Raw genomic sequence first — 288,358 nt, 5'->3', positions numbered from 1 at the left:
CGCATTGGATGCAAGTATTTGCTCTTTTGTGTGTAGGTGCTGCTAACGAGGTTTCGCGTGGTTCTCCTACTAGATTGATAACATTGGTTCTTAAATGAGGGAAATGCGTATCTCTACTGTACTGCATCATCCTATCCTCTTCGGGGAAATCCGAACGCAACTCACAAGCAGCAAAGGCCTCCTACCTCGAACCTCTAGAATACTCCTGGTAGTCAGTGTCCACGTAGTAAGCACCATCGGGGTAACACACATCAGCAGTGCTACCAGCTGTTGAAGCAACCGGGTCGAATGAAAAGAGTAGCAAAGCAACGGTGAGTACTCATCCAAAGTACTTGCAAGACTTACATCATGTCTATACTAGATATGCATCGGTATCAAAGGAATGGGGTAACTTATGTGGACTAAACTACAGAAATGCCATAATAAGGGGGAGAAGCTAATCCTATCAAAGACTACATCTTTCAGTAGTAGAAGAGAGGAGTGTATTTGGTATCAACTTGTACATACGTATAGCAATAATCCTACACAGAGATTCTCTCTGCGCCACCCTGTGAGAAAGCGGTCTTCGGGGTAATTGTCTGTTATCTAAGTGTGCTTTATAAAGAACCTAGTTTTAGTTAAGAGGTCGGGATACAACTCCAAGTCTTCATGTTACCATGGACATGACTATTCGAATAGTTTAACTTCCCTACAAGGGTGCACCACATTTCCTGATACACAATGGGATTTTTCCCGAAGAGGAAGGGTGAAGCAATATACTAGCGAATAGTATTTCACTCATTAGAGAACCAAGGTTATCAAACCAATATGAGACTCATGAAAATGCCCGTCAAGAGCACCTATACACACCAGAGCAAATACTTGCAGCCAACGCGGACAGAGATGGTTGTCAATCCCCTTGTACTCGTTAATTGCGGGGATTAAATCTAATAGTAGTAGATATATAAATTGAAAAGTAAAATAAAAATAATGAAATTTCAGCAAGGTATTTTTGGTATTTGTAATATGATTAAAGTAGACCCAGGGGCCATAGTTTTCACTGGACGCTTCTCTCTCTCATAAAAATAGCATACGATGGGTAGACAAATTACTGTTGGGCCATTGATCAAAATGCGCATAGTTATGATGATATTCATGGTATGATCATGTACATAGGCATGATAATCCACAAGTATAGGGGATCACAACAGTTTTCAAGGGTAGAGTATTCAACCCAAATTTATTGATTCGACACAAGGGGAGCCAAAGAATGTTCTCAAGTATTAGCAGCTGAGTTGTCAATTCAACCACACCTGAAAAGACTTAATATCTACAACAAAGTATTTAGTAGCAAAGTAGTGTGACGCCCCCGATTCAACTGTACACTAATCATACATGCAAATGTGTACGATCAAGATCAGGGACTCACGGGAAGATATCACAACACAACTCTAGACATAAATTAAAATAGTACAAACTTTATATTACAAGCCAGGGGCCTCGAGGGCTCGAATACATAAGCTTGAATACACAAGGGTCAGCGGAAGCAATAATATTTGAGTACATACATGAGTTAAACAAGTTGCCATAAGATGGCTAGCACAAACTAGGATACAGATCGAAAGAGGCGTAGGCCTCCTGCCTGGGATCCTCCTAAACTACTCCTGGTCATCGGTGGCCTGCACGTAGTAGTAGGCACCCTCGGTGTAGTAGGAGTCGTCGAAGGTGGCGTCTACCTCCTGGGCTCCAAAATCTGGTTGCGACATCCGAGAAGAATGGAAAGGGGAAAAGGGGGAACAAAGCAACCATGAGTACTCATCCAAAGTACTCGCAAGCAAGGATCTACACTACATATGCATCGATATTAACGAAATGGGTAGTATCTGTGGACTGAACCGCAGAATGCCAGAATAAGAGGGGGATAGCTAGTCCTATCGAAAACTACGCTTCTAGCAGCCTCCATCTTGAAGCATATAGGAGAGAGTAGATGGTAAGTTCACCAAGTAGCATCGTATAGCATAATCCTACCCGGCGATCCTCCCCTCGCCGCCCTGTGAGAGAGCGATCACCGGGTTGTATCTGGCACTTGAAAGGGTGTGTTTTATTAAGTATCCGGTTCTAGTTGTCATAAGGTCAAGGTACAACTCCGGGTCATCCTTTTACCGAGGGACACGGCTATTCGAATAGATAAACTTCCCTGCAGGGGTGCACCACATTACCCAACACGCTCAATCCCTCTGGACGGACACACTTTCCTGGGTCATGCCTGGCCTCGGAAGATCAACACATCGCAACCCCACTTAGGCCTAACAGAGAGGTCAGCACGCCGGTCTAAATCCTATGCGCGCACGGGTCTGGGCCCATCGCCAATTGCACACCTGCACGTTGCGTACGTGGCCGGTGAGCAGACGCAGCAACCTCCATTACAAAGGAAGTTACGTTACGCGGTCCAACCCGGCGCACGCCGCTCAGTCGTTGACGTCTAGGAGGCTTCGGCTGATACCACGACGCCGAGTGCCCATAAATGTTGCCGCGTAGTTGGTTAGTGCGTATAGGCCAGTGGCCAGACTCAGATCAAATACCAAGATCTCGTTAAGCGTGTTATTTTGAAGTAACCGCGGCCGCCGACTAGGGCCAGGCCCACCTTTCACCTAGGTGGTCTCAACCTGCCCCGTCGCTCTGCCACAAAGATCCACCCAAAGGGCCGTCGGGAAAAATGTCCGTTCAGCCCCCAATCTGTGAATTACTCGTGGGTACTCTACGAGCCGACCCGTCTTTAGTCACCACATGTATCATGTATAAGATATATAGTATATACCCATGATCACCTCCTAGTGATCACGGTCCAATAGTATAGCATGGCAGACGAACAGGAATGTAGGGCCACTAATGGAATGCTAGCATCCTATACTAAGCATTTAGGATTGCAGGTAAAGGTAACAACAGTAGTAGAAAAGACATGCTATGTAACAGAATAGGATTAACCGAAAGTAGTAACATGCTACACTACTCTAATGCAAGCAGTAGAGAGAAGGAATAGGCGATATCGGGTTGATCAAGGGGGGGCTTGCCTGGTTGCTCTAGCAAGGAGGGGTCATCAACAACGTATTCGATCGGGGCACCAGCAACGACGTCGATCTCGTAGCCTAATGAAGAGAAGAGGGGGAAGAAACAATGAATACAATGCAAACAGATGCATATCGATGCATGACAAGACAAGTAACAGTGCTAGGTGTGCCCTAACGCAGTAGGAGGTGATACCGGCGAAGGGGGAAACATCCGGGAAGGTATCCCCGGTGTTTCGCGTTTTCGGACAGATGAACCGGAGGGGGAAAGTTGCATGTTCACTATGCTAGGGATGTGTGGCGGACGAACGGGCTACGTATCCGGATTCGTCTCGTCGTTCTGAGCAATTTTCATGTACAAAGTTTTTCCATTCGAGCTACGATTTATTTTTTTATTAATTTAAAAAGGATTTTATCCTTTTCTAGAATTAACAGAATTAATTTAATTAGACAAGGTAATTACGACGTCAGCATGATGTTAGTATGACGTCAGCAATCAACGTTGACCGTTGACTTGGTCAACCTGACAAGTGGGTCCCACTGTCATTGACTGAGATTAACTAAACATGTTACTTAATTTAATTAAGTGATTAGGTTAATTTATCAGACTTAATTCAGTTAATTATTTATTTAGCTAATTAATTAATTAATTAACTTTTGTTTTTAATTCTTTTTTAGGCGTGGGGCCCTCTTGCCATAGGCCCAAAGGCGGAGCGAGCAACGGTGCGGGCGCGTGGGCCCTAGCCTATTAGGCCACTTGCCCAGGCTAGGGGCGGGACTGGCGGGGCGCCGGCGGCCACGAGCGGCCGCAGCCATCGGGGAAGGAAGGGGGCGGCCACGGCGCGGCCTCGGTGCGGCCAGGCGCGGCCGGCAAGCGGCGCAGGCAAGGGCGGTGGGGGTATAGGCGGCGAGCGATGGGCCGAGCGAATCCGGGGGGTAGCAGGGGAGCAGGGCGGCGATGTGCGCGGGCAGCGCCATGCGCGCGTGCACGGCAGGAGCAACAGCGAGGCGAGCCGGCATGGTGGTGGTGTGGTGGAACAAGGGAGGCGGTGGCGCGGCCAGTAGGAGGCCGCATGGCGAGGCGAGACGGCCTCAGTGGGGCGCGCGGGCGAGCAGGGAGGAGGGGCGTTGCCGGACCTCGGGCGAGTAGCTGGTTGCTGCGGCTACGGGCAGCAGCGCTTGATGACGGAAGTCGAGCAGCCGGACGAGCAGGCGTGGGCTTCGGCCACGCGAGCTAGAGGCCGCGGCCAAGGGCGCGCGGGCGTGGGCGGACAAAGGCGGCCTCGGCACGGAGAGGGTGCATGTGTGCGAGTGCAGGGGTGAGGGGTAGGGGCGCGACGAACGGTGGCGAGGGCACGAGCAGGCGGGCTCAGGTCTGCGTCATGGCAAGGCGCGACGGGAGCGGGAGTGCATGTGCGGTGTGGGGGCGGGGCGGACGCGAGTCGCGCGGGCACTGGCCATGACGGACGACGGCTACGGCTACGGGAGGGAGACGCGCCCCGACGATGGATTGAGACCGGGGCGAAAGGGAAACAGGGGATGAGCTCACATTGGTGCGGTAGTGAGGGTCGGCGGGCTCTGGGTTGCAGCGGATCCGCCGAATTGACGATGGTGGCCACCGAGATGCAGAGGCGAAGATGAGCTCGATGGCGACGCGCGAGGGCCTCCCGGCTTGGTCCGGTGGTTGAAGTCGACGAAGAAGAGGACGACGCTGCCTCTAGACATCTTGTTGTCGCTCGGGGACAACCATGGCCATGAAGGCCATGACGACACAGCGACGACTTCGCTCGGGTTCGTCCTACGAGGGAGAAGCGGCACGAGAGGAATAGGAGGAGAGCATCTAGGGTTCGTTCCGGGCTCCGGGGTGTCTTATAGGCGGTCGGGGAGGAGCCGGATGGCCTGCATGTGTCCAAGGCGACGCCATGGCGGGCGGATGGCAGCCACGCCTTCTCCCTGCCTCCTATAGCAGGAGGTAGGGAAAAGGCTGATGATGGGTTGGGCCGTGTACTATGGCCACTAGGGCCCAGTGGCCCAGTTTAGGTCCTTTTCTATTTTGCTTTTTCTGCTTTATTTATTCCCTTAGTTTTCTATTTATTTTAGGCACTAAATAATATTTAGCTCTACATGTTACTTCACATATAAATCAAATACAATATTTTGGGAGCTACACACAAAGTTTCATTTTTTTGGAAATGCTCATATGACTGTTTATTTTGAAAAGGCCGCTTTATTTGCTGTTGGATAATTTATTAATTTCCTAAGAATTTATTTGTGAGGCAAATGAAGTTGGTTTCAATATGAAAATTAGTTAGTGAATTTTTGCAACCCAGCAAACATTTTTGTTTTATAGTTTGAGGAAAAATAATAATTTGACTTGTCTTTTACATTTGAAATTTGATGTCGATTTGGAACAAAGTGACGATTAGCAAAAAATAATTATGATGACGTGGCACCATTAACATGAGTTACTGTAGCGTGACACCCGAGTGTTACAAATCTCCTCCACTACAAGAAATCTCGTCCCAAGATTTAAGAGAGGAGTAAGGGGGAAAGTTCTGGTTACGAAATTCTAGTGAGGGTTCTCGATCTTCGTTACTCTTCTCGAAGAGGTTGATCCAATACATTGATGTCTTCATTTCTCTGCTTCAGGTCATCATGATGAAGCCGGCATCCTTTCTTCAGGATCTCCATCGTACTTATGGAAAAGATAAGGGGGGAGACTCAGGAAGGACGGAGCTCAACACATGTTAGGTAACTGGGGACTATCTTAGTGAACGAGGCATAGATGCATCTCTTGAGTTGAAATTCAAGAAAGTCATCGAGAGCAAGGTAAGAAGGTGCAAAATAGAAGTTTCAAGCACATAAGCAATTGTCCGTTGCCTGAAACAAAGTGTGAAAGGGGTTCAGAGCAATGGGAATAAGTATTGCGTCTGATACCAGAATAGATCACTGGGAAGGTGGCCCATGAATTACATACAGAACCAAGCACGAGGAATATCTTTGGCTACAGGGGTGTACAGGAGAGTCAGGTTTCGATCCCGTGGAACTGTGGGTTATGGGCCCACCATGTGGTTTAAAGTAGGAAGGGCGTTGACATCTTGCACGGTCATGTCAGAGGGTAGCCCATCAGTTATGTCGGCAACAATGTCGGTACCAAGGGCGAGGGACGAAGAGAACCATTTTCCTGCTCGTTGAACGAGGCAGACCATTAGGCAAAGTTCTCATCCGTCGGTGGCTAACGAAATGTTATCAACAATAGTAACAGGGTTATACTTGGCAGGGTGGTACACCGAGGTGTTTACATAAGCAGGAGAATATTACTGCTTAGATCCTATAGACCACAAGAAAGGTTAAACAAAATAATGGAAAGGAAAATGTGTTTAAACACATATTTCAGGGTTATTTCCTTCCCAAGGACAAGCAGAGCATGATATCCACGACGGGATATAACGTAGAAAACCCGTTAGGAAAGGGGAGAGAAATTTCATGCCATTACCCATACAACGGTGTTTGGATAATTGATAAAGAAAATTTAGCATTATGCTTCAAATGTTCTTATTGAAATTCAGAGTACCACAAACATGCTTTGAGATAGCATTGGCATGGTCTTCAAGCAAAGGTCAGACTTTGGATACACAAAGGATCCATCGGGATAAACTTATTAAACAAGGCATTCAATCTCCTCATGGAAAAATGGTTAACCTTGTTAAAAAGGAAACTATAACACTAGGTCCTCCGGCCAGGTGTGATAGGCATGACATCACCTTACCGGGTCATATGAGGATCAATGTTATAACTCTTGAAAATATGTTCCAACCATCATATCTGATCGAGATTCAGATCTGATTGGTGTCAATATACCTCAGACTCGGGATGCCTAAGAAGAAAAGGTGCAATGCAAATTGACGAGATGACAATGTAAGATTCTCGGGGAAATGAACTATGGAAGCGAGTTCCGAAACAAGAGTTCATCATTAAACCAAGGAGAGGGTGAGGAGGTGGATGATGGACTCAGCGACATTCCATTGAGATTTCCAAAAAGATGGATTTCCACGATTATATGAACAAGGAGATAACCATTGTCAGATCAAATGATATAATGAAGTATGCTCGAGGAAAACATACATAATTAAACATTGGTTGAAAGCTGCACCCGAAATATGGGCTTAGGTAGCATGATCGAGGTTAGAAAGGTGTTTCAATAACCAATGGTCTAAGACTGAACTGTTGACCATTAACTTCAAAGTGATAGTGTTGCTAGAAGTTTTGAATTCGCACGTCATAGTTCAATTGTTGGTTCTCCGGTTAAAAACAACACAGAGACCAAGGAATGAACGGATATGGCAAGAAGTATCACTTGTATCAAGAATTCTTACGAGGTGATGAAATTCTCATGGCATTCTTGACATAAAAGATGGTAATACTCCAAGGTAAAGAAGAATAAATGATGGATAGCAAGGAACTCAAGGTACAACACAAAACACGAACAAGTTTGTGTTGTAAAGAAGGCAAGGAAGTAGTCGATCACAACACAAATTAACGGGGAACAAGGATGGTAATCCCCATCAGAAAATCGATTGATATCCTGGAAGAGCTCAGATTGTTGATGATGATCACGACACAATTGTCGAGAGATTTCATGAAGATGTAATCGATCGGTGATGACATCAAGTCAAAGGAATGATGAAGCGAAAGGTTTTTGGAACCAAGGGTACGACACAAACTCAAAATCAAGCTTGCTGTTCATGGCGAAATGATACGACGAGTAAGATCGACATAAGGTTAGCTCATCATCGAAAATTGTGCTCCTGGAAGAAGGACCAGGTAGCACAGTTAAAATTTAGCACAATAATGATATAGTCGATCAGGCTAGGAATGATGTGATGGAGTATTAAACTTCTCAACAACAACAAAGTACCAGGAGTACTGAATCACAGTGTTGATTCGATTCACAAATCGGTGTTCTCGGTTGACGACAACCCAGAACCTGTGGAGTTACTATGACGGGGAAAGGTACCACTTCAACAGAAATTCATAAGATGAAGTGCAATGGGTTGATATCCTTGAGATACCAGGGGGTAATACTCGAAGGTAGAACAAAATAGAGGTTGGGCAGGCATACTGATCTACAGAAGGCAAGTACTTTAACTTGTCCGAGAAATAGAATCAAAGGAGAACAATCATGGTCAAAACCACGGTTGTAGATGACCAAACATAGATACAAGATGAACTTATAACAAGGGGGTAATTATTTTTACGAGAAGATTTCATGATAAGATCCGCGTTGTGTCCATGGGCATGAACACAAAGTTCAAGGTCGACTCCCACTTCTTCAATGCATGACCATTCATTCACTTCTCTAATAAAAATGATTTCATTGTGAAAACCTTACCTGGTGAACTACCAGAGGATTATGACCCGTGAAAAACTTTCGGGTTCACATAGATTAAGGAAGGCATAGGTTCAAACCATTAGGGCGTCTTAGAAACATATACCACAAGCTTCAAGAGTAATTATCACTAGCTCGAAGGCAGAGCATGGTTGGTCAAGTCAGAGAATAGGATTTTCCAATGGCATTATGTATCAGGGAAGGAACTTCCAAAGTGATTGAATATGAAGGAAGTTGTCATATAAAATCCAACAAAGGATCCGGTGGTCCTCAAGGGATCTGATGTGAGCATCGGCACTCAACTAGAGGAAGAAAGAATGTAAGGAGATCAGATTATAGAAACAGTTGACTAATTCAAAGCTTAAATGGAAAAGAGTTATGATTTCAAAATCAAGGGATTAGAAGAAAATGCTCTGATTAAGGATGGATAAGTTGAGTAGGCTTAGGGGTACAATCGATGGGAATTTGATTAGTCGAAATCCAGCTCGTGTTTAAAATGATATTTGAGCCGGAAGGATGAATTCTAGGATTCGACTAAGGATTGCGAGCATTCACAACATATTGAATCAACAGACTCAAAATGATAATGACAAAGGATGACAATAAGATTACCACACTTATGGGATTAATCATAATGCAAGCATGCAAGAATTTCAAGAGCAATAGGTTGCCGAGGGTTTTCAGAAGATTGAAGGGTATTTTGAAGACTTGTGTGAAATACGTGAATCAACTCGGGATGAGCGGATACTTGGTAAGTGCGAGAATTATCCGTAGGGGTATTCAGGTGGCAAGGAACCGCAAGGCAGTAGGCACAAAGTATTCTCGGAACAATAGAGAGGATTTCGGGCTATCTTGTAATAACAAGATCATGGGGGTGATTGTATGAATGGCAAGTGTACGTGGTCATCCATAGGGGGGAATATCGATGGAAGGGAATTGCAAAAGCGATGGCACAAAGTCTCGAGAGATCTTCTGGTACAACAGGCGATAATCTGTATAAATGGGCTCTCCAGGACAAAGTATTATCAAGAACCTAGAGTCAGAGTTAGTAAAAATCATTTAACCCGAATAGAAGAGAGATCAGAGTCCCAGAGTATAGGTCGAGGAATAAAAGATCCTAATATCACCCAAATGGCGACATGGGCCCGTAAGGCACACAACCATGTTAGTAAGGCTCTGTTCAGTTTGTAGGCAGAAAAAACGAAGGAATAAATAACTACATATGAATAGAGTTGATTGCAAAGAGCAAACCTAGGGAGCCTTTTGGCCATTTTGGTTTGTAGGAATAGGACCTTAGAGCACAATGCAGGAATGGGCGTTGACAGTGTTGATTAGATTTCTTTATTGTCTTGAGAAGTGATGACCTCTCGTGAACCCCCATGCAGCTAGATTGTTTATTCAGCTGGACTGCCCTAAAGCCAGAGGTTAGCCTCGGGCCTCCGCGAGAACATGAGATTATGGTAGATTTTGGTTTTCCTGTGAAAAGTACATGTTGGTATGTCTTTCCGATGGAACTGGCCACCGAGATTCCTCCAAAATGAACGCACTGTTGGTAGAAATTCCTGCGGAAACCAAACCTCCAAAAGTTCCTCTGAAAATCCTGTATACCAAACGGAGCCTAAAAGTTTTTTGCAATGTCTAGACTCGACTTCAGCCAAGGAGTATGGAAAAGGGGGGGTTCCTATAGGCAGTCGGCTCTGATACTAACTTGTGACGCCCCTGATTCAACCGTACACTAATCATACACACAAATGTGTACGATCAAGATCAGGGACTCATGATAAGATATCCAAACACAACTCTAGACACAAATTAAAATAATACAAACTTTATATTACAAGACAGGGGCCTCGAGGGCTCTAATACATAAGCTCGAATATACAAGCGTCAGCGGAAGCAATAATATCTGAGTACAGACATGAGTTAAACAAGTTTCATTAAGATGGCTAGCACAAACTGGGATACAGATCGAAAGAGGCATAGGCCTCCTGCCTGGGATCCTCCTAAACTACTCCTGGTCGTCGGTGGCCTGCACGTAGTAGTAGGCACCCTCGGTGTAGTAGGAGTCGTCGAAGGTGGCGTCTGGCTCCTGGGCTCCAAAATCTAGTTGCGACATCCGAGAAGAATGGGAAGGGGGAAAAGGGGTAACAAAGAAACTGTGAGTACACATCCAAAGTACTCGCAAGCAAGGATTTACACTACAGATGCATCGATATCAACAAAATGGGTAGTATCTGTGGACTGAACCGCATAATGCCAGAATAAGAGGGGGATAGCTAGTCCTATCAAAGACTACGCTTCTAGCAGCCTCCATCTTGAAGCATATAGGAGAGAGTAGATGGTAAGTTCACCAAGTAGCATCGTATAGCTTAATCCTACCCGGCGATCCTCCCCTCGTCGCCCTGTGAGAGAGCGATCACCGAGTTGTATATGGCACTTGAAAGGGTGTGTTTTATTAAGTATCCGGTTCTAGTTGTCATAAAGTCAAGGTACAACTCCGGGTCATCCTTTTACCGAGGGACACAGCTATTCGAATAGATAAACTTCCCTGTAGGGGTGCACCACAGTACCCAACACGCTTGATCCCTCTAGCCGAACACACTTTCCTGGGTCATGCCCAGCCTCAGAAGATGAACACGTAGCAACCCCACCTAGGCCTAACAGAGAGGTCAGCACGCCGGTCTAAATCCTATGCGCGTAGGGATCTGGCCCCATCGCCCATTGCACACCTGCATGTTGCGTACGCGGTCGGTGAGCAGACCTAGCAACCTCCATTACAAAGGAAGTTGCATTACACGGTCCAACCCGGCGTGCGCCGTTCAGTCGCTGACGTCTAGGAGGCTTTGGCTGATACCACGATGTCGAGTGCCCATAGTGTTCCTGCATAGTTGGTTAGTGCGTATAGGCCAGTGGCAGGACTCAGATCAAATACCAAGATCTCGTTAAGCGTGTTATTTTGAAGTAACCACGGACGCCGACCAGGGCCAGGCCCACCTCTCACCTAGGTGGTCTCAACCTGCCCTGTCGCTCCGCCACAAAGATCCACCCAGTGGGCCGTCGGGAAAAATGTCCTTTCAGCCCCCAATCTATGAATCACTCGCGGGTACTCTACAAGCTGACCCGTCTTTGGTCACCACATGTATCATGTATAAGATATATAATATATACCGGTGATCACCTCCTAGTGATCATGGCCCGATAGTATAGCATGGCAGACGGACAAGAATGTAGGGTCACTGATGGAATACTAGCATCCTATACTAAGCATTTAGGATTGCAGGTAAAGGTAACAACAGTAGTAGCAAAGACATGCTACACAACAGAATAGGGTTAACCGAAAGCAGTAACCGAGAGAAGGAATAGGCGACATCGGGTTGATCAAGGGGGGGGGGGCTTGCTTGGTTGCTCTGGCAAGGAGGGTTCGTCAACAACGTGGTTGATCGGGGTGCTAGCAGCGACGTCATTCTCGTAGTCAACCGGAGAGAAGAGGGGGAAGAAACAATGAATACAATGCAAACAGATGCATATCGATGAATGACAAGAGAAGTAACGGTGCTAGGTGTGCCCTAACGCAGTAGGAGGTGATACCGGCGGAGGGGGGAAACATCCGGGAAAGTATCCCCAGTGTTTCGTATTTTCGGACAGATGAACCGAAGGGGGAAAGTTGCGTGTTCGCTATGCTAGGGATGTGTGGTGGACGAACGGGCTACGTATTCGGATTCGTCTCGTCGTTCTGTGCAGCTTTCATGTACACAGTTTTTCCATCCGAGCTACGGTTTATTTTATATTAATTTAAAAAGGATTTTATCCTTTTCTAGAATTAACAGAATTAATTTAATTAGAAAAGGTAATTATGACATCAGCATGATGTCAGCATGACGTCAGCAGTTGACCGTTGACTTGGTCAACCTAACAAGTGGGTCCCACTGTCATTGAGTGAGATTAACTAAACATGTTAGTTAATTTAATTAAGTGATTAGGTTAATTTATCAGACTTAATTAAGTTAATTATTTATTTAACTAATTAATTAACTATTGTTTTTTAGGCGTGGGGCCCTCTTGCCATAGGCCCAGAGGCGGAGCGGGAAGCGGTGCGGGCGCGTGGGAGCCAGCCCGTTAGCCTACTTTCCCAAGCCAAGGGCGGGACTGGCGGGGCGCCGGCGGCCACGAGCGGCCGCAGCCGCCGAGGAAGGAAGGGGGCGGCCACGACGCGGCCTCGATGTGGCCAGGCGCGGCCGACAAGCAGCGTAGGCAAGGGCGGCGGGGGTATAGGGGGCGAGCGGCGTGCCAAGCGAATGCGGGGGGAGGTGGGGGCCGCGGTAGCAGGGTGGCGACGTGCGCGGGCAGCGCCATGTGCGCGTGCACGGAGGGAGCAGCAGCGAGGTGAACCGGCGTGGTGGTGGTGTGGTGGAGCAGGGGAGGCGATGGCGCAGCCAGTAGGAGGCCGCACGGCGAGGCGAGACGGCCTCAGCGGGGCGCGCGGGCGAGCAGGGAGGAGGGGCGTTGCCGGACCTCGGGCGAGCAGCTGGTTGCTGCGGCTGCGGGCGACAGCGGTTGATGACGGAAGCGGGGTGGCCAGGCGAGCAGGCGCGGGCTTTGTCCACGCGAGCAGGAGGCCGCGGCCAAGGGCGCGCGGGCGTGGGTGGACAGAGGCGGCCTCGGCGCGGAGAGGGTGCATGTGTGCGAGTACAGGGGCGAGGGGTAGGGGCGCGACAAACAATGGCGAGGGCACGAACAGGCGGGCGCGGGTCTGCGGCATGGCAAGGCGCAACGGGAGCGGGAGTGCATGTGCGGCGTGGGGGTGGGGCGGACGCGAGTCGCGCGGGCGCTGGCCGTGACGGATGACGGCTATGGCTACGGGCGGGAGACGCGCTCCAACGATGGATCGAGACTGGGGCGAGAAGGAAACAAGGGAGGAGCTCACATTGGTGCGGCAGTGAGGGTCCGCGGGCTCGGGGTTGCAGCGGATCGACCGAATTGACGATGGCGGCCGTCGAGATGCAGAGGCGGAGATGAGCTCGATGGCGATGCATGAGGGCCTCCCTGCTTGGTCCGGTGGTTAAAGTCGACGGAGAAGAGGACGACGCTGCCTCTAGACATCTTGTTGTCGCTTGGGGACGACCATGGCCATGAAGGCCCCGACGGCACGGCGACGGCTTCGCTCGGGTTCATGTTGTGAGGGAGAAGCGACGCGAAAGGAAGAGGAGGAGAGCATCTAGGGTTCGTCCGGGGCTTCGGGGTGGCTTATAGGCGGTTGGGGAGGAGCCGGATGGCCTGCACGTGTCCAAGGCGATGCCATGGCGGGCGGATGGCAGCCACGCCTTCTCCCTGCCTCCTGTAGGAGGAGGTAGGGGAAAAAGCTGATGATGGTCTAGGCCGTGTACTATGGCCACTCGGGCCAAGTGGCCCAGTTTAGGTCCTTTTCTATTTTGCCTTTTCTGCTTTATTTATTCCCTTAGTTTTCTATTTATTTTAGGCACTAAATAATATTTAGCTCTACATGTTACTTCACATATAAATCGAATACAATATTTTGGGAGCTACACACAAAGTTTCATTTTTTTGGAAATGCTCATATGATTGTTTATTTTGAAAAAGGCCGCTTTATTTGCTGTTGGATAATTTATTAATTTCCTAAGAATTTATTTGTGAGGCAAATGAAGTTGGTTTCAATATGAAAATTAGTTAGTGAATTTTTGCAACCCAGCGAACATTTTTGTTCTATAGTTTCAGGAAAATAATAATTTGACTTGTCTTTTAAATTTGAATTTGAGGTCAGTTTGGAACAAAGTGATGATTATAAAAAATTAATTATGGTGATGTGGCGCCATTAATAGGAGTTTACTATAGCGTGACACTCGGGGTGTTACAAGTAGTATGGAAGCAACAGTAACGGTGGCAAAAGTAACAGTAGCAGTTTTGTAGCAATTGTAACAGTGGCAACGACAAAGTAATGTAGCAAAGATCAACATGTGAAAAGCTCGTAGGCAATGGATTAATGATGGATAATTATGACGGATGGCATTTGTAACACCCACGATGCGGCTATATCTCCCACGTGTCGGAGCACGACTTAGAGGCATAACCGCATTGTAGGCATGTCGCAAGAGGGGTAATCTTTACACATCCCATGTACTGAATAAGAAAGAGATAAAGAGTTGGCTTACAATCGCCACTTCACACAATACATAAATATAGCATTACAACATCCAGAATACAATCAAGGTCCGACTACGGAACCAAATAAAGACAACCCCTAATGCAATAGATCCCCGATCGCCCCAACTGGGCTCCACTACTGATCGTCTGGAAAGGAAACATATTAACGTCCTGAATCCTCGTCGAACTCCCACTTGAGTTCAGTAGCATCCCATGTCCTGGCATCATCGGCACCTGCATCTGGTTTTGAAAGTAATCTGTGAGTCACGGGGACTCAGCAATCTCACACCCTCGCGATCAAGACTATTTAAGCTTATGGGTAGGAAAAGGTAGTGAGGTGGAGCTGCAGCAAGCACTAGCATATATGGAGGCTAACTTACGCAAATGAGAGCGAGAAGAGAAGCAAGGCACGGTCGTGAAACTATAATGATCAAGAAGTGATCCTGAAACTACTTACGTTCAAGCATAACGCGAGACCGTGTTCTCTTTCCGGACTCCGCCGAAAAGAGACCATCACGGCTACACACGCGGTTGATTCATTTTAATTAAGTTAAGTGTCAGGTTTTCTACAACCGGATATTAACAAATTCCCATCTTCCCATAACCGCGGGCACGACTTTTGAAAGTTCAAATCCCTGCAGGGGTGTCCCAACTTAGCCCATCACAAGCTCTCACGGTCAGCGAAGGATATTCTTCTCCCAGGAAGATCCGATCAGGCTCGGAATCCCGGTTACAAGACATCTCGACAATGGTAAAACAAGACCAGCAAAGCCGCCTGATGTGCCGACAAATCCCGATAGGAGTCGCACGTATCTCGTTCTCAGGGTAGACCGGATAGGTCAAGCTACGAGTAAAACCAACCCTCGAGTTTCCCCGAGGTGGCCCCGTAGGCTGCCCATTTCGGACCAACACTCAGAGGAGCACTGGCCCGGGGGGGGGGGGGGTTAAAATAAAGATGACCCTCAAGTCCGCGAAACCCAAGGGAAAAAGGCTTAGGTGGCAAATGGTAAAACCAAGGTTGGGACTAGCTGGAGGAATTTTATGCAAGGCGAACTGTCAAGGGGTTCCCATTATAACCCAACCGCGTAAGGAATGCAAAATCAAGGAACATAACACCGGTATGATGGAAACTAAGGCGGCAAGAGTGGAACAAAAAACCAGGCATAAGGCCGAGCCTTCCACCCTTTACCAAGTATATAGGTGCATTAAAGTAAATAAGATATAATAATGATATCCCAACAATAAACATGTTCCAACAAGGAACAGACTCCAAACTTCACCTGCAACTAGCAACGCTATAAGAGGGGCCGAGCAAAGTGGTAACATAGCCAAACAATGGTTTGCTAGGACAAGGTGGGTTAGAGGTTTGACATGGAAATATGGGAGGAATGATATATCAAGTGGTAGGCATCGCGACATAGCAATAGAGCGAGCAACTAGCAAAGATAGAAGTGATTTCGAGGGTATGGTCATCTTGCCTGCAAAGTTCTCCAAGTTGACGTAAGCTTGATCCTCGTAAGCGTACTCAACGGGTTCCTCGATCACGTACTCGTCTCCCGGCTCTACCCAAAGCAAGAACACAAGCAAAGGAAGCAACAATCAACCACGGTGCAATGCGCAAGCAACATGATGCAAAACATGGCATGATATGCGGGATGTGATATGCAATGCATATGCGTGTTCTGGAAGGAAAATATTTATCAAGGAATCAATTTGGCAAACCAAGTTTGCCGCTGGAAAGATGAGTTGATTTCGGTCGAAATCGATATAAAGATCGCCGGAAACGGATGCATGGTTTGCAAATGGCAAGCGAAACAATAATGGCACAATTCTGCGATTAACAACACGATGCCATCTAGAATGCAACAAGAAACTAAGCTACTGCACTCTGACATATCAACAAAACACATGGAAGTGATCTACTCAAGATGCTTGACAAAAGATGAACACTGAGCTACGGCTAAATCACACCATAGCAGGTTCAAACAAGCATGGCAAAAGTGCAAAAGATATCAGCATTACAGACTTAGTGAAAATAACATGTCAGGAATTAACATCAGGAAGCAATGTTTAGAGCAAGATAACAATATGCTACAGGAACATGACGTAGCAAAACAAGGCATGTCATGAATCTACTCAAATCATATAACAAAAGTCCCTTACTGACCATAAGCCAAAAGGGCACAGAAAATATGATGGCACCCATGTAAACATAGCAAGTTTCGTTAACAGATTCAGACTTTGCAGAAAACTGGACATGGCAAAAACAGAGTTATGAAGGCATGTTTGCGAGCTCGATGCACTCACCACAAGGCATTGCATGACAAACTAAGCATACTCCCAGCAATAAGACATGATCAAGAAGCTAACCATGGCAAGAACAATCTCATAGCATGCATGGATCAACTACCACAACCTTGGCAAAATTGATTAACACGTAAACAATCTGCCAGGAACATTTTATAGCAAAAGTAGAGCAAGATTGAGTCATGCTAGGGTACTCCATAAATGCAAACAAGGACATGGATGGATAGAGCACAACCATATGCCCAAATCATCCTTACTGAACATACTCAAAAGAAGCATGGATCACTCTGTAGCAACATGAATACATGGCATAAAAATATCAGCAGGGAAATGACTTAGTGAAATTCTAAGCCCCTGAAATCAGCAACATCACGAGAGCTACTTTGCATGCTTGTGCTAGTCACCACATTGATCACAAAAATACATGGCATACACCCCTGTAAATATGGCATGGCATAGCCCAAAACACATGTGGAGCTCATGCTCATATGCAACACACAATAATCATGGCAAAAATGACAAATGCTCAAGATCTGCTAAGTAATAGGAACTAACATTATGAAGCACTCTTGCATCAACAATTTGGGCATCAAGATGGACTCAAACAAGCATGGTGCAATGGAACAAAATGAAGAGGACATAATGATGAACATTTTGATATATGGCACGCCTAAAACGGAGCTATGGATGCGGAGTTATGATACGATGAACAGTGCTAGAAAATATGAACAGGAAAATGACTTAGACAAAAAAAAACAGGGGTCAACCCTAGGGTTCTTCTCAGATCCAGATCCGGCGCGTGGTTCCCGATGTTCGCCGGCGTTGGAGGTCGCCGGAGTTGGAGGAGCCAGCCGGACAGGAGGGAACCGGCGAGGGCGGCGGCGTGCCAGCGACCGGAGGAGGCGGGGCGGGGCACGGGCGACGAGGTGCGGAGCAGCACCGACAAGGAGCAGTGCGGCGGTGCGGCGGCAGGAGCGGAGCGAGCCGGCGGCGGGAGCGGTCGGCGACGGCGGACACGGTCGGTGGGCGAGCGCCGCGAGGAGGCGGGCCGATGGGCCAGGCGGCGGCGGCGCGCGGTCTCACGCGGGCCGGATCCGGGCCCCGCGGGCCGCGTGGTGGTGGGAGGCGGCGGCGATAGGTGGCGGTGCTCGATTGGTCAGGCGGAGGCAGCGGTTTCGTCCGGCGCGGACGGACACGTCCGGCGCGGAGAGGGGAGAGGAGACTAGGGTTTCATCCGCGAAAATGGAGGAGGAGGAGTAGACGTTTTTATAGGTAGAGGGAGCTTGGAGAGTCCAAATGAGGTGCGATTTTCGGCAAGGCGATCGTGATCGAACGGCTGAGAGGATGGAGGGGGTTTGGATGGGTTTAGGGCCACTTTGGAGGGGTGTTGGGCTGCAACACACACGAGGCCTTTACGGTTCCTCGGTTAACCGTTAGAGTATCAAACGAACTCCAAATGGCACGGAACTTGACAGGCGGTCTACCGGTGGTGTACCAAGGCCGCTTGGCAAATCTCGGTCCATTCCAAGAAAGTTTAACACCCGCTCACGAAAAGAGGCAAAAGGGGGGCACTGGAGGACATAGGAGTGCCAGATCGCAAAACGGACAACGGGGAAAATGCTCGGAAGCATGAGACGAACACGTATGCAAATGCGATGCACATGATGACATGATATGAAATGCATGACATGGAAAAAATGCAAAACGAAGACAAAACCCAACCACGAGGGAATATCATAACTTAGAGCCGAAAATGGCAATAGTTGGAGTACAAATATGGTAAGTTACATCCGGGGTGTTACAGCACTCCACCACTATGAAAGGATCTCGCCCCGAGATCTAGGACTAAAAGAACTCCGAATATTCAGAACGGAGGTGGTCCTCGCGTTCCCAGGTGGCTTCTCGGTCGGAATGATGTGACCACTTCACTTTCAGGAATTTGATAGACTTGTTGTGAGTCTTGCGCTCAGTTTCTTCAAGAATAGCAACGGGATGCTCATGATAAGACAGGTCTTCTTGGAGATTAATCTCTTCGAAGTTGATGGTGCGGTCAGGAGTCTTGAAACACTTGCGAAGCTGTGACACGTGAAACACGTCGTGCACATTTGCAAAGTTGGACGGAAGCTCAAGTTGATAGGCCAGGTCGCCTCTTTTACCAATGATCTTGAAAGTACCCACGTATCTAGGGGCAAGCTTCCCTTTGATACCGAAGCGATGAGTACCTTTCATTGGAGAGACGCGGAGGTAGACATGGTCTCCTATCTCAAAAGCCAAGTCACGATGCTTGCTATCATAGTAACTCTTCTGGCGCGTTTGCGCGGCTTTGAGATTTTCATGAATGACTTTGCACATTTCTTCAGCCTCTGTGATCAAGTCATTGCCAAGAAGTTGGCGTTCACCAGTCTCTGACCAGTTAAGAGGAGTACGACACTTTCTGCCATAGAGAATCTCGAATGGGGCCTTGCCCGAACTCGCTTGGAAGTTGTTGTTGTAGGAGAACTCGGCATATGGAAGACAATCTTCCCACTTCATACCGAAGGAAATGACACAAGCCCTGAGCATATCTTCAAGAATTTGATTAACTCGCTTGACTTGGCCACTAGTTTGAGGATGGAAGGCTGTGCTGAAGCGAATGTTGGTGCCCATGGCCTTCTGGAAGGAATCCCAGAACTTATAAGTGAAGATGCTTCCACGATCTGAAGATATCAATTGTGGAATGCCGTTCAAGGAGACAATCCTAGAGGTATATAGCTCTGCCAACTGAGCTGCTGTGATAGATTCTTTGATAGGAAGAAAATGAGCCACTTTAGTAAGCTTGTCGATGACAACAAAGATAACATCATTGCCACGCTTGGACTTGGGAAATCCAGTCATGAATTCCATCTCAATATGATCAAACTTCCATTCTGGAATGGCAAGAGGTTGGAGGAGACCAGCTGGCCGTTGATGTTCTGCTTTCACTCTTCTGCAGACATCACATTCATTCATGAACTGAGCAATTTCTCGCTTCATTTGAGTCCACCAATATGACTGCTTGAGGTCATGGTACATCTTTTTACTTCCAGGATGAATAGATAGAAGGGAATTGTGAGCCTCGTTCATAATGACTTTACAAAGGTCACCTTTAGTAACAACAATTCGATCCTCGAAGATAGAGTATCTTTGTCATCAAGGCGATAGCACTTGTACTTGGGTTGGCTCTTGGCAATACCAATCTTCACCTTCTTCAGCATGGCATCAAGAAGTTGTGCCTCATGAATTTGATCTTCCAAAGTAGGAGAGACTTGGAGGTTGGCAAGAAATCCTTGAGGAACAACTTGGAGATTAAGTTTGCGGAAAGCTTCACAAAGATCCGGTTGGAAGGGCTTGAGAATCAAACTGTTGCAGTCCGCCTTCCTACTCAAAGCGTGAGCAATGACATTGGCCTTGCCTGGAGTATATTCAATACTTGGATTATACTCTTGAATCATCTCAACCCAACGAGTCTGCCTGAGGTTGAGGTTGGGCTGAGTGAAGATGTACTTGAGGCTCTTATGATCAGTGAAGATGTCCACTTTCCTTCCCAACAAGAGATGTCTCCATGTTAAAAGAGCATGGACAACTGCCGCCAACTCGAGGTCGTGAGTGAGGTAGTTCTTTTCGTTGGGCTTCAACTGGCAAGAGGTATAGGCCACAAATTTCTTCTCTTGCATTAACACAACACCGAGACCTTGAAGGGAAGCATCACAGAAAACTTCGAATGGTTTGGATTCATCAGGAGGAGTTAGAACTGGAGCTGTGACTAACTTCTCTTTGAGGGTGTTGAAAGCGATGTCACATTCAGGCATCCAGACATACTTCACATGCTTCTGGAGGAGGTTGGAAAGAGGCTTCGCGATCTTAGAGAAATTCTCAACGAATCTTCGACAATAGCTTGCAAGCCCAAGGAAACTGCGGAGCTGCTTGACATTCTGAGGCGGTTCCCAATTCACAATTGCAGACACCTTCTCATGATTAATAGCTATGCCCTTGGCTGAGATGATATGCCCAAGGTAGAGAACCTCATCGAGCCAAAACTCGCACTTTGAAAACTTCGCATAGAAATGATGTTCTTTGAGTTTGTCCAACAGCAATCTCAAGTGCTTGACATGATCCTCTTTGTTCTTGGAAAAGACCAAAATATCATCGAGATACACCAAGACGAAGTCATTTGTGTAAGGGTTGAAGATGAAGTTCATCATGCGAGAGAACGTTGGAGGAGCATTGAAAAGGCTGAAAGACATGACAGTGTATTCATAAGAACCATAGCTTGTTCTGAATGCTGTCTTGGGGATATCTTGTTCACGAATGCGAATCTGATGATAGCCCATACGGAGGTCGAGCTTGGAGAATACTTGAGCACCTTTGAGTTGTTAGAAAAGCTCATTGATGTTGGGAAGTGGGTACTTGTTCTTTATGGTCTTCTTGTTGAATGGACGGTAGTCGACGCAGAGTCGGTCCGTGCCATCTTTCTTCTTGACAAAAAGAACACCACAACCCCATGGAGAAGAACTTGGTCGGATCATACCCATACGCTCTTGTTCATCCAGTTGTTTCTTCAGCTCCTTCAACTCTTTCGGTCCAAGCTTGTAAGGACGTTTGCAAACAAGTTCCGTGCCAGGCTCAAGGTTGATGACGAATTCAACTGGCCGGTGAGGAGGCATTCCTGGATGCTCTTCTGTAAAGACATCTTGATATTCACAAACGACTGGAATCTGAGAGATGGCATTCAACTCGCCCTTCTCGTTGAGATAAAACAGTCGAATGGTATCATCACGAGCCGCATAGATGATCACATCCTCAGACGAGTGTGTCAATTGAATCTGCCTGGCAGCACAATCAAGTTGAGCCTTGTGCTTAGAAAGCCAGTCCATGCCGAGAATTAGATCAATATCCAAGTTACCAAGGACCATTGGAGAGGACAAAAATTTATAATCACCCATCTTGATAGAAACATCTGGAACCACCAAACTGGCACTCAACCGTTTACCCGGAGAAACGATATCCATGGATTTGCCCAAATGAGAAGAAGTGAATTCGTTCTTGGCAAAAAATGGTCTTGACATGAAACAATGCGATGCACTAGTATCAAAAAGAACTTTTGCAGGAATATCATTAATAGGAAGATTACCCATGATCACTTCTGAAGAGTCCTCTGCCTGAGCTGCGTTCATCATGTTGACCTTAGCATGCTTGGGATTATGCTTGACCACTGCATTGCTGGCAGATCTCACAGGTGGAGGAGGTGAAAGGCGCCTCTGGTTGAAGCATTTGTTCGCATAGTGCCCCTTCTGTTGACACTTGTTGCACGTAACATCTAAGAGAGGACGGTGATACGGAGCACTTAACCTTGTAGCATGAGGCGAAGCTTTGTTCTGATAGCCTGGGTTGGGTGGGTGGGAAGATCCATTGCCACCTTTACTCTTCTACTGATAAGGCTGACAGAACGGAGGAGGAGGAGGCAACCAGAACTTTTGCTGCTTAGCTGCCACTTGAGTTGAAGAAGGAGTTGCATCCCTGACTCTCTTCTTAGATGCATCGCACTTGAGCTGAGCGGCTTCTTGCTTTAGTGCCATGTTGTAGAACTCATCATACTTTTTCGGCTCAAAAAGCACGAGAGCTAGTTGCAGATCTTCTCTGAGGCCACCTCTGAATTGATAAATCATGCTCTTCTCGTCAGGGACGTCTTGTTTAGCGAAGCGAGCGAGCCTCTGGAACAGGATGTTGTATTGGTAAACAGACAAGCTGCCTTGCTTCAGATTGCGGAACTCCTCACGCTTACTCTCAACAACACTTTGAGGAATGTGGCGAGCTTTGAAGTCTCGGCAGAAATCATCCCAGGTAATCACACGACCTCCTCTAGAATCTTTGTAGGATACCACTCAGCAGCTTGGTCTTTGAGTTGGAACGAAGCAAACTTGACAAAGTCCTCAGGCCTGACGTTGCTACACTCAAAATGTTTGCGGATATCCACGAGCCAATCGTCAGCGTTTGTGGCCTCGACACAGTTACTGAAGGACTTCGGCTGGTTTGCGAGGAACTAGTTTAGGGTAGCAAACTGAGCTTGATTGTTGCCATGGCCTTGATTTCCTTGGTTGTGCTCTTGCAAGAGTTGCATAAGCATATGCGTGTTGGCGTTGGTGGCGGCCATGACAGCTTGCCATGCCTCCGGAGGTGGAGGTGGTGGCGGAGGTTCCGGATTCTGACGCATTGGAGGAGCCATCCTGAAGAGGTTGACATCCGTTAGCATCTTGACAGACATATATTCAAGCTGAATCAATGGATCGAAATTGCAACATATAGCCTTAACATTCGAACAAGAATGAACATATGAATTCCAAAGTAAATGATCACACTTCCATAAATTGAGAAGCCACTTAGATAGAGATAGATGAATAAAGCAACAAGGTACGAATATGAACAAATACTTGGTAAGGATTACCCAATCACAAACCAAATATCTGCGGGAAGAAATACTAGAGCTGCATGAATTCCCACCTACAAAACTCCTGAAAACTTTCTGGTTATGCAATCAGGTGTTGGGGATATAGGGGAAGCATAATATCTCACCCAAAACTAGAAAATCCTACATCCAGCTGTATCCATCCTTGAACACATAACCAAGAAACCTTCGGAAATCATTTACCTCAACCTTCGAAAGCATCCGTTATACGAGTTATGGCAATTCTCCCGAACTCCCGCCCCAGTACTGGGTGGCGTCGAGGTTATCTCACCAACAACTGCATAAAGGAGATTTTCGATGTCGGCGAAACTCAGGTATTCCAGAACTGCAACGATAAAATTGTGACAACAACACCTCGGAGCTCAACTCCCCGGGACACTGCCACAACCCCTGAATGTCGGGAGGCACCAAGAACAATGTTCTTGTAAGTGCATCTAGTGCCACCCCTAGTTGGTTTTGGAGTATTGACGACAAACCTAGTTGAGGGACTAATGTGTTTGTGAGAATTGCAGGAAAACACAGGTAGAAGTCCCTCATTGATTCGGTTTCACTACCAGAGATGACCCCTAAAAATGTATGAAGACATTGAAGACAAAGGTGGTATATGAAGATATTTACATTGAAGACTATGACAAAAGAGGACACGTTATGAAGCCTATGGAGCTCGAAGACTTAGATCTTTCGTAGTTTCTTTTATTTTGTGTTGAGTCATAGGAACCACCGTACTGTTAAGTGGGGTCCAGGAGAACCAGTCAGAATGACTGAAGTGATGCCTAAATCAAAAACCTATGTCTTCGAGTGAAGACAATGAGAGCAAATCTTGTCCAGAGCCGGACAAGTCAGCTTTGCTTGCAGCCCAAGTAAAGTTGCCATGAGAGTTCGAAATCTGACCGTTGAGACACGTGTTAGTTCCTTAGTGACCCAGGGTCATTTCGGACAAATCAGGTTGGGTTGCCAAGTGGCTATAAATAGCCCACCCCCACAACCATAAACGGTTGGCTGCTCAGATTTCAGTGCACGGCTTTTGTCGTTTGAGAGCAACCCACCTCGAAGCCTTTGAGAGAAAATTCCTAGTGAGGAGAAAAGCCCTAACCACCCAGAGCCAGAGTAAATTGGGCATCACTTAAGTCTTCTTGTCTGTGTGATCTGAAGACTTATTACACTTGAGGACTGTGAATCCTCCAGACGGTTAGGCGTCGCGTTCAGAGCATCCAAGAGACATTGTGGATTGCCAGTGAACGAAGTCTGTGAAGGTTTGGGAGTCTACCTTGAAGACTTACCAGAGTGATTGGGCGAGGACTAAGTGACCTTAGCTCAAGGAGATTACGGTGAGGACTTGGTGTCCTGAACTGTGTGTTCAGGACTGGGTGTCCGGGACTGTGTGTCCTAAGGTTTAAATACCTAGCCGCTCCAACCAGACGGACAGTTGTCACAGCAACTGGAACTGGTCCAACATATCATTGTCTTCAACGAGTCACTGGTTTCATCTTCACTTCCTTCTCTTGCTGTTACTCATTGTGAAGTCATTGCGTGCTTGCTTTATCATTTGTCTTCACAACGTGAATGCATGATCTGTTTGGCTTCATAACTTCTTCCTACTTGATCCTTATTACACTGAAGCTGTTTGTCACTGTGCTTTCACTCTATTGAATACATGACCATGGCTGGCCTAGTGTAATCTAACTTCCGCTGCATAGTAATAGGCATAATCTTCACTGTTTGTCTTCATAACTCCCAAGTTTTGAAGACTTTCATAAAAATCGCCTATTCACCCCCCTCTAGTCGATATAACGCACTTTCAATTGGTATCAGAGCAAGGTGCTCCCTTGTTCTGTGTGATTCGGTTTAACCACCTGGAGTTTTAGCTATGTCGACTGCAGGGATAATCAAAGTCTCCGCTGCTTTCCCCGTCTTCGATGGAACTGAATATCCCTACTGGAAGAATAAGATGCGCATGCATCTTGAAGCCATTGATGTCGACCTATGGTATGTCGTCAAGAACAGTGTTCCCAAGGCTGGAGAAGGTGTCACTGCTGCTGATGTCAAGAAATTCGTTCAACTGGACTCTACTGCCAAGAATATCATCTGTGGTCATCTGACCAAAGGACAGTATGGCCGTGTGAGTGCCTTGAAGACATCCAAACTGGTCTGGGACTGGCTCTCCAAAGTTATTGAAGGCATATCAACCCAGAGAGATCAAAGAATCAGTGTCCTTCGCAATCTCTTCAACCGCTTCAAGCGAAATGACAATGAGAATGTCCAGCACACATTTGACAGACTCACTGACATCACAAACGAGCTTCAAGCCCTCGGCGCCACTGAGATCACCAAACATGAAATTGTCAAGACGCTGCTGAGATCACTTGATAGTTCGTTTGACATCCTGGCCCTGATGATTCAAGAACGTCCCGATTTCAAGACACTCGATCCGTCTGACATACTTGAGAGGCTCAACACACATGAGTTTCAGCTTTCTGAGAAAAGAGATATCTACGGTCCAAACTATGGGCGAACTCGCGCCTTGAAGGCAAAAGCTGTCTCCTCATCTGAAGAAGAATCTGACTGCAGTTCTGATGATCCTGAAGACATTGGAAGAGAACTTGCAATGCTAGTGAAGAAGTTCCAAAAATTCACCAAGAAGAAAGGCTTCAAAAAATCTTCACGATCAAGCTCAAGGAATGATGAAGCTTCTGCTCATGACTACAAGAAGAAAACATGTCACAAGTGCAAGAAAACTGGACACTTCATCTCTGAGTGTCCACAGTGGGACAATGAGAACAGAAGGAAGAAGAAGAGCAAGGAATATGATTCTGACGACAAGAAGAAGAAGAAATACTCAAAGTCTTCTTCCAAGTCTTCATCAAAGTCTTCATCACACAAGAAGAGCTCATCTGGCAAGGCATGTGCGTTTGTTGGAAAGGAGATGGATTCAGAGGAGGAGTCCGCATCTGAAGAGGCAGAGGTGGAGTCTGAGGAGGAGTCTGATTCTGGCATTGCCAGTCTGGCTACAGCATACGTCGCCAAGTCCATCTTCAACACTGAAGATAATGACTGCATCACCGACACCGACGCAAATGACAAGAACGACTCCACTCCTACCTACTGCTTCATGGCACGCGGTGCCAAGGTAAACACACGCACTACTCGCTATGAAACATCTAGTGACGATGACTCTGAATGTGATTCAAAACCTAGCTACAAAACACTTGCTAAAATTGCAACTGAACAACAGAAAGCTATGGAACATATTCAAAAAATGTTAGACAAAAGCGACGATCTGTCGGGTGCTGAAATGACTCGTTCTGAATCCTTAATTGAAGACATAAAAAATCTTCACGTTAAGTATCAGGAACTTGAAGATCGTCTTGAGACTCTCTCAACTACTCATGAAAAGCTTTCCTATGATTATCTTCAAAAGAAGAAAGATCTTGAGAAGTTGAGAGCGGATCATGAAGATCTTCAAAAGGAAAATGAGTCACTTCGAGCCGAACAGATCAGTTCCGCTCAGGAAGGATTTGAACCACCATGCCTTAAATGCATTGAGCGTGATAATGCTACTTCTGTTGCTGAATGTTCCACTGCTACTGCTGGTGCAATATCTTCAACTGTTGAAATGGTAACTAACCCCTCTGCTGAGGATACCACTGCTATTGCTGATGAGAATGCTAGGTTGAAGACATTGCTTGAAACAGGGATATACAAAAGTCTGAAAGGGCATCAGACACTATGTGATGTCCTTAAGAAGCAGATTCTGAACCGAAACCCTAGGAAAGAGGGTGTTGGGTTCGTGAGGAAAATTAATGCAGATGGCTCTTACTGGAAACCTGAGCAGTATCCCAAAACCACATGGGTTGCTGCAAAGGAATCCTCAGCAGATCCATCCAATCTATCTGGCTTCACTTGTGCTAACCCCATTATCATTGATGAATCCTTTGATGCAAACTACAAATTGTTTAAGAGTCAGAATGGTGAAGTATTTGCCAGGTACATTGGTACTAACTGCAGGAATGGACCGCCTTTGAAGAAGATCTGGGTTCCGAAAACATGTCTGGAAAATCTTCCTGTGAATGTCTTCTTGACACCTCACTTGAAGAAGACAAACCTCAGACCAAAGGCTTCATATGGTCCAAAGGCTTCATACAGACAGAGGACTCACCTGAGTCGCACTAACGCAAATATTTTGCAGGGAAACTATACTCAGGCATATGAATATGAGAGCGGTTCATCGAATCGTGTTCATGTGACCAAAAATTATTCTGCTTATTCCTATGAGTATTATTGTCCACCTGCTAGACTGTTTGCTAAGGCTTCAAAGCCAAAATTCTTAGATGCTGCACTTAGACTTATTGCTTCTAAGCCACCCTTGAAGATGTGGGTGGTTAAGAAAGCTTAACTCTCTTTTGCAGGGAAATGTCTCCAGCAGAAAAACAAAATCTTCTGATGCTATTGCTGGGGACCTTAAAAATCTTGTAGGGCGCAAGATAAAATGCCCGAATGGCATCATTATGTACTTTGCTCCTGAATCGCATGCTACTCTCCCTATTAGTCCTAATCTGGATCTAAGTTTTCATAACCCACTGGTTCGTCAAATGTTTATGCTTCACAATTCTCTTCGTGAAGCCTATCCCCCTAACTGCACTGTAGGGTACGACACCAGCGACTTCAAAGTCTTCAGAATGGATTATTGACAGTGGGTGTACAAATCACATGACTGGCAGAAGAAGCCTTCTTATGGACTCAACTTTACGTCCATCCGACAAGAGCCACATCACATTTGCTGACACTGGTAAAAGTAAGGTATTGGGTCTAGGTAGAGTTGCAATCTCAAAGGATCAACACATGGATAAAGTCATGCTTGTTGAATCCCTTGGCTTCAACTTAATGTCTGTCTCAATGCTTTGCGATCTGAATATGATTGTAATGTTTGGAAAATATCGCTGCCTGGTGCTAATGGAATCTGACAAATCTCTAGTGTTTGAAGGGTATCGGAAAGGTGATTTGTACGTGGTAGATTTCTCAGCAGGACCACAACTTGCGGTATGCCTTCTTGCAAAAGCTTCAGAATGCTGGCTTTGGCATCGGAGGCTTGGGCATGCTGGCATGAGGAATCTCCACACCCTTGCGAAGAAGAAGCATGTCATAGGCATCGAGGGCGTCAAGTTCAAGAAAGATCATTTATGCGGTGCCTGTGAAGCAGGGAAGATGACAAGGGCAAAACATCCTTCGAAGACAATCATGACTACTACACAACCCTTCGAACTGCTCCACATGGATCTTTTCGGTCCCACTCACTACTCAACTTTTACCACTACTGCTTGCCTCTATGGCTTCGTCATTGTTGATGATTACTCTAGATATACTTGGGTACACATAATCCTTTACAAGACTAAAGTGCAGGATGTCTTTAGACGCTTCGCCAATCGAGCTATGAACAATTTTGGCGCCAAGATAAAGCACATTAGAAGTGACAATGGCACTGAATTCAAGAACACTGGCCTTGATACATATCTGGATACCTTGGGCATCACACATGAATTCTCAGCTCCGTACAAGCCACAGCAGAATGGCGTCGTCGAACGCAAGAACAGAACACTCATTGAGATGGCCAGAACAATGCTAGATGAATACAAGACTCCAAGAAAATTCTGGACTGAAGCCATTGACACTGCATGCCATACAATCAATCGTGTTTATCTTCACAAGCTTCTGAACAAGACATCTTATGAACTCCTAACTGGCAAGAAGCCAAATGTCAGTTACTTCAGAGTATTTGGTGCAAGATGCTGGATTAAGGACCCACACCACACCTCAAAGTTTGCACCAAAAGCACATGAGGGATTCATGCTTGGATATGGAAAGGATTCACACTCCTACAAAGTCTTCAATCTCTTCCACTACAAAGTGGTTGAAACTGTGGATGTGCGGTTCGATGAAACCAATGGATCACAAAGAGAGCAATTGCCAAATGTGCTAGATGAAGTTCCAGCTAGTGAATCAATCAAGCTTATGGGAACTGGAGAGATTGTACCTTCTGAAGCTCATCCTGAAGAAGAACTTATCATCTCAGCACCTGATCAACATGAAGACAATGCTCAGCATGAAGACATTCCTCCAAACAACAACGCAGATCAGCAAGAGCAAAGTCTTCGCCCTATACATCCTCGTGTTGCAAATGAAGTACAGATTGACAGAATACTTGACAGCATCAATGCACCTGGTCCACTCACTCGTTCAAGGGCAACTCAGCTAGCAAACTTCTGTGGGCATTTTGCATTCGTCTCAATATCAGAACCCAAGAAAGTTGAAGAAGCCTTCATGGAACATGAATGGATTCAAGCTATGCAAGAAGAGCTTCAACAGTTTGAGCTGAATAATGTATGGGAACTGGTTAAGCGTCCTGATCCACGGAAGCACAACATAATAGGCACCAAATGGATATACCGCAACAAGCAAGATGAGCATGGTCAAGTTGTCAGAAACAAAGCTCGTCTCGTTGCTCAAGGATATACTCAAGTGGAGGGCATTGACTTCGATGAAACATTTGCTCCTGTGGCTAGGCTTGAAGCCATACGCATACTGCTGGCCTATGCAAATCATCATAACATACTTCTATATCAAATGGATGTGAAAAGTGCCTTTCTCAATGGCAAGATTGAAGAAGAAGTGTATGTTGCACAACCACCTGGTTTTGAAAATCCAAAACATCCTGATATGGTATACAAGCTCAACAAGGCACTGTATGGCCTCAAACAAGCCCCTAGGGCCTGGTATGATACACTCAAGTACTTTTTGAAGAGCAAAGGCTTCATACCTGGTTCCCTGGATCCCACTCTTTTCACGAAGACATACGATGGTGAACTGTTTGTGTGCCAAATATATGTGGATGACATTATCTTCGGCTGCACCAATCAGAAGTATAGTGAAGAGTTTGGATATATGATGCAAGAGCAATATCAGATGTCCATGATGGGGGAGCTGAAGTTCTTTCTTGGTCTTCAAATCCGACAACAGCGCAATGGCATCTTCATATCTCAAGAGAAGTATCTCAAAGATTGCCTGAAGAAGTTCGGTATGCAAGACTGCAAAGGCTTCACAACACCAATGCCAGCCAAACATCATCTAGGTCCTGACGACAATGGTAAAGAGTTCGATCAAAAGGTATACCGCTCCATGATTGGGTCTTTGCTTTATTTATGTGCATCTAGGCCAGATATCATGCTTAGTGTTTGCATGTGTGCTCGATTTCAAGCGGCACCAAAGGAGTCGCATCACTTAGCTGTGAAGCGAATTCTTCGATATTTGGCTCACACCCCAACTCTAGGATTATGGTATCCAAAGGGCTCAGAGTTTGATTTGGTTGGATTTTTGGATGCTGATTATGCTGGTGACAAAGTTGATCGCAAGTCTACATCAGGCACATGTCACTTTCTGGGACGATCACTTGTATGTTGGTCTTCAAAGAAGCAGAACTGTGTATCTCTCTCCACTGCTGAATCTGAATACATTGCTGCTGGATCTTGCTGCGCTCAGCTTCTGTGGATGAAGCAAACACTCAAGGATTATGGCATTCATCTGAAGCAAGTGCCACTTTACTGCGACAACGAAAGCGCCATCAAGATTGCCAACAACCCAGTTCAGCACTCGAAGACTAAGCACATTGAAATTCGCCATCACTTTCTCAGAGATCATGTTGTGAAGGAAGACATTGATATCATACACGTCAACACTGAAGAGCAATTGGCAGATATCTTCACCAAGCCCTTGGATGAGAAGAGGTTTTGCAAGTTACGGTGTGAGCTAAATATCTTGGAATCCTCAAATGTCCTGTGATCAGGCACACATCCTAACACTTATGCATATTGATGATCTAGATGTGCAACACACGAAGTAACGTATATCTTCAATCAATGAAGACATACATTCTAAGTGCGAATACATTAATGTGGAATTTGACTTTGGAGCGCCACGATAATTGTGCGCCGTGTCTGGGTCTAATACTTCCTATACGGTGGGTAACGCCACCACCGAACGTTCTATTTTGAAGTGTTTCACTCATGGCGTCACCTCGCAATGTCTTCACATTTGGTTTGGCTTCAATCTCAATATGTCTTCATGATTATCTTCACTGCGTTGATTATATAGATATATATATATATATACTGGTGTTCTGTCCTCTACAGCATTCACTTATAGCTATGTCTTCTTGTTTGAATCTTTTGAACTAAGTGAATGTGATCGGACCCTAACCTCTCCATGCTTTCTACCTCAAACTCTATCTCTCCAAGTCGTATGCATTCTATTGAAACTGTCGAATGTCTTCTCTGCATCCTTGTCAGCAGAAGACACAGAGACAAACTTTAAAACCGTTTTCAAATGCTCATTCATCCACAAGAAATCCGGAGAAGTAGGAACGACACCCGACAATCAAGGCGTGCGTGGGATGTGGAACTGCCCCCAAAATACCGCATGATGGCCACGTGCTGTTCAGATGCGAATCGCCAGGGGCACCTGAGTAATAGCGCAGTGCCGCCTCTATCCCTATAAATACATGATTCACTGCGGTCATTATCTCTTCTTCCACCCTCGCACGAACCCTAGCGCCACCGCTAGCTCTCAACGACGCCGGCGACGAAGCGCTTCACTGCCGCAACCTCTCCGACGCCGTTTTCACGCCGACAGCGGACATCACTCTCTCCGCCGTCGCCGTAGGTGTCTTCCGTCGCCAAGTTAGGGCACGGAGGATCGAACTGCTCGGCCTCAACTCCCACTTCGTCTAGCAGTTCCAAGTGTGGTAAATAAAACCTCTTTTTACAGCCTCTCTTGATCCTATAGTTCAGTCACTTTCTGCCATAAGAAGTTTCTGCTCTCACAAGTTACATCTCTCTCAGTCTGCATCTCATAACCTGCCTAGAATATTCACTTGTGCATTACGAAGTAGTTAGATTCCTCACTTGTACTGATCTGTGGGTTCGTACAAATCTGGAACCAACTTCTTATCTATGAGTGAATGTCTTCGCACGATGAGGTCAATGTCTTCTAAACCAGTTTATCTTCAAAATCTTCTGAGAATGCATATGACCTCTTCTCCTTCCCTCGCACCTTAATGCTGTCACAGGTACATGTCTGTGGGAGAATCCTTTGGTTCTCATAGTCTGCATTCATTTGCAGAGTACTTGCAGCATCACATCAACTCTCCTGAAGCCAGCTCTTGTTGGTCAAGCAAAAGGAAGCCTTTGAAGACTTTGAACATCTTGAAGCCTTCCAAGTTAAGATTCATGGCTTCAGAAACAGCAGCAAGGAAGGGAGGCAGACAGAGACGTGGTGGAACGTCCAAAGATCTGCCTGATGAATTGGCAGAGATGTACAAAACTGATCCTGAAGAAAGCTATGGTCAGCGCAAGACACGAATCCAATGGATTTGAAGATATTGGGCAGAGCAATGGTTTCAATACCGCTTCGTCACTCAGGAGTATGCCGAAAAGTGCGCCATCAAGAGACCGTGGGGAGACGTATTATACAAAAATCTCGTACCCAGGTCCAGAGACGAAGCCATTGCTCAAGGCTTCTATCCATGCATGGTGAGAGGACCACAGCCAGCTGAAGCACATCCGTCATCACTTCTCTGGTGTCGCGATGACAATCTGTTCAAGCGCAACTTCCAATTTAGTCAGAACTCTGCAAAGCAAAACAAGAAGAAGCTGGGATTAGACTTCAACCCTGGTCCCTCTGAACCAAGGGCAGATGGCACACGCGACGCCGATCCCAATATCATCGGGCCGTATGCCAATCTTGCAGGCCTCATCACCCGCATCCTAGTCCAAGGGACTGCCGTGAATGACCCTCCAGCAGATACTGAGTCTGATGACGCCCCTGCTGCGCCGAAGCCAAAGCAGAAGAAGCCAAAAGCTTCAAAGCCAGCCGCTTCTCCCAAAATCTCAAGAGCAAAGCCATTGGCAACTGCACCTCCTGAAGCCAGTGTGCAGTCTGAAGACTTATCACGAGTCTCCAAGCCTCAAGAAGCCAAGAAGCCTCAGCCGCACACAGGCAAAGAGCTCACAGCTGCTGCCATTCTGCGCTGCGAAACCATTGATCTATTAAGCGATGAAGATCTTGGAGATGACGCTCTTGAGCAGCTCATCAAGAGCAAGGAGGAGGCTGAAATCTTCAACAATCTTCCTCTGTTTGATGTCGCCATCATCCACAACTTCATCGATGAATGGTTTGCCTCACCAGACATCAGCTTCGACGATCTGCAGCTGCCCATAGGCCTCAGCATTGCCTTTCAAGGAGCAATTGCTTCAGAACTTGCAATAGCCCAGCGCATTGTTGAACTGAAGCAGAAAATTGATTTTGAAAAGGCTCAGTTCAAGAAGCACGTGGCCAAGCTCAGCGTGCAAGAAGTGAAAAACTTCAAGATCATGATGCACGAGCTGAAAGAGAACTTTCTGAAGACGCGTGCCGAAGCTCAAGGCTCGCGAGAGCGCATGAAGAATCTGGCTGATCGCTGCGTGCAGGCCTACAATGAGGCCGAGAAGCGCAAGGCACTTGGGCGTCCCGGCATTGACCCCAGGGTGGCCACGAAGAAGAAAAAGAAGCCTGCTGTGCCTGAACCAGAGGCGCCAAGGTCAGAAACTGCTCTGATTGTCTTCCCCACTGCAATGACTGGCTCGAAGCCAAAGAATCGATCAACCGCTTCAGAGCTCAAGAAGACACGGACTGCAGAGGCTGAAGCTAGGAAGAGGAAACACTCTGAAGCCTCTCCTTCTGACCCCACCATCAAAAAGCGCAAGACCAAGAAATCTCGGGCTGCTCCCACAGAGCCCTTGATAGTTGAACCCCTCTCCGTCCGCTATCCTGACGCAGATCGTCAGTTAACAGTGCATGAGCCTGCTTTCATAGAGGCTCCGCACACTGAAGACATTCCAGCAGCCGACCCCAACGCTGCTGAAGACATTGGTCTCCAAGACAATGTCCAAGGTGATGCAGCCCTTCCTCAGCTTGAGACAAGCGAACTGATCAGCATTGGTCGTCCATTGACGCCAATCACACAAGATGCATCGTGGGCAGATCGCCCACAGGAGGAAGATAATGAGCCCCAGCCCACTGCAACTCCACCGGTGTCGCCTACATTCCGTAGGCTTCGCAAAGGGCCAAGGGCTCAGGCTGACGACATTCCGGCTGCATCAGCCGAAGAGCATGCAGAAATACCACAAGCTCCAACTCCCCCGCACCAACAAGAAGCCGTTCTCCAGGAGAACGTGCCTGAGTTCGTCCCCCCCACTACACGTGTGGAGGCTGCAAATGTTGAGGCTGCCACAAACAACGCCGAAGCAAATGTGGAGCCCTCCCCAACAACAGCTTCAGAAGACACTGAAGCTACTGCTCCTGAATCTTCTGTGCCTGAGTCTGCTGCCGGTCCCCAATTCAATTATCATGTTGCGTACAGGCCCCAGGTCCAGAAGCCGATCCCACGACTGCCAAGGTTCCCAGGTCCTGCATCAGCTCCTGGCTCCTTCAACATCAACAGCTTCAGGGCAGACAACACGTTTTTCAACAGCTCCAAGAACCCTTATTCAAGGGAACGGATTGTATCAGATAGGTTCTGGAGCTATCAACAGTGCAGCTATTATTCATGCATCCTGTACAACCAAGGCCGCATCTTTCCTCACAAGCGCCTTGAGGTTGAAGCTGTTGCTGGCCTGCCTAGCCTGGAAGACGCACTGGATTGCTTCAAGCAAGTGGGTCTGCTGCCGTTTATCACCGATGAAGAGCACTGGAATGAAGAGCTTCTGCTCCAGTTCTATGCCACCCTGCATATCAAAGGCTACAACAGAGATCCGAAGACTTGGGTCCTGGAGTGGATGACCGGCAATGTCCATCATGAAGCCAATGCTTTCGATATCATTGAGCTTACCGGCCTTCCCACTCCTGGCGAATTCTTTGAAGAAGGCTGCCAACCCCATGCTGAAGCAATTGAGAGCATATTTCAGCATCCTGAGCCAAATATGAGTCAGATGCTCTCAATGATGAAGCCATTGCCTCAGGATGCACCCTATCCAACTGAGTTCTTCGTTGAAGACTTAGAGTACCTGCCCAGAACCATATATCACATCGTCAGGCGGACTCTATGGGCCATTAAGGGGCACTCTCCATATGCCAAGGTTGAAGGTGCAATGAAGACTCTCATCTTCTGTATTCTGCATGGCAAATGCTTCAACGCACAGGATCTCTTTATACGCCAACTAGCAGCATCCGGCTCAGATCTCTTTGGTTTGAAGATATATGCTCCTTGGGTTATGAGGCTGATCAAGATTCACTCTGCAACTTCATATCAGCCCTCAGCCCGCAACCATCGGATCTTCTTGCCAGATGTGGACACCTCTGCTGAAGCAATATACCCTGGCCTGCCAAGCAACCAATAAGTCTTCAGAATGCCGAACACCAGAGCTTCACGCAGAATGTTGAAGGTGTTGAAGCCATGTCCAGGGTCTATCCGATGGCTGGCACTACACGTGCACCAGCATCAACTGAAGCCACAGATAGCACAAACGCTCCAAGACCCAAGAAGCATGCTCGAGTCCTCACTGACCGAGAGCTTCTTGTGGCCCTTCACCAAAAGCAAGATAGGCATCACGACTGGCTGAAACATCAGATGAAGAGCCTCTTGGTGGATGTCAATCGTCTTCGAAACCTGGCCACCAAGAATGCCTTCGTTACGCATGAAACTTGCCGTCGTACGTGGAAAGGGCTCTCAATGATCTGCACTGAAGCTGAACTTGAAGAGGATGGCTTCACAGAGCGCTTCAAATTTGACACCACACCTCCTAGGAGAGCTGTGATGCGCAATACACCGTCACTTGAAGACTCTGAGTATTCCTCATCTGCTGCCACCGTCACTGCGAGGATCATTGATGACGATGATGATGCTACTTCACCACCACCTACTTCAGCACCTCAAAGCTCAGCACCGCCAAACAACTCCACCGACCCTGCTGCGCCTGGGAACGCGTAGAAAACTCTATGTCTTCAAACCTTTTTGGTCATTCCTGACAAAAGGGGGAGAAGCATATGATGTTTATAGTCTTCAAGCGGGTCAATATGGGCGGGTGCCTTGTTTTGTTATACTTGCTTCGTGTTTGCAACTCTTGTTTTGCTTCATTTGGTTCTTTTGAGTTGTAAACACGAAAACTCGATGGTCGTCTGCTACTTGTTTTACCACTCCTTTTGCGAAGATAAATTCCGCACTCATCTCATCCTGCAGACGTCCATTTTCCATTATGCATGTTATTATCTTCATATACTTTCACATGCACAGTAGATTGTCATCATAAGCTGAAGCTGATCTCCACAAGTACAACCTGCCATGTGCATTTGCATTCCAAAAGCAAATTAACTTATATGCACATCTTCAGGGGGAGCACTTGCAACTTATGATGACAATTCCTTTACAGACTTCACAATTTATATTCCCCGTTGAAAACTTCAACTAGTTTGTCATCAATCACCAAAAAGGGGGAGATTGTAAGTGCATCTAGTGCCACCCCTAGTTGGTTTTGGAGTATTGACGACAAACCTAGTTGAGGGACTAATGTGTTTGTGAGAATTGCAGGAAAACACAGGTAGAAGTCCCTCATTGATTCGGTTTCACTACCAGAGATGACCCCTAAAAATGTATGAAGACATTGAAGACAAAGGTGGTATATGAAGATATTTACATTGAAGACTATGACAAAAGAGGACACGTTATGAAGCCTATGGAGCTCGAAGACTTAGATCTTTCGTAGTTTCTTTTATTTTGTGTTGAGTCATAGGAACCACCGTACTGTTAAGTGGGGTCCAGGAGAACCAGTCAGAATGACTGAAGTGATGCCTAAATCAAAAACCTATGTCTTCGAGTGAAGACAATGAGAGCAAATCTTGTCCAGAGCCGGACAAGTCAGCTTTGCTTGCAGCCCAAGTAAAGTTGCCATGAGAGTTTGAAATCTGACCGTTGAGACACGTGTTAGTTCCTTAGTGACCCAGGGTCATTTCGGACAAATCAGGTCGGGTTGCCAAGTGGCTATAAATAGCCCACCCCCACAACCATAAACGGTTGGCTGCTCAGATTTCAGTGCACGACTTTTGTCGTTTGAGAGCAACCCACCTCGAAGCCTTTGAGAGAAAATTCCTAGTGAGGAGAAAAGCCCTAACCACCCAGAGCCAGAGTAAATTGGGCATCACTTAAGTCTTCTTGTCTGTGTGATCTGAAGACTTATTACACTTGAGGACTGTGAATCCTCCAGACGGTTAGGCGTCGCGTTCAGAGCATCCAAGAGACATTGTGGATTGCCAGTGAACGAAGTCTGTGAAGGTTTGGGAGTCTACCTTGAAGACTTACCAGAGTGATTGGGCGAGGACTAAGTGACCTTAGCTCAAGGAGATTACGGTGAGGACTTGGTGTCCTGAACTGTGTGTTCAGGACTGGGTGTCCGGGACTGTGTGTCCTAAGGTTTAAATACCTAGCCGCTCCAACCAGACGTACAGTTGTCACAGCAACTGGAACTGGTCCAACATATCATTTTCTTCAACGAGTCACTGGTTTCATCTTCACTTCCTTCTCTTGCTGTTACTCATTGTGAAGTCATTGCGTGCTTGCTTTATCATTTGTCTTCACAACGTGAATGCATGATCTGTTTGGCTTCATAACTTCTTCCTACTTGATCCTTATTACACTGAAGCTGTTTGTCACTGTGCTTTCACTCTACTGAATACATGACCATGGCTGGCCTAGTGTAATCTAACTTCCGCTGCATAGTAATAGGCATAATCTTCACTGTTTGTCTTCATAACTCCCAAGTTTTGAAGACTTTCATAAAAATCGCCTATTCACCCCCCCTCTAGTCGATATAACGCACTTTCAGTTCTCGTCACAAAACCATCGGAACGATTCCAAGATACCCGCGTGATCTTTGAGAAGAGAAGAGTCAAAACTTCTACGCCAGGAAGCCTCACCAGAGCGACGAAGGGACTGAGGAGTAAAAAGCATCCTACTCTCCGATATATATAATCCTATAAGACTCAAAACATTTTTCTAGACTCAACAACGCCAGCGATTCGATCAAGCAGGGGGCTCCTAAGTCGGGGAAGGCTCTGATTACCAACTTGTAACACCCACGATGCGGCTATATCTCCCACGTGTCGGAGCACGACTTAGAGGCATAACCGCATTGTAGGCATGTCGCAAGAGGGGTAATCTTTACACATCCCATGTACTGAATAAGAAAGAGATAAAGAGTTGGCTTACAATCACCACTTCACACAATACATAAATATAGCATTACAACATCCAGAATACAATCAAGGTCCGACTACGGAACCAAATAAAGACAACCCCTAATGCAATAAATCCCCGATCGCTCCAACTGGGCTCCACTACTGATCGTCTGGAAAGGAAACATAGTAACGTCCTGAATCCTCGTCGAACTCCCACTTGAGTTCGGTAGCATCCCATGTACTGGCATCATCGGCACCTGCATCTGGTTTTGGAAGTAATCTGTGAGTCACGGGGACTCAGCAATCTCACACCCTCGCGCTCAAGACTATTTAAGCTTATGGGTAGGAAAAGGTAGTGAGGTGGAGCTGCAGCAAGAACTAGCATATATGGAGGCTAACTTAGGCAAATGAGAGCGAGAAGAGAAGCAAGGCATGGTCGTGAAACCATAATGATCAAGAAGTGATCCTGAAACTACTTACGTTCAAGCATAACACGAGACCGTGTTCTCTTCCCGGACTCCGCCGAAAAGAGACCATCATGGCTACACATGCGGTTGATTCATTTTAATTAAGTTAAGTGTCAGGTTTTCTACAACCGGATATTAACAAATTCCCATCTGCCCATAACCGCGGCATGGCTTTCGAAAGTTCAAATCCCTGCAGGGGTGTCCCAACTTAGCCCATCACAAGCTCTCATGGTCAGCAAAGGATACTCCTTCTCCCAGGAAGATCCGATCAGGCTCGGAATCCCGGTTACAAGACATCTCGACATTGGTAAAACAAGACCAGCAAAGCCGCCCGATGTGCCTACAAATCCCGATAGGAGTCGCACGTATCTCGTTCTCAGGGCACAACGGATAGGTCAAGCTACGAGTAAAACCAACCCTCGAGTTGCCCCGAGGTGGCCCCATAGCTGCCCATTTCGGACCAACACTCAGAGGAGCACTGGCCCGGGGGGGGGGGGGGTTTAAAATAAAGATGACCCTCGAGTCCGCGAAACCCAAGGGAAAAAGGCTTAGGTGGCAAATGGTAAAACCAAGGTTGGGACTAGCTGGAGCAGTTTTATGCAAGGCGAACTGTCAAGGGGTTCCCATTATAACCCAACCGCGTAAGGAACACAAAATCAAGGAACATAACACCGGTATGATGGAAACTAAGGCGGCAAGAGTGGAACAAAAAACCAGGCATAAGGCCGAGCCTTCCACCCTTTACCAAGTATATAGGTGCATTAAAGTAAATAAGATATAATAATGATATCCCAACAATAAACATGTTCCAACAAGGAACAAACTCCAAACTTCACCTGCAACTAGCAATGCTATAAGAGGGGCTGAGCAAAGCGGTAACATAGCCAAACAATGGTTTGCTAGGACAAGGTGGGTTAGAGGTTTGACATGGAAATATGGGAGGCATGATATAGCAAGTGGTAGGCATCGCGGCATAGCAATAGAGTGAGCAACTAGCAAGCAAAGATAGAAGTGATTTCGAGGGTATGGTCATCTTGCCTGCAAAGTTCTCTGAGTTGACGTAAGCTTGATCCTCGTAAGCGTACTCAACGGGTTCCTCGATCACTTACTCGTCTCCCGGCTCTACCCAAAGCAAGAACTTGGCAAACCAAGTGTACCGCTGGAAAGATGAGTTGATTTCGGTCCAAATCGATATAAAGATCGCCGGAAACTGATGCACAGTTTGCAAATGGCAAGCAAAATAATAATGGCACAATTCCGCGATTAACATCACGATGCCATATAGAATGCAACAAGAAACTAATCTACTGCACTCTAACATAGCAATAAAACACATGGCAGTGATCTACTCAAGATGCTTGACAAAAGATGAACACTGAGCTACGGCTAAATCACACCATAGCAGGTTCAAACAAGCATGGCAACAGTGCAAAAGATATCAGCATCATAGACTTGGTGAAAATAACAACATGTCAGGAATTAACATCAGGAAGCAATGTTTAGAGCAAGATAACAACATGCTACAGGAACTGGACATAACAAAACAAGGCATGGCATGAATCTACTCAAATCATATAACAAAAGTCCCTTACTGACCATAAGCCAAAAGGGCACAGAAAATATGATGGCACCCATGTAAACATAGCAAGTTTCGTTAACAGATTCAGACTTTGCAGAAAACTGGACATGGCAAAAACAGAGTTATGAAGGCATGTTTGCGAGCTCGATGCACTCACCACAAGGCATTGCATGACAAACTAATAATACTCCCAGCAATAAGACATGATCAAGAAGCTAACCATGGCAAGAACAATCTCATAGCATGCATGGATCAACTACCACAACCTTGGCAAAATTGATTAACACGTAAACAATCTGCCAAGAACATTTTATAGCAAAATTAGAGCAAGATTGAGTCATGCTAGGTTACTCCATAAATGCAAACAAGGACATGGATGGACAGAGCACAACCATATGCCCAAATCATCCTTACTGAACATACTCAAAAGAAGCATGGATCACTCTGTAGCAACATGAATACATGGCATAAAAATAACAGCAGGGAAATGACTTAGTGAAATTCTAAGCCCCTGAAATCAGCAACATCATGAGAGCTACTTTGCATGCTTGTGCTAGTCACTACATTGATCACAAAAATACATGGCATACACCCCTGTAAATATGGCATGGCATAGCCCAAAACACATGTGGAGCTCATGCTCATATGCAACACACAATTATCATGGCAAAAATGACAAATGCTCAAGATCTACTAAGTAATAGGAACTAACATTATGAAGCACTCTTGCATCAACAATTTGGGCATCAAGATGGACTCAAACAAGCATGGTGCAATGGAACAAAATGAAGAGGACATTATGATGAACATTTTGATATATGGCACGCCCAAAACGGAGCTACGGATGCGGAGTTATGATACGATGAACAGTGCTAGAAAATATGAACAGGAAAATGACTTAGACAAAAAAACAGGGGTCAACCCTAGGGTTTTTCTTAGATCCAGATCCGGCACGCAGTTCACGATGTTCGCCGGTGTTGGAGGTCGCCGGAGTTGGAGGAGCCAGCCGGAGAGGAGGGAACCGGCAAGGGCGGCGGCGTGCCGGCGACCGGAGGAGGCAGGGCGAGGCACGGGCGACGAGGCGCGCGGAGGAGCGGAGCGAGGCGGTGGCAGGCGTGGTCGGCGGGCGAGCGGCGCGAGGAGGCGGGCGGATGGGCCAGGCGGCGGCGGCATGCGGGCTCGCGCGGGACGGATCCGGGCCCCGCGGGCCGCGCGGTGGTGGGAGGCGGCGGCGACAGGTGGCGGCGCTTGATTTGTCGGGCGGCGGCGGCGGTTTCGTCCGGCGCGGAGAGGGGAGAGGAGACTAGGGTTTCATCCGCGAAAATGGAGGGGGAGGAGATGTTTTTATAGGTAGAGGGAGCTAGGAGAGTCCAAATGAGGTGCGGTTTTCGGCCACACGATCGTGATCGAATGGCCGAGAGGATGGAGGGGGTTTGGATGGGTTTAGGGCCACTTTGGAGGGGTGTTGGGCTGCAACACACACGAGGCCTTTATGGTTCCTCGGTTAACCATTGGAGTATCAAACGAACTCCAAATGGCACGCAACTTGATAGGCGGTCTCCCGGTGGTGTACCAAGGCCGCTTGGCAAATCTCGGTCCATTCCGAGAAAGTTTAACACCCGCTCACGAAAAGAGGCAAAAGGGGGGCGCCGGAGGACATAGGAGTGCCGGATCGCAAAACGGACAACGGGGAAAATGCTCGGAAGCATGAGACGAACACGTATGCAAATGCGATGCACATGATGACATGATATGAAATGCATGGCATGGACAAAATGCAAAACGAATACAAAACCCAACCACGAGGGAATAAAAAAATAACTTAGAGCCGAAAATGGCAATAGTTGGAGTACAAATATGGTAAGTTACATCCGGGGCGTTACAACTTTCATCATGCAACATTTATAACCTAGGGTGACAAAGAACTAGCTCCAATTCATCAATATAATGTAGGCATGTATTCCGAATATAATCATACGTGCTTATGGAAAAGAACTTGCATGACATCTTTTGTCCTACCCTCCTGTGGCAGCGGGTTCCTAATGGAAACTAAGGGATATTAAGGCCTCCTTTCAATAGAGAACCGGACCAAAGCATTAGCACTTAGTGAATACATGAACTCCTCAAAACTACAGTAATCACCGGAAAGAATCCCAATTATTGTCACCTTGGGGTATGCGTTTCATAACTCGTAATAGGTGTCTACAACTTGCAAGATAGTATCAAGAACACAAATATATTCATGAAAACATAATAGGTTCAGATCTGAAATCATGGAACTTGGGCCCTAGTGACAAGCATTAAGCATAGCAAAGTCATAGTAACATCAATCTCATAACATAGTGGATTCTAGGGATCAAACCCTAACAAAACTAACTCGATTACATGATAAATCTCATCCAACCCATCACCATCCAGCAAGCCTATGATGGAATTACTCAAGCACGGAGGTGAGCATCATGGAATTGGTGATGGAGGAAGGTTGGTGATGATGATGGCGATGAATCCCCCTCTCCGGAGCCTCGAACAGACTCCAGATCAGCCCTCCCAACGAAGAACGGGAGGCGGCGGTGACTCCGTATCGTAAAATGCGATGAATCCTTCTCTTTGATTTTGTTCTCCCTGAACGTGAATATATAGAGTTGGAGTTAGGGTGGGAGGATGTCCAGGGGACCCACAAGGCAGGGGGCGCGCTCTCCACCCTTGTGGACAGCTGGTGGGTCCCCTCTGGTTGATTCGTTTGCCAATATTTTTTATTAATTCCAAAAATATTCTCTGTAAATTTTTAGGTCATTTCGAGAACTTTTATTTTTGCACAAAAATAACACCAAGGCAATTCTGCTGAAAACAACGTCAGTCGGGGTTAGTTCCATTCAAATCATGCAAATTAGAGTCCAAAACAAGGGCAAAAGAGTTTGGAAAAGTAGATACGATGGAGTCATATCAACTCCCCCAAGCTTAACCCATTGCTTGTCCTCAAGCAATTCAGTTGACAAACAGAAAGTGATAAATAAAAAAATTACAAACTCTGTTTGATCTTGTTGTTGCAAATATGTATAGTCAGCATTTAGGTTTTCAGTAAAGATCATAAACTAACCATATTCGCAAGAACATTTAGGTCTCACATTTACTCATATCAATGGCATAATCAACTAGTAAGTAATAATAATAAATCTCGGATTACAACACTTTTTCAAAACAATCATGATATGATATAACAAAATGGTATCTCGCTAGCCCTTTCTGAGATCGCAAAACAAATATGCATATCACCCCAGAAGATCAAGGACCGACTAGACATTGTAATTATGGTAAAAGAGATCCTGTCACAGTCATACTCAATACAAATTAATAATAAAGCATACAAATGACATTGGTGCTCTCTAATCGGTGCTTTTTATAATAGGATGGTGAATCAACAATAAAAGTAAATAGATAGGCCCTTCACAGAGGGAAGTAGGGATTTGCAGAGGTGCCAGAGCTCGAGCTTTTTGAAACAGAGATAAATATAATTTTGAGCAGTATGCTTTCATTGTCAACATAACAACCAAGAGATCTCGGTATCTTCCATTCTAGATACATTATAGGTGGTTCCCAAACAAAATGGTAAAGTTTTTACTCCCCCTCCACCAACAAGCACACTCCACGACTGGTCCGAAACAACGGGTACAGTCCATACCAACAACAGTCCTGGGGGAGTTTTGTTTGAAGTTATATTTGGCTTTAACTTAGAGCATGGATCTGGGCATCCCAATTATTAGCCACTTTCTCGTGAATAACAAGTGAGTCAACACTCATCGTGAGAATAACCCACCTAGCATGGAAGATACCGACAACCCCCAGTCGCTACATGAGCGATTCAGGCATACAAAGCAGATTATTATTTGAAGGTTTAGAGTTTGGCACATGCAAATTTACTTGGAACGGCAGGTAAATACCGCATATAGGTAGGTACGGTGGACTCATATGGAACAACTTTGGGTTTATGGGAGTGGATGCACAAGCAGTATTTCCGCTTAGTACAAGTGAAGGCTAGCAAAAGATTGAGGAGCGACCAACTAGAGAGCGACAATAGTCATAAACACGCATTGAGATTAACCAACATTGAGTGCAAGCATGAGTAGGATATGTTGATTTTGTTTCAACTACATGCATGAACACGTGCCAAGTCAAGCTACTAGAATCATTCAAAGGAGGATACCATCCTATCATACTATATCACAAACATTTTAAAAGCACGTTGGCATGCAAGGTAAACCATTATAAACTCCTAGCTCGTTAAGCATGGCATGAGTAACTATAATCTCTAATTGTCATTGCAAACATGTTTCATTCATCATGGGCTGAATCAAGAACAATGAACTAATCATATTTACAAAAACAAAATAGGTCGAGTTCATACCAGCATTTCCTCACCTCAATCATTTCATCAAATATCGTCATTATTGCCTTTCACTTGCATGACCAAATGGTGTGGATGATAATAATAATAGTGCACGTGCATTGGACTAAGTTGGAATCTGCATACATTTATTCAAAGGAGAAGACAAGGTAATATGGGCTCTTTGTTAGATCAACAATAATGCATATGACAACCACTCAACATTTTCATCGTGGTCTTATCCTCTCGACCCAAAGAAAGGAAAAATAATTTCAAAGAAACTCACTAAAATATTTTTTTGAAGTTTTTGTTTTTCTAAAGAAAGTAAAACAAGAACGAGAAAAACTATTTACACGGGAAAGCTCCTAACAAGCAAAAGAAGAACAAGAAATCTTTTTGGGTTTTCTTTAATACTACTACTAAACAAGGATAGGAAAACTAAAAAGAAGCTAGAACAATTTTTTTGGATTTTCTCAAAGTTTTTCAAATGCACAAGAAGAAAACGGAAAAAGAAAATAAACTAGCATGGATAATACAATGAAAAAGTATGAACACTGACAACTGGAATGAGTGTGTGAACATGAATGTAATGTCGGTGAGAAATACGTAATGGCCCAAGCTTAGAATTTTGCCTAAGTTGGTCTATGCCCATGGATCAAAGTAGCCCTCTCCAGGGTACTGAGGAGGATCCTGAGGGTTCCACTAGTTAGCGAGGCTCTTGTGGCTCCCACTGATAAACAGACTCCTCATACGGATCAGGTGATGGTTCTAGCTCAGGAACTTTGGATCGCGTCCGCTCCCAGTATGCATATATGTCCTCGGCTAAAAATGAGGTACCTGCCTGAATGAATATCGAACAAAGAAGGTGCAAGCAAAGTAATAATCTGACAAGTCTTCTGGCTGAATACTAGGTTATAGATGAGTCTCTTTTCTTTATCACCACTAATAAAATCATGTGCTACCATACTGTTATAGTCTAAAAATCTAGTGGGTAGCAGCATCTCCTCTTCCTCATCGTGCCTAATAGGTATCACGAAGCGTCTAGCAAGGTGTGAGGCATAGATACCTCCAAAGATAGGACCCCTCGAATGGTTTAAACTCAACCGTCAAGCAACAATGGTGCCCAAACTAAAAGTTCTACCACGAAGTAAAGCATGGTGCAAAATAGCGAGGTCAGGGGCACTAAGGCCCCCACTCTCCCCATGACCAATTAAACATCTCCTAGCAAATAATGAATAATAGCGTAAAACAGGAAAAATGCAAACAAGCCACTCTCGCTTCCTACACTCCTCTCTCTTCCCCTACGATAACTTCATCAATAAAATCTTCCACATCTCTAGGACGTGGTTCACTGACGCTGCCCTCATAAGGTAATTTGCAAACCTCGCAAAAATCATAAAGCGTCATCTCCTTATGCTCATCATATAAATAAAACTCTACCGTGGGTGGTGATTTCCTAGCATGAAAGTGAAAATTTTGCACGAAGGTATTAGTGAGTAGGAGGTATTGATCACACTTAGCATGGAGTAAGTCGGTGATGCCTGCATTCTCTGCCAAATAATAGAAATCCTCATAACTACCAGCCGCCCTCAAGAATGCATCACTTGTCCATTCACATGGTCGAACCTCCGCGGTGTGAGGAAGGTTGTACTTGGGCTTCTTCTTCTCTTCATTTTCATTTTCATTTTCCTTTGAACCCCGACTAGAAGAGCCTCTCAACCACCTCTTAATCATTTCTTTTCTTTGAAAACTTCTGAAACTTTTAGTGATTCAAAATAAAAGTGAACCAAACTCAATAAAATTGATAGCAACTACTCTTACAAGTGTCTAGAGGCTATATCATGCATCAAAACTACTTTGGACCATATAAAATTGACATGCAAGCTCAAGAACAAGGTCACCACAGCAGCAGAAATTTGCAATACATAAAGTACTAGAACAAAACCTGATTGGACCATTGGAGGAGTCACATACCGAAGAATAATGCCCCAAAATAGTTTTGCAGATGGAGCTTTGCACAAGGAGATCGGAAATGGCAGCATGAGCAAGAACACGGGTTTGAGCAACGGGATGATTTTTTCTGGAGGAACACGAAGTGGATGGGTGCCGAAATAAGTGAGGGGGACCCACATGGGATCCATAAGGCAGGGGGCGCGCCCTCCACCCTTGTGGTCCACTAGAGCAGCCCCCTAGTGTGTTCTCAGTGTAGAAATCCTTAAATATTCTATAAAAATCATACTAAATTTTCAGGGCATTTGGAGAGCTTTTATTTTTGGAACATTTTTATTGCATGGATAATTCAGAAAACAGACGAATAATACTATTTTTGCTTTATTTAATCTAAATAACATAAAGTAAAAAGTGGGTACAGAAAGTTGTGCTTTCTAAATTCATCCATCTCATGCCCATCAAAAGGAATCTATTAACAAGGTTGATCAAGTCTTATTAACAAACTTCTTCAGAATGACATGAAACCAGAGAATTTTCGAATAACACTAGGTTACCTCAACGGGGATATGTATGTCCCCAATAATAAGAATATCATATTTCTTTTTGATAGTAGGAAGAGGGAATTCAAAACCTCCAATAGCGATAGTTGAAAATTTTCCAATAGAATTGATGCTATTCACTTGAGGTTGTCTCTCCGGAAAGTGTATCGTATGCTCATTACCATTAACAGGAAAAGTGACATTGCCCTTGTTGCAATCAATAACAGCCCCTACAGTATTCAAAAAGGGTCTACCAAGGATGATCGACATACTATCGTCCTCGGGAATATGAAGAATAACAAAGTCTATTAAGATAGTAATATTTGCAACCACAACAGGCACATCCTCACAAATACCGATGGGTAGCAGTTGTTTTATTAGCCATTTGCAAAGAGATTTCATTAGGTGTCAACTTACTCAATTCAAGTCTACGATATAAAGAGAAAGGGATAACACTAACACCGGCTCCCAAGTCACATAAAGCAGTTTTAACATAGTTTCTTTTAATGGAGCATGGTATAGTTGGTATTACTGGATCTCCAAGTTTCTTTGGTATACCACCCTTAAAAGTTTAATTAGCAAGCTTGGTGGAAATTTCAGCTTCTGATATCTTTCTTTTATTTGTAACAATATCCTTCATATACTTAGCATAAGGAGACATTTTCAGAATATCAGTCAAACGCATACGCAAAAAGACAGGTCTAAGCATTTCAACAAAGCGCTCAAAATCCTCACCATCCTTTTTCTTGGATGGTTTAGGAGGAAAGGGCATGGGTTTCTCAACCCATGGTTCTCTTTATTTACCATGATTTCGAGCAACGGAGTCTCTCTTATCATAACGTTTATTCTTAGATTGTGGGTTATCAAGATCAACAGCAGGTTCTACCTCCACATCATTATCATTACTAGGTTGAGCATCAACATGAAAATCATCATTAACATTAGCACTAGGTTCATGTTCATCACCAGATTGTGTCTCAGCATCAGAAATAGAAATATCATTTGGATTATCAGGTGTATCTATAACAGGTTCACTAGAAGCATGCAAAGTCCTATCAGTTTTCCTTTTCTTTTTATTACTAGGAGGAATAGGTGCATCAATTTTAACTCTCTGAGAATCTTGCTCAATTCTCTTAGGGTGGCCCTCAGGATACAAAGGTTTTTGGGTCATTTTACCACCTCTAGTCATAACCCTAACAACATTATCATTGTTCTTACTATTCAACTCATTGAGCAAATCATCCTGTGCCTTAAGTACTTGTTCTACTTGAGTTTTCACCATGGAAGCATGATTACTAACAATCTTAAGATCACTAACAGTTCTACTCATATAATCACACAAGTAGTCAAGCATGTAAGCATTACGTTTCAATTGTATACTAACATAAGCATTGAAGTTTTCTTATTTAACAATATAAAAATCAAACTCATCCAAGCATTTACTAGTAGACTTATTATGAGGAATATCACCTTCATCAAATCTATAGAGAGAGTTTACCTCTAATACTTGTGTCGGGTTATCAAGACCATGTATTTCTTTAATAGGCGGTAAATTATAACATCTTCAGCTTTAATACCTTTTTCTTTCATAGATTTCTTTGCCTCTTGCATATCTTCAGGACTGAGAAATAGAATACCTCTTTTCTTCGGAGTTGGCTTGGGAGGTGGTTCGGGAAGATTCCAATCATTATCATTACTCAATATATTATTCAATAGCAATCCAGCTTTCTTAACAGTTTGTTCCCTGAAAACACAACCAACACAACTATCTAGGTGGTCCCTATAAGCATCGGTTAGTCCATTATAAAAGATATCTAATATTTCATTTTTCTTGAGAGGATGATCAAGCAAAGCATTAAGTAATTGGAGAAGCCTCCCCCGATGTTGTGGGAGACTCTCTTCTTCAATTTGCACAAAGTTAAATATTTACTTTAAAGCAGCTTGTTTCTTATGAGCAGGGAAATATTTTTCAGAGAAGTAGTAAATCATATCCTGGGGACTATGCACACAACCAGGAGCGAGAGAATTAAACCATAACTTAGCATCACCCTTTAACAAGAAAGGAAACAACTTAAGAATATAGTAATAACGAATTTTTTCCTCATGAGCAAATAGGGTGGCTATATCATTCAATTTAGTAAGATGTGCCACAACAGTTTCAGATTCATAACCATGGAAAGGATCAGATTCAACCAAAGTAATTAACTCAGGATTGACAGAGAATTCATAATCCTTATTAGTAACAAAGATAGGTGGAGTAGAAAACTTAGGATCAAATTGCATTCTAGCATTCGAAGATTTTTCTTTCCACTTGCATACTAATTTCTTAAGATCATCTCTATCCTTACAAGCAATAAAGTCCCTAGCTACCTCTCCATCCATAACATAACCCTCAGGCATAACAGGAAGTTCATATCTAGGAGATCTAGTCTTATGAGGTGTTTCAAAGTTTTCAGTTTCAATAATTTCATTAGTTTTAGAAATATCATCATCTTCAGCATAATCAATAGTTCTAACTCTAGCAAGATGTTCATCAAGTAATTCACGTAGTGGCACAGTTTTATCAAGCAAAGTAGTACCATCATAGGCATCATTCATAATAGAAGTAGCATCATCAATAACATGTGACATATCGGAATCAATAGCAGGTGTAGGTGTCGTAAGCTTACTCAAAACAGAAGGTGAATCACGTGCAGAGCTAGATGGCAGTTCCTTACCTCCCCTCGTAGTAGAGGGAAAAATCTTGGTTCTAGTATCTTTCAAATTCCACATAGTGATCAACAGATATAAATCTCAAGTGACTCAAAGAATAGAGCTATGCTCCTGGCCAATGGGTCCAGAAAAAGGTCTTGATAACCCACAAGTATAGGGGATCACAACAGTATTCGAGGGTACAGTATTCAACCCAAATTTATTGATTCGATACAAGGGAAGCCAAAGAATATTCTCAAGTATTAGCAGCTGAGTTGTCAATTCAACCACACCTGAAAGACTTAATATCTGCAACAAAGTATTTAGTAGCAAAGTAGTATGGAAGCAATAGTAACGGTGGCAAAAGTAACAGTAGCAGTTTTCTAGCAATTGTAACAGTGGCAACAACAAAGTAACATAGCAAAGATCAATATGTGAAAAGCTTGTAGGCAATGGATCAATGATGGATAATTATGTCAGATGGCATCCATCATGCAACAGTTATAACCTAGGGTGACACCGAACTAGCTCCAATTCATCAATATAATGTAGGCATGTACTCCGAATATAGTCATATGTGCTTATGGAAAAGAACTTGCATGACATCTTTTGTCCTACCCTGCCATGGCAGCGGGGTCGTAATGGAAACTAAGGGATATTAAGGCCTCCTTTTAATAGAGAACCAAACCAAAGCATTAGCACTTAGTGAATACATGAACTCCTCAAACTACAGTAATCACCGGAAAGAATCCCAATTATTGTCACCTTGGGGTATGCAGATCATAACTCGTAATAGGTGTCTACAACTTGCAAGATAGGATCAAGAACACGAATATATTCATGAAAACATAATAGGTTCAGATCTGAAATCATGGCACTTGGGCCCTAGTGACAAGCATTAAGCATAGCAACATCAATCTCAGAACATAGTGGATACTAGGGATCAAACCCTAACAGACTAACTCGATTACATAATAAATCTCATCCAATCCATCACTGTCTAGCAAGCCTACGATGGAATTACTCACGCACGGTGGTGAGCATCACGAAATTGGTGATGGAGGAAGGTTGGTGATGATGATGGCGACAAATCCCCTCTCTGGAGCCTCGAACAGACTCTAGATCAGCCATCCCGATGAAGAACGGGAGGTGGCGGAAACTCCGTATCGTAAAACGTGATGAATCCTTCTCTCTGATTTTTTTCTCCCCGAACGTGAATATATAAAGTTGGAGTTAGGATCGGAGGAGGCCCAGGGGACCCAAAAGGCAGGGGGCACGCCCAAGGGGTAGGGCGCGCCCTCCACCCTTGTGGACAACTGGTGGGTCCCCTCTGGTTGATTCTTTCGCCAATATTTTTTATTAATTCCAAAAATATTCTCCGTAAATTTTCAGGTCATTCCGAGAACTTTTATTTTTGCACAAAAATAACACCAAGGCAATTCTGCTGAAAATAGCGTCAGTCCAGGTTAGTTCCATTCAAATCATGCAAATTAGAGTCCAAAACAAAGGCAAAAGAGTTTGGAAAAGTAGATACGATGGAGACATATCAAGGCACCACGTCCATGACAAGTAGACTGACTCCTACCTGCATCTACTACTATTACTCCACTTCGAGAGCGCTTCTATGCTTGCCTCTCTACATATTAAGTTCATAACAAACAGAGTAATGCATGAACTATGATGACATAATGTAGACAGAATAAAACCAAGCAATATGATTGAACCCGGTCATTTTCTCCTTAGTAGCAACAATACAAATACATGCCTCGCTATCCCTTCCTTGATGAGGTGAAGTAACCACAAGATTAAACCTACTACTATGCACCACTTCCATTGAAGATCAACGAATCAACGTGGCCAAAGAAAACCCATAGATCGGAAAACATTAGATAGCTATAACAATCATACATAATAAAGTTCAGGAAAGACCCAATTCAATGAATAGTCCAATCATAAACCCACAATTCATCGGATCCCTACAAACACACCACAAAAGAAGATTACATCAGATAAAACTTTGAGGAGAACATTGTATTGAAGATCAAAGAGAGAGAAGAAGCCATCTAACAAACCACTATGGACCGTAGGTCTATGGTAAACTACTCACACGCTACTGCAGGATGTTGCTAATGCGACACTACAATCAGAGACCCTTCGATGAAACTATGTGCGATGCATTAATCGCAAACGGTGGTGCAAGAAAACCGTCAAAAATGATACGAACTGTTTGCGATGCCGGACACATCAAACACTATTCAGATTAGAGTTGCATGTGCGATACTGTAACACCCACAATGCGGCTATATCTCCCACGTGTCGGGGCATGATGACCCACAAGTATAGGGGATCTATCATAGTCCTTTTGATAAGTAAGAGTGTTGAACCTAATGAGGATCAGAAAGAAATGATAGGCGGTTTTCAGTAAGGTATTCTTTGCAAGCACTGAAATTATAGGTAACAGATAGTTTTGTGATAGGATAATTTGTAACGAGCAACAAGTAACAAAAGTAAATAAAGTGCAGCAAGGTGCCCAATCCTTTTTGTAGCAAAGGACAAGCCTGGACAAACTCTTATATAGAGAAAAGCGCTCCCGAGGACACATGGGAATTATCATCAAGCTAGTTTTCATCACGTTCATATGATTCACGTTCGGTACTTTGATAATTTGATATGTGGGTGGACCAGTGCTTGGGTGCTGTCCTTACCTGGACAAGCATCCCACTTATGATTAACCTCTATTGCAAGCATCTGCAACTACAACAGAAGTATTAAGGTAAACCTAACCATAGTATGAAACATATGGATCCAAATCATCCCCTTACGAAGCAACACATAAACTAGGGTTTAAGCTTCTATCACTCTAGCAACCCATCATCTACTTATTACTTCCCAATGCCTTCCTCTAGGCCCAAATAATGGTGAAGTGTCATGTAGTCGAAGTTCACATAACACCACTAGAGGATAAACAACATACATCGCATCAAAATATCGAACGAATACCAAATTCACATGACTACTAATAGCAAGACTTCTCCCATGTCCTCAGGAACAGACGTAACTACTCACAAAGCATATTCATGTTCATAATCAGAGGGGTATTAATATGCATATATGATCTGAACATATGATCTTCCACCAAATAAACCAACTAGCATCAACTACAAGGAGTAATCAACACTACTAGCAACCTACAGGTACCAATCCCGGACTTGGAGACAAGAATTGGATACAAGAGATGAACTAGGGTTTGAGAGGAGATGGTGCTAGTGAAGATGTTGTTGGAGATTGCCCTCTCCCGATGATAGGAGCGTTGGTGATGACGATGGCGATGATTTCCCCCTCCCGGAGGGAAGTGTCCCCGGCAGAACAGCCTTGCCGGAGCCCTAGATTGGTTCCGCCAAGGTTCCGCCTCGTGGCGGCGGAGTCTCGTCCCGAAAGCCTGCTTATGATTTTTCTTCGGATGAAAGACTTCATATAGCAGAAGATGGCCACCGGAGGACCAACAGGGGACCCACGAGGCAGGGGGCACGCCCAGGGGGTAGGGCGCGCCCCCACCCTCGTGGACAGGTGGTGGCCCCCCTGACGTATTTCTTCCGCTCAATATTTTTTATTATTTCCAAAAATAACTTTCGTGGAGTTTCAGGACTTTTGGAGTTGTGCAGAATAGGTCTCTAATATTTGCTCCTTTTCCAGCCCAAAATTCCAGCTGCCGGCATTCTCCCTCCTTATGTAAACCTTGTAAAATAAGAGAGAATAGGCATAAGTATTGTGACATAATGTGTAATAACAACCCATAATGTGATAAATATTGATATAAAAGCATGATGCAAAATGGACGTATTAGGGCACGACTTAGAGGCATAGTCACAAGGTAGGTTTGTCGCAAGAGGGGTAATCTTCACACAATCCCATGTACTGAATAGAAAGGGATAAAGAGTTGGCTTACAATCGCCACTTCAAACAAATACAAGTTAAACATACATCATCCAGAATACAATCAAGGTCTAACTACGGAACCAAAATAAAAGGAAGACAACCCCAAATGCTAGATCCTCAATCGTCCCAACTGGGCTCCACTACTGATCAACAGGAAACGAAATAACACAACGAAAAAGATCTTCTTCGAGCTCCCACTTGAGCTCGGTTGCGTCACCTGCACTGGTATCATCGGCACCTGCAACTGTTTGGAAGTATCTGTGAGTCACGAGGACTCGGCAATCTCACACCCCGCGAGATCAAGACTATTTAAGCTTATGGGTAGGATAGGGTAATGAGGTGGAGCTGTAGCACTAAGCATATATGGTGGCTAACATACGCAAATAAGAGCAAGAAGAGAAGCAACACAATGGTTGAGAAGCTATAAGTGATCAAGAAGTGATCCTGAAGCTACTTACGTTCAAACATAACACGAGACCGTGTTCTCTTCCCGAACTCCGCCGAAAATAGACCATCACGGCTACACATGCGGTTGATTCATTTTAATTAAGTTAAGTGTCAAGTTCTCTACAACCGGACATTAACAAATTCCCATCTGCCACATAACCGCGGGCACGGCTTTCGAAAGTTCAAACCCTACAGGGGTGTCCTAACTTAGCCCATCACATGCTCTCACGGTCAATGAAGGATATTCCTTCTCCCAGGAAGACCCGATCAGACTCGGAATCTCGGTTACAAGACATTTCGGCAATGGTAAAACAAGACCAGCAAAGCCACCCGATGTGCCGACAATCCTGAAAGGAGTCGCACGTATCTCGTTCTCAGGGCAACACCGGATGAGACTAGCTACAAGTAAAACCAAACCTCAAGTTTCCCCGAGGTGGCCCCGCAAGCAGCTCGGTTCGGACCAATACTTAGACAAGCACTGGCCGGGGGGAGGGGGGTTAAAATAAAGATGACCCTCGGGAGCGCGAATCCCAAGGGAAAAGTAGGTGATGGTGAGGCAAATGGTAAAGGGGTCCCCATAACACCCAACCGTGTAAGGAACACAAAATCAAGGAACATAACACCGGTATGATGGTAACTAGGGCGGCAAGAGTGGAACGAAACACCAGACATAAGGCCGAGCCTTCCACCCTTTACCAAGTATATAGATGCATTAATTAAATAAGAGATAATAATGATATCCCAACAATATCCATGTTCCAACATGGAACAATCTTCACATGCAACTAGCAATGCTATAAGAGGGGCTGAGCAAAAGCGGTAACATACCCAAACAACGGTTTGCTAGGCAAGGTGGGTTAGAGGCTTGACATGGCAATATGGGAGGCATGATATAGCAAGTGGTAGGTAACACGGCATAGCAAAAAGAGTGAGAACTAGCAAGCAAAGATATAAGTGATTTCGAGGGTATGGTCATCTTGCCTGAGATCTCGCAAGGAAGAAGAACGAGTCCATGAAGAAGACAAATGGACGGAGTCGAACAGATCCTCACAAACGCAACGTTACCGGAACTAACACGAAGAAGCAACACCGGAAGGAGCGAACAACATAGTAAACAACCATCAGATAAACATGGCATGATGCACAACCAAGTATGATGTATGTCCGGTTTAAAGAAGCATGGCATGGCAAAGTGCAACAAACAACACTGCAAATTAAGTGGAGCTCAATATGCAACGGAGTTGCATATTGAAGAAAACACCACATGACTTATTTAGTTCTCTCTCATTTAGGTACTCAACAATATTAAATGTTGGTTAGCATGGCAAGAGGTGAAGCATATGAAAACTACCTATCTAGGCAAGTTTAAATGAGGCCAGAAATAACAAACAAAAATTCCGGAAAATCCTCATGTGCATATTTATGGATTTGGTACTGTTCTGCCCTAAACCATATTTTAGAGTTGTTAACCATGCAAACACCATGTTAAACTAGGCATTTTTCTACCCCATTTACATATAAAGTTTATTAAATTCCGAGCTACGGTTAATTAGTTATGAATTAAAGCATTTTAACAAGTTACTTAAGCAAATTTAAACAAACAACATTTTAAACATTTTAAACATAGATGAAAGTGGCATATAATGAAACTAGATGAAATTCTAAGCCTATTTCATATATAATATTTTTACATATGATGCACAGTTGTTGAGTTTTAATATGCATGGAGTTTAGGGACTTTTTTGCAAAACGATAACCTCTGGATAAATAGAAAAATTGCAGGACTGGGAAAAACATTATGCGGGCTGCAAGTGGCTATGGGCCAAAACAGTGGCAGGCGCTGGGGGGGCAGCTCACCATGGGCCATGGCCCAGGTCGGGAAAGCAGAGGCAGGCCGACAGATCTGGGCCGGCTCGCTGGAGCAGTGCAGGAGGGAACCGGTGGGCTTCCTCACCAGAGGCCCATGTGATTAAGATGTTGGCGAACGAGGCCTTGGCGAGGGGAGAGGTCAACGCGGGAGCGCGTCTCCGTCTCCTTGTTCGATGTAGGGTGAAGCAGAGGACTTGGCAAGGCTTGAGGCAGGGGGGGGGGTTTCGAAGCGAAGCAGGCTGCAGCGGAGGGACTTGACACGGAGGAACGAGGTCCACGGGAGCGCACACGAACGTGAGGGAGGCGGGGCAACCGGCGGGAGGGCTTGATCCATAGCAGATCTAGTCGGAGACGTCGGGTTCGAGGCAGAGGTCGCCGGAGTCTGGCAGGAGGATGGCGGGGATGATGCAGGGCGGCAGCGGACCCAGCTGAGATGGAAAAGGGGCGGCTGGTGCAGGGCGACAACGTGGGGGCTCCGGGTCAACGCAACCGCGGGCTTGGAGATCCATGGTGGGGCTCGACAGCTTGTGCGAGCTCAGGGCGACGAGGATCCATTCCAGGACGAAGCGGCGTCGGGCATCCATGGCGACAGAGTACCTGGGAGGGAGAGGGATTAGAGAGAGGGAAAAACGAAGAAGAGGACGGGAGGAGGAGGCAGGAGGGGCAAGCCGCGGAGGCCTCAGGAAGCTGCAAAGGCTCGGGCTCCTCGATCCAGATCGAGGCAGGGAGGAGCTATGCTCTGGATTGGCTGGGCACGAAAGCCGAGTGAAGTTTGGTGGGGTTGCGGCGCTGCGATGGGATGGATGCATCGGGAGTGGAGAGGTGATCCCGAGGGGGATCTCGGTGGAGTGGCGGCGCGGAATAGGAAGGATGGGACATCTCCCTAGGATTTAGGGTTAGAGTAGACTGATTATATAGTGAGTGGGTAAGGTTAGGGGCTACCTCGTCCCTCCAATCGCAATCGGACGGTCGAGAAATAAATAGTTAGGAAGTCCAAATAGGAAAAAGGAGATGTTTTATAGATGTTTAGGGATGATTCGGACCCATCAGTGATGACTGCTCGGGTCGGGTCCGGGACAGCTTTCAGACACGCACGCGACGAGGGCCGCGGGCTGATGAGATAGGTTAGATTGGGCCTCATGGTAAGTAGTGGATTGTGTAGACGGTCTAGGGAGGAAAGAGAGGGAAAGCCCGGCAACAGTTTTCGGAGACCGAAAACGTCCGACGATTTGACCGACTATATTGTCGCTATAGTTATCCGCTGGGGCGTCAAACGGACTCCGAATGCGATGAAACTTGGCAGGCGACCTACTAACAACATAACAACACCGCACACCAACTTTCATCCCATTCCGAGAACATTTTCTGGCCACTTATAAAATAATATTTCGGACATGCCGCGAGCGCGTGCGAGTGTGGTTGGGCTCAAAACGGACAACGGAAGGAATGGGGGAACCCGGACAGATGCAAGTTTTGAAAACATGATGATGCAATGCACATGATGACATGGCAAGATGCAACACGCAAGCATAATGACAAGGAAACAACAGCGAATAACTGAAAGACACCTGGCACAACGGTCTCGGGGTGTTACAACACTCCACCACTACAAGAGGATCTCGTCCCGAGATCTAGAATGGCACCGGAGGGAAAACGGAAGAGGACGAGAAGAGGTAAAACTAAGTTGCTTCTTTGACAAACGAGTGAAACCACGAACCTTGAGAGGTTGAAAAAATTGAAAGAAAGAATACAACGAAGATGAAGAAAGTTGAAAACACTCCGTTAGAAAAGAGGAACAAGGAACATTACGAGAACCTTGTAGGTTGAAAGACATAAGAAAAAAGATTGCAACGGACAAAAAGTACATGCAAGCACTCCGATTGAAATGAGATGTACAAGGAACGATAAGGATCAAATATGACCACACTTCGGTTGGAAATGGAAGGCAATGATATGGACTTGGCAAAATAAAAGCACTTGGATGAGACTCCGGTTAGAAGAGGAATGATGGCCACAACACTCCGGTTAAAACAAGATAGAGAAGGAATAAGAATGATATAATTTGGGTAGCACTCCGACTGTAAATGGAAGGAATTGAACATAAACTTTACCAGATGAGAGGATACTTGATGAAATCAACAACACACTGCCTCCGGAACTACTGAAAGAATGGCACAAGGGGTAAGAAAGATTTCAGACAGCACTCCGGTTGAGAAGGGAGGCAAAACTTGATAAGATGAGAGAACTTGAATGAAGGAAATGACACTCCGGTTGAAAATGGATAAGAACACGGTCCTCACAACCTGAGATGATGAGTGAAGATAGCAACATCACAATGCCTCGAAACAAAAGAATAGAAACTAGATCGTAGTAATAAAAGAATGGAGTTGAAAATGCCAACTTCTGCCACAAATGAGCTTGGAAGGCACCCTTACAAGAAGGTTACAACGGAGTTGTTGGAAAACCAACAACGAAAAGAGTAAGCCTGTTGTGGGATTATGGAAAACATCTCGAAATGTTGAGGTGAAATTCTACCACTAACGAAAAACAATAGATTGGATTGATATGAACAAGGAGACGAGAAACTTATTTCACCAGAAGAATAAATGAAGAACTTGGGTCATTTATGAGCACCATAAATAGCAAAAATCCTTAGGGAAAGCTTTAGGTGAAATATAACCCAAGATAACTCCAATGAAACGATTGATGGGTTGCACAGGATCTCATGAACGAATTGAAAATGATGGGTTTAAAATATGTCATTCCGGACAACTAGTGAATCATGGAACACGAAGGGAAATTATCAACAATGACATAACACCACCTCAAAAGATGAGATATGAAATAATTTCACTTCGAAATGCAAGATGAAGAATACTTGAAGTATAGCTTGGCGGATCATAGCTTCGTGAGAAATCTTGACGAATAATTGAAGAATGAAAGGAATCCTTGATGAACCACCATGTAAGCCTCCATGAAGAACTCCAGTAACAAAATGATGATAAAAAGAAAGGAAAGTTGAAAGCACAAGGTGAAGCCTTGTAATGATTTAGATGAAGCTTCACGAAAAGATAATGCGGAAAAAACTTGGAACTTCGGAAAAGAAAGATGAACAAATGAAATCAAGAATTTTGATGAACCTCCGGAATAAGGAATTGAATTTACTCGATGAAACAAGAATAAGAATTACATTATGCTCGTCCTTCACCAATTAAAATGATGACAAACAATGGATTTGGCATACAACTTATTCTCTTAGAAAGGATTAAGATAGATATGGCACAAACTTGAGAAGGTCTTCGATGAACCATCGTTAGGATTTGGAAAGAACGTATGAATTGATATGATAACGAAGGAAGATAAATCTTGAACGAACCACCGTAAGAATTTAAAACGAATGAAGAAAATATAGCGAAACGCCAGGAAGAATTAGGAAATGAACGAAGATACAAGAGAGAATTTTATACAAGAGAACGAATAGATCACGAGCTGATTAGAGAATATTTGAATGATGCACCGGTAAGATTTGGAGAACGAGAGCTGAAAGATGAGAATGAATAAATCTTCTGAAATGATGGCCTTTGGATGATCAAGAAAAACGAAAAAAACTCCTGAAATGCTCCGGATGGGTGAAAAGAATTCTCACAATCGAAAACAATCATGAGAGGATGGCAACAAGCTAGAATCACGAATCTTTGAGAGAACGGATAAGATTTGGAGTAAAACTCTTCTTCGGTCTTCAAATCTGAGAATGATGACGAGAAACACCACTATGCATTTGTTGAGACACTTCGGAATGAAAATTAGAAAGGTTGAACCAACGATGAAAAGAATTTGAAGATCTTGGAGAAAGACATTTGACTGATGATAACTCATTCTTACGTCAAACTTGGAAAAGAATTTGAGAGTAACTCCGGGAAAATTAGAAGAGTCAGGTAAGATCCTGGGAAAAGACCTGTGGGTTAGGGCCCACTCAAAAGATACACCGTTGAATGATTGTTTGAAAAGAGATATTGCACCGGTTGAATTAAATGGCTTGAACAAGATATCCACCTCGAAATAACTTGAACGGATTGAGAATGGAAAACGCGATTCTTTTGAGAGATCTTCAGCACTCCGGAACAATTGAATAGCGAGAAGTGGATGATTATGAGGTGCACCGGCATGGGAAAAGCATTTGAAATGAGGAAAAGGATGTGATCAACAAAGCTTGAATTGAAACCACCGGAGAAGAAAGAGAACGAAGAATGATGAACTTGTAGAGCATCTTCATGAGAACCGCCGAGTAAAACATTGAAAGACAAGAATGAAGAGTCTTCACATCCATAAGATGGATACTTGATTCAGGAATCCGAGTCCTTGAAGAAAAAGGGTTGGGAGGGCGGGAACAATAAAAGAAACTTGGGACGGATGAAACAAATAACGTTGAGAAGACTTTGAGTTGAACCTGCGGATGTTGAAATGATCGGATCCACTTGAAGAGAAACACGCCGGTTGAAAAGAATTGACATGACAACCTCGATGATCAAGAAGGATTAGTATTCACATAGAAATGTGAGAACACCGCTTAGGGAAGGTATGGAATCAATATTTGACTTCGAAGCAACTCGAATACCACAACTGAAAAACAAAAAAAAGGATTGGCTTGCAAAATAAGCTGGAAACAAACATAAGATAGACCCCATGTCGTATCATGTTTCTGTTGGAAGGATATCCTACGATATACTTGAATTCCCACTTATAAACTCCCGAAACTTTCTGGTTATACAATCAGGTGTTGGGGATACAGGGGAAGCATGATATCTCACCCAAAACTAACAAATCCTACATCCAGCTGTATACATCCTTCAACACATAACCAAGAAACCTTCAGAAATCATTTACCTCAACCTTCGAAAAGCATCAGTTATACGAGTTATGGCAATACTCCTGAACTCCCGCCCCAGTACTGGGTGGCGTCGAGGTTATGTCACCAACAACTACATAAAAGAGATTTTCGATGTCGGTGAACTCAGGTATTCCAGAACTGCAACGATAAAATTGTGACGACAACACCTCAGAGCTCAACTCCCCGGGACACTGCCACAACCCCTAAATGTCGAGAGGCACCAAGAACAATGTTCTCGTCACAAAACCATCGGAACGATTCCAAGATACCCGCGTGATCCTAATTTTTTTGTGAAATTTGAGGAGAGAAGAGTCAAAACTCTATGTCAGGAGGTCTCACCAGAGCGACGAAGGGACTGAGGAGTAAAAAGAATCCTACTCTCCGATATATATAATCCTAAGACTCAAAACATTTTGTTCTAGACTCAACAACGTCAGCGATTTGATCAAGCAGGGGATCTCCTAAGTCGGGGATGGCTCTGATACCAACTTGTAACGCCCCGGACACACCCGCCAGGAGTAACGACCACCGGCGGGTGTGTCCGGGGCGTTACAGATACGTGGCATAATTGATCCATACCAACTGTTTGCGATGAGCATAACAACAGAGACAGTCTGGCAGATGAAGGTGTGTGCGATATATGGCATATAGTTCACTCGGATGAACTGTTTGTGATTAGGCAACACAACAGAAATGGTCAGCCAGATCAGTGTGTGTGTGCGATATACGACATACATTTCACTTGGATGAACTATTTGCGATGGGTCAAGACAACAAAAATAGTTCGACTTAACAACATGTGTGTGATACACGGCAAACAGGTCCATAATAAAAAATGTGTGCGAAGACCAATATTAACACATACGGTTGCTGCTAATAAGTCGTGTGTGTTGTGGGCAAATGCTTGCTCATATACAATTGTCAGCGGTTGATTAAATCATCACCGACGGGTTCCCTAGTTTACTCCATGTGCGATTTGATTTTCTTTGTCTATAGAGTAACAACATATATAACAAAAATAAACATCCAATTACATAAGTGACTATACCAAACATTCGCAGACACCTCAATAAATAATTACATGCATTCTAAACTAGGGGAAACGATCATCTAATCATCTACTTCTTTAGACACTGCCGCCACTGCTCTATGGCTTGATCCCTTGTCTGGGGCAGGATGAAGGCACTTCCTCATGCTAACGATCCGCCTGTATATCTCGTCGCTTGTGTACGCGTCCTTCGTCGTGCACTTGACGTGTTCTTCATCCAGTCTCTGCTCCCAGGCACTGTGCCAGGTGATCTTGTCCTGCTTGCTCTCATCCTTCATCTTCATGTAGTAGGGGTTGATGATGGCCGATGCGAGGTTAACCAGGGAGTCTTGATTGTTCTTTGTGCTTCCCCAGACCATGTAGTGGTCACGAGTGTCGACAAGATTCCGGCAGGCCAAGCCCGAAATCTTGAGTGCTTTTAGATCGTTATCGGTATCCACTGTAGCGAAACTATAGTCAAGGCTATTGATAAACTTGATGAAACGCTCACAAGGCCTTGCGTCCAGGTGGTAGTGGTAGGCGAGGACGTCATGGAGCATGCACAACTGGGCGACGGTAATTTTCTAATCATACCCGACACAGCCGATGATGAACTCGAGGTCGAAGCCAACCACTTGGTACTTGTCCTCAGCAAGCAACTGCTCCATAGTGTGGATGGAGCCCTCCACTAAGACCGGGTCATTCGTGTACACCACCGGGAGGTCCTTCTCCCTCATGTGGGTGTCCACTACGTGAGGCATGGTAAACTACCTCCCGTTATCGTCATTAGCTGCTGGGAGCGCCATTGGAGCCACGGGGAGCGCCATTGGAGCCGCTAGATATCCTCTCTGTATGTGTCGTCGTGAGTGTGCTTATTGTGTCATGGGGCGTGGGAGATTAAGGTAAATGGCTGCGGGAATAAATGGTGGCCGTGCGTCCTGGATTGTCGGCACGTCCGCATGGCAGTTTCTGCAGCGGGTAACTACATCGTGGCACCGCGCCCGGTGCAACTGCATGCATAATGGCAGCACAAACATACGCGATCGTGCATCGGTCCCAAACGCTAGCATCACGCATGGAGGGATGCAAGCAGAGCGCGCGGAGGGACGGAAGCAGAGCACGGCGCAGCCACCTGAACCGTGAGCAACCACACGCATAGAGCAATTGAATACGCAGGGAATGGTCGTCTACAAGCCGGCCGGCAGTTGCGAGCCGGTGGCATGATGTGAAACTACGTCACATTCCACATCACACGGTGGTTGAACAATCGTTCGCGACGTTGCGTAGAGAGCGGGCGTGTGCTAGCTAATTAAATCATAAAGTTTTTTATTAACTATATGTGTACGTGTTATTTCGTCCTCCTCTCGCACGTCTTGTCACCCCGCTGCCACAGAAGGCATCGAGCACAAGCTTGAGCACCGCACATGCGTTATTTTGGCCAAACTGTGGCTCGAAGAGGCGCCAATGAATCATCGGTGAGCCTGTTCCCGCGCAATCGCGCAGGTTCTCGTGCACAGCCACGCAAGCTTCCCGCCGGACTCGGCGAAATCCCCCAAAAACCCAATGCTTACTAGCCTGCTATATAAACCCTCATGGCTGGCGAGTCCTGCGTCGCATTTCCCCCTTCCCCATAGCTTATCTCGTCTGCTTCTCCCACGATCGCCAATGGCACCTGTCTATCGTTGTCGCTCACCCACTCCGCCGTCATCAAAGGACAGCTCCAGCTGGGAGGCTACACAACGGCGGCAGTGTAGTCCCCAGTGTCGCGTGCTTCGCGTGGCGTCCCTTGTTAGGTGTATGCATGATGTCTTCTACGCACACTACAAAAAAAAACACATCCGTGACATTTTGGGCCGAACAATTTTTTTTTCTGTCATACATATGACACTTCTATGAAGATAATTGTGACAAAACCCGGTATCATCATAGATGTGGTGGGCTCCTACTTCTATGACAAAAAATCATGCTAGAAAATGGGCTTTTCGTCTTGGGCAGGCCGGAGACGCAGCTGCATGACATTCTTTGGGCCGTCCATGACGGAAAAAACCGTGGTAGAAGCGAGGGGGAGGAAAATTTCGGGGAGTTCCCGGTTATGGTGGGAGGTCGGGGGCCGAGCGATGCGCATTTCTCTCGTACACGTACGCGCGTGTGTGCGAGGCGTTGGCTCTAACTGAACCTGAGCGAGGCGTTGGGCTCTAACTGAACCCGAGGGATTGCACTGCAGGCTACGTGTTACTGAACCTGAGCGATCGATCGATGGCTGTTAACTGAACCCGATCGAGCGATTCCTTCGCTACTGCTGCTAACTGAAGCCGATCGATGGGATGAACAGTGAGTGTTGCGGGGGGGGGGGGGGGGTTTGGATGAACAGTGAGCGGTGGCGTTGCCTCTGGATGAACAGGACCCCGTGGTGTGGTGGAGGGCTGGATGAACAGTAGACGGTGGAGGGGTGCCCGTGGAGGGGTGGATGAACAGGACCCAGTGGTGTGGAGGGCTGGATGAACAGTAGACGGTGGAGGGGTGGTTTAACAGGACCCCGTGGTGTGGAGGGCTGGATGAACAGTAGACGGTGGAGGGGTGCCCGTGGAGGGGTGGTTGAACAGGACCCCGTGGTGTGGAGGGCTAGATGAACAGTAGACGGTGAAGGGGTGGTTGAACAGTAGCCGGTGGAGTAGCGCGCGGTGGAGGCTGGATGAACAGGAGCCTGTGGAGGCTGGAGGAGGTCGACAGTGGAGATGAACAATATCCCGTGGAGTCCCGTTTTGTGGTACGCCACACCCCTCCCGATTAACAGGACCCCCGCTTTGAGCGTAGTGCTCCAACACAAGTCCGTTTCCTCCGTTTTGCGGTACGCCACACCCCTCCCGATCAACAGGACCCCCGTTTCGACCGTAGGAGGTCCATTTCCTCTGTTTTGCGGTACGCCACACCCCTCCCGATGAACATGATCCTGTTTCGAACGTGGCCGGTCGAACACAAGGCCGTTTCCTCCGTTCTGTGGTACGCCAGGCCTCGTTTCCATCGCCTGTTCCGTCCAAGCCCTCCCGATGAACACGACACATTCTGTTGCCTCCCATGAACACGGCGCATTCCATTGCCTCCCCATGAACATGACGTATTCCGTTGCCTCCCCATGAACACGACGATGACGCTGTTTCTCCGTTCCGACCCAGCCATGTACAGGAGCCCTGGTCGTACGTATGCGCGGGTAGGTGTTCTAGACCCCGCTCGTATGTACACATACATGGCCGTATTTTCTTTCTTGCACCCTGGCCGCTGTACGTACGTGTAAATGCTACGTGCGTGCCTCTACTACGACACGTGCGCGCCTCTATTGCGACACGTGTGCGCCTCTACATCGACCAATATGTATGTACACGTTCGTGACCAGAATGACAACGCTACGTACGCTTCGACCAGGTGGGTCCCGACTGTCAGGCACTTCCTTGACTACGAAGATGTAGCTGGTCGGTCCCAGCAGTCAGGGGGCGAATCATCTTTTTGCCCGGACGCACTTCCTTGCGTGCGAAGATGTAGCTGGTGGGTCCCAGCAGTCAGGGGAAACGTTTTTTTTCGCGAAATACAGTGGCCTGTCCGGTGGGTCCCAATTGTCAGGTGGAGGAATCATTATTTTCCGTGTAATAAGGAGGCACTTCCTTGCTGCGGCCGTGGACCCAGCTGTCCTCCTCTCCATGTACAGTCCACGTCCGATGTAAGTCGTTCATTGACCATGTTGACCACGCCGCGCCGAGAGCACCAGGGCGGTGGACGACGGCGAGGCCTAGGAAGGGGACGACACAGAGGCAGGGAAGACTCGGCAGTTGTTTCCCACGCGGAGGGGAGTACGACTGTACGAGGGTTTACTGGTTCGTCTGCCGTCGCCGGAGAATAACAGTAGGTGTGGGTGAGTAGTGGGATGGCTAGGCTAGCGTTGGGAGTACGGTCGGGCGGTGAGGCCTGCGCGACAGCACAGCCGGCCGTGAGGAGGAGGGAGCAGGTAGTCCCGCCGACGCTTGTTTGAGCGACTGGAGCAGGAAGAGCGGAGATTGAAGAAGCACGACGACCGTTGGAAGGACATCCAACAATCAGTGCTTGTGCGTCAACCTCTTTTTAGGAAAGCCTCAAATCTGTGGAAAACAGCATACATCCCATCTGCCATTATTTCTAATAATTTACAGCCCATTTGCTAATACTTAAGGTTTTTTTGGAGCCCATATTCTTTTTGTTAGCATTACAGCCCATATTGTGGCAACAGATAAAAAATTATATGAAATTTTGCATATTTTGGTGCGGTCCGAACTGTTCTTAATCCCAAAATTTCGAATCACATTCAAACCGATTTTAAAAATAAATGTATATCAATATAAAATCTAACAAATTCTCCACGCATAAAAATTAATGTAATTTAAAATCTTGAAATGAAAAAAAGATATTTGAAACTAATTGCCAGTTTGATGTGTTTTAAAAATGTACAACCCATTTCTCATTACTGATGGGCCATTTTCTCGGCCAGCCGAATGAAAGCTCTCCTCGTCTTGAAAGATTTGCAGCCCAACAGGCCTGACAAAGCGACTTACTTGGCAAATCACAAAAACACTGGGCTGTGGCCGTGGACCCAGCTGTCAGCCTCTCCACGTACAGTACTCTTCCGATGGAAGTCGTTCCTTGACCATGTTGACCATGCCGTGCCGAGAGCACCAGGGCGGTGGACGACGGCGAGGCCTAGGAAGGGGACGACGTGGCAGTGGAAGCCCGCGTGGAGAGGACTATGAGGGTTCACTGGTTCGGCTGCGGGGTGAGGCTGCCGTCACCGCAGGTCCTGGCCAGCGGTGGGAATAGTAGGGGGCGGTGAGGCCTCTGCGGCAGCATAGCCGGCCACGGGAGGCAGGAGCATGCGGCACGACCGGCGCTGCTTTGGGCGGCTGGAGCAAGAAGACCAGAGGTTGAAGAAGCACTACGGCCGTTGGATGGACATCGTATAGTCACTGGAGCTAGAATCATTCATATTGACTAAGTTGACAAAGCCCTTCATCCCCGTCAACTTAGTAGGCCCACAAGTTAGCCTCCCGGCAAGGTGGGTCCCAGCTAGCCGGGGGAGTATTCATTTTTTTGTGCGTAATAAGGAGGCACTTCCGGTGGGTCTGAGCTGACAGCGGGGGGAACGTTTTTTTCACAAAATACGGTGGCCCGTACGGTGGGTCCCAGCAGTCAGGGGGAAACAATTTTTTTCGCAAAATACTGGTGGCCCGTCCGGTGGGTCCCCGCTGTCAGGTGGAGGAATAATTATTTTCCGCGTAATGAGGAGGCACTTCCTTGCGGCTGCCGTGGACCCAGCTATCAGCCTCTGCACATATAGTACTCTTCTGATGGAAGTCGGTCGTTGATCACGTTGACCACGCCGCGCCGAGAGCACCAGGGCGGTGGACGACGGCGAGGACTAGGAAGGGGACGACTCGGAGCCGGGGAAGACGCAACAGTGGATGCCCACGTGAAGAGGAGTACGAGGGTTCACTGGTTTGGCTGCGGTGTGAGGCTGTTGTTGCTGCAGAATAACAGGGGGTCTGGGTGAGTAGAGGGATGGCCTGGCCAGCGGTGGGAGTAGTAGGGGGCGGTGAGGCCTCTGCGGCATCACAGCCGGCCACGGGAGGCAGGAGCCCGCGGCACGACCGACGTTGGTTTGGGCGGCTGGAGCAAGAAGACCAGAGGTTGAAGAAGCACTACGGCCGTTGGATGAACATCATACGGTAACAGGAGCTAGAATCATTCATATTGACTAAGTTGACAAAGTCCTCCGTCCCCGTCAACTTGGTAGGCCCACAAGTCAGTCTCCCACTATGCTGGGTTCCAGTTGGCATGGGGAATATTCATTTTTTTGTGCGTAATAAGGAGGCACTTCCTTGTGTGCGAAGATAGCTGGTGGGTCCGACATTTCAGCGGGGGGCACTTTATTTCGCGAAATATAGAGGCCCTTCCAGTGAGTCCCAGATGTCAGGTGGAGGAATCATTATTTTGCGCGTAATAAGGAGGTATTTCCTTGTGTGCGGCCGTGGACCCAGCTGTCAGCCTCTCCACGCACAGTCTACTTCCGATGGTGTCGTTCATTGACCATGTTGACCATGCCGCGCCGAGCGCATCCAAGGTGGTGGACGACGGCGAGGCCCCGGACAGCAATGAGCTGGAGATGGGAAGACGCGGGAGTAGAGTCGTAGACAGAGAGGTGTACGAGGGTTAACTGGTTCTAGTGCGGTGTGGTTCGGCAGTCGGTGGAGAAGAACAGGAGGTGTGGAGGGGTGGAGGGATGGCCTGGCCAACGGTGGAGTAGCGCTTCATAGCGAAGCGTGCTAAGCAGAGCTGCTAGAAGCAGGAGGCGGGAGGTGGTCCCGGCGGCGCTGGAGGAAGAAGACGAGAGATTGAAGATGGATGCCACATCCAGCGGCTAACATGTGAGAATCATTTGTTGACTAAATTGACAACGACTTGCATTGGCTTCGACCTATTGGTCCACATTTCAGCCTCCAAAAATGTGGCACACATTCAACCCATTTTTTTCAGAATTTACAGTCTTTTTTTTGTGCGGTAGAATTTACAGTCAATTTGATCTTTTTTTTTGAATTACAGCCATTAGCTGGGCTTGGTGAACAAATAATGTAGCGTCCATGCGGCCCGTTTATTTTATTTCCTAAAAAATTACAGCCCATTTGCACTTTCTCGAAATACACGATTTTACTGGGCTGATTCTAATTATAATGTTGGGTTGGGCCAGCAATGTTATCAAAAAATAAAAAGGGGCTGAGCATTTTGTTATAAATATATTTAAATAATAAGTGATATTATTACATTCGTCCTTAAATCTTACCAAGCTTTTGTACACAATCACTAGGATTTTCATGCCAAAACAATCCAGGATTTTATTTGTTAAGAAATTATTTTTATAAGTTAATAAGATGTGGGATATTGTTTTCCTACATATGTAAGTATCTGTTAAATATATGATGACAATAAAAATAATATATAATAACATATAATTTTTTTTTAGAAAAACAGGGAGCATCTCCCCGGTTCCATTGCTGAGAACGAAACCACAACATATTCTGATACAGCAGCTCAAAGAGCAGTTCGAAAGCAAAGGTAGAAAAGCTACAAACTAGGGGGGTGGATGAACAAGTTCTCTGAATAACACAAATCACCCGAGCGGTGCCAAAGGCAGAGCGGATAGAGCACTCAAATGACACAAGGAGGGTCCAGCGAAGCCTTCATGGTCTTCAGCCGAGGGGCCGTGTCAGCCTGCGACGACCAGTAAGCAAGCGGAGTGTAACGCCCCAAGACCGGAGCTTCAGATGCCTTCCAGGGTTTCCGGGTTTCGTCGTGTGATTTGTTTGGCCCATTGCATTTCATCTTTGCATCATGTGCATTGCATCATGTCATCATGCCATCATGTCATTTCTTTTCCTAACTCAACTAAATAAATGGCATGGATCTTTGATCCATTTAAACTGAGGGAACTCACGTGGTGATTTCTCTTTATAACATATCCTCCCAATATTAGGGGGCTATAATAAATATTCCATCCCTTGGAAATTACCGCACCACACTTGCAAAATATTCCATGCTTTTCTTACTATATTCCTCGTCTCCAAACTTTGCCCTATATTCTTTCTTCACTTTCCAGAGTTCCACCAAAAACCTCAACATTTTTGGATACTTCTATAACCAAGCCCTAGTTCAAACCCATTTGAATTAAATTCAAATGAGTTTGAATGACATCTTCCAATCTTGCCTCTCCTATTTTTCGTGGACCATGCACACTTTTACGAGTCCGTGAAAATAATCCCTCTTCTTCTTTTTCTTCTCTCTATTTTTTTTCTTTCTTTCTTGTCTCCCTCTTTCTTCTAAGGAGTGTAGGTGAGAGAGAGAGAGCACCAGGCCCAGCCGGGGTCGGCAGCCCAGCCAGGTCGACCGGCCTCCCAGGCCCATATGCCTCTCCTAAGCCCACTCCCTCCTGAACCCTAGGCCTCGATCCCATCTCCCTCGTCTCCCCTCGCGCCGCCAGGACCATTCGCTCGATCCCCTCGCGCTCCTCCCTCCTCTCGATCCCCATCTCCTTCCCTCCAGCACCTGACCCCCTATGCCCTCTTCCTCTCACTCCTTCCTCCTAGCGCCACCGCAAGAGAGGAGCAGCGCCCCAAGCGCCTCCCCCATCTCCATCGAGCCCCACTCCTCTTTTCCTCCACCTCACGCCCCGGAGGAACCCCTCTGCCTCGCCCTTGCTCCTCCACGCCCCGACGAGCAGTGACCAGACGAACAGGACCACGTCGCGGTCAGGGAGGATTCCAGCACCGGTGCTGCCCAGCTGCTTCGTCCCCGCACCACCAGCCCCCCCCCCCCCGCCGGTGACCTCGACCTTCTCCCTTGCCCTTGGCTCGCCCCACTGCCAGGAGCGCCGCCGCCTCTCTTCGTAGCCAGCCTTCAGGAGCTCCCTGCCGCGTCCTTGATCCGGCGAGCTCCGCTGCCGGATTGCACTGCCGCCCGCGTTCGCCACCGCCTCCTCTGCTTTGACCGTCCCCTACTCCGCCTCCATCGCTGGCGACCATGACCAGCCGCCGCCTGCCGTTGTTCCCAGTGCCTCCAGCCGCGCGCCCCTACCTTGTTGTCGTTGACCCGAGCTCCGCTGTGACCTCAAGGCCAGGGGCGCCCTGCCTCCTTGTCCACAGTGTGCTCCGTCGCCCACGGCCGAGCACCTCAAGGCCAAGCCCATTTTTTGTCGTTGATGCGAACAGATATATGAACATGACCCAGATTCGAAATGTAAGACGATGCCTCCGCTGCACCCATGCCGAGCAGGAGTATTTTGGATTCGTCAAGTACGACTACATATCCGGGATGCGTCAAGTACCCCACCGTCAAGACCGAGACCGCCCGGAGACCACGAATCCGTGAGGTTCCACTACCGTCGCCGTGGATCCGACAAGTTCACGAGTACCACTACCTCCCACGACGACCTTGTACAACAACCGTTGCAAGAACCGAGCCCGGCAAGTCCGAAGACCCAAGTACCATGACGCCAAGTACCCCTTCGGATCACCAAGGTGGATCGCGAACTTTGACGAGGTTCCGATAAGACCGTCGGCGTGTACGACCTAATCCGTGAATGTGTACCACTACCGCCGCTCGAACGTTTGCAGTATATGTATCGTCGACCCTCGAAGACCCATGGACGGCAAGTTCCTTGTTGACCCCGAACACCTACGGAGTGTGAACATGTACGAAGCGAGAACGACTACTTCCACTACCGCCGTCGCGAGAACGCCTACTTCCCTCTACGAACGAGAACCATCCCCTTTGCACGCTCCGAAGGTATAACCCCGAGACGACGTCCGTGAACGAATGCTTGCGACGTTTGAGATGCTCGTGTTTGCACCGTGTCCAATTTGTCACTTGTTTCCTTGTCGCCAACTCATGGGACACCCGATATCCGGGAGCGCCCCACCATCTTCTGCACGCAACCGCACACTTCTCCTTTGCATCGGTATCTCAATCGAGTTACCGGAACCAGAATGTTGCCGTGGCACCATTGCTGTTGTCGTTGCTGTGGCACCCCTTTCGTTCCGCCATGGTGACCAAATGCTTCATAATGCTCTTATCAACTTCTAATAAAAGTTGCATAAACTTGCACATGTCATCCACATCATGTTAATAACATCAAGAATGTTTAATTTGTTGTTTGCATTAATTTGCTAAATGCATATGGGGAGTTACCGGATTTGTTGTTTGTTATATCCGGCCCCATTTAAATTGTTTAGATAGTATAGTTTTGTCATGCTTCACCTCTTGCCATGTTTAAACAACATTTAATCTTGTTGGTTACCTAAACTAGAGAGAACTAAATAAGTCATGTGGTGTTTTCTTCAATATGCAACTCCGTTGTATATTGTGCTCCACTTAATTTGTAGGATTGTTTGTGCACTTTGCCATGCCATGCTTCTTTAAACCGGTCATGCATCATACTTGGTTGTGCATCATGCCATGATTTTGTGGTGGTTGTTTACTATGTTGTGTGCTTCTTTCCGGTGTTGCTTCTTCGGGTTGGTTCCGGTAATGTCGCGTTTGTGAGGACCCGTTCGTCTACATCCGTTTGTCTTCTTCATGGACTCGTTCTTCTTCCTTGCGGGATTTCAGGCAAGATGATCATACCCTCGAAATCACTACTATCTTTGCTATGCTATATTTGCTCGCTCTTTTGCTATGCCAATGCTACGATGCCTACCACTTGCTTTCAAGCCTCCAAATTGCCATGTCAAGCCTCTAACCCACCTTGTCCTAGCAAAACGTTGATTGGCTATGTTACCGCTTTGCTCAGCCCCTCTTATAGCATTGTTAGTTGCAGGTGAAGATTGAAGTTTTGTTCCTTGTTGGAACATGGAGATGTTGTTCCTGGTTGGAACATGTTTACTTGTTGGGATATCACAATATATCTTATTTAATTAATGCATCTATATACTTGGTAAAGGGTGGAAGGCTCGGCCTTATGCCTGGTGTTTTGTTCCACTCTTGCCGCCCTAGTTTCCGTCATATCGGTGTTATGTTCCCGGATTTTGCGTCCCTTATGCGGTTGGGCTATAATGGGAACCCCTTGATAGTTCGCCTTGAGTAAAACTCTTCCAGCAATGCCCAACATTGGTTTTACCATTCGCCACCCAGCCTTTTTCTTTTCCCTTGGGGGTCGCGCGCCCAAGGGTCATCATTATTTTACCCCCCGGGCCAGTGCTCCTCTGAGTGTTGGTCCAACTTGTCAGCCGCCGGTGGTCACCAGGGGAAACTCTGGGCTGGCCTACCGGAAGTTTGGACGATCCGGTGTGCCCTGAGAAAGAGATATGTGCAGCTCCTATCGGGATTTGTCGGCACATTCGGGCGGTGTTGCTGGTTTAGTTTTACCCTGTCGAAATGTCTTGTTGTACCGGGATACCGAGTCTGATCGGAATGTCTCGGGAGGAGGTCTATTCCTTCGTTGACCGTGAGAGCTTGTGATGGGCTAAGTTGGGACACCCCTGCAGGGATTTGAACTTTCGAAAGCCGTGCCCGCGGTTATGGGCAGATGGGAATTTGTTAATGTCCGGTTGTAGAAAACCTGAAGTTGACCTTAATTAAAATGAATCAACCGCGTGTGTTATCGTGATGGTCTCTTTCCGGCGGAGTCCGGGAAGTGAACACGGTGTTGGAGTTATGCTTGACGTAGGTTGTTTTAGGATCACTTCTTGATCATACTTGTATCGACCGTGCTTTGCCTTCTCTTCTCGCTCTGCGTATGTTAGCCACCATATATGCTAGTCGCTTGCTGCAGCTCCACCTCATACCTTTTACCTTACCCATAAGCTTAAATGGTCTTGATCGTGAGGGTGCGAGATTGCTGAGTCCCCGTGGCTCACAGATACTTCCAAAAACCAGCTTGCAGGTGCCGATGAGACCGTGCAGTTGACGCAACCAAGCTCAGGAGGAGCTCGATGAAGATCTTGTCCTTTGTGGTGTTTCGTTCTAGTTGATCAGTAGTGGAGCCCAGTTGGGGTCGATCGGGGACCTTGTCGCATTTGGGGTTCTCCTTTTATTTTGGTTCCGTAGTCGGACCTTGATTGTATTTGGATGATGTAATGCTTTATTCATGTAATTGTGTGAAGTGGCGATTGTAAGCCAACTATGTAACTTCTTCCCCTATTTTATTACATGGGTTGTGTGAAGATTACCTCACTTGCGACATTGCTTTCAATGCGGTTATGCCTCTAAGTCGTGCTTCGACACGTGGGAGACATAGCCGCATCGGGGGCGTTATAAGTTGGTAATCAGAGCCTTCCCCGACCTTAGGAGCCCCATTGCTTGATCGTTTTTAGCGGCCGAGTTGTGTCTAGAAAAATGTTTTGAGTCATTTAGGAATTATATATCGGAGAGTTTAGGAATTCTTTTTACTTCCCAGTCTCCTCATCGCTCTGGTAAGGCATCCTAACGTAGAGTTTTGACTCTTCTCTTCTCAAATTTCACTAATTTTTTTGAGGATCACGCGGGTATCTTGGAATCGTTTCGATGGTTTTATGATGAGAATATTGTCTTGGTGCCTCCTGTCAGGGGTTTTGTGGAAGTTTCCCGGGGAGTTGAGCTCTGAGGTGTTGTCGTCATAATTTTATTGTTGCAGTTCTGGAATACCTGAGTTTAGTACGCCGACATCGAAAATCTCTTTTATGCAGTTTGTTGGTGAGATAACCTCGACGCCACCCAGTACTGGGGCGGGAGTTCGGGAGTATCGCCATAACTTGTATAACGGATGCTTTTCGAAGGTTGAGGTAGATGATTTCCAAAGGTTTCTTGGTTATGTGTTGAAGGATGGATACAGCTGGATGTAGGATTTGTTAGTTTGGGTGAGATATTATGCTTCCCCTGTATCCCCAACACCTGATTGCATAACCGGAAAGGTTCGGGAGTTTCATAGGTGGGAATTCAAGTAGTTCTTAGGATATCTTTCCGACAGATGTATGATATGAAATTGGGGTTCGACGTCTAGTGGTCCGCCTATTCACGGTCGGTTTTACAGTGGTCTCGTTGTGTCTTAAAGAGTCCTTGGCTATGCCGACTCGGGGACGCTTCGTATGTCATGTGCACTGCCTTGTATATGATGGTGCTGTACGATCGAGCCCGTGTAGGCCCCACCACGAAAACTTCGGACGAATTCTCTATCATATGTTTGTTCTGGCTTATTCTGCAAGCCAATCCTTGTTTTGTTTTGAGTTGTGGTATTCGAGTTGCTTCGAAGTCAAATGTTGATTCCATACCTTTTCCTAAATGTTGTTCTCATATTTCTATGTGAATACCAATCCTTCTTGATCATCAAGATTGTTTTTGTCAATCCTTTTAACCGGTGTGCTTCTCTTCAAGTGGATCCGATCACTTCAATCATTCGCAAGATCAACTCAAGTCTTCTCAACGGTGTCGTTTTCTTCCATCCCAAGTTGCCTTTGTTTTTCCCACCCTCCCTCCCTTGTTTCTTCGAGGACTCAGATGTTTTAATCAAGTATCCATTTTATTATGGAAGTCTCTCCATTCTTCTCCCTTCATGTTCTTATCCGGTGATTCTCATGAAGATTCTAACGGAGCTTCAAGTTCGTCACTTTTCACTCGTTTTCTTCTCCGGTGGATTCTATTCAAGCTCTCAGTGTTTGATCATATTCTTTTCCTTTTTTCAAATGTCTTCTCTTGCCGGTGCACCTCTCAATCATTAACTTTTCGTTATTCATTTGTTCCGCAGTGCTAAAGATATCTCGAAGATTCGTGTTTTCCACTCTACATTCGTTCAAGATCTTTCCAGGTTGTTATCTCATTTAAGTCATTTAATTCAACCGGTGCAACCTCTCTTTTAAATCGTTCAACGGTGTTTCTTTTGAGTGGGCCCTAACCCACAGGTCTATTCCTAGGATCTTACCTGACTCTTCTTATTTCCCGGAGATATCCTAAATTCCTTTTAAAGTTTGACGCAAGAATGGATTATCATCAATCAAATGTCTTTTTCCAAGATCTTTCAAATTCTTTTCATCGTTGGATCAACCTTTCTATTCGTCATCCCGGAGTTTTTCAACGATTTTGGTGGTGTTGTTCTCGTCATTCTCGGATTTGAAGACCAAAGAGGAGTTCCTCTTAAATCCTTACCCGTTCTTCCAAAGACCCATGGTTCTAATTTGTTGCCATCCTCTCATAATTGTTTTCGATTGTGAGAATTGTTTTCACCTATCCGGTGTAATTCAAGAGTCTTCTCAGTTTGCTATCCGGAGTCCATCAATTCAGGTTTATTCATTCTCAGCTGTCAGTTATCATTCTACAATCTTGCCGGCGCATCAATCAAATATCCTCTAATCAGTTCTTGATCTCTTCGTTCTAATGTATCTAAATCCCCTCAAGCTTCTTCGTTCATTTGCTAATTCTTTCCGGTGTTTCTTCATATTTTAGTCGTTCCTTTTCAATTCTTACGGTGGTTCATTCAAGATCTCTCTTCCTTGGTTAGCATATCAATCCATTCATGTTTTCAATCCTACCGATGGCTTGTTGAAGACCGTCTCAAGTTTGCGCTATATCTCGCTTAATCCTTTCTACGGGAATAAGTAGTGTGATAAATCCGTTGATTGTCATCAATTTAATTGGTGAAGGATAAGCATAATGTAATTCTTATTCTTGTTTCATCCTAATGATTAATTCTTATTCCGGAGGCCCTTCAAACTCTCGGTTTCATTTGTTTCATCTTCTCTTTTTCCCGGAGTGCCAACCTCTTTCAATTATATTGTCACGGAGATCTCTATCTAAATCATTGCGAGGCTTAAATCTTATTTTTTTCATCATTCAATTATTTTGGATCATCCTTTTGTTATCGGAGTTTTTTTTCATGGAGGCTATACATGATGGTTCATCAAAGAAATAATTCCTTCTCCAAGTGTTCATTGAGATTCTTTTCAAAGGAGCTCAAGCTTTCTTCTTCTTGCTATCCGGAGTGCATTCTTTCTATCATATTATTGGAGGTGGTATTATGCCATTCTTGATAATTTGAGTTCATGTTCCATGATACACATGTTGTTAAGAATGAGATAATTTTTAAATCCATCAATCTCGTCATTGGAGTCATCTGGGGTTATATTTCACCTAAAGCTTTCCCTAAGGATTGTTGCTATTAATGGTGATAATATATGATCCTAGTGCTTCATCTATCCTCCCGGTGAAATAACTTTCTCGTCTCCTTGTCCATATCAATTCAATTCTTCTTCCCGTGAGTGGCAGGTTGTCACCTCATAATCTGAGATGTATTCCATAAGATCATATCAAGATTATTCTTTTCGTTGTTGGTTTCCAACAACTCCGTTCTAGCATTTGTTGTAAGCGTGCTTCCTCAAGATCTTGTTTCTCGTCGTTCATTCCATTCCATTCTTACTTTTGTTCTGGAGGCAGTGTGTTGTTGATTTCACCAAGTATCTTATCATATTATCAAGTTCTTATTCAATTCCTTTTCTTTTCAGTCAGAGTGCTGTCCAAATTATATCATTCTTAATCCTTTTCTATCTTGTTTTAACCGGAGTGGTTTCAATATTTATCTTGCCCTTCAACCTCAAGGTTTTTCGCAATGTTCTTTGTTGATCTTTTCTAAAGGAGTGTTTTCGACCTTGTTCACCTTCGTTGTTTTTTGTCTCGAATTTGTTCAACCTCGCAAGGTTCTTTGGTTTCACTCATTCATCAAAGAAGCAACTTAGTTTTACCTCTTCTCTTTCTCTTCCGTTTTTTCCCTCTGGTGCCATTCTAGATCGCGGGACGAGATCCTCTCGTAGTGGTGGAGTGTTGTAACGCCCCAAGACCGGAGCTTCAGATGCCTTCCAGGGTTTCCGGGTTTCGTCGTGTGATTTGTTTGGCCCGTTGCATTTCATCTTTGCATCATGTCATCATACCATCATGTCATTTCTTTTCTTAACTCAATTAAATAAATGGCATGGATCTTTGATCCATTTAAACCGAGGAAATTCACGTGGTGATTTCTCTTTATAACATATCCTCCCAATATTAGGGGGCTATAATAAATATTCCATCCCTTGGAAATTACCGCAACACACTTGCAAAATATTCCATGCTTTTCTTACTATATTCCTCGTCTCCAAACTTTGCCCTAAATTCTCTCTTCACTTTCCGGAGTTCCACCAAAAACCTCAACATTTTTGGATACTTCTATAACCAAGCCCTAGTTCAAACCCATTTGAATTAAATTCAAATGAGTTTGAATGACATCTTCCAATCTTGCCTCTCCTATTTTTCGTGGACCATGCACACTTTTACGAGTCCGTGAAAATAATCCCTCTTCTTCTTTTTCTTCTCTCTATTTTTTTTCTTTCTTTCTTGTCTCCCTCTTTCTTCTAAAGAGTGTAGGTGAGAGAGAGAGAGAGCACCAGGCCCAGCCGGGGTCGGCAGCCCAGCCAGGTCGACCGGCCTCCCAGGCCCATATGCCTCTCCTAAGCCCACTCCCTCCTGAACCCTAGGCCTCGATCCCATCTCCCTCGTCTCCCCTCGCGCCGCCAGGACCATTCGCTCGATCCCCTCGCGCTCCTCCCTCCTCTCGATCCCCATCTCCTTCCCTCCAGCACCTGACCCCCTATGCCCTCTTCCTCTCACTCCTTCCTCCTAGCGCCACCGCAAGAGAGGAGCAGCGCCCCAAGCGCCTCCCCCATCTCCATCGAGCCCCACTCCTCTTTTCCTCCACCTCACGCCCCGAAGGAACCCCTCTGCCTCGCCCTTGCTCCTCCACGCCCCGACGAGCAGCGACCAGACGAACAGGACCACGTCGCGGTCAGGGAGGATTCCAGCACCGGTGCTGCCCAGCTGCTTCGTCCCCGCACCACCAGCCCCCCCCCCCCCCCCCCCCCGCCGGCGACCTCGACCTTCTCCCTTGCCCTTGGCTCGCCTCACTGCCAGGAGCGCCGCCGCCTCTCTTCGTTGCCAGCCTTCAGGAGCTCCCTGCCACGTCCTTGATCCGGCGAGCTCCGCTGCCGGATTGCACTGCCGCCCGCGTTCGCCACCGCCTCCTCTGCTTTGACCGTCCCCTGCTCCGCCTCCATCGCCGGCGACCATGACCAGCTGCCGCCTGCCGTTGTTCCCAGTGCCTCCAGCCGCGCGCCCCTACCTTGTTGTCGTTGACCCGAGCTCCGCTGTGACCTCAAGGCCAGGGGCGCCCTGCCTCCTTGTCCACAGTGTGCTCCGTTGCCCACGGCCGAGCACCTCAAGGCCAAGCCCTTTTTTTGTCATTGATGCGAACAGATATATGAACATGACCCAGATTCGAAGCATGAGACGATGCCTCCGCTGCACCCATGCCGAGCAGGAGTATTTTGGATTCGTCAAGTACGACTACATATCCGGGATGCGTCAAGTACCCCACCGTCAAGACCGAGACCGCCCGAAGACCACGAAATCCGTGAGGTTCCACTACCGTCGCCGTGGATCCGACAAGTTCGCGAGTACCACTACCTCCCACGACGACCTTGTACAACTACCATTGCAAGAACCGAGCCCGGCAAGTCCGAAGACCAAAGTACCATGACGCCAAGTACCCCTTCGGATCACCAAGGTGGATCGCGAACTTTGACGAGGTTCCGATAAGACCGTCGACGTGTACGACCTACTCCTTGAATGTGTACCACTACCGCTGCTCGAACGTTTGCAGTACATGTATCGTCGACCCTCGAAGACCCATGGACGGCAAGTTCCTTGTTGACCCCGAACACCTACGGAGTGTGAACATGTACGAAGCGAGAACGACTACTTCCACTACCGCCGTCGCGAGAACGCCTACTTCCCTCTACGAACGAGAACCATCCCCTTTGCACGCTCCGAAGGTATAACCCCGAGACGACGTCCGTGAACGAATGCTTGCGACGTTTGAGATGCTCGTGTTTGCACCGTGTCCAATTTGTCACTTGTTTCCTTGTCGCCAACTCATGGGACACCCGGTATCCGGGAGCGCCCCACCATCTTCTGCACGCAACCGCACACTTCTCCTTTGCATCGGTATCTCAATCGAGTTACCGGAACCAGAATGTTGCCGTGGCACCATTGCCGTTGTCGTTGCTGTGGCACCCCTTTCATTCCGCCATGGTGACCAAATGCTTCATAATGCTCTTATCAACTTTTAATAAAATTTGCATAAACTTGCACATGTCATCCACATCATGTTAACAACATCAAGAATGTTTAATTTGTTGTTTGCATTAATTTTCTAAATGCATATGGGGAGTTACCGGATTTGTTGTTTGTTATATCCGGCCCTATTTAAATTGTTTAGATAGTATAGTTTTGTTATGCTTCACCTCTTGCCATGTTTAAACAACATTTAATCTTGTTGGTTACCTAAACGAGAGAGAACTAAATAAGCCATGTGGTGTTTTCTTCAATATGCAACTCCGTTGCATATTGTGCTCCACTTAATTTGTAGGATTGTTTGTGCACTTTGCCATGCCATGCTTCTTTAAACCGGTCATGCATCATACTTGGTTGTGCATCATGCCATGATTTTGTGGTGGTTGTTTACTATGTTGTGTGCTTCTTTTCGGTGTTGCTTATTCGGGTTGGTTCCGGTAACGTCGCGTTTGTGAGGACCCATTCGTCTACATCCGTTTGTCTTCTTCATGGACTCGTTCTTCTTCCTTGCGGGATTTCAGGCAAGATGATCATACCCTCAAAATCACTACTATCTTTGCTATGCTAGATTTTCTCGCTCTTTTGCTATGCCAATGCGACGATGCCTACCACTTGCTTTCAAGCCTCCCAAATTGCCATGTCAAGCCTCTAACCCACCTTGTCCTAGCAAACCGTTGATTGGCTATGTTACCGCTTTGCTCAGCCCCTCTTATAGCATTGTTAGTTGCAGGTGAAGATTGAAGTTTTGTTCCTTGTTGGAACATGGAGATGTTGTTCCTGGTTGGAACATGTTTACTTGTTGGGATATCACAATATATCTTATTTAATTAATGCATCTATATACTTGGTAAAGGGTGGAAGGCTCGGCCTTATGCCTGGTGTTTTGTTCCACTCTTGCCGCCCTATTTTCCGTCATATCGGTGTTATGTTCCCGAATTTTGCGTCCCTTACGCGGTTGGGCTATAATGGGAACCCCTTGACAGTTCGCCTTGAGTAAAACTCTTCCAGCAATGCCCAACATTGGTTTTACCATTCGCCACCCAGCCTTTTTCTTTTCCCTTGGGGGTCGTGCGCCCAAGGGTCATCATTATTTTACCCCTCGGGCCAGTGCTCCTCTGAGTGTTGGTCCTACTTGTCAGCCGCCGGTGGCCACCAAGGGCAACTCTGGGCTGGCCTACCAGAAGTTTGGACGATCCGATGTGCCCTGAGAAAGAGATATGTGCAGCTCCTATCAGGATTTGTCGGCACATTTGGGCGGTGTTGCTGGTTTAGTTTTACCCTGTCGAAATGTCTTGTTGTACCGGGATACCGAGTCTGATCGGAATGTCTCGGGAGGAGGTCTATTCCTTCGTTGACCGTGAGAGCTTGTGATGGGCTAAGTTGGGACACCCCTGCAGGGATTTGAACTTTCGAAAGCCATGCCTGCGGTTATGGGCAGATGGGAATTTGTTAATGTCCGGTTGTAGAAAACCTGAAGTTGACCTTAAATAAATGAATCAACCGCGTGTGTTACCGTGATGGTCTCTTTCCGGCGGAGTCCGGGAAGTGAACACAGTGTTGGACTTATGCTTGACGTAGGTTGTTTTAGGATCACTTCTTGATCATACTTGTATCGACCGTGCTTTGCCTTCTCTTCTCGCTCTCATTTGCGTATGTTAGCCACCATATATGCTAGTTGGTTGCTGCAGCTCCACCTCATACCTTTTACCTTACCCATAAGCTTAAATAGTCTTGATCGCGAGGGTGCGAGATTGCTGAGTCCCCGTGGCTCACAGATACTTCCAAAAACCAGCTTGCAGGTGCCGATGAGACCGTGCAGTTGACGCAACCAAGCTCAGGAGGAGCTCGATGAAGATCTTGTCCTTTGTGGTGTTTCATTCTAGTTGATTAGTAGTGGAGCCCAGTTGGGGTCGATCGGGGACCTTGTCGCATTTGGGGTTCTTCTTTTATTTTGGTTCCGTAGTCGGACCTTGATTGTATTTGGATGATGTAATGCTTTATTCATGTAATTGTGTGAAGTGGCGATTGTAAGCCAACTATGTAACTTCTTCCCCTATTTTATTACATGGGTTGTGTGAAGATTACCTCACTTGCGACATTGCTTTCAATGCGGTTATGCCTCTAAGTCGTGCTTCGACACGTGGGAGATATAGCCGCATCGGGGGCGTTACACGGAGACACCGGGCTACAAGGCGTAGCATGGTGGATGTCCCTCTTTTTCGGCGCCAGGTGCCCATCATCTTCATTAGAGATCTTGAGACGAGTCCACGGGTCCAGCCCTAGAGCAGGTCGAGCCTTGTTCAGCCACAAGTGATCGCCAACGGTTTCTGGAGGGATCTTGTTAGGGTTTCCATGAAGCTCATCAACTTGTCCTTGTCCGATCCGGAGGAGAGAATCGCTCAGTTCCTCACCATGTTCCTGATCAACCTCAAGACCCACGGAATGGAAATCCAGGAGGTGTTACTGAAAATCATAGCATTTCTATATTTCCAGAGGCACCAAAGGACAGCTGAGCTAACAGTGTTTAAAACTGAGCACTTTTTGGTAGCAATCCAGAATCTGGCGACAGATTCGAAGGATGAGCCAATCTGACTAGAGAAATATTCCTCAATGTGGGCCCAGAGATGTTTAGCAACTATACATTCAAAAAATAGGTGAGAACAAGACTCTTGTTCCAAGCAGTAAACACAATCAAGGGGTTTGATGATGTGTCTCTTCCTAAGGTTATCCCTAGTCATCAATTTGTTTTTGGAGAGAAGCCAGAGAAATACATGAATTTTAGGGGGAACTCTCAATTTCCAGACAGCAGGGATAAACACGGGTTGAACCCCTCTAAAGTTGATAACATGATAGAGGGAGCTGGAGGAATACTTCCCCTTATTGTCTAGCTGCCAAATCAGGGCATCCGGCTCAGCAGTAAAGGTAATGCTTTTGGCAATTTCCTCCAACTGGAACCATTGTTCCATGAGACTATCACTAAAGTTCCTTCTAAAAGAGAGTTTTAGACATTGACCGTCCCAAACTTCATTGACACTTTTGTTAAGCTCATTGCGGACAGAGTAAATAGGCCAAAATTGGACTGCTAGGGGGGATGTGCCAAACCAAGTATCTTCCCAGAACTTGGTTCTACTCCCATCCCCTACGTTCCATCTGTAGCCAAATTTCACAGCATGCATAATAGATTTTAATCCTTTCCAGAATTTAGAGGTCTTAGGGTTGGAGGAAGGGACAAAAATATTAGGTTTATTTCCTAGGTATTTATGGGCAATAAGAAGCTTCCAGGGTTTCAGGTCTTCCTCATAGAATCTTTTAATCCAAGACCCTAGAAGACAGATGTTAATTTCTTGGAGGTTAGGTATGCCTAGGCCTCCAAAATATTTTTTCATAGAGACTAGGGCCCAATTAGAAAGGAGTGGCTTCCTATTTCCCTCAAAATCATTCCACAAGCAATGAGACATCTGAGAATTAATGAGCTTCACTGCCCATTTAGGGAACTTGAAGAAGGAGAGGAGATACACTGGAATGCTAGCCAAACAAGCTTGTATGAAGATCAATCTACCTCTGTAGGAGAGAAGTTTGCCCCTCCACCCAACAATCCTTTTAATGATTTTATCCAGAAGGGGTTGGATATCCTCCCTCCTCAGTTTATCATAGTGGAGAGGGATACCTAGGTACTTAATGGGGAAGTTACCTTTATTACAGACTAGAATAGAGAGGAACTCAACTAACTCCTGATCATGCATGTTGATAGGGATGAGTTCACTTTTAGAGTAGTTGATTTTCATGCCTGAGACTTGTTCAAACCAGGTTAGAACAGTTTTCAGATTGCTAGCATGTGCGGAGTCATTGTCTAAGAAAAGGATGATATCATCTGCATATTGAAGGCAGATGATGCCACCAGGGCAGACATCAGGACAGAGCCCTGCAATCAGACTATGATCAGCAGCTTTGCTCAGCATTTTAGTAAGAACATCCACTACTAAATTAAACAAAAGCGGGGAGATGGGGTCACCTTGCCTAAGGCCTTTACCAGCAAGGAAAATATCACTTTCGCAGTTATTTAACTTGACCCCAACAGACCCCCCATGAGTAAGTTGCTGGATCCAACTCTCCTCTATGAAAGGCTTGGAAAAGATCTAAGAGATCATTTTTCACCAAGTCCCAAAAATGCTGGTAAAACAAGAAGGGAATCCCATCAGGACCAGGAGCCCCATCAGGATAAGAGCTAAAAATGGCTTCCTTCACCTCTGTCTCTGAAAAAGGGGCTTCTAGCAGCTCATTTTCAGCAGGAGAGACTTTTTCAGAAGCAGAGAAAAAATTGTTTTGTAGAGAGAACCCAGAAGGGTTTTCTTTCTTAAACAGGTCTTTGTAGAAGTCACTAGCCACTTTCAACATCTCATCTACCTCAGTAACAGGGTCATTAGGGCCATCAAGGGAGTGAATGAGGGTTTTCCTCCACCTCTGGTTAGCTACTGCATGGAAGTAAGCAGTATTTCTATCACCCTCCTTAATGTTCCTATCTCTAGACCTTTGTTTGGCTTTGATTTTTTCTTGAAGCCAAATTTTCTTGAGCTCTCCATGGGCAAAGTTTAATCTATTAGTCTCAGCCTCAGAGAGGTCAGTGGTTTCTGCCTTAATATCTAGAGAATCAAACTCAAGGAGGAGAAGTCTTTTGTATCTTCTAAGATTAGCTTCCTCATTGAAGTTCCACCCTTTGGTAGTTCTTCTAAATCTCCTGATTTTGATCTGCCAATTTTCTAGGGGGCAGCTGCTCCCAGTAGGCTCATTGCAGATTTTCCTGACTAGCTCAGTAAAATCTTCTCTAAGCAACCACCACTTTTCAAATTTAAAACTATTGCTCTTTGGAGTTTGGTTAAGACCAGAGTCCCAGAGCAAAGGAGTGTGGTCACTACCATATCTGGGCAGAGCTCTACAACTAGAAAGGGGAAATAAACTATCTACTTTTGTGTCACAGAAAAATCTGTCAATGGTGGACATAATCCTGGAGCAGCACTTCCAACATATCTAGCAGGACTATGGGTTTTCCTTCTGACAGGGCAATTCTCAACTTTATGGGTAACCATTTTGCAGATAAAACAACTCTTGGGCTTGACACATTTATCCAAATGATGCCCTGGTTCCCCACAGTTGTAGCAGATCACCTCAGAGTATGCCATAAGGCCCGAAGCAGGGGCAGGAGCAGTTTTCTGGATGTCCTATCTCTTCTTTTGCTAATTCTTGCCTTGAGATTTCCCACTGATCTGAGAGTCAGAACCACCAGCAGATTGATCTTGGGCAATTACAGGAGCATGCCCAGATTGTGCCCCCATTTGGGGCGGAGGTGGGCCGTACCATTGCCCAACCGATGCTCCCCCCATTGTGATAGGGGAAATTCATTGGAGTTCCTGGTTCCTTCTCATCCTCCAGCCAGATGTTGTCTCTCAGGAAGCAGAAATAACCACCAGATAGCTCAATTGAAGCAGATTGCAAGCCTAGTTTCAATCTTCTGCAGGTTTGGGGGGAGAGGTAAGGTAGGGGATCCACCTGCTCCGGCTCCAGTGGCGTGCTGGTGGGCAGGAGTCCAGTCAAGCATTCCCATCTCGCAGCACGGCGTGGATCTCCTGAATTCACTTCTCCTTTCGCCCATAGAACGAACGCAATCGGCGGCTCACTGGGGTGGGGCATCATGTGCTTCTCCGAGAAATATCCTTCGAAGTAGATCCGTAGGGCTAGATTCGACAACTCCCAATCCACATGATCCTTGCACATCTGAGCATACCTGTGCGAGTGAGAGAACAGATTCGGTCCCTCCTCGGCTTCCTCCCTCGCAGCTTCCTCCTCTGCTTCCCTCCATTCGCGCGTGCACTGGGTCCAGGAGAGAGCGTCGTTGTGGATCCGCATCGCCTGCTCCCTCCATCTCCTCCCTCGAGTGTCCTGCAGCACCGCTGGCGTGACGGAGTCGAGCGGCTGGAGCATCCACGGGAAGGCTTTGTAGACATGTGGGAGATGCATCTTGTACATCTGCCTGTCTTCCAGCCATTCCCCCGTGGATATGGCCGACGACTCCATGGGGCGCGCGAGTGGAATTGCTGAGGGGGGTAGGCGCGCTCGGAGTCAGGAGGCAGGGGGTGGCGGCGAGATCTATGGCGGCAGCGAGGGTGGAGGTTGTGGCGGGGGCGGCGGTGAGGGTGGAGGTGGTGGCGGGGGCGAAGGGGATCGCGAGAGCGGTCATCTATTTGCCAATTATGTGAACTAAACAGACAACATATAAAATAATTTAAATATATATAATATAGTTAGAAGGGAAACATAAGTTGGACCTAGCGTTCCTATTCTTATATAGAAAAATAGAACAGACCTCTGCGTTTTCTTCAAAAAAATACATAAATTGGGCTGCCAAAAATAAAATCTCGGATGGGAGGTCCATAGGCCAGTCGATACATGACGGCCCTAAGAAAATACAAACAGGCCTATGGACCTCCCATCCGAGGACGTGGGCTGCGCATGTTAAAAATGAAAGCCTAGACGGAGCAGCCCAAAACCACGTCCAACACTTGCCAAAACTCCGTCCCTCGTTTTCTCTGTGTTTCGCACACTCGAATTCTGTGGGCATTTTGACTGTGCATCATATGAAGATGTGCTATGCATGAATGTTGATCAGCATGAGGTTAACTGGCTGGTAGTTCCATTTTCGACCATGAATAAAACTTCCAACATGATGTTAACCCTGTTTGAAAAGGCCGTGTTAATATAAATGCTCTTCCTCTCAAAGTTGCAGTTTCTTATCTGAAGCTGAACTTGCAGTTTCTTATCTGAAACTGAAACTTACAGTTTCTTCTCTGAGAATCACATTGTCTGCACTTTTGTACTCCTATGAAACTACATTTTTAAGTGCAAAAAATAGATATCTAGAATTCATAAAATACTTCATATGCTCAATACTGCAAATCTGAAATTCAAAAGACATTCATATCTGAAAGTACTCTCAAAATACAAAACACAATTCACAGCCTGCAAATACCAACAACCCTAAGCTCCTCGTGACAATTCACAACCTGCCCGACTATTAGGCTGGGGGGGGGGGCAGCCCCCTCCTATTCCTCGGCGGCAGACAGCCACCCCGTGAGACGATGTGAACGGCGAGGGAGACGATGGCGGGGAAGCATTGTCGGCCAACTGCTTTTCTCCTGTTGCAGTTGGGTTCGGTCGACGAAGACTCCATCGACTCACTCTGGCAGGACACCCTCACAAACGGCACCCTGTAGATGCTCGATCCTTCAATCTCTGGTGGATGCTCCATCTGGGATCGATACTCCCACCATCGCTCCTTCACGATTGGATTCGGTGAATCTGTTTGCTCCATGGCCCAGAGGAGAAGCTCTATGTACGCCGTCGTGACTCCCTCTGGGAGTATCACCGCCTTTTAGCTCTGTTGCAGATATTTGGCCATGGATGTCGTCGTCGCCGCTAGTTGGTCCTTATTGTCAAACCAAGACTGTATCTCCAACATCCTAGCTAGCTTCACAGGGTCGCCATCTGTGATCCTCACGTATCGGTTGTACTCCTCCATCGATCTACTTCTCCACAGCACCTTCACTCGCCGGCGGTGGTTTTTGAATGGAAGAGGAGAGGAGCAGCGCTGGTTTTGGATTAGAACAGGAGAGGAGCGACGCTGGTTTTGGACTGGAACAGGAGAGGAGGGGCGGTGGTTTTGAAATGGAAGAGGAGAGGAGCGGCGCTGCATTTAGATTGGAACAGGAGAGGAGCGGCGATGGTTTAAGAGGAGAAGAGCGGAAGAGCGGCGCTAGTCTTGGAAGTTTTTTTTTGTTGTTTCGCGTATTTTGGGTCAAAGTTTGACCACGTACTGTATTTGACAAGCAAAATGTGGATGCATGTCACCAAAAATTGTATCGTTTGGTTCGTATATGAATGTACTTTCAAATTATACTCCCTCCATTTTTGTATACAAGGCCACAAACTCATATTACAGGTACCAAGGTAAAAATCAATGCTATGTTTAAGTCAATGTTGCAAGCTAGCTTGTCACCTTGATTGTCGTGTTAATTAATGTGGTTTTTCTCTCCCAAGCACAACAAGCCAACTCTCTTACTCCTCATTGGTTCATTGATGTTGGGAATGCAAGCTAACCTTCTCACTCCCGCATGCACACAAGGGATATTAATGTCCTCGGGTGCTAGTACGAGGCAAACGCCATCAATTTTGCCTCGATTAATGTTAGTGGCCTTGTATAGTTGCAAATTGTAATTTTGATAGTGGCCTTGTATACGACGTATAACATATATTTTATGTGCGAAAATCATGGTCAATTATGATCCAGAATAAAAGGGAGACTAGTTAATGTGGGGTCGCTTTCTTAATTGAAGGGTAAATTGATTTTGATTTTGATCCAGTCAGAGCGTGTCGGCCCTCTCATCCAATCCTAAATCGCTGCCGCACGCTCCTCTCCCTCTTCTCCATTGCAAAACCACCTCCTCTCCTCTCCATCATCTCCATTCCAAAACCACCGTCTCGCCTCTCCCTCTTCTCTATTGCAAGACCACCGTCTCTCCTCCGTTTTCTAGACGCTTTGCTCCATGGCACGGGCGCAATCCATGGATACAAAATTAGTATACTGTATACTATTTAAAAGTCGAGGGCGGGGCTTTTCCTGCGCGGTAGGCGGCGGGGCAGTTCCGCCTAGTCGGTTCGACAGAGACGCGAGAAGACGAGGGAGTAGGCTGCTGCAAACGTAGGGCTGTGTGATTTGACAGCGAGTTACTGCTGGACATGTGGGGCCCCGTGATTTGACTTCCCATTATCATTTTAACTACGATGCTACGACCGGCGTGAGTCTCCCAGATTCCTGACCACCTCCATACAGGTGCCTCTCCCAATGCTCCACCATGTACTAGAGGCTGGCTCTTGCATAAGAGCCCACTTCTCCACTTTTTCCTCGCCTCTCTTTCCTCGACATATGCAAAAATGCCATGTAAAGCGCACTATTGTACTTACTTTTACTTGCTCCTACAGGTGCTTAAGCTTGCCACATAAGCATAAAGTCTGATGTGGCAAGTTAATCAAGAAGAGAGAGACTAGTTTGGTGACCCAAGGAAGAAACGGTGCTAAGCGCGTGTACCTAGGTGAAAAGACAATTTTGAGTCTATAGCTAATTAAATGAAGCAAACTTAGCAACACCATTTCATTGGAAGAGGTCACTCCTTGGCAAATGCAATAAATACACGCGCTTAGCACCGTTTCTTCCTTGAGTACGAAGAAAGAGATAGAGAGGAGTAAAAAAACACTTATAGCCAACCTTGTTGTAGTATGAGTGACTAAGTGATGACTATGTATGACATGCCAACATCAGATAGCCTAACACACCGTGTTAAATCTCCAAGGGCGCGACCGCGCGAGCGACGCGACAGTCGTGGTAGGCGCGACCATGATACGGGCTGCTGGCAGCCCTTGGATCTGAGATCAAATGGTCGCATGCTAAGTTGCTGAAAATTTGCAGAATAACCCTCCAGGATAGGATATTCACCCATAGGTCTAGAATCACGCCATGCAACCATTCGATCTCAGATCCAAGGGCTCTCGGAAGCCCATATCATGGGAGAATGGAAAGCCACTACCCTGCCGTTCGCACGCTAGCAGTTCGCTCCTACTCGTCCCCGCACGTCCTTCAATACTACGGCGGTTCGCTCCTAGTCGTCCTGTCCATTCACATTATGGTAGTTCCACTAATCCTAACCCTCCCAAATCCATGGCGTCCCAAATCTCCACGATCGGCGGTGAGTACAAGGTTAGAACCATCACCGGCGATGAGTTCGACGTCATCTACACCCGTTCCTCCGCGACGGTGAAAGGATGCCTTTCTCTCTTAAGACGCATGTTCGAAGACTCAGATGATGAGTGGGTCGTTGGGCTAGATGTTGAGTACACCACAGTCCTAGGACGAGAGAAGGATCTAAAGGACGAAGAGAGGAAGCAGCCCGCTGTGATCCAGGTTTGCGTGCATGACTTATGCTTGGTCTACCACATATGCCATGTCGACGTTGAGTGCTAGGATTTTAAGGACTTCCTCGAGAGAAACCTAGTCAAATTCGTTACTGTAGACTTTGGTAACGACAAAGAAGTCCTGCATCGGATAGGCCTCGTTGTAGGCAACACCTTCGACCTCCAGAAGAATCGGCTGGTGTCCTCTCGTCAGCCTTCAATGCTGACCCTGGTAGGAGCCATGGTTCATCCTTCGTACGGTAAACTGGAGAAACCTCATTACACGTTTCATCGTCATGCATGGCAGCGGAATTTACTAGATATAGACCACATCCACTACGCTGCAATGGATGGCTACCTTTGCTTCAATATCTACAAGGGTTGGATGAAGAGCAATAGCCAAGTGTGCGGTTCAAGCAAAGAAGTATTGGCCAAGAGGAAGAGGGACAAGGACGAAGTCGAGGACGTGGACGAGGACTCCGAGTAAGGTGGCAGTGTCGTTGCTCATGGTGGTTCTAATGCAGTGTCTACCAGAATAGTTGCAAAGTTTAATTTCAGGTGTGCTTAATTTAATTTGAGGGGTGTGTTGTGCTGAGCCCCTAGCAGAACTATGCTATGTTTCTTCTTGTTACTTTAACTCTTCAGTACGTACATACTAGTATTTCTTACATTTCATCTTTTAGTTGGTATATTACTACCACTCGTTTCTTCACATTATATACGTACAATATATATGGCCAACATCATATAGCCAGCAGTTTAGTTGTCAAAGAATTTCAGGGTGCTTAGTTTTGTCAAAGAATTCCAGGATGCTTAGAGGGTGCTTGGATCCAAGGGACTTATTTTAGTCTGACTAAAAATAGTCTCTTTAAGGGGCTAAAGTTCCAAGCACCCCTGACTAAAGAGGGGCTAAAACTAGTCTTGAGACTAATTTTTTTTAGTCAGGGGTACCCCTACTAAAATGTGGATTAGTCCTCTCTCTACTCATTTAACTCCTCTCCTTTAACATAGACGATTTCTGGATTGGAGGTTTTGGAGGATAATAAATGCTCATTAACTTGATTTTAGCCTTTTTAGTATTTGGATCCAAGCATGGGTGAGGCTAGCATGTTTTAGTCCCACTACTTTTAGTCATGGGACTAAAACGTATCCAAGCACCCTCTTAGTTTTATTTGAGGAGTGGGTTGTGCTGGACACCATTATTGTGACTAGCCTTTTTAATAGTACTATATGCATAATTTGGCGACGAGCGCTCTCTATATGTACCACCTTTTTTTTAATTTCAAGTTTTGCTCCATGGCGCAATCCATCGATACTACTACTGCTGTACAAAAGTATACATTTTTTAAAAGGCTAGAGGGCGGGGCAGTCTAGCTTGGTCGGTTTCACGAGAGGCGAGGGCCTTTGTGATTTGACGGCTCATTACTGCTGGAAGGCGGGGCCTTGTGATTTGACTGCTCGTATAAATGCGCTGACGACTTGATCGAGGAGGAGCAAATAACTATGTGGTATACTCAAGTTTTCCACTGGAGTAGTACTGCGACGGAGGAGCACGAAACACGGCAGCCCAGTGCCATATGGCGATAAAAAATGATCTAATTTGCTAGTCATCTCATTGTTAGCATTGTTCTATTCATTCCCTAAAAAACATTGTTCTATTCATGCCTCGCAGAGAACGTGACACGTGCGGCGAAACATCCGAAGCAAAAGATGAAACACAAGAGCAAAAGAAGAAGGAAGATTATCACCCCAAATGATATAATTCGCCGTGGAGTCGTAACTGCTTCTTCATCGCCTCCACGACCTCCATCTCCTTGCGTGTATCCTCCGCCATCTTCATCATTGTGTCCATGATGCGGCATTTCTCGATGCGAGCCTTCATCATCTGTTCCACGGCCATATTACATACCTTGACAGCAGCTGGGTTCTCGATGCGGAGCTTCGCCAACTCTTCCTTCTGTTCCATGGTGAGGGCATGCAGCATCTTCATCGAGTAACTACTATTATCATGCAGCTTCTTCCAGCCGGTGTTCTTCTCCTTCAATAGGTCAATCTCGTGGCAGAGCTTCGCATTGTCCTCCCGAAGTCGCAGGATTTCGCCGGTCGCCTTCTTCTCCGAGGCAATGCTCTTCTTCAGCAGCATCACCAAGCCAGCGGTCAACTCCCCCTGCTGATTGACCTCAGCGGGCATGTCGTCGAGGCTCTCCTTCAGCAACTCCATCAACCTTGGATGAACTCCTTCTGCTTATTGAGCTGATCGGGCATGCCGTCGAGGGATAACGACTCCAGCTCCGCCGACTCGGCATGTTCGCCTCCGCGGCTAGGGCGCTCCTGGGAGCCATCGCCTGCCCGTGAGAGATCTTTCGAGGTCTCTGCGTGGCGGCGAGCCCTCTTTTTTTGTCCGCAGCCTTGGTTGTCGCTCCCTTGTTACGAGTAGTTCTCGACCTAGAGCTCTGCTCACCGGCCATGGCAACGACGGACGAAGAAGAAGCACTTATGAGGAGGAAAGGTAGAGTGATTTTCGGTTAGGTAGTTCCCCTTTTTATAACCTAAGTACTAGCACTAGTACTAATACCTGCATAGTGGGAACACGTTCAGGTTTGGTACGTACTACTAGTAGGTGTGAGCAGGCTTTCGAATGTGATGGGAACAAGGTAAAGATTAATTGATGGTTTTGGTTTCGAGGCCCGAAACGGCCCCCGATGAGTTTAGCAGAACATAAATTTCAAGTACTACACTACTCAAATGCGTAAATATTATGTTACTGTCAAAAATTGGCACAAAATACAAAGGAGACCAATGGAAGTACTACTAGCAACCCACGATTTAACTACTCGCATGCGCGTAGTGGAGTAATAATGTCTTTCTTCCGCCCTCATGTCTACTCAATTTGCATGCGCTGTATTAATTGACCATCAATGAAGTGAACGACTTTACACGCGTTAAATTATCACATGGGGTGGATCTTGGTACAAAATTGCGTCCTCCCGTGTACCCGCATGTGCGTGCAAGGAATGAGTGCATGCATGGCGTGCATGCACATTTTCGCTTCGTGCATGTACGGCCAGTATGGCTCAGGGAGGACGCGTACATTCTTTTGGAACCAGCAGCACGTCACTGTGATCAATCCACGCAAGGAGGTCGCGACAACGCCTACACATGTGCCATGTGGCTTCATGAACTGTAAGAGAGACACTGTGTAGCGTGCCATTGGTATTCTAATTTACGTGTTTTGCACATACTCGAAGTACTAGTAAGGTACACGTGCATTGCACGCATCAGATTTTGCAACCAAATTATGAATAAATACCACACTATAGCATGTAAGCTCTGATTCATATATGCCTGATTTAGCCCTTCGTTTAATTCTTATAGTTCATTTCATTCAAAATCAATTAGTTTTTATAAAAAAGCTAAGAACGCGGGAATAGGAAAAACATGGGATTATAGTGGAATGTCGTCTTGAATCCTACAGGATTGTACGAGTGTTTGATTGTGCATAGAAAAAACGCAGAATTCTTTCAAATAGGTTTGAGTGGACGGGATGTTTCCTATGAAATCTAGTGCAAATGAATCATATGGAAAAATTCCTATGGTTTACAATCCTACGAATCAAACAACCAAGATAGGAAAAATTCCTAATGATTAGAATCCTCCGAAATTCCTTTGAGAATCCTTTGAATCAAAGAAGCCCTTAATCTATTTTATGATTCATGGAATTGTGCGTTGTAAAGCATAAAGTAAAAACAAATAATGGCAATTCAACTAGAAAAAAGTTTGGACAGTTATGATACGGAAGATTCTAGAACAAAAGAGAACCACTGTTGTTTTGAGGTTTGTGCATTATGCTTAAGTTCAACCATGGAGTCTGCTAGTACATGTGGCAAAATCCGGTGGGGGGCTAGAAGATGGTGCGAGGGGCCGAGTGGAGGGAGACTATGAAGGAATGCACAAGTGCGAGATCGATATTTAGAGAGAGGGGGCGAACACGTGCGCTGATGCGCGCAGTGGCGGAGCCATGAAAAATAAATGAGCTAGGGGGCCAAGCATTGCTAATCCTTTATGAGGAGGGTCAATTCATGAACTTAAACCATTTTTAGCAGCAATTGTCTAATGATCACATTCATATTAGCCTTCATATATAGTGATGTTAGGGGGGGAGGGGGCAGGGCCCTTACTGCCCTTGTCTTCACCATTGTGCACGCGTTTGAGAGATGAAGCAGAAGGCATGGATGATGAAAGGGGGACGTTGGATACATAATTAATGTGGGTGTATTAGCTATATATGTTAATCCTATATAGAGAGGTATAGATTGATCGATGTGGACGTGGGAAAGAGGGTGAGACATCACTGGGTATATCGATTGATCGGTTTGTGTGGAAAACTATGAAATACCTAGATATATACACACATACATAGAGGAACATCAATCGTTGCGCATGCACGCGTGAGAGATAAAGAATGCCCGATATGATGGAGAGGGGGATGTGTGTTGGTGTGTGCCTTCATGGGAGACCGACCTGAAGAAAAAGATTGCATGCGTGCGATGGATAATACCGACTGGTAGTGTGTGTGCATGCATGCATGAGAGAAAGTTAGTGGTACAATTATAAAGCGAAGACTACTGTGTGGGTGTAAAAGAATAGCTGAATAGGTGAGGTCACAATCAATGTAAAGTTGAATTCAAATATTTGAATAAGAGATCCTGATGTTTGAATCCCATGCATGCATGAATATAACGGAGATCTGCGCGGTGTGGTTTGGAAACGAGCATGTTGTAATGTATACACATTGAACAAGGTCAGACTAATTTGAATTTGAGATACCGATGGCAGACATCATTTGACCACGTCGCATCCGTGCATGGACACACTATTCTAATTGGAGATGATGGGCGGCTTTTGCATCACATATCTATATCTATACCCCTATATATATTATATTTTATATTTTTTATTGTGTGCGGGTAACTTTAACTTTGAAAGATGGTCGTTGTATGAGGCGAATCCGATGGTCCAAAGATGGCAAATTTGAGCACTACTGGCAGTTGGATATCATCTTGATTCCACCAGATTTCGCCACATGTATAATCTAGAAGACTCCATGGTTGAACTTAAGCATAATGCACAAACATCAAAACACAAGCACTTCTTATTTGTTCTAGAATCTTCTGTATCAAAATTGCCCAAATGTTTTTCTACATGATTTGCCATTATTTGTTTTTACTTTATGTCTTACGACGCACAATTCCATGAATCTTAAAATAGATTAGCTTTCTTATAAAAACTAGATGATTTTGAATGAAATGAACTATAAGAATTAAACGAACATCTACATCATGCATATATGACTCAAAGCTTGCATGCTATAATGTGGTATTTATTCATAATTTGGTTGCCAAATCTCATGCGTGCAATGCACGTGTACCTTACTCTAGTCTAAATGGTGTTTGTGTGTGTGTGTGTGTTGTGCGTGTTGAGGTGCAAATTGTCTTTTTTGGGTACACGTTAAGCTTGTTCTTTCGAAATTTCAAGCCGCGCCTTGTTATGCCGAAAATTCAAGCTAGTGTCTCTGTCTATCGTGCTGCGAAACTCCTGCCTCTTCAACCCGCGACTTGTTAGCCCGAAATATTTAAGATATATCTTTGTCTCGTTGTGCTCCGACAACTCCCTCCATCTCAACCCGCGCCTTGCTATTCCGAAATTACAACACGCGCCAAAACTCCCACCTCCTGTGAAATCCCGACACGCGAAATGCCCGTGGTACCCCTGAACCGAAAGAACCGCCTCAAATCGGTGGGGGTACTTTCGTAACTTACCCCACATTTTGGACAAGCGCGTCTCTAAGCCATGGTTCCCCACTGCCATCCCATCTGCCCACCCATTCATACACCGAGGCCGCGAAAACCCGTGACGAAACCCCACGCCCTGCTCCGTCCGCCACCCAGTCAGAGCCTCTTCCCCGACGACGTCGTCCATAGCAACACCTCGACGTCCCTCATCCACCGTACCGGATGAGGATCCGTCGTCGATCTCATCGCCCCGCCGGTTCAGCCACCCCGTCCTCCACCTCCAAGGAGCTGCCCTGATGTTCCCCTCGTCTTTCGTGCCACCTCCATTCCCACACCGCTGTCTTCACCTGCACCACCGGAAGAGCATCATCATCACCGTTTCCTCGGATGAAGCTATGGCCTAATCGGCGCCACCAAAGAGGTTGTACACTAATCGCTGCATTTTCTTCTTGATTCGATCTCACGGTGATGCCGGCGCTCGGTCCCGAGCCGACACGACGCGGCTCCATCCACGGCGGCGTCGCCGACCACTTCCTCCACTACGTCGCTCCCTCGGCGGTGACGTCCACATCAGTAGGACTTGCTGCTGCTTTAGCTCTCGCTCGCGCTGCTGCTTTGCTCTTGCTCTTGGTCCCCTGCCTGGTCTGCTCTTGCTATTGCTCTTGCTCACGTTGCTACTCTCGCTCTTGCTTGCGATGCTGCTCCGATTTAGCTACACTTCACTCCGATGCCGCCGGGGTGAAGGAAGAACCAGCCGCAGCGGGGAGGGGGGCTCGCTGGAGAGGTACCCCACTATCTATCTTAGGGTTCAGGATGGGGGCGGTGGTCGCCGGCGGTGGCGGGGCATTGGCGGGGCGGTGGCGTGGGGATCGCCAGAGAAAAAGCTCGGCATGGGAGGGGGGGGGCTAGAGGGATGGCCTAGGCGGCGGCGGACCGGCGATGGGGAGTGTTTTCGGGGCGGGCGGGGCGGCGCACCGCCGGCCGCGGGCGGCGGGGGGCTGCTGTTTGGCCGGCTCAGGGGGGTGGAGGTTGAAGATGAACCGCAGGCCCTTGATTTCGTATCCAACGGCTGCAAAATTGACTGACCAGAGATGAAAAAGTCAGTCGACCGACATGTAGCCTCACCTTGCTAGTGCGTTTAGTTTCGACAGTTAAGTTCAGTTTCGACAGTTAAATTCAGTTTCGACAGTTAAGTTCAGAGCTGAGCGGCTGATGTATTTTACATCTAGCACTTTGTGGTTATGTATTTTACGTCATGTATTGTAGATGCTATTAGAATTCCACTCAGGTAACGTTGTTCGTTGTCTCTCTTGTCCTGCTTCAGCCTCGGCATCGTATAACCCACCAGAGCTGCTCCAACGACGAAACCCTCCATCACATTGGAGCAGTACCTCGGGCTCCATCTCCAGACGCCTAAGATCTTCTTCCCCTCCTCCGACAGCTAAGTCAGCCGGAGCATCCTCACCGGCCAACCCAATCACGCTGAGATCGACATGGCTTCGCCAAAGAGGTTGTACACTTGTTGCATCTCTTTTTTACTCTACATGTTATATATATTGTCCACTGAGCACTCGTAGTAACGGGAAATACGATTATTTTATCCTACTATATGACAAGTAGTGAGGTACCAGGCAACTTAGCTATCCGTGATGGACTCTCTTGAACGCCATCACTATTTATCTCTGCGCATTTGAGCTGTGCATTTGTCGATGGGCCTGGGAGTTGAGCTAGTATGGCAGTGGCCTGTGTCCAAAGTAATAGAAGTAGCACAAAAACATTTTTTAGTGTAGGATTTTCCTTGCTCAAGCCTGCCTACTAGAATCGCCAGTGCTTGAAAGGAAAAGTGAATGAAAAACATCGGAATTGGAAAGTTTCCTATGGTACTACTTTTCATGAATTTGGTGCAAAGGAATGGAGCAAAGGAAAACGGTAGGATTTGTTCCTTTAGTGTCTCCTTGAAAGAAAAACCGTAGGAATTCTAATTTCCACTTCTCCTCCTTTTCATATTCCTATTCATCAAGCACAAGACTAAGAGATAGTAGCATAATAGCATTATAACCGTACATTTTCTTGTGGTTTGACTTAATCTCACCATGCTTTTTTTTCATCCTGTGATCTTCCAATTGTTGTGAATCAAACACCCAGATTGGCAGAAGTCCTGTGTTTTTAAATTCTCTATTTTGCACGTGCATTCCTATCCTATTCCTGTCTATGTCCTATCCCTGCATTGTTAGAATCCTCAAATTCAAACAAACCCTTACTCAATTACTTCTGTTACAGATATGTGTCAAAGAAAACCTTGTGTGGTTTGAACTGCTCCTGTGGCACTATGTTCCACCCCAGCACAGCTGCTCCAACGACGGAAGGGTTCACCACAGCAGGGATCCGCTCTCTAGACTGTCTTTCGCCGCCTCAGATCTTCTTCCCCGCCGCCGGCAGCCACGACAACTGCATTACCATCATCAACTGAGCAGATGACCTTGAGGACTACACGGGTCCGCAAGAGAGGTCGCACTCTTCCATGTCTGCTTACGTTATGTGTCGCTTAATATGATGACATGCTACATTATCATCGTGTTCACCTATTAGACTCTGAGTCAGGTCCAAACTAATGCTGAAACTTGAGTTTTTAAATGGTTGTGGGGTACATATTGGGGCAGCAATCAGTACTATCTGTCTACTATCTGGTTAATCTCCGGTGTCTACTATGAGTTTCATGTTGGGTGCAAACAGACATTAAAGGAGCCATTATCTGTATTTTTTAACTAAAGCTATTACCTGCCTGCTATTATTGGTTATGGGTCTATCCATAGTTTGCTACCGTCACTCTGGATTTGTGCATGCACTCCTTACATAATCTCACTATGTTTTATTCCTATGCATGCTAGTTATTGTACACAATGGAACTGATCATGTAGAGCAAAAGAGACGAGCCTTGCGTGGCAATAAAATTTCATGCAGACGGCGTTCCATGGTGGGCGCAAAGGCAGCCCCCCTCCACCCATTTCAGATCATAATCAAGAGGAATATAACTATTATGAGGGGGATTCAGAAGGAGAAGACCACTCCTATTTACCCCATGAGGTCTTCGCTCTAGCTTGGCATGCTGATGTTGGTAATATCATGCATATGGTGCCTTGCGTTGCTTACTGTATACATTAAAGATGTCATCTGCTTAGTTTAGACATGCTTTGTGTCAATGCCATCTGTTTAGTTTCTTTATCGTATATGTGAATCATGCAATGCCATCTTGTCTAGCCAGGCATCATATATGTGAATTTTGCAATGCCACCCTGGTTAGCCACTCATCTTATATGTGAATTATATCATGCCATCATTTTTTATTACGTGTTAAATTTGTCAACAATTTTAGTACATTCAATTACTCTTCCTGTGCATCAGCCATTTGGCACGGTCATGGAAAAATCTGGAGTGGAAACAAGGTCTTTAGAGTAGACAATGCTATCTGACGAAGCACATGTCTTGCTGGTTACTGATAGCTCCTCAGAGGAGGATTCAGAGACAGATGACCAGTCATATTTCCCCCCTGAGGTGCATGCCCTAACTTGGCAGGGTTATGTTGCTCATATCATGCGTATGGTATCTTGCATTGCTATGTCATTTGCTTAGTTTAGACATGCTTTGTGTGAATGCCACCTGTTTAGTGTCTAATTACCATATATGTGAATTATGCAATGTCATCTTGTTGCAAGACATTATATATGTGAATTATGCAATGTCATCTTGTTGCAAGACATTATATATGTGAATTATGCAATGTTATCTTGTTGCAAGGCATTATGTATGTGAATTATGCAATGCCATGCTGTTTAGGCAAGCGTCATATATGTGAATTATATCATGTCGTCCTTTTTTTGTATTTCTCATTGCTTTTGTCGACAATGTTTGTATATTCAACTGCTCTTCCTGTGCATCAGCCATTTGAATTCGTGATGGAGAAATCTGGAGTGAAAACAAGGTCTTCAGAGCAGACAATGCTACCTACTGAAGCAGATATCTTGCTGGTTACAGATAGCTCTTCAGAGGAGGATTCAGAGGCAGACGACCAGTCCTATTATCCCCCCGAGGTGTATGCTCAAACTTGGCAGGGTTATATTACTCATATAATGCATATGTTGTATTGCAATGCTTAGTTTTTACATCATATACACAATATTGAATGCCATCTCCTTAGTTGACACATCATATATGCGATTGCCCTCTGCTCACTTCCTTAGTATATAAATCATATATTTGAATTATTTCATGCCATGATGTTTACATAGACAGCATGTATCTGAATTATGGCATGCCAACCCATTTTCTAAAGACATAATATAGTTATATCATCTCATCCTGTTTACATAGTCATCATATTTAAATTATGTCATTCTATCCGTGAATTATATCATGCCATCATGTTTCCATCGACGGCATGTTTGTGATTTATGGCATGCCAACCACTTTAATAGACACATCGTATAGTTATATCATGTCATCTTGTTTACATAGTCATCATATTTTGAAGTATGTCATTCTATCATGTTTAGTTAGCCATCATACATGTGAAATTGGGTCATGCTATCCTGTTTAATTAGCCATCATATATGTGAAATTATGTCCTGCTATTCTGTTCGCTTAGACAACATAAATGTGAATTATTTCATGCCCTGTTTTTTTCCCTACTATCCATTGCACCTGTCTATCTTACACTGTCTGTACATTCAATTACTTTTCTTATTTATCAGCCATTTCAATTGGAGGGAGTGATGGCAGTATCTGTGGGAGTAAAAACACGGTCTTCAGAAAAGATCGTGCTACCTGTCGATGCAGATAGAACCACGGTTGTACTTGCCCAAGAACCAGCCCCACCACACATAACCCACACTCATGCAGATTGTACCCCTACCCAGTTGGACAGAGAACCAACTACACCCCTTCTAACCCCAACCCCAGCGGATAGACACCTAGTTCCCGTTGACACAGCACCGTCTCCACCACAGAGCACCCAAACACGAGCAGTTAGTAAGGCAACTGCAGTGCCCAAATCACGAGAACCACCACTCCGAACTCGAAGTCAACGCTTAAAGCAGAAGAAGAATTGTTCTCAGGTCAGGTTCCGTAGCTATGGTTCATACTACTTTGCTCTTGCATCACTGTATTTACTGATACCAACTAATTTCAAATTTGAAGGATGCAACTGAAACTCCAATGGCGCAACATGTATGTTTTAAACCTGTTTCTTCAACGTGTTTGGCTGTTTGCTGTTGTAACTTGCACTATGTTGATTTCAGTTTCAATTGAATAAACAGTTATGTTCTCATGCCATGCACATTACAAGTGTTGTTATTGCTGTGTAGTTTCCCACACTTATATTCTGTCTATGCTGCTTTGTCTTAAATAGATATGATTCGAACCGTATCTATCTTGATTTGGCAACATAAACTAGAATGATATAGACCATACAGTGACCATACTACATAGATATATGTTTGTTTCATGCTGTTATCCTGTCCACCTTACTACTGAACTGGTTTACCAAAATGAGTTTCATATACTACATTGTAAACCTGAGATGTGTTTGTTTTTTTCTCTTTTACAATGCGGATAAAATATTGGAGAAGAGTACCCTGTTATGCAATGGTAAAGGAAGTAATGCAGATAAGATTCAAGATAGTGAGACATCCCTGTTGGTCTCCAAGAAAGCTTATAAAAACTATATTGAAGACACCGAGACAACCCCAAAGTCCTGTCTTGATGTAGTGTTCGAGTTACTGGCTACCACTGCTGGCACTAGCTCTTCGAACTCATTGCCTGAATCAGTTCGGCTTCTTGAGTCTCAACTTCAAGTTGAAAGACATCGATCAGATGTTATGCGACAGGAAGCCGAAGGACTGAGGAAGTCCCTGCAGAATTCAGATGCATACTTTCTGGTGCAACAGCAAGCGCTGGAGGACTTAAGCGCCAAACAAGAGAAACTTAATAAGCTTGCTAAGCATCTTGCCAGCATTATGGGTACCCAGGATATTGTTGCTTGAGCTCTTCTGAAGTGGTTTCAGTTCTGGACTTGTTTTGCTGTGGCGTTTATATGCTGCTATGTTCCCTATATTTGCACTGGTGGCGAACTTTGATGCCCAGTGGATGTAATCTATACTCCTATATAGTGTATCAGTTTTGAATTGAACACATAGCATTGATCTTGACCGTTGGTTTCCTAAATCTAGCGGCTGAGAAGAGCAGGATTCGCAAAGAACAGTGGCATCAACTGCCTCCACGGTATTCTAGAACCATCCCATTCTCCTTCCGTCAAAAAAGGGCTGCATGCCTTGTGCGCATGCGCTCGTTTTTTATTTTTGAGACGAGCCTGGTGCGCTTGTGACCTTGTAGGTAGGTACGAGCCTCTCGACATGGCCTGCCAAGGAAGCAGGGAGACAGGACAGTTATTATTTAAAAACAAAATGGGTGCGGGGTACATGGATACATTTTTCTTTATATATTTTTAATTCCGTCCTTTGTCACCAATTAATAAGGATTGTTTTTTAAACCAACTCAGTTCTATTATCATAAAGGTCCACCCCAAAATCAAAGCAACGCAAACATAAACAGATTACAACGAGGTCTTTGAACCACCGAATGACCATTATCATTGTCAAAACGGAGGCGACTTGTCACGATTTTCATACCGGATGCGACTTGACTTTGTCAATGACAATTAAAAAGTCTTCGTGTACATGCCTCCAAAGATCAACATCTCATAGCCGTGTTGGTCGCCATTGAACCCTTGAATTGATCGAAATAAGTAGACACCAAATCTCATAGCCGTGTACACATGGTGAGAAACCTAACCTCACCACCTGAGAGCTGATAAAAATATACGCCGGAGCTCCATCTAATCAGTCCCAACAGACTAACTTGAGAAGGATCAAAGCCTGAAAGGTCCACTCGAAGATGAAGCACCGCCCTTGCAATGATTAAAACTCTAATCTATCTACTCACCAAAGTTGAGGCACAAGAGTTTCCCTCCCCTCCATTGGTCACCGGAACGGGATGCATATAAAAGGCCCAATCAACAAGGATTGTTCTTATACTAATGATTCTGACTACACACAAAACGTTCATTTGCATTGACTCATTCTTGTTCCTCATGGCATTCCCTTTGAGCCAAAATCATTCACCAATTTTAAGACGTGCAATGCACGTGTATGCATACTAGTCTGTGTAATAGCCGTGATAGCCTAGTGTAAGTTGCTTGCTTATTTATTTCCTTGTTGTCTTCTTTATTTGTTTGCTTGTAGTCAGTGCAGTTCTTTTTCTGCAGTTTGCTAGTGGCTGCAATAACCTATTTTTTAAAACTAGGCCACAATAACCATGGGCTAATATTTACTGTAGTGACACTGGGCCTCCTACGGGCCGTAGAAACAGTGGACCTTCTACGGGCCGTATAAATAGTGGGCCTTCCACGGGCCGTAGAAACAGTGGGCCTTCTACGGGCCGTAGAAACAATGGGACTTCTACGGGCCATATCATCAATGGTCCTTCTACGGGCCACATCATCAATGGGCCTTATATGGGCCGTATGATCGATTGGCCAAACATGGGCCAAACAGACCGCATTCTGGCCGTAAACGGGCTAGAGTTGGAATCGTCCGTTCATGGGCCGACCATAACGGGCCATCATTAATAGGCCGTATTTGATGACGCTATGAAAACGGCCCAATGTATTAACGGACCACAAATGGGCTGATTGTAACCACAGGCTGAATTTGGCCCACAGGCAGAAAATGACAGTAACGGGCCGTAAGTAAACGAATGTTGGAAATGAGCCCAAGAATAAATGGGCTCTGAGAAGGCCGAAAGATAACATGGGCTGGAGACGGCCCAACGGAATAACGGGCCGTTAATGGGTATAAAGTGATACACTGTTCATTACGGGCCAGTTTCACCAGGGGCCGTTAATGGGTGTAAAGTGATACACTATTCATTACGGGCCAGTTTCACCACGGGCCATTAATAGGCCAAGAGTTACATAGGGCCTCATATGGGCCGAAAGACGTCATGGGCCATACATGGGCCAGAAGTGAAAACGGGCTGGAATCATATTGGATGGCCCAGATGACGCTACTGGGCCTAATTCGGATAGGGCGTAACGGGCCTTGGGTTAGCGGGCTGTAAATGGGCTATATGCAAACAGGCCGTTAACAAGCTTTCCATGGGCCGGCCCACCACCTTTTGACCAAGTCAAACGGGCTGGCCTTTTCACAGGAATGGGCCTCTGTTGGACCGTGCCACGTGTCAACGTATCATAGGCGCCTTCGGTCCAATGAGTGGATGATATCTGTCCCGACGATGAGCCGACACGTGTTTCCTCCAGCCAATGATGATTTTACACGTGGAAAATCCCCATTGGTCGGGGCTGTTAACGGGTTATCGGATCCAAAACCTTACCTGATATCTTAACGACGTTCCGTTACGATGGATGCCACGTGTTGGTCACCCTTGACGAAAGCACTTCTGTGACATGCGATTTATCGTCATGGAAGTGGACACTTCCGTGATGATAATTTTGGTAATGTCATGGAACACTTCTACGACATCACAGGTATGACTATCTTGACTCTATCATAAATTTGTCATGGATGTACATGCATGACAAAAAAACGCGACCTACTGTGACAAACACATATCATCACGGAAGTGTATTTTTTTGTAGTGGCAACTTTATCCTAGTAGACGTTGTTGGGCCTCCAAGTGCAGAATATTGTAGGACAGTTGCAAATTTCCCTCAAGTGGATGACCTAAGGTTTATCAATCCATGGGAGGCGTAGGATGAAGATGGTCTCTCTCAAAAAACCCTGCAACCAAATAACAAGGAGTCTCTTGTGTCCCCAACACACCCAATACAACGGTAAATTGTATAGGTGCACTAGTTTGGCGAAGAGATGGTGATACAAGTGCAATATGGATATTAGATATAGGTTTTTGTAATCTGAAAATATAAAAACATCAGGGTAGCAAGTAACAAAAGTGAGCGAAAACGGTATTGCAATGCTTGGAAACAAGACCTAGGGTTCATACTTTCACTAGTGCAAGTTCTCTCAACAATGATAACATCATTGGATCATATAAAAATCCCTTAATGTGCAACAAAGAGTCACTCCAAAGTCACTATTAGCGGAGAACAAACGAAGAGATTATTGTAGGGTGTGAAACTACCTCGAAGTTATTCTTTCTGATCGATCTATTGGGCTATTCCTATAAGTGTCACAAACAACCCTAGAGTTCATAGTAAATAACACCTTAAGACACACATCAACCAAAACCCTAATGTCACCTAGATATTCCAATGTCACCACAAGTATCCGCGGGTTTGATTATACGATATGCATCACACAATCTCAGATTCATCTATTCAAACCAACACAAAGAACTTCAAAGAGTGCCTCAAAGTTTCTACTAGAGAGTCAAGACGAAAACGTGTGCCAACCCCTATGCATAAGTTCACAAGGTCACAAAACCCGCAAGTTGATCACCAAAGCATACATCAAGTAGATCATGTGAATATCCCATTGTCACCACAGATAAGCACATGCAAGACATACATCAAGTGTTCTCAAATCCTTAAAGAATCAATCCGATAAGATAACTTCAAAGGGAAAACTCAATCCATTACAAGAAGGTAGAGGGGGAGAAACACCATATGATTCAACTATAGTAGCAAAGCTCGCGTTACATCAAGATCGTGCCATATCAAGAACATGAGAGAGAGAGAGAGAGATCAAACACATAGCTACTGGTACACCCTCAGCCCCGAGGGTGAACTACTCCCTCCTCGTCATGGAGACCGCCGAGATGATGAAGATGGCCACTGATGATGGTTTCCCCCTCCGGCAGGGTGCCAGAACAGGCTCCCAATTGGTTTTTCGTGGCTATAGAGGCTTGCGGCGGCGGAACTCCCGATCTAGGTTTTGTTCTGGAGGTTTTGGGATTTATAGTAAGTGTTGGCGCTGGGGACACGTCAAGGGGGGCCACGAGGTGACGACAAGGACAGGGGGCGCGCCCTAGGGGGCGCCCTCCACCCTTGTGGTGGCCTCGGGACTCTTCTCCGATATCTTTTCGTTCCAGTATTTTTTATATTTTCCAAAAATATTCTCCGTAAATTTTCAGGTCAATTGGACTCCATTTGATATTCCTTTTTTTGCAAAACTGTAAAACAAGGAAAAAAGCAGAAAGTGGCACTGGGCTCTAGGTTAATAGGTTAGTCCCAAAAATCATATAAAATAGCATACAAATGCATATAAAACATCCAAGATGGATAATATAATAGCATGGAACAATAAAAAATTATAGATACGTTGGAGACGTATCAAGCATCCCCAAGCTCAATTCATGCTCGTCCCCGAGTAGGTAAATGATAAAAAACAGAATTTTTGATGTGGAATGCTAGCAAGTTCACAAGTTTGATCAATGATAATTTCAATAACTTTTTATAGCATCATTATATATCATAATAGTAGCTCATATCACAAAGCTTCTCATGATCAAGTAACAAGCTATTCACATGTTAAAGCATAGACCATAAACTTTCTTGAAAACTAACAATCTATGTTCTCAGTCATCAAACAATTGCAATTCATCTTATTTTCAGGAAGGGTCTATGTAAGAGCTTTGATTCAGCAAATCCCACATACTCAACTATCATATAGTCTTCCATGATTGCTACCTCTCAAAGCATATTTTTAGAACAAATAGCATCCATTGAACACAGAGAAAGATAGGGGCGTAATGTTTTGCCTCCCAACTTATTTATCATATAGATAATTTTCAACAATAATAATTCGTGATCAAATATATTTGAATGGCCATATATGCTTAGATATTTCCCCATCACATGATGCTTGCCAACTAAAGAATAGGTTGGAATGAGAAGGAATACTACTGACTCTTGCATAAAAGTAAAATATAGGCCCTTCACAGAGGGAAGCAGGGATTTGCAGAGGTGCCAGAGCTCGATGCTTTTAAAGTAGAGATGAAAATAATTTTGAGAGGTATGCTTTCATTGTCAACATAACAACCAAGAGTTCTCACTATCTTCCATGCAAGACACATTATAGGCGGTTCCCAAACAGAATGGTAAAATTTTTACTCCCCCACCACCAACAAGCACATTCCACGGCTGGTCCGAAACAACGGGTACCGTCCAACTATCAACAATCCTGGGGGAGTTTCGTTTGCAATTATATTTTGATTTGATTTGAGCATGGAATTGGGCATCCCGGTTACCAGCCATTTTCTCATGAATGATGTCCACTCGTCGTGAGAATAACCCACCTAGCATGGAAGATACTGACAACCCCTAGTCGCTACATGAGTGATCCGGGCATACAAAACAGATTATTATTTGAAGGTTTAGAGTTTGGCACATGCAAATTTACTTGGAACGGCAGGTAAATACCGCATATAGGTAGATATAGTGGACACTCATGGAAGAAACTTGGTTCAAGGGATTTGGAAGCATAAGCAATATCCCGTTTAGTACCGAAATTTAGGCTAGCAGAAGATTCTAAATAGCAAGCACCACATGTTGGAGGATCCATAACAATATAACTTCTATACAAATATACCCAAGCATAACTCATTATGTTGTCTTCCTTGTCCAACTTCAACTAATTTGCTCAAGTTTGAAAATAATTAATGGGGCTCACAATCATAGAATATGTCCAAGATAGTATATTTATATGTGAAATCTCTCTTCCTTCGATATTCTTTCATGAATTGTTCAAGTGACCAATACCATCTTTGCTAACTTTCAATAAATTTACCACCTCTACTTCTTATATGTAAAGTCATTACTCCCCATGGGATAAGCATATGAATCATATATAATTTCAGATTTATGATATTCAATTCATTCAACCATTTACTCATAGGATACAAGTGAAGCATGTGAGTAAATGACAAACTACTCCAAAAGATATAAGTGAAGATCAATGAGTAGTCAAATAATTATTTAGCTATGTGAGGACTCTCTCTCATTTAAGTATTTTAGATCTTAATATTTTATTCAAACAACAAGCAAATCCTAATAAAATAAAATGACGCTCCAAGCAAAACACATATCATGTGCTGAATAAAAATATAGCCTCAAGTAAAGTTACCGATGGACGAAGACGAAAGAGAGGATGCCATCCGGGCATCCCCAAGCTTAGATGCTTGGTTGTCCTTGAATATTACCTTGGGCTTCCTTGTGCATCCACAAGCTTAGGCTCTTGCCACTCCTTATTCCGTAGTCCATCAAAACTTTACCCAAAACTTGAAAACTCCACACCACAAAACTCAACAGAAAACTCATAAGCTCCGTTAGTATAAGAAAATAAATCACCACTTTTGGTACTGTTGTGAACTCATTCTAAATTTATATTGGTGTTATATATACTATATTACAACTTCTCCATGGTTCATACCCTCTGATATTAATCATAGATTCATCAAAATAAGCAAACAACACATAGAAAATAGAATCTATTGAAAACAGAACAGTCTGTAATAATCTGTAACTCTTGAATACTTCTGTAAGTCCAAAAATTGTGGAAAATTAGGATAACCTGAGAAATTTGTTTATTAATCTTCTTCAAAATGAATCAGTATTTTATCACGCTTCTGTTCACAATGAGAATTGTATTCCTAAGCGCAAAAGTTTCTGTTTTTCAGCAAGATCAAATCAACTATCACCGTAAGTCATCCCAAAGGTCTTACTTGGCACTTTACTGAAACAAAAGCTATAAAACATGAATACTACAGTAGCATAATCATGTGAACACACATAAGTAAATATTGGGTTGTCTCCCAACAAGCGCTTTTATTTAATGCCTTTCTAGCTAGGCATGATGATTTCAATGATGCTCACATAAAAGATAAGAATTGAAAGATAATGGGAGCATCATGAAGAATATGACTACAACATTTAATTCTAACCCACTTCCTATGCATATGGATTTTGTGAGCAAAAAACTTATGGGAGCAAGAATCAACTAGCATAGGAAGGTAAAACAAGCATAACTTCAAAACTTTCAACACATAGAAAGGAAACCTGATATTATTGAGATATGTAAAAGCATATGTTCCTCTCTCATAATAATTTTCAGTGGCATATGAATGAATTCAACAATATAACCATCACATAAAGCATTAATTTCATGATCCATAAGCATAGGAATTTTACTACTTTCCATATAAGCAAATTTCTTCTCATTCGGAATAGTGGGAGTATCATATGAAACTTGAATACTATAAATTGCTTCAACATTGAAAGAATAATGTTCAGAAAAAGGGTAATCATAATTATGACCAACTTTATAAATATAATCATCACTACTTTTTATAACATAAGTGTCATCACAATAATCATCATAAGTAGCAACTATGTTCTCATCATAATCAATTGAAACCTCTTCCAAGATAGTGGAATCATTACTAAATAAAGTCATGACCTCTCCAAATCCACTTTTATCATTATAATAAGATTCAACACCCTCCAAAATAGTGGGATAATTATTATCTAAAGTTGACACTCTTCCAAACCCACTTTCATAAATATTGCAATAATCATAAGTACGAGGCATGCTATCATCATAATAAATTTGCGCATGAAAACTTGGGGGACTAAAAATATCATCTTCATTGAACATAGCATCCCCAAGCTTGGGGAAAACATTAATTGCAGCAAATAAATTCTCAAACATGTCATTCTCATCAAACATAGCATCCCTAAGCTTGGGCCCTTGCATATCATAAGCATAGTCACTCTCATCATTAGTAATATGAATAGCATCAATAGTATAGCAATTATTATCATCACAACTTTCTAAGTTGGTGCCAAAAAGATTCTCAAGATTATAACAAGTATCATTACTTTCCCAACCATAATCATCACAATGAGTAATAGGCAGAACAATAATAGGAGCAACACCATTTGGGAGTGATACCTTTTTACCTTTGATTCTCCATCTTTTTTTATTCTTCACATCCTGTGTGGGTTTTATCACCCTTTTGGAGCTCCTTATTGATGAGGTTGGTTGAATAAAAAGCTCCTCCTCGTTACCCGATTCATCATAAGAGAAAATAGGAGGATACTGGGAAACCTCATCCCCTTCATTAGCATTCTCTTCATCTTCTATTTTTTTCTTGTGTTTAAGTAATTGGCAATATAAGGATTCTCAATGCAATTTACCGCACAATACATATAAATTTACTCTAGATCAAAAATCAAGAAATCTCTTAAGATTATATTCTAGAATACCCTTAGTTATACGTTTCATTTCTTCATATCTCAAAAGCAAACTAAGTTCATTATGACGCGCAAGGGAAATCAAGACATCACAATTTTTGGACACGGCGCGATCATGAAACAATTTGCATTGGAGATTTAAATGACCACGTTCATTGCAAAGTTCACAAGGATGGTGGAAAAAATTAAACTTTTCAGCGCAAACATCTAGCCTCTATTGCAACCATTTAGTTTCTAAATCCTTATGCCTCTTGCAAAATATATCTTCCCTATTTGGTATGTAACAACAAACTCTATGCACTCCACAAAAATTGACATGCTTATAAGAAACATTTTTATCATGACTAGTGCAATCATCATTAGTACTATGGATACTCAAAGAATTCATACTAACACCATTGCAATCATGCTCATCATTCAAAGATTGTATGTCAAACATTTTATTGCATTCTCCCTCCAGCAATTGAGCACAATTATCGGAATCCTTATTTTCACGAAAGACATTAAAAAGATGAAGCATATGAGGCAACTTAAATTCCATTTTTTGTAGTTTTCTTTTATAGACTAAGCTAGTGATAAAGCAAGAAACTAAAAGATTTGATTGCAAGATCTAAAGATATACCTTCAAGCACTAACCTCCCCGGCAACTGTGCCACAAAAGAGCTTAGTTGACGGGGTGTGAGTGCCGCTTACCTAGCCTCCCCGGCAATGGCGCCAGAAAAGAGCTTGATGTCTACTACACAACTTTATCCTGGTAGACGTTGTTGGGCCTCCAAGTGCAAAGTTTTGTAGGATAGTAGCAAATTTCCCTCAAGTGGATGACCTAAGGTTTATCAATCCGTGGGAGGCATAGGATGAAGATGGTCTCTCTCAAACAACCCTGCAACCAAATAACAACTAGTCTCTTGTGTCCCCAACACACCCAATACAACGGTAAATTGTATAGGTGCACTAGTTTGGAGAAGAGATGGTGATACAAGTGCAATATGGATATTAGATATAGTTTTTTGTAATCTGGAAATATAAAAACATCAAGGTAGCAAGTAACAAAAGTGAGCGAAAATGGTATTGCAATGCTTGGAAACAAGGCCTAGGGATCATACTTTCAATAGTGCAAGTTCTCTCAACAATGATAACATAATTAGATCATATAACAATCCCTCAATGTGCAACAAAGAGTCACTCCAAAGTCACTAATAGCAGAGAACAAACGAAGAGATTATTGTAGGGTACGAAACCACCTCAAAGTTATTCTTTCTGATCAATCTATTGGGCTATTCCTATAAGTGTCACAAACATCCCTAGAGTTCATACTAAAATAACACCTTAAGACACACATCAACCAAAACCCTGATGTCACCTAGATACTCCAATGTCACTACAAGTACCCACGGGTTTTATTATACAATATGCATCACACAATCTCAGATTCATCTATTCAAACCAACACAAAGAACTTCAAAGAGTGTCCCAAAGTTTCTACGAGAGAGTCAAGACGAAAACGTGTGCCAACCCCTATGCATAAGTTCACAAGGTCACCAAACCCACAAGTTGATCACCAAGGCATACATCAAGTATATCACATGAATATCCAATTGTCACCACAGATAAGCACATGCAAGACATACATCAAGTGTTCTAAAATCCTTAAAGACTAAATCTGTTAAGATAACTTCAAAGGGAAAACTCAATCCATTATAAGAAGGTAGAGGGGGAGAAACACCATATGATTCAACTATAGTAGCAAAGCTCGCGTTACATCAAGATCGTTCCATATCAAGAACATGAGAGAGAGAGGGATCAAACACATAGCTACTAGTACATACCCTCATCCCCGAGGGTGAACTACTCCCTCCTCGTCATGGAGACCGCAGGGATGATGAAGATGGCCACCGGTGATGGTTTCCCCCTCCGCCAGGGTGCTGGAACGGGCTCCCGATAGGTTTTTCGTGGCTACAGAGGCTTGCAGCAGCAGAACTCCCAATCTAGGTTCTGTTTTGGAGGTTTTGGGATTTATAGGAAGTGTTGGCGTTAGGGACAAGTCAAGGGGCCCACGAGGCGCCGACAAGGACGGGGGGTGTGCCCTAGGGGGCGCCCTCCACCCTTGTGGTGGCCTCGGGACTTTTCTCCGATATCTTTTTGTTCTAGTATTTTTTATATTTTCCAAGGAAAAAAGCAGAAACTGGCACTGGGCTCTAGGTTAATAGGTTAGTCCCAAAAATCATATAAAATAGCATATAAATGCATATAAAACATCCAAGACGGATATTATAATAGCATGGAACAATAAAAAATTATAGATACGTTGGAGACATATCAGTGAACAACACCCACCACATGCTCCGCTGTCGCTGCCCGTCGGCAGCTGTTGCTGCCACCCCACCGTCTGCCGCCATGGCCGCCACACCACCGTCAAAAGCCAGGGCCATCGCTCGCTCCGCCACTGCAGCCTGAAGGCGGGAGGTGGCCGTCGTGGCCGCCACCCCACTGTTGGCCTCTGTGACCATCACCCGCTCCGCTACCACGGCCCAAAGGCGGGAGGTGGCTGTCGTGCCCACCACCCCACTGTCGCTTGCCGTGGCCGCCACCACACCATCGATCGCCAGGGTCATCACCCGCTCCGCCACGACCACCCAAAGGCGGGACGTGTAGGTGGAGCCCCGCATGTGTGTCAATGACCTTGCGCGCTGCATCGAGTTCCTGTGGGAGGAGGAGGAGCACTTGGTCGAGCATGCAAAGAGTCTTACCACCGTCCTGGCCGCAACACATGATGCCACAGAGGCGTGGAATGCGGAGATCTACGAGGAGTCCCTCACTTCGAGAGGGGTCGTCTGGAGTGGTAGGGGGTGTTTGAGGTGGGCGTCACTAAAGGTGCAGCAGTGGCAGGCACCGGATTCCAGTTCTTTAGCTCGTCGGTAGCTCATCCTCCTCTACGTGTTAATGAGCGCGCTCGGGAGAGGAGAAGCTGTTGGAAGTTGTACAAAGCCCCTCCGCAGTAGTAGTATTTAGGGGCTATTTTGTTCTGTTCATCTGACTATAGATATGGTTGAACTATACTAAGTACTTAAAATTAGCTAGGATATATAGTTGAAGTAGCTATTTCAGTACGTGGTTGGCAACAGTTGGGGAAAAGTTTGCTCGGTTCACCTATCGAGTTGAATTGTTTGTATAAAGAATATATGCTTAATCTATGCTTATTGAATTTCATTTGCAAAATTAGACAGTGCTAGTAATTTTAGCTACAATTTTTGACAAATGGCAGTGTTACAAGTAGGGACAAATGGCAATGTTACTAGATCAACAAATGCCATAGTTTCCAGTTTGACAAATGGCAATATACCCAATATGGCAGATGCAAATCTTACCAAATTGTTTGTACGTGGATGCACACAAGTCATCATAAAAAATCGTTTATGATGAAGAGATGTACAAATCCCGCGCGCCAGATTTTCTCTTGGATTAGTGGCGAAGGAACCATAGCTCTCGCTTTGTACACGGTGTTCAGTATGAACTATTTGCGATGAAGAGATGGACAAACCCCGCGCCGCAAAATTTCCCTTGGCTTACTGGGAAGGAACCATAGCTCTCGCTTTGCATACAGGTGTTCTATCTAAAATGTTTGTGATGAGTGTTTTATTTAGAGAAAACATTGATGTTTTCTTAAAAAATTCCTTTGATAAGTCTGTGCATTTAGAAGAAGAACGCAAGTTTGTTCAAACCATAGGTTCTATTCAGTCACACTCACTACAAAAAAAGACACTTCCATGATGATACGTGTTTGTCAGAGTAGGTCACGTTTTCTGTCATGCATGTACATCCATGACAATTTTATGACAGAATCAAGATAGTCATACCTGTGCTGTCGTAGAAGTGTTCCATGACGTTACCAATATTATCATCACGGAAGTGTCCACTTCCACGACAATAAATCACACGTCATGGAAGTGCTTTCTTCAAGGGTGACCGACACGTGGCATCCACCGTACTCGGTCGCCATTAAGCTATCGGGTCCGGTTTTGGTTCCGATAACGCGCTAACAGCCCAGACCAATGAGGATTTCCATGTGTAAAATTCTCATTGGCCGGAGGAAACACGTGTTGGCTCACCGTTGGGATAGATGTCATCCATTAATTGGACAGGAGGCGCCTATGATACGTCGACACGTGGCACGGCACAACAGAGGCCCATTCCGATGAAAAGGCCAACCCGTTTGACTTGGTCAAAAGGTAACGGGCCGGCCCACGGAAAGCCTGTTAACGACCTATTAGTATATAGCCCATTTACGGCCCGCTAACTCACGGCCCGTTACAGCCTATCGGAATTAAGCCCAGTAGCTTCATCCAGGCCGTCCAATATGATTCCAGCCCGTTGTAACTTCCGGCCCATGTATGGCCCATGATGTCTTTCGGCCCATACGAGGCCATTTGTAACTCTTGGCCCATTAACGGCCCTTGGTGAATCTGGCCCGCAATGAACAGTGTACCATTTTATACCCATCAACGGCCCATTATTCCATTGAGCCGTTTCCAACCCGTGTTATCTTTCAGCCTTCTCAGGGCCCATTTATTCTTGGGCTCATTTCCAGCATTCGGTTACTTACGGCCCGTTACTGGGATTTTCCGCTTGTGGGCCAAATTCAGCCCGTGGTTACAATCGGCCCATTTGCGACCCGTTAATCCGTTGGGCCGTTTTCATAGCGTCATCAAAAACGGCCGATTAACGACGACCTGTTATTGTCGGCCCATGAACGGACGATTCCAAATCTAGCCCGTATACGGCCCATAATGTGGTCTATTATCGGCCCATGTTTGGCCTATCGATCATAGACCCGTAGAAGGCCCATTGATGCTACGACCCGTGAGGGCCCATTGTTTCTACGACCCTTAGAATGCCCATTGTTTCTACGGCCCGTAGGAGGCCCATGGTAACTACAGTAAATATGTAGCCCATGGTTATTGTGGCCTAGTTTTTAAAAAATAGGTTATTGCGGCCAGTAGCAAACCGCGGAAAAAGAACTACACTGACTACAAGCAAAAAAATAACAAGACAACAAGGAAATAAATAAGCAAGCAACTTACGCTAGGCTATCACGGCTATTACACATATTACATCCACTGGGCATCAAAGTTCGCCACCAGTGAAAATATAGGGAACAAAGCAGCATATCATATACACTGGTTGTCAAAGTTGGCGACCAGTGCAAATAAACGCCGTAGCAAAACAAGTCCAGAACTGAAACCACTTTAGAAGAGCTCAAGAAACAATATCTTGGGTACCCATAATGCTGGCAAGATGCTTAGCAAGCTTATTAACTTTCTCTTATTTGGCGCTTAAATTCTCTAGTGCTTGCTGTTGCACCAGAAAGTATGCATCTGAATTCTGCAGGGAGTTCCTCAGTCCTTTAGCTTCCTGTCACAACACATCTGATCGATGTGTTTCAACTTGAAGTTGAGACTCAAGAAGACGAACTAATTCAGGCAGCGAGTTCAAAGAGCTTGTGCCAGTAGTAGTGGCCAGTAACTCGAACACTACATCAAGACATGACTTTTGGGTTCTCTCACTGTCGTCAAGATAGTTTCTATCAGCTTTCTTAGAGATCGACAGGGATGTCTCATTATCTTGAACCTTATCTGCATTACTTCCTTTACCATTGCATAACGGGGTATTGTTCTCCAATATTTTGGCTGCATTCTAAAAGAGAAGCAAGTAGACACATCACAGGTTTACCATGTTGCATATGAAACTCATTTTGGTAAATTAGTTCAGTAGTAAAGTGGACAGGATAACATCATGAAACACACATATATCTATGTACCATGGTAACTTTATGGTCTATATCATTCTAGTTTTTGTTGCCAAATCAAGATAGAGACACAATTCAAATAATATTTGTTCAAGACAAAGCAGAATAGACATAATATAAGTGTGGGAAACTATAGAGCAATAACAACACTTGTAATGTGCAAGGGATGAGAACATAATTGTTTATTCAATTGAAACTGAAATCAACATAGAGCAAGTTACAAAAGCAAAATAGTTAAAGAAACATGTTTAAAACATACCTCTTGCGCCATTGGTGTTTCAATTCCTTCCTTCAAATTCGAAAAGTTGGTATGAGTAAATACAGTGATGCAAGAGCAAAGGAGTATGAACCATAGCTACAGAACCTGACCTGAGAACAATTCCACTTCTCCTTTAAGCGTTGAGTTGGGATTCAGAGTGGTGGTCATCGTGCTTTGGGCACTGTAGTTCCCTTACTAACTGCTCGTGTTTGGGTGCTCTGTGGTGGAGATGGTGCTGTGTCAACGACAACTGGGTTACTATCTGCTGGGGTTGGGGTTAGAAGGGGTGTAGCTGGTTCTCTGTCCAACTGGGTAGGGGTACAATCTGCGAGAGTCTGGGTTATGTGTGGTGGGGTTGGTTCTTGGGAAAGTACAATCGTGGTTCTATCTGCATCAACTGGTAGCACTATCTTTTCTGAAGACCGTGTTGTTACTCCATTAGATACTGCGATCACGCTCTCCAATTCAAATGGCTGATAAAAAAGAAAAGTAATTGAATGTACAGACATTGTATGATAGACATGTGCAATGGATAGTGGGGAATAAAAGAGGGCATGCAATAATTCACATTTATGTTGTCTAACCAAACAGGATAGAATGGCACGATTTCACATATATGATGGCTAACTAAACAGGATAGCATGACACAATTTCACATTATGATGGCTAACTAAAAAAGATGGAAAGACATAGTTCATAATATGATGACTATGTAAACAGGATGACATGATATAACTATATAATGTGTTTATTAAATAAGTTGGCATGCCATAATTCACATACATGCTGCCTATGGAAACATGATAGCATGATATAATTCATGGATAGAATGACATAATTCAAAATATGATGTCTGTAAACACTAAATAGGATGAGATGATATAACTATATGATGTCTTTATTAAATGGGTTGCCATGCCATAATGCAGATAGATGTTGTGTATGTAAACATGATGGCATGATATAATTAAAATATATGATTTATATAGTAATGAAGTAAGCAGATGGCAATCTATATATGATGTAAAAACTAAGCAATGCAAGACAACATGCATGACATGGGTAATATAACCCTGCCAAGTTTGACCATAGACCTTAGGGGAAAAATAGGACTGGTCATCAGTCTCTGAATCCTCCTCCGAGGAGCTCTCTGTAACCAGCAAGATGTCTGCTTCAGCAGGTAGCATTGTCTGCTATGAATACCTTGTTTTCACTCCAGATACTTCCATCACCGCTTCAAATGGCTGATGCACAGGAATAGTAGTTGAATATACAAACATTGTCAACAAATGGAACACGTAATACAAAAAATGATAGCATGATATAATTCACATACATGATGATTGGCTAAACAGCATGGCATTGGATAATTCACATATATAATGCTTTTGCAACAAGATATCATTGCATAATTCTCATATATAATGTCTTGCAACAAGATGGCAATGCATAATTCACATATATGGTAATTAGACACTAAACAGGTGGCATTCACACAAAGCATGTCTAAACTAATCAAATGACATAACAATGCAAGACACCATATGCATGATATGAGCAACATTACCTTGCCAAGTTAGAGCATACACCTGGGGGGGGGGGATAGGAATGGTCATCTGTCTCTGAATCCTCCTCCGAGGAGCTATCCGTAACCAGCGAGATATGTGCTTCATCAGATAGCATAGTCTGCTCTGAAGACCTTGTTTTCACTCCAGAATTTTCCATCACCGTGTCAAATGGTTGATGCACATGAAGAGTAGTTGAATGTACTAACATTGTTGACAAATGTAATACGTAACAAAAAAAGGATGGCCTGATATAATTCACATATAAGATGACTGGCTAAGCAGGATGGCATTGCAAAATTCACATATATGATGCCTGGCTAAACAAGATGGCATTGCATAATTCACATAAACGATGAATAAACTAAACAAATGGCATTCACACAAAGCATGTCTAAACTAAGCAGATGACATATTTGATGTATAAAGTAAGCAATGCAAGGCACCATATGCATGATATAACCAACATCAGCATGCCAAGTTAGAGTGAAGACCTCAGGGGGTAAATAGGAGTGGTCTTCTCCTTCTGAATCCCCCTCAGAACAAATATCTTCCTCTCGATTACAATCCGAAATGGGTGGAGGGGGGCTGCCTTTGTGCCTACCATGGAGCAACGTCTGCATGAAATTTTATTGCCACGCAAGGCTCATCTCTTTTGCTCTACATGTTCTGTTCCATTGTGTACAATAACTGACCTGCATAGGAATCAAACATAGTGAGATTATGTAAGGAGTGCATGCAGAAATCCAGAGTGATGGTAGCAACCTGTGGATAGACCCAAAACCAATGATAGCAGGCAGATAATGTCTTCATTTAAAAATTACAGATAATGGCTTCTTTATTGTTTGTTTCCCACCCAACATGAAACTCATAGTAGACACCTGAGATTAACCAGATAGTAGATAGATACTATTGATTGCGGCCCTGATATGTACCCCACAACCATTTAAAAACTCAAGTTTGACCATTAGTTTGGAGTTGACTCAGAGTCTAATCGGTGAACATGATGATAAAGTAGCATGTAATATTAAGCGATGCATAACGTAAGCAAACACGAAAGAGTGCGACCTCTCTTGCGGACCAGTTTAGTCCTTGAGGTCATCTGCTCGGTTGATGATGGTAATGCAGTTGTCATGGCTGCCCGCAGCGGGGAAGAAGATCTGAGGTGGCGAAAGACAGTCTGGAGGCTGGATCCCTGCTGTGCTGGACCCTTCTATAGTTGGAGCAGCTGAGCTGGGGTGGACGACGACGTAGCAGGAGCGGGACAAACCACACAAGGTTTTCTTTGACAACTATCTGTAAGAGAAGTAATTCTATATGGGCTCGTTTGAATTGGAGGATTCTACCTACGCAGGGATAGGAAATACACAGTAATAGGATAGGAATGCATGTGCAAAACAGAGAATTTAAAAACACAGGATTTTTGCCAATCTGGGTGTTTGGTTCACAAGAATTGGAAGATCACAGGATGCAAAGAAGCATGGTGAGATTAAGTCAAACCACAAGAAAATCTACAGTTATAATGCTATTATGCTACTATCTCTTAGTCTTGTGCTTCATGAATAGGAATTTGAAAAGGAGGACAACTGGACATTAAAATTCCTACGGTTTTTCTTTCAAAGAGACACTAAAGGAACAAATCCTACAGTTTTCCTTTGCTCCACTCCTTTGAACCAAATGCATGAATGTAGTACCATATGAAACTTTCCAATTTCTATGTTTTCCTTCACTTTTCCTTTCAAGCACTGGCGATTCTAGTAGGCAGGCTTGAGCAAGGTAAAGCATACACTCAAAAGATGTTTTTGTGCTACTTCTACTACTTTGGACCCATGCCACTGCCCTACTAGCTCAACTCCGAGGCCCATCGACAAATGCACAACTCAAATGCGCAGAGATAAATAATGATGGTGTTCAAGAGAGTCCATGACGGATAGCTAAATTGACTGGTACCTCACTGCTTGTCATATAGTAGGAGAAAATAATGGTATTTCACGTTACTACGTGTGCTCAGTGGACAATATATATAACATGTAGAGTAAAAAGGAGATGCAACAAGTGTACAACCTCTTTGGCGAAGCCATGTCGATCTCAGCGTGATTGGGTTGGTCAGTGAGGATGCTCCGGCTGACTTGGCTGTTGGAGGAGGGGAAGAAGATCTTAGGCGTCTAGAGATGGAGCCCGGGGTACTGCTCCGCTGTGATTGAGGGTTTTGTCGTTGGAGCAGCTTTGGTGAGTTGTACGACGCCGAGGCTGAAGCGGGACAAGAGAGACAACGTTGACCTGAGTGGAATTCTAATAGCATCTCAAATAGATGACGTAAAATACATAACCACAAAGTGCTAGATGTAAAATACATCAGCCGCTCATCTCTGAACTTAATTGTTGAAACTGAATTTAACTGTTGAAACTGAACTTAACTTTCAAAACTGAATTTTACTGTCGAAACTGAACGCACTAGTAGTAGAAAAGCAGTAGCAGCAGTGCGTGCGAGAGCCGGGGCACCTGGTCATGTAGCAGCATCAGTCGACTGACACCACCGGCCAAACCGTCGCCCCCCGCCCTCGTCCGGCGGTGCGCCGCCCCGGAATCACTCCCCACCGCCGGTCCGCCGCCGCCCCGACCATCCCTCTAGGCCCCTCCTGTGCCGAGTTTTTTCTCCAGTAATCCCCACGCCACCGCCCCACCACCACCGGCGACCACCGCCGCCACCCTGAACCCTAAGATAGCTAGTGGGGTACCTCTCCGGCGAGCCCCCCTCCCCACTGCAGCTAGTTCTTCCTTAACTCCGGCGAACCCCCCACCCCCTGAAAATCGACTGACCCAAAAGTCGATTTAGTCGACTGAAGTGTAGCCAAATCGGAGCAGCATCGCAAGCAAGAGCAAGAGCAAGAGCAGCAACGTGAGCAAGAGCAATAGCAAGAGCAGACCAGGCAGGGGACTGAGAGCAAGAGCAGAGCAGCAGAGCGAGCGAGAGCTAAAGCAGCAGCAGCTCCTACTGATGTGGACGTCGCCGCCGAGGGAGCGGCGCCATTGAGGAAGTGGCCGGCGATGCCACCGTGGATGGAGCCGCGCCATGTCGGTTCGGGACCGAGCGCCGACAGCACTGTGAGATCGAATCAAGAAGAAAATGCGGCGATTAGTGTACAACCTCTTTGTTGGCGCCGATTAGGCCTCAGCTTCATCCAAGGAGACGGTGATGATGCTACTCTTCCGGTGGTGCAGGTGAAGACGGTGGTGTCAGAATGGAGGTGGCGCGAAAGACGAGGGGAACGTCGGGGCAGCTCCTTGGAGGTGGAGGATGGGGTGGCTGAACCGGCGGGATGACGAGATCGACGACGGATCCTCATCCGGTATGGTGGATGAGGGACGTTGAGGTGTTGCTGTGGACGACGTCGTCGGGGAAGAGGCTCCGGCTGAGTGGCAGACGGAGGAGGGTGTGGGGCTTCGCGGGTTTTTTCGGCCTCAGTGTACGAATGGGTGGGCTGATGGGATGGGAGTGGGGAACCATGGCTTAGGGACCCGCTTGTCCGAAATGTGGGGTAAGTTACGGAAGTACCCCCATCGATTTGTGCTAAGCGGTTCTTTCGGTTTAGGGGTATCACAGGCATTTCGCGTGTCAGAATTTCGCTGGAGGTGGGAGTTTTCGCGCGTGTTGTAATTTTGGGATAGCAAGGCACGGGTTGAGATGGGGGAGTTTTTGGAGCACAACAAGACAAAGAAGTATCTTAAATATTTCGGGGTAACAAGGCGCGGGTTGAAATTTCCGGACAAGCCTAACATGTACTGTACCAAATCAATTCGCACTTCCATCGATGAAAAAACAAAAACAAATCAATTCGCACCACACAAGAGAGTCTAGTCCCGTGTACTGTACCAAATCAATTCGCACTACAAATGCCATTCAAAACTTTGAATCATGTTATATTCAATTAAAATATTTTGCTACGTGTATAATGCATGCAACCTGCTACTCAAATGAACGTTTTAGTGCATTCCAAACGTATACACTACCGCTTCAATATGAACTAAATTGGAATTCATTTCTCTATTTGAATAAGATCTGCAATAATGATTGTTGTGAAGTCAAACCATTTGAATTCGTTTCTCTATTTTAATAAGATTTACAATCATCATTATTGTCAAGTTAAACCATCGTTTGTGTATTATCTTCACATCACACCACATGATTACTGTCGAGTTAGGTATGAACTATGTGTACTATATGAACTCGAACTCGATTTTTTGAATCCACTTTATGTTGATTTCAAATCACACTACATTTCATGCTCTAGATAGATCTTCATAATCTAAACCAGGTCTCATATGTATAATGTGTTTATCACATAATGTATGGTGCCCCGCCCCCTACTCCTACAAGTATTTAGATGTGAGTTGCAAACGCCACACATTACCACAAATTCAAATAAAATGTGAGATTGTTCGATATATAGTATTGTTTAGATTGTTCGATATTTAGTTGTAAGCTGCAAACACCACACACACTACTGTAGGGATGCTGCTAACGCGACACTACGATCAGAGACCCTTTGAGAAATTGTGTGTGATGCCATAATCGCAAACGGTGATGTATGAAAACCGTCAAAAATGTGTAAAACGTTTGCGATGACGGATGCATCAAACACGGTTCAGGTTTTAGTTGCGTGTGCGATTAAGGGCATACGGTTCAGTTCAATGAACTGTTTGCGACGAGGAGGAACAAAAGAAACGGGCAGCCAGATGGAGGCGTGTGCGATACACAACATACAGTTCACTCGGATGAACTGTTTGTGATTAGGCAACACAAAAGAAACGGTCAGCCAGATCAAAGGTGTGTGCCATATACGGCATGTGGTTCACTTGGATGAACTGTTTGCGTTGAGACATGAGAACAGAAACGGTTCAACTTAACAAGATGTGTGTGATACGCGGCAAACAAGTCTGTAATCAGAAATGTATCTGAAGACCGATAGGAACACAGACGGTTGCTGCTAATAAGACGTGTGTGTTGTGTGATGGGATTGCATACAGAACAACAACATACACACACACACACACACTTATAAGGACATGCTTGCATAACCAAATTAAACATCCACTTACATAGGTGGCTACTACAACCATGTCATTTGCACACACCAAACTAAACTGTTACATGCATAATTACATAGGTGGCTACTACACACATGACATTTCCACACACACCAATAAAGTAAACTATATATTACATGCATGATTAACTAGCATAAACGATCATCTGATCATCATCTACTTCTTGTGACACTTGCTCTTCTTGTGGCTCGATCCGGGCTCGTCGATTTGGGTAATGAGGCACTTCCTCATGTCAATGATCCGCCTATGCATCTCATAGCATGCGTACACGCTCTTGGCCGTGAACCTGAGGTGAGGTTCATCCAGTTGCCGCATCCAGGCCTTGTGCCAGGATACGGGACAAGTTCTCTGGGCATCCTGCTTCATCTTTTCATAGTAGGGGTCGATGATGGCCGAGGCGAGTTCGACCAGGGAGTCCTACTTCATGCAGCCCTAGACCCTGTAGTAGTCACAGATTTCGACAAGGTTCTTGCAGGCCAAGCACGTAACACTGAGCGCTTTTACATCATCTTTGGTATCCACCGTGGCGAACTTGTAGTCGGTGCTGTTGACAAAACTATTGAAACGGTCGCAAGGCTCTGTGGCCTTGTAGTAGTGGTAGATGAGGACATGATGGTGCACGCACAACTAGGCGACGACAACCTTCTAATCTATGCCGGGACGACCGGCGGTGTACTGGAGGTCGATGCCGACCACCTTGTACTTGTCTCCAGCAAGCAACTGCTCAACGCTGTTGATGTAGTCGTCCACCACGGCCGGGTTGATGGTGTACACCACCGAGAGACCCGTCTCCCTCGCGTGGATCTCCACTCTATGCTCGCCGGACTCCATTGGAGCACCACCTGACAGCCCCTCTCTATGTGTCGTCGTGGGTGTGCTTGTTGTGTTGTGGGGCGCGATCGAAAGGTTGAAGAGACTAAGGTTATAATGGCCGCAGGAATTAAAGGGGAAGTCGGACGGCCAGGAATATCGGCAGGCCCTGATGGCAGTTCTAATTTTCAGCGCGTAACTCCATCGTGCCACACATAACTGCATCGCGTGGCAACGCGCGCGGCGCAACCGCATGCATATGGGGCCCCCGACGTGATTGTGTGCACGCGCAACCGCTGATAGAGCGCGCGTGGAGGGATGCGAGCAGAGCGCTCCGTGGTCGCCTCAAGGAAAAGCTGTCCATAAGCTGAGCCCGCTGACGGACGCGAGCAGAGCGCCCCAACTGACGCGACCGAGCGCACCGCGGTGCCTAACGGCGAGCATAGCACGCTGCGGTGCCTAATGGCGAGTAGAGCCTGCTCAGGGACGCGAGCAGAGGACGACACAGTGATATGTGGCAAATAAGACGAACTATGCGAGCGATGTTGGAGACGTCAAGCACGAATTAGATTAGAGTTGAGTGTGCGATACGTGGCACACAGTTGATCCATCAGATCTGTTTGTGATGGAATAAGCCGTATGTGTTGCGGGCAAACGCTTGCTGGTGTATAACCTTAAATTTAACCAAAAAAGTGTTAATGCATGTTACAAAAATTGTATAGCTGGAAACTATGTTCAAATACGACTCCAACGATATAATCTATGACGACATGCATTCGTATTTTATTAGTTAATAAATCCTACTTATAAACCAGGATGGGGGCATAGTAGGTAATTAAATTGCAAACATTTTTTTATTAACTATATGTGTACGTGTCCTCTCGTCCTCCTCACAAACATCTTGTCACCCCGCTGCAGACGGCTTACAACGCAAGTTTGTGCAGCGCGCGGGGGCGTTCTTCTGGCCAAACGGTGGCGCCAATGAATCGTCGATGAGCCCGTTCCCACGCAACCTCGCAGGTTCCCGCGCAAACTTCCTGCCCGACTCGGTGAAACTCCCCAAAATCCCAATGCTTACCGGCCTGCTATAAAAACCCTCACGGCCGGCGAGTCCTGTGTCACATTTTCCCCTCCCTCTCTGTAGCTTATCTCGTCTGCTTCTTCCACAATCGGAAATGGAACCGGTCTGTCATCGTCGCTCAGCCACTCCACCGTCATCAGAGGACAGCGGCGGCGGCGATGCAGTACCCGGTGTAGTGTAGTGCGCCGGGTTCGTCGTCGCCGTCGCCGCGGTGTATCCTCCAATAACCAAGAGAGACGACCCGGTGATTTGAATCGGAGACGTCGGGTTCGAGGCAGAGGTCGCCGGAGTCTGGCGGGAGGATGGCGGGGATGATGCAGGGCGGCAGCGGACCCAGCTGAGATGGAAAAGGGGCGGCTGGTGCAGGGCGACGACGTGGGGGCTCCGGGTCAACGCAACCGCGGGCTTGGAGATCCATGGTGGGGCTCGACAGCTTGCACGAGCTCAGGGCGACGAGGATCCATTCCAGGACGAAGCGGCGTCGGGCATCCATGGCGACAGAGTACCTGGGAGGGAGAGGGATTAGAGAGAGGGAAAAACGAAGAAGAGGACGGAAGTAGGAGGCAGGAGGGGCAAGCCGCGGAGGCCTCAGGAAGCTGCAGAGGCTCGGGCTCCTCGATCCAGATCGAGGCAGGGAGGAGCTATGCTCTGGATTGGCTGGGCACGAAAGCCGAGTGAAGTTTGGTGGGGTTGCGGCACTGCGATGGGATGGATGCATCGGGAGTGGAGAGGTGATCCCAAGGGGGATCTCGGTGGAGTGGCGGCGCGGAATAGGAAGGATGGGACATCTCCCTAGGATTTAGGGTTAGAGTAGACTGATTATATAGTGAGTGGGTAAGGTTAGGGGCTACCTCGTCCCTCCAATCGCAATCGGACGGTCGAGAAATAAATAGTTAGGAAGTCCAAATAGGAAAAAGGAGATGTTTTATAGATGTTTAGGGATGATTCGGACCCATCGGTGATGACTGCTCGGGTCGGGTCCGGGACAGCTTTTAGACACGCACGTGACGAGGGCCGCGGGCTGATGAGAGAGGTTAGATTGGGCCTCATGGTAAGTAGTGGATTGTGTAGACGGTCTAGGGAGGAAAGAGAGGGAAAGCCCGGCAACAGTTTTCGGTGACCGAAAACGTCCGACGATTTGACCGACTATATTGTCGCTATAGTTATCCGCTGGGGCGTCAAACGGACTCCGAATGCGATGAAACTTGGCAGGCGACCTACTAACAACATAACAACATCGCACACCAACTTTCATCCCATTCCGAGAACATTTTCTGGCCACTTATAGAATAATATTTCGGACATGCCGCGAGCGCGTGCGAGTGTGGTTGGGCTCAAAACGGACAACGGAAGGAATGGGGGAACCCGGACAGATGCAAGTTTTGAAAACATGATGATGCAATGCACATGATGACATGGCAAGATGCAACACGCAAGCATAATGACAAGGCAACAACAGCGAATAACTGAAAGACACCTGGCACAACGGTCTCGGGGTGTTACAACACTCCACCACTACAAGAGGATCTCGTCCCGAGATCTAGAATGGCACCGGAGGGAAAACAGAAGAGGACGAGAAGAGGTAAAACTAAGTTGCTTCTTTGACAAACGAGTGAAACCACGAACCTTGAGAGGTTGAAAAAATTGAAAGAAAGAATACAACGAAGATGAAGAAAGTTGAAAACACTCCGTTAGAAAAGAGGAACAAGGAACATTACGAGAACCTTGTAGGTTGAAAGACATAAGAAAAAAGATTGCAACGGACAAAAGGTGCATGCAAGCACTCCGATTGAAATGAGATGTACAAGGAACGATAAGGATCAAATATGACAACACTTCGGTTGGAAATGGAAGGCAATGATATGGACTTGGCAAAATGAAAGCACTTGGATGAGACTCCGGTTAGAAGAGGAATGATGGCCACAACACTCCGGTTAAAACAAGATAGAGAAGGAATAAGAATGATATAATTTGGGTAGCACTCCGACTGTAAATGGAAGGAATTGAACATAAACTTTACCAGATGAGAGGATACTTGATGAAATCAACAACACACTGCCTCCAGAACTACTGAAAGAATGGCACAAGGGGTAAGAAAGATTTCAGACAGCACTCCAGTTGAGAAGGGAGGCAAAACTTGATAAGATGAGAGAACTTGAATGAAGGAAATGACACTCCGGTTGAAAATGGATAAGAACACGGTCCTCACAACCTGAGATGATGAGTGAAGATAGCAACATATCAATGCCTCCGAAACAAAAGAATAGAAACTAGATCGTAGTAATAAAAGAATGGAGTTGAAAATGCCAACTTCTGCCACAAATGAGCTTGGAAGGCACCCTTACAAGAAGGTTACAACGGAGTTGTTGGAAAACCAACAACGAAAAGAGTAAGCTTGTTGTGGGATTATGGAAAACATCTCGAAATGTTGAGGTGAAATTCTACCACTAACGAAAAACAATAGATTGGATTGATATGAACAAGGAGACGAGAAACTTATTTCACCAGAAGAATAAATGAAGAACTTGGGTCATTTATGAGCACCATAAATAGCAACAATCCTTAGGGAAAGCTTTAGGTGAAATATAACCCAAGATAACTCCAATGAAACGATTGATGGGTTGCACAAGATCTCATGAACGAATTGAAAATGATGGGTTTAAAATATGTCATTCCGGACAACTTGTGAATCATGGAACACGAAGGGAAATTATCAACAATGAAATAAAACCACCTCAAAAGATGAGATATGAAATAATTTCACTTTGAAATGCAAGATGAAGAATACTTGAAGTATAGCTTGGCGGATCATAGCTTCGAGAGAAATCTTGACGAATAATTGAAGAATGAAAGGAATCCTTGATGAACCACCATGTAAGCCTCCATGAAGAACTCCAGTAACAAAATGATGATAAAAAGAAAGGAAAGTTGAAAGCACAAGGTGAAGCCTTGTAATGATTTAGATGAAGCTTCACGACAAGATAATGCGGAAAAAACTTGGAACTTCGGAAAAGAAAGATGAACAAATGAAATAAAGAATTTTGATGAACCTCCGGAATAAGGAATTGAATTTACTCGATGAAACAAGAATAAGAATTACATTATGCTCGTCCTTCACCAATTAAAATGATGACAAACAATGGATTTGGCATACTACTTATTCTCTTAGAAAGGATTAAGATAGATATGGCACAAACTTGAGAAGGTCTTCGACGAACCATCGTTAAGATATGGAAAGAACGTATGAATTGATATGATAACGAAGGAAGATAAATCTTGAACGAACCACCGTAAGAATTTAAAACGAATGAAGAAAATATAGCGAAACGCCAAGAAGAATTAGGAAATGAACGAAGATACAAGAGAGAATTTTATACAAGAGAACGAATAGATCACGAGCTGATTAGAGAATATTTGAATGATGCACCGGTAAGATTTGGAGAACGAGAGCTGAAAGATGAGAATGAATAAATCTTCTGAAATGATGGCCTTTGGATGATCAAGAAAAACGAAAACAACTCCTGAAATGCTCCGGATGGGTGAAAAGAATTCTCACAATCGAAAACAATCATGAGAGGATGGCAACAAGCTAGAATCACGAATCTTTGAGAGAACGGATAAGATTTGGAGTAAAACTCTTCTTCGGTCTTCAAATCTGAGAATGATGACGAGAAACACCACTATGCATTTGTTGAGACACTCCGGAATGAAAATTAGAAAGGTTGAACCAACGATGAAAAGAATTTGAAGATCTTGGAGAAAGACATTTGACTGATGATAACTCATTCTTACGTCAAACTTGGAAAAGAATTTGAGAGTAACTCTGGGAAAATTAGAAGAGTCAGGTAAGATCCTGGGAAAAGACCTGTGGGTTAGGGCCCACTCAAAAGATACATCGTTGAATGATTGCTCGAAAAGAGAGATTGCACCGGTTGAATTAAATGGCTTGAACAAGATATCCACCTCGAAATAACTTGAACGGATTGAGAATGGAAAACACGATTCTTTTGAGAGATCTTCAGCACTCCGGAACAATTGAATAGTGAGAAGTGGATGATTATGAGGTGCACCGGCATGGGAAAAGCATTTGAAATGATGAAAAGGATGTGATCAACAAAGCTTGAATTGAAACCACCGGAGAAGAAAGAGAACGAAGAATGATGAACTTGTAGAGCATCTTCATGAGAACCGCCGAGTAAAACATTGAAAGACAAGAATGAAGAGTCTTCACATCCATAAGATGGATACTTGATTCAGGAATCCGAGTCCTTGAAGAAAAAGGGTTGGGAGGGTGGGAACAATAAAAGCAACTTGGGACGGATGAAACAAATAACGTTGAGAAGACTTTGAGTTGATCTTGCGGATGTTGAAATGATCGGATCCACTTGAAGAGAAACACGCCGGTTGAAAAGAATTGACATGACAACCTCGATGATCAAGAAGGATTAGTATTCACATAGAAATGTGAGAACACCGCTTAGGAAAGGTATGGAATCAATATTTGACTTCGAAGCAACTCGAATACCACAACTGAAAAACAAAAAAAGGATTGGCTTCCAAAATAAGCTGGAAACAAACATAAGATAGACCCCATGTCGTATCATGTTTCTGTTGGAAGGATATCCTACGATATACTTGAATTCCCACTTATAAACTCCCGAAACTTTCTAGTTATAAAATCAGGTGTTGGGGATACAGGGGAAGCATGATATCTCACCCAAAACTAACAAATCCTACATCTAGCTGTATCCATCCTTCAACACATAACCAAGAAACCTTCAGAAATCATTTACCTCAACCTTCGAAAAGCATCAGTTATACGAGTTATGGCAATACTCCCGAACTCCCGCCCCAGTACTGGGTGGCGTCGAGGTTATGTCACCAACAACTACATAAAAGATATTTTCGATGTCGGCGAACTCAGGTATTCCAGAACTGCAACGATAAAATTGTGACGACAGCACCTCGGAGCTCAACTCCCCGGGACACTGCCACAACCCCTAAATGTCGAGAGGCACCAAGAACAATGTTCTCGTCACAAAACCATCGGAACGATTCCAAGATACCCGCGTGATCCTAATTTTTTTGTGAAATTTGAGGAGAGAAGAGTCAAAACTCTATGTCAGGAGGTCTCACCAGAGCGACGAAGGGACTGAGGAGTAAAAAGAATCCTACTCTCCGATATATATAATCCTAAGACTCAAAACATTTTGTTCTAGACTCAACAACGTCAGCGATTTGATCAAGCAGGGGGATTCCTAAGTCAGGGATGGCTCTGATACCAACTTGTAATGCCCCGGACACACCCGCCAGGAGTAACGACCACCGGCGGGTGTGTCCGGGGCGTTATAGATACGTGGCATAATTGATCCATACCAACTGTTTGCGATGAGCATAACAACAGAGACAGTCTGGCAGATGAAGGTGTGTGCGATTTATGGCATATAGTTCACTCAGATGAACTATTTGTGATTAGGCAACACAACAGAAATGGTCAGCCAGATTAGTGTGTGTGTGCGATATACGACATACATTTCACTTGGATGAACTATTTGCGATGAGTCAAGACAACAACAATAGTTCGACTTAACAACATGTGTGTGATACACGGCAAACAGGTCCATAATAAAAAATGTGTGCGAAGACCAATATTAACACATACGGTTGCTGCTAATAAGTCGTGTGTGTTGTGGGCAAATGCTTGCTCATATACAATTGTCAGCGGTTGATTAAATCATCACCGACGGGTTCCCTAGTTTACTCCATGTGCGATTTGATTTTCTTTGTCTATAGAGTAACAACATATATAACAAAAATAATCATCCAATTACATAAGTGACTATACCAAACATTCGCACACACCTCAATAAACAATTACATGCATTCTAAACTAGGGGAAATGATCATCTAATCATCTACTTCTTTAGACACTGCCGCCACTGCTCTATGGCTTGATCCCTTGTCTGGGGCAGGATGAAGGCACTTCCTCATGCTAACGATCCGCCTGTATATCTCGTCGCTTGTGTACGCGTCCTTCGTCGTGCACTTGACGTGTTCTTCATCCAGTCTCTGCTCCCAGGCACTGTGCCAGGCGATCTTGTCCTGCTTGCTCTCATCCTTCATCTTCATGTAGTAGGGGTTGATGATGGCCGAGGCGAGGTTAACCAGGGAGTCTTGATTGTTCTTTGTGCTTCCCCAGACCATGTAGTGGTCACGGGTGTCGACAAGATTCCGGCAGGCCAAGCCCGAAATCTTGAGTGCTTTTAGATCGTTATCGGTATCCACCGTAGCGAAACTGTAGTCAAGGCTATTGATAAACTTGACGAAACGCTCGCAAGGCCTTGCGTCCAGGTGGTAGTGGTAGGCGAGGACGTCATGGAGCATGCACAACTGGGCGACGGTAATTTTCTAATCATACCCGACACAGCCGATGATGAACTCGAGGTCGAAGCCAACCACTTGGTACTTGTCCTCAGCAAGCAACTGCTCCATAGTGTGGATGGAGCTCTCCACTGAGACCGGGTCATTCGTGTACACCACCAGGAGGTCCTTCTCCCTCATGTGGGTGTCCACTATGTGAGGCATGGTAAACTACCGCCCGTTATCGTCATTAGCTGCTGGGAGCGCCATTGGAGCCACGGGGAGCGCCATTGGAGCTGCTAGATATCCTCTCTGTATGTGTCGTCGTGAGTGTGCTTATTGTGTCATGGGGCGTGGGATATTAAGGTAAATGGCTGCGGGAATAAATGGTGGCCGTGCGTCCTGGACTGTCGGCACGTCCGCATGGCAGTTTCTGCAGCGGGTAACTACATCGTGGCACCGCGCCCGATGCAACCGCGTGCATAATGGCAGCACAAACGTACGCGATCGTGCATCGGTCCCAAACGCTAGCATCACGCATGGAGGGACGCAAGCAGAGCGCGCGGAGGGACGGGAGCAGAGCACGGCGCAGCCACCTGAACCGCGAGCAACCACACGCATAGAGCAATTGAATACGCAGGGAATGTTCGTCTACAAGCCGGCCGGCAGTTGCGAGCCGGTGGCATGATGTGAAACTACGTCACATTCCACATCACACGGTGGTTGAACAATCGTTCGCGACGTTGCGTAGAGAGCGGGCGTGTGCTAGCTAATTAAATCGTAAATTTTTTTATTAACTATATGTGTACGTGTTATTTCCTCCTCCTCTTGCACGTCTTGTCACCCCGCTGCCACAGAAGGCATCGAGCACAAGCTTGAGCACCGCACATGCGTTCTTTTGGCCAAACTATGGCTCGAAGAGGCGCCAATGAATCATCGATGAGCCTGTTCCCGCGCAATCGCGCAGGTTCTCGTGCACAGCCACGCAAGCTTCCCGCCGGACTCGGCGAAATCCCCCAAAAACGCAATGCTTACTAGCCTGCTATATAAACCCTCATGGCTGGCGAGTCCTGCGTCGCATTTCCCCCTTCCCCATAGCTTATCTCGTCTGCTTCTCCCACGATCGCCAATGGCACCTGTCTATCGTTGTCGCTCACATACTCCGCCATCATCAAAGGACAGCTCCAGCTGGGAGGCTGCACAATGACGGCAGTGTAGTCCCCAGTGTCGCGTGCTTCGCGTGGCATCCCTTGTTAGGTGTATGCATGATGTCTTCTATGCACACTACAAAAAAAAACACATCCGTGACATTTTGGGCCGAACGAATTTTTTTCTGTCATACATATGACACTTCTATGACGATAATTGTGACAAAACCCGGTATCATCATAGATGTGGTGGGCTCCTACTTCTATGACAAAAAATCATGCCAGAAAATGGGCTTTTCATCTTGGGCAGGCCGGAGACGCAGCTGCATGACATTCTTTGGGCCGTCCATGACGGAAAAAACCGTGGTAGAAGCGAGGGGGAGGAAAATTTCGGGGAGTTCCCGGTTATGGTGGGAGGTCGGGGGCCGAGCGATGCGCGTTTCTCTCGTACACGTATGCGCGTGTGTGCGAGGCGTTGGCTCTAACTGAACCTGAGCAAGGCGTTGGGCTCTAACTGAACCCGAGGGATTGCACTGCAGGCTACGTGTTACTGAACCCGAGCGATCGATCGATGGATGTTAACTGAACCCGATCGAGCGATTCCTTCACTACTGCTGCTAACTGAAGCCGATCGATGGGATGAACAGTGAGTGTTGCGGGGGGGGGGGGGTTTGGATGAACAGTGAGCGGTGGCGTTGCCTCTGGATGAACAGGACCCCGTGGTGTGGTGGAGGGCTGGATGAACAGTAGACGGTGGAGGGGTGCCCGTGGAGGGGTGGATGAACAGGACCCCGTGGTGTGGAGGGCTGGATGAACAGTAGACGGTGGAGGGGTGGTTTAACAGGACCCCGTGGTGTGGAGGGCTGGATGAACAGTAGACGGTGGAGGGGTGCCCGTGGAGGGGTGGTTGAACAGGACCCCGTGGTGTGGAGGGCTAGATGAACAGTAGATGGTGAAGGGGTGGTTGAACAGTAGCCGGTGGAGTAGCGCGCGGTGGAGGCTGGATGAACAAGAGCCTGTGGAGGCTGGAGGAGGTCGACAGTGGAGATGAACAATATCCCGTGGAGTCCCGTTTTGCAGTACGCCACACCCCTCCCGATTAACAGGACCCCCGCTTCGAGCGTAGCGCTCCAACACAAGTCCGTTTCCTCAGTTTTGTGGTACGCCACACCCCTCCCGATCAACAGGACCCCCGTTTCGACCGTAGGAGGTCCGTTTCCTCTGTTTTGCGGTACGCCACACCCCTCCCGATGAACATGATCCTGTTTCGAACGTGGCCGGTCGAACACAAGGCCGTTTCCTCCGTTCTGTGGTACACCATGCCTCGTTTCCATCGCCTGTTCCGTCCAAGCCCTCCCGATGAACACGACACATTCTGTTGCCTCCCCATGAACACGGCGCATTCCGTTGCCTCCCCATGAACATGACGTATTCCGTTGCCTCCCCATGAACACGACGACGACGTTGTTTCTCCGTTCCGACCCAGCCATGTACAGGAGCCCTGGTCGTACGTATGCGCGGGTAGGCGTTCTAGACCCCGCCCGTATGTACACATACATGGCCGTATTTTCTTTCTTGCACCCTGGCCGCTGTACGTACGTGTAAATGCTACGTGCGTGCCTCTACTACGACACGTGCGCGCCTCTACTACGACACGTGTGCGCCTCTACATCGACCAATATGTACGTACACGTTCGTGACCAGAATGACAACGCTACGTACGCTTCGACCAGGTGGGTCCCGACTGTCAGGCACTTCCTTGACTGCGAAGATGTAGCTGGTCGGTCCCAGCAGTCAGGGGGCGAATCATCTTTTTGCCCGGACGCACTTCCTTGCGTGCGAAGATGTAGCTGGTGGGTCCCAGCAGTCAGGGGAAACGTTTTTTTTCGCGAAATACAGTGGCCTGTCCGGTGGGTCCCAACTATCAGGTGGAGGAATCATTATTTTCCGCGTAATAAGGAGGCACTTCCTTGCTGCGGCCATGGACCCAGCTGTCCTCCTCTCCATGTACAGTCCACGTCCTATGTAAGTCGTTCATTGACCATGTTGACCATGCCGCGCCGAGAGCACCAGGGCGGTGGACGACGGCGAGGCCTAGGAAGGGGACGACACAGAGGCAGGGAAGACTCGGCAGTTGTTTCCCACGCGGAGGGGAGTACGACTGTACGAGGGTTTACTGGTTCGTCTGCCATCGCCGGAGAATAACAGTAGGTGTGGGTGAGTAGTGGGATGGCTAGGCTAGCGATGGGAGTACGGTCGGGCGGTGAGGCCTGCGTGATAGCACAGCCGGCCGTGAGGAGGAGGGAGCAGGCAGTCCCGCCGGCGCTTGTTTGAGCGACTGGAGCAGGAAGAGCGGAGATTGAAGAAGCACGACGACCGTTGGATGGACATCCAACAATCAGTGCTTGTGCGTCAACCTTTTTTTAGGAAAGCCTCAAATCTGTGGAAAACAGCATACATCCCATTTGCCATTATTTCTAATAATTTACAGCCCATTTGCTAATACTTAAGGTTTTTTTGGAGCCCATATTCTTTTTGTTAGCATTACAACCCATATTGTGGCAACAGATAAAAAAATATACGAAATTTTGCATATTTTGGTGCGGTCCGAACTGTTCTTAATCCCAAAATTTTGACTCACATTCAAACTGATTTTAAAAATAAATGTATATCAATATAAAATCTAACAAATTCTCCACGCATAAAAATTAATGTAATTTAAAATCTTGAAATGAAAAAAAGATATTTGAAACTAATTGCCAGTTTGATGTGTTTTAAAAATGTACAACCCATTTCTCATTACTGATGGGCCATTTTCTCGGCCAGCCGAATGAAAGCTCTCCTCGTCTTGAAAGATTTGCAGCCCAACAGGCCTGACAAAGCGACTTACTTGGCAAATCACAAAAACACTGGGCTGTGGCCGTGGACCCAGCTGTCAGCCTCTCCACGTACAGTACTCTTCCGATGGAAGTCATTCCTTGACCATGTTGACCATGCCGCGCCGAGAGCACCAGGGCGGTGGACGACGGCGAGGCCTAGGAAGGGGACGACGTGGCAGTGGAAGCCCGTGTGGAGAGGACTATGAGGGTTCACTGGTTCGGCTACGGGGTGAGGCTGCCATCGCCGCAGGTCCTGGCCAGCGGTGGGAATAATAGGGGGCGGTGAGGCCTCTGCGGCAGCATAGCCGGCCACGGGAGGCAGGAGCATGCGGCACGACCGGCGCTGCTTTGGGCGGCTGGAGCAAGAAGACCAGAGGTTGAAGAAGCACTACGGCCGTTGGATGGACATCGTACGGTCACTGGAGCTAGAATCGTTCATATTGACTAAGTTGACAAAGCCCTTCGTCCCCGTCAACTTAGTAGGCCCACAAGTTAGCCTCCCGGCAAGGTGGGTCCCAGCTAGCTGGGGCAGTATTCATTTTTTTGTGCGTAATAAGGAGGCACTTCCGGTGGGTCTGAGCTGACAGCGGGGGGAACGTTTTTTTCACAAAATACGGTGGCCCGTATGGTGGGTCCCAGCAGTCAGGGGGAAACGATTTTTTTCGCAAAATACTGGTGGCCCGTCCGGTGGGTCCCTGCTGTCAGGTGGAGGAATAATTATTTTCCGCGTAATGAGGAGGCACTTCCTTGCGGCTGCCGTGGACCCAGCTATCAGCCTCTCCACATACAGTACTCTTCCGATGGAAGTTGGTCGTTGATCACGTTGACCACACCGCGCCGAGAGCACCAGGGCGGTGGACGACGGCGAGGACTAGGAAGGGGGCGACTCGGAGCCGGGGAAGACGCAGCAGTGGATGCCCACGTGAAGAGTACAAGGGTTCACTGGTTCGGCTGCAGTGTGAGGCTGTTGTTGCCGCAGAATAACAGGGGGTGTGGGTGAGTAGAGGGATGGCCTGGCCAGCGTTCGGAGTAGTAGGGGGCGGTGAGGCCTCTGCGGCATCACAGCCGGCCACGGGAGGCAGGAGCACGCGGCACGACCGATGTTGGTTTGGGCGGCTGGAGCAAGAAGACCAGAGGTTGAAGAAGCACTACGGCCATTGGATGAACATCATACGGTAACAGGAGCTAGAATCGTTCATATTGACTAAGTTGACAAAGCCCTTCGTCCCCGTCAACTTGGTAGGCCCACAAGTCAGTCTCCCACTATGCTGGGTTCCAGTTGGCATGGGGAATATTCATTTTTTGTGCGTAATAAGGAGGCACTTCCTTGCGTGCGAAGATAGCTGGTGGGTCCGACATTTCAGCGGGAGGCACTTTATTTCGCGAAATATAGAGGCACTTCCGGTGAGTCCCAGATGTCAGGTGGAGGAATCATTATTTTGCGCGTAATAAGGAGGTATTTCCTTGTGTGCGGCCGTGGACCCAGCTGTCAGCCTCTCCACGCACAGTCTACTTCCGATGGTGTCATTCATTGACCATGTTAACCATGCCGCGCCGAGCGCATCCAAGGTGGTGGACGACGGCGAGGCCCCGGACAGCAATGAGCTGGAGATGGGAAGACACGGGAGTAGAGTCGTAGACAGAGAGGTGTACGAGGGTTAACTGGTTCTAGTGCGGTGTGGTTCGGCAGTCGGTGGAGAAGAACAGGAGGTGTGGAGGGGTGGAGGGATGGCCTGGCCAACGGTGGAGTAGCGCTTCATAGCGAAGCGTGCTAAGCAGAGCTGCTAGCAGCAGGAGGCGGGAGGTGGTCCCGACGGCACTGGAGGAAGAAGACGAGAGATTGAAGATGGATGCCACATCCAACGGCTAACATGTGAGAATCATTTGTTGACTAAATTGACAACGACTTGCATTGGCTTCGACCTATTGGCCCACATTTCAGCCTCCAAAAATGTGGCACACATTCAACCCATTTTTTCAGAATTTACAGTCTTTTTTTTGCGCGGTAGAATTTACAGTCAATTTGATCTTTTTTTGAATTACAGCCATTAGCTGGGCTGGGTGAACAAATAATGTAGCGTCCATGCGGCCCGTTTATTTTATTTCCTAAAAAATTACAACCCATTTGCACTTTCTCGAAATACACGATTTTATTGGGCAGATTCTAATTATAATGTTGGGTTGGGCCAGCAATGTTATCAAAAAATAAAAAGGGGCTGAGCATTTTGTTATAAATATATTTAAATAATAAGTGATATTATTACATTCGTCCTTAAATTTTACCAAGCTTTTGTACACAATCACTAGGATTTTCATGCCAAAACAATCCAGGATTTTATTTGTTAAGAAATTATTTTTATAAGTTAATAAGATGTGGGATATTGTTTTCTTACATATGTAAGTATCTGTTAAATATATGATGACAATAAAAATAATATATAATAACATATAAAATATATTTTTTAGAAAAACAGGGAGCATCTCCCCGGTTCCATTGCTGAGAACGAAACCACAACATATTCTGATACAGCAGCTCAAAGAGCAGTTCGAAAGCAAAGGTAGAAAAGCTACAAACTAGGGGGGTGGATGAACAAGTTCTCTGAATAACACAAATCACCCGAGCGGTGCCAAAGGCAGAGCGGATAGAGCACTCAAATGACACAAGGAGGGTCCAGCGAAGCCTTCATGGTCTTCAGCCGAGGGGCCGTGTCAGCCTGCGGCGACCTGTAAGCAAGCGGAGTGTAACACCCCAAGACCGGAGCTTCAGATGCCTTCCAGGGTTTCCGGGTTTCGTCGTGTGATTTGTTTGGCCCATTGCATTTCATCTTTGCATCATGTGCATTGCATCATGTCATCATGCCATTATGTCATTTCTTTTCTTAACTCAACTAAATAAATGGCATGGATCTTTGATCCATTTAAACCGAGGGAATTCACGTGGTGATTTCTCTTTATAACATATCCTCCCAATATTAGGGGGCTATAATAAATATTCCATCCCTTGGAAATTACCGCAACACACTTGCAAAATATTCCATGATTTTCTTACTATATTCCTCGCCTCCAAACTTTGCCCTAAATTCTTTCTTCACTTTCCGGAGTTCCACCAAAAACCTCAACATTTTTGGACACTTCTATAACCAAGCCCTAGTTCAAACCCATTTGAATTAAATTCAAATGAGTTTGAATGACATCTTCCAATCTTGCCTCTCCTATTTTTCGTGGACCATGCACACTTTTACGAGTCCGTGAAAATAATACCTCTTCTTATTTTTCTTCTCTCTATTTTTTTTCTTTCTTTCTTGTCTCCCTCTTTCTTCTAAGGAGTGTAGGTGAGAGAGAGAGAGCACCAGGCCCAGCCGGGGTTGGCAGCACAGCCAGGTCGACCGGCCTCCCAGGCCCATATGCCTCTCCTAAGCCCACTCCCTCCTGAACCCTAGGCCTCGATCCCATCTCCCTCGTCTCCCCTCGCGCCGCCAGGACCATTCACTCGATTCCCTCGCGCTCCTCCCTCCTCTCGATCCCCATCTCCTTCCCTCCAGTGCCCGACCCCCTATGCCCTCTTCCTCTCACTCCTTCCTCCTAGCGCCACCGCAAGAGAGGACCAGCTCTCCACGCGCCTCCCCCATCTCCATCGAGCCCCACTCCTCTTTTCCTCCACCTCACGCCCCGGAGGAACCCCTCTGCCTCGCCCTTGCTCCTCCACGCCCCGACGAGCAGCGACCAGACGAACAGGACCATGTCACGGTCAGGGAGGATTCCAGCACCGGTGCTGCCTTGCTGCTTCGTCCCTGCACCACCAGCCCCCCCCCCCCCCCCCCCCGCCGGCGACCTCGACCTTCTCCCTCTCCCTTGGCTCGCCCCACTGCCAGGAGCGCCGCCGCCTCTCTTCGTTGCCAGCCTTCAGGAGCTCCCTGCCGCGTACTTGATCCGGCGAGCTCCGCTGCCGGATTTCACTACCGCCCGCGTTTGCCACCGCCTCCTCTGCTTTGACCGTCCCCTGCTCCGCCTCCATCGCCGGCGACCATGACCAGCCGCCTCCTGCCGTTGTTCCCAGTGCCTCCAGCCGCGCGCCCCTACCTTGTTGTCGTTGACCCGAGCTCCGCTGTGACCTCAAGGCCAGGGGCGCCCTGCCTCCTTGTCCACAGTGTGCTCCGTCGCCCATGGTCGAGCACCTCAAGGCCAAGCCCTTTTTTTGTCGTTGATGCGAACAGATATATGAACATGACCCAGATTCGAAACGTAAGATGATGCCTCCGCTGCACCCATGCCGAGCAGGAGTATTTTGTATTCGTCAAGTACGACTACATATCCGGGATGCGTCAAGTACCCCACCGTCAAGACCGAGACCGCCCGAAGACCACGAATCCGTGAGGTTCCACTACCATCGCCGTGGATCCGACAAGTTCACGAGTACCACTACCTCCCACGACGAGCTTGTACAACTACCGTTGCAAGAACCGAGCCCGGCAAGTCCGAAGACCCAAGTACCATGACGCCAAGTACCCCTTCGGATCACCAAGGTGGATCGCGAACTTTGACGAGGTTCCGATAAGACCGTCGACATGTACGACCTACTCCGTGAATGTGTACCACTACCGCCGCTCGAACGTTTGCAGTACATGTATCGTCGACCCTCGAAGACCCGTGGACGGCAAGTTCCTTGTTGACCCCGAACACCTACGGAGTGTGAACATGTACGAAGCGAGAACGACTACTTCCACTACCGCCGTTGCGAGAACTCCTACTTCCCTCTACGAACGAGAACCATCCCCTTTGCACGCTCCGAAGGTATAACCCCGAGACGACGTCCGTGAACGAATGCTTGCGATGTTTGAGATGCTCGTGTTTGCACCGTGTCCAATTTGTCACTTGTTTCCTTGTCGCCAACTCATGGGACACCCGGTATCCGGGAGCGCCCCACCATCTTCTGCACGCAACCGCACACTTCTCCTTTGCATCGGTATCTCAATCGAGTTACCGGAACCAGAATGTTGCCGTGGCACCATTGCTGTTGTCGTTGCTGTGGCACCCCTTTCGTTCCGCCATGGTGACCAAATGCTTCATAATGCTCTTATCAACTTCTAATAAAATTTGCATAAACTTGCACATGTCATCCACATCATGTTAATAACATCAAGAATGTTTAATTTGTTGTTTGTATTAATTTGCTAAATGCATATGGGGAGTTACCGGATTTGTTGTTTGTTATATCCGGCCCCATTTAAATTGTTTAGATAGTATAGTTTTGTCATGCTTCACCTCTTGCCATGTTTAAACAACATTTAATCTTGTTGGTTACCTAAACGAGAGAGAACTAAATAGGTCATGTGGTGTTTTCTTCAGTATGCAACTCCGTTGCATATTGTGCTCCACTTAATTTGTAGGATTGTTTGTGCACTTTGCCATGCCATGCTTCTTTAAACCGGTCATGCATCATACTTGGTTGTGCATCATGCCATGATTTTGTGGTGGTTGTTTACTATGTTGTGTGCTTCTTTCCGGTGTTGCTTCTTCGGGTTGGTTCCGGTAATGTCGCGTTTGTGAGGACCCGTTCGTCTACATCCGTTTGTCTTCTTCATGGACTCGTTCTTCTTCCTTGCGGGATTTGAGGCAAGATGATCATACCCTCGAAATCACTACTATCTTTGCTATGCTAGATTTGCTCGCTCTTTTGCTATGGCAATGCTACGATGCCTACCACTTGCTTTCAAGCCTCCCAAATTGCCATGTCAAGCCTCTAACCCACCTTGTCCTAGCAAACCATTGATTGGCTATGTTACCGCTTTGCTCAGCCCCTCTTATAGCATTGTTAGTTGCAGGTGAAGATTGAAGTTTTGTTCCTTGTTGGAACATGGAGATGTTGTTCCTGGTTGGAACATGTTTACTTGTTGGGATATCACAATATATCTTATTTAATTAATGCATCTATATACTTGGTAAAGGGTGGAAGGCTCGGCCTTATGCCTGGTGTTTTGTTCCACTCTTGCCGCCCTAGTTTCCGTCATATCGGTGTTATGTTCCCGGATTTTGCGTCCCTTACGCGGTTGGGCTATAATGGGAACCCCTTGACAGTTCGCCTTGAGTAAAACTCTTCCAGCAATGCCCAACATTGGTTTTACCATTCGCCACCCAGCCTTTTTCTTTTCCCTTGGGGGTCGCGCGCCCAAGGGTCATCATTATTTTACCCCCCGGGCCAGTGCTCCTCTGAGTGTTGGTCCAACTTGTCAGCCGCCGGTGGTCACCAGGGGAAACTCTGGGCTGGCCTACCGGAAGTTTGGACGATCCGGTGTGCCCTGAGAAAGAGATATGTGCAGCTCCTATCGGGATTTGTCGGCACATTCGGGCGGTGTTGCTGGTTTAGTTTTACCCTGTCGAAATGTCTTGTTGTACCGGGATACCGAGTCTGATCGGAATGTCTCGGGAGGAGGTCTATTCCTTCGTTGACCGTGAGAGCTTGTGATGGGCTAAGTTGGGACACCCCTGCAGGGATTTGAACTTTCGAAAGCCGTGCCCACGGTTATGGGCAGATGGGAATTTGTTAATGTCCGGTTGTAGAAAACCTGAAGTTGACCTTAATTAAAATGAATCAACCGCGTGTGTTACCGTGATGGTCTCTTTCCGGCGGAGTCCGGGAAGTGAACACGGTGTTGGAGTTATGCTTGACGTAGGTTGTTTTAGGATCACTTCTTGATCATACTTGTATCGACCGTGCTTTGCCTTCTCTTCTCGCTCTCATTTGCGTATGTTAGCCACCATATATGCTAGTCGCTTGCTGCAGCTCCACCTCATACCTTTTACCTTACCCATAAGCTTAAATAGTCTTGATCGCGAGGGTGCGAGATTGCTGATTCCCCGTGGCTCACAGATACTTCCAAAAACCAGCTTGCAGGTGCCGATGAGACCGTGCAGTTGATGCAACCAAGCTCAGGAGGAGCTCGATGAAGATCTTGTCCTTTGTGGTGTTTCGTTCTAGTTGATCAGTAGTGGAGCCCAGTTGGGGTCGATCGGGGACCTTGTCACATTTGGGGTTCTCCTTTTATTTTGGTTCCGTAGTCGGACCTTGATTGTATTTGGATGATGTAATGCTTTATTCATGTAATTGTGTGAAGTGGCGATTGTAAGCCAACTATGTAACTTCTTCCCCTATTTTATTACATGGGTTGTGTGAAGATTACCTCACTTGCGACATTGCTTTCAATGCGGTTATGCCTCTAAGTCATGCTTCGACACGTGGGAGACATAGCCGCATCGGGGGCGTTATAAGTTGGTAATCAGAGCCTTCCCCGACCTTAGGAGCCCCATTGCTTGATCGTTTTTAGCGGCCGAGTTGTGTCTAGAAAAATGTTTTGAGTCATTTAGGAATTATATATCGGAGAGTTTAGGAATTCTTTTTACTTCCCAGTCTCCTCATCGCTCTGGTAAGGCATCCTGATGTAGAGTTTTGACTCTTCTCTTCTCAAATTTCACTAATTTTTTGAGGATCACGCGGGTATCTTGGAATCGTTCCGATGGTTTTATGATGAGAACATTGTCTTGGTGCCTCCTGTCAGGAGTTTTGTGGAAGTTTCCCGGGGAGTTGAGCTCTGAGGTGTTGTCGTCATAATTTTATCGTTGCAGTTCTGGAATACCTGAGTTTAGTACGCCGACATCGAAAATCTCTTTTATGCAGTTCGTTGGTGAGATAACCTCGACGCCACCCAGTACTGGGGCGGGAGTTCGGGAGTATCGCCGTAACTTGTATAACGGATGCTTTTTGAAGGTTGAGGTAGATGATTTCCGAAGGTTTATGTGTTGAAGGATGGATACAGCTGGATGTAGGATTTGTTAGTTTGGGTGAGATATTACGCTTCCCCTGTATCCCCAACACCTGATTGCATAACCGGAAAGGTTCAGGAGTTTCATAGGTGGGAATTCAAGTAGTTCTTAGGTTATCTTTCCGACAAATGTATGATATGAAATTGGGGTTCGACGTCTAGTGGTCCGCCTATTCACAGTCGGTTTTACAGTGGTCTCGTTGTGTCTTAAAGAGTCCTTGGCTATGCCGACTCGGGGACGCTTCGTATGTCATGTGCACTGCCTTGTATATGATGGTGCTGTATGATCGAGCCCGTGTAGGCCCCACCACGAAAAATTCGGACGAATTCTCTATCATATGTTTGTTCTGGCTTATTCTGCAAGCCAATCCTTGTTTTGTTTTGAGTTGTGGTATTCGAGTTGCTTCGAAGTCAAATGTTGATTCCATACCTTTTCCTAAATGTTGTTCTCATATTTATATGTGAATACCAATCCTTCTTGATCATCAAGATTGTTTTTGTCAATCCTTTTAACCGGTGTGCTTCTCTTCAAGTGGATCCGATCACTTCAATCATTCGCAAGATCAACTCAAGTCTTCTCAACGGTGTCGTTTTCTTCCATCCCAAGCTGCCTTTGTTTTTCCCACCCTCCCTCCCTTGTTTCTTCGAGGACTCAGATGTTTTAATAAAGTATCCATTTTATTATGGAAGTCTCTCCATTCTTCTCCCTTCATGTTCTTATCCGGTGATTCTCATGAAGATTCTAACGGAGCTTCAAGTTCGTCACTTTTCACTCGTTTTCTTCTCCGGTGGATTCTATTCAAGCTCTCAGTGTTTGATCATATTCTTTTCCTTTTTTCAAATGTCTTCTCTTGCCGGTGCACCTCTCAATCATTAACTTTTCGTTATTCATTTGTTCCGCAGTGCTAAAGATATCTCGAAGATTCGTGTTTTCCACTCTACATTCGTTCAAGATCTTTCCAGGTTGTTATCTCATTCAAGTCATTTAATTCAACCGGTGCAACCTCTCTTTTAAATCGTTCAACGGTGTTTCTTTTGAGTGGGCCCTAACCCACAGGTCTATTCCCAGGATCTTACCTGACTCTTCTTATTTCCCGGAGATATCCTAAATTCCTTTTAAAGTTTGACGCAAGAATGGATTATCATCAATCAAATGTCTTTTTCCAAGATCTTTCAGATTCTTTTCATCGTTGGATCAACCTTTCTATTCGTCATCCCGGAGTTTTTCAACAATTTTGGTGGTGTTGTTCTCGTCATTCTCGGATTTGAAGACCAAAGAGGAGTTCCTCTTAAATCCTTACCCGTTGTTCCAAAGACCCATGGTTCTAATTTGTTGCCATCCTCTCATAATTGTTTTCGATTGTGAGAATTCTTTTCACCTATCCGGAGTAATTCAAGAGTCTTCTCAGTTTGCTATCCAGAGTCCATCAATTCAGGTTTATTCATTCTCAGCTGTCAGTTATCATTCTACAATCTTGCCGGCGCATCAATCAAATATCCTCTAATCAGTTCTTGATCTCTTCGTTCTGATGTATCTAAATCCCCTCAAGCTTCTTCGTTCATTTGCTAATTCTTTCTGGTGTTTCTTCATATTTTAGTCGTTCTTTTTCAATTCTTACGGTGGTTCATTCAAGATCTCTCTTCCTTGGTTAGCATATCAATCCATTCATGTTTTCAATCCTACCGATGGCTTGTTGAAGATCGTCTCAAGTTTGCGCTATATCTCGCTTAATCCTTTCTACGGGAATAAGTAGTGTGATAAATCCGTTGATTGTCATCAATTTAATTGGTGAAGGATAAGCATAATGTAATTCTTATTCTTGTTTCATCCTAATGATTAATTCTTATTCCGGAGGCCCTTCAAACTCTCGGTTTCATTTGTTTCATCTTCTCTTTTTCCCAGAGTGCCAACCTCTTTCAATTATATTGTCACGGAGATCTCTATCTAAATCGTTGCGAGGCTTAAATCTTATTTTTTTCATCATTCAATTATTTTGGATCATCCTTTTGTTACCGGAGTTTTTTTTCATGGAGGCTATACATGATGGTTCATCAAAGAAATAATTCCTTCTCCAAGTGTTCATTGAGATTCTTTTCAAAGGAGCTCAAGCTTTCTTCTTCTTGCTATCCGGAGTGCATTCTTTCTATCATATTATTGGAGGTGGTATTATGCCATTCTTGATAATTTGAGTTCATGTTCCATGATACACATGTTGTTAAGAATGAGATAATTTTTAAATCCATCAATCTCGTCATTGGAGTCATCTGGGGTTATATTTCACCTAAAGCTTTCCCTAAGGATTGTTGCTATTAATGGTGATAATATATGATCCCAGTGCTTCATCTATCCTCCCGGTGAAATAACTTTCTCGTCTCCTTTTCCATATCAATTCAATTCTTCTTCCCGTGAGTGGCAGGTTGTCACCTCATAATCTGAGATGTATTCCATAAGATCATATCAAGATTATTCTTTTCATTGTTGGTTTCCAACAACTCCGTTCTAGCATTTGTTGTAAGCGTGCATCCTCAAGATCTTGTTTCTCGTCGTTCATTCCATTCCATTCTTACTTTTGTTCCGGAGGCAGTGTGTTGTTGATTTCACCAAGTATCTTCTCATCTTATCAAGTTCTTATTCAATTCCTTTTCTTTTCAGTCAGAGTGCTGTCCAAATTATATCATTCTTAATCCTTTCCTATCTTGTTTTAACCGGAGTGGTTTCAATATTTATCTTGCCCTTCAACCTGAAGGTTTTTCGCAATGTTCTTTGTTGATCTTTTCTAAAGGAGTGTTTTCGACCTTGTTCACCTTCGTTGTTTTTTGTCTCGAATTTGTTCAACCTCGCAAGGTTCTTTGGTTTCACTCATTCATCAAAGAAGCAACTTAGTTTTACCTCTTCTCTTTCTCTTCCGTTTTTTCCCTTTGGTGCCATTCTAGATCTCGGGACGAGATCCTCTCGTAGTGGTGGAGTGTTGTAACGCCCCAAGACCGGAGCTTCAGATGCCTTCCAGGGTTTCCGGGTTTCGTCGTGTGATTTGTTTGGCCCGTTGCATTTCATCTTTGCATCATGTCATCATGCCATCATGTCATTTCTTTTCTTAACTCAATTAAATAAATGGCATGGATCTTTGATCCATTTAAACCGAGGGAATTCACGTGGTGATTTCTCTTTATAACATATCCTCCCAATATTAGGGGGCTATAATAAATATTCCAACCCTTGGAAATTACCGCAACACACTTGCAAAATATTCCATGCTTTTCTTACTATATTCCTCGTCTCCAAACTTTGCCCTAAATTCTCTCTTCACTTTCCGGAGTTCCACCAAAAACCTCAACATTTTTGGATACTTCTATAACCAAGCCCTAGTTCAAACCCATTTGAATTAAATTCAAATGAGTTTGAATGACATCTTCCAATCTTGCCTCTCCTATTTTTCGTGGACCGTGCACACTTTTACGAGTCCGTGAAAATAATCCCTCTTCTTCTTTTTCTTCTCTCTATTTTTTTTCTTTCTTTCTTGTCTCCCTCTTTCTTCTAAGGAGTGTAGGTGAGAGAGAGAGAGAGCACCAGGCCCAGCCGGGGTCGGCAGCCCAGCCAGGTCGACCGGCCTCCCAGGCCCATATGCCTCTCCTAAGCCCACTCCCTCCTGAACCCTAGGCCTCGATCCCATCTCCCTCGTCTCCCCTCGCGCCGCCAGGACCATTCGCTCGATCCCCTCGCGCTCCTCCCTCCTCTCGATCCCCATCTCCTTCCCTCCAGCACCTGACCCCCTATGCCCTCTTCCTCTCACTCCTTCCTCCTAGCGCCACCGCAAGAGAGGAGCAGCGCCCCAAGCACCTCCCCCATCTCCATCGAGCCCCACTCCTCTTTTCCTCCACCTCACGCCCCGGAGGAACCCCTCTGCCTCGCCCTTGCTCCTCCACGCCCCGATGAGCAGCGACCAGACGAACAGGACCACGTCGCGGTCAGGGAGGATTCCAGCACCGGTGCTGCCCAGCTGCTTCATCCCTGCACCACCAGCCCCCCCCCCCCCCCCGCCGGCGACCTCGACCTTCTCCCTCGCCCTTGGCTCGCCCCACTGCCAGGAGCGCCGCCGCCTCTCTTCGTTGCCAGCCTTCAGGAGCTCCCTGCCGCGTCCTTGATCCGGCGAGCTCCGCTGCCGGATTGCACTGCCGCCCGCGTTCGCCACCGCCTCCTCTGCTTTGACCGTCCCCTACTCCGCCTCCATCGCCGGCGACCATGACCAGCCGCCGCCTGCCGTTGTTCCCAGTGCCTCCAGCCGCGCGCCCCTACCTTGTTGTCGTTGACCCGAGCTCCGTTGTGACCTCAAGGCCAGGGGCGCCCTGCCTCCTTGTCCACAGTGTGCTCCGTCGCCCACGGCCGAGCACCTCAAGGCCAAGCCTTTTTTTGTCATTGATGCGAACAGATATATGAACATGACCCAGATTCGAAATGTAAGACGATGCCTCCGGTGCACCCATGCCGAGCAGGAGTATTTTGGATTCGTCAAGTACGACTACATATCCGGGATGTGTCAAGTACCCCACCGTCAAGACCGAGACCGCCCGGAGACCACGAATCCGTGAGGTTCCACTACCGTCGCCGTGGATCCGACAAGTTCGCGAGTACCACTACCTCCCACGACAACCTTGTACAACTACCGTTGCAAGAACCGAGCCCGGCAAGTCCGAAGACCCAAGTACCATGACGCCAAGTACCCCTTCGGATCACCAAGGTGGATCGCGAACTTTGACGAGGTTCCGATAAGACCGTCGACGTGTACGACCTACTCCGTGAATGTGTACCACTACCGCTGCTCGAACGTTTGCAGTACATGTATCGTCGACCCTCGAAGACCCGTGGACGGCAAGTTCCTTGTTGACCCCGAACACCTACGGAGTGTGAACATGTACGAAGCGAGAACGACTACTTCCACTACCGCCGTCGCGAGAACGCCTACTTCCCTCTACGAAGGAGAACCATCCCCTTTGCACGCTCCGAAGGTATAACCCCGAGACGACGTCCGTGAACGAATGCTTGCGATGTTTGAGATGCTCGTGTTTGCACCATGTCCAATTTGTCACTTGTTTCCTTGTCACCAACTCATGGGACACCCGGTATCCGGGAGCGCCCCACCATCTTCTGCACGCAACCGCACACTTCTCCTTTGCATCGGTATCTCAATCGAGTTACCGGAACCAGAATGTTGCCGTGGCACCATTGCCGTTGTCGTTGCTGTGGCACCCCTTTCGTTCCGCCATGGTGACCAAATGCTTCATAATGCTCTTATCAATTTTTAATAAAATTTGCATAAACTTGCACATGTCATCCACATCATGTTAACAACATCAAGAATGTTTAATTTGTTGTTTGCATTAATTTGCTAAATGCATATGGGGAGTTACCGGATTTGTTGTTTGTTATATCCGGCCCCATTTAAATTGTTTAGATAGTATAGTTTTGTTATGCTTCACCTCTTGCCATGTTTAAACAACATTTAATCTTGTTGGTTACCTAAACGAGAGAGAACTAAATAATCCATGTGGTGTTTTCTTCAATACGCAACTCTGTTGCATATTGTGCTCCACTTAATTTGTAGGATTGTTTGTGCACTTTGCCATGCCATGCTTCTCTAAACCGGTCATGCATCATACTTGGTTGTGCATCATGCCATGATTTTGTGGTGGTTGTTTACTATGTTGTGTGCTTCTTTCCGGTGTTGCTTCTTCGGGTTGGTTCCGGTAACGTCGCGTTTGTGAGGACCCGTTCGTCTACATCCGTTTGTCTTCTTCATGGACTCGTTCTTCTTCCTTGCGGGATTTGAGGCAAGATGATCATACCCTCGAAATCACTACTATCTTTGCTATGCTAGATTTGCTCGCTCTTTTGCTATGGCAATGCTACGATGCCTACCACTTGCTTTCAAGCCTCCCAAATTGCCATGTCAAGCCTCTAACCCACCTTGTCCTAGCAAACCGTTGATTGGCTATGTTACCGCTTTGCTCAGCCCTCTTATAGCGTTGTTAGTTGCAGGTGAAGATTGAAGTTTTGTTCCTTGTTGGAACATGGAGATGTTGTTCCTGGTTGGAACATGTTTACTTGTTGGGATATCACAATATATCTTATTTAATTAATGCATCTATATACTTGGTAAAGGGTGGAAGGCTCGGCCTTATGCCTGGTGTTTTGTTCCACTCTTGCCGCCCTATTTTCCGTCATATCGGTGTTATGTTCCCGAATTTTGCGTCCCTTACGCGGTTGGGCTATAATGGGAACCCCTTGACAGTTCTCCTTGAGTAAAACTCTTCCAGCAATGCCCAACATTGGTTTTGCCATTCGCCACCCAGCCTTTTTCTTTTCCCTTGGGGGTCGCGCGCCCAAGGGTCATCATTATTTTACCCCCCGGGCCAGTGCTCCTCTGAGTGTTGGTCCAACTTGTCAGCCGCCGGTGGCCACCAGGGGAAACTCTGGGCTGGCCTACCGGAAGTTTGGACGATCCGGTGTGCCCTGAGAAAGAGATATGTGCAGCTCCTATCAGGATTTGTCGGCACATTTGGGCGGTGTTGCTGGTTTAGTTTTACCCTGTCGAAATGTCTTGTTGTACCGGGATACCGAGTCTGATCGGAATGTCTCGGGAGGAGGTCTATTCCTTCGTTGACCGTGAGAGCTTGTGGTGGGCTAAGTTGGGACACCCCTGCAGGGATTTGAACTTTCGAAAGCCGTGCCCGCGGTTATGGGCAGATGGGAATTTGTTAATGTCCGGTTGTAGAAAACCTGAAGTTGACCTTAAATAAATGAATCAACCGCGTGTGTTACCGTGATAGTCTCTTTCCGGCGGAGTCCGGGAAGTGAACACGGTGTTGGACTTATGCTTGACGTAGGTTGTTTTAGGATCACTTCTTGATCATACTTGTATCGACCGTGCTTTGCCTTCTCTTCTCGCTCTCATTTGCGTATGTTAGCCACCATATATGCTAGTAGCTTGCTGCAGCTCCACCTCATACCTTTTACCTTACCCATAAGCTTAAATAGTCTTGATCGCGAGGGTGTAAGATTGCTGAGTCCCCGTGGCTCACAGATACTTCCAAAAACCAGCTTGCAGGTGCCGATGAGACCGTGCAGTTGACGCAACCAAGCTCAGGAGGAGCTCGATGAAGATCTTGTCCTTTGTGGTGTTTCGTTCTAGTTGATCAGTAGTGGAGCCCAGTTGGGGTCGATCGGGGACCGTGTCACATTTGGGGTTCTTCTTTTATTTTGGTTCCGTAGTCGGACCTTGATTGTATTTGGATGATGTAATGCTTTATTCATGTAATTGTGTGAAGTGGCGATTGTAAGCCAACTATGTAACTTCTTCCCCTATTTTATTACATGGGTTGTGGGAATATTACCTCACTTGCGACATTGCTTTCAATGCGGTTATGCCTCTAAGTCGTGCTTCGACACGTGGGAGATATAGCCGCATCGGGGGCGTTACACGGAGACACCGGGCTACAAGGCGTAGCATGGTGGATGTCCCTCTTTTTCGGCGCCAGGTGCCCATCATCTTCATCAGAGATCTTGAGACGAGTCCACGGGTCCAGCCCTAGAGCAAGTCGAGCCTTGTTCAGCCACAAGTGATCGCCAACGGTTTCTGGAGGGATCTTGTTAGGGTTTCCACGAAGCTCATCAACTTGTCCTTGTGCGATCCGGAGAAGAGAATCGCTCAGTTCCTCACCATGTTCCTGATCAACCTCAAGACCCGCGGAATGGAAATCCAGGAGGTGTTACTGAAATCATAGCATTTCTATATTTCCAGAGGCACCAAAGGACAGCTGAGCTAACAGTGTTTAAAACTGAGCACTTTTTGGTAGCAATCCAGAATCTAGCGACAGATTCGAAGGATGAGCCAATCTGACTAGAGAAATATTCCTCAATGTGGGCCCAGAGATGTTTAGCAACTATACATTCAAAAAATAGGTGAGAACAAGACTCTTGTTCCAAGCAGTAAACACAATTAAGGGGTTTGATGATGTGTCTCTTCCTAAGGTTATCCCTAGTCATCAATTTGTTTTTGGAGAGAAGCCAGAGAAATACATGAATTTTAGGGGGAACTCTCAATTTCTAGACAGCAGGGATAAACACGGGTTGAACCCCTCTAAAGTTGATAACATGATAGAGGGAGCTGGAGGAATACTTCCCCTTATTGTCTAGCTGCCAAATCAGGGCATCCGGCTCAGCAGTAAAGGTAATGCTTTTGGCAATTTCCTCCAACTGGAACCATTGTTCCATGACACTATCACTAAAGTTCCTTCTAAAAGAGAGTTTTAGACATTGACCGTCCCAAACTTCATTGACACTTTTGTTAAGCTCATTGCGGACAGAGTAAATAGGCCAAAATTGGACTGCTAGGGGGGATGTGCCAAACCAAGTATCTTCCCAGAACTTGGTTCTACTCCCATCCCCTACGTTCCATCTGTAGCCAAATTTCACAGCATGCATAATAGATTTTAATCCTTTCCAGAATCTAGAGGTCTTAGGGTTGGAGGAAGGGACAAAAATATTAGGTTTATTTCCTAGGTATTTATGGGCAATAAGAAGCTTCCAGGGTTTCAGGTCTTCCTCATAGAATCTTTTAATCCAAGACCCTAGAAGACAGATGTTAATTTCTTGGAGGTTAGGTATGCCTACGCCTCTAAAATATTTTTTCATAGAGACTAGGGCCCAATTAGAAAGGAGTAGCTTCCTATTTCCCTCAAAATCATTCCACAAGCAATGAGACATCTGAGAATTGATGAGCTTCACTTCCCATTTAGGGAACTTGAAGAAGGAGAGGAGATACACTGGAATGCTAGCCAAACAAGCTTGTATGAAGATCAATCTACCTCTGTAGGAGAGAAGTTTGCCCCTCCACCCAACAATCCTTTTAATGATTTTATCCGGAAGGGGTTGGATATCGCCCCTCCTCAGTTTATCATAGTGGAGAGGGATACCTAGGTACTTAATGGGGAAGTTACCTTTATTACAGACTAGAATAGAGAGGAACTCAACTAACTCCTGATCATCCATGTTGATAGGGATGAGTTCACTTTTAGAGTAGTTGATTCTCATGCCTGAGACTTGTTCAAACCAGGTTAGAACAGTTTTCAGATTGCTAGCATGTGTGGAGTCATTGTCTAAGAAAAGGATGATATCATCTGCATATTGAAGGCAGATGATGCCACCAGGGCAGACATCAGGACAGAGCCCTGCAATCAGACTATGATCAGCAGCTTTGCTCAGCATTTTAGTAAGAACTTCCACTACTAAATTAAACAAAAGCGGGGGAGATGGGGTCACCTTGCCTAAGGCCTTTACCAGCAAGGAAAATATCACTTTCACAGTTATTTAACTTGACCCCAACAGACCCCCCATGAGTAAGTTGCTGGATCCAACTCTCCTCTATGAAAGGCTTGGAAAAGATCTAAGAGATCATTTTTCACCAAGTCCCAAAAATGCTGGTAAAACAAGAAGGGAATCCCATCAGGACCAGGAGCCCCATCAGGATAAGAGCTAAAAATGGCTTCCTTCACCTCTGTCTCTGAAAAAGGGGCTTCTAGCAGCTCATTTTCAGCAGGAGAGACTTTTTCAGAAGCAGAGAAAAAATTGTTTTGTAGAGAGAACCCAGAAGGGTTTTCTTTCTTAAACATGTCTTTGTAGAAGTCACTAGCCACTTTCAACATCTCATCTACCTCAGTAACAGGGTCATTAGGGCCATGAAGGGAGTGAATGAGGGTTTTCCTCCACCTCTGGTTAGCTACTACATGGAAGTAAGCAGTATTTCTATCACCCTCCTTAATGTTCCTATCTCTAGACCTTTGTTTGGCTTTGATTTCTTCTTGAAGCCAAATTTTCTTGAGCTCTCCACGGGCAAAGTTTAATCTATTAGTCTCAGCCTCAGAGAGGTCAGTGGTTTCTTCCTTAATATCTAGAGAATCAAACTCAAGGAGGAGAAGTCTTTTGTATCTTCTAAGATTAGCTTCCTCATTGAAGTTCCACCCTTTGGTAGTTCTTCTAAATCTCCTGATTTTGAACTGCCAATTTTCTAGGGGGCAGCTGCTCCTAGTAGGCTCATTGCAGATTTTCCTGACTAGCTCAGTAAAATCTTCTCTAAGAAACCACCACTTTTCAAATTTAAAACTATTGCTCTTTGGAGTTTGGTTAAGACCAGAGTCCCAGAGCAAAGGAGTGTGGTCACTACCATATCTGGGCAGAGCTCTACAACTAGAAAGGGGAAATAAACTATCTACTTCTGTGTCACAGAAAAATCTGTCAATGGTGGACATAATCCTGGAGCAGCACTTCCAACATATCTAGCAGAACTATGGGTTTTCCTTCTGACAGGGCAATTCTCAACTTTATGGGTAACCATTTTGCAGATAAAACAACTCTTGGGCTTGACACATTTATCCAAATGATGCCCTGGTTCCCCACAGTTGTAGCAGATCACCTTAGAGTATGCAATAAGGCCCGAAGCAGGGGCAGGAGCAGTTTTCTGGATGTCCTATCTCTTCTTTTGCTAATTCTTGCCTTGAGATTTCCCACTGATCTGAGAGTCAGAACCACCAGCAGATTGATCTTGGGCAATTACAGGAGTCTGCCCAGATTGTGCCCCCATTTGGGGCGGAGGTGGGCCGTACCATTGCCCAACCGGTGCTCCCCCCCATTGTGATAGGGAAATTCATTGGAGTTCCTGGTTCCTTCTCATCCTCCAGCCAGATGTTGTCTCTCAGGAAGCAGAAATAACCACCAGATAGCTCAATTGAAGCAGATTGCAAGCCTAGTTTCAATCTTCTGCAAGTTTGGGGGGAGAGGTAAGGTAGGGGATCCACCTGCTCCGGCTCCAGTGGCGTGCTGGTGGGTAGGAGTCCAGTCAAGCATTCCCATCTCGCAGCACGGCGTGGATCTCCTGAATTCACTTCTCCTTTCGCCCATCGAACGAACGCAATCGGCGGCTCACTGGGGTGGGGCATCATGTGCTTCTCTGAGAAATCTCCTTCGAAGTAGATCCGTAGGGCTAGATTCGACAACTCCCAATCCACATGATCCTTGCACATCTGAGCATACCTGTGCGAGTGAGAGAACAGATTCGGTCCCTCCTCGGCTTCCTCCCTCGCAGCTTCCTCCTCTGCTTCCCTCCATTCGCGCGTGCACTGGGTCCAGGAGAGAGCGTCGTTGTGGATCCGCATCGCCTGCTCCCTCCATCTCCTCCCTCGAGTGTCCTGCAGCACCGCTGGCGTGACGGAGTCGAGCGGCTGGAGCATCCACGGGAAGGCTTTGTAGACATGTGGGAGATGCATCTTGTACATCTGCCTGTCTTCCAGCCATTCCCCCGTGGATATGGCCGACGACTCCATGGGGCGCGCGAGTGGAATTGCTGAGGGGGGTAGGCGCGCTCGGAGTCAGGAGGCAGGGGGTGGCGGCGAGATCTATGGCGGCAGCGAGGGTGGAGGTTGTGGCGGGGGCGGCGGTGAGGGTGGAGGTGGTGGCGGGGGCGAAGGGGATCGCGAGAGCGGTCATCTATTTGCCAATTATGTGAACTAAACAGACAACATATAAAATAATTTAAATATATGTAATATAGTTAGAAGGGAAACATAAGTTGGACCTAGCGTTCTTATTCTTATATAGAAAAATAGAACAGACCTCTGCGTTTTCTTCAAAAAAAATACATAAATTGGGCTGCCAAAAATAAAATCTCGGATGGGAGGTCCATAGGCCGGTCGATACATGATGGCCCTAAGAAAATACAAACAGGCCTATGGACCTCCCATCCGAGGACGTGGGCTGCGCATGTTAAAAATGAAAGCCTAGACGGAGCAGCCCAAAACCACGTCCAACACTTGCCAAAACTTCGTCCCTCGTTTTCTCTGTGTTTCGCACACTCGAATTGTGTGGGCATTTTGACTGTGCATCATATGAAGATGTTCTATGCATGAATGTTGATCAGCATGATGTTAACTGGCTGGTAGTTCCATTTTCGTCCATGAATAAAACTTCCAACATGATGTTAACCCTGTTTGAAAAGGCCGTGTTGATATAAATGCTCTTCCTCTCAAAGTTGCAGTTTCTTATCTGAAACTGAACTTGCAGTTTCTTATCTGAAACTGAAACTTGTAGTTTCTTCTCTGAGAATCACATTGTCTGCACTTTTGTACTCCTATGAAACTACATTTTTAAGTGCTGAAAATAGATATCTAGAATTCATAAAATACTTCATATGCTCAATACTGCAAATCTGAAATTCAAAAGACATTCATATCTGAAAGTACTCTCAAAATACAAAACACAATTCACAGCCTGCAAATACCAACAACCCTAAGCTCCTCCCGACAATTCACAACCTGCTCGACTATTGGGCTGGGGGGGGGCAGCCCCCTCCTATTCCTCGGCGGCAGACAGCCGCCCCGTGAGACGATGTGAACGGCGAGGGAGACGATGGCGGGGAAGCATTGTCGGCCAACTGCTTTTCTCCTGTTGCAGTTGGGTTCGGTCGATGAAGACTCCACCGACTCACTCTGGCAGGACACCCTCACAAACGGCACCCTGTAGATGCTCGATCCTTCAATCTCTGGTGGATGCTCCATCTGGGATCGATACTCCCACCATCGCTCCTTCACGATTGGATTCGGTGAATCTGTTTGCTCCATGGCCCAGAGGAGAAGCTCTATGTACTCCGTCGTGACTCCCTCTGGGAGTATCGCCGCCTTTTCGCTCTGTTGCAGATATTTGGCCATGGATGTCGTCGTCGCTGCTAGTTGGTCCTTGTTGTCAAACCAAGACTGTATCTCCAACATCCTAGCTAGCTTCACAGGGTCGCCATCTGTGATCCTCACGTATCGGTTGTACTCCTCCATCGATCTACTTCTCCACAGCACCTTCACTCGCCGGTGGTGGTTTTTGAATGGAAGAGGAGAGGAGCAGCGCTGGTTTTGGATTAGAATGGGAGAGGAGCGACGCTGGTTTTGGACTGGAACAGGAGAGGAGGGGCGGTGGTTTTGAAATGGAAGAGGAGAGGAGCGGCGCTGCATTTAGATTGGAACAGGAGAGGAGCGGCGGTGGTTTAAGAGGAGAAGAGCGGAAGAGCGGCGCTAGTCTTGGAAGTATTTTTTTGTTGTTTCGCGTATTTTGGGTCAAAGTTTGACCACGTACTGTATTTGACAAGCAAAATGTGAATGCATGTCACCAAAAAATGTATCATTTGGTTCTTATATGAATGTACTTTCAAATTATACTCCCTCCATTTTTGTATACAAGGCCACAAACTCATATTACAGGTACCAAGGTAAAAATCAATGCTATGTTTAAGTCAATGTTGCAAGCTAGCTTGTCACCTTGATTGTCGTGTTAATTAATGTGGTTTTTCTCTCCCAAGCACAACAAGCCAACCCTCTTACTCCTCATTGGTTCATTAATGTTGGGAATGCAAGCTAACCTTCTCACTCCCGCATGCACACAAGGGATATTAATGTCCTCGGGTGCTAGTACGAGGCAAACGCCATCAATTTTTCCTCGATTAATGTTAGTGGCCTTGTATAGCTGCAAATTGTAATTTTGATAGTGGCCTTGTATACGACGTATAACATATATTTTATGTGCGAAAATCATGGTCAATTATGACCCAGAATAAAAGGGAGACTAGTTAATGTGGGGTCGCTTTCTTAATTGAAGGGTAAATTGATTTTGATTTTGATCCAGTCAGAGCGTGTTGGCCCTCTCGTCCAATCCTAAATCGCTGCCGCATGCTCCTCTCCCTCTTCTCCATTGCAAAACCACCTCCTCTCCTCTCCATCATCTCCATTCCAAAACCACCGTCTCGCCTCTCCCTCTTCTCTATTGCAAGACCACCGTCTCTCCTCCATTTTCTAGACGCTTTGCTCCATGGCACGGGCGCAATCCATGGATACAGAATTAGTATACTGTATACTATTTAAAAGTCGAGGGCGGGGCTTTTCCTGCACGGTAGGCGGCGGGGCAGTTCCGCCTAGTCGGTTCGACAGAGACGCGAGAAGACGAGGGAGTAGGCTGCTGCAAACGTAGGGCTGTGTGATTTGACAGCGAGTTACTGCTGGACATGTGGGGCCCCGTGATTTGACTTCCCATTATCATTTTAACTGCGATGCTACGACCGGCGTGAGTCTCCCAGATTCCTGACCACCTCCATACAGGTGCCTCTCCCAATGCTCCACCATGTACTAGAGGCTGGCTCTTGCATAAGAGCCCACTTCTCCACTTTTTCCTTGCCTCTCTTTCCTTGACATATGCAAAAATGCCATGTAAAGCGCACTATTGTACTTACTTTTACTTGCTCCTACAGGTGCTTAAGCTTGCCACATAAGCATAAAGTCTGATGTGGCAAGTTAATCAAGAAGAGGGAGACTAGTTTGGTGACCCAAGGAAGAAACGGTGCTAAGCGCGTGTACCTAGGTGAAAAGACAATTTTGAGTCCATAGCTAATTAAATGAAGCAAACTTAGCAACACCATTTCATTGGAAGAGGTCACTCCTTGGCAAATGCAATAAATACACGCGCTTAGCACCGTTTCTTCCTTGAGTACGAAGAAAGAGATAGAGAGGAGTAAAAAAACACTTATAGCCAACCTTGTTGTAGTATGAGTGACTAAGTGATGACTATGTATGACATGCCAACATCAGATAGCCTAACGCACCGTGTTAAATCTCCAAGGGCGTGACCGCGCGAGCGACGTGACAGTCGTGGTAGGTGCGACCATGATACGGGCTGCTGGCAGCCCTTGGATCTGAGATCAAACGGTCGCATGCTAAGTTGCTGAAAATTTACAGAATAACCCTCCAGGATAGGATATTCACCCATAGGTCTAGAATCACGCCATGCAACCATTCGATCTCAGATCCAAGGGCTCACGGAAGCCCATATCATGGGAGAATGGAAAGCCACTACCCTGCCGTTCGCACGCTAGCAGTTCGCTCCTACTCATCCCCGCACGTCCTTCAATACTACGGTGGTTCGCTCCTAGTCGTCCCGTCCATTCACATTATGGCAGTTCCACTAATCCTAACCCTCCTCCCAAATCCATGGCGTCCCAAATCTCCACGATCGGCGGTGAGTACAAGGTTAGAACCATCACCGGCGATGAGTTCGACGTCATCTACACCCGTTCCTCCGCGACGGTGAAAGGATGCCTTTCTCTCTTCAGACGCATGTTCGAAGACTCAGATGATGAGTGGGTCGTTGGGCTAGATGTTGAGTACACCACAGTCCTAGGACGAGAGAAGGATCTAAAGGACGAAGAGAGGAAGCAGCCCGCGGTGATCCAGGTTTGCGTGCATGACTTATGCTTGGTCTACCACATATGCCATGTCGACGTTGAGTGCCAGGATTTTAAGGACTTCCTCGAGAGCAACCTAGTCAAATTCGTTACTGTAGACTTTGGTAACGACAAAGAAGTCCTGCATCGGATAGGCCTCATTGTAGGCAACACCTTCGACCTCCAGAAGAATCGGCTGGTGTCCTCTCGTCAGCCTTCAATGCTGACCCTGGTAGGAGCCATGGTTCATCCTTCTTACGGTAAACTGGAGAAACCTCATTACACGTTTCATCGTCATGCATGGCAGCGGAATTTACTAGATATAGACCACATCCACTACGCTGCAATGGATGGCTACCTTTGCTTCAATATCTACAAGGGTTGGATGAAGAGCAACAGCCAAGTGTGCGGTTCAAGCAAAGAAGTATCGGCCAAGAGGAAGAGGGACAAGGACGAAGTCGAGGACGTGGACGAGGACTCCGAGTAAGGTGGCAGTGTCGTTGCTCATGGTGGTTCTAATGCAGTGTCTACCAGAATAGTTGCAAAGTTTAATTTCAGGTGTGCTTAATTTAATTTGAGGGGTGTGTTGTGCTGAGCCCCTAGCAGAACTATGCTATGTTTCTTCTTGTTACTTTAACTCTTCAGTACGTACATACTAGTATTTCTTACATTTCATCTTTTAGTTGGTATAGTACTACCACTCGTTTCTTCACATTATATACGTACAATATATATGGCCAACATCATATAGCCAGCAGTTTAGTTGTCAAAGAATTTCAGGGTGCTTAGTTTTGTCAAAGAATTCCAGGATGCTTAGAGGGTGCTTGGATCCAAGGGACTTATTTTAGTCTGACTAAAAATAGTCTCTTTAAGGGGCTAAAGTTCCAAGCACCCCTGACTAAAGAGGGGCTAAAACTAGTCTTGAGACTAAGTTTTTTTAGTCAGGGGTACCCCTACTAAAATGTGGATTAGTCCTCTCTCTACTCATTTAACTCCTCTCCTTTAACACAGGCGAGTTGTGGATTGGAGGGTTTGGAGGATAATAAATTCTCATTAACTTGATTTTAGCCTTTTTAGTATTTGGATCCAAGCATGGGTGAGGCTAGCATGTTTTAGTCCCACTACTTTTAGTCATGGGACTAAAACGTATCCAAGCACCCTCTTAGTTTTATTTGAGGAGTGGGTTGTGCTGGACACCATTATTGTGACTAGCCTTTTTAATAGTACTATATGCATAATTTGGCGACGAGCGCTCTCTATATGTACCACCTTTTTTTAATTTCAAGTTTTTCTCCTTGGCGCAATCCATCGATACTACTACTGCTGTACAAAAGTATACAATTTTTAAAAGGCTAGAGGGCGGGGTAGTCTAGCTTGGTCGGTTTCACGAGAGGTGAGGGCCTTTGTGATTTGATGGCTCATTACTGCTGGAAGGCGGGGCCTTGTGATTTGACTGCTCGTATAAATGCGCCGACGACCTGATCGAGGAGGAGCAAATAACTATGCGGTATACTCAAGTTTTCCACTGGAGTAGTACTGCGACGGAGGAGCACGAAACACGGCAGCCCAGTGCCATATGGCGATAAAAAATGATCTAATTTGCTAGTCATCTCATTGTTAGCATTGTTCTATTCATTCCCTAAAAAACATTGTTCTATTCATGCCTCGCAGAGAACGTGACACATGCGACCAAACACCCAAAGAAAAAGATGAAACACAGGAGCAAAAGAAGAAGGAAGATTATCACCCCAAATGATATAATTCGCCGCGGAGTCGTAACTGCTTCTTCATCGCCTCCACGACCTCCATCTCCTTGCGTGTATCCTCCGCCATCTTCATCATTGTGTCCATGATGCGGCATTTCTCGATGCGAGCCTTCATCATCTGTTCCACGGCCATATTACATACCTTGACAGCAGCCGGGTTCTCGATGCGGAGCTTCGCCAACTCTTCCTTCTGTTCCATGGCGAGGGCATGCAGCATCTTCATCGAGGAACTACTATTATCATGCAGCTTCTTCCAGCCGATGTTCTTCTCCTTCAACAGGTCGATCTCGTGGCAGAGCTTCGCATTGTCCTCCCGAAGTCGCAGGATTTCGCCGGTCGCCTTCTTCTCCGAGGCAATGCTCTTCTTCAGCAGCATCACCAAGCCGGCGGTCAACTCCCCCTGCTGATTGACCTCAGCGGGCATGTCGTCAAGGCTCTCCTTCAGCAACTCCATCAACCTTGGATGAACTCCTTCTGCTTATTGAGCTGATCGGGCATGCCGTCGAGGGATAACGACTCCAGCTCCGCCGACTCGGCATGTTCGCCTCCGCGGCTAGGGCGCTCCTGGGAGCCATCGCCTGCCCGTGAGAGATCTTTTGAGGTCTCTGCGTGGCGGCGAGCCCTCTTTTTTTGTCCGCAGCCTTGGTTGTCGCTCCCTTGTTACGAGTAGTTCTCGACCTAGAGCTCTGCTCACCGGCCATGGCAACAACGGACGAAGAAGAAGCACTTATGAGGAGGAAAGGTAGAGTGATTTTCGGTTAGGTAGTTCCCCTTTTTATAACCTAAGTACTAGCACTAGTACTAATACCTGCATAGTGGGAACACGTTCAGGTTTGGTACGTACTACTAGTAGGTGTGAGCAGGCTTTCGAATGTGATGGGAACAAGGTAAAGATTAATTGATGGTTTTGGTTTCGAGGCCCGAAACAGCCCCCGATGAGTTTAGCAGAACATAAATTTCAAGTACTACACTACTCAAATGCGTAAATATTATGTTACTATCAAAAATTGGCACAAATTACAAAGGAGACCAATGGAAGTACTACTAGCAACCCACGATTTAACTACTCGCATGCGCGCAGTGGAGTAATAATGTCTTTCTTCCGCCCTCACGTCTACTCAATTTGCATGCGCTGTATTAATTGACCATCAATGAAGTGAACGACTTTACACGCGTTAAATTATCACATGGGGTGGATCTTGGTAAAAAATTGCGTCCTCCCGTGTACCCGTGTGTGCGTGCAAGGAATGAGTGCGTGCATGGCGTGCATGCACATTTTCGCTTCATGCATGTACCGCCAGTATGGCTCAGGGAGGACGCGTACATTCTTTTGGAACCAGCAGCACGTCACTGTGATCAATCCACGCAAGGAGGTCGCGACAACGCCTACACATGTGCCATGTGGCTTCATGAACTATAAGAGAGACACTGTGTAGCGTGCCATTGGTATTCTAATTTATGTGTTTTGCACATACTCGAAGTACTAGTAAGGTACACGTGCATTGCACGCATCAGATTTTGCAACCAAATTATGAATAAATACCACACTATAGCATGTAAGCTCTGAGTCATATATGCCTAATTTAGCCCTTCGTTTAATTCTTATAGTTCATTTCATTCAAAATCAATTAGTTTTTATAAAAAAGCTAAGAACGCGGGAATAGGAAAAACATGGGATTATAGTGGAATGTCGTCTTGAATCCTACAGGATTGTACGAGTGTTTGATTGTGCATAGAAAAAACGCAGAATTCTTTCAAATAGGTTTGAGTGGACGGGATGTTTCCTATGAAATCTAGTGCAAATGAATCATATGGAAAAATTCCTATGGTTTACAATCCTACGAATCAAACAACCAAGATAGGAAAAATTCCTAATGATTAGAATCCTCCAAAATTCCTTTGAGAATCCTTTGAATCAAAGAAGCCCTTAATCTATTTTATGATTCATGGAATTGTGCGTTGTAAAGCATAAAGTAAAAACAAATAATGGCAATTCAACTAGAAAAAAGTTTGGACAGTTATGATACGGAAGATTCTAGAACAAAAGAGAACCACTGTTGTTTTGAGGTTTGTGCATTATGCTTAAGTTCAACCATGGAGTCTGCTAGATTGTACATGTGGCAAAATCCGGCGGGGGGATAGAAGATGGTGCGAGGGGCTGAGTGGAGGGAGACTATGAAGGAATGCACAAGTGCGAGATCGATATTTAGAGAGAGGGGGCGAACACGTGCGCTGATGCGCGCAGTGGTGGAGCCATGAAAAATAAATGAGCTAGGGGGCCAAGCATTGCTAATCCTTTACGAGGAGGGTCAATTCATGAACTTAAACCATTTTTAGCAGCAATTGTCTAATGATCACATTCATATTAGCCTTGATATATAGTGATGTTAGGGGGAGGGGGCAGGGCCCTTACTGCCCTTGTCTTCACCATTGTGCACGCGTCTGAGAGATGAAGCGGAAGGCATGGATGATGAAAGGGGGACGTTGGATACATAATTAATGTGGGTGTATTAGCTATATATGTTAATCCTATATAGAGAGGTATAGATTGATCGATGTGGACGTGGGAAAGAGGGTGAGACATCACTGGGTATATCGATTGATCGGTTTGTGTGGAAAACTATGAAAGACCTAGATATATACACACATACATAGAGGAACATCAATCGTTGCGCATGCACGCGTGAGAGATAAAGAATGCCCGATATGATGGAGAGGGGAATGTGTGTTGGTGTGTGCCTTCATGGGAGACCGACCTGAAGAAAAAGATTGCATGCGTGCGATGGATAATACCGACTGGTAGTGTGTGTGCATGCATGCACGAGAGAAAGTTAGTGGTACAATTATAAAGCAAAGACTACTGTGTGGGTGTAAAAGAATAGCTGAATAGGTGAGGTCACAATCAATGTAAAGTTGAATTCAAATATTTGAATAAGAGATCCTGATGTTTGAATCCCATGCATGCATGAATATAACGGAGATCTGCGCGGTGTGGTTTGGAAACGAGCATGTTGTAATGTATACACATTGAACAAGGTCAGACTAATTTGAATTTGAGATACCGATGGCAGACATCATTTGGCCACGTCGCATCCGTGCATGGACACACTATTCTAATTGGAGATGATGGGCGGATTTTGCATCACATATCTATATCTATACCCCTATATATATATATATATTATATTTTATATTTTTTTATTGTGTGCGGGTAACTTTAACTTTGAAAGATGGTCGTTGGATGAGGCGAATTCGATGGTCCAAAGATGGAAAATTTGAGCACTACTGGCCGTTGTATATCATCTAGATTCCACCAGATTTCGCCACATGTATAATCCAGAAGACTCCATGGTTGAACTTAAGCATAATGCACAAACATCAAAACACAAGCACTTCTTATTTGTTCTAGAATCTTCTATGTCAGAATTGCCCAAATGTTTTTCTACATGATTTGCCATTATTTGTTTTTACTTTATGTCTTACGACGCACAATTCCATGAATCTTAAAATAGATTAGATTTCTTATAAAAACCAGATGATTTTGAATGAAATGAACTATAAGAATTAAACGAACATCTACATCATGCATATATGACTCAAAGCTTGCATGCTATAATGTGGTATTTATTCATAATTTGGTTTCCAAATCTCATGCGTGCAATGCACGTGTACCTTACTCTAGTCTAAATGGTGTTTGTGTGTGTGTGTGTTGTGCGTGTTGAGGTGCAAATTGTCTTTTTTTGGTACACGTTAAGCTTGTTCTTTCGAAATTTCAAGCCGCGCCTTGTTATGCCGAAAATTCAAGCTAGCGTCTCTGTCTATCGTGCTGCGAAACTCCCGCCTCTTCAACCCGTGACTTGTTAGCCCGAAATATTTAAGATATATCTTTGTCTCGTTGTGCTCTGACAACTCCCTCCATCTCAACCCGCGCCTTGCTATTCCGAAATTACAGCACGCGCGAAAACTCCCACCTCCTGTGAAATCCCGACACACGAAATGCCCGTGGTACCCCTGAACCAAAAGAACTGCCTCAAATCGGTGGGGGTACTTTCGTAACTTACCCCACATTTTGGACAAGCGCGTCTCTAAGCCATGGTTCCCCACTGCCATCCCATCTGCCCACCCATTCATACACCGAGGCCGCGAAAACCCACGACGAAACCCCACACCCTGCTCCGTCCGCCACCCAGTCGGAGCCTCTTCCCCGACGATGTCGTCCATAGCAACACCTCAACATCCCTCATCCACCGTACCGGATGAGGATCTGTCGTCGATCTCATCGTCCCGCCGGTTCAGCCACCCCGTCCTCCACCTCCAAGGAGCTGCCCCGATGTTCCCCTCGTCTTTCGCGCCACCTCCATTCCCACACCGCTGTCTTCACCTGCACCACCGGAAGAGCATCATCATCACCATTTCCTCGGATGAAGCTGCGGCCTAATCGGCGCCACCAAAGAGGTTGTACACTAATCGCTGCATTTTCTTCTTGATTCGATCTCACGGTGCTGCCGGCGCTCGGTCCCGAGCCGACACGGCGCGGCTCCATCCACGGCGGCGTCGCCGACCACTTCCTCCACTACATCGCTCCCTCGGCGGTGACATCCACATCAGTAGGACCTGCTGCTGCTTTAGCTCTCGCTCGCGCTGCTGCTTTGCTCTTGCTCTCGGTCCCCTGCCTGGTCTGCTCTTGCTATTGCTCTTGCTCATGTTGCTTCTCTCGCTCTTGCTTGCGATGCTGCTCCGATTTAGCTACACTTCACTCCGATGCCGCCGGGGTGAAGGAAGAACCAGCCGCAGCAGGGAGGGGGGCTCGCCGGAGAGGTACCCCACTATCTATCTTAGGGTTCAGGATGGGGGCGGTGATCGCCGGCGGTGGCGGGGCATTGGCGGGGCGGTGGCGTGGGGATTGCCAGAGAAAAAGCTCGGCACGGGGGGGGGGGGCTAGAGGGATGGCCTAGGCGGCGGCGGACCGGCGATGGGGAGTGTTTTCGGGGTGGGCAGGGCGGCGCACCGTCGGCCACGGGCGGCGGGGGGCTGCTGTTTGGCCGGCTCAGGGGGGTGGAGGTTGAAGATGAACCGCAGGCCCTTGATTTCGTATCCAACGGCTGCAAAATCGACTGACCAGAGATGAAAAAGTCAGTCGACCGATGTGCAGCCTCACCTTGCTAGTGTGTTTAGTTTTGACAGTTAAGTTCAGTTTCGACAGTTAAATTCAGTTTCGACAGTTAAGTTTAGAGATGAGCGGCTGATGTATTTTACATCTAGCACTTTGTGGTTATGTATTTTACGTCATGTATTGTAGATGCTATTAGAATTCCACTCAGGTAACGTTGTTCGTTGTCTCTCTTGTCCTGCTTCAGCCTCGGCATCGTATAACCCACCAGAGCTGCTCCAACGGCGAAACCCTCCATCACATCGGAGCAGTACCTCGGGCTCCATCTCCAGACGCCTAAGATCTTCTTCCCCTCCTCCGACAGCTAAGTCAGCCGGAGCATCCTCACCGGCCAACCCAATCACGCTGAGATCGACATGGCTTCGCCACTGAGCACTCGTAGTAACGGGAAATACGATTATTTTATCCTACTATATGACAAGCAGTGAGGTACCAGGCAACTTAGCTATCCGTGATGGACTCTCTTGAACGCCATCACTATTTATCTCTGCGCATTTGAGCTGTGCATTTGTCGATGGGCCTGGGAGTTGAGCTAGTATGGCAGTGGCTTGTGTCCAAAGTAATAGAAGTAGCACAAAAACATTTTTTAGTGTAGGATTTTCCTTGCTCAAGCCCGCCTACTAGAATCGCCAGTGCTTGAAAGGAAAAGTGAATGAAAAACATCGGAATTGGAAAGTTTCCTATGGTACTACTTTTCATGAATTTGGTGCAAAGGAATGGAGCAAAGGAAAACTGTAGGATTTGTTCCTTTAGTGTCTCCTTGAAATAAAAACCGTAGGAATTCTAATTTCCACTTCTCCTCCTTTTTATATTCCTATTCATCAAGCACAAGACTAAGAGATAGTAGCATAATAGCATTATAACCGTACATTTTCTTGTGGTTTGACTTAATCTCACCATGCTTTTTTGCATCCTGTGATCTTCCAATTGTTGTGAATCAAACACCCAGATTGGCAGAAATCCTGTGTTTTTAAATTCTCTGTTTTGCACGTGCATTCCTATCCTATTCCTGTCTATTTCCTATCCCTGCATTGTTAGAATCCTCAAATTCAAACAAACCCTTACTCAATTACTTCTGTTACAGATATGTGTCAAAGAAAACCTTGTGTGGTTTGAACTACTCCTGCGGCACTGTGTTCCACCCCAGGACAGCTGCTCCAACGACGGAAGGGTTCACCACAGCAGGGATCCGCTCTCTAGACTGTCTTTCGCCGCCTCAGATCTTCTTCCCCGCCGCCGGCAGCCACGGCAACTGCATTACCATTATCAACTGAGCAGATGACCTTGAGGACTACACGGGTCCGCAAGAGAGGTCGCACTCTTCCATGTCTGCTTACGTTATGTGTCGCTTAATATGATGACATGCTACATTATCATCGTGTTCACCTATTAGACTCCGAGTCAGGTCCAAACTAATGCTGAAACTTGAGTTTTTAAATGGTTGTGGGGTACATATTGGGGCAGCAATCAGTACTATCTGTCTACTATCTGGTTAATCTCCGGTGTCTACTATGAGTTTCATGTTGGGTGCAAACAAACATTAAAGGAGCCATTATCTGTATTTTTTAACTAAAGCTATCACCTGCCTGCTATTATTGGTTATGGGTCTATCCATAGTTTGCTACCGTCACTCTGGATTTGTGCATGCACTCCTTACATAATCTCACTATGTTTTATTCCTATGCATGCTAGTTATTGTACACAATGGAACTGATCATGTAGAGCAAAAGAGACGAGCCTTGCGTGGCAATAAAATTTCATGCAGACGGTGTTCCATGGTGGGCGCAAAGGCAGCCCCCCTCCACCCATTTCAGATCATAATCAAGAGGAATATAACTATTATGAGGGGGATTCAGAAGGAGAAGACCACTCCTATTTACCCCATGAGGTCTTCGCTCTAACTTGGCATGCTGATGTTGGTAATATCATGCATATGGTGCCTTGCGTTGCTTACTGTATACATTAAAGATGTCATCTGCTTAGTTTAGACATGCTTTGTGTCAATGCCATCTGTTTAGTTTCTTTATCGTATATGTGAATCATGCAATGCCATCTTGTCTAGCCAGGCATCATATATGTGAATTTTGCAATGCCACCCTGGTTAGCCACTCATCTTATATGTGAATTATATCATGCCATCATTTTTTATTACGTGTTAAATTTGTCAACAATTTTAGTACATTCAATTACTCTTCCTGTGCATCAGCCATTTGGCACGGTCATGGAAAAATCTGGAGTGGAAACACGGTCTTTAGAGTAGACAATGCTATCTGACGAAGCACATGTCTTGCTGGTTACCGATAGCTCCTCAGAGGAGGATTCAGAGACAGATGACCAGTCATATTTCCCCCTGAGGTGCATGCCCTAACATGGAAGGGTTATGTTGCTCATATCATGCGTATGGTATCTTGCATTGCTATGTCATTTTCTTAGTTTAGACATGCTTTGTGTGAATGCCACCTGTTTAGTGTCTAATTACCATATATGTGAATTATGCAATGTCATCTTGTTGCAAGACATTATATATGTGAATTATGCAATGTTATCTTGTTGCAAGGCATTATGTATGTGAATTATGCAATGCCATGCTGTTTAGGCAAGCGTCATATATGTGAATTATATCATGCCGTCCTTTTTTTGTATTTCTCATTGCTTTTGTCGACAATGTTTGTATATTCAATTTCTCTTCCTGTGCATCAGCCATTTGAATTCGTGATGGAGAAATCTGGAGTGAAAACAAGGTCTTCAGAGCAGACAATGCTACCTGCTGAAGCAGATATCTTCTCACTTCCTTAGTATATAAATCATATATTTGAATTATGTCATGCCATGATGTTTACATAGACAGCATGTATCTGAATTATGGCATGCCAACCCATTTTCTAAAGACATAATATAGTTATATCATCTCATCCTGTTTACATAGTCATCATATTTAAATTATGTCATTCTATCCGTGAATTATATCATGCCATCATGTTTCCATCGACGGCATGTTTGTGATTTATGGCATGCCAACCACTTTAATAGACACATCGTATAGTTATATCATGTCATCTTGTTTACATAGTCATCATATTTTGAAGTATGTCATTCTATCATGTTTAGTTAGCCATCATACATGTGAAATTGGGTCATGCTATCCTGTTTAATTAGCCATCATATATGTGAAATTATGTCCTGCTATTCTGTTCGCTTAGACAACATAAATGTGAATTATTTCATGCCCTGTTTTCTTCCCTACTATCCATTGCACCTGTCTATCTTACAATGTCTGTACATTCAATTACTTTTCTTATTTATCAGCCATTTCAATTGGAGGGAGTGATGGCAGTATCTGTGGGAGTAAAAACACGGTCTTTAGAAAAGATCGTGCTACCTGTCGATGCAGATAGAACCACGTTTGTACTTGCCCAAGAACCAGCCCCACCACACATAACCCACACTCATGCAGATTGTACCCCTACCCAGTTGGACAGAGAACCAACTAAACCCCTTCTAACCCCAACCCCAGCGGATAGACACCTAGTTCCCGTTGACACAGCATCGTCTCCACCACAGAGCACCCAAACACGAGAAGTTAGTAAGGCAACTGCAGTGCCCAAATCACGAGAACCACCACTCCGAACCCGAAGTCAACGCTTAAAGCAGAAGAAGAATTGTTCTCAGGTCAGGTTCCGTAGCTATGGTTCATACTACTTTGCTCTTGCATCACTGTATTTACTGATACCAATTAATTTCAAATTTGAAGGATGCAATTGAAACTCCAATGGCGCAACATGTATGTTTTAAACCTGTTTCTTCAACGTGTTTGGCTGTTTGCTGTTGTAACTTGCACTATGTCGATTTCAGTTTCAATTGAATAAATAGTTATGTTCTCATGTCATGCACATTACAAGTGTTGTTATTGCTGTGTAGTTTCCCACACTTATATTCTGTCTATGCTGCTTTGTCTTAAATAGATATGATTCGAACCGTATCTATCTTGATTTTTGGCAACATAAACTAGAATGATATAGACCATACAGTGACCATACTACATAGATATATGTTTGTTTCATGCTGTTATCCTGTCCACCTTACTACTGAACTGGTTTACCAAAATGAGTTTCATATACTACATTGTAAACCTGAGATGTGTTTGTTTTTTTCTCTTTTAGAATGCGGATAAAATATTGGAGAAGAGTACCCTGTTATGCAATGGTAAAGGAAGTAATGCAGATAAGATTCAAGATAGTGAGACATCCCTGTTGGTCTCCAAGAAAGCTTATAAAAACTATATTGAAGACACCGAGACAACCCCAAAGTCCTGTCTTGATGTAGTGTTCGAGTTACTGGCTACCACTGCTGGCACCAGCTCTTCGAACTCATTGCCTGAATCAGTTCGGCTTCTTGAGTCTCAACTTCAAGTTGAAAGACATCGATCAGATGTTATGCGACAGGAAGCCGAAGGACTGAGGAAGTCCCTGCAGAATTCAGATGGATACTTTCTGGTGCAACAGCAAGAGTTGGAGGACTTAAGTGCCAAACAAGAGAAACTTAATAAGCTTGCTAAGCATCTTGCCAGCATTATGGGTACCCAGGATATTGTTGCTTGAGCTCTTCTGAAGTGGTTTCAGTTCTGGACTTGTTTTGCTGTGGCATTTATATGCTGCTGTGTTCCCTATATTTGCACTGGTGGCGAACTTTGATGCCCAGTGGATGTAATCTATACTCCTATATAGTGTATCAGTTTTGAATTGAACTCATAGCATTGATCTTGACCGTTGGTTTCCTAAATCTAGCGGCTGAGAAGAGCAGGATTCGCAAAGAACAGTGGCATCAACTGCCTCCACGGTACTCTAGAACCATCCCATTCTCCTTCCGTCAAAAAAGGGCCGCATGCCTTGTGCGCATGCGCTCGTTTTTTATTTTTGAGACGAGCCTGGTGCGCTTGTGACCTTGTAGGTAGGTACGAGCCTCTTGACATGGCCTGCCAAGGAAGCAGGGAGACAGGAGAGTTATTATTTAAAAACAAAATGGGTGCGGGGTACATGGATACATTTTTCTTTATATATTTTTAATTCCGTCCTTTGTCACCAATTAATAAGGATTGTTTTTTAAACCAACTCAGTTCTATTATCATAAAGGTCCACCCCAAATACAAAGCAACGCAAACATAAACAGATTACAACAAGGTCTTTGAACCACCGAATGACCATTATCATTGTCAGAACGGAGGCGACTTGTCACGATTTTCATACCGGATGCGACTTGACTTTGTCAATGACAATTAAAAAGTCTTCGTGTACGTGCCTCCAAAGATCAACATCTCATAGCCGTGTTGGTCGCCATTGAACCCTTGAATTGATCGAAATAAGTAGACACCAAATCTCATAGCCGTGTACGCATGGTGAGAAACCTAACCTCACCACCTGAGAGCCGATAAAAATATACGCCGGAGCTCCATCTAATTAGTCCCAACAGACTAACTTGAGAAGGATCAAAGCCTGAAAGGTCCACTCGAAGATGAAGCACCGCCCTTGCAATGATTAAAACTCTAATCTATCTACTCACCAAAGTTGAGGCACCAGAGTTTCCCTCCCCTCCATTGGTCACCGGAACGGGATGCATATAAAAGGCCCAATCAACATGGATTGTTCTTATACTAATGATTCTGACTACACACAAAACGTTCATTTGCATTGACTCATTCTTGTTCCTCATGGCATTCCCTTTGAGCCAAAATCATTCACCAATTTTAAGACGTGCAATGCACGTGTATGCATACTAGTCTGTGTAATAGCCGTGATAGCCTAGTGTAAGTTGCTTGCTTATTTATTTCCTTGTTGTCTTCTTTATTTGTTTCCTTGTAGTCAGTGCAGTTCTTTTTCTACATTTTGCTAGTGGCTGCAATAACCTATTTTTTAAAACTAGGCCACAATAACCATGGGCTAATATTTACTAGAGTGACACTGGGCCTCCTACGGGCCGTAGAAACAGTGGGCCTTCTACGGGCCGTATAAATAGTGGGCCTTCCTTGGGCCGTAGAAACAGTGGGCCTTCTATGGGCCGTGGAAACAATGGGACTTCTACGGGCCGTATCATCAATGGGCCTTCTACGGGCCATATCATCAATGGGCCTTATACGGGCCGTATGATCGATTGGCCAAATATGTGGCCAAACAGACCGCATTCTGGCCGTAAACGGGCTAGAGTTGGAATCGTCCGTTCATGGGCCGACCATAACGGGCCATCATTAATAGGCCGTATTTGATGACGCTATGAAAACGGCCCAACGTATTAACGGACCACAAACGGGCTGATTGTAACCACAGGCTGAATTTGGCCCACAAGCAGAAAATGACAGTAACGGGCCGTAAGTAAACGAATGCTGGAAATGAGCCCAAGAATAAATGGGCTCTGAGAAGGCCGAAAGATAACATGGGCTGGAGACGGCCCAACGGAATAACGGGCCGTTAATGGGTATAAAGTGATACACTGTTCATTACGGGCCAGTTTCACCACGGGCCGTTAATGGGTGTAAAGTGATACACTATTCATTACGGGCCAGTTTCACCACGGGCCATTAATAGGCCAAGAGTTACATAGGGCCTCATATGGGCCGAAAGACGTCATGGGCCATACATGGGCCAGAAGTGAAAACGGGCTGGAATCATATTGGATGGCCCAGATGATGCTACTGGGCATAATTCGGATAGGGCGTAACGGGCCTTGGGTTAGCTGGCTGTAAATGGGCTATATGCGAACAGGCCGTTAACAAGCTTTCCATGGGCCGGCCCACCACCTTTTGACCAAGTCAAACGGGCCGGCCTTTTCACAGGAATGGGCCTCTGTTGGACCGTGCCACGTGTCAACGTATCATAGGCGCCTTCGGTCCAATGAGTGGATGATATCTGTCCCGACGATGAGCCGACACATGTTTCCTCCAGCCAATGATGATTTTACACGTGGAAAATCCCCATTGGTCGGGGCTGTTAACGGGTTATCGGATCCAAAACCTGACCCGATATCTTAACGACGTTCCGTTACGATGGATGCCACGTGTTGGTCACCCTTGACGAAAGCACTTCTGTGACGCGCGATTTATCGTCATGGAAGTGGACACTTCCGTGGTGATAATTTTGGTAATGTCATGGAACACTTCTACGACATCACAGGTATGACTATCTTGATTCTGTCATAAATTTGTCATGGATGTACATGCATGACAAAAAAACGCGACCTACTGTGACAAACACATATCATCACGGAAGTGTATTTTTTTGTAGTGGCAACTTTATCCTAGTAGACGTTGTTGGGCCTCCAAGTGCAGAATATTGTAGGACAGTTGCAAATTTCCCTCAAGTGGATGACCTAAGGTTTATCAATCCATGGGAGGCGTAGGATGAAGATGGTCTCTCTCAAAAAACCCTGCAACCAAATAACAAGGAGTCTCTTGTGTCCCCAACACACCCAATACAACGGTAAATTGTATAGGTGCACTAGTTTGGCGAAGAGATGGTGATACAAGTGCAATATGGATATTAGATATAGGTTTTTGTAATCTGAAAATATAAAAATATCAAGGTAGCAAGTAACAAAAGTGAGCGAAAACGGTATTGCAATGCTTGGAAACAAGACCTAGGGTTCATACTTTCACTAGTGCAAGTTCTCTCAATAATGATAACATCATTGGATCATATAACAATCCCTTAATGTGCAACAAAGAGTCACTCCAAAGTCACTATTAGCGGAGAACAAACGAAGAGATTATTGTAGGGTGTGAAACTACCTCGAAGTTATTCTTTCTGATCGATCTATTGGGCTATTCCTATAAGTGTCACAAACAACCCTAGAGTTCGTAGTAAATAACACCTTAAGACACACATCAACCAAAACCCTAATGTCACCTAGATATTCCAATGTCACCACAAGTATCCGCGGGTTTGATTATACGATATGCATCACACAATCTCAGATTCATCTATTCAAACCAACACAAAGAACTTCAAAGAGTGCCTCAAAGTTTCTACTAGAGAGTCAAGACGAAAACGTGTGCCAACCCCTATGCATAAGTTCACAAGGTCACAAAACCCGCAAGTTGATCACCAAAGCATACATCAAGTAGATCATGTGAATATCCCATTGTCACCACAGATAAGCACATGCAAGACATACATCAAGTGTTCTCAAATCCTTGAAGAATCAATCCGATAAGATAACTTCAAAGGGAAAACTCAATCCATTACAAGAAGGTAGAGGGGGAGAAACACCATATGATTCAACTATAGTAGCAAAGCTCGCGTTACATCAAGATCGTGCCATATCAAGAACATGAGAGAGAGAGAGATCAAACACATAGCTACTGGTACACCCTCAGCCCCGAGGGTGAACTACTCCCTCCTCGTCATGGAGACCGCCGAGATGATGAAGATGGCCACTGATGATGGTTTCCCCCTCTGGCAGGGTGCCAGAACAGGCTCCCAATTGGTTTTTCGTGGCTATAGAGGCTTGCGGCGGCGGAACTCCCGATCTAGGTTTTGTTCTGGAGGTTTTGGGATTTATAGTAAGTGTTGGCGCTGGGGACACGTCAAGGGGGGCCACGAGGTGACGACAAGGACAGGGGGCGCGCCCTAGGGGGCGCCCTCCACCCTTGTGGTGGCCTCGGGACTCTTCTCCGATATCTTTTCGTTCCAGTATTTTTTATATTTTCCAAAAATATTCTCCGTAAATTTTCAGGTCAATTGGACTCCATTTGATATTCCTTTTTTTGCAAAACTGTAAAACAAGGAAAAAAGCAGAAAGTGGCACTGGGCTCTAGGTTAATAGGTTAGTCCAAAAAATCATATAAAATAGCATACAAATGCATATAAAACATCCAAGATGGATAATATAATAGCATGGAACAATAAAAAATTATAGATACGTTGGAGACGTATCAAGAATCCCCAAGCTCAATTCATGCTCGTCCCCGAGTAGGTAAATGATAAAAAACAGAATTTTTGATGTGGAATGCTAGCAAGTTCACAAGTTTGATCAATGATAATTTCAATAACTTTTTATAGCATCATTATATATCATAATAGTAGCTCATATCACAAAGCTTCTCATGATCAAGTAACAAGCTATTCACATGTTAAAGCATAGACCATAAACTTTCTTGAAAACTAACAATCTATGTTCTCAGTCATCAAACAATTGCAATTCATCTTATTTTCAGGAAGGGTCTATGTAAGAGCTTTGATTCAGCAAATCCCACATACTCAACTATCATATAGTCTTCCATGATTGCTACCTCTCAAAGCATATTTTTAGAACAAATAGCATCCATTGAACACAGAGAAAGATAGGGGCGTAATGTTTTGCCTCCCAACTTATTTATCATATAGATAATTTTCAACAATAATAATTCGTGATCAAATATATTTGAATGGCCATATATGCTTAGATATTTCCCCATCACATGATGCTTGCCAACTAAAGAGTAGGTTGGAATGAGAAGGAATACTACTGACTCTTGCATAAAAGTAAAATATAGGCCCTTCACAGAGGGAAGCAGGGATTTGCAGAGGTGCCAGAGCTCGATGCTTTTAAAGTAGAGATGAAAATAATTTTGAGAGGTATGCTTTCATTGTCAACATAACAACCAAGAGTTCTCACTATCTTCCATGCAAGACACATTATAGGCGGTTCCCAAACAGAATGGTAAAATTTTTACTCCCCCACCACCAACAAGCACATTCCACGGCTGGTCCGAAACAACGGGTACCGTCCAACTATCAACAATCTTGGGGGAGTTTCGTTTGCAATTATATTTTGATTTGATTTGAGCATGGAATTGGGCATCCCGGTTACCAGCCATTTTCTCATGAATGATGTCCACTCGTCGTGAGAATAACCCACCTAGCATGGAAGATACTGACAACCCCTAGTCGCTACATGAGTGATCCGGGCATACAAAACAGATTATTATTTGAAGGTTTAGAGTTTGGCACATGCAAATTTACTTGGAACGGCAGGTAAATACCGCATATAGGTAGATATAGTGGACACTCATGGAAGAAACTTGGTTCAAGGGATTTGGAAGCATAAGCAGTATCCCGTTTAGTACCGAAATTTAGGCTAGCAGAAGATTCTAAATAGCAAGCACCACATGTTGGAGGATCCATAACAATATAACTTCTATACAAATATACCCAAGCATAACTCATTATGTTGTCTTCCTTGTCCAACTTCAACTAATTTGCTCAAGTTTGAAAATAATTAATGGGGCTCACAATCATAGAATATGTCCAAGATAGTATATTTATATGTGAAATCTCTCTTCCTTCGATATTCTTTCATGAATTGTTCAAGTGACCAATACCATCTTTGCTAACTTTCAATAAATTTACCACCTCTACTTCTTATATGTAAAGTCATTACTCCCCATGGGATAAGCATATGAATCATATATAATTTCAGATTTATGATATTCAATTCATTCAACCATTTACTCATAGGATATAAGTGAAGCATGTGAGTAAATGACAAACTACTCCAAAAGATATAAGTGAAGATCAACGAGTAGTCAAATAATTATTTAGCTATGTGAGGACTCTCTCTCATTTAAGTATTTTAGATCTTAATATTTTATTCAAACAACAAGCAAATCCTAATAAAATAAAATGACGCTCCAAGCAAAACACATATCATGTGCTGAATAAAAATATAGCCTCAAGTAAAGTTACCGATGGACGAAGACGAAAGAGGGGATGCCATCCGGGCATCCCCAAGCTTAGATGCTTGGTTGTCCTTGAATATTACCTTGGGATTCCTTGTGCATCCACAAGCTTAGGCTCTTGCCATTGCTTATTCCGTAGTCCATCAAAACTTTACCCAAAACTTGAAAACTCCACACCACAAAACTCAACAGAAAACTCATAAGCTCCATTAGTATAAGAAAATAAATCACCACTTTTGGTACTGTTGCGAACTCGTTCTAAATTTATATTGGTGTTATATATACTATATTACAACTTCTCCATGGTTCATACCCTCTGATATTAATCATAGATTCATCAAAATAAGCAAACAACACATAGAAAATAGAATCTATTGAAAACAGAACAGTCTGTAATAATCTGTAACTCTTGAATACTTATGTAAGTCCAAAAATTGTGGAAAATTAGGATAACCTGAGAAATTTGTTTATTAATCTTCTTAAAAATGAATCAGTATTTTATCACGCTTCTGTTCAAAATGAGAATTGTTTTCCTAAGCGCAAAAGTTTCTGTTTTTCAGCAAGATCAAATCAACTATCACCGTAAGCCATCCCAAAGGTCTTACTTGGCACTTTATTGAAACAAAAGCTATAAAACATGAATACTACAGTAGCATAATCATGTGAACACACATAAGTAAATATTGGGTTGTCTCCCAACAAGCGCTTTTATTTAATGCCTTTCTAGCTAGGCATGATGATTTCAATGATGCTCACATAAAAGATAAGAATTGAAAGATAATGGGAGCATCATGAAGAATATGACTACAACATTTAATTCTAACCCACTTCCTATGCATAGGGATTTTGTGAGCAAAAAACTTATGGGAGCAAGAATCAACTAGCATAGGAAGGTAAAACAAGCATAACTTCAAAACTTTCCATAGAAAGGAAACTTGATATTATTGAGATATGTAAAAGCATATGTTCCTCTCTCATAATAATTTTCAGTGGCATATGAATGAATTCAACAATATAACCATCACATAAAGCATTAATTTCATGATCCATAAGCATAGGAATTTTACTACTTTCCATATAAGCAAATTTCTTCTCATTCGGAATAGTGGGAGTATCATATGAAACTTGAATACTATAAATTGCTTCAACATTGAAAGAATAATGTTCAGAAAAAGGGTAATCATAATTATGACCAACTTTATAAATATAATCATCACTACTTTTTATAACATAAGTGTCATCACAATAATCATCATAAGTAGCAACTATGTTCTCATCATAATCAATTGAAACCTCTTCCAAGATAGTGGAATCATTACTAAATAAAGTCATGACCTCTCCAAATCCACTTTTATCATTATAATAAGATTCAACACCCTCCAAAATAGTGGGATAATTATTATCTAAAGTTGACACTCTTCCAAACCCACTTTCATAAATATTGCAATCATCATAAGTACGAGGCATGCTATCATCATAATAAATTTGCGCATGAAAACTTGGGGGACTAAAAATATCATCTTCATTGAACATAGCATCCCCAAGCTTGGGGAAAACATTAATTGCAGCAAATTAATTCTCAAACATGTCATTCTCATCAAACATAGCATCCCTAAGCTTGGGCCCTTGCATATCATAAGCATAGTCACTCTCATCATTAATAATATGAATAGCATCAATAGTATAGCAATTATTATCATCACAACTTTCTAAGTTGGTGCCAAAAAGATTCTCAAGATTATAACAAGTATCATTACTTTCCCAACCATAATCATCACAATGAGTAATAGGCATAACAATAATAGGAGCAACACCATTTGGGAGTGATACCTTTTTACCTTTGATTCTCCATCTTTTTTTATTCTTCACATCATGTGTGGGTTTTATCACCCTTTTGGAGCTCCTTATTGATGAGGTTGGTTGAATAAAAAGCTCCTCCTCGTTACCCGATTCATCATAAGAGAAAATAGGAGGATATTGGGAAACCTCATCCCCTTCATTAATATTCTCTTCATCTTCTATTTTTTTCTTGTGTTTAAGTAATTGGCAATATAAGGATTCTCAATGCAATTTACCGCACAATACATATAAATTTCCTCTAGATCAAAAATCAAGAAATCTCTTAAGATTATATTCTAGAATACCCTTAGTTATACGTTTCATTTCTTCATATCTCAAAAGCAAACCAAGTTCATTATGACGCGCAAGGGAAATCAAGACATCACAATTTTTGGAGACGGCGCGATCATGAAACAATTTGCATTGGAGATTTAAATGACCACGTTCATTGCAAAGTTCACAAGGATGGTGGAAAAAATTAAACTTTTCAGCGCAAACATCTAGCATCTATTGCAACCATTTAGTTTCTAAATCCTTATGCCTCTTGCAAAATATATCTTCCCTATTTGGTATGTAACAACAAACTCTATGCACTCCACAAAAATTGACATGCTTATAAGAAACATTTTTATCATGAGTAGTGCAATCATCATTAGTACTATGGATACTCAAAGAATTCATACTAACACCATTGCAATCATGCTCATCATTCAAAGATTGTATGTCAAACATTTTATTGCATTCTCCCTCCAGCAATTGAGCACAATTACCGGAATCCTTATTTTCACGAAAGACATTAAAAAGATGAAGCATATGAGGCAACTTCAATTCCATTTTTTGTAGTTTTCTTTTATAGACTAAGCTAGTGATAAAGCAAGAAACTAAAAGATTTCATTGCAAGATCTAAAGATATACCTTCAAGCACTAACCTCCCCGGCAACTGTGCCACAAAATAGCTTAGTTGACGGGGTGTGAGTGCCGCTTACCTAGCCTCCCCGGCAATGGCGCCAAAAAAGAGCTTGATGTCTACTACACAACTTTATCCTGGTAGATGTTGTTGGGCCTCCAAGTGCAAAGTTTTGTAGGATAGTAGCAAATTTCCCTCAAGTGGATGACCTAAGGTTTATCAATCCGTGGGAGGCATAGGATGAAGATGGTCTCTCTCAAACAACCCTGCAACCAAATAACAACTAGTGTCTTGTGTCCCCAACACACCCAATACAACGGTAAATTGTATAGGTGCACTAGTTTGGAGAAGAGATGGTGATACAAGTGCAATATGGATATTAGATATAGTTTTTTGTAATCTTAAAATATAAAAACATCAAGGTAGCAAGTAACAAAAGTGAGCGAAAATGGTATTGCAATGCTTGGAAACAAGGCCTAGGGATCATACTTTCACTAGTGCAAGTTCTCTCAACAATGATAACATAATTAGATCATATAACAATCCCTCAATGTGCAACAAAGAGTCACTCCAAAGTCACTAATAGCAGAGAACAAACGAAGAGATTATTGTAGGGTACGAAACCACCTCAAAGTTATTCTTTCTGATCGATCTATTGGGCTATTCCTATAAGTGTCACAAACAGCCCTAGAGTTCATACTAAAATAACACCTTAAGACACACATCAACCAAAACCCTGATGTCACCTAGATACTCCAATGTCACTACAAGTACCCATGGGTTTTATTATACGATATGCATCACACAATCTCAGATTCATCTATTCAAACCAACACAAAGAACTTCAAAGAGTGTCCCAAAGTTTCTATGAGAGAGTCAAGACGAAAACGTGTGCCAACCCCTATGCATAAGTTCACAAGGTCACCAAACCCACAAGTTGATCACCAAGGCATACATCAAATATATCACATGAATATCCAATTGTCACCACAGATAAGCACATGCAAGACATACATCAAGTGTTCTAAAATCCTTAAAGACTCAATCCGATAAGATAACTTCAAAGGGAAAACTCAATCCATTATAAGATGGTAGAGGGGGAGAAACACCATATGATTCAACTATAGTAGCAAAGCTCGCGTTACATCAAGATCGTTCCATATCAAGAACATGAGATAGAGAGAGGGATCAAACACATAGCTACTAGTACATACCCTCATCCCCGAGGGTGAACTGCTCCCTCCTCGTCATGGAGACCGCAGGGATTATGAAGATGGCCACCGGTGATGGTTTCCCCCTCCGCCAGGGTGCTGGAACGGGCTCCCGATAGGTTTTTCGTGGCTATAGAGGCTTGCGGCAGCAGAACTCCCAATCTAGGTTCTGTTCTGGAGGTTTTGGGATTTATAGGAAGTGTTGGCGTTAGGGACAAGTCAAGGGGGCCCACGAGGCGCCGACAAGGACGGGGGGTGTGCCCTAGGGGGCGCCCTCCACCCTTGTGGTGGCCTCGGGACTTCTCTCCGATATCTTTTTGTTCTAGTATTTTTTATATTTTCCAAGGAAAAAAGTAGAAACTGGCACTGGGCTCTAGGTTAATAAGTTAGTCCCAAAAATCATATAAAATAGCATATAAATGCATATAAAACATCCAAGATGGATATTATAATAGCATGGAACAATAAAAAATTATAGATACGTTGGAGACATATCAGTGAACAACACCCACCACATGCTCCGCCGTCGCTGCCCGTCGGCAGCTGTTGCTGCCACCCCACCGTCTGCCGCCATGGCCGCCACACCACCGTCAAAAGCCAGGGCCATCGCTCGCTCCGCCACTGCAGCCTGAAGGCGGGAGGTGGCCGTCGTGGCCGCTACCCCACTGTTGGCCTCTGTGACCATCACCCGCTCCGCTACCACGGCCCAAAGGCGGGAGGTGGCTGTCGTGCCCACCACCCCACTGTCGCTTGCCGTGGCCGCCACCACACCATCGATCGCCAGGGTCATCACCCGCTCCGCCATGACCACCCAAAGGCGGGACGTGTAGGTGGAGCCCCGCATGTGCGTCAATGACCTTGCGCGCTGCATCGAGTTCCTGTGGGAGGAGGAGGAGCATTTGGTCGAGCATGCAAAGAGTCTTACCACCGTCCTGGCCGCAACACATGCTGCCACAGAGGCGTGGAATGCGGAGACCTACGAGGAGTCCCTCACTTCGAGAGGGGTCGTCTGGAGTGGTAGAGGGTGTTTGAGGTGGGCGTCACTAAAGGTGCAGCAGTGGCAGGCACCGGATTCCAGTTCTTTAGCTCGTCGGTAGCTCATCCTCCTCTACGTGTTACTGAGCGCGCTCGGGAGAGGAGAAGCTGTTGGAAGTTGTACAAAGCCCCTCCGCAGTAGTAGTATTTAGGGGCTATTTTGTTCTGTTCATCTGACTATAGATATGGTTGAACTATACTAAGTACTTAAAATTAGCTAGGATATATAGTTGAAGTAGCTATTTCAGTACGTGGTTAGCAACAGTTGGTGAAAAGTTTGCTCGGTTCACCTATCGAGTTGAATTGTTTGTATAAAGAACATATGCTTAATCTATGCTTACTGAATTTCATTTGCAAAATTAGACAGTGCTAGTAATTTTAGCTACAATTTTTGACAAATGGCAATGTTACAAGTAGGGACAAATGGCAATGTTAGTAGATCGACAAATGCCATTGTTTCCAGTTTGACAAATGGCAATATACCCAATATGGCAGATGCAAATCTTACTAAATTGTTTGTACGTGGATGCACACAAGTCATCATAAAAAATCGTTTATGATGAAGAGATGTACAAATCCCGCGCGCCAGATTTTCTCTTGGATTAGTGGTGAAGGAACCATAGCTCTCGCTTTGTACACGGTGTTCAATATGAACTATTTGCGATGAAGAGATGGACAAACCCCGCGCCGCAAAATTTCCCTTGGCTTACTGGGAAGGAACCATAGCTCTCGCTTTGCATACAGGTGTTCTATCTAAAATGTTTGTGATGAGTGTTTTATTTAGAGAAAACATTGATGTTTTCTTAAAAAATTCCTTTGATAAGTCTGTGCATTTAGAAGAAGAACGCAAGTTTGTTCAAACCATAGGTTCTATTCAGTCACACTCACTACAAAAAAAGACACTTCCATGATGATACGTGTTGGTCAGAGTAGGTCACGTTTTCTGTCATGCATGTACATCCATGACAATTTTATGACAGAATCAAGATAGTCATACCTATGCTGTCGTAGAAGTGTTCCATGACGTTACCAATATTATCATCACGGAAGTGTCCACTTCCACGACAATAAATCACACGTCATGGAAGTGCTTTCTTCAAGGGTGACCGACACGTGGCATCCATCGTAATCGGTCGCCGTTAAGCTATCGGGTCCGGTTTTGGATCCGATAACCCGCTAACAGCCCAGACCAATGAGGATTTTCCATGTGTAAAATTCTCATTGGCCGGAGGAAACACGTGTTGGCTCACCGTTGGGATAGATGTCATCCATTAATTGGACAGGAGGCGCCTATGATACGTCGACACGTGGCACGGCCCAACAGAGGCCCATTCCGATGAAAAGGCCAACCCGTTTGACTTGGTCAAAAGGTAACGGGCCGGCCCACGGAAAGCCTGTTAACGACCTATTAGTATATAGCCCATTCACGGCCCGCTAACTCACGGCCCGTTACGGCCTATCGGAATTAAGCCCAGTAGCTTCATCTAGGCCATCCAATATGATTCCAGCCCGTTGTAACTTCCGGCCCATGTATGGCCCATGATGTCTTTCGGCCCATATGAGGCCATTTGTAACTCTTGGCCCATTAACGGCTCTGGTGAATCTGGCCTGCAATGAACAGTGTACCGTTTTATACCCATCAACGGCCCATTATTCCATTGAGCCGTTTCCAACCCGTGTTATCTTTCAGCCTTCTCAGGGCCCATTTATTCTTGGGCTCATTTCTAGCATTCGGTTACTTACGGCCCTTTACTGGCATTTTCCGCTTGTGGGCCAAATTCAGCCCGTGGTTACAATCGGCCCATTTGCAGCCCGTTAATCCGTTGGGCCGTTTTCATAGCGTCATCAAAAACGGCCGATTAACGACGACCCGTTATTGTCAGCCCATGAACGGACGATTCCAAATCTAGCCCGTATACGGCCCATAATGTGGTCTATTATCGGCCCATGTTTGGCCTATCGATCATAGACCCGTAGAAGGCCCATTGATGCTACGACCCGTGAGAGCCCATTGTTTCTACGACCCTTAGAATGCCCATTGTTTCTACGGCCCGTAGGAGGCCCATGGTAACTACAGTAAATATGTAGCCCATGGTTATTGTGGCCTAGTTTTTAAAAAATAGGTTATTGCGGCCAGTAGCAAACCGCGGAAAAAGAACTGCACTGACTACAAGCAAAAAAATAACAAGACAACAAGGAAATAAATAAGCAAGCAACTTACGCTAGGCTATCACGGCTATTACACATATTACATCCACTGGGCATCAAAGTTCGCCACCAGTGCAAATATAGGGAACAAAGCAGCATATCATATACACTGGTTGTCAAAGTTGGCGACCAGTGCAAATAAACGCCGTAGCAAAACAAGTCCAGAACTGAAACCACTTTAGAAGAGCTCAAGAAACAATATCCTGGGTACCCATAATGCTGGCAAGATGCTTAGAAAGCTTATTAACTTTCTCTTATTTGGCGCTTAAATTCTCTAGCGCTTGCTGTTGCACCAGAAAGTATGCATCTGAATTCTGCAGGGAGTTCCTCAGTCCTTTAGCTTCCTGTCACAACACATCTGATCGATGTGTTTCAACTTGAAGTTGAGACTCAAGAAGACGAACTAATTCAGGCAGCGAGTTCGAAGAGCTTGTGCCAGTAGTAGTGGCCAGTAACTCGAACACTACATCAAGACAGGACTTTTGGGTTCTCTCACTGTCGTCAAGATAGTTTTTATCAGCTTTCTTAGAGACCGACAGGGATGTCTCATTATCTTGAACCTTATCTGCATTACTTCCTTTACCATTGCATAACGGGGTATTGTTCTCCAATATTTTGGCTGCATTCTAAAAGAGAAGCAAGTAGACACATCATAGGTTTACCATGTTGTATATGAAACTCATTTTGGTAAATTAGTTCAGTAGTAAAGTGGACAGGATAACAGCATGAAACACACATATATCTATGTACCATGGTAACTTTATGGTCTATATCATTCTAGTTTTTGTTGCCAAATCAAGATAGAGACACAATTCAAATAATATTTGTTCAAGACAAAGCAGAATAGACATAATATAAGTTTGGGAAACTATAGAGCAATAACAACACTTGTAATGTGCATGGGATGAGAACATAATTGTTTATTCAATTGAAACTGAAATCAACATAGAGGAAGTTACAAAAGCAAAATAGTTAAAGAAACATGTTTAAAACATACCTCTTGCGCCATTGGAGTTTCAATTCCTTCCTTCAAATTCGAAAAGTTGGTATGAGTAAATACAGTGATGCAAGAGCAAAGGAGTATGAACCATAGCTACAGAACCTGACCTGAGAACAATTCCTCTTCTCCTTTAAGCGTTGAGTTGGGATTCAGAGTGGTGGTCCTCGTGCTTTGGGCACTGTAGTTCCCTTACTAACTGCTCGTGTTTGGGTGCTCTGTGGTGGAGATGGTGCTGTGTCAACGACAACTGGGTTACTATCTGCTGGGGTTGGGGTTAGAAGGGGTGTAGCTGGTTCTCTGTCCAACTGGGTAGGGGTACAATCTGCGAGAGTCTGGGTTATGTGTGGTGGGGTTGGTTCTTGCGAAAGTACAATCGTGGTTCTATCTGCATCAACTGGTAGCACTATCTTTTCTGAAGACCATGTTGTTACTCCATTAGATACTGCCATCAGGCTCTCCAATTCAAATGGCTGATAAAAAAGAAAAGTAATTGAATGTACAGACATTGTATGATAGACATGTGCAATGGATAGTGGGGAATAAAAGAGGGCATGCAATAATTCACATTTATGTTGTCTAACCAAACAGGATAGCACGACACGATTTCACATATATGATGGCTAACTAAACAGGATAGCATGACACAATTTCACATTATGATGGCTAACTAAAAAAGATGGAAAGACATAGTTCATAATATGATGACTATGTAAACAGGATGACATGATATAACTATATAATGTGTTTATTAAATAAGTTGGCATGCCATAATTCACATACATGCTGCCTATGGAAACATGATAGCATGATATAATTCATGGATAGAATGACATGATTCAAAATATGATGTCTGTAAACACTAAATAGGATGAGATGATATAACTATATGATGTCTTTATTAAATGGGTTGCCATGCCATAATGCAGATAGATGTTGTGTATGTAAACATGATGGCATGATATAATTCAAATATATGATTTATATAGTAATGAAGTAAGCAGATGGCAATCCATATATGATGTAAAAACTAAGCAATGCAAGACAACATGCATGACATGGGTAATATAACCCTGCCAAGTTTGACCATAGACCTTAGGGGGAAAATAGGACTGGTCATCAGTCTCTGAATCCTCCTCCGAGGAGCTCTCTGTAACCAGCAAGATGTCTGCTTCAGCAGGTAGCATTGTCTGCTATGAATACCTTGTTTTCACTCCAGATACTTCCATCACCGCTTCAAATGGCTGATGCACAGGAATAGTAGTTGAATATACAAACATTATCGACAAATGGAACACGTAATACAAAAAATGATAGCATGATATAATTCACATACATGATGATTGGCTAAACAGCATGGCATTGGATAATTCACATATATAATGCCTTTGCAACAAGATATCATTGCATAATTCACATATATAATGTCTTGCAACAAGATGGCAATGCATAATTCACATATATGGTAATTAGACACTAAACAGGTGGCATTCACACAAAGCATGTCTAAACTAATCAAATGACATAGCAATGCAAGACACCATATGCATGATATGAGCAACATAACCCTGCCAAGTTAGAGCATACACCTCGGGGGGGATAGGAATGGTCATCTGTCTCTGAATCCTCCTCCGAGGAGCTATCCGTAACCAGCGAGATATGTGCTTCATCAGATAGCATAGTCTGCTCTGAAGACCTTGTTTTCACTCCAGAATTTTCCATCACCGTGTCAAATGGTTGATGCACATGAAGAGTAGTTGAATGTACTAACATTGTTGACAAATGTAATACGTAACAAAAAAAGGATGGCCTGATATAATTCACATATAAGATGACTGGCTAAGCAGGATGGCATTGCAAAATTCACATATATGATGCCTGGTTAAACAAGATGGCATTGCATAATTCACATAAACGATGAATAAACTAAACAGATGGCATTCACACAAAGCATGTCTAAACTAAGCAGATGACATATTTGATGTATAAAGTAAGCAATGCAAGGCACCATATGCATGATATAACCAACATCAGCATGCCAAGTTAGAGCGAAGACCTCAGGGGGTAAATAGGAGTGGTCTTCTCCTTCTGAATCCCCCTCAGAACAAATATCTTCCTCTCGATTACAATCCGAAATGGGTGGAGGGGGGCTGCCTTTGTGCCTACCATGGAGCAACGTCTGCATGAAATTTTATTGCCACGCAAGGCTCATCTCTTTTGCTCTACATGTTCTGTTCCATTGTGTACAATAACTGACCTGCATAGGAATCAAACATAGTGAGATTATGTAAGGAGTGCATGCAGAAATCCAGAGTGATGGTAGCAACCCGTGGATAGACCCAAAACCAATGATAGCAGGCAGATAATGTCTTCAGTTAAAAATTACAGATAATGGCTTCTTTATTGTTTGTTTCCCACCCAACATGAAACTCATAGTAGACACCTAAGATTAACCAGATAGTAGATAGATACTATTGATTGCGGCCCTGATATGTACCCCACAACCATTTAAAAACTCAAGTTTGACCATTAGTTTGGAGTTGACTCAGAGTCTAATTGGTGAACATGACGATAAAGTAGCATGTAATATTAAGCGATGCATAACATAAGCAAACACGAAAGAGTGCGACCTCTCTTGCGGACCAGTTTAGTCCTTGAGGTCATCTGCTCGGTTGATGATGGTAATGCAGTTGTCATGGCTGCCCGCAGCGGGGAAGAAGATCTGAGGTGGCAAAAGACAGTCTGGAGGCTGGATCCCTGCTGTGCTGGACCCTTCTATAGTTGGAGCAGCTGAGCTGGGGTGGACGACGACGTAGCAGGAGCGGGACAAACCACACAAGGTTTTCTTTGACAACTATCTGTAAGAGAAGTAATTCTATATGGGCTCGTTTGAATTGGAGGATTCTACCTACGCAGGGATAGGAAATACACAGTAATAGGATAGGAATGCATGTGCAAAACAGAGAATTTAAAAACACAGGATTTTTGCCAATCTGGGTGTTTGGTTCACAAGAATTGGAAGATCACAGGATGCAAAGAAGCATGGTGAGATTAAGTCGAACCACAAGAAAATGTACAGTTATAATGCTATTATGCTACTATCTCTTAGTCTTGTGCTTCATGAATAGGAATTTGAAAAGGAGGACAACTGGACATTAAAATTCCTACGGTTTTTCTTTCAAAGAGACACTAAAGGAACAAATCCTACAGTTTTCCTTTGCTCCACTCCTTTGAACCAAATGCATGAATGTAGTACCATATGAAACTTTCCAATTTCTATGTTTTCCTTCACTTTTCCTTTCAAGCACTGGCGGTTCTAGTAGGCAGGCTTGAGCAAGGTAAAGCATACACTCAAAAGATGTTTTTGTGCTACTTCTACTACTTTGGACCCATGCCACTGCCCTACTAGCTCAACTCCGAGGCCCATCGACAAATGCACAGCTCAAATGCGCAGAGATAAATAATGACGGTGTTCAAGAGAGTCCATGACGGATAGCTAAGTTGACTGGTACCTCACTGCTTGTCATATAGTAGGAGAAAATAATCATATTTCACGTTACTACGTGTGCTCAGTGGACAATATATATAACATGTAGAGTAAAAAGGAGATGCAACAAGTGTACAGCCTCTTTGGCGAAGCCATGTCGATCTCAGCGTGATTGGGTTGGTCAGTGAGGATGCTCCGGCTGACTTGGCTGTTGGAGGAGGGGAAGAAGATCTTAGGCGTCTAGAGATGGAGCCCGGGGTACTGCTCCGCTGTGATTGAGGGTTTTGTCGTTGGAGCAGCTTTGGTGAGTTGTACGACGCCGAGGCTGAAGCGGGACAAGAGAGACAACGTTAACCTGAGTGGAATTCTAATAGCATCTCAAATAGATGACGTAAAATACATAACCACAAAGTGCTAGATGTAAAATACATCAGTCGCTCATCTCTGAACTTAATTGTTGAAACTGAATTTAACTGTTGAAACTGAACTTAACTTTCAAAACTGAATTTTACTGTCGAAACTGAACGCACTAGTAGTAGAAAAGCAGTAGCAGCAGTGCGTGCGAGAGCCGAGGCAGCTGGTCATGTAGCAGCATCAGTCGACTGACACCACCGGCCAAACCGCCGCCCCCCCGCCCGCGTCCGGCGGTGCGACGCCCCGGAATCACTCCCCACCGCTGGTCCGCCGCCGCCCCGACCATCCCTCTAGGCCCCTCCTGTGCCAAGTTTTTTCTCTAGTAATCCCCACGCCACCGCCCCACCACCGCCGGCGACCACCGCCGCCACCCTGAACCCTAAGATAGCTAGTGGGGTACCTCTCCGGCGAGCCCCCCTCCCCACTGCACCTAGTTCTTCCTTAACTCCGGCGAACCCCCCCACCCCCTGAAAATCGACTGACCCAAAAGTCGATTCAGTCGACTGAAGTGTAGCCAAATCAGAGCAGCATCGCAAGCAAGAGCAAGAGCAAGAGCAGCAACGCGAGCAAGAGCAATAGCAAGAGCAGACCAGGCAGGGGACTGAGAGCAAGAGCAGAGCAGCAGAGCGAGCGAGAGCTAAAGCAGCAGCAGCTCCTACTGATGTGGACGTCGCCGCCGAGGGAGCGATGCCGTTGAGGAAGTGGCCGGCGATGCCACCGTGGATGGAGCCGCGCCATGTCGGTTCGGGACCGAGCGTCGGCAGCACTGTGAGATCGAATCAAGAAGAAAATGCGGCGATTAGTGTACAACCTCTTTGTTGGCGCCGATTAGGCCTCAGCTTCATCCGAGGAGACGGTGATGATGCTACTCTTCCGGTGGTGCAGGTGAAGACGGTGGTGTCAGAATGGAGGTGGCGCAAAAGACGAGGGGAACGTCGGGGCAGCTCCTTGGAGGTGGAGGATGGGGTGGCTGAACCGGCGGGATGACGAGATCGACGACGGATCCTCATCCGGTATGGTGGATGAGGGACGTTGAGGTGTTGCTGTGGACGACGTCGTCGGGGAAGAGGCTCCGGCTGAGTGGCAGACGGAGGAGGGTGTGGGGCTTCGCGGGTTTTTTCGGCCTCGGTGTACGAATGGGTGGGCTGATGGGATGGGAGTGGGGAACCATGGCTTAGGGACCCGCTTGTCCGAAATGTGGGGTAAGTTACGGAAGTACCCCCACCGATTAGTGCTAGGCGGTTCTTTCGGTTTAGGGGTATCACAGGCATTTCGCGTGTCAGAATTTCGCTGGAGGTGGGATTTTTCGCACGCTTTTTAATTTTGGGATAGCAAGGCACGGGTTGAGATGGGGGAGTTTTTGGAGCACAACAAGACAAAGAAGTATCTTAAATATTTCGGGGTAACAAGGCGCGGGTTGAAATTTCCGGACAAGCCTAACATGTACTGTACCAAATCAATTCGCACTTCCATCGATGAAAAAACAAAAACAAATCAATTCGCACCACACAAGAGAGTCTAGTCCCGTGTACTGTACCAAATCAATTCGCACTACAAATGCCATTCAAAACTTTGAATCATGTTATATTCAATTAAAATATTTTGCTACGTGTATAATGCATGCAACCTGCTACTCAAATGAACGTTTTAGTGCATTCCAAACGTATACACTACCGCTTCAATATGAACTAAATTGGAATTCATTTCTCTATTTGAATAAGATCTGCAATAATGATTGTTGTGAAGTCAAACCATTTGAATTTGTTTCTCTATTTTAATAAGATTTACAATCATCATTATTGTCAAGTTAAACCATCGTTTGTGTATTATCTTCACATCACACCACATGATTACTGTCGAGTTAGATATGAACTATGTGTACTATATGAACTCGAACTCGATTTTTTGAATCCACTTTATGTTGATTTCAAATCACACTACATTTCATGCTCTAGATAGATCTTCATAATCTAAACCAGGTCTCATATGTATAATGTGTTTATCACATAATGTATGGTGCCCCGCCCCCTACTCCTACAAGTATTTAGATGTGAGTTGTAAACGCCACACATTACCACAAATTCAAATAAAATGTGAGATTGTTCGATATATAGTATTGTTTAGATTGTTCGATATTTAGTTGTAAGCTGCAAGCACCACACACACTACTGCAGGGATGCTGCTAACGCGACACTACAATCAGAGACCCTTTGAGAAATTGTGTGTGATGCCATAATCGCAAACGGTGATGTATGAAAACCGTCAAAAATGTGTAAAACGTTTGCGATGACGGATGCATCAAACACGGTTTAGGTTTTAGTTGCGTGTGCGATTAAGGGCATACGGTTCAGTTCAATGAACTGTTTGCGACGAGGAGGAACAAAAGAAACGGGCAGCCAGATGGAGGCGTGTGCGATACACAACATACAGTTCACTCGGATGAACTGTTTGTGATTAGGCAACACAAAAGAAACGGTCAGCCAGATCAAAGGTGTGTGCCATATATGGCATGCGGTTCACTTGGATGAACTGTTTGCATTGAGACATGAGAACAGAAACGGTTCAACTTAACAAGATGTGTGTGATACGCGGCAAACAAGTCTGTAACCAGAAATGTATCTGAAGACCGATAGGAACACAGACGGTTGCTGCTAATAAGACGTGTGTGTTGTGTGATGGGATTGCATACAGAACAACAACATACACACACACACACACACTTATAAGGACATGCTTGCATAACCAAATTAAACATCCACTTACATAGGTGGCTACTACAACCATGTCATTTGCACACACCAAACTAAACTGTTACATGCATAATTACATAGGTGGCTACTACACACATGACATTTCCACACACACCAATAAAGTAAACTATATATTACATGCATGATTAACTAGCATAAACGATCATCTGATCATCATCTACTTCTTGTGACGCTTGCTCTTCTTGTGGCTCGATCCGGGCTCGTTGATTTGGGTAACAAGGCACTTCCTCATGTCAATGATCTGCCTATGCATCTCATAGCATGTGTACACGCTCTTGGCCACGAACCTGAGGTGAGGTTCATCCAGTTGCCGCATCCAGGCCTTGTGCCAGGATACGGGACTTGTTCTCTGGGCATCCTGCTTCATCTTTTCGTAGTAGGGGTCGATGATGGCCGAGGCGAGTTCGACCAGGGAGTCCTACTTCGTGCAGCCCTAGACCCTGTAGTAGTCACAGATTTCGACAAGGTTCTTGCAGGCCAAGCAGTAACACTGAGCGCTTTTACATCATCTTTGGTATCCACCGTGGCGAACTTGTAGTCGGTGCTGTTGACAAAACTATTGAAACGGTCGCAAGGCTCTGTGGCCTTGTAGTAGTGGTAGATGAGGACATGATGGTGCATGCACAACTAGGCGACGACAACCTTCTGATCTATGCCGGGACGACCGGCGGTGTACTGGAGGTCGATGCCGACCATCTTGTACTTGTCTCCAGCAAGCAACTGCTCAACGCTGTTGATGTAGTCGTCCACCACGGCCGGGTTGATGGTGTACACCACCGAGAGACCCGTCTCCCTCGCGTGGATCTCCACTCTATGCTCGCCGGACTCCATTGGAGCACCACCTGACAGCCCCTCTCTATGTGTCGTCGTGGGTGTGCTTGTTGTGTTGTGGGGCGCGATCGAAAGGTTGAAGAGACTAAGGTTATAATGGCCACAGGAATTAAAGGGGAAGTCGGACGGCCAGGAATATCGGCAGGCCCTGATGGCAGTTCTAATTTGCAGCGCGTAACTCCATCGTGCCACACATAACTGCATCGCGTGGCAACGTGCGCGGCGCAACCGCATGCATATGGGGCCCCCGACGTGATTGTGTGCACGCGCAACCGCTGACAGAGTGCGCGTGGAGGGATGCGAGCAGAGCGCTCCGTGGTCGCCTCAAGGAAAAGTTGTCCATAAGCTGAGCCCGCTGACGGACACGAGCAGAGCGCCCCAACTGACGCGACCGAGCGCACCGTGGTGCCTAACGGCGAGCATAGCACGCTGCGGTGCCTAACGGCGAGTAGTGCCTGCTCAGGGACGCGAGCAGAGGACGGCACAGTGATATGTGGCAAATAAGACGAACTATGCGAGCGATGTTGGAGACGTCAAGCACGAATTAGATTAGAGTTGAGTGTGCGATACGTGGCACACAGTTGATCCATCAGATCTGTTTGTGATGGAATAAGCCATATGTGTTGCGGGCAAACGCTTGCTGGTGTATAACCTTAAATTTAACCAAAAAAGTGTTAATGCATGTTACAAAAATTGTATAGCTGGAAACTATGTTCAAATACGACTCCAACGATATAATCTATGGCGACATGCATTCGTATTTTATTAGTTAATAAATCCTACTTATAAACCAGGATGGGGGCATAGTAGGTAATTAAATCGCAAACCTTTTTTTATTAACTATATGTGTACGTGTCCTCTCATCCTCCTCACAAACATCTTGTCACCCCGCTGCCGCAGACGGCTTACAACGCAAGTTTGCGCAGCGCGCGGGGGCGTTCTTCTGGCCAAACGGTGGAGCCAATGAATCGTTGATGAGCCCGTTCCCACGCAACCTCGCAGGTTCCCGCGCAAACTTCCTGCCCGACTCGGTGAAACTCCCCAAAATCCCAATGCTTACCGGCCTGCTATAAAAACCCTCACGGCCGGCGAGTCCTGCGTCACATTTTCCCCTCACTCTCTGTAGCTTATCTCGTCTGCTTCTTCCACAATCGGCAATGGAACCGGTCTGTCATCGTCGCTCAGCCACCCCACCGTCATCAGAGGACAGCTCCAGCTTGGAGGATACACCGCGGCGGCGGTGATGCAGTACCCGGTGTAGTGTAGTGCGCGTGGCGTCTCTATTCGGTGTGCGCAGAACACCCACCACATGGTCCACCACCGCTGCCCGTCGGCAACTGTTGCTGGCCGCCATTGCTGCCACACCACCGTCGAAAGCCAGTGCCATCTCCCGCTTTGCTGCCATAGCCCGAAGGCGGGAGGTGGCCGTCATGGCCGCCACCCCATTGCCGGGCACCATGGTGATCACCCGCTCCGCCACCGCGGCCCGAAGGCGGGAGGTGGTGGTGGCCGCCACCCCATCGTCGGCTGCCGTGACTGCCAGCCCATGGTCGACCGCCGGATCATCACCCGCTCCGCCACTACCACCCGAAGGGGGGGGCAGAGGTGGAGGCCCGCACATGCGTCAGCGACCTTGCACGCTACATCGAGTTCCTGCGGGAAGAGGAGGAGTGCCTCGTCGAGCACGCAAAGAGCCTTACCGCAGCCGTGGCCGCAGCACACACCAACGCATAGGCTAGGAATTAGGAGATCTACGAGCAGCCCGTCTGCTTCGAGAGGGATCGTTTGGAGCGGCAGTGGGCGTTCGAGCTGGCGAGCGTCGCTGAACGTGTAGCAGCGGCAGGCACCGTATTGTATTTGTCCAGCTCGTCGGTAGGCTCCTCCTCCTCCTCTGCCTCTTACTGAGCGTGCTCGGTAGAGGAGAGGCTGCCGGAAGTAGCACAAAGCCCCTCCGTGGTAGTAGTATTTAGGGGCTATTTTGTTCAGTTCATCTGACTATAGATGTGTGGTCGAACTGTACAACGTACTTAAAATTAGCTAGTATATATAGTTGAACTAGTTATTTCAGTACGTGGTTGGCAACAATTGGGGAGAAGTCTGGTCGGTTCAGCTGTCGAGTTGAACTGTTTGTATAAATTAAGAATGACTGCTTAATGTATGAATGAAATCTATGCTTAATTACTGAATTTTAGTTGCAAAAATTACATAGTGCTAATGATTTCTAGCTGCATATTTTGACAAATCGCAGTGTTACAAGGATTGACAAATGGCAACGTTACTAGATCAACAAATGTAAATCTTTCCAGTTTGACAAATGGCAACATACCCAATATGATAGATGCAAATCTTACCAAACTGTTTGTGCGTGGTTGCACACAGGTCATCCAGAACAACCATTTGCGTTAAAGGGATGCACAAATCCTGCACTGCTCTCACTTTGCATATGGGTGTTCTATCTAAATCATTTGCAATCAAGAGCTGCAGAAATCCTGCTCGGCACATTTTCTCTTGGCTTCCTGGGGAAGCTGTCGGTTTGCATACGGGTGTTCTAACTAAAGCATTTCCAATGAGTGTTTTATATTTAAAAAGAAAATTACACTGCGTCTTGGGCGCCATTAATGGAGAGGACACGAGCAAGGCAGGCGGCCATGGAAATCAAAGGGCTCGCTTCCAAGTGAGCCTGCGCAGTGTACAGCTCGCACGCTTCCTGGTGAGCCTGCACACTTGAGGATAGCTTGCACGTCTCTTGGTCAGCCTGCGCACCGGACGACGCTCGCACGCCTCCCATTCAGTCAAGGTTAAGAAGCTGTCTGCACGGCACCTCCTACAGCCATTAAAACCAAGACACGTGGCATCACATGAATGGTTAACATAATTTTGAATTTACTAGAATTTAAAAACCTAGGCATCTCAATGTTTTGCCGGAAATCAACGGTGCCCTGATGTTTGAAATTCATGCCCATTTCTTGCATGGGACCTAAGCATGCACCCAAGGACACATATTTGATTTTTCAACCAATTTATATGGACTGGAGCATGTGCACGTAGTTCAAATTTGAATTATGCACATAAAATGCATTAAAAACTCAGTTAATGCATAAAAATGTCCAAACAAACCCCTAAAAGTCACCAGAATTGACACAACACTCCTGTTGTTCTATGTTGACATGATAAAAAAATTTGAAAGCAATAAGAGGCAATGGATATCGTTTTGTCCCCAAAGGTGGGACGTTCCATCATCCTGGTTGTCAGAAGCTCTAGTTTGTGAGAAGCATATACCCAAACCTGCCGCAAATGGGACAAAATTTGTTCCACAGCATGTTGATGCCGCTCCATGATAGCATGCCAAGTTTCATGAATTTTAGATGAGTTTTGGATTTACTAGAATTTAAAAACCAGGCATCTCAATGTTTTACCGACAATCAACGGTGCCTCGGTGTTTGAAATTCATTCCCATTTCGTGAATGGGACCTAATCATGCACCCAAGGACACAGATTTGATTTTCAACCAATTTATATGCACTTGAGCATGTGCATGCAGTTCAAATTTGAATTATGCACATAAAATGCACTGAAAATTTAGTTAATGCATAAAATGTCCAAACGAACCCCGAAAAGTCACAAAAATTCGCACAACACTCCTGTTGTTCTATGTTGACACGAGAAAAAAAATTGAAAGCAATAAGAGGCAATGGATATCGTTTCGTCCCCAAAGGTGGGACGTTCCCTACTGAAAACCATCATGCTTGTTGTCAGAAGCTCCAGTTTGTGAGAAGCATATACCCAAACCTGCCCCAAATGGGACAAAATTTGTACCACGACATGTTGATGCCACTCCATGATAGCCTTCCAAGTTTCATGAATTTCAGACGAGTTTTGGATTTACTAGAATTTAAAAACCAGACATCTCAATGTTTTGCCGGCAATCAACGATGCCCCGGTGTTTGAAATTCATTCCCATTTCTTGCATGGGACCTAAGCATGCACCCAAGGACACAGATTTGATTTTTGAACCAATTTATATGCACTGGAGCATGTGCATGCAGATCAAATTTTGAATTATGCACATAAAATGCATTGAAAACTTAGTTAATGCATAAAAATGTCCAAATGAACCCCGAAAAATCACAAAAATTCACACAACACTCCTGTCGTTCTATGTTGACACGAGAAATTTTTTGAAAGCAATAAGAGGCAATGGATATCGTTTCATCCCAAAGGTGGGATGTTCCCTACCTAAAACCATCATGCTTGTTGTGAGAAGTTCCGGTTTGTGAGAAGCATATACCCAAACCTGCCCCGAATGGGACAAAATTTGTACCACGGCATGTTGATGCCACTACATGATAGCATGCCAAGTTTCATGAATTTCCGATGAGTTTTGCATTTACTAGAATTTAAAAACTAATCTTAATGTTTTACCGGCAATCAACGGTGCCCTGGTGTTTCAAATTCATTCCCATTTCTTGCATGGGACCTAAGCATGCACACAAGGACACATATTTGGTTTTTCAACCAGTTTATATGCACTAGAGCATGTGCATGTAGTTCAAATTTGAATTATGCACATAAATGCATTGAATACTCAGTTAATGCATAAAAATGTCCAAACGAACCCCGAAAAATGACAAAAAATCGCACAACACTCCTGTTGTTCTATGTTGACACTTGAATTTTTTTGAAAGCAATAAGAGGCAACGAATATCGTTCCGTCCCCAAAGGTGGCACGTTCCCTACCGAAACCATCATGCTTGATGTGAGAAGCTCTGGTTTGTGATAATCTTATACCCTAACCTGCCCCAAATGGGAAAAAATTTGTACCACGTCATGTTGATGCCGCTACGGGATAACATGCCAAGTTTATGAATTTCAGATGAGTTTTGGATTTACTAGAATTTAAAAACCAGGCATGTCAATGTTTGCGGCCGAGTGACGGTGGCAGGGTGTTTGAAATTCATTCCCATTTCTTGCATGGGACCTAAGCATGCAACCAAGGACATATATTTGATTTTTCAATAAGTTTATATGCACTGGAGCATGTGCATGTAGTTCAAATTTGAATTATGCACATAAAATGCCTGGAGAACCCAGTTAATGTATAAAAATGTACAAACGCACCCTGAATCATTCCAATTTTTTTGACGACACACCTATAGTTGCATGTTCTAACTATTCAAACACCATCCTTTGTAGTTGTGACCCCATTACGTAATTCAAATGATCAAGACGATAAATCAAGTAGATCACACACAGTTTATTATCATCAACCGTGTGAGATGCAGCACAAAATATCTTGGAGCACCGTCGGTGTATAGTACGCCCATGGCTTATGAGAGAAGGTGCGTCGGCTATAGTCCACAACACGCCAGTTCTGAATAAGGGACCATGTCCGATGACACTTTGCGCGCCAGTTTTTTGGCTGAAGCATTTCCACATTTTCGGCTTTCGCAGAAATATCTACCTCCCACCCTCTCCCCCTTACCAAAAGCCACATTTCCCCTCTTTCCGTCTTCCTTTCCAACTTGAAACCTTCACCCCTTGCTTGCAGCGCCGCCGCCTCCTCGCCGGCGACCCTCCTTCACGCTCCTCGGCCTCGCCTATCCAAGCAAGTAATCCACACCCGACCCCCATCCTCCTCCTCCTTCCACATCCCACATGCCCCTATCGCCGGCGCGAGCGCGACACCTTCCACCCAAATCACCGACCCCTCCACCAAATAAGCACCGGCCTAAGCCATGGTGCACACAGTATAGCCAGGACCTCAAGGAGCATTTGGCAGCGGAGAAGCAAATCGCGGCCGCACGTGCGGATGAGGTCACGATGGCTGCCATTCGTGCCGACCCCCAGATCTTGAAGGAGCACCTTGCCATTTGCTAGTTACGTCGGTTATGCATGCTCGGTTTACCCGTTGCGTGTGTTGCTCCTACCTTTCCTTCACAAATTCTAGTGAATTGTGCTATCTAATTTTACCATGCAATCTATTCCTCTAGTGTACATGTTCTATATGTCGTGCAGTGTGGTGCTCACTTATTAACTATTTTGTTAATTAGTTGTCGTCTTCAGTTAACTATTTGGTTCAATTCTGCAATTGTGATGTTCAATTCTTCAGGCTGTAATTTTGTATTGTCTTCCATGTGAGAAATAAATCAAATTTATCTTTACAAAATTGTGGGTGCATTCTGTTATTGTATACCATGTGAGGAATAAATTGAATTTGTCTGTAGTAAATACATGAGAAACAAATACAATTGCTACAATTGGCTGTAGTTAACTGTTTGGTTAACTATCTGATCTTCTATTAGGAGTATGTTATATTGTGCAATGTGGTGCTCAGTTAATGTTCGGTTCATTTGTTGTGGTGTTTAGTTAACTGCTTGGTTCAATGCTATATTGTGCAATGTGGTGCTCAGTTAATGTTTGGTTCATTTGTTGTGGTGTTTAGTTAACTGCTTGGTTCAATTCTGCAATGCGATGTCCAATTGTCGTGGGTAGAATTTTGTATTGTTGTGCATGTGAGGAATAAATCGAATTTGGCTGCACTTAATACATGAGAAACATATACAAGTGCTATATTTCCTAGTTCTTAATCATGCTTGGTTTGGATAAATGGGTTTTCCCTGTGGCTTGAATTAATCTGATGAATTTGCAATGTGATTATTTTTCATCAACATATTTTACTGATAGCATGCGACCCTTACTTAACCTGATGACTAACTACCTTATATGTGTTGCAGGGAAACAATGAGAAGCACCGAGGTTTACAATCGAGGTTAGCACGTGCATGGTATGTTGTCCAATAGCACATTATTGTGCAATTGCAGGAACCATTCTAATATTTAGGTTTTTAACAATTTGGTCTTGCACATGTAGGTCCTGCTGTCAGAGGTTTTGACCCACTGTTCGACCATTTTTGCATATGGGGAAATGAGTTGTCCACGAATATCAGTCAAGTCAAGAAACTCAGAAATATTGTTAGGATAAAGAAATTGGCGACAAAAAACAACAAGATCTTTGTCTGCACAATGAAGAAGACATCAGTTCACTACAGGATGGTACTAACTATTATACCTTGCCTTTTTTATTCCTTTGCCCCATTTCCAATATAGAGAAAATATTTATGCACATCCTTGTTTTCAGGCATTTCCAAAGCAGTTCACTCATGATTACCTCTCAAACCACCTATATGGTCAGGAGGCGAGGAAGGTATTCATACAGCACCCACAATTCAGTATTGAAGTGTCCCTGAAGAGGACGAATGATGGACGGTCAATCATCCACATGCACTGGCCTAAAGTTACAAAGACCTTCAACATCAATGAAGGATCAATATTCTCCTTCTGCTTCATCAGTTTTCCAGATGAGATACATCTGTCTATGTACTTCGAAAGGTTATAGATGTTGCATGTGAAACTCGGTCCTGGTGTAGTTGTGTAATGGGGTAGCCGAGTTCTGAAGCTATATGATGTTGTACTTTGATGTATTTCAATTATGAAAATGAAATATATTGTGAGCTTAATATGAACTATCAATTAGATTAATAAATGGATTATGAATAATCGGATAATTAGCCTGCTAATTGGGTTTTGCTATTGCAAACGGTTGTTAAAAAAATACCGTGGGCGATGACCTTAGGCAACGCACACATTTTCTAGGAATAAACCGTGTTGGATCAATGAACAATCACACACGACTTTCTCTTGAAAACTGTTTGTGTTAGGCCACCTTGCGCAAACATTTACCACATGAAAACTGTGTGTGATGGATAGTCTTTGCCATACAGTTTCTTCCATGGACCGTGTGTGATATATTTAATAATGCAAGTGATTTAATGGGAAAAATTGTGTGTGATGTACCTGGGAACGAGTTTCCTTCGAGCGACTATGTGGTATGTACATACGAATGGAAACGTTTAGCGGGGATTGTCTGTGTGTGATGTACATGCGTCCGGAAACAATTTCGCCATATAATTGTATTTTTAGCTCTACTATACGTATTTCCGTATTTGAGCGCTCATCGGTCGCACACGACCTCATTTTGCCAAATGTGTGTGCCAGGAGGGCATATCCCTGACGGTTTCTGGGTCATGTGGGAAGGACCCCCCTATCGCCCACACTCACTTGGCGACGGTTCCAGATGCCGTCGCGGAAAGGGGTTTTAAACCGTTTGTTTAGGAGATCGCTGTACTAGTGACATTATCACAAATTCAAATAAAATGTGAGATTGTTCGATGTATAGTATGGTTTAGATTGTTCGACATTTAGCTATGAGTTGCAAATGCCATGCATTATCACGTTATGGTATAACATGTGCAAAACCACAACACGCGTATCACCACTATATTCATGCATGCATATGTTTATAACACTATGATCTCCTATTCAAATATATGAATCCACTTTCATGTCAAATTATCATCTTTGTTAGTCTCTCACACCCACACAATCCTCTAACCTTTGTAGCTAACACTAACTTTCACTCGTGCATGCACACACCCTCCTCGCCCTCCCCCTCCCTCAGCATTCTATCCATCGCGCACATTCTTTTTTTAGGTCGTTCTCCCATAGTCTCCACAACTCCTTTCCGACACACACCGATCGATAAACCTCTCTAGCGATGTATGCCTACAACATACACACGCACCTTCCATCACCTCCTTTCTGTGTCCATGCCTCGTGTCTCTTATATGGTCCCACACACGTGTAAACTCTCGCCCCTCTTTTCATCGATCTCACAATCGCACACTCCTCCCCCTATCTAGCTTGTAGCTCGGCATCTCGCACCACCTCCTAGCTCCATTCTCTCTGTCTATTCGTCTCACTGGGCCTTATTTGCCTCTAACAAATGGATGTACACCGACCGATCTCCTGCTATACATATAGCTAGCTAGGTCCTTATAACTCGTTTTCCCCACGCGTCGATCGATCTACCTCATTAGTTATGTCTGTCCCTTCCTCCGACAAACAACAATGATTTACCTATCTAGTTTGGTTTGCTTACCAAACACATGGTTCTCGTTCATCATCCATGCATGCGTCCTGACACATCTATCACACACATGCACACACAGAAACACATCCCCACACTTATTGATAATATTGCAGTTCTACCCTCAGTTTGTCTAGTAGGCCTCTCCCACCATCTTCGAGAAGCATCTCCATCACCCATCCAACACTCTACCCTTCTCCCCGCTCTCTCTCCTCTCTCTCTCTCTCTGTCCAACCTATTTCCCGTCCTTCAGTTATGTATGGATGTCGACCGATCTCCCTCAAGACATAGCTGGGTCTCTCCTTCTCAACACATACACGAGTCATTCTACCTCTCTAGTTTAGGCCTCTGCCTCCCCCCTCCTCCCCCACACACCGATATGTCGAGCGCTCTAGTAATGTCTCCCTGCCACACACAAACTTGTCATGTGCCCTCCGATGTTCCGGTAGGTTAGTCGCCCTATATCTTTGACTTGCACACGCACAATTTCAATGGCTCTCTTCATCGATCTCGCACCCACCCACTTGATCCTCTCTTTGACTCTATCAATATCTATGACCCCTCCCTCTCTTCTCGTGGATCACCGCATCTATGTATGATATCGGTAGGCCTCTATTTCACACACATTGCATGTGTCAAATTTTTGTTTGAGATGTCATGGACACATATTCCCACAAATACATTCACGAAATCACCCCCAAACAAAAAACACTCATGAACGCACACGCCATCTATCTAGGTTTGCATCTCTCTCACACACACCCACGTAGGTGGGTGAGGTGCACGAAGAGAAGAGGTGCGCGCATGGCGCACGTACTCCCTTCTCTTTCCCAACCACACCCGCGCGGGTACACGGTGGAGCTCATTTCTGTACAAAAAGGCAGCCCACGTGGTAATTTGACACGTGTACTGGTTGTCCACTTGATGGAGGATCATCTACCACGGGTGAACAAACAAATTGCAACTTGACGTGTTATTTTAAAAGAGAGGCAAACCATGAGGGGCCTACCTTAGAGGCAATGCTCTATACACTCGGGATGCTCTATGTGTATTACTTTGGATGTGTCCCATCAACTCGCAAAACAAGGAGAAGCTTGCTTAGTACGCCGTCTCCCGCGCCCACGGGCACGGTGGCTCGTAGGACGAGGTGAAGCTTGCTTACTACGCCTTACGCCCGCTCCCTTGCCCACGCACGCGGTGGCTCGTAGTACGAGGAGAAAATTTTACTACTCCCTCCGTTTACTCCTCGTCCCTATCTTGGTTAGAGAGATTATCATATTGTTTGGAATATATGTACTTTAGTAGATTTCAATATGAACTACTAGTACATACTCCAAACACTGATGTATATAGACGTATTTTAGAGTGTAGATTCACTCATTTTGCTCCGTATGTAGTCAATATTGAAACAGACGTAATAGTACACTCTCTCCCTCGCCCACGTGGTGGATGTGCAGCAATTCATTCGGTCTCATATAGCCAAAACGATATATACTGCAGTACCATTATTGCTCGACTTCCCAAAGAGGCGAAGAGCCAATTGCAAGGTTAATATTTTGGAGACGCCAAGTGCAAGGTTTATAGGAGAACGAGTAGTAGTACTAGTAGTACGTACCAATGGTACATACTGTACGAGGAAGAAGGCAACAAGATGTATGTTTTGCATGGCAGTCTCTTCTTACATGACGTGCTAGACCTAGTGGACATCATTGTTGCAATGGGACTACTCCCTATCATAGATGGCACGATTCAGAGTGGTGGGCAGCGGGCATAATTCAGAGCTGCTTAGGCTAGTCATAGTGGGAGTAACTTATGTAGTAACATGACACATCCCGAGACAAATTTGCTTATGTGGCATGGAGTGAATGAGGGAAGAGATGCTTGTGGTAACATAATATGTTACTGTAACATAACACACCCCGAGGTAAAATGAGTCTATGTCTCAATTAATGAAGGTTTGTATGTTACCATCTATATGTTACTACCCATTATGAAGGTAGTAACATGGACTAGTAACAAAAGCATGTTACTAGTCAAATTACTCCCCACTATGACCAGCCTTAGTCTTAAACCCCATGAAGAAGTCCCATCGAAAGGAATAGCCATCCTCTACACGTGCTCCTATGTAGAATGAGTAAATGAGACAAAAAGAGAAAGAGACAAAGTAATAAAAATCACCAGCCTTAGATCCATCCCTATCGTATTAGTGAATGATATTTCTATGTCGTGATTGACATGGCTATATTATTAACCATGATACGGAGGTAGAAGCGGATTTTTATTTATTCGCGGAGGTAGCAGCAGATGGATATTCAATGAGGAGTGAGATGATGGCTGCTTCCTCGGTCAAACATAGAGAAAGGTGGAAGCTGGAAGCTTCATAGCATTGTACAAATTTATCTCGCTGATAAATTACAATACGTACTATACTAGTACTCCCTCAGTTCCCAAATATAAGTCTTTCTAGAGATTCCACCAAGTGACTACATACAGAGTAAAATGAGTGAATCTACACTCTAAAATATGTCTACATACATCCATATGTTGTATTCCATTTGAAATGTCTAAAAAGACTTATAGTATTTAGGAACGGAGGGAGTAATATGTAAAGAGTTAGGTGTCGCACAGTGTCCAGAAAATATGGTGATAATGTGAGGTGGGCCATGTAATCACTGAGCCTGCATGTTTTCACTGCTCTCTCACTCCTCCATTGTAAGAATGGAGAAAATTTTAATCTAGTAGTACCTCCTTTTGCCGAAAGCGTGGGACATCCAACACTCCTACCACCTCAGTAATAATGACCAATGGGCCGTCAAATCACATAGACCCAACAGTAAGTTGGACGGATGAAGCAACCATCACTCTTGAATCCGCTTCTCTCTTCAAGGCACGCGCCAGTGAGAGGTCGCGTCCGCTCTGCCCGGGCATGAATGCGGCACCGATTCTTTGGAGCGGTGCTGACCGTTTTGGACGGGAAGCGCGCGGGCGATGGAGGGGCTTTGGGTGAGCTGGGCTAGTCAGGAGCGGGTGTGGCAGCGGTCCGCCTGTCCTGACCGGACGCCCGGAAACGAGAGGATGCACCGACTCTCGCAACTAAATCATACACTACACACCATCTCTCTATAGGAGTAGGTCGATGTGTCGCTCTCTCTAACACACACATGCTGTTAAACACACTCACACACGCACGCACGCACATGTTCATAGAATAGGAATATCGTGCGAGTTACTTAGGGAGCGTTTGGATCCTTAGCAAGAATAGTTTATAGCCTAGCCGGGCAAGCTTAGGCGTTTGTAACTGTTAAAATATGTTAGGTTTTGTGGGCCAGCTAGTTTGGGTGGGCTAGAAAAACCTTGCTAGCTCAGGAGAGCCAGATCGGCTCGCTTCCAACGGCAAACTTCTCGTACTACCTCCGTCCTGGTTTATTGGTCTTCATTGTATTTTGTGTCAAATTTTGACCATAGATTGAACTAACAAAATGTTCATGCATGTCACAAAAAATTATATTAATTTGTATTTCGCGTACTAACATTTTTCTTATTAATTAGTTTGTTTCACCCTCTGACTGGTGGGAACCAACATACTATGTGGAGAGAGGTAAGGTGACTAAGGCTGCATTATTTATGTCAATGTTGGGGATATCGCTTATCGGTCGACCCATGATAAGGGGTAAATCGGCAAGTTTATCGGCATATTGGCCGATTTATCGCCATATCAGCTGATCTATCGGCCAGACAACGATAAGTGATAAATCGGTCGATTTATCAGAATATCGGAAGATATCTTGAATAGTGATTTCTGTACTACCAACACTGCTTTAAATCCCAAAAGACCTTACCGCCAAAGCCACATGACACAGTTATGATTTAAATCCCAATGACTCCCACGCAAAAAAACACGGCATGCTTGTCACACGAATGCAGGAATGTATAAAAGGTTACTTTCCTCTCGTTAAACATAACGTGAGGGTGGTGTATTTGGCTAGCCTATTCGCTCATCAAACTAGAGGTCTCGGGTTCGATAACCACTCTTGAGCATAATTTTGTTTTTGTTTGACTTCTTTCTTGTTTTCTAGGGTTTGCACTCTTCACACTCTCTCTCCACTATATATATACACGCTGGAGCCTCGTCGCTTGTAGTTGCTCTCTTCACACTCTCTCACCCTCTCCAGATCTAAACAAGACTTTGTTGGCCTCTCTGTCTCTCTCCCCTCACTATTGGTCAAAGAGCCGGCAGGATCCGTCTGCCGGGAAGGGAAGGAGGCTTAACGCTGTCGCCGTCGGCAAGGGAGGGAATCCACTACTAGCGCAGCTGTTCTCTTTCACCCAACGGCGGTGCGGGAGGGCCTCAGACCCCTTGTTCCTCGCCGCCGTACATAGTGTGGGAAGAACGGCCTTCAATCACCCATCAAACCACACCCCAAGAACCTTAAGGTATAATTTACTTAATTCCACATGCATTGCTCTAGATGCATGTGGGCTTTTTCCGCTTCTGCACTCGAATCTTGGTGTTGGATTAAATAGGAAAGTAGTGGGGAAAGTTGTATAGCATGAATCTAGGACGTGGTTCAAAGAGGAAAGGAATGGGGGGGGGGAAGTTGTATCACATGAATCTAGGACGTGGTTCAAAAAGGAAAGGAAGGGGGGAAAGTAGTGGGGAAAGTTGTATTGCATGAATCTAGGACGTGGTTCAAAGAGGAAAGGAAAGGGGGAAAGTAGTGGGGAAAGTTGTATAGCATGAATCTAGGAGGTGGTTCAAAGAGGAAAGGAAGGGGGGAAAGTACTAGTACAGACTGGCTATCCAGCACCTACGTTGGTCGAAAAGGCGTACGCACATCTGTAATGATCTAATCTTTTTGTTTTGGGGGACAAGGCTATAGAGTTTTAGCGGGACTAGATTTGCCGCCTCACATAGGGAAAGGTGTCTAAAGATAACAAAACTGGGACCAAAACAAATATGCTCCTTGGTTGTTTGTTCTTTCTTGCAACAGGCTGTGCATCACCCCTTCATACATCAGTAGATGCACATGGTGATGGTGAGTCCATTGTCCCGTGCAACTCTTTAGCTGTTGTTAATCTAAGGCCCTGTTTGGCTAAAAAGTCCTAGTACTTTTTTAGTCCCAACTAAAAAGTCCCTAGTCCCTACCTGCTTGGTTCCAAGGACTATACATGGACTATAGGTTATTAAATTACATGCTAAAAGACCATGTTACCCTAAGTAATGAACTAACAGAGATAAGGTGCGATGCGGGGCAGGGGCAACTGTTGGAAAAAAGTCCCAAAAAGACTCTCCCTCGGGGTCTTCTTTCTTTCGTCCCGAATTCCCACTTTTAGTCCCTAAAAGTCCCTCCTGTTTGGTTTAGATGGGACTAAAACGGACTTTTTTAGTCCCTACACCAAAAAGTCCTTGTAAGCAAACACCCTCCAATAATGCCGCTAGAAAATTGATGCAATGCCACAGTTAAAAGCAAATTACATGTTTAACAAATTTTATTGTTACTAGCACATATGCCCGTGCGTTGCAACGGGAGAGATATTTCTTTGCCGGAAGCAATGGGAGAGATAATTGATGTGTCCACCAAAAAGATCACCATAACATGTCAAAGAAAAATGATCAGCATAGCGATGTGATAGAGAGAGGTGTTGTGGACTTCTCGCGGGTCATGTTTGTCCTATGAGATCTTGATAGTGGTGGGATTAGTCGGTGTGCCGACAACCATCTAACTTGTGCCTTTTTTTCTCCGGGTCCGCCTCTGTGTCGGGGTTGTGTCTACCTCCTCATTTGGTAGCTACGTGGCGACCTTCGGGGCACGGTAGTTTCGACCATTCTCTCTTATGATTGCGTAACAGGATGAATTACTAATTGTAGCGCATAAATCATGTTTCATTAGCATATTTAGCACATCACCAGACACCAATGTCCCTTCTATGTGAAATCATGAACCTTTTAAAATAACTTGAAAACTTTTTGAATTTGTGATTGGTTTTTAAAAAGGAAACACATTTTGAACATTCAGATTTTTTTAAATGTGTTTCTTTAAACTCGGTCATTATTCTGAATTTGCGAACATTGCACCAAAACAAGAATATTTTTCATATTTCAAACATTATTAAAATGATTTTTTTTGGAAAATCTCAAATAGATTTGGAAAACACAAGAAAAAATGGAACGTGTATAAAAATATATACCAATTTTGGAATGAGAACATTTTTTGTATTTCAAACATTTTTCAAAACATAATATATTTTCAAATTTTTGACATTTTTAAAAAAATTCCAATTTTCCTAATAATCTGAACTTTTTTGAAATTTTTGAATTTATGAGAAAAGGAGAAAGAAAAATAAATTTGAAAGGAAAAAGACAAAAGAAACGGGAAAAAAAAGAAAAATACAAACCTAACACAGAACAAAAGGAAGAAAACGGTTCACGCAAGCTTGGGCGCCCTATGCAGATTTGTCACTATTTTAGAATGAGAGCAAAGATTTAATGTTCCGAATTTTTTTCAAAAAGAAATATATTTCAGAATTTTCAAATCGGAATATATTTCAAAATTCGAATTTTTCTGGTATTATGAACTTTTTTGAAAATTTTAAATTTACAAAAAAGGGAGAAAGAAAAATAAGCTTGAAAGAAAGAAAGAGAAAAGAAACAGGAAAGAAAAAGATATAGAAACGGGAAAAAGTTTTTAAATATATACAACAAAATTTGAATCATTCGAAATTCACAATTTAATTTAAAAACACGAACCTTTTAAAATAACAAGAACATTTTTCGAATTTGTGATTGCTTTTGGAAAAGGAAAAACATTTTGAACACTCAGAACAATTTTTTAAAATGTTTTTCTTTAACCTCGGACATTATTCTGAATTTGCGAATATTTCACCAAAAAGAGAATATTGTTCATATTTGGAACATTTTTTAAATGCTTTTTTTGGAAAACCCGAAAAACTTTGGAAAGACAAAGAAAAATGGAACATTTAAAAAACATCTGTACCAATTTTGGAATGAGAACAAAATTTTAATATTCTGAACGTTTTTCAAAAAAAACTATTTTAAAACTTTGGATCTTTTTAAAAAATCGAGTTTTTCTAATAATATGAACTGTTCTGAATTTTTTAGAATTTATGAAAAAGGGAGAAAGAAAAATAAACTTGAAAGGAAATAAGACAAAAGAAACGGGAAAGAAAGAAAGAAAGAAATGGAAAAAGAAAAATAGAAACATAACACGGAACCAGAAAAAATAGTTCAGCCCAGCTAGGGGGCCCTGCGCGAATTTGTAAATATTTGACGCTCAGTGCGATTAATAGGAGTTTTCCAGTTGAATGGGCACAAAATTAATAGAGTTTGCTGCTATTTGATGCTCACTGCAATATAACAAAGAAAAAGAAAACGGGTCAGCCCAGCTTGGTGGCCATGTGCGAATTTGCTGCTATTTGACGCTCACTACAATAAATAGAGTTTTGCTACTTACGTGGGCACGAAAATAAACAGGCTGGCTTTGCTGGGCCACACTATTGGCGGCCCATGTATGAAATTCGGGTGTTTTTCCTTTTCTAATAGAGAACGAACAAAAAATTAGTACCACCTCGAATAGAAAAAACTTCTCGATGGTGAACAGATGAAAAAATTGGAGAAACGCACCTTGCTTTATTAGTAGGTATAGAATATAATCTCTTTGTTAATATGAATCAATGCCACCGTTTGAGAAATGCTACTGTCTTGCTTTCTTTCCCAATTAGATAAGTTAGATGCTTCTTTTTGTTGGATTCTGTGTCATCCACCATTATTGACCACTTGTTGTTTCCATTGCACCTCTGTGTAAACAGGGTTATCTACTTCACCTCATTGCTATTGTGACCTTTTGTTGCACTGTTGTAACATCCCAAATTTTTGATTTGGAATGTTATACATAGGTCATCATATGCATCTCACAATTTTATTTGCATTTCGTTTGCGATCCTAGAAATTCTAAGCAACTCAAGGACCCACGGAGAGAGTTGGCGATTTCATCTATTTTCATATTTGAATTTTCTCAAATATAGAAAAGAGGATCATTTTGGTTTTAGTTATTTTTTCTCTCCGAAAATATTTCCAATATTAAAAATAAGAGAGAGGAGATGATATGACTTCTCCAAAATGAAAGAAATACTAGAGAAAAAAATGTTAAAATCAAATAAATTATTTTATTTGGATTTTATTGCTATTTTATATGAATTAGAAAAATATGCATTTTTCAAAATTGCATTTTTAGGCCAAGAAAGTGTTCACTATGTTGTGAATATTTTATTTAGACGGTGAAAATTGATTTTGGCATTTTTAGAATTTTTTATACTTCTTTAGGATTTTTCTTTCGGTGGAATAGTTAAAAAAAACTTTCTGGACCAAACTGGGCCAGCGGCCAAGCCGACCCAGCCGCATCACCCCCGACCCCGAGCGGGAGTCCCGCTCCAGCACGCGCCGCCGCCATCACCGTTGTGGCCGAGTCGGCCTCCCCGCCGCCCGGCCCCTCCCCCAAGCCGCCCAGCCCCTCCCCCCTTAAATAGCCGCCACCCCCGCCCCACTTCGCCACCCCGCCGCAGCCGCATCAGCAACAAGCAGCAGCCGCAGCTCCGCCGCGCCGCCGACCGTCGGGCCGCCGCCGCGCCGCGCGGCCCGCGCCGCACTCTGCCGCCTGCGTCGTGCCTCGCCTCGCCGTCCCGCGCAGCCCCGCCGCCCGTCCTCGCCGGAATCCCGCCTCCGCCGGTTTTTTTGGTTTTAGGTAAAAACCGCCGGCTTTCTTAAAAACCCTAGTTCGGTTTTATTTATTTATTTTAGATTGGTTCGGTTTTTCTTTGCTTTACTTATTTAGCGTTCATTCGTCCGTTCGTTCGTTTTAGCGAACGAATTCGCCCGTTTGTCTCTGTTAGCGGACGTTTGTCCGATAGATTTTTCTTTTTCCATTTATTTTCAGCCAGGGACCTATCCGTGATTATTTTTATCGTAGATTAGCCCCTGATCTTCAAACCCTCGCAACTTTTCATCCGTTCGTCCAAATCTAGTGAAACCAATGCCAAAGTCTTCGTCTTGAGCCCCTCTTTCTGTTTAATCAACTTGAACATGATTTTGACAATTTAAAATTTTGGTTTCAAGCAGATTTGAATTCGAAGCTATTTTGACCGTAGTTTCAGTTCCATAGCTCCGATTTGGCCGTTTCTTTTTGCAAATCGACCTCTTCAGTTGAAATTTCAGATTTGGATCTTCTTATTGGAGTTTTACCCTTGCATCTATGCTTGAGTGCTTATGTATGCCATTGTTTGTTTGCGATAGAATACCTGGAGTGCGCAGCGTGCTACTACGAGTCTCTAGGGTTTGCGGATCATCAGCAAGGCAAGTAACACATTGATCATACCCCTTTGTTACCCAGTTTTTATGCATTAGTTACAATCCTCAAACATTAGCATGAGTAGGATCTATTAACATGTGGGTTTGGGAAGTAGATGATGAGGTAGAACCTATTGCCCTTTTATTATCAAACACTTGGGAGTTACTTCTACACTATGCTTATAGTGCTATACTATGCTCGTAGACGTGGATTGGGTTTGAGTGTATCCATGACAGATGTGAGATGTTAATTAATGGTTAACTTAAGGTGGCTCTTAAATACACATCTGGGTGGATTGGTTGCGGGCACCTGGAGAATCCAGTGTTGTCCTAGGACATCCCGGAGTACTGATATGTCTCCGTCGTATCTAATTTTCCAAACACTTTTGCCCTTGTTTTGGACACTAACTTGTATGATTTGAATGGAACTAACCCGGACTGACACTGTTTTTAACAGAATTACCATGGTGTTGTTTTATGTGCAGAAAACAAATATTCTCAGAATGACCTGAAACTCCACGGAACATCTTAGAAAAAACAATAAAAAATCCTCGCCAAAGATGAAGACCAGGGGCCCCACACCCTTCTCAAGAGGGTGGGGGGCACGCCCCCCCTAGGGTGCGCCCCCTACCTTGTGGGCCCCCTGTTGCATCTCCGACTCCAACTCCACCTCCATATATTGAGTTTTGATGAGAAAAAAATCAGAGAGAAGAAATCAGTGCGTTTTACGATACGGAGCCGCCGCCAAGCCCTAAAACCTCTTGGGAGGGCTGATTTGGAGTCCGTTCTGGGCTCCGGAGAGGGGGATTCATCGCCGTCGTCATCATCAACCATCCTCCATCACCAATTTCATGATACTCACCGCCGTGCGTGAGTAATTCCATCGTAGGCTTGCTGGACAGTGATGGGTTGGATGAGATTTATCATGTAATCGAGTTAGTTTTGTTAGGGTTTGATCCCTAGTATCCATTATGTTCTGTGATTGATGTTGCTATGACTTTGCTATGCTTAATGCTTGTCACTAGGGCCCGCGTGCCATGATTTCAGATCTGAACCTATTATGTTTTCATGAATATATGTGAGTTCTTGATCCTATCTTGCAAGTCTATAGTCACCAACTATGTGTTATGATCCGGCAACCCCGAAGTGACAATAATCGGGACCACTCCCAGTGATGACCATAGTTTGAGGAGTTCATGTATTCACTATGTGCTAATTCTTTGTTCCGGTTCTCTATTAAAAGGAGGCCTTAATATCTCTTAGTTTCCAATAGGACCCCGCTGCCACGGGAGGGTAGGACAAAAGATGTCATGCAAGTTCTTTTCCATAAGCACGTATGACTATATACGGAATACATGCCTACATTACATTGATGAATTGGAGCTAGTTCTGTGTCACCCTATGTTATGACTGTTACATGATGAACCACATCTGGCATAATTATCCATCACTGATCTGGTGCCTACGAGTTTTCCATATACTAGTTCTCGCTTATTTACTTCCCGCTGCTACTGTTATAGTCACTACAAAATACCAAAAACATTACTTTTGCTGTCTTTACTTTTGTTGCAGCTACGACCACTATCATATTACTTTGCTACTAAAGACTTTGTTGCAGATACTAAGTTTCCAGATGTGGTTGAATTGACAACTCAGCTGCTAATACTTGAGAATATTCTTTGGCTCCCCTTGTGTCGAATCAATAAATTTGGGTTGAATACTCTACCCTCGAAAGATGTTGCAATCCCCTATACTTCTGGGTTATCAAGACTAATTTCTGGCGCCGTTGCCGGGGAGCATAGCTCTATTCTTTGAGTCACTTGGGATTTATATCTGCTGGACACTATGAAGAACTTGAGAGATCCAAAATCCAAGATCTATCCCTCAACTACGAGGGGTGGTAAGGAACTGCCATCTAGCTCTGCACTTGATTCACCTTCTATTATGAGTAAGCTAGCGACACCTACACCTGCTTCTGCTATTCGTTCTGATATGTCGCATGTTATTGATGATGCCACTTCTGCTATGCATGATACTTATGATGAAACTGCTTCTATGCCTGATACTACTGTGCCCCTTAGTGAATTTCTTGATGAACAAATTGCTAGGGCTAGAGAAAAATAAATTATTGAATCTGAATACGATGATGATAGTGATGATGAAAATATGCCTGTTATTCCTGAGGGTTATCTTTTTGATATGGAATCTTCTGCCGCTATTTTAGCTTGCAAAGATAGATATGAGCTTAAGAGGTTATTAATTAAATGGAACAAAGAATCACTTAGAGATAAAATGAGACCTGACCCCGCTTTTGCTACTTCACCTATTTGTGTTCCTGATAAGGATTATGAATTCTCTGTTGATCCTGATATAATTACTTTGGTTGAATCTGATCCGTTTATGGCTATGAATCTGAAACTGTTGTGGCACATCTTACTAAGTTAAATGATATAGCTTCCCTGTTCACTAATGATGAGGGATCGCATTACTTTTATATACTCAAAATATTTCTGTTCTCATTAAAGGGTGATGCTAAGATATGGTTTAATTCTCTTGATCCTGGTTGTGTGCGTAGTCCCCAAGATATGATTTATTACTTCTATGCTAAATATTTCCCTGCTCATAAGAAACAAGCTGCTTTGAGGGAAATATACAACTTCGTGCAAATTAAAGAAGAGAGTCTCCCACAAGCTGAGGGGAGGCTTCTCAAGTTATTTAATGCTTTGCCTGATCATCCTCTTAAGAAACCTGAAATACTTAATATCTTTTATAATGGACTAACCGATGCTTCCAGAGATTACCTGGATAGTTGTGATGGTTCTCTTTTCAGGGAAAGAACACTGGATGAAGCTGAAATTCTATTGAATAATATGTTGACAAATGAAAATAATTGGGCACCTCCTGAGCCAACTCCTGAGCCAACTCCTGAGCCAGCTCTTGCTCCAATTACTGAGCCTATTCTTAAACCAACTCCGAAGAAGAGAGGTGTTTTATTCCTCAGTCCTGAAGATATGTAAGAGGCAAAGAAATCTACGAAAGAAAAAGGTATTAAAGCTGAAGATGTTAAGAATTTACCACCTATTGAAGAAATACATGGTCTTAATTCACTGCCTGTTGAAGAAACATATGATCTTAATTATTTATTTACTGAAGAACCTCCTGATCCCGATATCCCGACACAGGTAGTAAAGGTAAATTCTCTCTATAGATTTGATGAAGGTGATATCCCTCACTATAAGCCTGCTAGGAAATGCTTTGATGAGTTTGATTATTTTATGGCAAACAAGAAAATTTCAATGCTTATTTTGGTAGACAATTGAAATATGATTCCGATATGCTTAAATACTTGGGTGATTATATGGCTAACATTAAAGGTGAACTTAAACTTGTTAGCAAACATGCTTCTATAGTTACCACTCAAGTGGAACAAGTACTTAAGGCTCAAAAAGAAGTGCTTGATGAAATGAATAGTAAGAAAAATGATTATGCTGTTAGAGTGGCTACTAGAACTGGTAGAATGACTCAAGAACCTTTGTATCCTGAAGGCCACCCTAAGAGAATCGAGCAATATTCTCAAAGAAATAATATTGATATTCCTAGTTCTTCTAAAAAGAAGAAGAAAAATGATAGAACTGTGCAAACTTCTAGTGAACCTATTGCTGAACCACCTGATAATCCAAATGATATTTCTATGTCTGATACTGAAACACAATCTAGTAATGAACATGAACCTAGTAAAAATATTAATGATGATGTTCATGATGATGCTCAACCTAGTAATGATAATGATGTAGAAATTGAACCTGCTGTTGATCTTGATAACCCACAATCAAAGAATCAATGTTATGATAAAAGAGACTTTGTTGCTACGAAACATGGTAAAGAAAGGGAACCTTGGGCTCAGAAACCTATGCCTTTTCCTCCGAAACCATCCAAGAAAAAGGATGATGAGGATTTTGAGCGCTTTGCTGAAATGATTAGGCCTATCTTTTTGCGTATGAGATTAACTGATGTGCTTAAAACAAATCCTTATGCTAAATATATGAAGGATATCATTACTAATAAAAGAAAGATACCGGAAGCTAAAATTTCCACCATGCTTGCTAATTATACTTTTAAGGGTGGAATACCAAAGAAACTTGGAGACCCCGGAGTACCTACTATACCTTGCTCCATTAAAACAAATTATATCAAAACTGCTTTATGTGATCTTGGAGCCGGTGTTAGTGTTATGCCTCTCTCTTTATATCGTAGACTTGACTTGAATAAGCTGACACCTACTGAAATATCTTTGCAAATGGCCGATAAATCAACTGCTATACCTGTCGGTATCTGTGAGGATGTGCCTGTTGTGGTTGCAAACGTTACTATTTTAACGGACTTTGTTATTCTTGATATTCCCGAGGATGATAGTATGTCTATTATTCTTGGAAGACCTTTTCTTAATACTGCAGGGCTGTTATTGATTGCAACAAAGGCAATGTCACTTTTCATGTTAATGGTAATGAGCATACGGTACACTTTCCGAGGAAACAATCTCAAGTTCATAGTATCAACTCTATTGGAAAAATTTCATCGATTATATTCGGAGATTTTGAATTTCCTCTTCCTACTGTCAAGAAGAAATATGATATTCTTATTATAGGGGATGTGCATATCCCCGTTGAGGTAACTTAGTGTTATTCGAAATTTCTCCGGTTTCATGATTATCGGAATGAGTTTGTTAACAAGACTTGATCAACCTTGTTAGTGGATTCTTTTTGATGAGCATGAGATGGATGAAACTAGAAGCACAACCATCTGTACTCCACTTTTACTTTCTAATATTTATATTAAATAAAGTAAAAATAGTATTTTCTGTCTGTTTCCTGACTTATCCGTGCAATATAAAAATATCCCAAAAATAAAAGTCCTCAGAATGACTTGCCAATTTAATATGATTTTTTCGGGAATATTGGAGGATTTACCGTGCAAAAATTACCGCGGGAGGAGCTGCCACCTGGCCACGAGGGTGGTGGGCGCCCCCCCCTATAGGGCGCGCCCCCCTGCCTCGTGGGCCCACGGTGGCCCTCCTCCACTTATCCCAGCACCCATCTTCTTCCTCTATCTCACACAAACCCGAAAAACCAACTCAAGCACGAGTTCCGGCCACTTTTGCTGTGATTTTCGATCTCCTTGCTCAAAGCAGCTCTCGCAAAACTGCTTGGGGAGATTGTTCCTTGGTATGTGACTCCTCCATTGGTCCAATTAGTTTTTATTCTAGTGCTTTATTCTTTGCAAATTTTTGCTGCATAGGTGACCATGTTCTTGAGCTTGCATGTCAAATTTATATGGTTCCAAGTAGTTGTAATGCTTGATATAGGCTCTAGGCACTTGTAGGAGTAGTTGCTATCAGTTTTATTGAAGTTGGTTTACTTTTATTTTGAAGTTACTAAAAAATTCAGAATTTTTCAGAGAAAAACAATATGTTTAGGAAGATGTTCCAAGGTGGTTCCTCTAAGAATCAAGGACCCAGGATTGCTATGTGCGATGTTGATGAGGATCCACCAAGAGACGCTCCAGTACGGCCTTGCGAATGGCCGTCGGAAAATTTTATGGACCGTGCGGGAATTAGAGAAGAATTCAAAGCATATTTGCGCAATGCCGGTCTTGAAGATTTTGAGGCTAACAAATGCCCCCAGTATCATGATCTCACAAGTTCATTTGTGAGGAGGTTTGAGTATTCATCTTCGCGTAATTCTCCATCAGTCATGTTTGATCTTTATGACAAATCTTATACCATGGACCTAGAGGATTTCACTTCTACTTGCGAACTTCCATCATGGGGTAGTGTTAGGGATCCCCCTAAATCTGAATTTAGAAACTTTCTTGCTAGTATAACTGTGGGGGAATCTAGAGATATAACGCAGGGTACCATAGGGAGCATTCACTTTCCTGCTATACATTATTTTGCTCTCTTCATCGGTAGATGCATAAATGCTAAGGATGAAGCATGTCACATGTGCGTCCCTGATCTTAGCATTCTTAGGAGTGCTGTGTTAGGAGACCAATCTTATCATATGGGAGCCATTGTAGCTCGTAGGTTGCATCATAATAGACATAATGGAGATTTCTTTGGAGGAATTTATGCAACCCGCTTAGCTCGTTTTCTTGAGAAAGACATTCGTGAGGGTGTTATGGAGTTGCCTCCTGCATATTTAGATTATGACTCTATGGCTTCGCACCAGTTTGTCGAGAGGCCTGAATCACCTCTCTTATATCGTTTAAGTTTTGATAAACGGCGTGTTTTCCGTATTACTCTCCCTGCTCCTGCCTTGTTTGATTCAAAGACAAAAGGAAGATATCTTATTACCAGAGAGGAGGCAGAAGAGTACGAGAGGAGAGCGGAGGCAGCTCGACTCCATGCTGTAGCTCAGCAGGCGATAACCGCTGCACATCAGTATGATCCCAACTATTCTTCCTCATCACAGTACGGCCCCAACAACTATCATTATGGATATCCGCTAGGCCAGCCGTGGCCATAGACCAACTTAGGCCAAAAGCCTAAGCTTGGGGGAGTACGTGTTTGTCACCGACATTACATTTATGCTCACACACACTCATTGCTAAATGTTGGTGCTCATACTTTTTCACTGTAATATCCATGCTAGTTTATTTTCTTTTTCCTGCTTTCTTCTTGTGTGTTTAATAAACCTTAAGAAAAACAAAAGAAAATTAGTAGTAGTTTATTTTTCTGCTGTAGTAGTAATAATTAAAAAGAAAACCCAAAAATATTTCCCGTTCTTCTTTTGCTTGTTGGGAGCTTTCCCGTGTAAATAGTTTTATTTCTTTTCTTTGGGGGTCAGTAGGAGAAGACCATAATTAAATTGTTGAAGTGGCTCTTATATGCATTATTGTTGATTTAACCCAGAGCCCATATTGCCTTGTCTTCTCATGTTTATTGAATGCTCGCAGATTCCAGCTTAGTCCAATGCGCGTACACTCTTATTATTATTCACACCGTTCGCGCATGCAAGTGAAAGGCAATTATGATGATATATGATGGGCTGACTGAGATGAGAAAAGCTGGTATGAACTCGACCTCTTTTGTTTTTGTAAATATGATGAGCCCCTCGTTCTTGATTCATCTTATTATGAATAAACATGTTTGCAATGACAATTAGAGATCATAGTTGCTTGTGCCATGCTTGATTAGCTATGAGTTATAATGATTTACCTTGTGTGCCAACATGCTATTGAGATGATTATGATGTGGTATGATGGGGTGGTATCCTCCTTTGAATGATTTAAGTGACTTGACTTGGCACATGTTCACGCATGTAGTTGAAACAAAATCAACATAGCCTTCACGATATTTATGTTCATGGTGGATTATATCCTACTCATGCTTGCATACAATGTTTATTAATTTTAATGCATGTACATGGCTGTTGTCGCTCTCTAGTTGGTCGCTTCCCAGTCTTTTGCTAGCCTTCACTTGTACTAAGCGGGAATACAACTTGTGCATCCAATCCCTTAAACCCCAAAGTTATTCCAGATGAGTCCACCATACCTTCCTATATGCGGTATCTACCTGCCGTTCCAAGTAAATTTGTATGTGCCAAACTCTAAACCTTCAAATAATCATTCTGTTTTGTATGCTCGAATAGTTCATGTATCAACAAAGGTTGTCCTTATCTTCCGCGTTAGGTGGGTTATTCTCAAGAGGTGTGGACTCCGCTCCTCACTCGCGAGAAAATGGCTGGTCACCGGGATGCCCAGTCCCATGCTAACTAAATCAAAATTAATTGCAAACAAAACTCCCCCTGGGACCTTATGTATGTTGGAGGCACTCGTTGTTTCGAGCAAGCCATGGATTGATGCCTGTTGGTGGAGGGGGAGTATAAACTTTACCATTCCGTTTGGGAACCGCCTATAATGTGTTTAGCATGGAAGATATCGCCATCTCTTAGTTGTTACGTTGACAATGAAACTATATCGCTTAAAATACAATTTATCTCTATTTCAAAACCGAGCTCTGCCACCTCTACAAATCCCTGCTTCCCTCTGCAAAGGGCCTATCCATTTACTTTTATGTTGAGTCATCACCCTCTTATTAAAAAGCACTAGCTGGAGAGCACATCTGTCATTTGCATTCATTACTATTAATTTATATTGGGTATGACTATGATTGGATCTCTTTTACCATGAATTACAATGTCTAGTCAGTCCTTGATCTTTAAAGGTGCTCTGCATTTATGTTTTGCGGTCTTAGAAAGGGCTAGCGAGATACCATCTTGTTATATCATATTATGATTGTTTTGAGAAAGTGTTGTCATCCGAGATTTATTATTATGACTTGCTAGTTGATTATGCTATTGATATGAGTAATTGTGAGACCTGAGAATTATTGCAAATGTGGTTAGTTATGATCTATGCTGAAAACTTGAATGATGGCTTGACATAGTTACAACAACAAGAGCAAATAGAGTTTGTAAAAGTTTTTCTTTCTTTCTTTCAGTTTGTCAACTGAATTGCTTGAGGACAAGCAAGGGTTTAAGCTTGGGGGAGTTGATACGTCTCCGTCGCATATACTTTTCCAAACACTTTTGCCCTTGTTTTGGACTCTAACTTGTATGATTTGAATGGAACTAACCCGGACTGACGTTGTTTTCAGCAGAATTACCATGGTGTTGTTTTATGTGCAGAAAACAAATATTCTCGGAATGACCTGAAACTCCCCGGAACATCTTAGAAAAAACAATAAAAAATCCTCGCCAAAGATGAAGACCAGGGGGCCCACACCCTGATCACGAGGGTGGGAGGCACCCCCCCAGGGTGCGCCCCCCTACCTCGTGGGCCCCCTGTTGCATCTCCGACTCGAACTCCACCTCCATATATTGAGTTTCGATGAGAAAAAAATCAGAGAGAAGAAATCATCGCGTTTTATGATACGGAGCCGCCGCCAAGCCCTAAAACCTCTCGGGAGGGCTGATTTGGAGTCCGTTCGGGGCTCCGGAGAGGGGGATTCATCGCCGTCGTCATCATCAACCATCCTCCATCACCAATTTCATGATGCTCACCGTCGTATGTGAGTAATTCCATTGTAGGCTTGCTGGACGGTGATGGGTTGGATGAGATTTATCATATAATCGAGTTAGTTTTGTTAGGGTTTGATCCCTAGTATCCATTATGTTCTGAGATTGATGTTGCTATGACTTTGCTATGCTTAATGCTTGTCACTAGGGCCCGAGTGCCATGATTTCAGATCTGAACCTATTATGTTTTCATGAATATATGTGAGTTCTTGATCCTATCTTGCAAGTCTATAGTCACCTACTATGTGTTATGATCCGGCAACCCCGAAGTGACAATAACCGGGACCACTCCCGGTGATGACCATATTTTGAGGAGTTCATGTATTCACTGTGTGCTAATGCTTTGTTCCGGTTCTCTATTAAAAGGAGGCCTTAATATCCCTTAGTTTCCAATAGGACCCCGCTGCCATGGGAGGGTAGGACAAAAGATGTCATGCAAGTTCTTTTCCATAAGCACGTATGACTATATACGGAATACATGCCTACATTACATTGATGAATTGGAGCTAGTTCTGTGTCACCCTATGTTATGTCTGTTACATGATGAACCGCATCCGGCATAATTATCCATCACTGATCTGGTGCCTATGAGTTTTCCATATACTGGTTCTCGCTTATTTACTTTCCCGCTGCTACTGTTATAGTCACTACAAAATACCAAAAACATTACTTTGCTGTCTTTACTTTTGTTGCCGCTACCACCACTATCATATTACTTTGCTACTAAACACTTTGTTGCAGATACTAAGTTTCCAGGTGTGGTTGAATTGACAACTCAACTGCTAATACTTGAGAATATTCTTTGGCTCCCCTTGTGTCGAATCAATAAATTTGGGTTGAATACTCTACCCTCGAAAGCTGTTGCGATCCCCTATACTTGTGGGTTATCAAGTACCCATGTGATCATCCTATGGTTCACCACCCAGGCTCAAAGGGATCATAAGATTATTCATGCTAGAAACTTCCATGTGTAGCCACAAACTATTATGGGCTCTAGCATAGTTGAGTATGTTGCATGACCTCTTTCAGTGGTAGACTAGCAGATGTAGGGGATGTAGGTTTGTACTGTCTACCGAGAGTAAAGAGTTAATGTTTATGAAAGACTGTGTCTCAGTCATCCATTTCTCAAACACCATGTAGTGCGAGAAATCCAACGGAGGAGATCGAGTCTTGTGGAGAAAAGTGCGCAAACCTCTGCAGAGTGTATAAACTAATCATGGTTAGCCGTGTCCCCGGTTATGGACATCTTGAGTATCTGGTACTTGAATTATCATGTTGATCTCATCACTCTAAATTAATTGGTTGGGTTATTAATACTGTTTAATTGGGATTGAGTTGGAGGAACCTTCTCAATGTTTAACAACTACCATGATAGTTAAATAAAATATATTCCTTTGTTGTAGGGAAAATTGGCTTTTCGCAAAACATTATAACCATAGAGCCTCCATCAGCCATATATGCATGTAGTGATAGATTTTATTCTGTTCATTGCTCTACTGTGTTACATTGCCAGCATATTCCATGTGCTGACCCGTTTTTGGGCTGCAATGTATCATGTTGCAGACTTTTCAGACGAAGAGTAAGGTGCGCTAGGTCGTTGTCGTGCACTTAGCTATGCCGTTGGAGTTGATGGACTCACTTTATCTTCCAAGCCTTCCACTGTTATCATATTTTAGATGGCCTTAAGCCATATTTATTGTAATAAGTTCTCTTTTGAGACATTCAATGTAATAAGTGTGTGATTGAACTCTGTTATAAATCCTTCAAGTACTGTGTGTGTCAGCATTACCGATCCAGGGATGACACTTATACACAGAGATTTGACCGCCTTAGGTCAGATCGCTACAACTACACAAAACACTTTTGTTTTATGAGTGTTTTATGCAGTTCAACCAAAATGTCACACAGACATCGTTGCTTGATTGGCTGACCTTAGTGGAACTGCACAAGAGGAGATCTTACTTCCTATCCGTGTTGGCAAATTTGGTTCAGATCTTCTTCTTATGAGTTGTTTGAATTCCGCGTCATGAGATGCCAATACTAGCCTTCTTTCACATGATTGTGCAGTGTGCTTTCATATGTTGTGCTACTTGTACGGTAATGTTGCTTGATTTTAGTGAACTGCACAAATGGAGACAATACTTCCAATCTGTATGTGCACTGTAATATCCCATTGAGGTAAGATAAGGATATTGCACAACTTTTGGCCTGTATTTCGCCACTTTCATCAGAAAATTAATGTCGTTATTTAGTGCTATACTTGTGCTCCATAATTGACATGCCAAATCTTACATTGAAGGCGAAGCTTGTCTGTTATTGAACCAAGTGATGAAGGGGAAGAACAAGCGGAAGAAAAACAAAAATCAACTCCTGGTGCTGTAATGAAGCACTGGAACTGTGATGACACAAGTAATGATATAGTTTTGCATCTTAATTTATTGCTATGGATGGAACGAGCAATTGTTTTGCCACTGATTTGATGCCACTCTTAATGTAATATGTAGTTATCTCTACTTGTGCAGACAGGGATCTTCTTTGAAGATACCATATATTTTAGTGGAACTGCACAAGAAGATGTTGGAAACATTAAACTAATCGAGGAGTATATAGTAAGCATGCCAACCACAATAGATAACAACAGATGGTTCCGGAGAAGTGCTTGATCTGTATGCTCTACACAATAAGCCTCCTGACAAAGGTTGTTACTCCCCATGGATTTCATCCATATGATTGAGCTTTGTCATCTCTATTGGTGTTGTGCTACTGTTTAGATACTGTCATGAGAAAGCGGTATTGTCCTTGAGAAGTGCTTCATCTGTGTCGTTTTAAATATTTCCTTTCCTTTTTTTCGAGCAAACAGGGATGCTAGCATTTAGTTGTCCTCTTGTCTTTGCACAATAGGATCATCCTCCTCTGTAGAAGAATATGAAGTACGTGAAGTGACTAGTTCTGATTATGCCAGGATGAAGAATCATGTCTATCTTCTCATCAGAAGGAGCAGTTGAAGGATGGTTACATTACTCCCCACAAGACCAAACTAACTTCAGCTCAGAAGGACTGACAGATCTTCATCTTTTTTGCTATGATGCACAAGTACAATGTTGTTCTAGGATTCTTTCTCGCGAGTTCCTTTTTTAAAAGTGTGCTCTACATGGACCATGTTGGTACATGTTTAAACTGTCAATTCATAGTACAATTTGCTTTATACTAATCAGTTATTTTGTATTTGTGCAAATAGAGGTGCTCAGCTTGATTTCAATGGGAACTACACAAAATGTTCATGAATACATCAAATCATTCATTTCCACCACAAGAAAGGACGTGCCGATATGTTCAAGGCATTTCAATATATAAAGGTGAAATCATACAAGCTATGCACGAATTTGGTTGATTTTGGTGGAAGTGCACAAAAAACAGCTGGTTTATTTAGCACGAGGTGCCATGTCAATGTCTGAACTGATGGCAAACCCTGCCCATTCCACAATCGTAGGCATTTGATATTTTGGAATGGGAAAACCTTGTCAAAGTTTCCTCACTGATGTGCGCAAAACAACAAACATTTGACATTCTGGAATGGGACAACCATGTTAAATTTTTCTCATTGATGTTAGCAAGAAGACATGTGTTTGATATTTTCGAATGGGATACCCTTTCCTGTCAGCAGCATCGATCGATTTTTCTTTATTGTTTAGTTGTGAAGGAAATATTGGCTCTGACATGTGAATCGCTGAGATGCATAATCATCGATTGTTTTGAATGTTCTCTATGAATTGACAGGCCTGTGTGTTTGATTGCAATGTACACGGATGCTAAAAAGCAGCTCAAACTCTTTGTACTCCCTCTATTCCTTTTTACTTCGCATATTAGATTTCGTGCAAGTCAGTTGATTTACATTGTGAATGTTCATACTTTTTTCTAAAAGAGTGGTCAAAGTAGAGATACTTTGACTGCAGAAAAAACTTGTATACAAACTAAAAAGAACCGGATGGAGTACATGTGAAACTGCTGCAAACGAGATGATCACCCTGGGAATAATCCTAATACGTATTGTTTTGCATGTTCATCCAATACCAGTGATACAAGAATTCGAACTAATCGAACTAAGTTCATTCATACACGGTCGAATTTCATATAAACATGCCAGATTTCATTACATTTCATACATTCTTCAACTAAAAAGGGATGCGTTGGAGGTATGATTAATTAACCGAATCTACCCACCTGCGTCCGGTTGAGCCGAACAGAAGCTTATTCTCCAGTGGACTGAGCTTCAGTGAATTAACTGCAGGTGCAGTTGCGTAACTGACATGTGGCCCAGATGGCTGTTGGGCCCATGTGCCAGTGACCCACTGCACCAGCAGTTAAGTAGCTGATGCAGCATCCTTCTGCAACATAGCTCTCCGACTCCACGTCACCGCCAAGAAGCTAATCGGCCGTCAATGGTCAACCCGCTTAGCTTGGCTTCAACCGGAGGGTAGCAGCGGCTGCCTTACTTGGACCCGAGCGGCGGCGACCTATTGTGTTCTACTCATCGTCGTAATTTGTGTGGCATGAACTCATTGGCAGCAGGGCAGAGCCTCGACGGAGCCGGCGCTGTCCTCTGTCTCGTTGCCGGCGGGGCGACGCCTCGGCAGAGCGGGGGAAATCCTCCCCCGTTGTCAGCAGGGTGGGGCCTCGGCTGAGCCGGCAGTGTCTCGTGCCTCGTTGTCGGCGGGGCGGGGCCTCGATGGAGTAGGGCCTCGCCGAAGCCGGTGAGGTCCTCCACATCGATGCTGATGGGGTGGGGCCTTGGCGGAGCCTGTGGTGTGCTCTGCCTCGTTGTTGGTTCCATGGGGCCTCGGTAGAGCAGGGCCTCGTCGACACCAGCGGAGCGGGGACTCGTCGGAGCCGGCATTGTCCTCTACCTCGTCCTCGGTCTCGCCAAACAGCGCCTCGCCTGCTTTATCACCGTCTTTGTAGGCGGCCGTAGCCTCCGCCACCCGCATGCGGTACCGCCAGTTCTCGAGGCGGCCCTCGCGGGCGGAGCGGTACGAGTCGGGCAGCGCCTCCTGCTCTGCCAGCTCCGCGGTGATCTGCTCCTCCGCCTGTAGGTGCTCCTGGAGGAGATGGTGGTTGTAGGCGGCATCGGCCTGCACCTCCCGGAACTGCTCCTCACTCTTCTGCCTTACCGTGTCAATGTATTGGGCACGGGCCTCGCCGATGGTCATGGTGCAATGCACCGGCGAGGATGGCACGGAGGAGGGGGTTGGCGCCGGATCGTCGACTACCGTGTTATCCATTAGGACGTCGTCGTCCTCTGCTGCCGGCCAGCCAGTCGGCAGCAATGGCTACCATCTCCTTGTGGTCTGTTGTCCGCCTATCCCGAAGAGCGCTGGAGCGCGAGGAGGCCATGGTGGGCAGTAGTGGTGTGGACTAGAGAAAGGGAATGGAGGTGGATGACTGCGGCTATGGCCAGTGCAGCAGTTTATATAGCAATGGTGGGTGGCGGAGGGACAGATGTGTGGCGCCAGAGTAGCCGCCTCGGCAACTGCGTATCATTAATGTGGGCGGCAGACAGACGGACAGACGGCACTTGTGTTGTTTGAAGGCGGAGCAATCGCTTGTACCGGGAAGTGGGGCGGGCGGTGCTGACCGTTTCAGGCGGAAAGCGCGCGCGGGCGAGTGAGGCGGTCTGGGTGGGCCACGATAGTCAGACTCGTCCTTGGCAGCACATCGGTCCAGCAGCCGGACATGCTGGCTCGCCAGCGAGCTCACCGAGCTAAGCGTCGACAATCAGACGATGGACGTAGCTTCCGACCAGGAGCTGGCGCCACTGTCCAAGTCGGTTCATGCCGTGTTCACCATAGAGCAGGTGTGGCCGCACTTCGATGCCCTATTGGTGGAAGAGCAACCAGCGTAGGAGGACCCGTGCTGCAACCTCCGTCTCCTCAATGAGCACCGGTGAATAAGCGAACGACAGTGCCATTGCGTACATGTGGCCCTATGATCCTGGCTTCCCGAATGAGCAGCGGGCGCTGTATTAGACCATCCGTAGGGCCCGCGAGGCCCTCTCCGTTGTCCTTTGAGTTGTTGCGCTCGCCGTGGCGCCGCCATCTCGCGTTGTCAACATGGTCAATGGACATGAGGAATGAGGAGATGACTTTACTTGGAGAGGATGATAGTGGGGACCCACCAGGGCCATAGCCGCACGTACGCAAGTGCCTCCACATTATATACAACTATAATGTTTTTTGCTTCCTCCTGGTTTCCTGACATTATGGTCCCACACCATTGTCAACCTATGTAGTCAATAAATGAGATAATTGCACAAGGAGCGGCCGACAGCTGGGACCTAGTAGCTCGAGTAGTATTTGTGTTTTTGAGGTATGAGCACTGCAGAGTTTTTCTTGAGCGATGTTTTCGTTGTTGTTCACAGGAGAGCAGGGTATTAACTCGGCGGGCTATGGCCCGTCTAGCCCAGGCCAGATATCCAGCCCAGATATTAATTTTTTTCAAGCTGAAAATGGCTAGCCCAGCTATACTTTTCTTGAGGAATACCCAAGCAAGGTCAACTTGTTATTCTCCGCCCCGCTGGGCTGCAAATCTTTCCAAGGAGGGATTTATTAGGCTTAACAAGGAAATGTGCTTTAAGAAATAATAAATGGGATGTCATTATAAAAACTGGAAGTAATTATAAAAAATGCACCAAACACATAATTAGTTTATAATTTTTTTTGGATTTTGAAAATTTTAATTTCATTAATTGTTGCACCCGCAATGTTTCGTTGGAATTTTTACGTAATACAAATTTATATTGGAATTATATTTAATCTGATTAGAAATTTTGGGATAAAAATATTTCGGATCCCATCAAAATGTGGGAAATTTTATTGAATTCTGTTTTGAACGGTTGGTTGAAATTATTAATCGTTGTCCTAGCTAGAAAATGCGCTGTACTTTTAACAAACTATAAATGGGCTGTAGTAAATTCCATTAGAATTCAAAAATGGGTTGTACATTCTTGCAAATCACAAATGGGCTATAAGTTCTCTGCCACACACTTGTGGGCCTACTAAGTTGACCGTCCCCTAAAAAAGTAAGTTGACGCATATGCAAGGCTTTGTAAACTTATAGTCAACACACGGTTCTAGCAGCAGTGGCCGTTCGATGTCCATCCAATGGATGTCGTGCTTTTTCTTCAATCTCGAATATTCTTGCTTCAGCCGCCCAAAAAATGATTCCTCCCAGTGACATCTGCAGAGCACCGTTTCGGAGGCTGACCTGTGGGCCTACTAAGTTTACGCGTACCAAGCACTTTGTCAACTTAGTCAATATAAACGATTCTAGCTACAAAGACCGTAAGATGTCCATCAAATGGCCGTAGTGCTTCTTCAACCTCTGGTCTTCTTGCTCCAGCCGCCCAAACCAGCGTTAGTGGGACTGCCTGCTCCCGCTTCCCATGGCCGGCTGTGCTGCCGCACAGGCCGCACCGCCCCACCCTACTCCATTGCTGGCCAGGCCATTCCTCTACTCACGCACACCTCCTGTTATTTTACAGCGATGGCAGCCGGACCAGTAAACCCTCATACTCCCCATCGAGTGGGCAACTGATACGTCTCCAACGTATCTATAATTTTTCATTGTTCCATGCTATTATATTATCAACCTTGGATGTTTTATATGCATTCATATGCTATTTTATAAGATTTCTGGGACTAACCTATTAACCTAGAGTCGAGTGTCAGTTTCTGTTTTTTCCTTGTTTTTGAGTATCGCAGAAAAGGAATACCAAACGGAGTCCAATTGACGTGCCAATTTTTGATGGACCAAAAGAAGCCCTCGGAGTAAAAGAGTTGGGCCAGAAGAGTCCCGGGCTGTCGACGAGGGTGGGGGGCGCGCCCTACCGCCTGGGCGTGGGCCCCTATCTCGTGGACGATCCGGAGACCCCCTGACGTGATACCTACGCCAAAAATTCCTATAAATACGGAAACCTCCAGAATATAACCTGGACCGGGAGTTCCGCCGCAGTAAACCTCTGTAGCCACCGAAAACCAATCTAGACCCGTTCCGGCACCCCGCTGGAGGGGGAATCCCTCTCTGGTGTCCATCTTCATCATCCCGGCGCTCTCCATGACGAGGAGGGAGTAGTTCACCCTCAGGGCTGACGGTATGTACCAGTAGCTATGTGTTTGATCTCTCTCTATCTATCTATCTATCTATCTATCTATCTATCTATCTCTCTCTCATGTTCTTGATTCGGCACGATCTTGATCTGTCGCGAGCTTTTCTATTATAGTTGGATCTTATGATGTTTCTCCCCCCTCTACTCTCTTGTAATGGATTGAGTTTTCCCTTTGAAGTTATCTTATCGGATTGAGTCTTTAAGGATTTGAGAACACTTGATGTATGTCTTGCATTTGCTTATCTTTGGTGACAATGGGATATCACGTGATCCACTTGATGTATGTTTTGGTGATCAACTTGCGAGTTTCGTGACCTCGTGAACTTATGCATAGGGGTTGGCACACGTTTTCGTCTTGACTCTCCGGTAGAAACTTTGGGGCACTCTTTGAAGTTCTTTGTGTTGGTTGAAGAGATGAATCTGAGATTGTGTGATGCATATCGTATAATCATACCCACGGATACTTGAGGTGACATTTGAGTATCTAGGTGACATTAGGGTATTTGTTGATTTGTGTCTTAAGGTGTTATTCTAGTACGAACTCTAGGATAGATTGAACGGAAAGAATAGCTTCATGTTATTTTACTACGGACTTTTGAATAGATCGATCAGAAAGGATAACTTTGAGGTGTTTTCGTACCCTACAATAATCTCTTTGTTTGTTCTCCGCTATTAGTGACTTTGGAGTGACTCTTTGTTGCATGTTGAGGGATAGTTATATGATCCAATTATGTTATTATTTTTGAGAGAACTTCCACTAGTGAAAGTATGAACCCTAGGCCTTGTTTCAATGCATTGCAATACCATTTGTGCTCACTTTTATCATTAGTTACCTTGCTGTTTTTATTTTTCCAGATTACAAAAGCCTTTCTCTACCATACATATTGCACTTGTATCACCATCTCTTCGCCGAACTAGTGCACCTATACAATTTACCATTGTATTGGGTGTGTTGGGGACACAAGAGACTCTTTGTTATTTGGTTGCAGGGTTGTTTGAGAGAGACCATCTTCATCCTACGCCTCCCATGGATTGATAAACCTTAGGTGATCCACTTGAGGGCAATTTGTTGTTGTCCTACAAACCTCTGCACTTGGACGCCCAACAACGTCTACAAGAAGAAGGTTTTGTAGTAGACATCAAGCTCTTTTCTAGCGCCGTTGGCAGCGAGGTTAGCGCTTGAAGGTATATATTTAGATCTTGCAATCAAATCTGTTAGTTTCTTGTTTTACCACTAGTTTATTCTATAAAAGAAAACTACAAAAAATGGAATTAAGGTTGCCTCATATGCTTCATCTTTTAAATGTCTTTCGTGAAAATAAGGATTCCAATAATTGTGCCAAAGTGTTAGAAGAAGAATGTATTAAAATGTTTGGCACTAAATCTTTGGATGATGAGCATGATTGCAATGTTGTTAGTATGAATTCTTTGAATATCCATGATGCTAATGATATGCAAAGCCACAAGCTTGGGGATGCTATCTTTGATGAAGATGATATTTTCTCTCCCTCAAGTTTTGATGTGCAAATTTATTATGATGAAAGCATGCCTCCTATATATGATTATTGAGATGACATGTATGCTTTAAAGAATAATGATAACAATGAAACTTGTTATCTTGATTTCAATTTTCAATCCCATGATATTTATTTTGTTGAGTTTGCTCCCACAACTATCCATGAGAAGAAATTTGCTTATGTGGAGAGTAATAAAAATTCTATGCTTATGCATCATGAAAAGAGTGCTTTATGTGATGATTATATTGTTGAATTCATCCATGATGCTACTGAAAATGATTATGAGGGGGGAATATATGCTTGTAGGGGTTGCAACAATATCAAGTTTCCTCTCTATGTATTGAAAATCTTGAAGCTATGCTTGTTTTACCTTCCTATGCAAGTTGATTCTTGTTCCCATAAGTTGTTTTCTCACAAAATCCCTATGCATAGGAAGTGGGTTAGAATTAAATGTGCTAGTCATATTCTTCATGATGCTCCCATTATGTTTCAATTCCTATCTTTTATATGAGCATCATTAAAATCGTCATGCCTAGCTAGGAACATTAAACGATAGCGCTTGTTGGGAGGCAACCCAACTTCATTTTTGTTCTTTGATTTTTGTTCCTGTTTAGTAATAAATAATTCATCTAGCCTCTGTTTAGATGTGGTTTTATGTTTTAGTTAGTGTTTGTGCCAAGTAGAACCTTTGGGAAGACTTGGGTGAAGTCTTTGCGATCTTGCTGTAAAAAACAGAAACTTTTACGCTCACGATATTAGCTGCCATTTTTTTACTGGAGAGTGAGTTTAGGTTGATTCTTTTTTTAGATGATTAATAGACAAATTCCTTAGGTCCACCTATTTATTCAGAATTTTTGGAGTGACATAAGTATTCCAAACCTACAGATTACTACAGACTGTTCTGTTTTTGACAGATTCTGTTTTCTATGTGTTGTTTTCTTAGTTTGATGAATCTATGAGTAGTATCGGAGGGTATGAACCATAGAGAAGTTGGAATACAGTAGATATTACACCAATATGAATTTAGAATGAGTTCACAACAGTACAAAAAGTGGTGATTTATTTTCTTATACTAACAGAGCTTACGAGTTTTCTGTTGAGTTTTGTGTTGTGAAGTTTTCTTGTTTTGGGTAGGTATTCGATGCACTATGGAACAAGGAGTGGCAAGAGCCTAAGATTGGGGATGCCCAAGGCACCGCAAGGTAATATTCAAGGAAAACTAAGAGTCTAAGCTTGGGGATGCCCTGGATGGCATCCCCTCTTTTGTCTTCGTTCATTGGTAACTTTACTTGGAGCTATATTTTTATTCACCACATGATATGTGTATTGCTTGGAGCGTCATTTTTTCTTATTTTTTTGCTTGCTGCTTGAATAATATACCAAGATCTTAAATTCTTAAATGTTAGAGAGTCTTCACATAGTTGCATAATTATTCGACTACTCATTGATCTTCACTTATATCTTTTGGAGTAGTTTGTCATTTGCTCTAGTGCTTCACTTATATCTTTTTAGAGCATGGCGGTGGTTTTATTTTGAAGAAATAGATGAACTGTAACGCCCTCGATGCAGCTATATCTCCCACATGTCGAAGCACGACTTAGAGGCATAACCGCATTCAAAGCAATGTCGCAAGTGAGGTAATCTTCACACAACCCATGTAATACATAAGGGAAAGAGATACATAGTTGGCTTACACTCGCCACTTCACACAATACATGAATATAACATTACATCATCCAGATACAATCAAGGTCCGACTATGGAACCAAAATAAAAGAAGAATACTCCAAATGCTACACAGACCCCCGATCGTCCCAACTGGGCTCCACTACCGATCAACTGGAAACGGAACAACACAACGAACACGATCTTCATCGAGCTCCTCCTTGAGCTCGGTTGCGTCACCTGTACGGTTTCATCGGCACCTGCAAACTGGTTTTTGAAGTATCTGTGAGTCACGGGGACTCAGCAATCTCACACCCTCGCGATCAAGAATATTTAAGCTTATAGGTAGGGAAAAGGTATGAGGTGGAGTTGCAGCAAGTGACTAGCATATTTGGTGGCTAACATACGCAAAAGAGAGCGAGAAGAGAAGGCAAACGCAGGGTCGAACAACTATGATCAAGAAATGATTCTAGAACAACCTACGTCAAGCATTACTCCAACACCGTGTTCACTTCCCGGACTCCGCCGAGAAGAGACCATCACGGCCACACAAGCGGTTGATGTATTTTAATGAAGATCAACTTCAGGTTTTCTACAACCGGACATTAATAATTCCCATATCCCCATAACCGCGGGAACGGCTTTTGAAAGATCAAAACCCTGCAGGGGTGTCCCAACTTAGCCCATCACAAGCTCTCACGGTCAAACAAAGGATATTCCTTCTCCCAAGACAACCCGATCAGACTCGGAATCCCGGTTACAAGACATTTCGACAATGGGAAAACAAGACAGCAAAGCCACCCGAATGTGCTGACAAATCCCAATAGGAGCTCGCATATCTCGTTCTCAGGGCACACCGGATTGTCCAAACTTCCGGTAGGCCAGCCCAGAGTTGCCCCTGGTGGCCACCGGCGGCTGACAAGTTGGACCAACACTCAGAGGAGCACTGGCCCGGGGTTTTAAATAAAGATGACCCTTGGGCAGGCCTACCCAAGGGAAAGAAAAGGCTAGGTGGCAAATGGTAAAACCAATGTTGGGCCTTGCTGGAGGAGTTTTATTCAAGGCGAACTGTCAAGGGGTTCCCATTATAACCTAACCGTGTAAGGAACGCAAAATCCGGGAACATAACACCGATATGACGGAAACTAGGGCGGCAAGAGTGGAACAAAACACCAGGCATAAGGCCGAGCCTTCCACCCTTTACCAAGTATATAGATGCATTAATTAAATAAGAGATATTGTGATATCCCAACAAAATATCCATGTTCCAAACATGGAACAAGCTCCAATCTTCACCTGCAACTAAGAACGCTATAAGAGGGGCTAAGCAAAGCGGTAACATAGCCAAACAATGGTTTGCTAGGACAAGGTGGGTTAGAGGCTTGGCTTAGTAACATGGGAGGCATGATATAGCAAGTGGTAGGTATCGTAGTATAGGCATAGCAATAGAGCGAGCAACTAGCAAGCAAAGATAGAAGTGATTTCGAGGGTATGGTCATCTTGCCTGAAATCCCGCAAGGAAGAAGAACGAGTCCATGAAGAAGACAAACGGACGTAGTAGAACGGATCCTCACAACTCTGGAACGAAACGGAAGCTAACGCGAGAAGCAACCCGGAAAGAAGCAAACAACATAGTAAACAAACATCACATAAGCATGGCATGATGCGCAAACAGGTATGATGCATGTCCGGTTTAATGAGGCATGGCATGGCAAAGTGCACAAACAACCCTACAAATTAAGTGGAGCTCAATATACAACGAGTTGCATATTGACGGAACACCACGTGACTTATTTAGTTCACTCTCGTTTATGTACCCAACAAGATTAAATGTTGTTAGCATGGCAAGAGGTGAAGCATAATGAAACTATCTATGTAGGCAAGTTTAAATGAGGCCGGAAGCAACGAACAACAATTCCGGTAAATCCCCATATGCAAATATTAGGTTTGGTACTGTTCTGCCCTTGACACAATTTTAGGGTTGTTAAACATGCAAAGTGATGCCACCATGTTAAACTAGACATTTTTCCACCCCATTTATATATAAAGTTTGTTAAATTTGGAGCTACGGTTATTTAGTTATGAATTAAATCATTTTAACATGGCAAGAGGCAAATTATAGGCAAACATCATTTTAAACATTTTGAACATAGATGAAAGTTTCAAATTATTAAACTAGATGAAATTCTAGTCAAGTTACATATATGACATGTTTTAAATGGATGCATGGTTCAAAAGTTATTAGCAGTTTAAAATAGGGGCAGTTCTGTAAATTTGCAAAGCCCTGAGAAATTAACTAATTCGCTGACAACAGAAAAAAAACGAACAGGCCGAAACTGGCCAGCCCAACCAGCGGGGAAAGGAAAAAACAACAAGAGGTGCTGGGGCTTCTCACCCATGGGCTGAGGCCCAGGTTGGAGGGGAAGCAGGCCGATTGGAGCTCTGGGCCAGAACGCTGGTTGGATCGAACGAGAAAGGGGGCGCGGTCAACGCAAGCGATACAAGGCGGTTTGGGGCGCTCGTCCTCCTCTGCATCTGCTTCGATGCAGAGGACGCTGGCGATGCAGGAGGCCACAGCAGCGGGTCTGGCGGCGGCTTGAGGGACTCCGGTGAGGAGGGCGGCGACCTGGAGGCGCGTTCAACGCGAGGCGAGGCGCTCGACCTGGAGATCAACGAAGACTCGGCGCGTCCTGGAGAAGAAGCACGGGCGGCACAGGAGGAGTTCGGGCGCGACGCGAAGGACCAAGGAGCGGCCATGGCGGTGGAGCCTGGGCGCGGCGGCGCTGCTGGTCTGGCGGTGCTCTGACAAAGATGGAGGCGACGGGGTCACAGACTTGACGAAGGGCGGCGGATTCGAGTGATGGCGCGGCGGAGCCCAGGCCCTGGGATGCTGGCGAGGTGGCCGTCCGAGCGGGAAGACGAGCGTGGGGTCGAGCACTGTAGCGGGGCGCTTATCTACTGTGCGGCTCGGGCGTGAGGGGGGATCAAGCAATCGAGGACGCAGGGGCCCGACCGGGTGGCCTGAAGGTCGAGGTCGCCGTCTCGGGCGTCCATGGCAGTTTCCTTTTATAGAGAGAAACAAGAGGGAGTTGAGCAGGGACGCGGAGAAGAAAAGAAGGAGATTAAGGGCAGCTCGCGAGGGACTGGCCTGGGGGTTTCCGGCTACGGCGTTGGTTGTCGGACGATGAGACGAGGAGGGGCCAGGGACGAGGCATGTCTCGGGTAGGAGAAGGAGGGGCACTGCGGGATTTGAGCGGCTGTGGTGTGGTGGTTGGCTCGCTGGGGAAAACAAGGGGGAGTGGATGGATCTGGATCCCGAGGAAGATGCGGTAGGTGGCGGCGGCTCGACGGGACAAAGTCCCTAGATTTTAAGGTTTGACCAAAATGACTAAGGGTGGACTATATATACCTCATAGATTAGGTTAGGTGCTACCTCGGTCCCTCTGATAAAAAACGGACGGTCGCGAATAAATAGCTAGGGAGTCCAGTTAACAAAACAGACATATTTTGTAGATGTTTGGGGATGATCCGGACACAAAGGTGGCGACAGTCTGGGTCGGGTTCGGGACAACTTTCGGACGCGCGCGCGAGGAGGGCCGCGGGCTGACGAGAGAGGTTAGGTTGGATCTGGCGGATTGTGAAGAGCAGGTTGGTCTGAGAGAAGAGGGGAGAGATGCAGCCCGGCACGGTTTCTGGAGACCGAAAACATCCGACGAAAAGACTGGCTATACTGCCGCTATAGTTATCCGTTGGGGCATCAAACGCACTCCAAATGCGATGAAACTTGACAGGCGGTCTATCTACACTATAATAAGACCACACGCCAACTTTCATCCCATTCCGAGAACATTTCCCGGCCACTTATAAAATAATATTTCGGATGTGCCGCGGGCGCGTGCAAGTGTGTCTGGGCTCAGAACGGACAACAGACGGAACTGGGGGAACCCGGACGGATGCAAGTTTTGAAAACATGCAGATGCAATGCGGATGATGACATGGCAAGATGCAACACACAAGCGAAAGGCAAGGCAACAACAGCGAATAACCGGAAGACACCTGGCGCAACGGTCTCGGGGCGTCACAACACTCCACCACTACGAGAGGATCTCGAACCGAGATCTTAGGGATGGCACCGGAGGGGAAAGGAAGAGGAAGAGGTGAGGTGAAACTATGTTGCTTCTTTGACAAACGAGTGAAACCAAAGAACCTTGCGAGGTTGAACAAATTCAAGAAAAGAGTACAACGAAGGCGAATACAGTCGAAAACACTCTGTTAGAAAAGAGGGACAAAGAACATTGCAAAAAACCTTGAGGTTGAAGGGCAAGATATATATTGAAACCACTTCGGTTTAAACAAGATAGAGAAGTATTAAGAATGATATAATTTGGACAACACTCCGGTTGAGAAGGGATGAAAAACTTGATAAGATGAGAGAACTGGAATGAAAACATGACACTCCGGTTGAATGGATAAGCAAAGGAAAGAGCATGATCTTCACAATACGAGATGATGAGTGAAGAGAGCATCATCACAATGCCTCCGGAAGAAATGAAAGAATGCAATGAAAAGAACGGAGAAGAAAACAACATGTTCTACCTCAAATGAATTTGAGAGAACATCCTTAAAAGAAGGATTTAACGGAGATGTTGGGGAATCAACAACGAAAAGAACAGGCTTGTTGAGGGCTTATGGAAAACATCTCAAGAACTTGAGGTGAAAACCTGCCACAAACGAAAACAATTGCTTGCTTGAGATCAACGAAGAGATGAAAAACTTGTTCCACCAAGAGGATAAAGAGCAAGCTTGGGTCATTGAGAAGCACCACAATAGCAACATTCCTTATGGAAGGATTTAGGTGAAAAATAACTCAACATAAATCCAATGACGCGATTGATGCATTTAAGATATCTCATTCTTGACAACATGCGAATCGTGAAACATGAATTCAAATTGTCACGAATGACATAACACCACCTCAAAAGATAAGATAGAAGGAATTGCACATCGGAATGCAAGATGAAGAATACTTGAACTCCTCTGAAAAGAATGTTGATGAACACTTCGAGAAGGAAATAAATCCTTTATGATCCAACATGTAGAGTCTCCACGAAGAACTCCGGTACTGAAGGAATGATCAAACAAAAAGAAAGAGAAGTTGAAAGCGCAAGGTGAATCCTTGTGATTTAGATGGATCTTCGTGATGATATAATTGAGAGAGCTTGGAATTGCGGTTAGAAAAGATGAAACAATTGAAACCGAGAATTTTGATGAGGCTCCGGAATAAGGAATTGAATGTAGTCGATGAAACAAGAATAAGAATTACATTATGCTTATCCTTCACCAATTTAAATTGATGACAAGCAATGGATTTGGCATACTACTTATTCTCGTAGAAAGGATTAAGATAGATATAGCGTAAACTTGAGAAAATCTTCAACGAACCACCGGTAGAATTTGGGAACAACGAATGAATTGATATGATAACCAGGAAGAGATCTTGAACGAACCACCGTAAGAATTGAAAACGAACGAAGTAAAGGGGATGAATCACCGGTAAGAATTGACAATTGAATGAAGAAAAGATAAGGAAATGGCGGAAAGAATTAGAGAACGAATGAAGATACTTGTTGGAATTTAGATACAAGGGAACAAAGATACCATGAACTGATTAAAGAACACTTGAACAATGCACCGGTAAGATTTGGAGAATGATAGCTGAAAGCTGAGAATGAATAAATCTTCTGAAATGAAGGGCTCCGGGAAATCAAACTGAAAAGACTCCTGAATTGCTCCGGATAGGTGGAAAGAATTCTCACAATTGAAAACAATTATGAGAGAATGGCAATAAGCTAGAACCATGAATCTTGAAGAGAATGGAACAAGATTGAGAGAAAAATCTTCTTCGGTCTTCAAATGCAGAGAATGACGATGAGAAACACCACCATGAATTGTTGAGATTCTCCGGAATGACAAATTTAAAGGTTGAGCCAACGATGAAAAGAATTTAACCGATCTTGGAGAAAGGCATTTGACTGATGATGAATCATTCTTACGTCAAATTTCAAAAAGAAGTTTGACGATAGCTCCGGGAAGATTAGAAGAGTCGGGTAAGATACTGGGAAAAGACCTGTGGGTTAGAGCCCACTCAAAAGAAAACACCGTTGAACGATTTAAAAGAGAGAATGCACCGGTTGAATTAAATGGATTGAATGAGATAACATCCTCGAAAGAGCTTGAACGAAAGCAGAGTGGAAACATGAATCTTCGAGATATCTTCAGCACTCTGGAATAATTGAATAGCGAGGAGTGGATGATTAAGAGGTGCACCGGCATGAAAAAGCATTGAAACGAGGAAACGAATATGATCAACACCGAAAGCTTGAATTGAATCCACCGAAGAAGAAAAAGAATGAAGAATGATGAACTAGTAGAGCATCTTCAAGAGAACCACCGGGTAAGAACATTGATTGAAAAGAACGAAGAGACTTCACATGAATAAAATGTATATTTGATTAAGAAAATCTTAGTCCTCGAAGAAAAAGGCTGGGTGGGCGAGAAAAAACAAAGGCAACTTGGAGACAGATGAAACAAACACCGTTTAGAAGAAACTGATACTTGATCTTGCGGATGTTGAAATGATTGGATCCACTTGAAGAGAAGCACACCGGTGAAAAGGATTGATATGACAATCTCGATTATCGAGAAGGATTAGTATTCACATCGGAGTATGAGAACACCATTTGGGGAAGGTATGGAATCAACATTTGACTTCGAAGCAACTCGAATACCACAACTCAAAACAAAACAAGGATTGGCTTGCAGAATAAGCCGGAACAAACATATGATAGAGATTTCGTCCGAAGTTTTCGTGGTGGGGCCTACACGGGCTCGATCGTACAACACCATCATGTACAAGGCAGTGCACATGACATACGAAGCGTCCCCGAGTCGGCATAGCCAAGGACTCTTTAAGACACAACGAGACCACTGTAAAACCAACCGTGGATAGGCGGACCACTAGACGTCGAACCCCAATTTCATATCATACCTCTGTCGGAAAGATATCCTAAGAGCTACTTAAATTCCCACTTATAAATTCCCGAAACTTACTGGTTATGCAATCAGGTGTTGGGGATACAGGGGAAGCATAATATCTCACCCAAAACTAGCAAATCCTACATCCAGCTGTATCCATCCTTCAACACATAACCAAGAAACCTTCGGAAATCGTTTACCTCAACCTTCGAAAAGCATCCGTTATACGAGTTATGGCAATACTCGCGAACTCCCGCCCCAGTACTGGGTGGCGTCGAGGTTATCTCACCAACAACTGCATAAAAGAGATTTTCGATGTCGGCGAACTCAGGTATTCCAGAACTGTAACGATAAAATTGTGACGACAACACCTCGGAGTTCAACTCCCCGGGACACTGCCACAACCCCTAAATGTCAGGAGGCACCAAGAACAATGTTCTCGTCACAAAACCATCGGACTGATTCCAAGATACCCGCGTGATCCTAAATTTTTTTTAGTGAAATTTGAGAAGAGAAGAGTCAAAAACTCTATGTCAGGATGCCTCACCAGAGCGACGAAGGGACTGAGGAGTAAAAAGAATTCCTAACTCTACGATATATATAATTCCTAAATGACTCAAAACATTTTCTAGACTCGACAACGCCAGTGATTCGATCAAGCAGGGGGCTCCTAAAGTCGGGGAAGGCTCTGATTACCAACTTGTAACGCCCTCGATGCGGCTATATCTCCCACGTGTCGAAGCACGACTTAGAGGCATAACCGCATTGAAAGCAATGTCGCAAGTGAGGTAATCTTCACACAACCCATGTAATACATAAGGGAAAGAGATACATAGTTGGCTTACACTCGCCACTTCACACACTACAAGAATATAACATTACATCATCCAGATACAATCAAGGTCCGACTACGGAACCAAAATAAAAGAAGACTACCCCAAATGCTACACAGACCCCCGATCGTCCCAACTGGGCTCCACTACCGATCAACTGGAAATGGAACAACACAACGAACATGATCTTCATTGAGCTCCTCCTTGAGCTCGGTTGCATCACCTGTACGGTTTCATCGGCACCTGCAAACTGGTTTTTGAAGTATCTGTGAGTCACGGGGACTCAGCAATCTCACACCCTCGCGATCCAGAATATTTAAGCTTATAGGTAGGGAAAAGGTATGAGGTGGAGTTGTGGCAAGTGACTAGCATATTTGGTGGCTAACATACCCAAAAGAGAGCGAGAAGAGAAGGCAAACGCAGGGTCGAACAACTATGATCAAGAAACGATTCTAGAACAACCTACGTCAAGCATTACTCCAACACCGTGTTCACTTCCTGGACTCCGCCGAGAAGAGACCATCACGGCCACACACGCGGTTGATGTATTTTAATTAAGATCAACTTCAGGTTTTCTACAACCGGACATTAATAATTCCCATATCCCCATAACTGCGGGAACGGATTTCGAAAGATCAAACCCTGCAGGGGTGTCCCAACTTAGCCCATCACAAGCTCTCACGGTCAAACAAAGGATATTCCTTCTCCCAAGACAACCCAATCAGACTCGGAATCTCGGTTACAAGACATTTCGACAATGGTAAAACAAGACCAGCAAAGCCACCCGAATGTGTCGACAAATCCCAATAGGAGCTACACATATCTCATTCTCAGGGCACACCGGATTGTCCAAACTTCCGGTAGGCCAGCCCAGAGTTGCCCCTGGTGGCCACCGGCGGCTGACAAGTTGGACCAACACTCAGAGGAGCACTGGCCCGGGGGTTTAAATAAAGATGACCCTTGGGCAGGCCTACCCAAGGGAAAGAAAAGGCTAGGTGGCAAATGGTAAAACCAATGTTGGGCCTTGCTGGAGGAGTTTTATTCAAGGCGAACTGTCAAGGGGTTCCCATTATAACCCAACCGTGTAAGGAACGCAAAATCCGGGAACATAACACCGATATGACGGAAACTAGGGCGGCAAGAGTGGAACAAAACACCAGGCATAAGGCCGAGCCTTCCACCCTTTACCAAGTATATAGATGCATTAATTAAATAAGAGATATTGTGATATCCCAACAAAATATCCATGTTCCAAACATGGAACAAGCTCCAATCTTCACCTGCAACTAAGAACGCTATAAGAGGGGCTGAGCAAAGCGGTAACATAGCCAAACAATGGTTTGCTAGGACAAGGTGGGTTAGAGGCTTGGCTTAGTAACATGGGAGGCATGATATAGCAAGTGGTAGGTATCATAGTATAGGCATAGCAATAGAGCGAGCAACTAGCAAGCAAAGATAGAAGTGATTTCGAGGGTATGGTCATCTTGCCTGAAATCCCGCAAGGAAGAAGAACGAGTCCATGAAGAAGACAAACGGACGTAGTAGAACGGATCCTCACAACTCTGGAACGAAACCGAAGCTAACGCGAGAAGCAACCCGGAAAGAAGCAAACAACATAGTAAACAAACATCACATAAGCATGGCACGATGCGCAAACAAGTATGATGCATGTCCGGTTTAATGAGGCATCGCATGGCAAAGTGCACAAACAACCCTACAAATTAAGTGGAGCTCAATATGCAACGAGTTGCATATTGACGGAACACCACGTGACTTATTTAGTTCACTCTCGTTTATGTACCCAACAAGATTAAATGTTGTTAGCATGGCAAGAGGTGAAGCATAATGAAACTATCTATCTAGGCAAGTTTAAATGAGGCCGGAAGCAACGAACAACAATTCCGGTAAATCCCCATATGCAAATATTAGGTTTGGTACTGTTCTGCCCTAGACACAATTTTAGGGTTGTTAAACATGCAAAGTGATGCCACCATGTTAAACTAGACATTTTTCCACACCATTTATATATAAAGTTTGTTAAATTTGGAGCTACGGTTATTTAGTTATGAATTAAATCATTTTAACATGGCAAGAGGCAAATTATAGGCAAACATCATTTTAAACATTTGTTCGGGCTTCTCACCCATGGGCTGAGGCCGGCCCAACCAGCGGGGAAAAGGAAAAAAAACAACAAGAGGTGCTCGGGCTTCTCACCCATGGGCTGAGGCCCAGGTTGGAGGGGAAGCAGGCCGACTGGAGCTCTGGGCCAGAACGCTGGTTGGATCGAACGAGAGAGGGGGCGCGGTCAACGCAAGCGATACAAGGCGGTTCGGGGCGCTTGTCCTCCTCAGCATTTGCTTTGATGCAAAGGACGCCGGCGATGCAGGAGGCCGCAGCAGCGGGTCTGGCGGCGGCTTGAGGGACTCCGGTGAGGAGGGCGGCGACCTGGAGGCGCGTTCAACGCGAGGCAAGACGCTCGAACTGGAGATCAACGAAGACCCGGCGCGTCATGGAGAAGAAGCACGGGCGACACAGGAGGAGTTCGGGCGCGACGCGAAGGACCAAGGGGCGGCCATGGCAGTGGAGCCTGGGCGCGGCGGCGCTGCTGGTCTGGCAGTGCTCTTACGAAGATGGAGGCGATGGCGTCGCGGACTTGACGAAGGGCGGCGGATTCGAGCGATGGTGCGGCGGAGATCGGGCCCTGGGATGCTGGCGAGGCGGCCGTCCGAGCAGGAAGACGAGCGCGGGGTCAAGCGCTGCAGCGGGGCGCTTGTCTACTGCACGGCTCGGGCGTGAGGGAGGATCAGGCGATCGAGGATGCAGGGGCCCGACCGGGTGGCCTGAAGGTCGAGGTCACCGTCTCGGGCGTCCATGGTGGTTTCCTTTTATGGAGAGAAACAAGAGGGAGTTGAGCAGGGACGCGGAGAAGAAAAGAAGGAGATTAAGGGCAGCTCACGAGGGACTGGCCTGGGGGTTTCCGGCTGCGGCGTTGGTCGTCGGACGACGAGACGAGGAGGGGCCAGGGACGAGGCATGTCTCAGGTAGGAGAAGGAGGGGCGCTGCGGGATTTGAGCGGCTGTGGTGTGGTGGTTGGCTCGTGGGGAAAACAAGGGGGAGTGGATGGATCTGGATCCTGAGGAAGATACGGTAGGTGGCTGCGGCTCGACGGGACAAAATCCCTAGATTTTAGGGTTTGACCAAAATGACTAAGGGTGGACTATATATACCTCACAGATTAGGTTAGGGGCTACCTCGGTCCCTCTGACCGGAAACGGACGGTCATGAATAAATAGCTAGGGAGTCCAATTAACAAAACGGAGATATTTTGTAGATGTTTGGGGATGATCCGGACACAAAGGTGGCGACAGTCCGAGTCGGGTTTGGGACAACTTTCGGACGCGCGCGCGAGGAGAGCCGCGGGCTGACGAGAGAGGTTAGGTTGGATTTGGCGGATTGTGAAGAGAGGGTTGGTCTGAGAGAAGAGGGGAGAGATGCAGCCCGGCATGGTTTTCGGAGACCGAAAACGTCCGACGAAAAGACCGGCTATACTGCCGCTATAGTTATCCGTTGGGGCGTCAAATGGACTCCAAATGCGATGAAACTTGACAGGCGGTCTATCTACACTATAATAAGACTACATGCCAACTGTCATCCCATTCCGAGAACATTTCCTAGCCACTTATAAAATAATATTTCGGACGTGCCGCGGGCGCGTGCAAGTGTGTCTGGGCTCAGAACGGACAACAGATGGTACTGGGGGAACCCGGACAGATGCAAGTTTTGAAAACATGCAGATGCAATGCAGATGATGACATGGCAAGATGCAACACACAAATGAAAGGCAAGGCAACAACAGCGAATAACCGGAAGACACCTGGCGCAACGGTCTCGGGGCGTCACATGAACTCTCATGCTTCACTTATATTATTTTGAGAGTCTTTAGAATAGCATGGTAATTTGCATGGGTTATAAAATTAGTCCTACTATGATGGGCATTCAAGATGGGTATAATAAAAACTTTCATATAGAGTGCATTAAATACTATGAGAAGTTTGATACTTGATGATTGTTTTGAGATATGAACATGGTGATATTAGAGTCATGCTAGTTGAGTAGTTGTGAATTTGAGAGATACTTGTGTTAAAGTTTGTGATTCCCGTAGCATGCACGTATGGTGAACCGTTATGTGATGAAGTTGGAGCTTGATTTATTTATTGATTGTCTTCATTCAGAGTGGCGGTCGGGGACAAACGATGGTCTTTTCCTACCAATCTATCACCCTAGGAGCATGCGCGTAGTACTTCGTTTCGACAACTAATAGATTTTTGCAATAAGTATGTGAGTTCTTTATGACTAATGTTGAGTCCATGGATTATATGCACTCTCACCCTTCCACCATTGCTAGCCTCTCTAATACCGTGCACCTTTTGCTAGTATCATACACCGACCATATACCTTCCTCAAAACAGCCACCATACCTACCTATTATGGCATTTCCATAGCCATTCTGAGATATATTGCCATGCAACTTTCCACTGTTCCATTTATTATGGCACGCTTCATCATTGTCCTATTGCTTTGCATGATCATGTAGTTGACATCATATTTGTGGCAAAAGCCACCGTTCATATTTCTTTCATACATGTCACTCATGTGTCATTGCACATCCCGGTACACCGTCGGAGGCATTCATATAGAGCCATATTTTGTTCTAAGTATCGAGTTGTAATTCTTGAGTTGTAAGTAAATAAAAGTGTGATGGTCATCATTATTAGAGCATTGTCCCATGTGAGGAAAGGATGATGGTGACTGTGATTCCCCCACAAGTCAGGATGAGACTCTGGACGAAAATAAAAAAAAGAGAAAAAAGAGGCCATAAAAAAAGAGAAGGCCCAAGAAAACACAAAAGAAAACAAAAAAATGAGAGAAAAGGAGAGAAAGGGCAATGCTACTATCCTTTTACCACACCTGTGCTTCAAAGTAGCACCATGAACTTCATGATAGAGAGTCTCCTATGTTGTCGCTTTCATATACTAGTGGGACTCTTTCATTATAGAACTTGGCTTGTATATTCCAATGATGGGCTTCCTCAAAATGCCCTAGGTCTTCATGAGCAAGCGAGTTGGATGCACACCCACTTAGTTTCTTTTTGAGCTTTCATACACTTATAGCTCTAGCGCATCCGTTGCATGGCAATTCCTACTCACTCACATTGATATCTATTGGTGGGCATCTCCATAGCCAGTTGATACGCCTAGTTGATGTGAGACTATCTTCTCCTTTTTGTCTTCTCCACAACCACAATTTTATTCCACCTATAGTGCTATGTCCATGGCTCACGCTCATGTATTGCATGAAGATTGAAAAAGTTTGAGAACATCAAAAGTATGAAACAATTTCTTGGCTTGTCATCGGGGTTGTGCATGATTTAAATATTTTGTGTGATGAAGATAGAGCATAGCCAGACTATATGATTTTGTAGGGATAGCTTTCTTTGGCCATGTTATTTTGAGAAGACATGATTACTTTGTTAGTATGCTTGAAGTATTATTATTTTTATGTCAATATTAAACTTTTGTCTTGAATCTTTTGGATCTGAATATTCTTTCCACAATAAAGAGAATTACATGGATAAATATGTTAGGTAGAATTCCACATCAAAAAGTCTGTTTTTATCATTTACCTACTCGAGGACAATCAGGAATTAAGCTTGGGGATGCTTGATACGTCTCCAACGTATCTATAATTTTTTATTGTTCCATGCTATTATATTATCAACCTTGGATGTTTTATATGCATTTATATGCTATTTTATATGATTTTTGGGACTGACCTATTAACCTAGAGCCTAGTGCCAGTTTCTGTTTTTTCCTTCTTTTTGAGTATCGCATAAAAGGAATACCAAACGGAGTCCAATTGATGTGCCAATTTTTGATGATTTTTTATGGACCAACAGAAGCCCCCGGAGTAAAAGAGTTGGGCCAGAAGAGTCCCGGGCTGTCTACGAGGGTGGTGGGCGCGCCCTACCCACCTGGGCGTGGGCCCCTATCCCGTGGACGATCCAGAGAGCCCACTGACGTGAGACCTATGCCAAAAATTCCTATAAATACAGAAACCTCCAAAAAATAACCTAGATCAGGAGTTCCGCCGCCTCAAGCCTCTGTAGCAAACGAAAACCAATCTAGACCTGTTCCGGCACCCTGCCTGAGGGGGGAGTCCCTCTCCAGTGGCCATCTTCATCATCCCGACACTCTCCATGACGAGGAGGGAGTAGTTCACCCTCGGGGCTAAGGGTATGTACCAGTAGCTAGTTGTTTGATCTCTCTCTCTCTCTCTCTCTCTCGTGTTCTTGATTCGACACGATCTTGATGTATCGCGAGCTTTGCTATTATAGTTGGATCTTATGATGTTTCTCCCCCCTCTACTCTCTTGTAATGGATTGAGTTTTCCCTTTGAAGTTATCTTATCAGATTGAGTCTTTAAGGATTTGAAAACACTTGATGTATGTCTTGCATGCACTTATCTGTGGTGACAATGGGGTATCACGTGATCCACTTGATGTATGTTTTGGTGATCAACTTGCGAGTTTCCTGACCTCATGAACTTATGCATAGGGGTTGGCACACGTTTTCGTCTTGACTCTCCGGTAGAAACTTTGGGGCACTCTTTGAAGTTCTTTGTGTTGGTTGAATAGATGAATCTGAGATTGTGTGATGCATATCGTATAATCATACCCACGGATACTTGAGGTGACATTGGAGTATCTAGGTGACATTAGGGTTTTGTTTGATTTGTGTCTTAAGGTGTTATTCTAGTACGAACTCTAGGATAGATTGAACAGAAAAATAGCTTCATGTTATTTTACTACGGACTCTTGAATAGATCGATCAGAAAGGATAACTTTGAGGTGGTTTCGTACCCTACAATAATCTCTTCATTTGTTCTCCGCTATTAGTGACTTTGGAGTGACTCTTATTTTCATGTTGAGGGATAGTTATATGATCCAATTATGTTATTATTGTTGAGAGAACTTGCACTAGTGAAAGCATGAATACTAGGCCTTGTTTCAACGCATTGCAATACCGTTTGTGCTCACTTTTATCATTAGTTACCTTGCTGTTTTTATATTTTCAGATTACAAAAACCTTTATCTACCATCCATATTGCACTTGTATCACCATCTCTTCGCTGAACTAGTGCACCTATACAATTTACCATTATATTGGGTGTGTTGGGGACACAAGAGACTCTTTGTTATTTGGTTGCAGGGTTGTTTGAGAGAGACCATCTTCATCCTATGCCTCCCACAGATTGATAAACCTTAGGTCATCCACTTGAGGGAAATTTGCTACTGTCCTACAAACATCTGCACTTGGAGGCCCAACAACGTCTACAAGAAGAAGGTTGTGTAGTAGACATTAGCAACCACTGCCGAGTCTTCCCCAGCTCCGTGTCGTTCCCTTCCTGGTGCTCTCGGCACGCCATGGTCAACATGGTCATCGAACGACATCCATTGGACGTGGACTGTACGTCGAGAGGCTGACAGCTGGGTCCACGGCGGCACACAAGGAAATGGCTCCTTATTACGCGCAAAATAATGATTCCTCCACTTGACAGAGGGACCCACCGGACGGGCCACCGTATTTCGTGAAGAAATGTTTCCTCCCTGACTGCTGGCACCCACCAGCTACATCTTCGTATGCAAGGAAGTGTGTCCATATGACGGGCAAAAAATAATGATTCGCCCCCTGACAGCTGGGACCCACCAGCTACATCTTCGCACGCAAGGAAGTGCCTGACAGTCGGGACCCACCTGGTTGATGTGTACGTAGCGTTGTCATTCTGGTCGCGAACGTGTACGTACATAATGGTCGATGTAGAGGCGCGCACGTGTCGTAGTAGAGGCGTGAACATAGCATGTACACATACATACAACAGCCAGGGTGCAAGAAAGAAAATACGGCCACGTACGTACATACAGGCGGGGTCTTGAACACCTACTCGTGCATACGTATGGCCAGGGCTCGTGTACATGGCTGGGTCGGAACGGGGAAGCTGCGCCGTCGTCGTGTTCAGGGGGAGGCAACGGAATGCGTTGTGTTCATCGGGAGGCAACGAAACTCGTGCTGTTCACCGGGAGCCAACCGGCTTGGACGGAACAACCGATGGAAACGAGGCCCGGCGTACCACAGAACGGAGGAAACGGCCTTGTGTTCGACCGACCATGATAGAAACGGGATCTTGTTCATCGGGAGGGGTCTAACCTACCGTAAAACGAAGGAAACGGACCTCCTACGGTGGAAACGGGGTCCTGTTGATCGGGAGGGGTTGGCATACCTCAAAACAGAGGAAACGGACTTGTGTTGGAGCGCTACGGTCGAAACGGGGGTCCTGTTCATCAGGAGGGGTGTGGCGTACCGCAAAACGGGACTCCATGGGCTATTGTTCATCTCCACTGTCGACAGCCTCCACGGGCTACTGTTCATCCACCGTCGACCTCCTCCAGCCTCCACCTGCGACTGTTCATCCATGGGCTCGTGTTCATCCAGCCTCCACCGCACGCTCCTCCACCGGCTACTGTTCAACCAGCCCTCTCCACGGGGTCCTGTTCAACCACCCCTCCACGGGCTACTGTTCCACCAGCCCTCCACCGGCTACTGTTCGACCAGCCCTCCACCGTCTACTGTTCAACCAGCCCTCCACGGGTCCTGTTCATCCAGCCCTCCATGGGGTCCTGTTCATCCACCGGCTCGATCGATCGGGGTCCTGTTCATCCAGCGGCAGCGACCTCTACTACCATGGGGTCATGTTCGTCCAACCCCCACTGGGAACTGTTCATCCACCCCCCCAACAACACTCACTGTTCATCAACGGAAGGAAGCAGCAGTGTTCGATCGGCTTCAGTTAGCAGCAGTAGCGAAGGAATCACTCGGCTTCAGTTAACAGCAAGGGATCGACCGATCGCTCGGGTTTAGTGACGCGTAGCCTGCAACGCAATTGCTTGGGTTCAGTTAGAGCCCAACGCCTCGCACCCATGCGCATACGTGTACGAGAGACTTGAGTTGTAGAGTTTTGTTGTGATGCCATGTTGTATTTGCACATATCGAGCATATTGTGTGTATGATTGAAATGCTTGGTATGTGTGGGATCCGACAATCTAGTTGTTTATCCTTGGCAGCCTCTCTTATGGGGAAATGTAGTCTAGTGCTCCTCGAGCCATAGTAGTCCGCTACAGCCCGGTTCACCGGAGTCCTGCTAGCCCAGCACTACTGCTCAGGACACTTGACTGGCCGGCATGTGTTTCACTTTGTTCCTATGTCTGTCCCTTCGGGGAAATGTCACGCGGTGACATCCGGAGTCCTGCCTAGCCTGCTACAGCCCGGGTTACCCGGAGTCCTGTTAGCCCAGTGCTACAGCTCGGATTCACACGCCGTTGACCGACATGCTCGATATGATTCATGTATGCCTGTCTCCATAGGTCTGTGCCGCTTTGGGTTCACGACTAGCCATGTCAGCCCGGGTTCTCTGTCATATGGATGCTAGCGACACTATCATATATGTGAGCCAAAAGGCGCAAACGGTCCTGGGCCATGGTAAGGCGACACCCGTGGGGATACTGTGCCTGAGGCCACAATGTGATATGAGGTGTTACCGGCTAGATCGATGTGACTTGGAATCGGGGTCCTGACAGCGTTGGCATCAGAGCCAGACTGCCTGTAGGTTCGTTGAGCGAAACTGGTCGATGTCGAGTCTAGAAATGCTTTAGTTATATGTAGGGGAATTGATTGTGGGAGGGAATGTAAGGATCTTTTACTCCTTTACCTTATGCCCTCTGATCTGAGTCATTCTCTTATCATTATACGTGGGTTAAGAACTAGGCTCTCTTCTTTCTATCAGGTTCACGTGTTACTAATCCGTAGTAGCTTATAGGATTGTTGTTACAAGCCTCAGTACAGTTTCTACTACTTTTAGTATGTTGTCAGTTGAACCAGAACCTTGATATGATGTTGTTGAGTGGTATTGCAAGCTGTTGTGTATGTCTCAAATCTTTTCTGAGCATTTACAGCCGTTATGCTGTCCGATTTCCCCTAGAAAATTCTAATGCCTTCGCATTATTCTGTGCTTTCAGATGGCCACCCGTTCCCAGAACCAAGTGGTTCGTCTGACCCGGTGCCTCGATGTGCCTGGCCACATGGCCATGTTGGTTCGAGTGATGGTCGAGTCAGGCTATCGGTGGTATCCGGAATATACCGTCGAGGAGCAGTTCAGAGACTTCAACCAGAGCCAGTACCTTTGTACCGTCAGGATATATCCCTCTTATCTTGGAGCCACTGAGCCCCTTCACTGTTCCTATGGACTTGGGGTCACTATTGAGATGTCTGTGCAGGATGCAACTTACTCAATGATGACTATCATTCGAGCCAGGACTGCCTTGCTTCAGAACACCGATTTCCATTACATACTAGCCTCACTTCCTGGAGCACAGGGGTACTATCAGGCTTTGTACTATGACTCTACACATGAGGAGTCACTACTCCGCACCACTGCTAAGATGCTCGAGGATAAGGACCGTGAAAATCAGGCCTTGCGTATGGAGCTTTTCCACACTCGTTTTGATCATTGGGCCACTTTGACTCAGTTTGCACCTGCGGTGCAGGCAGGATACATGGACATGAGGGACTTGTACCCTGTACGGTCTGGATTGCCAGATTGTATGGAGTGGCGCGATGTAGGAGGCATCACCCCTCCTCGTGGTCCCCTTCTGCCACCGCCTGTGGGACCAAGGCCACATCCGAGTCCCTATGGTCCGCAGGCTCCGCAGGACCGTTTGTTCCCAGATGATCATGTTCCACTTCCAGGCTTTGGGGGTGACTTTTATGAGGATTTCTACAGAGTCGTCTGAGCTAGTAGTAGTTTCACTAGTACTGTAATAGTTGTAATCTCCACAGTCCTGCATGACCGTGGGATATGACTTGGTGTGTATCACGCTCCAGAGGTGTAGAAAAATAATGTATAGGAGTTTGGAATGCCTCCGATGATATGTAATGTCTTCCACCGTAGTTGTACTCTAGCATGGGCTTGTACTAAACTATGTATGGTGTGTATGACCAATGGTATATATATGGCAGTTTCTATATTACCATGTCGTGCAATGAACATCTTAGCATTCCATGTTATCCATTACATTCTGCACTTCCTTGCCAAGTTTGAGACATCCTTATCTAAACCGTTGTCTTGTTTTTTTCCTAGGATGGTCAACACCCGCAGCAACCCTGCTGCCCCGGAGCAGGGAGAAGCCAGTGCAGCTAGGGGTGAAAATATGCCTCACCCGCCTTCTCTGGCCGAAGTTATGCTGGAGGCGGAAATAAACAATCACGAGACTAACCGCTTGCTGGAGCGGATTGAGCAGAACACTGCACGCCATCAGCGAAACGACTTCGTGTCAATCAATGACTTCATCAAGTTGTACCCACCAAAGTTTAATCATTCCGTCGAGCCCCTCGACGCGGATGACTGGCTCCGCAGCATCACACACAAGCTACGTTCTGCCAATGTAGCCGAAGCGGATAAGGTTACCTATGCTGCCTATCACCTCGAAGGCCCTGCTAGCCTTTGGTGGGAAAACTTTGAGGCTCTGCGCCCGGTCGGCCAAATCACTACTTGGGCTGAATTCGGTGAGGCTTTCCATGAGCATCACATCCCGGAAGGTCTCATAGATCGCAAGAGGGAAGAGTTCTGCAATTTCACCCAAGGAAGACTGACTGTGGATGCATATAGTCGTGAATTTGGGAATCTGGCAGGATATGCTCCTGAAGAGGTATCCATCGACGCTAAGAAGCAGGCAAGGTTCCGCAAGGGACTTAGCCCTGAGCTTCGTCGTGATCTTCGTCTGCACGAGTGCACCTCCTTTCAGAAGTTGGTCAATAAAGCCATCAGTGCTGAGACAGGCCAGTCTGACTATGACACTTCACGCAAGCACTCTCGTGATTTTGGTTCTTCATCCGGCTCTGGATCTCAGAAGCGCCGGGTGTGGATTCCATGCACGACACTGCCACCCAGGTTCATTCTAAGGCCATCCTTTGAGGCGCCTCGCCCCAACCAGCCATTTGCACCGTCTAAGCCCTATGGTGTCCCCGCTGCTAATGCTGCTCCACGCCCCAATGTTGTGACATGTTTCAAGTGTGGGGAGCCGGGTCACTACAGTCGAGAGTGTCCCCAGAACAACAACCCCAATCAGTCTGGAAAGTCCGTTGGCCATGGTAAGCCAGTGGGAAAGACATTCTACGCCAAGCCAGCCACCACTGCACGTGGCCATGTCAACTATGTCTCAGCTGAGGAGGCTCATGATGATCCTAACATCGTCCTTGGTACGCTCCTTGTTAATTGCCATCCGACATCTGTTCTTTTCGATACTGGAGCATCTCATTCATTCATATCTGAGAACTATGCTCGATTGCATAACACGACATTCTGTGACATGCCCACTTCCATGGTAATTCAAACTCCGGGTTCCAAATGGAAAACTTCTAGATTAAGCCATGGGAATGAAATTCTTGTCGATAGACTTGTCTTCCTTGCATCCTTAATAGCTCTCAAGTCCTTAGACATAAACATCATCTTGGGTATGGACTGGATGTCAGGTCATTATGCTAAGATTGATTGTGCCACTAGAACCATTCAACTTACTCACCCATCGGGCAAGACAGTCAATGTCTTAACTCGAGTGGCCAAGCGCCAGCTTTACTTCCTAAATGCCAACCCCATTCCAGACCTCGAAGATATTCTAGTAGTCCTAGACTTCCCGGGTGTCTTTCCAGAGGAACTGCCAGGTGTTCCACCTGACAGGGATGTCGAGTTTGTGATAGACCTTGTTCCAGGAACCGTTCCAATTTCTACAAGACCCTATAAGATGGCACCCTTAGAACTAGCCGAGCTTAAGAACCAACTCGATGAGTCCTTGAAAAAGGGTTTCATCCATCCTAGTTCCTCTCCTTGGGCTTGCCCCGTCCTCTTCGTCAAGAAGAAGGATGGAACGGATCGGATGGTTGTAGATTACTGACCTGTCAACTTGGTCACTATCAAGAACAAGTATCCACTCCCCAGGATCAACGATCTATATGATCAGCTCGCTGGATCCTCAGTCTTTTCCAAGATGGATTTGAGGTTGGGCTACCATCAAATCAAAATCAGAAACGGGGACATTCCCAAAATGGCCTTTGTTACCCGCTATGGCCAATATGAGTACACCGTCATGTCCTTCGGTTTAACCAATGCCCTAGCCACTTTCTCTCGGTTTATGAACTCAGTCTTCATGGAGTATTTGGATAAATTTGTTGTGGTATACCTCGATGATATACTCATCTACTCCAAGAGTGAGGAGGAACATGCCGAACATCTAAGGCTGGTATTGACGAAACTTCGAGAGCATCGTCTTTATGCCAAATTCTCCAAGTGTGAATTTTGGTTGCTAGAAGTGACCTATCTAGGCCATGTAATCTCTAGTAAGGGTATTGCTGTCAATCCCGAGCGAGTTCAAGCCGTCCTTGATTGGACTCCACCTGAAACGGTCAAGCAAGTTCGGAGCTTCCTTGGCTTAGCGAGCTATTGCCGCCGCTTCATCGAGAATTTCTCCAAGGTTGCTAAACCCCTAACTGAACTCCTCAAGAAAGATAAAAAGTTCGAGTGGACCCCATAGTGCGAGTTCAGCTTTCAGGAACTGAAAAGGCGCCTCACATCTGCTCCCGTACTGGTACCACCAGATTTCTCCAAGGACTTTATTATCTATTGCGACGCCTCGCGACAAGGACTAGGTTGCATACTCATGCAAGATCGTCAGGTAATTGCCTATGCTTCACGACAATTACACCCCCATGAGGAAAACTATCCCACACATGATCTAGATCTTGTAGCTGTAGTCCATGCACTGAAAACATGGCGACATTACCTTCTCGGTAATCGTTGCGAGATCTTCACCGATCACCAAAGTTTGAAATATATCTTCACCCAACCGGATTTGAATCTCAGGCAAAGACGTTGGGTCGAGTTGATCTTGGATTACGACTTAGGAATAACTTACACCCTGGGCAAAGCCAATGTCATGGCCGATGCGCTAAGTCATAAATCTTATTGTAACAACCTAATGTTACAACAAAGTCAACCACTTCTCCACGAGGAATTTCATAAGCTTAACCTTCACATTGTTCCTCAAGGATTCCTATCCACCCTGGTGGCGAAACCTACCCTTACAGATCAGATCATCAAGGCACAGAAGGTAGATCCAGGAATCTCCCATATTAAGAGAAACATTAAGAAAGGAGTCGCGAATTGTTTCTCCGTTGATGATCAAGGTGTCGTATACTTTGGAAACCGCTTAGTGGTTCCCAAAGCATGAAACCTGAGGCGGCTGATTCTTAAGGAAGCCCATGAATCCCCTCTCACCATTCATCCGGGTAGTACTAAAATGTATCAAGACCTACGCCAAAGGTTTTGGTGGACTAGGATGAAGAGAGAAATTGCTCAATACATTGCTAGTTGCGACGTCTGTCGTCATGTTAAAGCAGAGCATCAACGGCCTGCTGGCATCCTTCAACCTTTGGCTATTCCTGAGTGGAAATGGGATAAAATCAGTATGGATTTCATTACTGGGTTTCCCAGGACCAAGAGAGGGAACAATGCTATCTTCGTCGTGATCGATCGTCTTCCCAAAGTAGCCCATTTCCTACCTGTTCGTGAGAGTATCACCGCTAGCCAGCTAGCTGATTTATACATCTCCCGAATAGTGTCTCTTCATGGTGTCCCATTGGAAATTAACTCAGACCGTGGGAGTCTCTTCACCTCTCGATTTTGGGAAAGTTTCCAAAATGCTATGGGAACTCGTCTCCCTTTTAGCACCGCCTTCCACCCCCAATCAAGTGGTCAAGTAGAGCGAGTCAATCAAATTCTGGAGGATATGCTTCGTGCTTCTATCATCTCATTCGGAATGGATTGGGAGAAATGCCTTCCATTCGCGGAGTTTGCTTACAACAATAGTTATCAAGCTAGCTTGGGCAAAGCTCCTTTCGAAGTTCTCTACGGACGAAAATGTCGAACGCCTCTTAACTGGTCAGAAACCGGGGAAAGACAACTCTTTGGCCCGGATATGATTCAGGAAGCAGAAGAGCAGGTTCGCGTTATTCGTGAGAAATTGAAAACAGCCCAATCTCGTCAAAAGAGCCAATATGATCATAAACATAAGCTCATGACTTATGAAGTCGGCGAGAAGGCTTACCTTCGGGTTACTTTGTTAAAAGGAACCCATCGTTTCGGTATCAAAGGAAAATTGGCTCCTCGTTACATTGGACCCTTTCGCATTCTTGCCAAATGAGGAGAAGTTGCCTACCAATTGGAACTACCTCCGCATCTTTCCAGAGTTCACGATGTCTTCCACGTTTCTCAACTCAGGCGTTGCTTCGCGGATCCTATCCGTGGAGTGGACCATGAAACGCTTGATCTACAAGATAATCTCTCATATCAGGAATATCCCGTTCGTATCCTTGATCAAGCCTAGCGTACCACTCGACGCCATAACATCAAGTTTCTCAAGGTTCAATGGTCACACCATTCCGAAAAGGAAGCCACTTGGGAAAGGGAGGATCGTCTTCGACTCGAGTACCCCACCTTCTTCCCAACAGATCCTAAATCTCGGGACGAGATTCTTTTGAGTGGGGGTGAGTTGTCACACCCTAGCTAGTTCATGCATTAGAGTGATTGCATCATGTTTAATTTCCTAGAAAGATGAAATGGGGATGATAGAACCCCCAGCCCCCCTGGAACAACTAGGGTTTACTAAAAACTTTTTCAGTGAACCTGAAATGCCTTCTAAAAAGTCCACCCTTTTTGTTTTGGGTTAAAACCTTTGACAAAAATGGTGAACATTTTTCTAGGACATCTTAAGGTCATTGGATTAATTCATATAGTATTTGCATTTGGGCATTTAAATGCTATAAAATATTTTAAATGCTCAAATAATCATAAACTAAAATGTTTACTGTTGGATATATTCTAAGCAGTAGCCATGATTAATTTTATGATTTTTGGAAATGCCCTGGCATTTTTAATAAAGCCCTAAAGTTACAGAAATAATAGAAAGTAAATAAGAACAAAAAAACAAAGAGAGAGAGAAACCCACCTGGGCCTTCTTACCTGGCGCGCCTGTAGCCCAAGTGGTCGGCCCAGCACAGCCCAGTCCATCTGGCCGTGCCAGCCGTCCCCTTCCTTGGGACAGAAGGACGACGGGCGTGTGCCCGACGCGCGCGCACCGCCGTGCGCCACCTCCTGCTTGCCGCTTCGTTGTTGGGCGGGCGGTACGACCTCCACGTCGCGCCCCCGACCCCCTGGACACCTCACACTTCCCCCCTGCTCTCTCCCTCGCTCCCCCGACGCCATAGCCGACGCAGCCGCCGCCGTCTCACCACCGTAGCCGTAGCCACCGTCGTCTCTGCGTCGCCCTACCGTGTCCACGAGCTCCGCCACCCTCCTCTCCGTCGAGCAGGTCAAGCCCCGAGCGCTCACGTGCCCCGTAGCCACCACATCGACCTCGCCCGACTCCGCCACCGCCGGAGACCCCCTTCGCCATCACCGTCGCAGAAGGCTGTCCCCGACCTTGTCGTCAGCTCCGTCGCAACCGCCGTGAGCCTAGCTACCTCCCCACCCTCTCCGTTGCCTCTCTCGAGCCCCGTAGCAACTGCACGTAGCTCACCCGCACGCGCCGCTGCGGAGCTCGTCGCCGACGAGGCTCCGACCACCCAACGACTGTGCCACATTCTCCACTAGCCCTACCGCACCCCTAGGAGCTCAACGCACTAACCCACGTGCCTCTCCGTGCCCCCTAGCGACGTGTCCAAGCTCAGCCGAGCTCCGGCCGCCGCCAAACTCATCGCCGGCGTCTTTTCCGACCACCCTGAGCCCAAACACCACCGCCACTAGACGCAGACGAGTCTCCTCGTCACGTAGAGCCTCTCCGCCATGCAAATGGTCGCCTGTGGACGTTTTCCGAAGCCCTCCGCCACGTCTATCGTCACCGGTGTCAAACCGCCGGCGAGTTGACCTCGTTTGACCTAGGGTTTAACTCCCCTGGGTCAATGACAGGTGGGCCCAGAGCCCTGCTAATTTTAGCTTAGCACTAATCAACTTTTAGTTAACCCAATAGGTCACTGACATGCGGGCCCAGGCCCCACTAACAGTTTAGTTAGTATTAACTTAACCCTGTTAATTAGTTGTTTCACTGACGTGTGGGTCCCAGCCGTCAGGTTTGACCTGGGCTGGCGCCTTTGACCTGATGATGTCACAGTGACGCAGTGCTGACGCAGTTATTTATTTTCTGGATTTATTCTTATATAGGAAATTCCAGAAAATAGCCAAAACTTCTAAAAATCATAGAAAATCAACCATAGCTCCAAATCAAGCAAGTTATATATGAAAAATGATCAGAAAAATTCAATCTTTCCATCTGTAATGGTTTCATGCATGACAAAACACTCTAACCTTGATGTTTAGGTGAAACAAGCTAATACACTTATAATGCATAAGAACTTAAGCTTCCATTTGAATCTTTGATTCAAATGGACCCATTTCAACTTGTTTCACATTGCATTAGGCAGGACACCTCATTTTGCCATGTCATAGCATGCATCATATTGTTGCATATTGCCATGTGTTGATTATATTCTGTGGTGTCTTTTGTGGTAGGTTCTGCCTCCGAGGATATCTCCGAGTATCCAACTGAAGGGCAGTACCCTACTACTACTCCATCAGGCAAGCAGCCCCATTGATTATATCGATACAATCCCATGTTATCGCTTCTGCTCTCACTTACTGCATTAAGACAACAACGTTTCAAACTGCTGTGTGCTGCGGTAGTTGAACCCTTATCCTCTGCATGACCTATCATTGCCACAGTAACTAGATGAAACCCACTAGCATGTGTAGGAGTTGATTGAGCCATGTATGTGTTTCCTACCTTGCTATGCCTACTATGCTTAGAGTTGTGCTAGGTCTGGTTCATCTGGGTGATGGCTAGAGTGAAATGATTATGTCGGTAATGTGAGGGATGTGTTGAACATGATTTGGTAAAGGTATCGATGAGATGCCATGTAGGAGTACATGGTGGGTTGTTTCATTGAGGTCGTCCCTAAGAACTGAGATCTGTATGTGTGATTTAAGATTCAGTTACTACCATACATTGGGACCGAAACCAATGGACCCTCTCGGCTTCTTAATCACCCTAGTACTCTATCCAGGAGTTGCAACTAGTTTCTGGTGTTTGTAGGTTATGTGTTGGCGGCCGTGCGTAGTGCTGACCCTAGGGGTGGGCTATGATGCGGTAGATACACCGTGGCACGGTGTACTGGGTCACCCATTTGGTGTCTCGGGAACCCTGTTCACATCGTTCGGGGCTGTATGTGGAAACCTCGGCCGGACTCCCTGCGGATGGAACCGGGATAGGCGATAAACCCGGACTAGAGACTTGAGTGTTTAGGTAGGCCGTGGCCGACACCCTCATTGGGCTTCCGCTTGAAGGTTGCGGAGTACATGTCGTGTAAACGACGGTAAGTGGTGAGAGCGTGTATGAAGAAGTACACCCCTGCAGGGTTAACATCATCTATTCAGATAGCCGCGTCCGTGGTAAAGGACTACTTGGTTGCCTATACAGTTCATAGATAAGTTAATGGTTACTACTAAAAGACTCAAGATAAGTGTGAGTACCGAGGATGGCTCTCTCGTAGGATGACGAGGGAGGATCCCCGGTGGAGTATTACGTTGGTGATTAGTGGACTCGTGTGCGAAAACTATTTTACTAGTGGTGTCTCGTAGGATAGCTTAGCCAAGAGTCAAAGTTGGCTTGCTGCAATAACTCCACCACCTTCTTGAGAATGAGCATGTATAGTAGGTTCTGTTGTAAGACTTGCTGAGTACCTTTGTACTCATGTTGCTTTAATTACTGTTTTCAGACGACAACACCGCCCCCTCTGATGGGTTTTACGTAGACCTCGACGTCGATGAGTAACTTGCCACCTAGGTGGTGATTCTGGCCATGGAGGGCCTTATGTAGATAGACAGGCTTCGACAAGCCTTCTTTCTTTCTAGTGTATGTACTCAGACTATTTGCTTCCGCATGTGCTTGTATGCTTGTATGACTTGAGTGTCGGGTCATGTGACCCCTACCTGTATGAACATGTTATGTATGGCTCTCTGGAGCCTTTAAATAAAGTACTTGAGTTGTAGAGTTTTGTTGTGATGCCATGTTGTATTTGCACATATCGAGCATATTGTGTGTATGATTGAAATGCTTGGTATGTGTGGGATCCGACAATCTAGTTGTTTATCCTTAGCAGCCTCTCTTATGGGGAAATGTAGTCTAGTGCTCCTCTAGCCATAGTAGTCCGCTACAGCCCGGTTCACCGGAGTCCTACTAGCCCAGCACTACTGCTCAGGACACTTGACTGGCCGGCATGTGTTTCACTTCGTTCCTATGTCTGTCCCTTCGGGGAAATGTCACGCGGTGACATCCGAGTCCTGCCTAGCCTGCTATAGCCCGGGTTACCCGGAGTCCTATTAGCCCATTGCTACATCCCGGATTCACACGCTGTTGACCGACATGCTCGATATGATTCATGTATGCCTGTCTCCATAGGTCTGTGCCACTTTGGGTTCACGACTAGCCATGTCGGCCCGGGTTCTTTGTCATATGGATGCTAGCGACACTATCATATATGTGAGCCAAAAGGAGCAAACGGTCCCGGGACATGGTAAGGCGACACCCGTGGGGATACCATGCGTGAGGCCGCAATGTGATATGAGGTGTTATCAGCTAGATCGATGTGACTTGGAATCGGGGTCCTGACACAATGAATGTTTGGGCAACCAGACCACACCATCCAACACCAAATTAACACAATATGGCACAACTTTCATCAGCCAGGTAAGGTAATATGAAAGTAACATCGACACAATGAATGAATGGGCAACCAGAGCAGCACTACAATTCAATAATGTGCATGATATGAGATAGTACACTCATGTAGCTCAGTATGCAAAACTACCAGGCAGTTTTCTTTACAAAAATCAACATTGTCACCTTTAATTATACATTTTGCTACAACTAAATTTAGATCAGATAAAGGTTGGATTCACGCCGATTAACAAGATACATACTGATGCAAAAATATAGTGATATACAACAGGTACTTACATCAACATTATAGCACAAAGAATTCCCGCAAGATACTTTCCTCGAATATGATCCCAGTGCACAAAGTCTTCTACCCTTTAAGCTTATTTTCTAAAAGAGAGATGGGTAAGAAACATGTAGAAAATATGATCAGAATGCTATAAAATTTCATGATGTGAAGATACGCACACGCTTCTTAGAATGGAGTTGACATATTTTTGCTGGACTAGAGCGGACTAGTTCTCTGGCCCTTGGAATCTGCTTATTATCAGTAGGAGTTCTCTGTGTTGGATCAGTATCTATGAAAACTGGAGCTGGTTTACTATCTCCTGGCGTTTGGATCTTTTGCAAAGAACTTGTTTGTAACCCTTCAGATTCTAACATAGTCGTCTTCCCCTTGTATGCATTATATAGAAGAATGGTGCTTCAATTATAAAACATGCTACAACAGAGAGATGGAATAGGTACTGAAGAATAGAAAGGCATGACATATTGACATGTATTCCCTCCATCCGTAAATAAATGGATGGGTCTAGGCGTATTTCAGTTCTAGATACATCCATTTTTATCCATTTCTGCGACATGTAATCCGGACGAAGGGAGTATGATGTAAGAGCTAGGGATACGACAGGACAACAAAGTAAAAAACACTAGTTGATTTTAAAATTGTATGCTAGCGGAATACATATAGAAAAATAATAAGGCAACATATGCGTGTACGATTGGGAAACTAAGATGGCATTGCAAAAGACCACTAGAACATCACTTCAATGTAAAAAAAACATGGTATGGTAGACAGATGAAGTACATACTGATGAATAACAATGCATAAGATATTCAGAAGCATGATGTCCAAACTAAGCAAATGGCATTGCGATAGAGTAGAATGACAGTACTTGCATTTGAAAACATGTTATGATGAATGGAATAGGTACTGAAAAACAGGAAGGCATGACATATTTACATGCATGATCAGCAGGCTAAGCACATGGCATCGCAACAGAGTAGATGAACTCCAGGACATTATATGCATGTTGTACCCATATCATAGGCCAAGTTAGAGCAAGGACCTTGCAGGGGTGAATAGGATTCATCATCTTTCTGCAAGTCTTCTGAAGAACTCCCTTTACATGTTCCATCATATTGGGTATCATTGACGTCAAGTTTGTTGGCTGTTACATTGCTCCATGAGGTTCTTGTGGATATATCAATGTGTGAAATTATATCTGATATGCATGGAAGACAACTAGTAGTTAGATTTATGTAATGAGTGCCTGTAGGAGACGACATAAATAGTAGGACTGGGTTTAACTAGCAGCAACATGTCTCAAAAACTAAAGGGGGAACACAGATGAAAGCTACAGAATATGTATCGTTTGTACTCGAGATTAACTAGATGGCACACAAAAGTATCAAAGAACAACATAGGTAATGCTAGAAGTGGTATAATACTATAATCACCAGCCTGTGGGATAGCATTGGCTGATGGATGATAACTATGGAACAACGTTACCTAAAGAACAAGTCTCTTAGCTGAACTATGGAACAACATTAACTCCTGAACAAGACCTGTACGAGATTAGCATGAATATACAGTGAAATGTGATCATCTATTTTCCATGCTTAGATGAATAACAAAGCCATAAATGTTGCACACAAGTAAGATGAGGGTACAACCTATCTAGCCGCCATCCATAGGAGAGAGCATCATGTGCTGACTTGTCGATGGCCCTACAGTTGTTGTGGTTGTCCATGTCGAGCACGCGCATTCAATGCAGGGAACTGTTGGGTGGGGACTATAGCTCCCATCTGGTGTATGCTTCCCTTGTTGGAGCAGCTGCGGTGAGAAGGAAGACAGTGTGGCCGAAGATGCAGAAAACACATAATGTTAAGAACGACACATATCTCTTATCTGAAGAAATACCCTAAGAGATCAACAGTAAGGTACGAGAGTGGCCACACGTCTGTTGACTGAAGACTCAATTGGGGTCACATGATTTTATTTTAGTTTGGTACTGTCCGATCTATGCCGGATGGCTTGATGGCCGTCTTGTGCCTCCCGACTGACATTGTTCAGAATGTTCCCCGAAGAGCCAGTGATCACCGGCAGAGCAGCCTGCCTCTGCCGCCCGCGGCCACGAGAGCTCCGACCAAAACCCCGCTCCCCGCCCCACCACACTGCCGTGGTTACGCCGCCCCCGGCCAATCCATGAAGACTCGCCGTCATCCAGATCCGGCTACGGCAGTACCTTGAAGCCACGCAACTCTAAGATAGCCATCTAAGCGCTGCTTCCGCGGCGAACTTGCGCCCCCGCACCCTTATGTTAGACACTAGCCAACCGACAGCCTAGGAGACCCGCTGCCTCGACGGGTGCTACTTCCCATTGGGAATCGATTGGCCCAGAATAAAAACTCAGACAACTGACGCCTAAATAAAGTGATTTGAGATGAGTGTACAACCTATCTTGCAGCCCGGTGAAGTAGGGAGCTCCAGCTGCCGAGTCGGTGAGGCCAGCGCGGTTGCGGTGGCTACCGGCGGCAGGAAAGCGGAGAGATCGCGATGGTCGATGGATATAAGGAAGCAGCGTCAGGGCCCTAGACACATCCGAAGTTGGAGCCGCTTCGACGACGTGCACAATGGCGGGAGTGAATCGGCTCCATTATGGTCCACGCGACCGTCGTCGATGCAACTTTGACAGCACAAAGTAAGAGGCACACGGCCCAGTGCACGACGACAAACGGACAGCGTCTCCGGCATGGGGGAGGAGGGCGGCGGTGAATTTGGTGCGGTGGGGGCGCCATGGAGGAGGGGCTGAGATTTCGCAGCTGGGGAGAAGGGAGCTTCTGGGGAGAAGGTGATTTGGCACCCATGAGGTATGAATGGGGAATTGGGAGGGGAACCATGTCTTACAGATGCACTTGTCTGAAATGTGGGTGGAGTTACAGTTCTGCCCCTGCCTTTAGGCTTCTGAGCTTGGGTCTGTGTACTGAGGGTCAGGATAGTAGAGTAACTTTGCTTCTCCCAAATAGTGGGCGCGAGTGATTTCGGGAGAGGAGGGCATGTTTTGAAATAGTGGGCGCGAGCGATTTCGGGTGAGGAGGGCGTGTTTTGAAATAGTGGGTGCGAGCGATTTCGGGCGAGGAGGGTGTGTGTTGAAATAGTCGGCGCGAGCGGTTTCGGGCGAGGAGAGGGTGTTTTGCTACCCATGGTTTATGAATTATTCGGCACATGTCATTTTGGCTGAGGAGAAGGCGCGCTTGGATGAAGTTACAAACCTACCCTCGATGTACAATGGGCCAATTGATGTGTGTCCCACATAGGCTGGTAATTTCGTGTCTCCCATTTATTTGCTCGGGCGAATTACACCGAGCAGAGGGTGTTTAGCGGTTCATTCAAATTTTTGGAGAATGAGCATCCACACCTACCTTACCAAGTCGATTCGAATTTTTTTTTGAAATATTAGCTTGCCACTTATTTTTTAGATGGAGAGATGATGCTCGGGACTAATGTGTTTTACATGCTCGTTGCTAACGATTTACTATATGACAAATAGTTGGCCCACTAAAAAATAGGAATCAAACCCAAAATGAAATATCTCGATTCAATGAAATAGCTCGCTCACCAGGTCAAAATAGTGAACTAAATCCAAAATTGAACACCTCAATCGAGTAGCATGTTGTACAGTATTATAATACTCCATGAACATGTTGAAAATCAAATTAATGAACTTGTTTGATACGCATATCTCCATTCATTTGTGGATTGTAGACAACATGTTCTCCAATTTCAATATTTGAATGCAAGTTTATATCAAAACGTGGTTTATATCAGTGTTTGAGGCATAAAAGGCGACCTCCCCCTCTCCCGAACTCCTGCTCTCTCTATCGCCGACAATCTTCAATTCTATCGCACACTATTTATGATTCTCTAGTCCAAGCTAAATATCTTGGGTGCACTCATCGTACGCACACAAATTCCCTAGCTTGTTGCCCGTAACTCTCTCATGCACCACTCTGCCATCTCAGAGCTCTTCCCTCTCTCTCTCTCAAACTCTCCATCTCCCTGGGTCACACATACACATGCATATCTCACTAGCACTCGGTCGACCCATCTAAAACTCTCTCTCCCTCGTTCTCTCTCCATCTCACACGCACACACACACATACACAATCTCACGCTAGCCAAGTATGATGGTCTCTCACTCAATTGTAGGCACACGCAGTCCCCCCTATATGTATATGACTAGCTAATTCTTAGTGTCCATCACAAACATGTGCATGGTCTATCTCGATTTCTCTCGGGGCATCTTTCTATCGCACATGCACGTCATCCCTCGATCTCCCACCCATATAGTCCCCTCACGATCTCGAGGGGATCTCTCTATCACAAACACACCCTCTCTCCCTCCCCATGTGTCCATCTTCTCCGTGTGTCCCTCTAGACCTTTGTCCCTTGTTGGCCAGACCTCTGCCGGACATGTGCAATAGGGGTGTCTCTCTCTGCTGCAACTTGCAAACAATCACACACTAGCTATCTTTGTGTATCTTATCACCTCGCTTTTATATCTTGGAGATGCATGCGTGATATGTTTGCATAAGAAACAAACACACACACTCCCCCTTTAATTTATCGTTTGTTGTCCCTTTCTCTTTCACACACACACACTCTTTTTGCACACTCACTCATTCTCCTTCATATGCACTTGATCTCTCTCGACTTAGGAACTCTCTTCGGTCCATAGCATATAGATTTATTGAGAAGTCAAACATCACAAAGTTTGACCATGTACATGGAGAAAAACATTTACATCTAGAACAGCAAACATATATCATTAGATTCATCATGAGATGTAGTTTCGTATGATGTATCTTTGGTATTGTAGATATAATTAATATTTGTGTAAACCTGGTCAAAGTTTCCAAAGTTGGACTTCTAAAAAATTTGTATGCACTGCATTATCAAGCGGATGGAATATCTCTTCCCCCTCTCAACTATCTGATGCACCACTCAGCCGTATCGGGGCTCCTCTATCTCTCTCAAACTTATATCTCCCTGGTTCACACATACACATATATCGCTCGTGCTACATAGACGCATCTAACAACCTCCACCCTTGTTCTCTATCTATGTGACACACACCTCCCTTAAGTACCATAATCCCTCACTCCATCATAGGCGCACGCACTCCCCGCTAAGTATGACTATCTCCCACTAGCCATCAGGAACACACGTATTGTCTCCTTCCATCCATACGTCTATCTCGATATCTCTCGGGGTATCTACTATCGCGCACACACCTTGTCACTCGGTCTCCCACCCATGTAGTCCCATCATGATCTCCAGGGGATCTCTCTGTCACAAACACACACTCTCTCCTCCCCATGTCTGCATTTTATCCATACGTCTCTCTCGACCTCTCTACCTTGTTTGTCAGACCTCTCTTGGCCATGTGCTAGGGGTCTTTCTCTCTCGGTTGCAAACAACCACACACTATCTCCTCACCTCGCTTCCGCTGTCAAAGATGCATGTGAGATATGTTTGCATAAGACACACACGCTTTTTCTCTACTTTATGGTGTGTTGTCCATGTCTCTTTCACACATGCACACACACTTTTTTCAGTCACTCTTTCTATTTCACACACTCTCTCTCTCTCTCTCTCTCTCTCTCTCTAGTTAGGTACCCTCTCATGTCCATAAGCATATGGATGTTTTGAAAAGTCAAACCTCAGAAAAGTTTGACCAGGTATATGTGGAGAAAAATAGTTACATCTGGAACAACCATTAGATTCATCACAACATGTACTTACTTCATACTATCATTTATCTTTGGTATTGTAGATATAAGTAATTTCTTTCTAAACTTGGTCAAAGTTTCAAAAGTTTGACTTAAAAAATATAGGCATTGCATTACCGAACGGACGGAGTAGCTCTTTATCTCTCTCTCTCTACTATCTCTCACGGGCCTCCCCTCTCACTCGACCTCTCTATACCGAGGGATTATACGGTCATTGTGTCAGCGTATAGCTCCGTATATTGTTTAGTTGACCGGTCAACCATTCCACATGCTGCCTTGTCAGCTCGTCTTCTCAATCTTCATGTGCTGGCCCATGTGGCAGTGGGTGAAAATAAGTAAACTAGAGGCCCATCTGACACACGGTGAAGTAAACAAAGTTGAAACCACTCGGGGTAGCACCCCGCACACTAGTAAATTGAGGGCACACTTCTTCCGCGTGAAGGACGCACTCGCACACACTTCTCCACTGCATGTCGACATGCATAGAAGGACGCACTCTCGCACACCCAACACATAATACACACCAGCCCACGTGTACACCGACGTCGGCGCCGACTGAGATGGACAGTGAGGCAGCCAACAAGCAGAGGCGGCTCGACCAAAACCGCATTCGGCGAGCTTGGACTTCATCAGCAGCCTCCCCGACGACATGCTACTCGTCATCATCGGCCTCCTCCCCACCAAATCTGCCGTGTGGACCACCCTGCTCTCCCGACGGTGGCCCCCCTGATACGTCTGCAACGTATCTATAATTTTTGATTGTTCCATGCTATATTATATTCTGTTTTGGACATTATTGGGCTTTATTATACACTTCTATATTATTTTTGGGACTAACCTATTAACCAGAGGCCCAGCCCAGTATTGCTGTTTTTTTGCCTATTTTAGGGTTCCGCAGAAAAAGAATATCAAACGGAGTCCAAACGGAACGAAACCTTCGGGAACGTGATTTTCGGAACGAACATGATCTAGAGGACTTGGACCCTACATCAAGAATTCAACGAGGAGGGCATGAGGTAGGGGGCGCGCCTACCCCCCCCCTCCCAGGCGTGCCCTCCACCCTCGTGGCCCACCTGTTGCTCCACCGACATACAACTTCCTCCTATATATACCTACGTACCCCCAAACTACCAGATACGGAGCCAAAACCCTAATTCCACCGCCGTAACTTTCTGTATCCACGAGATCCCATCTTGAGGCCTCTTCCGGAGCTCCGCCGGAGGGGGCATCGATCACGGAGGGCTTCTACATCAACACCATAGCCTCTCCAATAAAGTGTGAGTAGTTTACTTCAGACCTACGGGTCCATAGTAATTAGCTAGATGGCTTCTTCTCTCTTTTTGGATCTCAATACAAAGTTCTCCCCCTCTCTTGTGGAGATCTATTCGATGTAATCTTCTTTTTGCGGTGTGTTTGTTGAGACCGATGAATTGTGGGTTTATGATCAAGTTTATCTATGAACAATATTTGAATCTTCTCTGAATTCTTTTATGTATGATTGGTTATCTTTGCAAGTCTCTTCGAATTACCAGTTTTGTTTGGCCTACTAGATTGATCTTTCTTGCAATGGGAGAACTGCTTAGCTTTGGGTTCAATCTTGCGGTGTCCTTTCCCAGTGACAGTAGGGGCAGCAAGGCACGTATTGTATTGTTGCCATCGAGGATAACAAGATGGGGTTTATTTCATATTGCATGAGTTTATCCCTCTACATCATGTCATCTTGCTTAAAGCGTTACTCTGTTCTCTTGAACTTAATACTCTAGATGCATGTTGGATAGCGGTCGATGTGTGGAGTAATAGTAGTAGATGCAGGCAGGAGTCGGTCTACTTGTCTCGGACGTGATGCCTATGTACATGATCATACCTAGATATTCTCATAACTATGCTCAATTCTGTCAATTGCTCGACAGTAATTTGTTCACCCACCGTGAATACTTATGCTCTTGAGAGAAGCCACTAGTGAAACCTATGGCCCCCGGGTCTATTTTCCATCATATTAATCTTCCAATACTTAGTTATTTTTATTGCCTTTTATTTTACTTTGCATCTTTATAATAAAAATAGCGAAAATATTATCTTATCATATCTATCAGATCTCACTCTCGTAAGTGGCCGTGTAGGGATTGACAACCCCTTATCGTGTTGGTTCCAAGGATTTATTTGTTTGTGTAGGTGCGAGAGACTCGTGCGTGGCCTCCTACTGGATTGATACCTTGGTTCTCAAAAACTGAGGGAGATACTTATGCTACTTTGCTGCATCACCCTTTCCTCTTCAAGGGAAAACCAATGCAAGTGCTCAAGAGGTAGCAAGAAGGATTTCTGGCGTCGTTGCTGGGGAGGTCTATGCAAAAGTCAAGTCACCAAGTACCCATCACAAACCCTTATCTCCCGCATTACATTATATGGCATTTGCCTCTCATTTTCCTCTCCCCCACTTCACCCTTGCCGTTTGATTCGCCCTCTCTCTCCATCCTCCCTCTCTTTCTCCGTTTGCCTCTTTTTGCCCGTCTCTTGTTTGCTCATGTGTTGGATTGCTTGCTAGTCACGATGGCTCAAGATAATACTAATTTGTGTGACTTCACCAATACCAACAATAATGATTTCCTTAGCACTCCGATTGCTCCTCTTATCGATACTGAATCTTGTGCAATCAATGCTTCTTTGTTGAATCTTGTCATGAAAGATCAATTCGCCGGCCTTCCTAGTGAAGATGCCGCTACCCATCTAAATAGCTTCGTTGACTTGTGTGATATGCAAAAGAAGAAAGATGTGGATAATAATATTGTTAAATTGAAGCTATTTCCTTTTTCACTTAGAGATCGTGCTAAAGCTTGGTTTTCGTCTTTGCCTAAAAATAGTATTGATTCTTGGAATAAGTGCAAAGATGCTTTTACCTCTAGGTATTTTCCTCCCGCTAAGATCATCTCTCTTAGAAACGATATTATGAATTTTAAGAAACTTGATGATGAACATGTTGCACAATCTTGGGAGAGGATGAAATTAATGATACGTAATTGCCCTACTCATGGTTTGAATTTGTGGATGATTATACAAATTTTTATGCCGGATTGAATTTTGCTTCTAGAAATCTTTTAGATTCAGCCATGAGAGGCACTTTTATGGAAATCACTTTAGGAGAAGCTACTAAACTCCTAGATAATATTATGGTTAATTATTCTCAATGGCACACTAAAAGATCTATTAATAAAAAAGTGCATGCGATAGAAGAAATTAATGTTTTGAGTGGAAAGATGGATGAACTTATGAAATTATTTGCTAATAAAAGTGTTTCTTCTGACCCTAATGATATGCCTTTGTATAGTTTGATTGAGAATAATAATGAATCTATGGATGTGAATTTTGTTGGTAGGAATAATTTTGGTAACAATGTGTATAGAGGAAACTTTAATCCTAGGCCGTATCCTAGTAATTCCTCTAATAATTATGGTAATTCCTACAACAATTCTTATGGAAATTATAATAAGATGCCCTCTGATTTTGAATCTAATATTAACGAATTTATTACTTCGCAAAAGAATTTCAATGCTTTGATTGAAGAAAAATTGATTAAGATTGATGAGTTGGCTAGGAATGTTGATAGAATTTCTCTTGATGTTGATTCTTTGAAACTTAGATCTATACCTCCTAAGCATTATATAAATGAGTATCTCAAATCCATGAGAATTTCCATTGATGAGTGCAAAGAAAGAACCGCTAGGATGCGTGCTAAGAAAGATTGCTTTATAAAAGCGTGTTCTTCTAGTTTCCATGATAATAAAGATGAAGATCTAAAAGTTATTGATGTGTCCCCTATTAAATCTTTGTTTTGCAATATGAATCTTGATAATGATGGGACTGAATATGATCCACCTTTACCTAGACAGCGTTCCAAGAATTTGGATTCTTTAGATCTTGATGCTAAAATTGTTAAAAGTGGGATTGAAGAAGTCAAAACTTTAAATATTAATGAACCCACTATTTTTGATTTCAAGTAATTTAATTATGATAATTGCTCTTTGATAGAATGTATTTCCTTCTTGCAATCCATGCTAAATTCTGCTCATGCTTATAGTCAAAATAAAGCTTTTACTAAACATATCGTTGATGCTTTGATGCAATCTTATGAAGAAAAACTTGAGATGGAAGTTTCTATCCTTAGAAAACTTTATGATTAGTGGGAACCTACTATTAAATTTAAAATTAAAGATGATGAATGCTATGCTTTGTGTGATTTGGGTGCTAGTGTTTCCACGATTCCAAAGACTTTGTGTGATTTGCTAGGTTTCCGTGATTTTGATGATTGCTCTTTAAACTTGCACCTTGTGGATTCCACCATTAAGAAACCTATGGGAAGAATTAATGATGTTATTATTGTTGCAAATAGGAACTATGTTCCCGTAGATTTTATTGTTCTTGACATAGATTGCAATCCTTCATGTCCTATTATTCTTGGTAGACCTTTCCTTAGAACGATTGGTGCAATTATTGATATGAAGGAAGGAAATATTAGATTCCAATTTCCGTTAAGAAAGGCATGGAACACTTCCCTAGAAATAAAATTAAATTAGCTTATGAATCTATTATGAGAGCCACTTATGGATTGCCTTCCAAAGATGGCAATACCTAGATCTATCCTTGCTTTTATGCCTAGCTAGGGGGTTAAACGATAGCGCTTGTTGGGAGGCAACCCAATTTTATTTTTATTCCTTGCTTTTTTATCCTGTTTAGTAATAAATAATTTATCTAGCCTATTTTTTGGTTGTGTTTTTTGTGTTTAGTTAGTGTTTGTGCCAAGTAGAACCGTTGGGAAGACTTCGGGAAAGTCTTTTTAATGTTGCTGTAAAAAACAGAAACTTTAGCGCTCACGAGAAGTGCTGCCATTTTTATTTTGAAACTGATATTTAGTTAATTATTTTTGCATATTATTAATAGATAGATTCCTAACGTCCAGCAATTTATTTTATAATTTTTGGGGTTTCAGATCTTGCGTTAGCTACAGATTACTACAGACTGTTCTGTTTTTGACAGATTCTGTTTTTTGTGTGTTGTTTGCTTATTTTGATGAATCTATGGCTAGTAAAATAGTTTATAAACCATAGATAAGTTGGAATACAGTAGGTTTAACACAAATATAAATAAAGAATGAGTTCATTACATTACCTTGATGTGGTGTTTTGTTTTCTTTCGCTAACGGAGCTCACGAGATTTTCTACTTTAAGTTTTGTGTTGTGAAGTTTTCACGTTTTGGGTAAAGATTTGATGGATTATGGAACAAGGAGTGGCAAGAGACTAAGCTTGGGGATGCCCATGATACCCCCAAGATAATCTAAGGACACCTAAAAGCCATAGCTTGGGGATGCCCCGGAAGGCATCCCCTCTTTTTTCTACTTCCATTGGTACCTTTACTTGGAGCTACATTTTTATTCACAACATGATATGTGTTTTGCTTGGAGCGTCTTGTATGATTTGAGTCTTTATTTGTTAGTTTTCCACAATCATCCTTTCTGTACACACCTTTTCAGAGAGACACACATGACTCGGAAATTGTTAGAATACTCTATGTGCTTCACTTATATCTTTTGAGTTATATAGTTTTTGCTCTAGTGCTTCACTTATATCTTTTAGAGCACTTCGGTGGATTTGTTTTATAGAAACTATTGTTCTCTCATGCTTCACTTATATTATTTTGAGAGTCCTACAAAACAGCATGCTAATTTTCTTCAATTATGTTAGGCATTCAAGATTAATAAATTTTTTCTTATGAGTGTGTTGAATACTATGAGAAGTTTGATACTTGATAATTGTTTTGAGATATGGAGATGGTAATATTAGAGTCATGCTAGTCGAGTAGTTGTGAATTTGAGAAATACTTGTGTTAAAGTTTGTGATTCCCGTAGCATGCACGTATGGTGAACCGTTATGTGATGAAGTCAGAGCATGATTTATTTATTGAATGTCTTCCTTATGAGTGGCGGCCGGGGACGAACGATGGTCTTTTCCTACCAATCTATCCCCCTAGGAGCATATGCGTAATACTTTTCCTTGATAACTTCCAGGTTTTTGCAATAAGTATATGAGTTCTTTATGACTAAGGTTGAGTCCATGGATCATACGCACTTTTCTTCCTTCCACCATTGCTAGCCTCTCTAATACCGCGCACCTTTCGCCGGTATCATACACCCACGATATACCTTCCTCAAAATAGCCACCATATCTACCTATCATGGCATTTCCATAGCCATTCCGAGATATATTGCCATGCAACTTTCCACCGATCCATTTACTATGACACGCTCCATCATTGTCATATTGCTTTACATGATCATGTAGTTGACATTGTATTTGTGGCAAAGCCACTGTTCATAATTCTTTCATACATGTCACTCTTGATTCATTGCATATCCCGGTACACCACCGGAGGCATTTACATAGAGTCATATTTTGTTCTACGTATTGAGTTGTAATTGTCGAGTTGTAAGTGAATAAAAGCGTGATGATCATAATTTTTAGAGCATTGTCCCAAGTGAGGAAAGGATGATGGAGACTATGATTACCCCACAAGTCGGGATGAGACTCCGGACGAAAAAAAAGAGGCCAAAGAAGCCCGAATAAAAAAAGAGGCCATAAAAAGGGGAAAAGGCCCAAATAAAAAAATATGAGAGAAAAAGAGAGAAGGGACAATGATACTATCCTTTTACCACACTTGTGCTTCAAAGTAGCACCATGATCTTCATGATAGAGAGTCTCCGATGTTATCACTTTCATATACTAGTGGGAATTTTTCATTATAGAACTTAGCTTGTATATTCCAATGATGGGCTTCCTCAAAATGCCCTAGGTCTTCTTGAGCAAGCGAGTTGGATGCACACCCACTTAGTTCTTTTTGTTGGGCTTTCATATACTTATAGCTCTAGTGCATCCGTTGCATGGCAATCCATACTCACTCACATTGATATCTATTGATGGGCATCTCCATAGCCCGTTGATACGCCTAGTTGATGTGAGACTATCTTCCCCCTTTTTGTCTCCTCCACAACAACCATTCTATTCCACCAAAGGTGCTATGTCCATGGTTCATGCTCATGTATTGCATGGAGATTGAAAAAGTTTGAGAACACCAAAAGTATGAAACAATTTCTTGGCTTGTCATTGGGGTTGTGCATGATTTAAATACTTTGTGTGGTGAAGATAGAGCATAGCCAGACTATATGATTTTGTAGGGGTAACTTTCTTTGGCCATGTTATTTTGAAGAGACATAATTGCTTAGTTAGTTATTTTGTAGGGGTAACTTTCTTTGGCCATGTCAATATTGAACTTTTATCTTGAATCTTTCGGATCTGAATATTCATACCACAATTAAGAAGAATTACATTGAAATTATGCCAAGTAGCATTCCACATCAAAAATTCTGTTTTTATCATTTACCTACTCGAGGACGAGCAGGAATTAAGCTTGGGGATGCTTGATACGTCTGCAATGTATCTATAATTTTTTATTGTTCCATGCTATATTATATTCTGTTTTGGACATTATTGGGCTTTATTATACACTTTTATATTATTTTTGGGACGAACCTATTAACCAGAGGCCCAGCCTAGAATTGCTGTTTTTTTTCCTATTTTAGGGTTCCGCAGAAAAAGAATATCAAACGGAGTCCAAACGGAATGAAACCTTCGGGAACGTGATTTTCGGAATGAACATGATCTAGAGGACTTGGACCCTACGTCAAGAATTCAACGAGGAGGGCACGAGGTAGGGGGCGCGCCTACCCCCCCCTCCCAGGCGCGCCCTCCACCCTCGTGGCCCACCTGTTGCTCCACCGATGTAAACCTTCCTCCTATATATACCTACGTACCCCCAAACTACCAGATAGGGAGCCAAAACCCTAATTCCACCGCCGTAACTTTCTGTATCCACGAGATCCCATCTTGAGGCCTCTTCCGGAGCTCCGCCGGAGGGGGCATCGATCACGGAGGGCTTCTACATCAACACCATAGCCTCTCCAATGAAGTGTGTGTAGTTTACTTCAGACCTACGGGTCCATAGTTATTAGCTAGATGGCTTCTTCTCTCTTTTTGGATCTCAATACAAAGTTCTCCCCCTCTCTTGTGGAGATCTATTCGATGTAATCTTCTTTTTGCGGTGTGTTTGTTGAGAACGATGAATTGTGGGTTTATGATCAAGTTTATCTATGAACAATATTTGAATCTTCTCTGAATTCTTTTATGTATGATTGGTTATCTTTGCAAGTCTCTTCGAATTACCAGTTTTGTTTGGCCTACTAGATTGATCTTTCTTGCAATGGGAGAACTGCTTAGCTTTGGGTTCAATCTTGCGGTGTCCTTTCCCAGTGACAGTAGGGGCAGCAAGGCACGTATTGTATTGTTGCCATCGAGGATAACAAGATGGGGTTTATTTCATATTGCATGAGTTTATCCCTCTACATCATGTCATCTTGCTTAAAGCGTTACTCTGTTCTCTTGAACTTAATACTCTAGATGCATGTTGGATAGCGGTCGATGTGTGGAGTAATAGTAGTAGATGCAGGCAGGAGTCAGTCTACTTGTCTCGGACGTGATGCCTATATACATGATCATACCTAGATATTCTCATAACTATGCTCAATTCTGTCAATTTCTCAACAGTAATTTGTTCACCCACCGTGAATACTTATGCTCTTGAGAGAAGCCACTAGTGAAACCTATGGCCCCCGGGTCTATTTTCCATCATATTAATCTTCAAATACTTGGTTATTTTTATTGCCTTTTATATTACTTTGCATCTTTATCATTATAATACCAAAAATATTATCTTATCATATCTATCAGATCTCACTCTCGTAAGTGACCGTGTAGGGATTGACAACCCCTTATCGCGTTGGTTGCAAGGATTTATTTGTTTGTGTAGGTGCGAGGGACTCGTGCGTGGCCTCCTACTGGATTGATACCTTGGTTCTCAAAAACTGAGGGAAATACTTACGCTACTTTGCTGCATCACCCTTTCCTCTTCTAGGGAAAACCAACGCAAATGCTCAAGAGGTAGCAGCCCCCTCTGGCTCCACGTCCCCCTCAACCTCACCGTCGATAGCTGCCTCTGTGACGGGGATTGCAAACGCATGGCCGCAGTCTCCAAGATCCTTTCATCGCACCCTGGGCCAGCTAGACGCCTTGACATCCACATGTTTCGTACCAACTGCAAGGTCCAAGCCAAGTTCGACGAGTGGTTCTTATCCCCCGCCCTAGATCAGCTCGAGGAGCTTAGGTTTGAAGCTGGACGATGTCGCTCTCTGCTGCCATCCGCGCTCCACCTCACGCCAATGTTGTGCCGCGCGAGCTTCAGTTCCTGCTATTTTCCCCAAATTAATGTTGCGCCCACCCTTCTTCTCCCTCAACTAAAGCAGCTCAACCTCTTAGACGTTGGCATCTCGAAGAAGACTATGGAGCACCTACTCCGCAGCTGTAGTGGGCTCGAGTACCTTCGTCTTCGGCAGATCCACATGTTCATTAGCCTCCACATCGCCTCGATGAATCTCCAATGGATTTATGTGTCTTGTTGGCCCCGCAACAAGACATCAATAGTGAAGAGATCACTCTAGCTGTTCCACGTTATGGTCATTGAGAATGCACCTTTCCTTGAGAGATTGCTTGTATCTGATCTAGAAGGTCCAACAAAAATCAGGCTCATTGACACGTCAAAATTGACAGCGTTGGTGTACTCGTCTGCCAAATTCTCTGAAATCTTTATTGGATCCTTTATCGTTCAGGTACAACACTCATCTTCTTCTCCGTCTTCTTTAAATTCACATTTTTAAATTTCTTCTTGATGTATTTATGACTGTCACCCAGAAAATGATTCCCACAAGCTTGACCCAGTCTGTGCACATAGTGAAGATCTTGGCAATAAAATCTATCGGCCCCAATCTGGATCATGTTGTTGGATTCCTTACATGCTTTCCATGCACGGAGAAGCTACTCATCGAGGTGAAACTTCTTTCCTATTAGTAAACGGTAATCACAATGTAGCTCAATTTTTTTCGTAATTTTCCCAAATTATGATGACAAGTGTAGTGTTCAAAACTGCATCTACGCACTGCACCGAAAGAAATATTTTTAGTATTTTTCTCACGTGATCACCTGCATCGTTTTTCTGTTGTACTACTAGTAGCCTAGGCTAGTCATAGTGGCAAGTAACTTAGACTAGTAACTCTATGGTTACCCTAAGAGCAAGTACTACCTCCGTCCTGGTCTACTCTTCCTATTTTGTAGTATCAAAATTTGACCATAGATTTAACTGACAAAATGTTGATGCATGTCACTAAAAATTATACCGTTGGATTTGTATTTGAACAAAATTTCAAATGGTATAATTTTTGGTGACATGCATTGGCATTTTCTTAGGTAAATCTATGATCAAAATTTTACACTAAATATGAGGTAGTACAAAAGTGGGCTATAACGGCCCTCCACTATGTAGGCCAAAACACGTGCCAAATTCACTTGTGATGCATTTGGCATTGATGCCCTTACATTGCTCACCTGGTGCCCCAATCTGGATCACCTACTTTGCTCCGGTGCCAAATTAACTCACGCAAGAAAAACACTTGCGTGGGAGAGGGAGAGGACTGAGGCAAAAAACACTTGTTTGGGAGAGTGAGAGGTTGGTGTATTTGGTTTGATTGATTTGTATATACATGAGGGTCTGTGTGCACAACGGTGCCGACTCTCTCACATCGCTAGAGCGGTGCCAAAATCTTTTCAGTTTACATCGATGTGTATTATGTGGCATACTTTTGAGAAATATGGCATCATCCACATAGTGGAAGGCAACAAATGCCCAAGATCTTCATGTGCTCTTAGGTAGATGAGAGGAAAGAGAAAGATAGATAGATAGATAGATAGATAGATAGAGAGAGAGAGAGTGAAAAAATATCACTAGCCTTAGAGCCAACCCTATCATATGAGCGAATGATATTGGTACCTCTTGATGACACGCAATCTTATACAACCTGCTGCTCTAATATGTTCTCTTCTTTTGCAGATAAAAAAGACCCGAAAGTGAAAAATGTGCTGCACTATAACAATCTCATCTAATGCCTTGATCTCCATCTTACATAAATTGATTTGCTTGACTACCGTGGCAGCACATCTGAGATTAAATTGGCCAGGTTCTTTGTTCTGGAGGAAATTTTGCTCAAGGTAATGTGGTTTGGCATTCTCTGGCGCAACAATGAATGGCTTGCTGATCACCCCAAGCATCTAAGCCTAAATGACAAAGTCTCTACAGAAGCTGAATTTGTTTTTGAAACATTGTCGCCAGAGACTCAAAAATTTATTTGCCCATTTATGACTTGTCAGGGCAGTGGATTTTAGTTTGTACGGTAATGCTGCATCCACCTGAAGTAACGAAAGTTCTTATGTGAACTTCCTAATAATTCCCTCTTCGTAGGTGCAACATTACTCCTAACATTTGTAATATCAGTTTGAAACTTGTAATATTGCCGTGTCCTATTCGTGCGTTTTCAAAATACTGCGAATCAAAGAGGTCCTGAGTTGGTGATGATGGTGTGCCTGCCATCTTTCACCAATAGCTATCAGATCTAGATCTGACGCATACAAAGCAAACTTCTGCAGTTTTGCAAAAAGATGCCCGCACTTGTTCCCTATTTACAAACAACTTCTTCTCTCCCACAATCAGCCTTATCTCCTCCCCACCACATCTAGAAGGCCATGCAACAATCTGGCGTGATGGCCGCTGCCGGCGCCGTCCACCACCAATCTTGGTGTTCCATGCAATGCACAGGCATCTTACTCGTACTCTATAAGAAAAGAGTAGAGATACTCATGGCAATGCACAGGAAATTATGTCGAACACGGCTAGTTGTAAGCAGGCTAGCTCTACATCCTGATAGTAGTGACTGCACACGGTGAGGCTGACTTTGGTATGCCGAACACGGCGCCTACACTCAGGTGTCATCTCCATCGCAGGGTCTTGTCACTTCACTGTGAGGAGTCATTTGACCAACATGTAGTACATTACTAGTACTACATTGGTAGTACTACTACTAGTCTAGCACCATCGTCTAGATTTAGTAGTACTACCACGTCCGTCTAGATTTCGTATTTGGCTAGCAATATCTAGTAATGCATGTCACAAAAAATATACTACTCCCTCTGTAAATAAATACATGGAGTATTGTTTTATTCATTTTTGAACGTTGTTACCGATGATATTATACACTATCCCTTCCGGTAGATGGCTCAAATCTAAAGCCTCATCAATCAGACTACTATTGTACTCACCAAGTGGTTAGCTTGGTAAGCTACCAACAAAAAATTGCAATCAAAGACTACTATTGTACTCCCTCATTAGTCATGTTATGGAAACCAAATAATCCCAAAACTTTTGGGCGCAGTGCATTAACTACCCACCTCGTTCCCTGTTTTTGCCATGAAAAAAGAAATCACCCAATAGGAGACGTGGGGTGCTTATGCATTCAATGACTTGAGACTACTTAGCACAACATTTTTGGTTACGTGCATTAACATTTTATCAGTTAAATCAAAGGTCAAAGCTTGGCGCGAAATGCAAAGGGGACCAATAAACCAGTAAACATCAAAGTTCTCTCGTTTTGTCCCAACTTGGTCTTGGTGAGATGACTATACTACACTGTCACAGAGGAAGGACCAAGGAGTAGATGGCCAACACACACGTGAATACAACACAGTCTGCACTTCTCATATAAAGGCTCCCCGCCAGCCAATCCAACCTACGAAATCCTACACACCTATGCACCCTAACTAAGGGCAAGAGTGATCACTCCAATCGCAATATCAGTGACTAGAAGCTAGACCCATGGAGGCGATGAGCGCGAGCATCAGCCGGCTGTGCCAGATGGTCCACGACGCCGGCCTACTGTCCGGCATCGAGGAACGTCTCCAGGTCGTGCTTGAGGCTGCCAGGGCGAGAGGCCTCTTGGACGATAGCTTCGTCTCCTTGTTCGACGAGGTCCTCATCAGCTTCCTCAACAAGTTCACCGTCGTCAAGAAGCTCGCAGACGACCTTGACGTATGCCTCCAGCCCACGCGTCTAGGCTCTGTGATGCTCGTCGCCCTCAACGGCCTCTATGGTGACAACCTCTTCGATGCACTAGTGGCCCTGCGATTGCCCGTTGTCGCGCTGGAGAATGTCCACCTCGACATAATCACCCACGTCTACAGGCAAATCGTCTACAAGGACTACTACGTGCAAGAGGAGGACAATAGGATGTTGGCCTTCTTGGACCGCAGGGCAACCTTGGACGGCAAAGCACATTGAGCTCGCCGCCAACACCACTGCTCCTCACACGTCGGTTCGTGACCCAGCGCACTAGGGCATGAGGATGTCATTGGTGGATCCATATGTATCTTTATCTTTCTGTCAAATCCATGTAGTAGTGTATTGTACTACTAGTAATTATCTAACCTTTCGCATCAACTTCATAATTTTCGTATGTACTCCATGCATGAACCGCGCCAGAACCAAAGTTCTCATTACTGTAGGGAAAATCGTTATTTCTATCTATCAGTCACGCCATGGAGTAGAACCAATTTTACAAGTTACAAGTTCAAAAGGAAAAGCCCACCGTGTTTGCGTTGCACCCCCACACGGTTGCTCCGGTACACCGCTCAAGGTGGAATGCGTGCTGTGTTGCATTTTCACTTACAAGTGGGACCATAGTTGAGCAAACAGACTATCGAAAAACCTCCACCCCGCCCACCGCGCGATGGCTGGCAAAACAGGAGGGAGAAGAGATGGCTGTAGCACGAACTCCAAGAAAATTGGTGTCAGATGGGACTCGTGTGGGTGGCGTGTGCCGTACTGCTAGACGTGACTGCTAGTTATGGCCCATGCCACCCACTATATCGAGGTGCTGGTTACGTAGAGCGAACACATTATCTCTCCAGGAGTACGGTACACCACTAGTACTACTCCCATTGTCGCGAAATTTCCTAGAGTCCGTGCTCAACCCTCCTCTCTCTCTCTTCTCAGCCAACCAGCAGACGTGCAGAGCCCATCGTCTGTTTGCTCACATGCGGTCCCACATGTCAGTGAAAACGCAAGACGACCCACTGAACCTGCACATCTTTCACCTCGACGTGCTGGTGATGAAAAATAAATCAAATAAAGATCTTCAGTGGCCTCTTTTGGAGTTACTCAAGAGTAAGATTCTATTTACAGTTTAAACCAAGATGCACATCACATGACTTCAACTAGCACTCCATTTTCTTACATGACATGACTTGGATGATGGATGTCCCACATGTCGGCAATAGGAGGAAGAACTCGACCAAATCTTCTCCACATTTAGACCGGAGGAGTAGGTAACACGGCAAGCCCTGTGGCTACATCATACTACGTACAAGCCCATCTCACGTAGTCATGCTATCACCATATTTCTCGGCCTCCATGTGACATCTAGCTCTAGTTGATCTAACTAGAACTAACTATTGTGCTAGCATACTCCAATATTAGGTTGGCTCTATGTGTGTGGCAACTTCATATAACCGGATTGTCGTGGGTTTGTCACGGCAGATGTCCTTGTGAAAGGACTTAGTCGTGGAGCCATCGCTACGGGTTAGCTTAAAGGGGTTAAACCGGACAAGGGGACACGGGGATTTTATACTAGTTCGGCCCCTTCAAGGAAGGTAAAAGCCTACATCTAGTTGTGATTGGTATTGCTAGGGTTTAGAAGGCCAGGGAGCGAATCCGCTTTGTCTGGCTCTCGAGTTGTTGTCTGTCCCTAAACCGCTGCCGGGTCATCCCTTTACATACATAGGTTGACGCTCGCCGGGCTACAGAGTCCCTGAGCGGATCATAAACGTGTCCGGTTCAGTCTCTATCCTTCCTATCTTACAACACAAGTTACATGACTAGGTCGGTTTACATTTACAGGCTTTAACCCGCCTTTGGGCCTTGGGCCTTCGTGAAGCGCCATCATCCTTGCATCTTCATGGGCTTCTAATCTTCAAGGAGTTAACCCGGCTACATAAGGCCGGTTTACCTCCAGTAGTAATATCCCCAACATTAGGCCCCAGATTGGTTTGAACTTGTTCATGTCAATCTTCTACACTTAGAAAAATTCCTCCCTCATATCTTCACCTTGATCTTGTAAACCGCCGTGACGTCATACTTCAAGATTATGATAAACCGCCCTGACGTCATACTTCAAGATTATGATAAACCACCCTAACGTCATCCATCCGTTGATGTCGAAGATTACCTTCATTTAATGTGTCTTCAGTCACCGAGGCGACACCCTTATTAACTTATCCATTTTGGCTCCTCGATTCCCGCACTTGCCGTTTCATCGCTTCATCTTATAAATAGGGGCAGCGGACCCCTTTATTTTCTTTCCGCTCTCCTTTCCTCCCTTCTTCTTCCTCGCGACGTCTTTGCACCTGAGTGCCGCCGTCATCGCCAAGCCTCGCCTCTGCTTCACCATCGGCCGCTGCATCAACCTGTTCGCACCAGAGTTCCGCAGCACCCCTCTGCTGCTTCCGCGGCCGCAGTAAGTCCTTCCCCCCTTCCTTTCTAGATCCACTAGGGTTTCCTTGTTCTTCGCGGTTCTTGAAGTTCATCGGAGCTTTTGGTGCTGTTCTTCCTTAGCCTGTAGATGAATGTTTCGCACCTATCGTATCCCTTGCCGTGGCTAATCTTCTGTTACCACCATAGATCCTTATGCGCAAAAGCTGATGTAGTCCTTCATAAACTGTTTCGGGTCTTACCCCCTTTTTAGGTCAATATATTTTTTCTTTCCTGTCTTACCTTAGATCTGAAATTTTCACATGTCTCTGTGAAATCTGTTTCTCCTCGCGCCAACCTAGGCGGTTTAACTTTGCATAATCAATCTATACCATTAGCCCTGTGATAAACTGGAGGAGCCCTTTACCTTTATAATTATACTCCGGTTTAACAGTGTCTGAGTACCCTTGTCCTGGTATTACCTTTTTTTCTCTTATTGCATTAGTCTCCGGTTTATGCCATTTCGCATATCAGTATGTCTCTTACTCCATTGTATCTTGCATATCATCATGCGTGACTTATAAACCGGCCTTTCATTTTCAGCTTGTTTGTTTCACAATGGCCAAACAATTCACTGCTTGCAACTGGGCTCGTTCCCGGGTTACTGAAACTCAGCTGAATGAGATGGTTAGCATCGGCTCCCTACCTAAGAAAACTGAAATTAAATGGCGGGTTCCAGGAACAGAAAATCCTCTGACCCCAAGGCAGGTGAGGTGGTGGTCTTTGTCGACCACATAAGCCGTCGCTTCAAACCGCCAGGATCAAAGTTTTACCGGGATGTGCTTGCCAATTTCCAACTCCATCCCCAAGATATTGGGCCAAATTCAGTATCCAACCTATGCAACTTCCAGGTATTTTGTGAAGCATACTTACAGGAAGAACCAACTGTAGAACTGTTTCGGGATTTCTTTCACTTAAACCGGCGCACAGAGTTTGTAAATGGCCCGAACACAGAACTTAGTGGTGTCTCGATTCAAAAGCGGAAAGAAGTTGAGTTTCCTCATGCCAAACATCACAGCCACCCAAAGGAATGGAACCAAACTTGGTTTTATTGCAGAGACACTTCGCCTGAAGACGAAAATCCCCTTCCAGGCTTTCGTGATCACCGGCTTTCCAATACTCATCCAATGCCGCAACGCTTGAGCTCCGCCGAAAGGGTGAAATATGCCCCTCAACTCTCCAAACTCCGAGCCTTTATGGCCAACGGTTTAACAGGTGTGGATTTCGTGCACTGTTGGATATCTTGGAGCATCTGGCCTCTAAGCCGGCGTCTCGGTTTAATGTGTGACTATACCGGTGAGGTTGATGACCCTCAACGCCATTGCAACCTTCAATTATCTGATGAAGAAGTCACTGAAGGTGTAAAGAAAATTCTGAATGAATTGGAACTGGCCTGTAGTCAAACCTGTTTGAGTCCCTTCTATGCCAAGAACAAACCGCCTGATGTAAGCATTATACTTCTTTCTCACCTTTAATATTTTTATCTTGTGCAACATGTAATCCTTCTTCTGTGTATGTATGTATAGGGTGATGACCCCTTCTGGAAACGGAAAACCATAGATAAAGCGGTAAAACCAACTGGGGACAAAGCGGTCAAACCATCTCTCCCAAAAACCAAAGCCGTCAAATGAATGTCAAAACGGAAAACGGCTGACCGGATCAACATGGAGCCTTATGATGACACTGATGATCCAGAAGTTGAGGTATAACTTGACTCACTTGGTTCTCTTTTCATGCATCATTAACAATGATCTTCCTCAGGAGGACGTAGAAGCTAGTCAAGCTGATGATGTAGAGGTAATTATCCTTTCCTCCGGTTCAGACTCTATGCCAACACAAAAAACCCGCCAAGCAGTCCAGAAAGTAAGCTTTTCTCATCCTCTTGCTCACTTGGATCCAACATTTATTTTGAAGACTCAGCAGCATGAAGCTCGCCGGATAACCCGGCACAGTGGCCAACAGGTCACTTCAGCCGGTTTACCTGATACCCCGTTTCGGAAGAGCCGGTCTGAGGTCTCTCCTACTTCTGACCATTCTTACCCCAAGGCAGGTTATTTCAGACAACCTCTTAATCCGTCCGATTCAAATTATCAGGTGACACCTCCCTCATCATCTGGCGAGTCGACAGCAACTCAACTCCCTCCTCTGATAACTGTGGCTGGGTAAGCTGTAACACATTTTCCTTCAATGCATCATAGAACTTGAATAAGATATTAATCCTTTTGTATTTTTGTTTGCAGGGCCAAAGCCAGACCTAGCAAGAAAGCTCGGGTCACCAATCCGCCCGAAGACCCGGCCACTTTTGAAGAAGAACTCAGAGGTGAACCGGAACAAACTTGTGAACTGGAGGGCCTTCATCCTGAAGCCGCCTCAGGCGAACCGCCCCTTCAAGGCCAAAATACCAATGAACCAGCTGACGCTGAACCTGCAGCACCTGACGTTGAACCGGCAGAGCAAAATCAGGCTTGTCCGGTGAGAAATGCTGATACTCCATTGTCACCAGCCAAACATACTGAAGGTCAAGGAGACGATGTTATCATTACTGGAATGGGCCATAGCTCTCCTGGCCATCCCGTTATCTTGGCTCAACATAGTGCCAAAGAAGAGCAAGTTGCTAGGGAAAAAGGCAAATGGAGCAGCGATTTAGCAAGCTATGCTCATCTTAATGCTGAAGAGCTTCACTCTGGCTTCTTGAACCGTCTGCACTCAACCGGGACTATGAGACCGGTTTGGCGAACTTGATGAAAGAGCGATATGAGGTAAATTCCTCTCCCTTTATGTATTGATTTATAGCCGAAACACTATCCCAAGTAGCCCCCAAGGGCCGTTTCATGATGTTAATCATAAACCGGGTCTTTGTAACAGCTTAAGTTTCTTATCATTGATCCTCATAATGGCAGGTCTCTAAGAATAGAAAAGACTCATCTTTTAACAATTAAAGAACTTTCTGCAGCATAACCCCCAAAGGCCGGTTTAACTTGGCAAGTTAATCCGGATTTTAATCCATACATCCATTTTAGAACAGACGCACATTAGCCCCCAAGTGTCAAGGATAATGCTTGCATTGTTCTGGATACTTGTATAACATGTAGCACTTTAGAGCAAAATAGGCATTAGCCCCCAAGTATGAAGTGCATAACTTGTTATACGCTTTGTACTTAGAGCATATATAACATGTTGCTTAATAGACCTTCAATGTTGCAGGCTGAACTGAGAAGCAAAGATGCCCGAAACTCTGACTTGCAAGAGAATGTAAAGTCACAACAAGAAGAGGCTGCAAAAGCCAAAGAGGAGCTGACCCAAGCCCTGGCCGCAATGGAGAAACTGAAAGAATCTTTCAACAATGATCGGGCTAACTGGGAAACCGAAAAATCCGGTTTAACCAAAAGAGCTGAAGACACCGAGGCAGCCCTGAAACCAGTTGCAGATGAAGTAGCTGGTTTGAAATGGCAAATCAATGCTATGACTTCTGCTATCTTTGGTAAGTGTCTACTTATGTGTTTTGCGCAAGTCAATGAACCTTATCATTGACCAGCACATTGGAAAAATCTTTGGCAGGTACTCGGATCGCTCATCTTGGTACAGATATGCGTATGAAGCTCAAAGCGGCATACACATTGGTTGAACAGCTGTACTCTGGGTCTCAGCGGGCTATTTGCACGGTAGCTTACAACAAACCGGCCCCAACATTGATTAAGGAAACACTTGAGAAATTGGCCATGTTACCAGCCCGTATTGCCGAATTGAAGAAAGCAGCTGCCAGGTCAGGAGCTTTAATCGCACTTATTCGAGCCAAAGCCTGGATTCCAGATCTTGAAGCGGAGGATATCATTAAAGGATACCCAGGTGTGAAGGAAGACGGTTCAAACTTTGATAATGATGACCTCCGGCGGCTGACCAAACAGATGCGCCAGTAGCCAGCAAACTGGCCGATGATACAGACTTGTCCCATTTCCAACCGGTTTACGACGCTGAAGGGAGAAGACAGCCGACCGACATCCATGAAGTTGAAGAACTTGTGCCTCCGTTTCATAAGCACACTTATGGTCCTGATATTAACCCCTCCAATCTTATCGATGAGGAAGCAGTATTTCAAGCTTTAACTGGAATCAATTGGTCGACGGTTGATTTCCAGCGTCTGGGAGGGATGAAGAAGTGCCCACACCAACTGACCCTCAACCATCAAACCGTCCAGACGAAGCGTCCTAAGCCGGTCGCCGGTTTACTGGCTACTGTATGCCGATCTTATGAAAAACAGTTATGCCATTGGAGCCGCTTTGAAAGATTCTTGTAATAGGATAGCCAAAACTTCGTTATTTGCCATGCCATCGAGCATGTTTTGTAATGCCTCATGAAAACTTGTGCCACCTTTTGGGATACATTGATGCATAACCCATGATGAATTGTGTTCCCGGGTACAACAACTTAAAAGTATCTAGCGGTCTACCGCTAGACGGGTCATAATGTCCAGGAAGTGTATAGTACATAGATGAAATAATCGAAGTGTTTGTACAAAAAGCAATATACATAACATACCTCATTGGTTGACCAACGGTGCATACGGCAAAGGTGTTAATACCAATCCGGAGCGTTGATAACCCCATCTTTGTAATGCCAGTCTATATACAAAACCGGACCGGGATAACTACCGGGTTTTCTTTATAACACTGGTGATTTAATCAAACCAGACCGGGTCAATAAACACCGGTTTATAATTGATGATGTGCTGACACCTTGTAGTTGAAAAGCAAGTCGGGTCAAGGACGCCGGTTTATCAAAAAATATTTATGAACTTCAACAAATAAAACTCAAAAATGGAAATATGCAAGGCTTTTTACGAGGCCAGGCTCCAAATCGAGGCTTTTCATGGGCTGCCAGGCCTCGGAGTTAAACCATTTAACAAAGCCTTTTAAGACAGGCCTCCAATTAACCAATCATTGTTTTAACTTTGACAAGTTCAGGGTCTATAAAAGATTGACATGTCAAATGTTCGATGGGTCATACCAGGATTACCTGGACAGGAGTGGCTTACTTGATGAAGGCAGGTTAACCCGGGTTTTTAGGTGAATACACCAGGCTTCCAAGCCGTGGCTTGATAGCCAATTACAAGGGTCCTTTCAAACTCTTTGTTGCTCTGCAAAAAGAGCCCCCAAGTAACTTTGTGAGTTGTGCTCAGTGTGTGCCATGTTTGAGTCTGTGCTTTGTACAACACTCTCTTTGGTTCCACATATTTTTCTTTTATGGCCTAAATGCCTATCAAGAGGTGTAGCTATGGTGTGATAACAACCAAGCCCCCTAGTGATATCCCTTCATGGTTTCAAAACCGATCAAGAGGTGTAGTTGTAGTTCAAATATGACCAAGCCCCCTAGTGATTTTCTTTAAACCCGAGCCACTCCTAAGACCGGATTAAAAAAACTCTGCTTTGTCAGTAAACTCATACAGCATACACAGGATGTAAAAAGAATAGATACCCTTCTTAATCGGAGTTTCTGGTTTATTATATAATATATACACTATCATAAATATGTACAGATGAAGAGCCTATGTCTTCAAGTATAGTAAGGCCAAAGGAGAGCTATGTTCCATGGCCACTTGGTCTCCTCCTCCGATTGACGTGACTCTTTATGCTCTCGAACATCAATGAGGTAGTAAGATCCGTTGTGCAGATTTTTGCTGACCACAAAGGGTCCTTCCCAAGGTGGGGATAACTTGTGCATATCAGTCTGATCCTTATTTTCATATCATCTTCATCAAACATAGCATCCCCAAGCTTGTGGCTTTGCATATCATTAGCATCATGGATATTCAAAGAATTCATACTAAAAACATTGCAATCATGCTCATCATCCAAATATTTACTGCCAAATATTTTAATGCATTCTTCTTCTAACACTTTGGCACAATTATCGGAATCCTTATTTTCACAAAAGACATTAAAAAAATGAAGCATATGAGGCAACCTCAATTCCATTTTTTGTAGTTTTCCTTTATAGACTAAACTAGTGATAAAACAAGAAACTAAAAGATTTGATTGCAAGTTCTAAAGATATACCTTCAAGCGCTAACCTCCATGGCAACGGTGCCAGAAAAGAGCTTGATGTCTACTTCACAACCTTCTTCTTGTAGACGTTGTTGGGCCTCCAAGTGTAGAGGTTTGTAGGAAAGTAGCAAATTTCCCTCAAGTGGATGACCTAAGGTTTATCAATCCATGGGAGGCGTAGGATGAAGATGGTCTCTCTCAAAAAACCTTGCAACCAAATAACAAAGAGTCTCTTGTGTCCCCAACACACCTAGTACAATGGTAAATTGTATAGGTGCACTAGTTCGGTGAAGAGATGGTACATATAGGTTTTTGTAACCTGAAAATATAAAAACAGCAAGGTAACTAATGATAAAAGTGAGTGAAAACGGTATTGCAATGTGTTGAAACAAGGCTTAGGGTTCATACTTTCACTAGTGCAAGTTCTCTCAACAATAATAACATAATTGGATCATATAACAATCCCTCAACATGCAACAAAGAGTCACTCCAAAGTCACTAATAGCGGAGAACAAACGAAGAGATTATTGTAGGGTACGAAACCACCTCAAAGTTATCCTTTCTGATCGATCTATTCAAGAGTCCGTAGTAAAATAACACGAAGCTATTCTTTCTGTTCGATCTATCCTAGAGTTCGTACTAGAATAACACCTTAAGACACAAATCAACTAAAACCCTAATGTCACCTAGATACTCTAATGTCACCTCAAGTATCCGTGGGTATGATTATACGATATGCATCACACAATCTCAGATTCATCTATTCAACCAACACAAAGAACTTCAAAGAGTGCCCCAAAGTTTCTACCGAAGAGTCAAGATGAAAACGTGTGCGAACCCCTATGCATAAGTTCACGAGGTCAGAGAACTCGCAAGTTGATCAAACATACATCAAGTGGATCACGTGAATATCCCAATGTCACCACAGATAAGCACATGCAAGACATACATCCAGTGTTCTCAAATCCTTAAAGACTCAATCCGATAAGATAACTTCAAAGGGAAAACTCAATCCATTACAAGAGAGTAGAGGGGGAGAAACATCATAAGATCCAACTATGATAGCAAAGCTCGCGATACGTCAAGATCGTGCCAAATCAAGAACATGAGAGAGAGAGATCAAACACATAGCTACTGGTACATACCCTCAGCCCCGAGGGTGAACTACTCCCTCCTCATCATGGAGATTGCCAAGATGATGAAGATGGCCACCAGAGAGGGATTTCCCCCTCCGGCAGGGTGCCAGAACGGGTCTAGATTGGTTTTCAGTGGCTACAGAGGCTTGCGGCGACGGAACTCCTGATCTAGGTTATTTTCTGGAGGTTTCTGTATTTATAGGAATTTTTGGCGTCGAGAACAAGTCAGGGGGGTCCCCGAGTCGTCCACGAGATAGGGCGGTGCGCCTAGGGGGGTAGGGAGCGCCCCCCACCCTCGTGGACGGCCCAGGACTCTTCTGGCCCAACTCTTTTACTCCGGGGGCATCTTTTGGTCCATAAAAAAAATACCAAAATTGGCACGTCAATTGGACTCCGTTTGGTATTCCTTTTCTGTAAAACTCAAAAAAAAGGGAAAAAATAGAAACTGGCACTGGGCTCTAGGTTAATAGGTTAGTCCCAAAAATCATATAAAATACCATATAAATGCATACAAAACATCCTAGATGGATAATATAATAGCATGGAACAATAAAAAAAATTATAGATACGTTCGAGACGTATCAATCATCCAGGCTGAAGCGGCCTATATCAGGACGCATATTGTGATATCCACGGTAAGGAACCATATCAATGTTCGAGGCATAGATACAGTTGCTTCTCATAAATGGTAGTAACATTGTGTCAACAACAGCTGGATTGCCTTTCACCATCATTGGATAGTTTTGTCCAAGGAAGAACGAGTTTTCTCCAAGACTATCAATACTGAACCAGGGAGAAGGTGTTGGCGCTAGGACACTAGTATCCATCCCGAATACCCTTCAACGGATGTTGGCATAGGTCCGGAGAGTGCGACCATGGGAGACAACACCTGCTTCCTTGGTAACATCAGCAGTGCCCTGTATACAGACAAGAATAGGTGATCCATCGGAATAAGTTGCCAGGTGGCACTGAGTATATAGGTCCTGCTCGTCCTCATGCTCGTGATCATCACCATCGTCATGTCCCCCTTGGTTATAATTTTTTTCAAGTATATGTGGTGGAATGTTCACAAGACCTTGGAAACACAAGAAGGTTAATTAGTAAAGGGAAACTAGCTAACCCGCATGCATGTGGATGAAACAATTATAATTACGGTGGAAGACAAATGTACCGAAAGCATTAGGATTCCATGCAAAAACAGTGCCACGAGTGGTGGCAGCAAATACAAGACCCTCATATTGAATTGCATCACAGTAGACATTCGTGTACAGAAACTGATTTTTGAGCAATATCAATGGAGGTGTGGAAGTAAGGACGGCAAAAAGCTTGTCGAA

Source organism: Triticum urartu, chromosome 2A (assembly GCF_056163025.1).
Source record: "Triticum urartu cultivar PI428250 chromosome 2A, HENAU_Tu73, whole genome shotgun sequence".
In the NCBI taxonomy this organism is placed as follows: Eukaryota; Viridiplantae; Streptophyta; class Magnoliopsida; order Poales; family Poaceae; genus Triticum; species Triticum urartu.
This window is presented reverse-complemented; position numbering follows the sequence as displayed.